Source organism: Corvus cornix, chromosome 1, assembly GCF_000738735.6.
Source record: "Corvus cornix cornix isolate S_Up_H32 chromosome 1, ASM73873v5, whole genome shotgun sequence".
Classification (NCBI taxonomy): domain Eukaryota; kingdom Metazoa; phylum Chordata; class Aves; order Passeriformes; family Corvidae; genus Corvus; species Corvus cornix.
Window position 1 is genome coordinate 98,370,182 of NC_046332.1, and position 288,358 is coordinate 98,658,539.

At 38.8% G+C, this 288,358-nt stretch overlaps 1 protein-coding gene and 1 long non-coding RNA gene across 6 annotated transcripts; one reads left to right on the forward strand and one right to left on the reverse strand.

The window, feature by feature from the left end:
* Nucleotides 1-39,647: 39,647 nt before the first annotated feature.
* MID1 (midline 1) lies at nt 39,648-189,976 on the reverse strand. Of its 5 annotated transcripts, none has more exons than XM_019283014.3 (11): nt 189,723-189,976; nt 142,897-143,612; nt 113,113-113,196; nt 92,381-92,476; nt 79,245-79,352; nt 76,021-76,169; nt 72,530-72,657; nt 64,260-64,403; nt 55,759-55,920; nt 53,529-53,736; nt 39,648-52,071 (listed from the first exon to the last, which is right to left on the reverse strand). In XM_019283014.3, exons 2-11 carry the CDS (start codon nt 143,554-143,556, stop codon nt 51,723-51,725), a joined length of 2,088 nt encoding a protein of 695 aa, XP_019138559.1. In that variant the 5' UTR covers nt 143,557-143,612; nt 189,723-189,976; the 3' UTR covers nt 39,648-51,722. The 5 variants fall into 5 exon arrangements, with proteins under 5 accessions (XP_019138559.1, XP_019138561.1, XP_019138562.1 ...); XM_019283016.3 differs by lacking the exon at nt 189,723-189,976 and adding an exon at nt 184,815-184,914; XM_019283017.3 differs by lacking the exon at nt 189,723-189,976 and adding an exon at nt 155,566-155,686.
* On the forward strand, nt 143,609-152,833 carry LOC109143957. The gene is made up of 3 exons (XR_002044417.3): nt 143,609-143,768; nt 144,626-144,673; nt 152,724-152,833. It is a non-coding gene; the product is annotated as an uncharacterized LOC109143957 (long non-coding RNA).
* Nucleotides 189,977-288,358: the final 98,382 nt, after the last annotated feature.

A 288,358-nucleotide genomic window follows, 5' to 3' on the forward strand; every position in this document is an offset into this window, starting at 1 on the left:
TTTGCTAAGTTAAATTTAGTGAAGTACCTTACTTTGTGTAGATATTGTTTTAAAATTTGCTAAGTATCTTGTTCTACCTTAATGTTCTTAAGTTTGTAAATAAAAGTTTGTTATTGAACCCCCTGAGAATTTTGTTTGCTCCATGCATCACTCAGAGTGATTCAAACAATCTTCCTTTAAATCTGCAGAGCAGATCAGGGCATAAAAAATCATTTGAACCTCCACATTGCCTGCCATTTGATGACTTTCCTTTTTAAACTCCTTGAAGGACACCTCCTGCATTTCCCTTTTTAGCTTTTTGTTTTTGTTTAAAGAGGGAAAAGATTATATTTAAACGTTGAAGGTGGGCTTTACTCTTCACTGGGCTGTCTTTTCTTGATTCCTTGCCTTACTCACTTTGGTGTCCTTTTCTTTAAGCCAGTATTTTCCTATTTCTCATTAACTCTCTCAATTTCATTAAGTAGCTTTTCCTTTTAATTCTCTGCATTACTCATTCTTTCAAAGCATTATATATCTGGAGGAGATGAAATATAATGCAGCTTCAGTGAAGCACTGCAGATTTGAGCAGGAGTTTGCAAAATCAGGAGAGTCACATTTGTAAAGAAAATCCATGACAAGATAAGACATCTTTATTAAAACCAAGCCTCTGGGATTTTTATTTATTTTTTTATTCCAGGAGAGAGAAGGATTCCTGGTAAAAATCAGAAATCAAAGACTATGGCTATTTCATTTTTGTAAGGTCAAAAGTAAACAAAAGTCTCCCAGAGACAAACTCAAACATTAGGACCTTACCCATCAGTGTAGCTTCTCAGCCTCAAGTGTTATGAAGTCAAGCAGAGACTACAGAGCAGGAGCTCCTGTGACAATCCATGAAGTCTTGTTCTTGTTGAGTGGGTAGAAATAGAGGATGGGGGATCTGAACAGTTTGAATGAGTCTGTTCCAGATTCTGTTTCTCATTTACTATTATTCGCTATTGAATTGGTGCAAACTGGGAGAAAGCTTCTTAATGCAGTGTGATAGACACCAGTTTGGAAGACTCTTTTTAGATCATTCTTCACTATCAAGGAACAGCAGAACCTTTTCTAACGTAGGCTAAAGGCAAGAGGCCAGCTGCAATAAAAGCAGGGTCCAGGCCAGGTCTGAAAAGAATCAGCTGAACCATCATGCACCACTCAAATCTTGGATACTGCCATTCTCATACATATGAGTTGTGCAGATTGTCTGATCACAGCAGAGATATGACCTATAATGATGCAGAATTTCCACACAAAATGTGTGATTATAAGACCTAATGGAACAAACTGCTGAGCAAAATCTGTTGCTCGTGAGACATATTCAAGAAAAGTGAATAATAGGGCCCTTTATGTATCTGGGAGCAATTCAAAGGAAAATAATATGAAACCTATGTGCTAGACTTAGGAAGCAAAAATTGAAAGTTACTGTATGAGAATGGAAAGAAAAACCTTCAAATATGGCAGATTTCACTTGTTGTTTTATTTTGTTCGTTTGGTTAGTTTTTTCATTTTTTTTTTGTTTTGTTTTGTTTTAGGAAAAGTGACTAAGTATTTTTTAAAAGAGGATATTCTAAAAAATATTTAAAGTACATCATGCATAAAAAATAATTGCACACATGCTTAGAAGTCCAACCCAATAGGCCCTGTTCGGGCAAAAGCCCATCCATTAATAGAGTAGTTCTTGCCTGAATAAAGCATGTGGGACTGACCCCTCCTGACTGACGTATAACAGGATACATATCAAGATTAGGACATCAAAAAAGAACTAGTATTAGCAACATGCATACAATTGCCTGTGGGTAGATGTTTAAACATTATTGTTGATGGTGTAGGGCCTTCTGCTTAGGCCTGCTTCTCCAGAAGTTTACTCATGGCATCTGTGTCATGCCTGCTGTTCCTTTATGGCTATGATGCGTGTGCTGGCATGTCTCAGTTGATATGAGGTGCCTACCTTCAGACTGAGGTTAGCAACTGATTTTTTTCCATAGCTCAAATATAGTCACCTCAATTCACAGGTCTTAATCCCAGGCTGAATCCAGCCTCCACGTTGTCCAGTACATCACTGGAAAAGAGCCATGGTGGCATTACCTGTGGAGTTCTAACAAAATAAATCAAGCAAAAGAGCAGAAATGTCACTTAGCAGTAAAGAAAGATATTCATCTGGGGGAATTGCACTGACCTGCAAAAAAAGGAGTGATGAGAGGACGGTAAGACAGAAGCATGAAACAGAAAGAGCATTTTGTTGACATTTTTTCCTAAAACACCTGTGAGAGAGCAACAGACTGGCGGAGCCACACCCTTCTGCTCTTGAAAGAAATGCAGTGGATGGAAGCTCAGGAAGAGCCAGAGGAAACCCCTCTCGCCGTCAGGGAGAAGGAGGGGAGTGGGGCATGGCGGGGAGGGGGAGTGGAAACAGGGGTCTCTGCTTGGGGTAGCTGGAGAATACCTTCCCAGCCTCCCTGCCCTTCCCACGTGCCCTTATGGAGTCTGTATGAGGTTCTGGAACTCGAGGGTCAGGAGGGCCTACCTGGGGGGGTTGCCCAGAGCAAGTCAGCCAACCAGAGGCATTACAACAATGTCTGTTAAGAAAGAAGAGTAGTTGTAGGTGAATCTCTTCTGAGGGAAACTGAGAGTTGCCTATGCCAACCAGACCATTGCACAGGGAAGTCTGCTGCCTCCCTGGAGGTCAGGTAAGAGATATTTTTAGGAGACTCCCTGGACTGATTCAGTTCTTTGATTATTACCCATTTCTGTTTGTCCAGGTCAACAGTGATGAGGTTGAGGAGAGAAGTCCTAGGACAATTAGAAAGGACTTTGGGGCACTGGGATGACTGGTTGAAGGGATAGGAGCACAGGTAATATTTTCCTCAAGCCCTTCAGTAGCAGAGAAGAATACTGAAAGGAACAGGAGAACCCACCTGATCAACAGGTGGCTTAAAGGCTGGTGTCATGGTCAGAATTTTGGCTTTTTCAGTCAAGGGTTGGTTTACATGGCACCAGGCCTGCTGGAGGCAGATAGGGTTCTCCTCTACAATAGGGAAAAAAAGGAATCTAGCCCATGAGTTGTCAGAACTGATTGAGAGGGCTTTAAACTAGGTTTGAAGGAGAAGGGGGATAAGACCATGCCTGCTAGAGATGATCCTAGGGATGGCATGCCAGTGTGGGGGGTGAAACCAGTAGCCCAGCTGAAGTGCATCTACACCAGTGCGTGCAGTATGGGAAACAAATATGAGGAGCTGGAGACCATTGTGCAGCTGGAAAGCTAGGAAGTAGTCACCATCACGGAATCTGTGGGGTGACCCCATGGCTGGAGTGCTGCAATGGATGGTTATAAGCTCTCCAGAAGGGACAGGTGAGGAAGGAGAGGAGGGGGGATGGCTCTGTATGCTAGGGAGTGTTTGGACTCTACAGAACTCCAGGATGGTGATGACAAGGTCAAGTGCCTCTGGGTAAGGATCTGGGGAAAGGGTAAAAAGGTGCACATCCTGGTGGGAATCTGTTATAGAATCCCAGCTGGGATGAGGAGGCAGGAAAAGGTTTTATAAACATGACATTTCCCAGTTGCTAGCCGCTGTTGTGGGAGACTTTAACTTGCTGGATGTCTTCTAGAAACTCAGCTCAGCAGGAAGGAGGCAGTCTAGGAGATTCCTTGAGTGTGTGGAAGATGACTTCCTTACCTGGATGGTAAGCAAGTCTACCAGGACTGGTGGACTGCTAGACCTGCAGTTTACAGAGAAACACTGGTGGGAGACCTGGTGGTCAGAGGCTGTCTTGGGCATAGGAACTGTGAGATCATAGAGTTTTCAATTCTCGGTGAAGTAAGGAAGGGACTTGGACTTCTGAAGGGTGGACTTTGATCTACTCGGAACACTGGTTCAGACTCCCTTGGGAAACAGCCTTTATAAACAAAGGGGTCCAGGAAGGCTGGACATAATTTAAGATGGGAATCTTAAAGGTGCAGGAGCAGGTCATCCCTGTGTGCTGAAAGGTGAGCTGGCAGGGAAGGACTGGCCAGGCTGAACAGGGAGCTTTCCCTGGGACTCAGGAGAAAAAAAGACAGTTTATGACCTCTGGAAGACAGGGCAGGCAAATGAGGAAGAATACAAGGATGTCGTTAAGTCATGTAGAGAGAAAATTAGATAGGCGAAAGCTCAGCTAGAAGTCAGTCTGGCCACTGCTGTGAAAGATAATAAAAAGTGTTTTCATAAATACATTGACAACAAAAAGAAGGCCAAGGAAAATCTCCCTCCTTTATTGGATGCAGAGGGGAATGTTGTAACCCAGGATGAGGAAAAGGCTGAGGTACTTCCTGCCTTCTTTACCTCAGCCTTTAACAGGAAGACCAGTTATCCTCAAGGCTGGTAGACAGGGATGGGGAGCAGAATAGATCTGCTGTAATCCAGAAGGATATATTTAGTGACCTACTGAGCCACTTAGACGGTCACAAATCTACGGGGCCAGATGGCATCCACCTGAGGGTGTTGAGGGAGCTGGCAGAAGAACTCACGAAGTCACTCTCCATCATTTATTTTCAGTCCTGGCTCACTGGGAAGGTCCCAGATGACTGGAGGTTGGCCAGTGTGACAACCATCCACAAGAAGAGTCAGAAGGAGGATCTGGGTAATTACAGGCCTACCAGCCTGACCTTGGTGAGGGGAAGATTATGGAGCAGCTCATTCTGAGTGCCATCACATGGGATGTACAGGACAACCAGGGGATCAGGCCCAGCCAGCAGAGGTTTAGGAAAGGCTTGACCAACCTGATCTCCTTTTATGACAATGTGACCTACCTAGTGGATGAAGGGAAGGCTGTGGATGTTATCTACCTGGACTGCAATAAAGCCTTCAATACTGTCTCTCATGTCATTCTCCTTGAGAAACTTGCAGCCCACGGTCAGATGCATTCTTTGCTGGGTTAAAAACCAGGCCAAGACCAATTGCATGAGGTTCAATAAGGCAAAGTGATGGGTGCTGCACTTTGGTCACAATAACCCCGGGTATGGCTACAGGCAGGGGGAAGAGTGGCTGGAAAGCTGCCCAGTGGAAAAGGACCTGGGGCTGTTGATTGACAGGCAGCTGAACATGAGCCAGAAGCGTGGTCAAGAAGGCCAGTGGCATCCTGGCCAGTACCAAAAATAGTGTGGCCACCACAGCAGGACTATGGCCAGTCCCCCTTTACTCAGCACTGCTAAGGCCACACTTTAAGTCCTTTGTCCTGTTGTGGATCTCTCACTACAAGAAAGACATTGAGGTGCTGGAGTGTGTCCAGAGAAGGACAGTGGACCTGGTGAAGGGTCTGAAACACAAATCCTATGAGAAGCAGCTGAGAGAGCTGGGGGTGTTTAGCCCGCAGAGAAGGAGGCTCAGGGGTGACCTTATCACTCTACAACCACCTGAAGGGAGATTAGAGCAAGATGGGGGTTGGCCTCTTCTTGGCCTCTTCTCTCAGGCAACTAGAGACAGGACGAGAAGAAACAACCTCAAACTGTGCCAGGGGAGGTTTAGATCAGATATCAGGAAAAATTTCTTCACTGAAAGTGTGTTTAGTCACTGGAACTACCCAGAGAGGTCGTAGAGCACCATCCCTGGAAGCATTCATGAAGTGACTGGACGTGGCACTTAGTGCTATAGTTTAGTTGACAGTAGTGTTTGGTCAAGAGTTGGGCTCTATGATCTTAGAGGCCTTTTCCAACCCTAATGCTTCTGTGATCCTATTCTATGATTCTATAATTTTACAAGGAAAACCTTCTTTGAAAGCATAAAATAGATGAACTGAAAACCAGGAGACCTTCTCTCATATTTTCAGTGTTTGGTATATCATATCTGCTATTTGGTTATGCAGACATGTCTGAAGACCAGGTGGCACTCGTGATAAAATTTCACATAGCACTAAGTCCCTAGTTATTCATAAAAGGTCATAGGAACAAAGGTAGGCTGATTGAAGGAAAGTAACAGAGATATTCCTGTAAGAAAGTGTGCAGGACAGATGCATGAATATTATTAGAAAACTTCATGATGTGTCCCCATGGTGAAATGAGCAGCAGGTGCAGGGTTGCTGCAAGGGAAATTAAACAGGCAGTTTGAAAGGGCAGATAGATAGCACAGCCCTGGGACACATTCATTATAGCAGAGGAGATGTGAATGTTCTCTTACCACAGGCAATTATACTCTGCTGATTTGAAAACAACTGATTTTATTGTGAAAAATAAAGTCGTAAGTGGCCAAAGAGCCAAAAGACCTCTTGAAAATTTCTGAGTACCAGGCTTTTTATGAAATGGGAGCACCAGACAAGTTTGGAGCTATTAAACCAGGGCTTCAGGGAAGGCATTATTCTCAGTTTGCAGGACAGGAGCAGTGGAGAGTTCTGGTTCGACAAAACTCCCAAAAGCCAGAGGAAAGTTTTTTTTCTTCATAGAAGACTGTCATTGGAAAGGAATGATTTGAGTAACAGTGGTACCTCTACAGAATGAATTCTTCAGTATAGGTGTTTCTTAAATGTTTCCAACACATTAATCCTATAAGGTAGGAAAAGAAATCCTATTCTAATGAAGGCCAAATACTGCTCCCCAAGAGATAAATTGAGAATAATTTCACTGATCTCAGTGGAGCTAGTGTGGATTATACAGTCGTGTCATGAAATGAAAGTACAGTTTGGCTCTTTCTCTGTTAAGCAAGGGAAATGTCAACTTTATAAATGAAACCAGCCGCATAGCAACAGCCTGGTTTCCCTTATCCAACACAGACTCTGCTTCTAATTTCCATTTGTATTAAGGAAGTTTTATTTGGGTCATTAAGCATTTTTGTATCAGCACATCTGCCTTTGACTATAGAAACCAGTTATATGGCTTCCAAAACTAGCAGTGAAGGAAGAAAAATGAAGATCCAGGAGAATATCTTTAAAACATTGTAAAATGTGTTAGTTATAACTAATTATTTTAATCCATATATTAACTAGCTGAAAATACAAGATGCATTGCAAGATTTTATAAATACATCAAAGCCTTCTGGTTACATCAAAAGGCATTCACATTCTTTATCTATTATGCTTAGGGCTTAAGGTTTCCTATTCAAACCAGTTGTCATTTTTTCCTTTGAAGAGCAGATGCTCAGAAAGAGCATTGATACTTCAAAAGAATGTACCTTGTACATGAAGTAACACTTAGTAAAAATTTTGTCTTATGTTCCTCTCTCCGTGTTGTGCAGAAGACAAACATCAAAAACTCCGATCACCATTATGCTAAAAAGAAAATTTCTCATATTTTGCTCTCCTTCAGTCCATCCTATACTTGCTTGAGAAATAGGAAAGTCTGCATTCACACTAAGCTGGACAGAAGAGCAAGACATCATTACCCTTACACTAATTTGTGTTGCTAAGCCTCATACTATATGTGTGGGGAACTTCACTGGTGTGCAGTCATACTATGCTTTTAGTTCTGGAATGACTGATACATTGAAGAAGGTCTGAATCACTCACCTGAAACTGAAATCAAACTAGTGTTTTTAAGAAATTTCCCACAAAATTTCAGCGAACTTTGAGTCATTCCCTCAAATGCTTCGTAAGTCAAGCAAAACAGAGAATTACATCTTAGAAATGTTACAAGATAAGGGTAAATGCAATACTTTTCTTCATCAGAGAATACTGAAATGGCCATAGATTTTGGATTATAGAATTGTCAGGGAACATAACTAAGGAGGGGGAGACAATAAACAGGTAGAGAAAGTTATATGACTGCAAGAGCAGAGCAAACCAAACCAAAACTTGCCAAAAGGACAATCCTGCTAAAGAAAGGTTGCTACAAAGATGATGGACCTAAGTCCTCTTGACTTCAGTTAAAACAGAGGGCAATGTCCACAGAGTGGAAGTTTGATTTGGATGTCTGAAAACTCTGAAAGGCAGGATGTGTGAGAAATGTAGGAGGGCAGTACAGTGCTGGAACAGGTGCACAGAGACATTGTGGTAAATCTGTGTCCAGAGGGATGTGACAATGCCAGGTCTGATTACCGACAGCGGCCCAGCTATTTGAGCTAAGTGGCTCCAGAGGCTTCCTCCAAACAGCGTTTCTACAATGGCTTTGGTGCCTGAAGGGCAGCATCTGCTTAGAATTACCATGTGTTTTCTTGGAATGAATCTTGCTTAAAATATGGCAATACTTTGTTCACGTTGAACATGAAAGGGCAGGTCGGGTGTACTGGGGTGTGTTTGTAATCAGTACAAACCTGTCACTTTATTGGCATTTTGTTCCAAGTTTGTGTCGTAGAAAGCTTCCAGTCAGCATCTCCCAGCATCCTTGACACCTATGGAGAGGTTTCAAAAGGATTTTCAATTCCAGGAATTGCTCCTTTAAGCACAGATGGGAGCTGGTCTTCTAAGTGTTAACAGTTCCCCTGGCCACCCATAACAGTGAATTCCTTACCTACTGTATTCATTATTCCAGAGAAATTGCTAATCGTAAGAGGGAAATGGTCATTAAAAGGAAGCATAGCTATTTCTTTGTATACAAGCTTTTATTTAGGCCACTCCAACTTCTTATTAGAGTAGGTAGCTACCAGCTTCAACTCTCTGCAAAAGAGTTACCTCATTTTTTGCAGCTCGAGGCCAGAGCAGTCTGAATGATATTCAAAATATATATAACCTACAATTTACCCAGTAATTAAAAGAAAAAAAAATATTGACAGACAGGATTACTGTGAACACCTAATGTAACCTAAATACTTCACTGAGTTAATTTCTTCTCTAAGATAATGCATACATTTCAGAAGAGCATGCAATCTTGATTTTAAAATTGCTGCTGCTGTAGAAACTCCCATTATTCTAAATAACTGTCTCAGAGTTCACCTTTTCTGGTGAACTCACCTCTATTTTGTGTTGTACTTAGAATTTGATTTTATTTCCTTTCATCTTACTTTCAGTGTATTTTGTTATATCAAAGAATGTCTCCATGTAAATAATGTCTAAACATTGCTGCTTAGGTTGGTTTTCAAAGAATCTGTAAGAGCACATGTTAACAATATGATATTGTTGTCATATGTGCTTGAAATTATGCAAATGCTTCAAACACTGAATAGGAAAAACAGTTCAGGTTTCTCTTCCCTCTATTACCTCTATTATTGCAAGTAAATGAAGATCAAACAAACTTGACTGAGAAATGAAATCCATGACAAAAAGTACAGTACATGTATAACAACTTATTCCCATGAGTTTAAAATGACAGCAACATTGGCTGGCTCATTGTTAATTTATATCAAAGGCACTATTTATATCAAAGGCATCTAGTGCAATTCAGTCAGTTGGAGATCAGTTTTGTCTGAACTATTTAACTCTACAAGTTTAGAAAGGGAGGATCCCAGAGGTGCTTCTCTTCTGAGTGATGAGCAGAGGTTTAACCCTGTGACTCATATCAAGTTTAAAGCAGACTGTGTCCCCAGATCCTCACCTCTCACATTCCCACTCCCACTTGTAAAGAATAGCATGTGTAAATCGTAAGAAAAAAATGAGCGAATGACTTGGTTTGTTTATGATCCCGTTAATGTATGAAAAGAGCTATGGTTTGTCTTTTTAAATGTATTAACCAAGGAAATCCCATGGATTGGGATTTTCTCCCAAGTGGAGAAAAGTGTTATTTGGGTTAAAGAACTTAGATAACCTGGCTGCAAAGAAGCTTATAGTGATAATTAGAAGACTTCTAGACATCATTACAGTGAAGATTCATAATAACTTTCTACTTGGAGGCATTAAGGCAAAAAAAAAAAATCTAATTAGCTGAAAAATAGAGCTTGATCAATTATAAACCTATGGGGTTACATGATGTGACTGCCAGCAATGACAGGGGAGTGAACTCATTGAGGTCTCTCTGCTGCTTTGATTCTTACTGGAATATTTCAACCCTTCTCAGCTGTTCTCCTGCCTGTGAGAGAGGAGATACCTTGTATTTTCATGGTATTGGAAGAAAGCAAGACTTAGAATTCCACAAGAGATTTCAGTTCTTTGCATCATGTTCCTCCTCTCTGATTCAAGTCCTCCAAAGGAGTAACCCCATCATTCTTTTTTCACAGTGAAGTGTACATTTGTCCAAGAGTGGTGTGAGTCTCTAGAATTGTGTACAATTGGTTGGTGTAAATCTGTAGGTATATTTCTACTCTGCCTCACCTCTTCCACTGTTACAATGACTCTCTTTGGTCCCTTCCAATTCAGAATATTTTGTGATTCTATAACTCTGAAATAATGACATTGCTCAAGACTTGCATAGATTTCTTTCAGTGATGATTTCCCCCACATTTTCCCAAGGAAAAGAGAAGTTCCCTTTCCTTTATTCCACTGCTATGGGTATACATACTCCATTTTGGCACACTTAAGAGTATGACATCCCATCACCTGCACCTCTTACCTTAGACAATATGGCCAGCTGCCTGTCTTCACCTTTGCTGGCTCAGGTGTCCCCTTGCAACAGAGCTCCTCTGAACCTCAAGGATCCCAAACAAACCTGTGACCACATGTTTTCATTATATAGTCCTGACAGGGCTTATCAAACATGTTAAAGGTGAGACCAAAGACAGCTCTCCAGCTGAGTCTGTGCTTGCAGAGGCACACACAGCAGGCGTGGCATTGACATTTTGTAGGTACTTTGGGACACCTCAGAGAAGGTAAGGTTTTCCAACCTGACAAAATGTTTGGCAGAGGACAGAGACACAAAATATCCCATGCCTCTTTTAAGTTCATACATGTGAAAATGATAACCTGTGGCATATTTAATAGTTTATATTTACTCTCTCTCTTCTACCTTATTATATGGAGTCATATCCATTAATCTTCATGAAAATAAGCCCATGCTATAAAGGAGTGGCTGAAAAAAAGTTTTGACCTTCATACTTTCCTTAATTTGAGGACACTTTGTGACTCAGGAATTTTGAAATAGGACAGAATAAGAATTTTGTCTTATTATATCTTAATGTATTTTAGATTGGGATGGATACAATTACCCTGTAAAATGCTTTGGGCATGGTATCATTCAAATCTGCTTTAAATAGGATCAGATAACTAGGTAGGAAAAAATTACCTGCATTCTGTAAAGCCTCGTCTGTAATCACTTATCATATTTTACCCCATGAAATAATGAGGTAGGTGACCGCAATGGTAGACCAGATGCATAAAATAAAGTGACAATTTTTCTTTAGATGTTTGTGCCTTATTTTACTGTAAACTGCTTGGTTTTTTTCTGTTAGCCAACTCTAATTTCCTTCTCCAAGCTTATAGAATCCATTCATTTTAAGGGGACATAAGCCACCCTAGAGTCATGAAGAGGTTGCAGAATTTAATCAGCTTGTTTACATTATTAATCCTTTTAATTTTTAACAGCCCACATTTTCTCTGTCATTCTCCCAGGGCATTATGGCAGCAGTAAAGCTCTTCCAGACGGAGCTGCCAAGCCTGCGTTTTCGAAAGTTCTCCCTTCACAGCTCAGGATGAATTCTACTATGGTCTTACTGAGGAGACTCCAGATTAAACGGGGAACCATTTCTAGCTGTAAAATCTGCAATGGAAAAAGGGCTGAACTTGATGTGGAGCTAGGATACGTCCTTGGTTTTTTTGGTTGGTCTGCACGGGACATATCCCAGGCACTTTCCTCCTGGTGCTTAGAGCTCCACTTTTATGGAGGCTCCTACCTCCAGAGAAGGCTCTCCACAGAGTCCACATGCCTTCTTATCTCTCCAGCCACAGCTCTCCTGGACAAGCAGTGACTGGGGCTGCCATGAAAGATTTACCCTAGAGTCAAGGGGCCCAGAAGACATTGTTATTTTTTTCCCTCCATACGTGACATAACCAACTGCCATGGCAGAGAAGTTTTTGGGAGGACAGGCTCAGAAGAGAACACACTCACAAGTGTGACGTGTGACATGTAGGGAGCTCATGGGAAAGGATAAAGAGCCCCTTTTTGGCTCCTAAAAGTATAACAAGAAACTAAGCAAAATAAAATAAGAAAGTGTTAGAGAAAGTCAGAAGAATTATACTCCAAAAGTAGCATTCCAGTCTCTGATGCAGAGATTTGGGACTTCGCAGTGTGTAGCCCATGACTGGGTTCACGTCAAAACCACGACTGTTTGTGGAGTAACGACCATCTGAGGAGCAGCCTTCTAGTGCTTCAAGCTATAAAAGATGCAGATGTCAGGAGTATCTTAAAGGGAAACAGCCTTAAGAATGAAGTGTTTGGAGAAATCTTGTTGAGACATACCACACTGAAGATAAATCAATGCGATCATTCCTGGAAAGCCTGGCTGACAAATTTCCCGATCGCATAGTTTGTGGGGATAGCATAAAATGTTTCCTGCCTTACTGATGCAAACATTCTGACTATAGACCCAGATGAAATTTTGGAATGAAGAAAATAGGATTGAGCCAAGAGTTTCCTGGTGCTTATGAAAATTCCCCAGGAGTCAGAAGGAAAATTATAGCTGTATTAAGGTAGCCTAGAATGCGAGAGATAATGCTTGATATGGACTTTTCAGGGGAATTTCAAAATTGATAGAAGAGGTTTCTGATTAGATTCACTAGCTGCAGAGTGCAATTGCTACAATACTGTAGTGATTTTTGTTGGATAGGTTTTCCTCCATATTATGAAAACAGCTTTCTAGAAGACAAAAATGGCACACAAATGAATACGGCATACAGTAATTGAAATATGATGTGTCTCATCCTCCCATACATGAAGCTGATATGGCTAGATTCTTATTTACAAACTGTTTTAGGTCTTCAGCAGAGGTGATACAGTTGCTTATCACAGATAATAAATACATATACTGAGAAGGACTTTAGGTTCAGATGCAAAACTACTGAACTTCTCATGACAGCATGGCTCTCCTGCAAAGTTTCTGTCTCCTCCAACCACTGCTGAACCAAAGCAGTGCTTAAGCAAAGGGGCCAGCTGCCATTTATCCCATTTAGGGAATATGACTATCCATGCATATTGGAAGTATGTTTTTAATGCTGAAAGTGCAATTCTTTCAGGACAAAACCAGTTCTGTATACAAAAAGTTATCTGTTTTGTAGCAACCTGGTGCCTCTAAAACACAGGTTGCCAGAAGTTCCTGGCAGTGAGCTGGATGTGGATGAGAGCTGAGGGGAATTCCAGGAGCTGGGCTCTGAAGAGGCAGCATAGAAAGAGAGCATCTGGTGGTGGGGAACTGTGACCCCAGTCACGAGGAGCCACACATAGGGAGACACTCCCCAGCACTTGCAGTCACATCCTTTTCAAGGAGATCAGCAATTCTTGTTATGAACTTCCTTTAGGGCTTTAGTAAACACTGAGACTTTTCTTCTCATCCACTGTTGAATAAACTGCAGAAACAGAAAATATCTCAGAACCCCTTGGGAACTCTTGTTGGCTGTCTAAGCACAGACATAGAATTATACAGCTCTGGGTATGGAGTCCTTGCTTGGGTCAGTTTTATTTTATTCGTTACATGTAAAGTTGTGTCATGCTGGTGGCTCACCAAAGCAGCACAGTACGAATTAAAATAGAAAAGATGTAGCATTCAGGACATAATTTCCAGAGGTAATTATTTTTGTCCAGTAAAAACATTACTTTTTCCTAAGAAATGAGGAGGAAAAAAGACAGCAGTTCTCCCCATGGTATCTTTCTGGGCTTCTGCTGTAACAATTAAGTTAATATATCACACCTGCTGTGCTTCCTAATGAGGGAAGGTAGTCAGGATCCTTACCCAGCTCATCCAAGACCAAGAGACCTGAGATGTTTCTTTCTATAACCGTCCAAGCAAAGTCTTTATTATGGCTGAGGAATGTGACTGGTACTTATATCCTGGACCTTTTCTTTATATCTACAATCAGTTAACATAGATTAATTTTCTAGTTTTCCCATTCCAACATCTATAATAGCCTTTGATTTTTTTCATTGAATTCCTAACCTGGTGACCAGTGATTAGCGTGTACACCACTGGCATGTATCTATACAGCTAAGGCCCCATTGGGCAAGGAAATAAGAGTGGAAACAAAAATTAATCAATGAAATGGAAAAGAGTCTGAAGTTACCATGATTATTTTTAAGAAGTGACAAGGTTTTGAATTTTTAGGCTTTCAAATTACTATCTATGATTTTGGAAAAAAAAAAAAAAAGAAGAGTCTAGCCCTCCAAATAGTTTCAACCCAAGTGGAAAAAGAAATTTTTGGCTCACAGCTTCTAAAAGGATCATTCAGCCTAATCCAATCTTTAGGAGTAACTAAAATTGTGATGCCAAATTTCTGTTTCTAGCCCAAATTGTTTTGTTATGCCAAAAATGTGTCTGGAAGAATTAAACTGCCTGAGGCTAAAATGTTTTCCCTGATTTACAATGTTTGGTTAAAAATGTATTTAGGCCAATGACAAGTAAAGCAGGGTGTAATTTAACTTGAAAAAGAAGTTACTATAATGCTGAAAACCTCACTGAGAAATTTCAGATTTATAAAAGATAAAGGGAAATGCTGACAACCCAGAACTATCACAATGCCAGAGAGTAAAATGGTCTTAAATAATGTGCATATTTTGTGAGGTATTCTTTTTATAATTGACAGTGGAAATGTGTATACTTTGCAAATTCTAATCATGGCAATTGCTGCAAGATCAGCAAAGGTTTATATATAACTTCATCTGCATAAAGCAACTGCAGTGAGCTACATCCCATCTAAAATTAATGAATTTACAGATCAAGCCCAGTATTCCAACACCTGTATTTAAGTGCCTACCCTACTCTCTGTATCCGAGTAAGGTGTTACAGTGTGTTAAATCCAGTACCTAGAATTACTTTTCATTAGCTGAATAGCTCTTGAGATCCAGGGAAGGGGAAAGCTCAGCTGCCTGAACAGACCTTTTGAGATGGTAAATATTTCATCTGCTTAGACATTTCACTTATTCTACACTGCTTCAGCTGCTTCTGCAGAAGATCATGGGCTCAATCTGCCAGTCCCCAGTGGTGACAGCCTTGGGTAGCATGGGCCATCTCATTTGGCACTGACAGCCTGAGTCTGGGTAACTGAGTCTCACCTTTTGTTTACTGTGGTTAGTAGAGGCTCGATTCAGTTACATGAACAAAGGTGGGCTTAAAATAGGCTGTTTCAGAGGACTCAGGATGTTGGGAGAATCTACTCAGGTACTGCAAATGTGGGTCAGGCCTTAGGGGACAGCCCTGCTGTGGAGGCCAGGCAGCTAGCAGACATGCAAAACCTCTTACCTAGGTCATTTTAAAAGGCACTGGGTGCTAAGCTGGGGCAACTGAATGGAGCTGTCAATTTTCATTAACTCTAACAGGAACACAAGAATCTGGAACTGAATTTCTGTCTGTGTCTTGTGTTTAAGCTGATTATCTCAACTCCCTCCACGGTCAGCAAAGAGAGATGCTCCCAGGGTCACTTGCCTTAGATGTTTATTTCAATGTGGAACAAATCTTTCTGCAGAAAATCCTCACCAACTCTGTGTTGCTTAGAGGGGGAACCTCTATGAAAGGCATCAGGAAAACAACAAAGAAGAGATGAGAAAAAATGCCAACTGCATTGTGTATTATTTTTTTCAGAACATCTTTTTATTAGTTCAGATAAGGTCTATTGAGTTCACTGGAAAATCTTTAAGTTTTAATGAAAAAATTGTAGGTCCAAAGATACTTCAACTCAATGAATTCAAAAGAAGTTTTATGCAATAATACACGAGGCTGTTCTGCTTTTATAGCCCACCTGGTTTAAGTTAAATACTTGGTGGGCTTGTATTTGCAATACTGGGCAATTGCTACAGGACCACATTTTGGTACCTGAATCATTTTGGCCTTATAAGCCTTATAAGGCTACCTAGAGATTAAATTGGCCAGTTCTGTTCCTCTACAGTCGTTCACTGTCATTTTCAGAAAATGCAGGGACATGTAAACTCTCCTGCATGAACAGGTCTGTTGCAGTGCTAGGTTTGGTTTACCAAGCTGCAGCTTTCCCTGGGAGCTCAGCGGGGCTGCTTAGGGCAGGGCAGCCATTCTGTCCTCCTGTAGTCCTTTTCGGACAGCTCTGCATTCTTGCTCCAGCAGCTATCAGCTCTACAACACAGTGAACAGCAGAGGAGGCAAGAAGGATCCCTCCATGAGGGTTTCAGAGGACCTTTAATAGTTACATCTTGCCCTGGCGAGCCCGAGAGGTAGAGAGACCCCGTGGCCGGGGCGCAGGGGGGTTTTCTCAGGGGTCCGGGGCGGTCCATGGGCAGAGTTGGGGTACAGGAACAACTAGGGAGAACCCGAGGGAGTGGTCAAGGCTAGGGGCAGGGGAAAGCGGGGGGGAAACAATATGGGATAGGAAAAGCAGTGGGTAAATAGATCACCACACAGGTCAGTTCAGAATTGAACCTCTGGTTGTTTCTGCTGCCAAGCTATAGTAACCTATTTTAAGGTAAGTTTGGGTCTTCCCTTAAAAGAATTTTCAGGACAGAATCTGTGTTTCCACCTTCTGAAAACTGGAGGTGGGTGTGGGGGTAGTGTTGCTATCTTTTTTTGGCTTTTTTAAACAGGGAAACCCAGATAATTTTGTGACTGCTTCTGAACCATGCTCTGATTACAAGTCTTCATAAGAGGTTAGAATCATAGCAGAAAATTGCAGGAGTTGTCTTTGTTTCATGTATTTTTTTACACAGAAAAGAAATTCTAAAAGTAAAAGCTGCTTGCTGTGGAAAATACCATCTCTGCCTCTCTAAGACATAGATCTAAAAAAAAAAAATGCTATTCCAGCTCTCTGGTATTTGAGTAGCTGGACAGTTTAGGCCGAGGATTGTCTTTTAGCTAAAATATGCAGTTTCTAGGTGCCAAAAAGCTAATAAAAGAAATCAATGTATACTGCTGTGCTAAATTAAATTAACTTGCTGTGCTAACTGATTTTCCTCTGTACTCCAGATTAGATTGCTATGGATCTTCCCATAAAAATACGGAATGTCATCTGTATTTTAGTACTAGTCCAGACTCATCCTGACTCAGCTGTGAAGTACTTTGCTGTCAGGAAGACCTCACACTATTTGATGAACTGTGTTCAAAAACACAGTGCTTCAAGTGATTTCTAACCATGCTATAGTCACACTAGGTAAGAAGCACACATGATTTAGGATTACATACATTTTTAATGCTGTTTATCAGAAAGGGGTATGATATTAGTTCACAGGGTGAGGGCTTTCAGTGGGTTTTAATAAGTTCAATGCTACAATTTACTGTGAAATTGAAATAGTTTCATGCCAAGGGCATAATCAGTATGAGAACAAGATTGGGATTTGATAAAATATGAGTTTGAGGGAATAAATTGTACAGGGATTTAGCAGAGGGTCTGGTTAAAAATTGGCCTCTTAGCTTTACCTTTTAGGAAAAGGAGAATACTTAATTTTGATTCAGAGCAGATTCATGTTTCAGCTAAAACTTCGGTCCGTAACTCTCCTTTTGATCCATTTGAATATGACAAAGGACTTCATAGAGGTAAGATGGCAGCTGAAAATAAAGCCTTCATTATTATTTACTTTCCCACAGTGATCACCCAGTGACCAGAGAAGGTGCCTTTGCAGGCTGTACCGCATGCCAGGAGGACAGGGCAAGCCCCGTCCCTGACCGTGACCATCCTTGGGGAAGGATTCATGGGAGCGGAACATCGCACCGTGAGGAGAAGCTGCTGAGGTCCTTTAAGTGCAGTTACAGCATTTCTCTTGGCAGCACATTTCATAGCTGAGCAGGGACCCGATGATATTTAAGGGGCGTCTAATGCTCAGTGTGGACAAAACCAGCAGCTGTGCAGTTGTGCCCAGTTATATCCCCTCCCCTCTATGAGTTGTTCCTGTATTGGCTCAGTCCTGAAATCTCACAGTTTGATGTGCTCATGTGAAAACAGAAACTGAACTAAATTGTGCAATGCTGAGAGGAATAGCCACAGTGTGCCAGTTTGCCAGACTGCTGTGTCCTACCTGAGCTTTTCCCTCAGAAAGGGTGATTTCATTCCACTTATAAAAATAGCCCCTAAATTTTTTTAAAACTCATACTTTTGAAAACATTGCCCTTATGTAATTCTTTGTATTTTGCAAAACACGTGTGTTAAACCCCCAAGCACTATATTTTTGTCCCTGAAGGTTGGATTTCCAGTACTTGAAAGAGTGAAGTCCCACCTCCATACCCGATACATTTCAGTTTACTGCTCCGTTTTTCACTTGCCAATGCATACAAACAAAGACCTGGGGAAACCTTTTCAGGATGCTAATAGGGAACTCTCTGGTTTGACAGTGCTAGCAGGGTGCAAGGCTAGAACAGAAAAGGAGGAAATTAGTCTTTCACCCTGGGAAAGCATTGCCTACTGATATAAGGAGCCATCGAATCTCAGTAGCCTTTTTAAACAGTTTATATGAAAAGAAAAGAAACTTCAAAACCCAACAAACAGAGGGAAGAAAGAAAGAAAGGGATTTCAGTTGCAAATTGACAGGAATGGTTGTATTGAGTTTCTGCTGATAAAATCTCTCCACAGCAAAGAGTTACAAGGAACAAAAGAGGCTTTATGACTTTTTAGGGGGAGAGAAATGAGGATGTAATGATGAAGGTTGAATATACAAGCAAACTTCTCCAAACTTACCTGAGTATTTGGGAATTTATAATTTATGTTTCTGCATAAGCAACACATTTACCTGTTTCTTTTTTTTTCCCCAGTTATTTTGGTGGGGTTTTTTCTGGATGTGACTCAGCTGTTTATGAGTGTCCAAAAGAGAGATCATACTCTACAGTCAGAGATGACAGCAACTCACTACTCTGTTTTAAATGTGAACCAAAAATTCTGGGTAACTGTACCAGCAGTATGTTAGCAAGTGCAAGTTAGTTTAACATAGGCCATACAAATAACTTTTGCATATAGTAATTCAAATGTTTGTCTTTACTGCAATAGCAATATGCAAAATGGAAAGCATTTGAGAAATCCCTGAAATAAAGAATAATATATTTAATACCAATAGACTGCAGAGAAGAGAGAGAAACTTCCAGATGATCTTTTGCACGTGAGATTAATATTCAATGGGAGATCGTAGAACCCTGAAGTTTAAAAACCAGAAATCTAAAATTCCTTCCATCATTCTGGAACCATTAAGGTCAGAGGTACCTTAAAATTATTGGTATTGGTCCACTGACACTTATACTAGGTCAATAAAGGAGTGAATATGATTTGATAAACTGCATAAAGGATAACACCCAAAATGTGAGAACTTGATTCTTGAGTATTATTTCATAAAGCAGCAAGAATGCCAAAGAAAATATGAGGAGAAGACTTAAAGCATTCAAAAAGGGACATAATGACCTGGGATATGTAAAAAATTAGATGTTCTGCCTTCAGGAACATACAGGACCCATGATTACACAACATGAAGTCTCTGGCAGCACTATTGGCTGCAGGTATTCCCATTAGTATCTTTTTCTGATTTTACCTGCACAGTTTCTTGAATGGATAGATTGAAATCCACTGGGAAGCCAATAATTTTAATATAGTTTATTGAAAGTTTTTAGGGTTTGGTTGTTTTTCATGGGGTTTTTTTTCATTTGTTTGTTTTTTTAAGTTCAGAACAGCTGCACAAAGACTGGAGCGTGAGCTGCTACTGCCAATTCACACTCTGTACTATGAAATCTATTAGCCTGTATCTAAAAGCTTGATATAGCAAAGTTGGTGTCTTGCTGATGAGAGCAAAGACATTGAATGAAATAAATGCATTAAAAATGGTAAAATTGGTAAAAGATAACTACCCAGAATCATTCTAAAGGTTTGAATGCCATCTTGGTCTCTTACTTTCGGTCAACTGCTTTACATCCTTAAATATGCAATTCCAGCGAATGCTTTTTCATCCTTTACTGGATAATAGTTTGAGTTTAACCAGCCAAACTACTTTTAAAAGGGAAGTTTTACATTCTTTATAGCTCTTAGGATTGGTGTGAGAACTTCAAAAGCTAATTTTACGCTTTCAAGAAAATTCCGAGCATACAAGAGTCTTCCTTGTTACCAGATATATTTCACTCATCAGAAGTATTTCTCTAGGCTGCTACCCCACAAAACCAAAGTGACCCATTGTATCTCAGAGCTTGTTGCTATCCAGTTGTTTTTGGGGTTCTGGGTGTGACAAAACTGGACCAATAACCTGTTTAGGAATGCTCCTTTGGAGAACAAATTTCCTCAGGTTTAGCCAGCCATCTTAAAGCCTTGCCTAACATGAAAATTTGAAACAGAAAATTTTCATAATAATTGCAGGGATTAGAAAGTAATTATTAAGTTTAAAGAGAAGTGCCTGGAGAAGATAAAATTCATGCCTGTTGACTCTGGATTTTGGTAAGTTCTGTAAGGGTTTCCTACTGCTATTTCAACTAAAAAGCTGTTGGCTGTCGTTGGGGATGCTTTTCTTCTAAATAGGAGAATGCACAGACGCAAATTCCTTCTCATATATTTTGTTCCAAACTGAATGATCCATTGCTAAGGAACACTTCCCAGCTGGTGTTTCTTATGATTAACAAACTTTATCCAGATGTCAGTCTTACCACATCTTGTAACTGCTGACTGCCCATTGGAGTCTAACCTCTTCTGCATGCAGATACTTTCAATTATTTCTGGGTCAAGGTCAAGCAGAAGTCATGCCTGTAAACATACCTATTACCTAAAGATAAATAAAATATCCTCCTAATAACATAGCTACTCATGATTTTCAGAGAGCTACTGGCTTTCTAGCCATAAATTTAGTAACAACTTGTCTGTATTATTTTGCAATAAACAAATGGGATTTTATATTCTTTCTAAGGCTCTGTATGTTTTTCACACCTATGCATTAATGTTACCCTCAGTGTCTTTATTAATTTTAATCTTTCCATCTTTATTAATTTTTCATCTTTTCCATTCTGTACATGTCAAAAAATTCGTTTTTGCAAGGAGTTTCAAATATAGTTTAGAGGTATGCTGTAATGTATAGAAAAGTGCTTAATTTTGATGAATTATTCATTATTTATTGTGTTAATTAACTCAGACAAGTGGAAGAGAGAACCTACAAATGCAGAAATCATGATACATAGGTGGTATAGCATACAAGAGGTGCTAATTCACACCCTCTGAAACAGTGTAATACAGATGTGAAATGAAGCAGAGACAATGTATAATAAGGAGCAGATGGAATTGATGTATCTCAGAACAAATAATCATAGGAAACATTTGGAATTTATCAGGAAAAACAAACAAACAAAGAGGTTGCCTTAAATCCTAGAGCTTGCTAATCACAAGCTATTGCTTAAAAGAAACTGGAAAACAGAGGCATTGTGAACAAAAAATGGTAGACTCAGTCCAGATCATCAATAAAGATAATAAACAGAAAAAAATCTGTAGTACCTTTTCACTCTGTACATGGGTTTTCTGAATAGCTCCTCCGGAGTATCTTGCTTGACCCATTCACTGAGAAGATATTCCAGGTTTTCACTGTACATTTCAGATTATGTTCTGAAAACCAAGCATCTCACATATATGTAACACCTTACATGACTTCCTGCTTTAGGTCTTCACTGATAGTGGCCCTACCTCATCCATGGTTCTCTCTCATACAAGGATTTTCTAAATGATCTTGGAATGTACACAAAACTTGCATTTTTTTTTTTCAGTTGCATGTAATATTATTTTGGAATTCTGTGTGTTTTTAGGATGCATAGATGAAAGCTACTAATGGAATATATCCAATAGAAGAAGACATTTTACATGAGCAAAGAAAAGTAGCTTTGAGTAACAACTATTTTAAAAAAATGGGGAAAAGGTAGTTCTCATTTATATAGTCAAGTCATATAAAACAAATTAGGTCTCAGTTATTCCTTCATTTCTTTACCAAATTTATAGTTCCCACATGTGAGATTTGTCAGTCTTATGAGAATAGCCAGAATAGCCCTAACTACTTTGGGTTTGAGTTTAAATGCTCTAATGTGCCTATTTTTATAGAAATAAAATATCTTCAGGGTTAGCTTATTATTTTTCTAATTTGACATCTTTTTGTACATGTAGTGTTTTAGACCATATACTTCAGATTTCTTTTTCTAATTTAGCTTTAGTAAGGTGTAATTTAGCTTTAGTAAAGCGGCAAGTGTTACTCTATAAAACTTTACTGGATGAAAAAAATTCTAAGGAAAATATTTTCAGAAGCAAAGAAATGTGAAAAGTTTGAGATAGGTACCACAGTCTGAGCCAGACATTTTTCTCCTTATCAAAATTTTGTTGTAATGGGAATGGTGACAATGACTTTTCAGATCACATTGATATTCACATGACCAGAATTCATTTCAGTTTGCTTTCTAAGTTTACTGTGATGCTCAAGGTTACACATCTGCCAGTGATGCATTGCCATACAACGGAGGTAGGAAAAATGCAGTGAAGAAAGCTACCCTGTGTTCAGTAGTTTGTTACCAGGGTCCTGTGCTGCTGTAGCCTTCACAACCCTGTAAGAACCGCGTTTATCAGCACTTCTTCAAGAAGCTGTTCCAGGGGGGCTTTGCAGATACATTTATTTCCAGATAGTTCCTGTTTGCTCCTGCTCTTATTGGGTATTTCCAACAAGGAATGAGCTTGGAGAGGAAGAAATACAAAATTAATTTATAGAAGTTCAGCAAAAGAGACTGTTTGAGAAATTATTTGTAAGCATAGTCTAAGCAGGGGAAGTCCTCCTAGCATTCACTATAATGGGTGTGTCCAACACTGAGGTGCCAGTTATACCTTCATCAATGAAACATGGAGAAGATAAGGAAACAAATGGGAAGAGTTTTTTCTATTCTTTTGCTTCAAAATCTGTATTCATAGGTTTATTCACTGTAACTGTTTCTATTATGTCTGATATGACATACATGAATAACATATATTATTTAAGATTTCTGGGAGGGAAATGTTGTCCAAAATATTGGGAAGAAAATGCAACTCTACTGGCCATACTGGTCTGCAAATTATTTAACTGCATGTGGTACAGACATTTAAATTCAGAGAAACTTTTTCTGTGGTTACTATGTTTGCAGCCAGTGTTGGAAGTTTTTCTCTGTCCTTTTATTTTTCTCAAGATTGCAGCTAGTAATGCTTTAAGAAATGCTAGAAAATTATAGAAAAACCCATTATCATTCCCTCTACTTTCAACTAACTGTCAATCAAACTTCCCACGCAATTCTCCCTAATCTTCCTCCTGCTCTCACAGAAAGTATTTGGCTTGTTAAAATCTACTTTTTTCCCTGAAACATTGTTAAAAATATGTCTGATTCCATTCCTTCAGCTTGTAATGACCACGATTCCAATTGCAGGTCACGTTGAAGCATTTTTTCCCAAATGAAGATTCATGGTACTCTTTCCCAGCTTTGCATTGGAAAAAACAAACTTCTTCCAAACTAAATTAGACCGTACTACAATAAAATTCCTCCCCCCCCCCCCCCAATTTTCTCTTCCATCCTTGTCCATAAAGTATTTTTTAAAATAGAGAACCCTATCTTCGCTTCTTTTGATTCTCAGTTGTATAAGTATAAATATATAAAAGCAAAACATTTCTTAATGCAGTAGAATACTTATTTTTAATGCTTTTTTCCTTGATTCTGAATGCCAGAATTATTGCCTGTTCATTGAGCAGTGAAATGTATAAAAAGTAATACTTATCACTGCCTGGTAGAAAGACACTTTTCTCGTACTGCTTCATGAGATAATGACTACTTATTACAAATGCCTATAATGGGAAGTGTCTGCCTCTGAGTAACAGAGGAGTAAGGGAGCTGGGGCATTCTGGTGGCTCACCAAGGCTCGAATCAAGCAGACACCTTGTTCCCAGATTGTTAGGAAAGTAGAAGTATGTGAAGCAGAAAATCCCCAGCTCTGCAATTACCCCTGAGTTTATCTGAGAAAGCAAAAGCCTGGCATAAGCTTCAGGTGAGGGTGCATGGCAGCAACCCTGAGCACACAGTGGTGTCCATTCCCTCAGCAAGGAGGAGCTGATCTGCGCAACCAAAGCTTCCCAGGGGTACTTCTCACTACCAGCCCACCTTCTGTGGGTGGCACTGCTGGGTTATCACCCTCTGCCCACGGACTAAAGCAACAGAGAGTCACTTCTACAGAAGATACTGATGCCAATGGACAGCAGGGAGCCCAGCAGTTCAGTGTGGCAGCCTTGAAGCACTCAAAGCTGGTACAAACTAAACTTCTGGAGAATAGTTCAGGCGCTGATTTTTGTAATGCATTTCTGACATAATTCCTCAGATACTATTCTGTAGCTTGCAGAGTTCAAGGTTAGAGTCTGTGCCTGTGTAAGAATGATGCTCTTAGAACATATCCAGACTTTATGTTTTCCCTTATTCTTTGCTGGGAAGCTGCTTGGAGGAGAACAACTGAGCTGAAAGCTGAGCTCTTTTCTTAGAGAGCTGAGCATGTGCAGACCAGCACAATATTGACTGTAAAGAACATCACCATGTCCATTACCACGAGAAAAATTTCTTCCTATGTCTTTTTCAGGTCTCACCATTGCAAAGAAACCCAAGTCATACAATACTAAAAAATTAACATACTCTTTACCTGATACTCACCATTATACCTCGTTAAATACAGCATTACACTCTATCTCCAGACCTTAAAATCTTCAATGACTTTGTAATTTGTTCTTTTTCTTTCTCACTACAGACAGAAGTTTATATTTGTGTTATTCTTTGTTTTAAAATGAAAAAAGCACAATCTTGTCTTTACCCAGATAAGGACCACATTTTAACTCTGTCAGACCAACAGGCACCTATTTAAGTCAGCACTAGCAGAAAATGAAACATCTCTGTCACTTCTCAATAACCACCAAATAAAAACCTTAATGCATTTTTTTCTTAACCTTTGATGCAGCTTGATACATGCTGATACTACCTCCTAATCTGAAGAGAAACTTCTTACTTGCCCCATCGCTGTCACTCAGGAGAGGATCTGCCACTGGGACACAACAGCATTTCTCTAGTCTCTTCAAGGAGCATTGCAGAGTGACTGCATTGTTTTATTCAATAGCCTTCTCGAGAGCAAAAGCCCATACTGAGAAGGAGGGAGCAGACCATATGCTCTTTTTTCAGGCCCACAGAGACAATTTAGTTCAATTATAAAAATGTTTGTCTCTGGCTCGTTGGCCCATATCCAAGCTGGCCTACCATGCTCCAGCCCAGAAGACCATGTCCTGTGCTCTAGGGGAGTGATGTGCCCGAGCTCTTATACACTGCCACTAAGCACATGCTACCTACTGCTCTTGACAGATTCTGCCTAAGGAGATGCCACGTGTGAGAAGAGATGCTACAAGCAGAAGAGTATGCATATGTTGACATGACAAATTTGATTTTGAATAAAGGCAGACTCTAAACACAAAACCACAAGCATACAGACGGATGTTTTTATTGATGCAATGATTAAGTACAGGCAAAATGATGAGACATTAAGTAACGGCATGTTATTTGTTGAATTAAAAAATATGAGTGGTAAATGACAAATTATTATCAGGAATAAGATCCAAGTTCCCAGCTAAAGGTACTGAGCAGATTCCATGGAACCAAACTAAGGATAGAAACTGTAATACCCAATTAAAAGAGCCTCCTACTGCTTGTGTTTAATGTTAAAAAATTATGATACATCCACAGGGAGACAGCTGTTAGATGCTCAGAGATACTGTTACTGACCTCAGTAGGAAAGGTTAACACGTACCACGAACCTGAATATCATCAGTGTGCTTGTGCTAATGAAAGCCATATGACATAATCAATGCTTCAAGGAGGTTTAATTTTAATGAAAGATGTGAAAGGCTTAGGACAGAGCCCCGAGGCTCACTGACACTCAGAGAACTTACAAATGAAAAAAGCTCGATCAGCACATGGAACCAAAAGGGTGGTTATGGAGTAACCAAATCTCATCCCAGTCCACGGAGCTTCGCAGACAACAATTGTTGAAGTGATGCCAAAGGCAGCTGTTCAGCTGAACAAACCTGAAGAAAATCTGAGGAATGTCACTCAAGGTTCTTGTTCCTTACAACAACTGTCCTAAAAATACAACTGCACCTCGTTATACGCTAAAGAAATGGTCAGTTTGAGACAGCATATGCTACAGGATGTGTAGAAGGAAAGACCATAAAAATAAGTGTAAATTTTAATGAACTATAGGACATACTAGAGGCTTGGTTCCAGTCATAATGGAAGCTTCCTATCAGGCTTGGAATTCTGGTGTGAATCCAGAATGACTCACTGAAGTAATAAAATTGAGAATTTTCAACATGGTTTCCTTCTCTAACAGTTGAAACTCTTAAATTAGGCCCATTGAGCATGAATAAACAATCTTTTCCCACCCTAACAATTAATTCCCTAGCTCCTGCTCCCTTACCTGACCAAAGGACACATTAGACTGTGTTACTGACAGACGATAAATGTATGGACATACTAGTTCTGGTTTGAACTCTGATGCAGACTCCCGGTAGGGACACTTAGGGTGTGTTTAGTTATATGTAAAGAGTCACATAATTTAAATCATGCACTGTTGTATTGCATTCCTGAATATGCAAAAGGTCAATAAACTTTTTCTTCTGCTGAGGCCTATTTCTACAACTGTGCTGTTCAACTCTGTCCCTAAGATTTTTAAAGGCTCTGAGGTCATTAGAAAGCAAGGCTGAGCCACACAATTTAAAAAGCGGTGTACAAGGTACAGTCATTTACAGATAAGGAAATGACTAATTGGACTGGCCTTTAATTTCAGTTCAGTGGAATCTCTCTGAGATAATATTTCCTGTCAATGACTTTCAAAGATGCAGACATGCTGTAAGAAATTTTCTTCAGAAATACAATTTCGGTATTTCTGATAGGATACGAGCATCTCTGGAAATCTCTGAATCCCAAAGTAGAAAAAAAAATTAGCACAACGAGTCCTTGGATATACTATTCACTAACACCCATTCTGTTTTGGAGAACATAACAGACAATTACAAATTCTGTGTTAGACTTGCCATGTATAGTTTCCATGGATAAATTTCATAGATAAGATATTTTTAAAATATGGGTGCTGTGCATCTGTTGTCTTTGTTCTCTTGCTAATTAAGATTTTGGGGCTTTTTTTCCCTGAACAACTCAGAAAACACAGATGAGATATTTTTCTTGCATTCAATAAAAAGTTCACAAAGTTTTAATGTAACCTATAATTCCTAGAATGTTTTCAGGAATATTTCAGTGGTGACTGGATTGGTAACACCTACTCTCTCATCATTACACCATTTGTACACCATTATAGTGCACAATAGGAAACAAGCTACAGGCAAACCCCACAGTTTGGCTCTCCTGACTGCATGCCAGTCCAGTTTTTACAGAAAAGGCGATGAGGGATCCCCTTCTCTCCAGGATCCAGTGGACGGAGGGTGCTCCCTCATTAGATGTGCCAAGCTGGCCAGCTCTCATATAGGGAACACCTGTAATTCCAGAGCCTTCAGCTTGCTGTAGAAGCCACAGAGCCACTACTCTAGTCGTTCAAAGGAAGGGAATTGTTTCAGACACTAAATGCCATTTTCTCAGGACACCTACTACAGAAGTAGCTCCTTAAGCAAATACAGACACTGATGCTCTGCCAGAGAGGTCAGTCTTTGGCACCACAGTGCTGGCAGTGGCAAACTGAAAGCCTGAAGTGTCCCCATACAGGGTCTAGGTCCCGTCAGGCCTCTAAATGAGCACTGCAAATTTGACTCTGGGCTTTTGGGCACTGTGGCAACAACTGCCACATCACCACGGGTCCCAAGCTGAATGCCTTATCTGATGTTTCCTCATGTGCATGCATGTGTTATCATTTATTTGATCACTTATTCGTATGCAAAAATATCTTCAATATAACTACATTATTACCCTGCTCTTCATGCATTACGTATAGGCAAAAGAGCAAGGGCAGGACTTTGAGCAGTGTTTCAACAGGTTAGCTTGAGTCCATTTCTCTGCAAGCATGCATAAAATACGTGATGGCATGCCATAAAAATGTCAACATGATTAGAGAGAGAGAGGTTTGTTAGATGACCAGAATGGAGGTTAAACTAGCTATGAAGGACACGTGCAGCTGGAAAAGGGAGCCAAAAGACACAGCACTTGGTGCAGCAGATAGTGCAGAAGAGTGCAAGAGAGGAGGAGAGAAGCCCTGTACACATGCTTGGCAATGGTGGTGCCATGCCACAAGACATGGTCTCAGCACACACAGGATCAACTCCTCTGGCACAGCAGAGACCTTGACCCTGAGCAAGCTTCCCCAGGAGGATGGAGGTCCAGAGCACTAAAGGGTGCCACATGCCTCCCTCTAGGACCAGGACAGAGGATGTCCTTACATGCAGCCCATGTGCATGGGGAAAGGCTCTAAGTCAACAGGGAAAGGAGTTGGGAGAAGATGTCAGCAGGCTGCGTGGCCTCAGGGATGATGAAAAAGAGGGAAATGGTAGACTGGGTTTTCTAAGCAAAAGATACAGGGTGATGTGTGTAAGACAGACTTTGTAACCAACAAATTGGGGCTGTGGAGCTCCAGCTCAAACACATGCATGTAGATAAAGAAATGGCAAGAGGACAGTAAAAAATACATGAACTATAAAAATGGACAGAGAAGTGAGTTAAAAACTGGCTGAACTGTCAGACTCAGATGGTTGTGACCAGCAACAAAAAGTCCAGCTGAAGGCTGGTCACAGGGTCTTGTGTGTCACAGGGTCAGCCACACTTAGTGCAAGTACCAGTTTAGTATCCACAGTAGTGGCCTGAATGTTGGGAGGGAGTGTACTCAAAGCAAGTTTGCAGGTGTGTGTCACAAATCTAGGACAAGTGACTGATACCCTAGATTGGTGTGCTGCCATCCAGGCATCCTTTGCAGGGCTGTTAAATGGGCAAGGACTTACCACAAAGACCATTGTAAAGTCCATCATTTGTTATTCCTGGAGAGGAGTAACATCAGGCACTTGGAGGCCAAGTGGCTGGGAAGCAGCTTGGAAGAAGAGGACCTGGGTGATCTGGCGAACATCAAGCTGACCACAGTCAGTGTGGCAAAGAAGCTAAACAGCATCCTGGGCAGCTTAGGCAGTGTCACCACCAGGTCAAGGAAGATGATCTGTCATCAATACTCAGCCCTGGCGAGACACCTCTGGAATGCCAGGTCCAGTTCTGGGCTCCTCAGTATAAGGGATACGTGGAGATTCTGGAGTGAGTCCAGCAAAGGGCTACAAAAGTGACTGAGAGTGGCATCTTCCATATGAGGAGTTGTTGAGAACTGTACTCCAACCTAAAAAATTCTATGATTCTATGATTTTATTCAGCTTGGACATGGGAAAGCTCAGGGGATCTTGTCCTTGTATGTAAATACCAGGTGGGGGAGTAAAGAAGTAGGAGCCAGACTCTACTTGGTGATGCCCAGTGACAGGACAAGAGGCAGTGGACACAAACTAGAACACAGGAAATTCTGTATAAACATAAGAAAATACTTTCTTTCTCTGGATGTCATCTGACACTGGCATAGTTTGCCCAGTGAGGCTGTGGAAAGATTCAAAACCTGGTTGGGCATGGTCTGGCAGACTCTGCTCTGAGCAGAATGGTTGGATGATTCCCAAAGCTCCATTTCAAACATCACTGCTCTGTGATATACCTACTTAAGTCAAATGATGCTGTTTTGTTAGAAATGTGGTCATGGAAAAAATGCCTGCAAGAAAGCCTTATGACACCTGACAGCGATTTTACACTTACCATACCTGTGCATGCTGATGTATGAGTTATTATTTTGCACATATGGAAGCACCCATGCATAAATTGCTGAAAACAGGAAATACTGATATGCTCACAAATAATGCAAACACACAGAGGCATTTCTTTACACATTTATTAGCTCATTTCTTATCTTGAACTTGTACATTGTCTAAGAAAATGGAGCTCAAGCCTTCTTTAGTGTCACTGTGTCCAGTGATAAATAAACATATTTGCTAGCAATAATGAAGGGTCATTCAACAGATGCCTGCTAATTATCTCTGGTGCAGCAGTCTTTTTTTTTTTTCTCAAACTGAGTGATACTAAAGGGTGCATTTTTGCATATTAAACGTTTTCTTGTTCAGTGAGAGATTTCAGTCAATACCCTATACAGAGGTGAGGGGAAGAAAAAGAAAAATATCTCATGCAATTTCTAAAGGATACCAAGCAATCCAATCTCACTAGGAAGGGAGTTCTGCACCAGCTAGGAAAGCATTCATTTTTGGGTCAGCTTGTCTGTAGCTGAGGGCTTTTAATATTTCAGCTCAGTTCACCAGGCAATATGTTGCTACAGTCTTTGACAATTACCAGAAGGAATGCAGGAACAGTCAAACGTGTTTTCCAGCACTTGCATACGTAAGGGCTTTCTGAAAAACACAGGTACCTGGAGCCCTGCACTCTTACTGCAGTACCGAGGCTAGAGAAGCAGAGGCCATGGTTTTCTTTCCTCTTTGAATCCCATTTGCTATTTATTTGCGATTTAAACAGTGCTTTTGGTTATAGTCTATGCTCAGTTCCTTTTATTTCCTTCTCCTATGTAGCAAGGACTTTTTTATTTCTTGTTTCTCCTCTTCTGCCCATTGTCTCAACCTGCTTTTAAAGCTAGGAGCTAGCTGAACTTCTGATTTTTGTCTGGTTCTGATGCAACATCTATAGATTTTTGACCACGATTTTGAAACCTTGCTGTGACCCTCCTCTTCCTGCTGTGGTAGGGATGATTCAGAAACAGATTGAAAGCTGCTGCCTGCCCAGGTATGCGCCCACAGTCTCTGTATGGTGTCAAGACAGTGGTTGTAATTGGGGAGCTCCAGCATAAGGAACACCACAGTAAAAAATGTACTATAAAAGTATTTGGGAAATAAAAAAATTGAGCACTTAAAAACTTCCTTGAAAAGGGAATCCTATGGGATTACAGAACAAAGGGACAGCAGAAAGATGAAGAAAACATGTCTGTGGAGAACAGAAGTGCCTGCAGGGCCATACTTTAAGGAGGAAGAGATGTGAGTGGAGTAGGAGCTAACATAAAGAATTATTCCCATCTGCCTTTCATCTGGTCATGAAAAAAGGTTGAAGACATACTCTTAGGCACATTGTTAGATGAAAAGTAACTCAGAGTTAGAGGTGAAAATTACGGCAGATTTACAACATAGTTATTAGAAAACTCAATCAAAGCTGTGAAGAGCCATGGGGTAACAAAGAAGGGCAGCCATTGCTGACAGCAGCTGGATTTACTTTTGATATGCTGTAGAGAGGAATGCCTCTTGGTCCTGAGCACAAGGCAGTTTTTTTTTGCTTCCTTGTGCCCCGTGGCTTGTCTCAGTGGAAGAATTCAAGATTGTTTTACAGTCATTTCAATGAAGATCTTGAACTTGCTGACAATATCCTTTCAATATAGCAAAAAGATGTAAAAGGTCAAGGAAATCTTAACAAAGCTTTGGAGTTAAAAGTGTAGTTTTAATTCCTTATGATGTCAATAATTTCTTCTGTAATTACAGATGATGGAGTAATAGAGATAAATGACCATCACCTAAAGTTATCTAGAAGACTGATTGTCTCCTTAAACCACACAAAGAAAACCATTTTGCATATGGCAAAATCCAGGCATATTCTTTAGCCATCCTGTCATTTGGTCTGATTTCCCAACCATTTACCTGCCTAATTTGGTTTTGGTACATTTTTAGGTGCAAATATGAAAACGAAGGATCCAGACTTTGGTCTTTCACACTCAGGCTGGATTAATTTTTTTGCTTTATGCCAATTTCTGCAGTTTGTCCGGGGAAGCTGGCTGGAGAACAGTCCTCTTCCAGTGTTAATACTCCTGATCCAAGCTGCCCACATGAACATGCCCAGGGTTTATCCTTTCAGAAAGACTCCTCTCTCCCAGAAGTGCCTGGCCCCGGCAGGGTTCTTTGTGTGGTCCTGAGAAACAGTGATTCCCAGCCCAATTCTTCAGCCCCTCTCCAGCTCTTTAATCTCCAGCATTCACTGCATGACCCCAAGCAGGGACTCAGAAGTCTTGCCAGTCTTGGTATTGCCTTGCTACATAACCCACCACAAAATGCGGAGATCTGGTGCTTTGGGTCTGCTCTTTTTCCTGAAGGTGAGCAGCTTTTGCTGGGAACACCAATGCCTTTCTGTGCACATTCCATGGCTGGCTGTTAAGAGGATAGCTAAATACTTTTTCCCTTCTGATTTTTGGCAAACAGTGTGATGACACCATTTCTACACCATGTAGAAATGAGGAATTGTGGACTCTAGGGAGCTTTATGCATGACACATCCGTGTAAAAGCTGTCTTTGTCTCTGCAAATGTGTCCACCTCTCTGTCTGTCTATCTATCTGTCTATAGCTGGCTATATCTATGATCTATATTTTCATTTCTCCTTAAGTATAGCGTGATCAACAATCTGTAAAGTTCAGTTACAGCAGACATTCAAAGATTGAGTGTCCTTGAATTAAACCTGAGACCAGTCTGTTGCAAAGAACTCTCCACTTATTTTGCAGAAGTAGTAAACTAAATGTGACAGGAACTCACAGGGGTAGGAAACCTTCAGTTGGTCTGGTAGGTATTAACCACCTCACTACCCCAGCATAATGAAACTCCATTAAACACAATGAAACTCTAGAAGCCCCTAGGATCATGTGAGCTGCCTTCTACAAAACAGATTTGTACTTTCCCTGACTGCTGAAAGCCAGTGGAGAAACTACTGTCTGCTGCTAATGGAAATCATCAACATCTCCTTCAAAGAAGCTTGTTTGTCAGGCTCCCTGAAAACAGCCCTCATTTCAAAAAGAATAAGGAAGTTAGAAAAGCCACACCATACATTTCCCCATCTCCAGTCTGGAAAAATGGATGAGTGGCAGAGAATGCAAAGAATGTGACATCTGCCATCATACTTTGTAACTGGGACGACTTGGTCCTCAAGGAACTATGATATTTTTGAGGACCATGACATCCTAAAGTTCCTATTGTTTGACTTTCTGTAGCTCAGAACAGCAGAGCATGACTTACAGAGTCACCACACCTGGAGTAATTGGCATTAGTGTGGTTTCAATTTTAATTCCCTAACAAAAGCCAGTGATTCATGATAGACAACAGTCTTTCTAGCCCAAATGCTCTTTTTTATATCTTTTCAAAAATATAAATATAATTTGGGATTGCAGCGGGTGTTACATGATGTCAGGCCCACAGAAGTTTGATGATGATTTGACATAGCCTGCAACATCCTAAGATTGCTTTTCTTTCAGAGAAATCTAGAGATATAGAAAAGTCTAGAGATTTAAATCTAGAGATTTGGGAAAAGTCACTGACTCAGGCTATCCATGACAGATTTCAATAATGTTATCTGGAAGAAAAGCAGTAACCGGCTAAATACCAGATCCTTCTATTTATGAGGCTGGATAGAAGCAGGTGCATTTGACATTTCTCTGGACAATTGATGTCAGCATGCAAAATGCCTTATTTTAATCACCAGGAATGAAATTAATCTCATCTAGTATAAGATGATTCAAAATAAAGTTGTGAGTTTAGCTAACCACCCAAACTCCTGTATTCTGTGGAGATTTATAGACATTTATGAAAGGTGATTCATTCCACATTGGCTATTCAGTAGCGTTGGAGTAATCACTCTTTAGAGGTGTCTGTCCTTCTCCCTTGGCTATAGCCGGAAGTTAAGTGCTAGTTTAGGCTAAATGATTAGCATTTAATTGGTAGACAAGATTAATTCCAGTTAATTTTAAAAATTCCCTGGCTATAACAGGCTTAATCCTGTCCCATGAATTCTGTAACATACTTCACTATTGCCTAGAGGTGGAAATGAAGTGTGTTTCAAGCTATGGAACATGGAGACAGATTTCTGCCTAGTGCTAACTTGCTGGAGCCACATTAATCCCAACTTTCTCCTGGGTTCCAGTTTGCAGCCATGATTGGATTGAAACCTCGATTTTACTTTTCAGTGGTGACAATGAGTTTGGTCTTACAGAAATGCAAAGATAGCCAAGGCAAAGGTCCTAAGGGACATGAGCCTTTTTTTTTTTTTCTTGGATTCCTTAACTTAGGGGCTTCATGTGGAGAAGTGTGGTGGCTTTCCTGCTTTTTTCAGAGCATAAGACTGAAACACAGACATTTAAGGTCATGACCTGTCTTTCAGGATTAGGATTAAAAATTATCCTAGATAGAGACAGGACTTTTAAAATTATGAACAAGTCAGTTGCCTGATCAAGAATATAATATGCAAATGGATGCATATCACTCCACCAACTGCTTCTAGCCTTTTCTTCCTTCTGCTCTTCCCTTTCATTTGTAGCTCATGAACAATTCTCAGTGTATTTTAACAATTCCAAGTTTCCTCCCAAATTCTTCTTCAAGTGAGAATCCACTTTGATCATGATAATAAAATGCATTTTTCAATAGTAGTACATTAAATTGCAATTGTGTAGTACCGAGTTTGGATCACAACCCTTCCTAATTTTCTTCTGCAAATCTGGTGCTTCCTACTGTCATTGTGCGGCAGTGAAAGAAGCAAATCACTGACCCTTCCTAGGGGAGAGTCATATAACACAGCTTCAGGTTTCTATTACTGGGTTTTATAACAGTAATAAGGTAAGAATTTACTGCTGACCTGATGTGCAGGAACAAAATCTTGCCACTTAATAAAGCTATCAAACATTCTGGATTTTTCCCATGTAAGAGATCAAAATTACAATACCTGAATTTCCCTGGCACTACAAGGCAGCATTTAATGCCATTGTACAGAATCATATGGTTTGCCCATAGATTTTATAATCCTGCAAGATACTGTGTCTGGAAAGTGGTTTTATTGCAATTCAATACATCCTAGATATTGCCATCAAAGATTAAACATCACTCTATCAACAGTGCTTGTTAGAGAAAACCACCTGGTGTCTATGCAGCAAAGGTTATTATATTTCCCTTTCACAGTAGAGGTTTTCAGTCTTAACAATGGACTAGCTTTTTATAGCTGAGATTAAACCTGAGAATATGACAAGCAGAGCAAGGTGCTCCTCTGTTTATTGAATTATCTGGTGATTTAAACAGGAAGGGAAAAAGATAATTCCCCCCAAAGTTTCTTCCATTCTCCCAAGGAATCTTATGCATAATGCCAAGTTCTAGAAACATTTCTAAAGATTTTTCCACTTCTATTTTTTCAGGTATACCTGTCTCTCCACAAAAACCAATTTTTAATTTGTTTAAATCTTGAATTTTGTGTTCTTACATGCATCTGAAACTAGATTAATTAAAAGTGGAATTAAGGTAAGCCTGATTTTCCAAAGCTGTAATTCTGTTACATTAATCACTGGAACAATTTCAATATGAAGATTCTCTTACTGAAACCTTTAAAATCACCTCCAACTGTCCTGGAGACACTGGGGAAAAAAAAAAAAAAAAAAAAAAAGAGCCTTCATTAATTTAAACAGCTTCACAATAAAAATGGTGAGATTCATAGTAACTGGAACACATTTAAGAATAGTTGTAATGTTCTAGCTGTTCATTGACCAGGAATCATGGCAATCACATGCCCTTCCAGTTTTTAGCATTAAGTTATCCTCAAACAAACTTTGAATAATTTGTGAACATTTTGAATGCATTTTTCTTTAGCATTGTCCATTTTTTTTTCAAGCACAAAATAAAGAAATTTCCAAAACAGATTCTGAAGTCTTGTTGCCAGGAACACCTAAGAAAGTGTGTGTTTTTTATAAATCTGTTGTATGAAGACTTGGGTTGTGTTTGACTTGCATTGATGGATGAGATGTTAATAGGTTGAAATAGGGATGAACATATGGATAGAGAAGACCCACACTCTGGGAATGTCTTCTGTAAGCCTGCCTCAGCTGGAAAGTGTATGGCTCTGCTAGCATGGGAGTTGCAAAAAAGCAAATGCAACTCACTGCTTCCACTTTGCCTCCTAACCTTGTACGTTTACTTGGGAAAGTCTGATGTTAGCACAGCTCTACATATTCCAGACCACAACTAGCTTGGATATGGCCAACTTAAAAACTGGGCTTTTGCCAAAGTGGACATACCTAAAAGAGAATATAATGATGTGTGTAATGGGTCCTGGCCACGCAGATGCTGCTACTGATGCTGAAGGCAGCATGTGGGCGTCACTCATGTTCATCCCACACGTGTGTGACACGTGGTGACAAGCCCCGAGCTGTGGGAGCTGCCAGGGCGAGAGCCTGGGGCTGGGGCCGACCCCCTGGCCGTGGTGCTGCTGCACAGACAAGGGGCTGCTGCAGAAAAGTCTTTCCTCAGGGTTCTGCAGGCTGCAAGTAGATGGGACAGCCTGCCAGGGATCTGGCTGCATCATGAGCACATATGTGGGGTGCAGAAAGGATGCTTGGCATTTCTCAGGCAGAGGGCCTGGTCTCCCAGTGAATGCAAATCCATCTACCCCTCTGCAATACATGTAGAGCAGAGCAGCACTAATCCTCTGTGCCCCTCCAGCCACTGCAGTAAGAGAAAACTGGACTTAAATGAATAAATCACATGACATAGATGGAGGAATTTGTGCCTTCTGCTTTGTACTTCTCCAAGTATGGTAACAGCTGGCTGTTAACTTCTTCTGTGTAAGTAAAAATGACTTCAGCTTTTTCCTTCTTTTTCCTTATGCATATTCTTTTCTGATTCTAAGATTCCCCATTTGCATCACAGTGCTATCCTAATTCCCAATGGTATGAGATTATTTTCACACGTTCTTTTTTCTTCCTAGATTAAGCTAGTGATTATTGCATCCACTAAAGGCCTTTTCTAAGCTCAGACCAGTATGTGAATCCCTTTTCTTTGGTCCCTGACTTTTAAAAACTTGAGAGAGCAGTAATTCAAATGCAAGTAGCCATGCTGGGAATGGTTTCTGACTCACTGTAATTACTGGAACAAAGGCAGTTAAATAGAGATACTGATAAATCTGCTCCAAGGAGTATATAGAAAAGGGAAAAGATATTCCTCCTCCCTCCTCCTATACGTAAAAATAACTGTATTCTAAAAGGACAGAAAAACACAAAAGAAAAAAAAGGGCTTATTTTTTTCTTTTAGCCTGAACTCCAAGATGATATGTCCAAGAGGGCCTACCAAAAACAGGGGACCAAAGTTCAGCTGTAGCATAAAACTGAATGAGCAGAGATTCCATTAGAGATTAAAATGACAAAATTAAGGTCAATTAATTTAGGTCAACAAAGGAATGACCCAGTTGTTAACTATGGGCCATTTCCCATGTCTAGAGCACCTTGACTGCTGCTCTGGAGAAGCTGTGTCTCCTATGGATTCTGTGGCACACCTGCCAGTCCCTGTAGGTATCTCCTAAACCCTGGGGTTTCCCAAATGGCAGTAGATGCCAATGCTTAGGCACTAGTTACTTACATGTGGGTGTTTAGGTGTCTTAGTTTTGAACTGAACACCTCATAGAATATCTGTTTCCTCTTTCATCTATCTGAAATTATGGGGTGGGTTTTTTGTGGTTTATATTGCATATAAAGCTGAAGAAAGCATTTAGCAGTTACTGGAAAATGAATCACATAATTTTTTTTACAATAACAGTCATCATTGTCAGCCCTTTATGTGCCTTTTCATGTAAAATAAATTGGCAAGCACCTAGAAAATAGCTTCAAAATGAGTGTAAGTTCATATGCATTTGTCAATAACAAATATATCTGACAAATTATATTTTCTTCTACAGCAGGGTGACCAGAACCAGGAAGAGACAAGAGGCAATACTTGTCACATAGTTAGTTCTCAGTGAGGCTTCTGGCACTGTGCCCTGTGGCAATCTTAGAAACAAACAAGGGAAAGGTTACCAGATTGAAAGTACCACAAGCAGGTATAAGAGCTGCTAGGAAAACTCTGCTCAGAGTAGCTGTCATTAAGTACATTGTCCCAACAGTGGCACTGATGGGTATTTGTCAGAGGAAGAGAAGGTCTGTCGCAGGATTAACATTTTTCCATTAGCTCTCAGACATCCCGAGACGTGGAACAGAGGATATGTTTATTACATTTGCAACTGATGCAGAACTAGACTGTAAATTTGCTGCAGCACAGCACTGAAAACAAACATGATCCTGACGAGGTGGGATTAAATCCACACATGTTCCTGTCAAGGTGAAGAGAGAGTGGAGATACTTCTCCTGAGTCCACAGGGGTTGCAATGGCTGTGAAGGGTGTGTTATTCAACTTTGACATGGTGTTATGAGAAAGGAAAGCACTATATTTGGGTTTGAAGACTTGAATGATTGTTTTTATCCTTTTGCTCCAAACAGATGATGAAGTCTTGCACTGAATTTTATATTCACTTTTGGACACTGCTCTTGTAGTAAAAGCGATGTAGAATGAATTGAAAAGAATCCATAGGGAAGCAACACAAATGACGAGAAATCTCAAACCCCATGATTTATAGGAGAAGACTGAATCAAATAGGGACTTTAAACCTACTACAGAGAAAAAAGAATTGCGGGGGTGGTATTGTTCTTCAAGCACAGCAAGGAAGACATTGCCTGACTGCCATATTTGGGTGCTGGAGGTTCAACACCTACCCTGACAAGAGCAAAGATGCTATATTCAGCATTTCCAGCACTTGGGCCTGGCCTAGCTCCCTTGGGAGAGCTGATGGGACATCAGAACAGGACTGCAATAATTGTAGGCTGAGAGTTTGCCTTGACTAAAGTGATTGTAAAGCATGCAAATTCAAGTAACAATTAACTACGTATCATGTCATGTCTCTGCCAGGACAAGTGTACAGTTTATAAATCTTCTATCATTGTTCGCTCCTGTACTTTCTATTTTTTTCTTTTTTCAGTAATAAAAGGTGAATAAATAGGTGTGATTCTTCTAGAGTGAACTTGATGAGTTGTTCTGAGCAAGTTTACATGAGCAAGGCTTTGGGAATGTCATGGAAAGCTGTCTTTCAGTTAAAAGTTATTTTTTTATACTGCTAATTGGAATTTATGACTCAGAGATAATCCCAAAACTATTTTGATTCAGTAAGAGAGAAAAAAATCCTCTGAACCTCACATCACTCATCTTTCCCACAGCACATTAATCCCAGTAAAATCCCTCTTTGTTCTCTCCTTACCTGTGCAACTTTCCAAATTTGGTTTTGCTATTATTGCCCCTGACTTCAGTAGTTCTACACCACAAAATCATTTTGCTTCAGAACTGTTTCAGTTCCTATGAAATTACATGGAGGAGAAAGCTTGTTTGAGAAGGGTTGGGTGGTTTTGTTTCAGGGAGTGGCCTTGATTTAATGTGAAGGTGTGAGGCTGGTAGCCCTTCCCTTTGCCAGGAAGGATGTTATCCTCAGTCATAAAAAGTCAGGGAAATCCACCCATTACTGGTCTGCTGTTTTTCCTCACTAGAGCCTTCACTGTTTTGCTCAAGGCTACCTCTGGGATAAATTTCTGGAAAGCTGCCTCCAGCTGGATATGCCCCATGATCTCCCTTCAATGGGAATTCCTTAGCAAGGCTAAGATTCAATTATTTGTCTGTTGACCATTATCTTAAACTGAGATTAGATAAATTTTAATTACCACCCTTGGTTTTGTTAAGATTTATTCTGCCCAAAATAAAACTGCTACTGAAACTCACAGGTTTACTTTAGCAGAAATGAAGAGGTAGAGTTAACATTCTTTATTACAAAAATCAAGACACATTCATACAATCCAAAACTTGCTAATAAATTGTTATTTCTTCTCGTATCCACAATTTCCTTAGCCTGGTAAAAGCAAATCACTGACAGGTGGTCAAAGCACCATCTTTTATAACCCAAATAATCTAGATTACACATTCACTTATATATATCCCACAATACATCCGCAGTATCTTATTCCAATAACAAAACATCAGTTCATTTACATTTACATTAATTCCATATTTTAACACCATTCAGAGCACAATAACTTTACAAAGATTTTGTCAAATTCCTTTTGGATTACAGTGACTGTGGTTACATTTCATTAACATCCTTGACAGTGACACCTCACCAATGCCTTGGCAAAACTTCCTCCTCATCCAGCGTCAAACATCTTCACCACCCTTCAGACACATTCCATTCCAGCAATTCAAAACAAAACCATCCGCTGTAAATTTTAATCACTTAATCAGTGCCTGCTTCCATGTAAAAGACAAATCATCCCTACTTCTGCCACATCAACCCACCAAGCTCCCAAACCTAGAGGCCTCAGTACCTATCAAGTACCATCATTTACTGAAAAATCTTGGCAGGTTCAACTAGAGACAGGAAAAAGTGTCTCTACGTTCCTTACAGTGCTGTTGGAAGAGCCCAGAGTTTATGAGGAGATAGGATTAATTCCATGCTTCTATGGATTGGGAAATACCTAAGGATGTAAGGCCTTGCTTACACATAAATCAACATTGTAAGTGGATAGAGATTTAGGCACCAGAAATGAAGGAACACTTTTGTTAAAGTAATAAAATTAGCAAAAGTAATGAATCACATTGCCACAACCTGTGAAAATAAGTTACAGTTTAAAAGCTGTCTCCATTTCAGTACTCAACAATGTTACAAATCCAGCAGTAAGAAGACACATTTTACAGAAATTTTTTTGTTGTGCTATATCCTGTTCCCAGTTCCTTCTTTCTTGACTTGTATTTCAATTCCATTATTTTCTGATGCTGCTTCCAACTCCAAGACCCCTAAGCAGGATGGGCCAGTGCAGTTTCACAAGCTATTCCCATATTCTCTGTAAATAGAAATCCTCAGACTGGTCCCTCCAAAGCACACCAGGCTATATCTGTCACCTTTCACCATGACTTTAAGTACACTAGATTCTTCTTTGTCATGACTTTTACAAAATATTTCCCTAGTTTGAGTGAGTTTCTGACAGTTTTCCTCAGTTGACCTTCCTGGATCATTAATCCTTTCCACAACAAAAAGTGCTTCCTTCAGAAACTCTCACCTTTTATTTGAGAATTCTTTTTCTATCACCCTGAAGAGCATCAACAATTTTAACTTAAAATTTTCTCCAGCCTGAGTAATTTCCTTCCCTTTTATGAACAAGCAGTTAACAATACTTTGCATGTGAATATTTTTTCAACTGTGCACTCTATTAACCTGAAGAAGGAAGCATACCTCACCACAGCATCATTAGATAAATACTCATGCTGTTTAGAAATAGATAAAATGAAACATCTGAAAGTGATCTGTACAATATAGAGAGGTGAGTCTAAGTTAAAACCCTGGGAAAAGGGATATTTACATCCATCTACAGAATATTTTTCTCATTAAGATTTTGTGGATGGTAACCATCCAAAACAATCTACCATGAATGTCAAAAGGATTTCCAGTTATCCTTTGGAGAACTAACTATTTCCTTTGCAGAAGATGTAAATAAATAACATAGAAAAACAAGTACTTTAGACCTCAGCATCCAACTTACATATTAAAGAGCCAACACTTCTCAGCTATCTCTTATGCATTTCTTGTAACTGTTGGCTACTTCTCTGTTAGAGGACAGTTTTGCTGAGGAGCTCTTGATTCCATACCACAGCCAAATCATTTGGCCCTGGCAATGCTATTAATGTGTAGCATTTTGCAGCATTGGGTAAGCAAACCAATTTAGGATCTAAAATACTTGTGCACAGGATCAGTGCAATAGAATACATATGAATACATATAATCTGCAAGCCAGTTTGTTTTGTGGTCAAATAAAATTGTATTTATTTGTTGACACTGCCTGAATGGACATTTTACTGAAGCATTATTATAAATGACTTCTTGTGAAAAAACAAGGGCTCAGTGGCTAGAATAGTCCTTGTTAAGAGATGTCTACATTTAATATGACTTTGACCTACAATATTTCACCTTATTCATATTTAAGAGGCAAAATCTAGGCTTCACTGAGGGCAGGGAAAAATCGCCTTCGTACTTCAGCACAGTAAGGATTTTAAGTCAGAAGCTGTTTATAAATTTCTGTATTATACCCAAAGAAATGGATTTACACTATAAAAATGTCAATATACCATTTACTAAATATATAGAGTGGTAGTCACTTGGTCTGGCTTTAGTTATCTAAAAGACAGGTATCAAATACACTCTAGCTGTTTGTGACTCCTCATATAACCAATGGTTAAAGTTCAGGCACGGAGTAAGAGTCTCCCTGTTCTGAGTTAGGTGGCTGGAATATCTGGAATGGACATTTGCAGGTGCTGTTTATTTCCCATTCCTTATGGGAGATGCCTAGAAAACATGCTTATGCCTAGTTTACTAATATTTGGTCATTTAGACTGAAGTGTGATTAATTTCACACGTAAAACTTCATCTCAAAACAGCAAGGTTTCTTTATTCTTCTTGCCATCATACAAAGTAACCTTCTTGATTTCTATAGACCTAACTGTTCATAAACAAGCACACTGCATTTATTCTTGTACCATTTTGACTTTTACTCGGAACTGTTACCTTTCCTAGGGCTAAACCCTCATAATATATTTACAAGCACAACCACTTTCTTATCTCCATTCAGACAGTAACAGCTGCACTGCCACATTTACATCTGCCCTTCTAATGTAGGCTCTTCCTTGGCTTTCCCTTAGGACAAGCCTTTATCTGATCCTGTGTTATTGAATATCACCTTTTAGACCAGAATTTTGCAGTCTTCCAGCTGAGCTTCTACCAGACTCACTGCACTGGGCTAGCAATGCTTTTTGGTTTTGCTTTCCTAGGTGTATTTCCCAAGGATGTTCTTTCTGCCTTCAACTTCTATTTCTCTCTTTCATTATCGGAGTACCAGTCATCATAAATCCTCCAATTTGTTTCTGCTACTATCATAATAGTACTATTAATCTGCTACTGTTATAATAGTAGCAAATTAAAAATTTCGGATATGTCAGTTGTAACAAATAACAGTTTTGCACACAGAGGTTTTGTTGCATTTTCTTTGGTTTTTGTTCGTTTGTTTTTTTAAAAATAATTTTCTTTATTTTTTGCATTTCCTTTGCTTTGACAATGAAGATCAGTGGTATGAGCCTTCATGCAATGGAATTTGACAATTTTTTCTTCCCATTTGTCAGACTTTTAGGAAAATGGGAAGAAAAACTATGGGAAAATTATTTTTTTCTCTTCAAATGAAGTGAGAGACTGCCTGCCCACAAGTACTGCCAAACCTGACACATAAGGAGGCAGCTTTCCAGGCTTCCATGGAAACATGGAAAAATGTATCCATTCTCCTTATGCAGACCTTCCTATGAGGATGAATAACACTTAAAATTTTCCCTTTGATCCTTTTGGACATGCCTTTAGAAAATGTGCCATCCTCATAGCCTGTCCTGCAGCAGATTTGCCTTCCTTTTCCTGACTATGGCAGAAGCTGGAGAAGCTACTTGAGAAATCAGACCTTGCTACTGCAGCCAGTTCGGCCTCTCTTTCTGTGGGGTCAAGTTCCATCCCAGAGAAGCCTGTTTAAAACTTCATAGCATAATTCTGTTGCCACACAAGATGTGGAGTCAAGGGCCATCCTGTGCCTTTACTGTCCCTGCCATGAGAAATGCCAGGGACAGATTAGAGATTAAGACCTTTGGGATCTGGCTTGCTTCTCCTTCTACTTGTGGGGAAGCAGGAAAAACTGGTAGAGTGGGAACACTTTTAGGGTGAGTTGTACCCCCATATACCAACCAGCCCCTCAGGATGATTTGCAGAGCTTTTGAATTCCAAAAATAGATAAAAAGTTTTCAGGTCTTAGGCCTTCTGTCTGCATGAGAACCAGCACGAGTACTGGTCCATAAAAATATTTTCCTTTCCCTGTACCCAGTAGCAGCTTTGTAGTTGATTGATCACTTTTTTTTTTTAATTCTACATGTTTCTACTGGCACAGTTAAATATACATGAAAGCATTCATAACTTGATAGTAATTCAGCCTTGAAACTGGCTAATGGCTTATGCAGACTTCAAGACTATTGAGAACTCTGTACTTTTTCCTATTAAATTTCTTCATCCTGAGAGATTCCCAAGTAACACTAATATGGAGCAGTGACTTCATAAGAATGGAAAGACAAATCATTCCTGTTTCATCCTCTCCATGGGAGGAAGCAGGAAAATTCGAACTATTGATAGCAAATAAACAACTTTTTCTTCTCTTTTTCTCTTTGTGTATATAATTCAAAGTTTTCTCCTAATTTCCTCAATTGTTCTTGCATTTGTTAGAATTTACAGCATAACTGAGGGCACTTTCTTAATAATAAACCCTGTTTTCCTAAATATATGCAATGTAGTAATCCTATGACTACACTGTTAGAAGAGAAACAATATTATTCTGTTCTGAACTCAACTGGGACCTGTTCTAGGTCCTACCTTGTTCCTCATCTCTACACTCTGCCATAACCTGCTGACATTATATCAGCAATGTGTGTTTTAAAAAAAGTGTTTGTTTGATTAAAACCTAATAGGTAAAAAAAGCCCCAATATTTTCAACTGCAACTTCAACAAATGTTCAAGGAGCATGTGGATGTAAACTGATGGACAAAGTGAGACAGAGGTCACAGTCACTAGAAGAAATTAAAAGGATGTGTTACTGATTGTATTAAGGAACAAATCGCCTTTTGCTAATTTCTAGTTCTGGGCTGGCTGTGCCACTGGTTGTAATTACAAATGCAACAAAGAGGCTTTCCACATCTTCCTATACCTACAAATCTGGATGAATCTATTTCATCCTCTTGCTATCACTACTACTTGCATAAACAAGATGACAGAACGATAGATCAAATAATCCTCTGCTGGTGGGAGATGGCCTCACTGTGTTAGCACCACCTTCACACTGCCACAGGGTGGACTTTTTCCAAATTCCATAAGGAATCTATGCTTCCAAAGAGAGACATATATTTCTAGGCTGGAAACTACTGTTAGTGAGGACACACAATATTAATAATAATAATAATAAAAATTAAAAAGAACCCCCAAACCCCCAAGCTGACATTAATGAGGTTGAATATATATATTACTACTATTAAAGGGAGCTCGTTCCAGGGTTATCCTAAAATAATCTACTGTCTCTCTGCTTGTGCTCCTTAATCAGGTCTCCTAGTGCTGTTTTAATTAGAGAGCAATGCTATTAAGCCCAGAATAATGAAATCAAATAATTCAGTAATTGTAGAAGAGTGACAGGTTTATCTGCATTCCTTCTTTATCTTCTACTTCAAAAATATTCTCAACATTCAAGCTGCCATATTTCATTTTGACTTTTCATTTCATTTTTTGTGCACATTCTGAAAACAGTAATTTTTAAGAAAATAATTTTTTAAAAAAGCCAACTTTTTGAAACACACACTTCTTGCAACTCTAATATTTAAAAATTTAAAATGAGACTGAAAATAGAAAGAAGGGTGAAGGAATAGAAGGATAACAGAGAAACATTTTCAAGTGGAATTGTCTGTTTTCCAAGTAAAATAAAAATGAGGGTGAAGTAAAAAATTACTAATGAAAACTATTCCCATCCTGTCATGTCACAGTTAGCTGTCATTTGTTACATGTTTCAGTGATCTAAACAGCTGTAGCTGGTTTTTTTCCTATTCAAAGGCTATACAAAACACAAAGCCTCCATTTGCTGCCCTTTAGAGGCTTGATTGTAAGCTATTCTAAAAGTTCATAATTTTAAGGAATACTCCTAATTACTATCTGTCTGTGTGTATTAACAAGAAAGGAGGTGATATTCCTTAAGAGGAAAAATCTCCATGAGTTCAAATAACTATATACATTAGGACAGTTAAAGGAAGCAGACTTCTAAACTTTTTAGCTATCATCCATTTTTAAATGGAAGTCCAAGAACAATAGTCTTATGCTAGAGCATTATATCATAACTTGTGTATCTGCGACTCTCATGATTTTTACAAAAGTAACACAGCACATGCTAAGAGAATTGTTCCCACACTGCTTGGAGGAAACAGCAGTGCATTGCCTGAACAATTCACCCAAGAAGAATGTTATTGAGCCATACATTTTAAAAGAACCAGACATTTTAAAACACACCTGTGCTGGCCTTGGGAAACAGCTCATGAGAAACTGCAGTTTTGCTAGCAGCTAAAGTGCTTTCTCCAAAGACATGATTTAATGGGAAGTCTGAGCTGTTCTCACAGGGGCTCCTGCTTCACTTGGGTTTGACTCTTTGGAAAGTGAAGATTCATGGGCTTGTACCTACCTCTGTGTCAATCAGGACTATCTCCTTTGAAGTCAGCAGATGTAAAAATCTGGGTGAATAAAGGAGGATCAAGGCCTGGGGCTGTCATCCCTGCCCTGCTGCTTTTATTCAGGTTAGGATTTCAAATATGTAATTGCAATATTATTTTTCCTGTCATTTGGGAATGTGGGTTGAGCCTGAGTGGGAACAAAGGATGAATAGGTGCAGGCTTGCTTTGCAGAGCTGCAGCATGGTGCCAAGGCAGGTAGTGGTGGCAGGTTTTCAGCTGCCCCGTCACTCTGAGTGATCTCTCTCAGCACTGCTCCAGAACTCCCTCTTTTGCTACTCTGTTCCTCTCTCAGGCAGCAGTAATTATGTCACTGTCAATCACACTGTAGTAGAAGACTTTGTGACTTCCTAATATATTGTTCCACTTTTAAACCAGAACTGCCTCAACACTGATGATTTTCAAGCCCATATCTTTCATATATCACCCTTGTGAAATTTATGTGTCCCTCACCTTTAACCAGTATCATGATTTGTGCTAGACTTCCTTACTCATAGCAGGATGAATCCCACCTGGGAAAGTAACATACTTGGTCAATGGCATAAGCATCAGTCCTCAGGTTGGAGGTGATGTTGCAAAGGTTATGGTTGCAGCCGATGTGTTCAGTGATCTGCCAGAGGCACATGATATGGCAGGGCTTGCTAAAATAAGTAACATGATGACAGATTTTACTATTTACAGTTTCATTAAAAGGGTCTGCACTTGAATCAGAAAACCAATAAAAAAAATTAAAGAAACAGAATATTCCATTTAAAGAGTGGAGTTAATACAAAAGCCTACCTCAGAAGAAAACACTTGCACCTGCACTGTTCCAACTCCCACAAGAATGACAAATCAGCCTGTTCTGGCACAGAGATTTGATTTATGTACACAGAAGCCCTAAACCTCACAGTACAAACCAAGAGTCTTACCCACACTGAAAGCATTGTTAACATCATTGCTCTTTAGTCTCTTAACTTTTTGTATGAAAATCAAGTACTAAATCAAAGGTTAAAATGTAAAGAGGGTTTCTTTCATTTTAGAAAGCACAATAAATACAAATAGCTCAGCATAATCTAGAACAGACACCATCAGCACTTGGAAGTGAGCAGGGCTTTCCTCAGTGTGGAGGAGACAAAAAAACTGTGCTCATTTCTATATGGGCAACCAACTAAGTAGAACAGGAAAATACTGCTTTTACATCCCTATATCTCAAGACACACTTCCACTATTAGAAAGATCAGTATGTGAAAACACATCAGAGGTGGTGTTCCAGTAAAACTCCCAGCATGTCACTGCAAAACCAACCTGTGCACATTTTTGTTTATCACCAGCTTCCCAAAGGTACTGAGGTACTGGTGTGTACTTCCTGTGTGTGTCCAGCACTTCTTCACTCCTAAACCACAAATTAAAGCAGTGTTTCCAACTAAAATTAATACCCTCAGTTTTGGTGACACAGATAAGACCCAGTAGCAATCCTCACTTTGTTTTGGTGCATGTGCTTATCTGAAAATTGTGCTGCTGCAAATAAAAGCAGAATCTGCTAACTACTAGATATCTGCTTTATTAGAATAATTAAAAAAGAAATACTTACACTGTGTTAGATATTAAATAATATTTTAATGGAATCTTTCAGTCTTTCTTGTGCTGTAAATGCTGGGCATATCAAAATGAACTGGTTAACAAGCTGACATTTTAATTTGTGCTTTCAATAGTGTCCTGTTGCGTTTTCTAACATGTAAAGAATATAGTGTTTGCAATTAAGACACAGGACTAAAACAGATGATGCACACTGCAGTTTAGTGACCTACTATTGCTAAAATAATGAAGAACGTGTCTTTTCACCTGTACTTGCAGATTTCCTGCTTTCCACAGTGTACCCACCTGAGCGACTTTTATGCTGCCTACCCTTGGGACCCTCTGCTCACTGGGAGTCTCTTTGCTGAGCAATTGAAAAATGGGATACCCAAAACCGACAAAGAATAAATTAATGGCACAAAAAGCAGCAACTTTATTGCTTTCTGAAAGCAAACAATGGGAAAATACAGTAGACTGGAGACAGTCTACTAAATAATTTATGACATATAGCCCATTCCAGAATGATTTTTTTCTCTATTAGGTGTGCATTAACACATGAAAGTCAAACATATGGAAAATCTTATCTGGTCCTGGAGAGAAATAGTCCCCCACCCTTCCATTACCTCAAGCTCAACACTACTCTGAGCTGCTACTGTCTTCTAAAGAGATTATGCTATTATTTGTTCTAATTCGGCTGAATCCCAAACTGGGTTTTAAATACACTTTTGAAACAATCATTATACCAACACAGGCTTTATCTACCACATTCACTGCTTGCATCTCAGCAGATTATTCCTCAAAAATCTGCACTTCTTAAACACAGCATTATACAATGCTACCTCATTCCTAGTCACAAAACTTTCAAAAAAAGGGAAAAATCCTCATCTAAGAGTGCATGCTACATTAAAGTACCATGTTTTATTTTTATACAAGGACTACTTGTTCCCCCAGATTTCAATTCATAACTATGGACCATGCAAAATGCCACAGACCACAGAAGCTACATTTTCAAATGGAAGTTTTTATTGATTAATCAGGCATTGAATCAAGTATTGTAAAATAAACAGATTTTGTTTGTTAAAAAATGTCCAGAAGAATACCATTCATAGCAAACTTGTTTCCTCGTCATACAGAATATGAAATTATTCAAGAAATGACCAAAAAGGAACACCTGACTAATTGCTGTCACTTTGTATGTGTATATACCTATGTATGTATATACACAAGTTACACACTGTATTTGTGCATATGCTGGTGTGTGTATACCCATACATATGTGTACATATATACACAAATATATATGCACAAAGAGTACTGTCTGAGCTAAAAGGACATTGGAGTAATGTGGCTTAGCTCCAAATGAATTATTCTGTGTTAAAATAAAGATGATACAGCAAGCTCTGTAGATAACAGACCATGCTTTTTCCATTGGCCAAAACCACGATCTGTCTTTACACTCATGCTCTATCTTTACAGTGAAAACACATGAAAACATTTGGGACCTCTTCAAATTCATGGCATTAGTTCTATCCAGCTCAATCTCTGCCAACATTGTGTAACCAAACACTGAGCAGTGTTTTCAGTTTATCCACTACTGAAATAATCTTCTAGTTTTAATATTTCTGGCAAAAGAGAAGATACACAGCCTTGCTACATGTACTTTGGAAATTCACTCTTTCCTTTTAGGCAGAACTTGGCAATAACCCTAGATTAAAAGTCCTTTCTTCATGCATCCTTTTATCACTGCTTTGCATCAGTCATCTTCTGTCAACTCATTTTCAAAATTTTCATACCATCTCAGCTACCTCCCAAACATTCCAGGTCAGATTATCTGGGCATTGTATATCAGATTGTATCAGTAACATTGTACTCAATTTTAAATTTAATGCTTGGGGACTGATTTACTTTTTCATTTTTGAGGGTATATGTTTCTTGATTATTAAAGACACTATGATAAACACTGAGGTTCACTATATGTACACACTTTGCCTTTTTATGCCTACTTGAGAAAGATCAGTGGCTCCTACCTGTGAACTATGGGACGTTGCCCAGCTGAAAGCCATGGTATCAGCAATGTGCTGCCAGATTTTTCTACATTTAATTCAGCAGTTAGCAGAGCATGTAAAGGGAAATCAAAGAAACATGGAAAGGCATTTATTTTCTATTAAAAAAAAAGAAAAGAAAAAACCAAATGGGCATGTACATATTCGCCTCATCTTGTTCATAAATTTCTGATATAATCATAAGGCAAACTGTAGTACAGCTTTGTACCTGGAGAATCAGTATTTAAAAAATCTGAAGCTGAGCTTGGGACCATTTTATTTTGGACCCATTAGTGAACAAAGTGCATTAAGGCATCTTTTTTGAAAGACACCTAAAGCATGGTTATAAATTACTGAGCAAATCTTTAAAGCTGATATTCAATTTATCCTTTCTCTATACAGGCAGATTTTCACCACTTGCATAGTAACAACAAAATGCTGTAGGAAAACCATTCTTTTAAAGTTGTCATATGCCTCAAGCATCTCCCAAAATGATCATTTGTACATAAGCATTGCAATAATTACAAAAAGCTTCTATCTGTAAAGGGAAAGAGAAAAAAATGCACCTGATTCAGCTCTGAGATAAAGTACATACAACCTCTATTGCCTTCACTGAAGCTCTTCTATCAACACCAGGACGAATGTAGGGTCTCCCCATGCAGATTTCTATCACTGCTGAGAGCTTACTCTTTACTTTGCATTCACAAAGTGAACTGTGCTTTCCCAAACAACCTGGGACAATGATAACCATGAGCAAACTCCAGCTGCAGTGTTTCTCCATACAGCACATGTAAAACAGATTTCCTTGCTTTGTTATAGACACTACACAGTGTATGACAATGAAACATTTGTATTTAATTTAAAACCAATGGTAAAGTGGCGCATGTCTCACTTCCGAGTTGTTGGCTGGGCTTGCTATGTTGAACCTTGTAAAATCAGCAATAAGCATTCACATGTCTACCATCAGAACCGTGACATCTTCTATTACAATCAATCCTCAAATGATGCTTTATCAAATTAGTCTACAGTCAGACCTTGGATTGGCTGCTCTCCTCCAGTGTTGCTGATTCTCAGAGATGGTATCGGTTTTCCACATCCTCAGTGATTCTGTAATGTTTCCCAAAGACGAAAGCGAAGCACTGGTAGATGGGAATATTGCCATCAATAAAATAAATCACCAGATGATTTATCCACTCACATTTCTAGGAGATATTCCACATGTTTTTTATGAACTGAGAGAGCACTGCCCTGTAAACAGAAGTAAATTAAACTTTATTCTTTTGCTGTGTTGGCGAGCTCCACTTCCTCTCTTGCTTATTTTTTTTCTTTTGGTCTGCACACTCCGATGTGCAAAGTAGACATTGGGAGATCTCGCACTCAACAAGGCTGGTAATGAGACCACTAATGTGGGCACAAGTAAAACTTGCGGTATACTGACTTGTCCATTATGCAGTTTTCATCCTTCTGATTTCCTGCTATTATCCACTGTAAAATAAAGTTATGCAAAAGGCTGATGAAACTTTAATTAACAGGACCATCAATGTGCAAAAAAACCCCCCAAAACAACAAGAAGTCATTTCCCAGGTGTCCTAGGCTTTCACTTTTCTTTTTTTTTTTTCAATTTTTATAAATAATTTATAAATCTTCCTGTAAGAGATGAAATACAAAACCAACAAAACAAAACCAACTGAAAAAGAAAGTTCTAACATATTATTAAAGCCACTTCTTGTCCTTCAGTACAAAATACACAGAAAGAGAGATTCTCTCCTTGCCAGTTTTGCCCAAATTTGGCAGCGTTGTCTGGGATGCCACATGGGTCCACCAGCTCCAGGTAAGCTCCAGCTGGCACCACTGGGCTGCCCTGGGAAGATGTGTCATCCTACCTTTTGGCTTTTAGCAGTCATGCGAGCTGCTCGGAGGAGTCTAGGTGGTCAGGGATAGGCAAGCCAGTTATAATGGTCAAACATTTATTCCACACTGTGAACGTGGGGCACACTGGCTGGCCAAATGTAATGTCAAAAGTGTAAAGGTGTAGGGAGTTCAAAGCATCATAAAAGGCAAGGGAACCGTTGTCGTAGTCCAGCAAAATCCCGACCCGCCGGAGGTGAGGCGCGGGCTCGATGGGGATTTCTTTGCTGTTGTGCCGCACCACCCACGTGTTATTGCAGCGGCAAAGCACCCAGGAGGCAGAATTCTTTCCAATCCACTCATGCTTCGGTGCTGACTTGTAGGAAATACCAATAGCATACCTGCAAAACAAAAGAACACCTCAAGGAAACAAATGCTTCCTGCCATTTTGTCTCTCAGTGAAGTCACATGTTAGCCCACAGAAGCTGCTAAAGTGCCCCGGCCTCTTACTGCTGTGGGTTAAGCTCTAATTAAATGACGTTTCACCACAACATCTGCACAGGCTTAATTAATGCTTTGCCCTGTCTCTCTTTTGGGTCTGAGAGGTCAGGGAAACTCATTGTATTATTTTTAGTTTGGCAGCTGTGGAAATTTTTTTGAGGACTTGCCTCTGGTGTTGAAAAGGAAGATTTCTGCGTACTCAGCAACTCAGAGTTTGAATTGCTGGACCTCAAATTTCCATTTCCAACAGACGAATACAGAGAAATTCACTGATTTTAAAATACACTGCTATCTGTCAGCTAATCTGATCTCTCCTTGCTCCTTTAATACATGGCCCAGAAGAAGGAATGCAAGAGTAAACATCAAAGGACACATTAAACCCCTTCCCCCATTTTGCCATTTTCAAATATGTTTTGCCAGATGTTGGTGTGGTTTTCAGATTCAAATGAGTATTTTTGAGAGTGGGTTTCAGGCCAAGTGAAGCAATTGTAGGTAAAGACATTTGCTCTGCAAACCAAAATTTATGGCAAGATGTGCAGGGCAAAAGGACTGCGAAAATGTTCTCATTAATGGACACTGAGGAAAAATACCTGATTTGTCATATATAACAGAAATTTAAAAGTTCCTCATGTTCTAGACACACTGCAGTATTTGCTGGGCATTCAACCAACAGAAGTTAATGTGCCACAAGGATTTTTTCCCCATTCCTTAGCACTGGCACAGACAAACAGCATTTTTCTTTGATACAGTGGGTAATACCTGAAGACCTTAGTGATTTTTCCACTTTATTAACTTTCATCATGATGTCTTTGAATACTAAAGGATAACATCTCTCCCATTGACTAAAGGACCTCTGAAAGACACCCCTGTATGACACAGAGGATCATTCAGAAGTGGAGGAAAGCAGTAGTCTATTTCCTGCCCCTTGCTTCATACCCTGGGGCACAGACCTACAGCTCTGCTGCTTCATGTCCCCTCCCCAGAAGCAAATCTGACCTCTGCCCCTGTTAAACTGGATCATCAAGTTGTCCTCAGTTTTATTCATTTTTTCATAGTGAAGGACAGAAAATCTTTCACATTTAGTAGAGAAATGATCACATTTACAAAGTTATCTATCTGTATAAACAAGGTGAAATTTTTTGATCCCTCCAATTAAAAAAAATCTTAAAACGTACTGTATGTGGGTTCAAAAAAACAACAATCCCCAGCTGAGGAGTAGAAGTCCTGTGAAGACTGCTAAATATAAAGATGCATAATCTGACAGATTTATTTCCAGGGTCCTCTATCAGAGGAACTGTACCAGCACCTGTGTGGTGTGAACTAGTGCTTCTTTTCACATATATTTTTATATACATACCACGTACTCCCACTTATAACCACTTCCCAGTAATGCCGCCCGCTGTCGATGAACACGTTGCCAGCTACTCCGTAGCTCCCTTGGCTCGTGAATCTCTCTGGTGTGTGACTCTTTTTGGATGATGTTTCATCCCGTTCCACTGTCAAGTTATCATGAGACACTTTCAATTTTCTATGGGCAGATTTGGGGTCCAGTTTAAATGGCTGACCTAGAGAAGTAGAGACAAAGATGACAGAAGAATGATTTGGCTTAGATTTTAAAAAGGAGAGTGGATTAGCAAGCCTCTAAGAAGCCCACAAGATTACATAACCATATTAATTTCCTCCTCTCAAGTGTTCTTGAGATAGACTAACCTATTTTGCTCCCTGCAATAGCTAGTTTGCATTGCATTGTCAGTTTACTGTCAACTTCATTGTGGACTAACTTCCCCGTGTTGATAATCCCTGAAAAGAGCCCTGCATAATCATCATGTCCATTATCTCTGACCTAGAGGTAACCAGAATACTCTAATTCTTGCATGTAATTGAAACCAATATACATGCTAATAAAGGTCTGAGGGTTGCTTTTTTCACAGCATATTAGATTTAGAATAAATTGTGTTCTATTAATTCTCTAGGGATAAAGCTCCATAATAACACCTCCATCATTCCTACGAAAAGTATGATTTCAAATCCCACAAAATGAGCTTGAAAATAAGAAGCACTAGCCTTGTCTCTTTGTTCACTGACAGCTTTATTTGTAACAAGCACAATCAACAACTCAGGATTGCTTTGGAAGGATGCCCATGTGGTGCTGGATACTGTGCATTAAAAGGAAGGAAGTGAACTGTAACTTGGCCCAAATAATATGGTGCAATAACATTACTGAGGCTGTTGCTCTTGGCAAGTATCTTCAGCTGTAGCACAAGGTCTGTAGACAATAACAGGAAGCTCTTTGGTAAACCAAACCTTGCAGATATATAAAGCCCACCACAATTCTGACAGGCTTGCTCATTGTGTCAGAAAGCAGAATGATCATTTACCTCCACCAAGAGACAGCTACGAAAGTATGACTCCACAAGTGGTCCAGCAAAGCACTTTTCCCTTCTTACTGTCTTTCATATCAAGGGGAAAAACATGTAATCAGAAGTTTTGATGACATGCACAGAAAATGCAAACTAGATCTCTCATGAACTCTGTGTGAGGCACTGGCACATGTACTTAAAATAAGATGTAGACCGTTCAGGGCTATCTACTTTTGCAATGTGCAGTTAGTTACATATTATGACCAAATACAGAATAAACCTGTTTGAAAATATTTGGGGACTATTTCTTACTGCCTGGCAGTGGTAACATAACCTCCTGTCTGCCTCTCTGACTGCTTAGTAACCTTTGTGTGCTGAAGCAGTATCTGAAGGATGTCTCTCTGTACTAAATTGTGTCTGGTCCCATCATACAGGTTAATAGCAAACAGGAGGAAATCAGAAGAGTGTACATGCCATTCTCTTCAGACTCCTTTCACCATTCACTATCACTCCCCTTCAAGCACCCTCCCCTACAATAAGCAGGTTTCAGAGGATGCACAAATCCCAGTGTTTCCTTTCCAACCCTCAGAGCTGCCCATGATGAGTACATGGCTGAGGGATTAGCTGGGACAAGAGGAAAAAACAGATGAAAACTAGTCTTAAAATTGCTATTCTACATCTGCTAATAATTTGATGTCAGTAACCATTGTTTTTTTGAAGTGGGATCTCTGACTACTCTATCACCTTTCTGAACTCCATAAAAAAATGAGGGGGTTGAAGCTAAGAAGTTTTCCAATGTCCTAAAAAAGAGATCATTTTGGGGGATAAAATTAGACTAGCAATTATCTTATGAACACTACACAAAAATAAAATGTTTTACTGCAAACATAAGGAAAAATTTTGCTTTGTAGAGGAAAAAGAATAGAGAGGATATTAAAACAAAACCACAAAAGAGTATTTTCAACCATTTCACATGTGATAGCTTAGTTCCTATGTGATATTTCCAGTGACCAAACTACAGATGTATCTCTCAAAAAACCCCAACATATTTTCTGTGCTACTGAAGACTCAGGCAATCTTGAATTATGTTAAATAAGTGGCTTTCATTTTGGAAAGCACTTTAAAAAAGTTAAACATCTCTGTCCTCCTGTATCTTTCAAAGATCAGACCTAAAAAGGAAGGCCAGAAAGGAGAAGACTTTGTGCATTCTGATCTCATGTTACTCACTGTTTGTCTTGAGCTTGCCAGGCTCGCTGCTCCGGCTGCCAGCCTGATTAATGGCCTTAACAATGAAGATGTACTTTGTGCCACTCTGCAGCCCATGCACTGTGTAGTGGTTTTGTTTGATATTAGGAACAATCATCCAGCTGTCGGCTGAGTTGCATAAACCTGCAATTTCAAACAGAGCACATCAGTCATAACACATTAAACGCTTTGTAACAGAGGGACATTTAGAGCATTCCCAGGCACCTAAGGGCCAATATGAACTTTGCTTCTGTACCTTTTAAAGTGTTGTTACATTTACTGAGCCACTACTTAAAGCCCCTAATTCATTTTATCAACCTGCAGCCAAGGTACATTTTAAGTTCTTGCTATGGGAGGTGAACCATAAAAAGTGGGCATTCAAGAAATGGCTTGGTGGAGACACTAGCAGTCTGAGATTTTTCATATCCCAACACAAGGCATTCTTTATTGCTTAAGAACTGGAGGATTATGGAGATCCCATCAATCTACTGTTTGGATTAATGAACTCACTTTAAACCTCGAACGTAAGCAGTAAAGCCAGGAGGGCTGGGGAGGCACCTTGGCTGACAGTCCCCAGGTGTGCATTCTTCAGAACCTGAAGCAAATCATGGGAGGCCAAACAGGGTAGAGCATGGACTTCAGGGAAACCTTTGGCTCTTGCACTTCAGGCTTTGCCAGAAAGTAATCTAAGCCAGTAAATTTAATGGATGCAACTTTTTGATTTATGTCCACATGCTGAGATGCCAGCTGGAAAATTTTCCATTTATAAAACTTTTTGGTTTATACTTGGTTTACATTTGATGCCTACCACAGAAGTATAATACACAGGAAGTAGGTAAAATAAGGGAGTACCAATATCATAATCAAAACAGGAAAATACTCTATTAAAATGAACTTATTACTCTACGCAAGTTTTTCCTACTGTGGCATAGCTGCAAAGGCAGTCAATCATACGTACAACTCACTGTATATTTGGAACAGCTCCTGGTCTAATGGATTCCCCAGTCTCTTACTGTAGATGTTTACATAAATAAAAAAAATTAACATTTATGAAGAGTATATGTATTCACAACCTTTTATATGGTGATACAGCCAGAAATAGGTAGATGCAAATGGAAGTGTATGCATGTGTGTGCATATGTAAGGCTGGAAAACTTAACAGAGAAATGCTTGACTGGATTAGGAACCTGACAGGCTTCTTGGCCCCTGTCTTTACTGGGCATATGACACATTATGAAAGCTGTTGTTATTTCCAGACAGCTTTCAGCTTTTAACTAATGTTCTACCAGCAAACCACTAATGAAGAGAATCTTTTAGAACTCAGTAGTAAATTCAGCTCTGCATATCAGAAAATATGAACCTTTATGTAAAACAAAATTTAAAGGCTACTGGTTACAAAACCTGAAAGAAAGGGATCTGTGATACAGGTTTGCAGTCTCACAGACAATTCATGGCCATACTGCAAGATTCCTTCCTAATTTGATATGTGCTTTTCATAAAAAAAGATCATTAGAAACAGAACTTAAATTCCAAATTTCAATCTAAGTATTATGAAGTTCGTGTCTCTTGCATTACAAAGCATTCTTAAGAGGCAGGCAGAACAGAGATTCATCCTGCTGTGCAAATGGGTAACTGTGGCACAGTTTCAGGTTGGATTCATATTATCTTGTCGCTTAACGAAGAGCTACAATGCCTAACCCATTTTTCTGGACTCTGAGGAGAGGCAGAAATCAGTAAGTACTTTCTTTCACTTCTCCAGGTGTGAAAATGACATGAGATGAGTCCCTCATCTATAGATGATTATATATACGTATATATGTGTGTGTGTGTGTGTGTGTATGATTGTATAGAACAATTATCTGCCTGTCTCATGAAGGGAAAGAACCCCACGTTACACCCTATGGCAACCCCAGCCGGGTCCAGCACTTGTAGTGAACTCCTTAAAGCAACATCAGTCCATTTCTTCTTTCACTGAGCCGTACACACCAACTTATACTTATTTTTTTAGGCTATGTGTGAAGGAGTTTCCTATGAGGAAAAAAGAAAATAAAAGAAGCAGCTTCCTGACATAAAATATTTCACTGACTACTCAGAGGAAATCTCATCTTTCCCCAATTTGCCATAGATATTAAAGGGACACTTCTGTAGCTGAATTACCACAATGATTTTGGATTGAAACCATCCCTTACTGGACTCACAGGCACTATTGCAAAATAAGTATGTTAAAATAAAGCAAAATGAAGCACTGGATTTAAAGCAAGTTCAATATAATCAACGAATCCTTAACTAAGATGCCTCTGATGGGATACAGAATAACATGTGACAGCAAGTGGGATGGATACAGACAGTGGTCCTAGAAGGGTCTTCTCCAGCCACAACCACACTTTGAAAGCAAAATTCTGTGGTGTGTGTAAACCATTTATAAGCTGACCATTATGCAGACGCAGAAATGCCCACAGTTTTGCTAACTCATCTAGAAACTAGTTTTGTAGTATTCACTGCAACTCTCTAATGGGCACATTTTTAAGACTTGCATTACACTTTTTACAATACCGTCCAGAGGCTGATTGCTCCTTAACAAAGTATAAAACTTTGATCCAAATAAGTATATAAAGGACAGTAAAGGTATTGTTGCATTGCTATGAGTCTCCTCTCGAGTTCATCCCTTCCTCCTGGTTACGTGGATTTATACATACCCAATAATCACTAAGGACCTTACCTACCCTAAACTCTCTGCACAGTCAATAGAGAGAGTCAGAAACCCTCTGTTTGACCTGACTCATGTTGTAGAGGAAAGCTCCATCCTCTTTGATGGCAGAATACATCTGATGTTTCTTTTCTTTGTCCTTCCAGTCTTAGGCATCCCAGACTACTGATGTGCAATAAATGTTGGATGTGCAGTGACTGTCTTGGTTACTTTGCTCAACAAACCTTGTTGTCCCAACAAGCTCAGCTTTTGCCTATGCATCAAGGGGCTCAGTGATGTGTTCTGATTTCTGACTGTAAGCTCTTTGATAACAGGCTTTAGATTGTACTTTCATTCAAAAATCTTGGGAATGAAGTATTGATGATTCCAAACTACAAGTCCAAACTCCTTCAAAAGGGAGAATAGTTATTATTGGCAGCCACGTTAAGCTTTTACATACGAAAGAATAATTTGTCACTGCATCAAAGGAATTTGTCTCCAGTTATGCCCTGTCAGGACAGCCTTTCTTCTCTGAATACAAAAGAATATGATTAAGGAAGTTCAGGGAAATGAACAAGCAGCCTGGTCACACTGACATCTGGGGGTAGTGTTTGCCCCCTCAGTTCCCTGCCTGTGGCAGCAGGTGAAGTGGAAAAGTACACATCTCCTCACTGGTGCAGCAGCAGGAGCCAAGGCTCTCCTATTGTACCCACTCCTAATCCAGGCTACATTCAGGTTTCTTGTTTCAAAAACCCAGGGCTTTTAACAGGGATATGCAGATGGTAAAACAATGTACTTTAAAACTGTAGCCTACAAAAATGTAGAGAATTTAAATTACATCCTGGAATGGTGCTGTGAGCACAGTGATGTCCGTACAGGATGTGTGAGTTTTCAAAACAAGTTTCTCAGAGTCTGGAGATAATAATTTGTAAAGCTATTTCCCTGGTGTTGGCTGTTGATGCACTTTAAAAAACAGATGGGAAAAATCCCAAGGTGTAAATCCTCCTAAAATTTACACTGGAAGATTTTAATAAAATGTATTTTCTTGAAAACTGGAAAAGGAGCACAAAAGTCATGGGAAGGTTATTTAATCTCTTGAGTATTTTAATTATTGTAAAATGCTTTATTTAAATAAATTATTACCAATTCAAATTGGTAGAGTGAATAAGGTAGGTGAAAGTAACAGATAGCTCTCCACCCCCACTCTTCATTCCCATCTGAAAAAAAAATAACATATGCAGGATTTCTGCAAAACACATTGAATTTTTTTTTAAAGAAATACACTCTTTTTATACGTTAAAGAGGCAGAAGTTTTCCTGGTTTTATCCCAAATTTGCTTTTGTGCCATTAAAAATTCTCACTAAAATCTTCAATAGAAATCTGAAGACTGTAAGGAATCTGCTTTTGGTGAAATAAAACTTAGAGAAAGAGACAAAGGCTAGAATATTAAAAAAAGAATTGGTGAATCATAAATTCACTGTTTTTAATGGAAACTTGGGCTCCTAATTGTCTTAGATCCTTCAAAAAACTTTTATGCTCTCTCAAAGGAAGAGAGGTCCTGTAACAGTGAAAAGGTTCTGACAGTAGTACACTGTATCCTTGACATGGTGATTTTTTAGAAATTAGACTGTATAACTAATTAACCCTGATTTCTTTTACCAGGTAAGAGAGAACGATTTACTGATTTTTATCAAGAAGGAAGAGATGTATTTTTCCTGAAGAATCTTGTCTCAGAGCTAGAGAAAAATTTGAACTGTCCTGAAACACACTGTAACAAATCTGCGGTGTTAAAAAAAGGCATACTCAATGAATACTTGAAAATCTATTAAAATGGGATAATGAAATTATAATGCATGTTAGTTAGCTAGTGACAAAGTAATTTTGAAAGCTTTTACCATATTCAGATTGCAGGTGATTAGCTGCCTCTCAGAAATGCAAATGTACAAATGGTATAACTCTGAGAACAACTGCTTTAGTAAAAGCCTACTTAATCTAAAGTTCCACATTGCTCTTATGCACAGAACAGGTCTGCCAAACATTCAATAGCCAAGAAGTTTGGCCACATTTGGAAATAATCTTTCCTGTATGAAATAGGATTCAAATGAAATACTCTATTTGGACTTTGGCCATCAAAAGTTAACTTTCCAATTTTTCAGTTAATAAAAAAGAATATAGTTGATTATGTTGGATAGAAAATATACTAAAAAAACATAGTATTGCTTGTTTTCGTTACTGAATTCTTAGCAATCTCTGGATGATATATGCCTCTGGTGGGGGAAATGTACTGTGAGTGGAAAGTGCAGTCAAGCTGGCTATGTGGTTTAAGAAACAGATTCCAAAATAACAACCTCCATTAGCACGGTAGGTGGGTATGTATGCAAAGTGATTCCAATTGTCTCAGGGGAAAAAGCTTGTTGGTTTAATGCAGTACTTGAGCTACTCCCTGGTGACTAATTCATAGCTACAAAAACCACGGAACTGAAGTCAAGCTATGAGCCTGTTTACATTTTCTGCTACAGGCAACACACAATACCAATGGAAATTTTTGGGATGTGACAGAGAAATAAAAATACAGTTATGTGCAACAGCATGCATATGCCATAAATAGGAAGACATTTGTGCTAACCCAAAGTCTATTTCATTAAAACAGCATTTAAACAAAACCCCACAAACCTATCCTCAGTTCATCAAAACATGGAGGCTGCAGTGCAGCACCTGCTAATGCCACTTACAGTGACACTAGCTCTCTGTGTTCAACTGCACTACTGAGGTACACTCTGATATTCTAAGAACAGCCTTGGAAAGCCATTTGTAACAGGTGGGATGTTAAATCCTTCTGCAGGATCAAGAATATAATGTAACACGGAGAATAAATATCCAAGCAGTTCTCTTGAGTAAAATGAGGTTAGGATTGACAGAGCAAGAAGAAATGGGCTCAAATTGTACCAGGGGAGGTTTAGATTGGGTATTAGGAAATTTCTTCATGGTCAAGCATTGGAACAGACTGTCCAGGTAAGTGGTGGTGTCACCATTCCTAAAGGTATTCAAAAGTCATGTGGATGTGACATTTAGGGCCATGTTTTAGTGGTGGACTTGGCAATGTTAAGTTAATAGATGGACTCAATGATCTTAGAGGTCTTTTCCAACCCAAGTGATCCTATGATTCTATGATGTTTGTTAGTGGGCAAATCTCCAAAACCAGTGTAATTTGGAATGAACTGGGAGAGTCTCACATTTTACAAACCCAGGCAGATTTGTAGCATGTTGGCAGGAAGGTCACTATTGGAGGTACTCAAGTCTGTATTAAATAATGAAATTAAAAAAAAAAGCTTTACAACATTTGGAAAGGCCTTTCACTTATAATACATGCATGTATTTAATTTGGGTTAACATTATAGCTTTCAATTAAACCAGGGTATTTGCATAAGAACTAGCTCTCTTAAAAAAAACCCAACCAACCAACCAACCAACCAACCAACCAAAAAAACCCCCAAAAAACAGAACCAAAAACCCCAAACAAAACAAAACCAAACCAAAAAAACCACCAAAAAACGGGCCATTCTTTCATTTCTTTCTACTCTCATTTAAGGTCTTCAGAGCATTTTGTAAACAAAATTTGTTTTCTCTTCAAAGTTTTAATTATGCAGTTTTTGCAAAGTGATATGAAAGTTCAGACTGCATACTGAGCACTTCATGCCATGCTTGAAAATTATATTGCATCCCTGAAAGCAGACTTATTGATACATATTTTGCTGATCAAAACTTTCACCTCTACATGGGAAACCTACAGTGCAGCCTAAAATAGAAATACCTTGTTATTTATTCACTAGTAAGCAAGGAGTAAAATCCCACATCCCAAGGGTGTGGAAATGGCACACCTTTTGCTGCTGTTCACACATGTCGTTCACACATAATGCAAATAATTTACTTGCACAGCATAAAGCCATAGATAAAAATGGACTAGAATACAAGCAACACACTCTCTTAAGTCCTTTCTTCTTAGTAGTGGCTAATCAGGGAAGCTTTTCCTTCCTTATCTACCTTGCTCCAACTTCTTCAAAATTACTATTAGACTTTTTTATTATCCAGCTTGCTCAGACGTAGAAGCATGTGTTGAAGTTTATTTGGTCTTTCCAGCAGCCTTAAATTTTGCAGTGTATTCTTCAAAATCAGGCTGTTAAGGGAAATACTGCATGGAGGTTTTGACAAATCATTCATCAAATTTTCAATAATCCATCTTCTTTTTTTGAGTCAGTCCTGAACACTATAATACATTCACAGTATGCTACTTAAAAAATGTGTTAAGATGCCAGCACATGAATCCTCAGATATCCTTTCAGATGGCTTGAAACCAAACTCCTGCTTAGTGATGGAGAAGATGAGAGGCACACAGTAACAGAGGAGTCAGTGGGAGAGCTTGGCTCAGTACTCAAACTTGGCATAGACCATACAATTTTTCCACTGACATAAAGTATGTAAACATGCCCACAGCACTGAGTTTCATCAAAGTATCTCAACAAATTTTCTTCTTACAAACAAATTTTGCAAGAAGGAAAGCATTTCTGCCCTGTCTCACAACTAGGTCTATCTAGGTCAGTGCATGTCCAGGGTATTAGCTGGTGCACAAAGGTTAGGGTGTAGGAAGGTTTTAAGGAATAGGGAAAGCACACACTGATCATTTCTCACCATGTTCTCCCAGGCTTCAACAGCTTACAGCTCTGGGACTTCCAGAGCCACTTCATTGCACTTCATTGTTCTCAGTGTACTTTTCTTGCATGATCTGTTCAGGCATCTCTTGAACTCCAAAATACACCAGCCCTCTGTGGCAATGGGTTCCCTATCTAAATATATGTTGACTTGAACAAACTCCACATTTTGACTGATTTGGCTCATTTCAGAATCCTTGTTTAATAAAACAAGTATGTGTCAGCTAGTGATATTCCCGTTAAATACACAGGGATCAGGAAGAAGTTGAATGACTTCTCCAAATTCATACTCAATGATCCCAATGATTGCAGACCACTGAACCCAGAAGTGCTGACTTCCTGACCAAAGATTAGACAATATTTTTTTTTTCTATGATGAGTAGTTATTTAACAATAAAGCAATCTAAAATCTAATAAATAAATTCGGTCATTAAAGAAAGTCACAGATTCAAAACATAGAGAGTACTCATAAAAAGTGTGCTATGATACAAAATTAACGTTTGTTAGTCTCATTTTAAGTAAAACCAAGTTACCATATAAATTGTTGTTCCACTGATGTTTTCTGACTTAGCCTGTAGTTCACTGAGACCTATGCTTTGTAGCCTTGAAGACAGTAAGAGGGAAGGACTTAATCTGTATTTCAGACAAAGGTCCAGATGTCAAGTTTATATAAATGACAGTGGGGTTGCAGCTCTAAGTAGTGACCAGTTCAACACAGGCTCCCACATGCAGACTGACTAGTGCAGACAATGAAATGGAGGTCTTTGAACTTGCTGCATCTGCAAAAAGGGACTTGGGACGCAAGAGGCAAGTCCTGTTAATACAGACAGTACTTGTCCTGGGTTTAGTCTTGAAAAGTTCCCAATACATGACACTCCCAGAAAAGACACAAGAAATTCTAACTGAAGTAATTCTGAATTTTAAATGTTTTTAAAATCATTATTGGTTTGGATTAAAAATTTTGGTTTTAAATCTATCTAAAATATAATTTTTCCTTTTTTTTGGACATAGGAGCATATTTATCTTTAAAGACACTTGGTTTATGTAGAAAGCATAAGGAAACAACAAGAAAAGAGAAGGTTTATACTCACTAACAACGTTGGCTTGTCCAGTGAAGATGGTGTACTGCAGCTCGTAAGAGACTACACTGAACTCATCATCTGATGTCCAGTGCACAGTAATGGTATCATAAGAAGCTGTACAGAGCTCTTCTCGAATGGTGGGTGGGTTGGGAGCTGTGAGATACAACACAGGAGGCACAATCAGTGAAGTATTTTCCCTCTCCCCTGAGATTAGGGGATGTAGTTGATGTATGAGTTTGTAGCGATATCATCCAACAGATTTTCAACAACTTTTCACTAATTCCAGTACTAACTGTGATTATCAATTAACTGTTAGGAAGGAATTCTTAATATCAACACAGCCACCTGGGAACTCCAGGTTTTGAAAATATTTTGTATTAAAGTAGCTTTAGTTTCAGATGCCCTAGAACAAGTGATGTATTGGTGATCACATTAGATGGGTACAATGACGAGTTAATTTTTCTAAGATTGTTCTGACCATTTCACCAAACTTATCAAAATTTCATTGATGCATGTCAAGAGGAAGGGTCAACACTTTTTTCAAGTAAACACTGTTTACTTGAAAGCAGTGTTTGCCCAGCCTATCTTAACAGGGGTTTCCATTAGTAGTATTGTGGTGGTTCATCCTTCCTGGCCCTGCTCCAGGCCGCACTATGATCTGTCACTCATTAGCAAAAATATAATTTTGGGGAAGCTCCCAACACTCATACTTTCATGCTGAATTTTCTCCATTTTTATTGATCTCTCAGCCATCCTTTCTAATTTAGCTGCATATAATTTCTGCTGGTTATAAAATTCACTTTTTTCAGCATTAAATAAAGAGTTCCTATCATAGCATAATGACTGTATGAATATTACAACCAAATAGTCACCCAGGAGTCCTCTGTTTCTCTCTCTCTCTCTTTTTTTTTTCTAATAGACAGAAAAGATCTCTGTGTAGCAAGATATACAGACTTTTCCCATATTATTGCATGTTTGTTTTAAAGAACTATTTAAAGAAGTGAAACTTGAAGCAAGTTACTTAGGTCTAAATTTTCTTGTTTGCAATCTTTAAAAAGCCAAACACCTAAATAACAAAGAAATGAGTCTCTCTTTGAAAGACTGGTGGATCTTCCCACATCCTTGTCTCAGTGGGAGCTTCATTCCAAATCATCTTCCCTACAAGCCATATCATGAAAAGAAAAATAAAAAATCCTTGTGCTTAATAGCGTTTCTCCCAGCTGTCACAAGTGAAGAAGGAGAGCACTCAAGCTGAAACAACCAAAATATGTCTGTATTAAAGGAAAAGAAAGGCAACAGTGAATGTTTGTGGTTTAGTTTTGGTTGGTTATTTTTTCTCCTGTCAGCTCTTTAACCTCTGATAGCCACAAATAATAGCCTCAAAAAAAGTGCCTCTGAAGGAATTCCACCTTTACTTTTGCAACATATTATTTTTATGACACATCTATTTTATTTTCCATTAAGAATTTTTATAGATCATGTCTCTGGTTTACTGGTGTATGTTCCCAAGGATTAAAGTGCAGACACGTTTCCAAGCAGCCTCTTTTAACCAAGGGGCATAAGGAAACATTCAAATGTGTTTCATGATATGGCCATGATTTGTGATGCTCTACATATTGAATCACAGAAGACAACAAATGCCTTTTTTTAACTTGTCAGAAAAACCCTTGGGAAAGATGGGTATTAATGAAAACAAAGACAAATAAAACTCAAATAAGAACAGGAGAAGAATATAATCAAAATGTGGAAAAAAACGTTCACGGTTTTCTGAAAAGACTTATGGTAATATCAGCTGTGTTCCAAAAATGTATCCTGTAGAACAACCACAGGAGGTTTTAAAAATTTTTTCTTCCTAGCTGGGGCTTCATTTCAAAATTTTCCTGTCCTTCAAAGGCCAAACAAAAAACTGGAACAAGTCTTAATTACAAACATACAAGTAAATCAATTTTTTTTTCTGCTGGTGTTCAACTAAAATTTTTTTCTGTCATCTCCTGCACCTAACAACAAAATATTTTACTTGAGAAATGTTATTATTTCAACACAGAAAATAAATACTAATTTATAGAAAGCAAAAATTACTGAAGGTTTAATTAACTGCAAACTGCATTTCAATAACACCCAAGCATCTTCAAATTCTTTGAAAATGGCAGCCTAAGTTTGCTTTTCATATGCACACCTGGCCTTATAGCTGGAAGTTTACAGGCCTTCATGTAATGAAAATGACTGAGAGAGGTTTGACCTAAGCAGGACATATTTTCCCTGGCTCTTGTGATTAACCCACACTCACCTGAGACTATACTGCATGAATTCAGCTCTTTGGCAACATACATTTCATAAACCACTCAGAATAAAACAAATACACCTGCACCTCCTACAGAAAGGCAGGAAAGTCTACATTTAGATGCTTTGTATGAGAAAATAATGTAGCAGTCCAACTGCCAAATTCATCATTCCACAGCACATACTCCTTTAGAGAGTGTAACTTTGTAATGCAATTTGAGATTGACCTCAACCAGTTAGCTTCAGTATTGCATTTGGTAGCGTGTGGTTTGGTTACTGAATTCATCAGTACTGTTACAGAGCTCTGTGCCACAGGAAAACCTCCTCAAAGACTCCAGTGATCTCAGAAACTTCCAGAAACTTCCCCTTCTTGACTCGCATGTGCTTCACCACTGCTCCAGAGGGGAAGCCCAGTATGCTTCCAGCACAGCAGTGGAAGACATAATACACTTCTCTGTAGAGGATCAGACAAAATATCTGGGAGTGGTCACTGCTTCAGACACTCAGACTTTCATTCACCAGCATTTGTGAATCAACACTCTCTCACAAGACAGAAAAATCATTGCTGAAGGCTGTTTTAGTTCATTTTGACTCAAAACTGAGTAAACACACTTAAAAATTCAGTAACCACACCTGAAATGCCTGAAAGGCATTAATATTAGAAATGAAGTTTCTTAAATTTGCTCTCAACAGTAACTGATCTCATGAGAATAACTACTCCCTTTCAACCCAGTTAGTTTAGTGCACCTTCCTTTCCATGTCATCTGCATGGCTGTTGCTCTAAAGCAGAATGAATGGCTCACAGGGTTTACACACCTGAGAGACAGTTTAGGGACATTGCTTCCTTTCCCCGGTGAATCCCAGCATGAATGCGGTGCCTCCTGGGTGCCTATCGAGATTCTATCTAAATCCTCTCAGCACAAGGTCACAGAGATTGACTAAAACCACCTCAACTTCATTTTGTATGCTCAGTTTCTCTTTCCCTGCTGTCATGCAGTGATTGACTTGAAAATGTTCCTTATGGATTTTGATACTGAGTAACAGACAGAAGACCTAAGCAATCTGCTTGACTTAATGGTGCTAGAAATATCCATATTTCTGGTATGACTGTGAGGGAGGTGCAGAAGCTGCACTGACCCTCTCTCAGATGTTCATTACTGACTCCATTTTGTATCATGACACTGGACTGAACCACCATACAGGAATTTGAAAGGCACAGTTACATCAGATGTGAATACAAATTTTATGTATTTTTAACTTGTCATGTATGAGTTGGTACCAAGGGCTCAGTCATACAACCATCTAGACATAGACAGTAGACCATGACTTCAGGTAGACCAGGACTGCTCAAAATCAACAGAATGAGAAGAGATTACACTCAAACCATGAGACTGAGCGTTGACCATAGTTGGTTTTTGATCTTTCAATGCTGAAAGAGCTAAACAGTAAGAGAAGTTGTGAAGTGTTTCCAGAAGGAAGTTGTTTCTGTGTGAAAAAATTGCTGGCATATGCTAGGCAATACATATTTCTTTGTGCAGTCATAGCTGAAGTAATGGATGAAGAAAACCTATCACTGTATCAGATGGGATTTCTGAAGTAGGGCAAATTGCAAGGTCAAAGAATAGATGTTCCTGCAAGTGATTTCAAAGTATTAAGACACAAACCAAGCATTTTTGATTCACAATGGACAAAAAACGTCCTTATAACAGTAATATTGTGCAGAGGGTTTGCAAGTCATACATATTGCCTGCATCTAGCTAGATACATGTTTAGAAAAATGATTTCCAGATGAAGAGCTTGAGCAATTGTTAAGATAAGAATGCTTTCAAAAGACATAAAGGCTATATATACAGAGAATACAACAGTCAGATGAAGTTTAAAAGTATTGTTTTAATATACTGAGCTTGATATCTCAATGTCTGGCAGGCAACTTTCAGAAAGATATCAGAGATTTTATGTGGATAGCAGAAGCTTAGGACAGACATCTACGTAAATGATAAGCACAAACTAGTTAAATTTATTTCTTCAGTAAAAAAATAGCCTAGAAAAAAGATAAGGTTGGGGAGATGGAGGGTGAAGAAGATCTGACAAATATTATACTGGGAAGAACCAAAGGAGAAAAAAATCTCCAGGAGACAGCCGAGGTCAATTGTTTCAAAAGCAACTGACAGCAGAGATAATGAAGCTGGAATTTAGGTTTTGACATTTTGTTCAGAAGCCGTACAGATGATAGTTATAAGTTAGGCTTCTTCACTTAATTCACAGCATAGATCTATGACTAGGATGTACAAATGGTCTTTGTTTTACTTAACTGTGAAGCGTGATAAAAATAAAGCCTAATTCACTCTGTCACAAAGAGTTCAGTTTATGATCTATGAGAATTCCATGCACCAGTCTGAAAGGAGTAACATAAATCTTTCTCTGAAGTTCTGGACAACAGTAGAGAATAATAAAATGCATTTTACTCTTGGGATTGTATATATATACATCTCTATCTCATATATACCTATATACATATATTTGCATAAATATATTCTAGATGTCTGCATAGGTTACATTTTATGCTCAGATAATTTGGACCTGTGCTTTGCATTTTGCCACTGTAGCCATATGCTATTTATTAATGTGAAGAAAAGCCAGCTAGAACTGTTTTTCACTGGGCATCAAGGGCAGGGATAAAAATGGTTTGTTAGGAAAAACCAGCTAAAATGCTTGATACATATGTAAGTTTCCTTAGACTGCAGTGTGAGCAAATTTTTAAGACTGTGGATGAGTTAGGAAAAAGGCAGAGAAGGAGTTACATAAATGACACAGCCATCATGAGTGATCACAGAAAATATCCTTATAGCAAGGCAACCCTTCATTTTGATAGAGATAAATCCTTTGTTTTCTTCAGTGTACAGCAATTAGGCTGGTAATATTGACATGTGATGTACAAAGGGGAGAAGACCTGAGGGATGCAGGAACAGACTGCTAGACAGAATTCACCTCATATAACGTTACAGATCTAAACCACAGTTATCTGCATTTGCATGAATATATCTATCCTCTGTTTGGAGACAACTGGGAGGAATAGGCAACTCCAGAATGGAGTCAACTGCCTCGACATATGTGCCTCAAAATGAGATGGTTACTTCTCTTATTTGACTATAAAAGAAGATGTGGCTGATTATTTTAAAGGTAGATTGCTAGGTTAGGGCAAATGAGCCTGTTTTTTGTTTTAATTCTTCCTTTCATTTCCTTGGATTTTTATAATTTTGGGGTGAATGCTCAACACGATGGCAAAAATCCTACAGAGTTGGAGAGAGGTAGACACCACAACATTACACTGGTACTGTATAAGAAGCTGAAATTACTCTTATCACATTATTATTGTGTTTTATTTACTTGAATATGTGTTAGACACTGATTGTATTCATCTGTCACACAGTGATAAAGAAATTCCTTGCAGATAAAATTTCTCTTTTAGATATGACAAGAACCCCACAGCTCTAGCAGGCAGGGGTGCTGCTGCCCTGTGCATGCACACAGTCTTGTGCTTCCCAGTATTAATCTGTTCACTTATTCATGGAATCACAGTGTCAGAGAATAGTTTGGATTGGGAGGGACCTTTAAAGTTCTTCTGGCCCAATCTCCAGACAGTGAACAGGGACAGGTTGCTCAGAGTTCTGTCCAACTTGACCTTGGATGTTTCCAGGGATGGGACCTATACAGCCTCTCTGGCAACCTGTTCTACTGGATCACCACCTTCATTTTAAAGATTTTTTCCTTATATTTAGTCTGAACTTACCTTCCTTTGGTTTAGAACCATTACCCCTTGTCCTGACTCAACAGACCCTACTAAATGTTTTAAGTGTTGAAAGACCACAATGAGGTCTCCTTGGAGCCCTCTCTTCTGCAGGCTGAACAACTCTAACTTTCTCAGCCTTTCCTCAGAAGAAAAGCCAGAAGCCAGCCCTCTGCATGGAAGAGATTACAGTGGTTGGCAATGAGGAGACTCTGCACCCTCACATTCTCCTGAACTAACACAAGTATACCCTCTGCAAACTGGAACAAGTGAATGGACCCAGGAAGTGTTTTCCAGTGCTTTTCTAACAGTGCTTTGTGCCTTTCATTGCAAATTCTTGCTATTAACAGCAGATGCTTAAAGACCCTGCAAAATAAAAACCTACCACATCTCTTCTGTTTTCAATTGAGCTGGAATGAATTGTTCTAATTCTGGCATTGAAATCAAAACACCCTAAATTACAGTAATTTGTTTCTCTTTGTGAGTCATTGTACGCTCTGAGACTGCACATTACTCAGGCTTTCAGTAAGGGTCTAATCCTGTGGGCTTCTTCAGGCCAAAGATCTCAGTTAAGTGAGGTGGGGCTCTGCTGTGTGGAGAACCCACCCCACAGCCTGGCTCAGAGCACAGTGTGCTCTCTAGTTCCAGACACAGCCAGATCCTCCAGTTCTGTGATGGGGAAATACACAGTGTCACCGACATGAGAAAACATCTTTCACTGCTGAGCCTGTGATGTTGATTGCTTGAGCAGCTTCTGGTTGCTCATGGGAACTCTGCCAGGCAGCAATCTGCTGCAGCAAGGAGGCAGCCCCAAGGGAGAGGATAACACGTCTCCCGGGAAATAGGGTTTGGTCCCTGCTTTCCCTCCTCTGGCTGCTCCAGGCTGAGCTCCAGCTGTTCTTTCACTCCACTCTGCTGCAGTGGCTTTTAACCATTTCTCAATCCCACTTCCTCACACTCTGGTGGTGAAGAATGCAAGATGAGGAGGTAGGAAATGCATCCCAGTTGTTTGAAGCACCTAATGCTTCCTGGGGCATTCTGGGGCTGCTGGAGGTAATATATTCAGGATTATGAGGGTGAGTGTATTTGGTTTATGTAGCAAGGTTTTGGTAGTGGCTGGGCTGCAAGGATTATCTCTGTCAGAAAAGATCAGGAACTGACTCAGTATCCAACACAGATACTCGATCAGTTCTAAGATACACCTGCCAGGGTCCAAAGCTGAGCCCATCACTGGTGTTGATAGTGCCTCTGTGACAGCATTTTAAAGAAAGGGTAAGAAAGGCTGTGCATAGCTGGGGGGGAAAGGAGTGAGAAAATGTGATAAAAACAGCCCTGAAGATGCCAAGATTGGTGAAGAGAGAGGGAGATGAAGTGCCCCAGGTGCCAGAGCAGAAATTCTCCTGCAGCCTGTGGTGGACTGTGGTGATGCAGGCTGTTTCCCTGCAGCCCACGGAAGACTACGGTGAAGCAGATCTCCACCTGCAGCTGTGGAGCTGCTCACACTGGAGCAGGTTGATATGTCCTGGAGGAAGCTGCAGCCTGCAGAGAGAGGACCACACAGGAAAAAGGTTTCTCACAGGAATTGAGGACCATGGGAGACTCATACTGGAGCAGTCCACCTCTGAAGGACTGCATCTGGCAGAAGGGACCCACTCTGGAGCAGTTCTTGGAGAATGGCAGCCTTGAAAGGGCCCATGTTGGAGAAGTCCATGAAGAACTGCATTCCATGGGAGAAAGCCCATGCCAGAGTAGGAGAAGGGCACCAGAAGAAGGCATGGCAGAGATGATGTGTGATGAACTGACCACAACCTCCATTCCTCATCCCCATGTGCCACTTGGTGGGGAGCAGGTACAAGAGCAGGGAATGAAGCTGAGCCCAAGAAGAAGGGAGCGGGGGAAAGGTTTTTTCATAGATTTATTTTTATTTCTGTGTCCTACTTTTACAATTAATTTGCAATAAATTACATTAATCTTCCTCAAGATGAGTCTGTTTTGCCTGTAGCAGTAATTCTTGAGTGATCTCCTTGTCCTTATCTCAACCCATGAGCTTTTCATCTAATTTTCTCCCCTTACTGAGGAGGTGGAGTGAGAGGGGCTTGGTGAGCACCTGGCAATCAGCCAAAGTCACAAACACAGGGAGGACTGAAGAAAATCCTATCACTACTATTTTATGAGGAATATATAATAGTAGCACCTCAAGAAAAAAAAGTACCTGTAAGGTAATCAAGGCATTCCAACAATTTCTTCTCCCTGGTAAAATCGAGTGCGAAAGTATCAAAAGTATCGTTGAGATTAATTTCAGGAATTAGAACCTGGGAGGATGCAGTTGCCATGGAAACCCTGTAATGAAAAGAAAAATGTCTTTTAGCCCTCAAGGCAAAACGAATTTCATATCAAGGTGGACCTGATCAATATGATTGTTATTGCTTCTCAAAAAGCTTGGCAAAAGCCTCCACATGTATTTTATTTATAAAATAAATATTTATTAAGTTAGGAACTTCTTCTTCCACTTTTATTTTTGAGAGCAAGATCTCCAATTTTTTTTTTTATTGAGCTTAGGTCTAACATGCAGTGTCAGGTAAGATTTTAACAAAATATTGGTCAAGCAACAATATACCTTGAATTCTTTTTAATCACCCATTGAACCAAAGAAGAAAGAGCACTATAATTAACTGAGTTCTAAGCAATTCTAACAGATGCTGCATCTCTCCCAACCCTTGTTTTCCCAAGCAGTTCCTTGCTCCAGGCATGCCTTGGCACTGCTGTCCCAAGGGCTTCGTGCAGTCCCCACACCTCCTCAGCTGTTCAGCACAGCACACTGCTGTTAACTTCAAAAGGCACAGGAGGCAGATAAAACAAATAGATGTCAGCATGGTTTATTTTAAAAGGCTTTTCCCTGCAAAACATGTGTGCAGACTTATATTTCCTCCAAAACTGAAAAGTTTCCTTGCCTACCTCATTTCAGGAGCTACATCCACATTTTCTCTGTTCAGATGTAATAATACAAAGATACGAACTTTTCACAAGAAAAATGCCATGAAGAAGCATTTCTCAGACCCTTCAGCCTGGTATCTCAAAATGCATATTTCTGGAGACCTAGATACTACATATGTTTATAGAAAGTTTGACTGGTCTGAGGAGAGAGATCACTAAATCTTTTGCTACACAACAGAAATTGGGCAAATGTTTCAGTTTGGAGGTAAACAGACAACCATGCGTGCCATGTATGTCTGTTATCCGTCATTCATGACACATCTAATCAAAGTATTTTATTGCTTCAATTTAAAATTTTCCCAAATTAGAGTACTATTTTTCTGTAGACAGGACTGAAATAACTCCAGGACAAATGGTGACTAAGGACTACTTTTTCTTTTTTTTTTTTTTTTTTGTGTAGTATTTTAGGAAAATACAATAAGGAAAGTCAAAAACTGAGCTGTACATCTCATTGTCTTCAGCATAGTTTTCAAAAGCTGAGCTGAGGAGGTTTCCTAGTAAATATTCTTGTTACAGTCAGTTTTCAGCATTGTTTTTCTTGCAGCTGTGGATGTAGAACTTAGTTTAAAGTAGATCCTAGGACCGTTTGGGTTTTTTTTAATATCACCAGGTATTTTTGGACTATTTGGGCATACGCAAAGGGTGCTCTGTATTTACATGTGTTACAGTCAGTTTTTGAGGACATCAACAATTCAATATTTCAGACAGCATGTTGCCATATTAAGTTCAGAGGATTGAATTTTGTCCTGTAATTCTCCCTACTGTTGACACTCTAAACACTGACACTGTACTTGATTGGAAAGCGTTTTTCTAGGATAAATGTATTTCACCTACTGTAAATAATGCACGGCCTAAATAATCAGAGTGTATGTAATGACTTTGCTTGCATAGCTGCCTGTTGTGCTTAAAACAGAGTATTATACTGCAATTACTTTGAAATGTGTGGATGAGGAAATGCAATGAGCATGATTTCAGGAGACTGCTTTAGCTACTGGAACTCTGAGCCCTGGTGAGACTGTTACATGAGCAGCCTAAAAGCAAACAAAATGTTGCTCACCACATGAGAACTAAGAGAGTTACTTGTGAGGAATAATTTTTCAATCCAATTTTGCCTCTTTTTCCATTTGCAATTTGTCTGCGAGCACTTGGTGGTTTTTTTACCCTTAGTTTTATTCACTGCTTGGAATGATTCTCTGATTTTCAGGGTGTTCACAGCCATCTCATTACAGACAGCAATCTATGATAGCCAAGAATTAAGTTTGATTGGGCACATATGTCAGCTTGTCTCATTTCTGCTCTCCCAGTGTCCCTCCTGTGATTGTATTTATGATGCAACTGCTCACACTGTTCAAGTTCAAAATGGAGCTTCTCTGAATATTCCCTGGTAGTCAGTTACAAAGCTCTGTGTCTCCACAGGTTTCTGCCCTACTGCTGGTTCTGCTGAATACTGAAAAAAAGGGCAAACCCCCACCTTCAGCTTTTGATACCTGTAGTTTTACTACTGGCTTCAACTGGGATGCCATAATGTTGCTCGGTGACAGAATACAAACCACGGTCTGAGAGACAACATATAACTCACTGCCTTGCCTGGCCTTGCCTGGCTTTGCCTTTTTCAACTGATATTCATGTCTCTGAACCTGTAACAGGCAACCCAGTGTTGCTGGCTTATTTATAAAGTGATAATTAGCTTTGATGAAGACTGATGCAGCACACCAGAGTAGGTGATAGAGTTAAAAAAACCCCAAAATATAATAGGAGCAGAGAATTTCATGCTTTGTATTTGGGGGAAATTGGCTGGAAAATGTGAAGTTATAATGTGAACCCGGAAATACAAAAACCAGCTATTTAAAAAAATTAATAAAAAGCCTACTTTTGATGTCTTTCTTCTTTGTTGTCCATATTCTCCTTTCTTTAAATTTTTTAAATTTTTTAAAAAATTTTTCTGATTGATTTCTAAACAGCTGATATTAGAGCAGAATATTTTTTCATCAGAAAAACTCAATGGGAATGTTTCAGCATTCACAGCATTGCACTGAATACCAGACCAAATTTTCAGATAGCATGGTACTTATCTTTGAGATCCTTGATATATCTGGCATGCTGAAGAGGAGCCAGGATCCTGAAAGGAGTAGAAATTGCCTGCACCCAGGGACCCAACACAGCAACTGCTGTAACTTCCAAACCCCTTGGACTGTTGAATCTCCATCTCTTCAAGATGCATGGTGCAGGTACACAAAGTTACACACTTCATAATCTTGTAGCTTGCTATTTGTGAAGAATATGAATCCATTAAGATAATTCCCAGTTTCTTCTAAGGCATGTACTTGCTGCCTGATTTCTTTATCAATTTCAGAATTTTTCATGAAGTAGGAATTTCAGCCACAAACCTGTTTTTATTAGTGTATTTAACATCAGACCTCTGCTTGGCAACCATTCTACCTCTTTTACTTGTGCACGGTGTTACTGTTCTAGCTCTTAATTTGCACCCTCTTTTGACTGCTCCTCTTCTCAAAGGGATGTTTTGATTTAGCATTACAGTGAGGTTCTTCCCACTCTGGTACAGCATGAACTAGCCTTTTGCGGGAATATGTCAACTGCCCCCCTGCCTTTGACCACACCTGTGATGTGACAAGACAATACAGCAACTATGACAATCCAGCTGCCTTAAAGTGTGATTTTCCTTTTCATTGAGAGGAGTGTCTCCTTTACCTTTCAGTGATGTTTTTAGCTGTTTGCAGGAAGCGAGCGTGATCATTCTCCTTCAGCGACTGCTCAGCCTGAGAGATGAGGGATGTCGAGCGCTCGATGCACTGTTTGCAGTTTGCAATCTGCTGAGCCAGTTTTCTCAACCTCACCACCTTGAGTGGAAACACAGGAAAGCAGTCATGTCTCTAAGGTCACAAATCATGACTGAGTTTGCAATTCAGAAGCAAAGCTGGGCAAAGGAGCAGTTAGGATGAATGGCTTTGGTGACAAGAGCTTCTTTCACACAAGCTTTGTGGTGAACTCCATCTAGCCATGTAATATTTTTAATAAGGGACAGGCACAGCCTTTCTGCCTAAATATTTTCCACATGGAAAACAACAGGAGAGAGCCAAAACAAGCACAGCTGGCCTATTTTCCAGCAGAAGGAACGTCATTTCCTGGTAATTTCTGCTTACATGATAACTAAGGGCTATTTAGATAACCATTTCCCTGAAATTATGAGATCTGTGTTAGAGGCTACTTATAGATTAACTACTGTTTTTCTATTACTTAGGTGAGCTTCATAACAAAAAAAATCTGAAAATAAATCTTAACAGAAAAAGACTTCAATTCTATTAACAATACATGCCTGACCTTCTCATTATGTGCTTTTAGTAAAACAGGGTGTTTTCTTGCTGGATATTTTTAACTGGACAAAAGCACAGTAGTGTAGGAGAGCTGATTATTATTACTGCAAACATACGTGCTGGAGATAAACACAGTAGATGTGACTGTAATCATTAGCTGAAAGGTTAAGGAAGGGCACAGTCCTCCGTTTAAAGACAATGTTGGCTAACAAAACTTTCAGGAACTACAATAGTTCCTGAAAGGTCTGGGAGTCCTTCCCTTTGTTATCACATCAGGATCATAGTTTTAACAGGAGTAAGAAATAGGAAGGAAATTAAATAATTCTGGAGTTTAGAAAGGCACATTAAGACCCAGTTACATGCAAAATGAGGAAACTAACAACCAAGTGGGTTGGCAGAAATATCCAAATTTATAATCAAGATAACATTCCCAATCTCAGGAATTAGGGCACAAACTATGAAGTTGCTGAGTTGTCTTTCAGATATATTGGCATCCTAAGCAGTGATGAGGGTATCTTAGTGCATGTGTCTGACAACAGAAACAAGTAGCAAAATAAACATTCTTGAAAAACTTTCCAAATAAGATACTGGCCAAATGATTTGTGTCATGTAACATTTGTATCTCTTTAAAGATAGAAAGAAAAAAAGAGGAGAAAATGTTTGGAATGCACAGATTTTGATACTGCTAATGATTTGATCAGCTTCTAGGATGAACTAATTCCATAATATTTCCTGTAACTGGGCATTTTCAGAGATTACAATTCAGTCTACACCAGTGCAACCAGGGAAAGGTTCACTCTCACTTTTTTAAAAAAAATTATCTATTTATTTACTAATTAATTAACAAGCAAACAGTGAAATGAAATAAATGTTAACTTGTGAATTTTTTGCACTAGAAGGCATGCCATGATTTGTGATGTCTATATATGAACTATATTTTTGACTTGATTGATTCTTTTTTATATCTTCAAGAAGATGAAGATGATAAATTGAAAAAGGAAGAGTCTCATCTCACTCACTCCCCACCCACTTCTGCAATGGTAGGAATGACATCTGCCCTAGGATTATCTTACCTAGTTGATATTTTCTTCTTTCCTGTCACATCTCTGTGGGTTTTTATCAGGTTTGTGTGATAGTTGAGATTAAGTATGGAGCTGCACAGGGTTTTCAAACTTGTGTAACTGAATCTGCAGCCTTGCAGGCACAGCTAGAACCTAGTATGTGAGTGTTTCCAGCTCTGTAGCCACACCTACAGTCCTACAGAGAAATTTGTCTTGCTCTACCTTCCAGAAAGACCCTTAGCCATAGGTCCCCTTAAAGGAAGATACCTTGGGCAGAATTTCCTGTGGCTTTTCACATGGGTCTCTTGAGACCCTGAAATCTTTCAACATATACCCCATTTGAGTCAAAGCATTCCAGATCTTAACTGGACCTCCACTGATATAACTTTCAGTTCAACAAAACAGGACAAAAAACAGGGACAGATTCTGATAACATCTCTATTCAAGTAAATTTGGAGTCAATTGTATTAAAAATCTTCCATGCTAGTGGAAATTAGAATATATCTTTGCAAGCAACAGAGTAAATTTTCTACTTCATTGGCAGCGCATCTGGTCTCTGCATAGAGAAACACAGCTGAAACAAAAACGAAGAAGGCCATCTACTTCATTTGAAGGGGATTATATTTTGTTAACAGCATGAGGAAATTCAGGTTTTGTCACACAGTGTACGGGACCTGTGGTTTCAAACGTGTTTAAGTTAGCCCTTGCCTACAGGCCTTTCATTTCAAGTTAATTGGAATATCTTGACAGCCACATGAACCATTTAACCTGCGCTTGACATTATTCCTTTGCTGAGCTTTTCCCACACAAGAAGAATGAATATCTGGCTTAGTTAGTTTAGGAGTTAAACAGTAAACACCTTGTATGTAGAAAATAAAAACATAAATTCAACTCTAACGCATTTATGAATTAACAGTTAGCTAGCAAAAGATGTTGAAACTTCAATATCAGAGATTTTTCCTGCTCAATGTGTTTGCTACTCATAATCATGGAAGTTCAGGACTTAGAAATGCACACCTAATTTAATTTCTTGCACACTTTTGAATATATTTTTTTGTAAATAAGTTAAGACTTCTTATTCTCACAAATGGCAATGACTGGAACAAAATTTTTATGCAATAGTATTTGAATAAACAATTGAAGTACCTAGGGAAAAATAAAGATAATTGCAAGACGATTCTATATGCTGTGACATTTTGTTAAAGTTAAAACTTTGGGGGAAATACTGTCAGGCACATAACAGAGTGAAGGAAACATTAAGTGGACATAATTTAATTGTCATTTAGCCTTCATGACCACATTTCTGGTTTTATCCTTAAAATCTGTAATCACCTGTAGTGAAAGAAATTCCAAATACACAGTTGAGGTCTAGCATACTAATCTTCAAGGATTTCATTCTTCTTTACATGAAAGTAGCAGTAGCCAAGGACTACGCAAGGACTTTCACAAATTTCTGCTAATAATATCTGCAGTAAAAAAAGCTGCAATCAAAAGGAAACAGTGTTGACCCACTTGTGATCTAAAGAATTAAAGCTTTTACCTTTCCTTCCTTGATTTTGGTTCCAATTATTTGTCGTCTTTGCTGGATTATTTCAATGAGTTGGTCACATTCTTCCATTAGCTTGGTTTCTTGGCGGGAGGCATTTACCTACGAAGTAAAACATTATGATTAGCAAAACCTTTTTTTGACATTTTCCTTTTCCATTTTCTAATTTAAAAATCGCAATTTCTAAAATGTTGGGTTTGGCTTTTTTTTGCTCTTTTCCATGTATGATCTGTGTTATTTTAAGTCCCCTCTTTTGGATTTTGTGAAGTACTGAATTGAATCTCAATATCTTGTTTGCAGGGGGCAGGACTTGCAAATAGATAATCAGATATTTCTAACTCCAGTGAGAAGTCTGTTCTGGTGAGTATTGAGTGGTGTCAGCTCTAACACACATCAGTGAGAAGCGAGGTGTCTTCAGGAGGTGCTTCACACGTCACAGTTTGCAGCCACATAAAGCACTGCAGTGAACACCAGTGCTCTTAGGAGCACAAGTACTGGATCAGAGAGTCCATCTGGTGCAGTATCCCCTCTCACTGCTGTTAGTGCCAGCATCTGTCAGTAAACAACGTTAGGGGGAAAGGAGTACCAACGTGTGTGATGACTCCCACGAATGTTTTCTTGTCCTCCAACCACTTGCAGCTCAGTCTTCTTGAACCAGACACAATTAAACATCATTACTAATACTCAGAATAATTATATTACGTGTATTTATTTAGTCTCTCCTTCAAACCCTGGAAGTGTTGGGAATCTGCATCATTCTACAGAAATGAGCACCACAGCTTAACTCACAGTGAACAACTGCCTCCTTTTAGATGGATTTGAACCTATCTCCTTCCAGCTGCATTTAATGATCCCAAGTCCTTTTACTGGAAAGGACAGTGAATTACTGATACCATCTATACCCATATATTGGTTCCTGAAAGATTCAAATTACCAAATATCCAACTATACCAAAGCATGTGTTGGCTGTCTTAATTATTCCTGTTTTGCCTCAGCAATGAATCAGATAGAAAATTATGCGCTCATGTAGTTTTCTAGAGTATAAATATATGAAGAAATGAAATTTTTTTAGTGCAAAAAGCACTTTTTTAGTGCAAATATTAGCTTTCTATAGTAAATGTTGACTTCTTTTTAAAAAAGAAAACAAAACCTATAGTAGAAAAGTTTGGGTTCTTGGATGAATATGTTTTGTTTCTGAAGGAGACTGACTTTTTCAATGAAAAGTGAATATTCTGTACAACCAGAAAAAAGTACTTCCCCTTCAGCAGTTGCATGTTTAGCTTACACATAGCTTACACAGTCAGAGAAAAAGGTAAAAAGTTCTAATCATGTTAGAAAAAAAAAATAAAGAAAAAAAAGAAAGGACATTTCAGAGCTATGTTCCCATTTGCACTTTGCTTAAAGAGGGTAAGAAGGTAAAGCAGCTTTCAGCCCTGGCTAATTGCCCCTACAGCCATGTCACCTTTTCCACTGGGATAGTAAGAGTCAGTGGTGAACAACAATGGGGAATAGTTTCAGGTGACAAGTAACTATATTGCACCTCTTGGTTGTTTTTTCAGTCTGACGAGCCCCATGATCTGCATCTGTATTCTTTTCTTTCCTTCCAACAATGTGTTTAAACATGCATTTACCTGTAAGCACATTATGGAACTCATTAAGCTTAAGCAAATGCTTATATATCTAAATTTGGACCAGAACCAATTTTACAAATAACCTTCTTATGTGAAATACGCAGTGTCCTCCAGGCAAAGAGGGACTTGTTTATAAAGACCTGCTTTTATCAAGGTTTTGGATTATACATCTCAAATCTTCATAAAATTAGTTTGCACATTTTAGAGGCTTAATTATTAATCAAGACATCAAGATTATAAAGAGTGAATACATTTGTTTCTGGAAGGGGTCATATGTATTTGCAAGTGTTGATGAAGATGTAGAATGTATTCCCACCATGCTGTTTTAGGTGCCCATGGATCTCCTTACATTTGCTGTTTGCCCTGCCTGGCTTCTCACCACAGTCCATGAGGAGAGACGGAGCATGAATCAGCTCACCCAAATCCTCTAGCAGTGCCACTGTCTCTTCACTGATAGCTCAGGTAACCTAGAAAAGTGAGTCAATCAGCACTGTTCCTCCTATTCCCTCTATTCCTGGTGTCCCACCACCTCAGCTGCATCGCGCATCTTACTTGGCATGAAACTCTGCAGAGCTGCTTTCAACAAGCTGTACTGTGCACCAGTTTCCCAGCTCTGATTTCAGTTTCACTAGTGGACTGAAATTCCACCAAAGAGCAGGGAATCCTACACAGGCTCAGCCAGAGGCAGCGATCACATCCACTGCACGCGGGCACAGCTCCTGCATCAATACCAAGGTCAGCTCACGCCACAGCCAACTTCAGCACTTAATTACAGTAACACTTTTAGCACTTAGTTATGGTAACACTTCATGGGATTTTTGAGTAGCTTCCACTCAAAGTGTTACTTCTAGCACCACTTACATCACCAATTTATTTTGTCAAGCAGACCTAATTAATTTTTGGGATAACTGTCTTGAAACACAGAGTTACAGGAAGGTTAAGTCAACATTGTTTCATTTAATGCTCTGGTTGATTTGAATAATAATGTATTAATTGGATCTTAACCTAAAAAGCTCTACACTAAGAAAAACAAAATGCCTGGAAAAAATCTCTGGATTTCTTAATGCACTGACTGCAGACTTCTCTTTTTCTTTGAAATCTGAAAAGTATACTCTTTTATAAACTCCATTTGAAGACATTTCCAACTTTATAGCTTGGACAAACTTGTTAAAAATGAAAATAATATTCTAAAATTATATGATATGTCTGAGCTTTGTATGAAAAAAAACCTCAAACATTTAATATGGGAGCTTTTTTCAAGCTGAAATACTCCTTAATCACATTTTCAGCCCACAAAGCCTCTGATTCAGTAATAACTTTATAATCGAGCACATGCCTAATTTTAAGTGCACTATATTAGCTGTGGCCCTAAAGGGACTATTTGTGAGATTACCACTGAATATTATTTACTTGCATGTTCCCAACGAGTTGTATGTCAGACCAAAGGCACATGGTCATGTGTCAAAGAGCCACAGGCATGGATCAGGGCTCTGCTGTACAGGTGCTACAAAAATACCAGAATAAGAATTTTCCTTCTGCTTGAGTCCTTTGATGAACAGCAACCTTAACAATAACTTCCAGCTGGGCAGTCCAAGGAATGTGAGCTCTGTCTGGTGAAAATATTTGAGGTTTTACATTCTACATTTTTTCCACATTAAAAAACAAGCCCTCTTTCCAAGGAGTTTGTTAAGAGACTGAGAGCTGCCTTATAAAGGTCTGGTGACTGTGTCACATACTTTGCGAGAGACTTCAAATCATACAGAGGGTTGATTTCAGTCTGGGCCTCCTCCACCCAAGATGAATGTTGATTCCTTAATCTGATGTATCTGTTGTCTGAGAGTTTATGCTAGACTTGGGGACATCTTTCTACAGAAAATTTCACTGACATGAAAACACTTAGTTTTGGCATCAACCAGTTCCTTAAACATCCATGTCCAGAAATACTTTGAACCTAAAGCTCTGTCTTTTATTGGTATAATTTTTATAAACTTATTTTCCATGCCACAAAACAGTTTTAAAACTGACTAGGAGGCCTTATGACTTAGCAAGAGCTATGATGTCTACAAAGAAGAAAAAGGACAGATTCTAGTCCCCCTGCTTTTGTGGGGAATTTATTCCCATTTCTGTAACATACACAGACCTCAAATACTTTACTGAAAAAACCCAACAACTTTGCAAATTTCAGGTTTCTTTCCAAGTTTTCCAGACAGATGAGTAGAGACTGTTGCTCTTTGCCTCAGGAAGTAGGTGTAGTTAAAATAAAGAAAAATGGGGGTTCCTCAAATATCTGTCTGGAAGCCGGAAACAACAAGGCCTCCCAGCCCAAAGGGGAGACCAGGCCAGCTGTTCCCAGCTCCACAAGCTGAGAACTGATCGGGAAGATGTTCTGCCCTCTGTAGAGGCTTCCTAGGCTTTCATCTTCAGGGACCTGAGTTAAATTGCAGCTTAGCTCATAAGAAAATGAATGTGGTGGTTTCAAAGTCCCCAGCAGATGTTTGGGAAGTCACAAAAGTACAGAATGACTAGAGATTCGAGGTTACAGTGGAGCTTCTATGGTTAATTCAAAGCAAACCGAATCAGAGGGCTGGTTTCATACCCACGAAAACTTCCTCAATGAATATACTGAAGCAAAGGATTTTTTTAGTGTCTCAGCAGAATTTTTCTTGCAAGAGCAAAACTCTCCATCTGAGATTCCTTATGGATGAGGCAATTCTCTCCACAAGTGGAAATCCTCATGTGTCTTTTTGGCAAATAATCTCTAAATGACAAGCAAAATAAGACATCCTAAATTACAGGGGGTCTGCTTTTTAAAGGCTACACTGTCTGTGATAAATTCATCAAAACCAGAGCAATTTTTATTTACTAGTCATGTGCTGTTTATGCAAAATGTAAGAAAGTAGGTTGTAGGAAGAGTCTGATCTTTGGAAATTGCGACATGACTTTGAGTTTCAGCTTCATGATTTAAAAATTGTCTCAATTCCTTAAAAAAATAAATTCTTTGCAGCTGTGGCTGTACAGGCAAAGAAGAGGTATGAATTTTTCTTTATGCATTTGAGTTGATGGTTATAGAATGACTATATACTCACAAGAAAACAATTACTGTATATTCACAAGAAGACAAAAATACCAGAAAAGTAAATCAAATTATTCCACTCAAAACCTGTTACATCATTGTCACATAACTTCACTCTATATTTGAGCCTGAATTTCTTCTTACACAAAACCTAGAAACTGAGATTAAAAAAAATCTAAAATTTTTACATATAATGGCCGATACCTATTTGTTCTAGGAAAACTTTCTTCATTGTCATGTAGATGTGGAACACATTTTCTTGGATCCCTAGATCTTGGTCCCTAGATGAAGTAAAGGATTATACTCCTCTAAAGAGAGAGGCCTGTTTATTTTACTTTTTGTTGTAAAGAGAGTAATTTTCTTCACAGAGCTACAGTACATCAATGTAATATTTTAAAGTCATCCATGTTTAATTTATTTATTTAATGGAAATACAGAGGATAGTCATTAATGTATATTTATGAAAAAATTTCTTCCCTTTTTTTTATGACCATACTGAATGAGAGTTGTGGATTCAAACTTTCTTTATTTCATATCCTTGTTTGATAATACATGTTGTTTAATTTAGTCTTCTGCAGAGCAAAAGCAACTCTTGGAAAATAACTTTTTCAGATTTATCCCTAGTCTGCGTAAATCTGATTTTATCTGTGATGACAAACTGTGCCTTTGGAAATATGTGATATTAATCAGCTTGCCATCTGAATGGATCTTCTACAAATTCTTTACTCTGAAATGGTGCAAAAAAAAGAGAAATGGTCATCTTCCATCTCAAGTGTGCCAGAGGCTTTGTTTTTGTTTGCATTCCACATCTATCTCTAACCAGGAGACCTGTGTTTAGAGGCAGTCTCAGTGCAGGTTAAACAAAGGTCAGTGCAAAAATATGTCAGCTTACTCTGGCTACGTAGGAATTTTGTGCATGAAGGATCGATTAGGCCAGGATAGCTAAACCACTTTGGGTCAGGCAGATAAGACTATCTGCCCCAATCTTGACTAAAAGTAAACCTTTTTTAGAAGACTGAAGTACTCATTTTCCTTACTAAAGTATTGTTTTAAAGTTTTTTGTCCTACTGTGCTTTGAAGCACATTGTTGAGAAACTAACCAGCAAGACATCAAGAAGTCCCCTGGTGACATTTACAATCTAATCCCAAAACAAAAAAACCCCCAGAATTCCATGGGGGAAAAAATTATAGGAATCCCATTATTTTTGCTTATTTTTTTTACACTTTATTTTAGTCCTTTCTTTAAACCTAAATAATGAAAATACTTTTAAATTGAACAATATTTAATTATTTATTGTTTTTACTTTGTTTTTCCTGCTGACATTAAGCCTTTGTTGCATATTGAGCAAAATATTCCACTTCATGTGTTTCATTTAGGGTGGAAAAACAAAAACTATCAAATAATTTCGGAAGTTTAAAGGACTGCCCATCCTTTCATGATGTTGAAACTAGTGCACTTGTAAACAATAGTTCAATACTTAAAACTGTCAGGCAGGATCCAGCATCTTTAGTGTAGTGTTTAACATGCTCACAAGAGGACCAGTGCCTTTGGTCTCCTTGCCGCTCTAGTTACTCTTTAGTTGTTTATGTTAGGCAGAAAAATGAGGAATTCAAGAATATTTTGTTCCCATTGATGCCATGAAGATTTTTGCCTTTTCTTTTATACCCCTGTTATACCTTTTACAGCTTCTGTATTCCTAGTGCTTTTTGCCTACATTCTTGGACTTGTTTGTCAAGCTAAGAGACTAAACATTTTAGAAACTTTGTAATTAGGGATTAGTGTGCCTCAGACCCCAAGGTCCTCTCCAGAACATATTCTGTAAACCAAGATAGAACCATCCAGGGGAAGGTTCCTCGGGGGGGGGGGGGGGGCTCACTTGAGCCTCTCATTGGGGAATCTTTGCTAGATATGCTAATTAGTAAAACCTATCATGTTATACCCAGTGTTGGAGGGACATAGAGATACAGAGACACAGAGACACAGGGAAAGACTCGGTGGGGTGCATCTCGATGCATATGACCTGGACGTGTACACCTAAGGATCCTTAAAAATAAATACCAAGGTAAAATCCCTTTTCCCCTTCTAACCGTGTATGCCTCTTGATTTTAAGACCAGGAAAAGGCATCACCATAACAATAAAAGTCTCAGAGACAGCAGGTTCCATAAATTGACATTTGGACTGACAAGTTACAGTCTCTGATAGCAGGCACAAAATATTACCTGCTGCATTAGTTAACCAGTGGTTAATAGTGAACGAAGCTACATTTACTAGTCTAAGGAAAAATTCTTGCAAGAATATCAGTCTAACAAAAATCTGAACATTTGGATATGAGACAAAGCAAGAGGTGGAGCAAATCAGAACTGGCCACCTTAGCAGGCAGTGGCAAGATCTGCTATTAGTTTATATACAATCTGTGTGACCTCTTACCATAACTATGACTCCAATTTACGGAAGGTACAAAAAATGGTTGTAACATACTCCAGCACATGCCTAATCTGTACATAAAATGTACACATAAGTGCTGCAGTTCCACAGTTAGGGCAAATTATGCATTAGCAATTTTTAAAATCAATTTAATAATTCTTTAGGGAAATAGTATTTGACTACTAGGCTACGGCTTACTAGGCATGCAATTTAGGACATCCTTGAATGAATATTCTGTATCACCATATGCCATGCTGCTTGTTTTGTCAGTTTTTATTTCTGAAGTTTCTCTTTTCAGATACTATATAAAGTTTTAGACTCTGACTAGGGCGTACCTGAGGTTTCCATTGAATGAAATCAACTTTTATGAGAGTGGAATTAAATGTAGAATGAAAGTAATTAGAAATCAAAATAGATCATGCCACATATTTCATCAAATTAATGTTAGTAGAGAAAGAGTCTCCTGTACCTTCTCTCATTAGAAACTCTCTGCGAAAAAACAAGTGCTGTAAACCCCATCTTAGGGTTTTATGAATATCATCATGTTTGCTAATTTGTACCTTCCTGTGAGTGAGAACTCCCAGTTTCCTTCAACTCATATTTTCCTGTCTATTTCAGAAATAAAAAAATATCACTTACTTTTAGCACTTAAATATAGCAAATAAATGAGCTGCTGAACAAGCATTTTCACAAAAATGGAAGATAGTGGGGCAGAGGAAAAAGCAAATTTTGGTGGAGATCTATTCCAAATTATCTGCCAAGTTATCCCACATATTCCACGGTGAGGGTAAGCACTTATCTAACCCATTGGTCCTTTCCTAAAAAACCCCCAAAAATCCCCAGCAAAATAGACTCCTTATTCCAAATAAGGAGTGGCTCTGAAGGCCATTTGTTGTGCTTCAGACAGCAGGATTTACATACAGGCTTTCCAACTAAATTTTCCTATAGAGAACTTCTCAATTTACTTGGGTTTTGACAAAAATAATCCCAAATCTCAAGGAGTGAGTACCATGAAAATTTGTGAAAACAAAGTACTCACTGTTTTTTATGGTCACAGACAAAGCCTCTTTATTGTTCAAGTGCCCTTTGGGAATTGTATTGACAGCTGAGTTTTGATTTTGCTGTCTCTCAAGTAACAGAGCAACCATAGGTATCTCATACAAAAATTTTGCATTTTGTTGCAAAATTTGAAGGAACTATCTTGTAGATGAAATCTTACCAGAAATTCAAAATTCCATTATTATGTAACTTTCGTGTTTGGCTCATTTCTTTTTTATCAGCCATCTATAAAAATGGCAACAGCAGGATTTTTAGGTTCTGCCATTTTCTCTTCATTGGTTTTGCACTACTGTTTTACACTGATATAAATGCATCTGGTATGTGTGAGTGTTGAGTATCTATGCCAGTGAAATAAAGGTTTTTTCCACTTTTTGTGCAGCTGATTATATAACATGACTATTAAAAACACCATTTGACATACAAAAACCCGATTTTTGATTGGGACCTTTACGCTGAGATTTAGCCTGCAGCAGATCTTCAGAAGTGAGCTAGAAACGGAGCATTTCCATTACATACAAAGAGCAAAGGATGCAGCGGATTGAGGGTTACACAATTAGAGGAAAATGCCTCCTCTTCCTTATACAACCAAAGATTATTTTACAGTGTTGTCCAGAATTCGCTTCCTTTGACGTTTGGTGAATTCAAAACAAAACAAGCAGAAAGACTGAAATACAGATGTTATAAAGCTGTCTGCAAGCAAAACCTATTTCCTTTCTCCTCCCCCCTAGATAATTGCTGCAATTTCTCCTCCAGCTGAGTTCAGATTATATTTCTGTCTAACAGATGAGAAGCTTCATGGTATTGACTATATAACAGACATTTAATCATGTATTTCCTAGAAGAGATGAGAAAAACAGACCAAAAACAAAACTCAAATTGCCTAGAAAAAAAGTAACTGGCATAAGAGTCTCATGCTCAAATTTGTGCCTTATGTCAATGAATGCCGTGATCTAAAAGACTTGTACAGAAACCTCACACAGTCATAGAATGGAAATTATGACAAAGAAGCAAATTTTCTGTGACACAGCACTTTGTCGGCCAGAGAAACCTGTAACACTAAAAGCAAGGGGGGAGAACCTTTCCTGATTCAACTAAGAAGTGGCTAAATCCTGAGCTGCATACAGCTGGAAGAGGCACAGCCAGGAGAGCAGGATGCAGCCCATCACCTTGCATGTGGCAGGCCTGCAGGGGGGGTGGCAGTGCTGCAGTGCTCACAGGCAGGGCAGGTGTGCTAAAGGCCACACTGGATCGCTCCAGCACCCGGCAGGATGGACGGAAACCTGGCTGTGGGTTGGGGTGGCCACAGGGATGCTGTCACCCAGGGATTCACCGTGTATCCTGGGCCTGTCAATCCCAATTTTACCACAGTGTTTTTGGAAGACTTGTGAAAGGGCCGATGAAGAAAATTTAAAGATAAAATTATCCAAGACAGTTTTTAATGTCCTTAAAAAATTTTCTGCAGATACTGTCAGATGTGTGAATGCTGTGAACTAGGACTACAAAGAAATATATATCCAAGCAGTAGCCATTTCTATTCAATTTTCTCAGTTTGTGGAGAAGGCTCGATTTTATCCTATGAATCTGTTTATCATTTTATGCAGCCAACCCTGCCATCCCAGGGGAGGCAGCCACTGCTGCCTTCCCTGCACAGAGTGAGGAGCAGAGCTGCCTCACCAGAGCCAACCCCACAAGCTGCCCTGGGTGATGAGGTGCTCTGCAGAAAGCAGCCAGGACAAAAGCATGAGGTTGTAGACCTGCCATGGTCTCTAAGGAAGGAAAACAAATCTTTCCTGATTAACAGCCTTCAGGGTTTCTGCAAAACCAAGTAATGCCAGACAGGATTACAGAGGAAGGGAGAGTGGAAAGACAAAAAAATTAGTGTAAAACAAAAAATGTGTTAGAGATGTGTCTGAAAGCTGAGTAGAACCAGTGTGTCAGTGTACTCCTAAAGAAACAGAAAGAAAAGGGGACAGAAAAGTGTTACATTCTCAAGCAATCACATTTCAGGGTGTGGCTCCCTTTGAGAAAATGAAATTTTTAAAATTGTTACTGTAAGCTATTAGCACAGACTATACATCCATGTTAGGCATGAAAGCAGACATTCAGATACTAAAATTATTATTATAAAATGCTTAATATTATATCTTACTTAAAGCAGTAAAGAATGCATGTTTGGCTTGATTTATTCACAAAGGTTTTCCTGCTCTTATGACCAGAACCACCCACAGGAATGCAAGACTGGAAGTGAACTTCCTGAGTGTCCCAATATGAGGTTCTCCATCAGGATAAATCCTGCCATAAATTGATAAACTCCATCTAAAAATAGGCAAGGTTTATGCCTCCATTGCTGTGATGAGAGGCCAAACCAGATACCCTCTCCCCAGTGGCTGGAAGGCCTCCAGCTTCCAAATAATCAACATCACTGATCAGTCCTTGCCTGCTAGTGGGAGAAAAAAGTGAAGATAACTGTTTCAGAAAGGAATAAGCATTAGTTTTAAAATAGAGAGATTGGGATTTGGCCTTTGCTATAGATGAAATTACAGTTGGGAAGGATGTAAGGGTGGATCAATAATCTGCCATAAATCTGGTTCCTGGGAAGCCACTGACAACTCACTTGGTTGATGAGAAACAGTGTCTTTGTGACAACATTTGATTTGTCTGGCGGGGATTCATTTATTCAAAACACAAAGAGCCTGTTCATTGTTCATTTTTGGAAACATCAGTTTCTGCTCCATATCAAAAGCCAAAAAAAGACATTCCTTTTTAATTTTTCATGTCATATTGAATTTTTTGGCTTATGACATGACAAAGGCTTAAAAAAAATGTTACCGTTTATAGCTACAAATAAATGGTAATTAGCATGACTTTCAAAAGTTTATACATCTCAGAATAAAATCTTGGTAACTTTAATACAAGGAATAATAATAATTTCCTTCCTGGCTTGTTTTTCAAAGTTCAAACTATATGTGAAACAGAAAACTTATTTCCTATTTTTTTTTAAACTGGTTTTAAAGCCCCCAAAAGCTAAATCAAAATTAAAATTATTTCAAGTTAGGTAAGGAAAATCAAAGTAGGCAACAGAAGTCTTTAAACCTATGTTTTTATATGTTTACGAATGATGTACAATGTATTTTACATTATTATCTGTAATATAATATATCTAAAACGAAAAAGAAAGCACTCGCTGAAAAATTAACTTCCTGTTCAGTTTCAACATTTGAGTGAGTTCATATGCCAAAACTAATACAGTCATTGGAAACTTTTCCAAATATTTTTTAATTTTAAATTTGCATCATTAATGTTTTAGCTTATATATTGTTTTTTTTCATTTGGGTTCCTGGCTTGGGATGAATTTCTCTTATGAGCAAGCAAGCAGAAAAGGAGTGTACTGACTTTTCAGAAAATCTATCTAAGCCACAGCTTCTCCAGTGCTGGAGACATGCACATCCTATCTGAACTCTTCACAGAGCTCTGAGAAACAGAGATAACTTTAAAGTTTACTTCCGCATCCCACTTGCCCAATTTCCAGCACGGCCGAGGTCCAAGGTTTTGACTGAAGCTCATTTCTTAATATTTTGCTAATTTAAATGCTAATTAGACTAATTTGATGAATAAAACATGGTAGGAATTCATTAACAACTATGCTGTGATTGCTTTATGTCTACAGAGAAATTTTCTAAAACAGGACTCCAGGGACAGTAGCACATCTGTTACCAGCTGAACAAGTTGGATTCTTTGTGATACTAAACTTAGAGCTGGTAATATATTGCAGAACTGCAGAGAAGATGCAGGAACTTTAAATTTTACAGACCTAGCACATCTTGGACATAGGCCACCAATGAAGATGAGGCCTTATGCTGTCCTGAGCCCATCTGCTTCATGAGGTTTGCTCTGAGTTTCAGACACGGAAGAAGAAAATGTGCCTTATCTCTGTCTCTCATTACCTACTAATGTCATTCCAGTTGTTCTGCCTGGCATTATTGGTGCCTATATAAAGAAATTAAACCATTCACCTCATGTCTGATACTGTGGATAACCTTTTGTGGTTTTATTGAGTTCTGTGAAGTTAATGAGGCTCCAGAGAAGCGGAGCAGATATAAATACAGATAGGATTATCTCTTTGGAAGAATAGGGGGATGTTTGGCTTTGGTTGGTTGGTCGTTTTTTTGTTCGTTTGTTTGTTTTTGTTTGTTTTTGTTTTTTTCTTTTTTGTTTGGTTTTGTTTTTGTTAGTTTGGTTGGTTGGTTTTTTTTGTTTGGTTTGGTTTTGTTTGCTTTGCCTTTTTTGGGTGAATTTTTTTTTCACCTTTTCTCAGGGGGAAAGTATAGGTTCAGATCCCACCATGCTAAAGATTTTTTGTTATACTCAGAGTAGAATATGTAAATGAAGAAACTAAGAGACCTGTAACCACCTATCTTCTTTGGAAGATAAATATATTTCATGTATGACATTTGAGTACTGATAAGTATCTAGATAGTTAATTCTGATTAAAAAACAAAACAAAACAAAACCATAACCAGTGGTAAACGGAAACCTAAAAGAGGTTGGGGATCTGGGTGTTCCTATTTCTTTGCCTTCATTTTCCACCTGTAAATATTTCTCTATCTCACAAAGGATCCAAAAAGACAAACGTTACAGATAGTAAGTGATCTGTTCAAGTAGCGCAGTGGTGGAGGCCATACTAACACACCATAGTTAAAACAGGACAGAAAGGAATGTAAAGGAGATTTTCTGTATTGAGAATACCATTTATCACTGAAAAGGCTTTAAGTCAGTTTACAATTATTTAAATTAATTTCTTCACTTGTTTGTTTGTTTTTGTTTGTTTTGTTGGGGGTTTTTTGTTTGGTTGGGGTTTTTTTTGTTTAAATGTTTGCTCCTGAATGCTAGGAGTGAATGTAATTAAGTTTATAAGTATTTCAAATGAAGGTCAGTACTCACTTCTACATGTTGACAGGTCTGAATGAGTTTTGCCAGAAGAGTTTCCAGTTCAGTGTTCCTCTTAATAAGGTTGGTGAGGTTACTCTCCAAATTTTGCTGTTAAAATGAAGGAAAAAAAAATTAACATTTCAAAGAATTATTATTTAGGTGAATATTTGAAAAATCTAATTACACAGGTACGAACGTGAGACTTTCATATTGATATGTTCCATTACATGTTTGATTAGATTAGATGTTTTGTCTATGCAAGACAAGAGAGAAAAAAGTTCAAGAATAGAATTCTGGAAAATAGATTTTCTAAGGACCTTATAATAACTAGATTAAGCAAAAAGTTTTATTCAGGAGGAAAAAAAAAGAGTAAGGAGAAGACCAGAAAAGGTAAGAACATCTCCCCCCAAAAAGTGGTTTATTTTAACTGAGAACATTTTAACTGAGACTCCTTATTCCCTGCTTTCAGTTGAACATCTGAGTTTAAAAGCCTGCTGCTAACTGAGGTCTCCGAGCTGGTCAGCACTTTCTTCTTAGGATTCGCAGTGCTGGATGGGCTTTGATAGATATGATTTAATTCCCTAGTTCATCAGAGTTATATTTTCAAACAAATAATTCTAAAGAAAAACATCCTTTCTATGCTTAAGAATGAAATATCTACTCACAAACTCTGCCTTCACTAACTGTTCTTAAGATAGAACTTGTGGCATGTTTCTGTGTTTATCAACTGATTATGGCTGCCACTAATATCTGCAACTGTGGTAGAGCAAAGTCCTTTCCAGCTCACAGATCTGAGGCTGCATCCTGGCTCTCTTCTATTGCATGAGAGATTGAGATCTAGCAACAAAAGTTTCAGTCTCCCTTCTCCTCCCTGTATCCACAGGAAGGAAACCCAAGCACATGAGGAGCAGGTCTGTGGCAGCTCTGACCCACTCCCTGGAGTTACTGAACAAGAATACCAGAAGTGTGTCCTGTGCTTTTCTCCTGACAAGGGCTGCGAGTGTCTCTGCACGACTGCCATTAATTTTAACTCTCCTCATGTTTTATTAATGACCTTCTTTTCTTCACACTACTACTTTCCCTCTGGTGTATCTATTCTATCATTCCAGTCCCTGCAGCTACTCACCTGACTTGTATAATCCTCTCCCAAACCCCACCTCCACACACGCATTTAGAGTGTGCGTGTGTGTTTTCTGGTGCTGTTATTCTCTCCTGTTTCAAGCTGGTTTAAAACACTTTATTCCTGGCCCTCCCTTTCTGCAGCCGTGCAATTCCCTTCCCATTCCTGCATATGGCTACAAACAAATGAAGATGGGACTATTTCATTGCTGAATGATACATATTTTGGCATGTACCAGGGCTGATGCTGTAAGCACCGGGGAGGCAGACAGTTCTGTTCCACCAAGGAAACCACAACATTTTGATGGCTTTACATATATTACCCTTCCAAGAGGTGTGATGGGTGTTTGAAGTACATAATTTTGACATTTTCTTCCCAGCAGAGCCGTGCATATTGTGTATGACAAGCTCTGGCTGTAAAAACACCTTCTACACCACACTTATTTTATAGCCCATTAAAACAAAGAGTAACAAGAACAGGTATTTTTACTGAACTGCTTGTTCTGGATCCTAGATTTCCATAAGCCATACTGTGAATGATCTTAATTGTGAAGGCATGTTTGCTGTGCTGTCAGATGTCCCTTTGAAGTGCTGAGACTCATATGCAAAGTCAAAATATATATAGTTACTATATGAGATAACTTTTGTCTTCAAAAAACATCTTCCTTAAGACAATCCAAATGTGCAAATACTCTTGAAGTTTTATTTATATAACTTCTTAATCTTATATATTAATTTTTTACATGTTGTAATATTTTACACTAAAATGTTTAAGTGGAAAACATGTATTCTTGATTGAAGTGATCTAATTAAAAATGTATTATTGGACATAAAAAATACTAACAGTTGGTACCTATACATACTATGAAGAAAAAATATATTCCAAATGGTTGTTTTGAATATATATAACTGCAGTTATTTTAAATAACTGAAAGCTATTTCTCTTCAACTAAAGCCATTAATACATGAAGAGTCAGCATTTTTCTCTGAAACAGAAATGTATTGACCCATAGATTATATATAGATTATTATATTCAGGTTATTCCCAAAATCTGGATATAATAATCTATATTCCTGTATAAATATATATATAGGATGAAGAACAAAATCTTAGAATAAGTTTCATATCCAGTGACTATAAATATAAACCCATATATATTATTATGGCTTCACACAGGTCTCTTGATATCTTCTGCATTTCCTGACTGTGAAAATGGAAGAAAACCCCGAAACAAGCGAGTTGCCTTAGAAAAACTGGAGTTAATCCATTCCCATGCTCTCTCTCCTTGAACTGTGTAATTTTCCATATGGGAAGCCTGGAATTTTTTTCTGTGCAGTTTGGTATGCAAGAGATTGATTTTTTAAGTCACGCATGATCAGAACTTTGTTAAATTTTTGTTGAAGAACCTGGTGGCTGCTTTCTGAAATAAACGTCAATCTTTCCAGTTTCACTAGGGCAGTACCGAATGGCAGCTCTCAAAAGTACCTGATTTGAAAGTTTTAAAGGTCATAAAACTTGATCGATTCCTGCAGTATGTTTACCCAGATTTTCTTTTGTCAGTATCTTCCTCTAGTACTTTCCCCTATTATTTTCTCAGACAGACCATGGTGCCACTTTAGCTACCACATGATAGTAGGTACCAGAAGCAGAGTTTGAGCTCTGCCCTCTTTCTTTACTCCATATAGGGGGACTCAGAAAAGGCCTGAACATTTACATTTCAGAACCAGATATTTGCTCAGAGACTTTCCAAAGTGTTGCAACCTCATTTCCCATCCACACCAGGATCTTCCCCAGTTGTGTAAGACTACAGTGCCAGATTTGGAGGTCCAGCCGAGCTGGAAAATGAATCCAGTTATTGTAGACTAGAATTCCTGGGAGAGTGAATTGTAGCCAGGTTTCAAGTCCAAAGAAATTGTGCTGTCACATTATGATGAGTACATGTGAGAATGAGTAGCAGAGTCACCTGATTCCAAGTATCTTCTACTGCTGCTTTGTTGGGCAAACCAAATTATGATTGTATTTTCATTAACTTTCTAGGGAAATCATAATTTCTTAAATATTCGCACCTGACTTTTCTCATCTTTTTTTGTCAGTTGCTAATTTTCATTGTTACCTGTCTATTAAAAACTGATCTTAGAAACTCTGGGGTTGTTTTTTGTAAAGAAGCACAATAGTTGTTCTGCATTTTCCCTGTGGACAGGCTCCACGCATATTAACACAGTAGATGCAAACTGCTCTCTAAAAGCAAAAGCAAGGCTGAATGCTTCCTGACTTACCAATGTAGATCCAGCCCAAGATCTTGACATTCCATGCATGCTTTGAAACTGTTTTTACAACATCCAGTATAAAGTGAAAAGAATGATTACTGTCCATTTAGCATGGTCTGACAATTATACAACATAAATATTCCTATAATCTTGGGATAAATCCAAGTAGATGAAATCACAGACATGTAATTGAAAAAGACAGTTAAGGATGATGTTTCATTTTGACTCTGCATGCCTATAAAATGATATGATCCAGGGACTGAAGTCTAAGTTGGAAAAATTAATGTTAAAAACTAGAGGAGGACAACTCAGGACTGATCACATTTTTTAAGCTGCTGTCTAGCTCATGATCATGTTGCTGCTGAAGTCATGATCATGTTGCAGCAACGATTGTGTGAGGCTTGTGCCCTGATTGAAGTGGGAGGTCAGACTAGATGATCATAATGGTCTCTTCTGGCCTTTAAATCTATCAGTCTATGAAAACCAAATGTGAACCTATGCCCTTTGCCAAATTAACAGTCTCACGCACAGCATTGCTTGTCTAAAATAGGAAGGTAGCACAAACAGATAGTCCTAAGCTACTATATGGGTTGGAAATGCTGTCAAAATAAATCAATGTAAACTTCTAAAGAAGAGAAATGCTGAGTGTGTGTTCCTGCCTTACGTCACAGCAGAGAAAACAATAGCATCCTCGAGATCATATTTTCAGAGACTTTTTCCATAAAAAGTGTCCATTCAAAAAGCCTCAAGATAAAACATACAGCTATCAGGTACAATGAGATTTTAAATTCCATTTGAAGTAAAGCAATTGTATTTTTCTTATTAAAAGCATTATTTTTCCTCCCACTGGCAAATATAAATACTCATTTGAACTTTCCACTCACTGCTTTGAGAACTGTTCCACTGAAACTGCAGCACATGCTAAGACACGCTATGGGATAGTATATGTAACAACAGTCCTGATCACCATTTATATCAAATCCACCATGACCAAAGACTTTCAGCAGGAAACATTGACTGCAGTTTGCATTTCCCTTGATCCTGGCGTAGAACTGACCAGTGTAAAGCATATTTTGAGACTATCTCCTGGTTCAAAGAAGAAAACAACTTTGCATAGTGGAAATTAAGTTTAGAGATTATATAGGTTTCTTGAGAACCACTGTCACCTTCCCCCCACCTCTTTACAAACAGTCAAAATGAAACAGTTTATACATTTTCAGTTTGGGTTGGTTGAAGTGTGTAACTTAAAGCCACACAGTCACACTGCTGTAATACACAGATGAGGAATAAAACATCACAAAGCAGAAGTGTGATCACATTCTAACTTATTCAAGCCAACAGGGAAACCAGAGTGATGTTGACATGGCAGATCAATCTTTAGTACTTGCAGGCTAGCTAGAGATCATAAATACACTCCCTGTCACTAACACAGTCCATGCAAACATATCTTCACTGAAATGTTTTCCTCCTAATTCAAAGGTATTATGCTTGCATGTGCTCCAGTTATATTTTCACCTCGTCATAGTGACATACCCCATGAACTAGTTGCCTGTTGCCTCCAGGACTTGTGTCTAACCTATTAAAATAGTTGCCAATCAAATCCAGAATAACTGCCAGAATATCAAGCATGGTTTTGAGCCAGGTTTGGGGTATATGTGAGCTTAATGCTTCCTTTGGTGTTCTTTATTTAAATGGACATGCCAGGTGCACATGGAAAAACTTAAGCTCGTTTTTATTCTATGTACTTGTCCTGAAACAGATTACTACTCTTCTATAATATTCACGTGCTCAACCCTGTATTTCTCCAGCCAGGGAATGGTAACATTTTAATAGGAATGACTGACCTCAAGTCTCAAATGTGCAGAGCTTGACAACTGCACTTCACATTCCTATGTGTAAAGAAATAACAGCTATGATGTTGATAGACTCCTGGGGATGAAGATTTTTACCTCAAGTGATTATAGTATATCACAAGGAAAGACCCATGAGATATTGCACTGTTAATTAATTGTCCAGGAGTATTTTTATTTAAAGTGCAATGAAAATATCTGCATGGGAAGCCATTATGACTCCAGTGATGTTAACTAAGTTGAGTCTATTTCCATATTTCTTAGGAATGTCACTTGATTTTTTATTAATCTCTATTTAACATGGGACATTGTGGAAACTAAAGGAAATCCAAGCACTTCGAATTCTTGACCACATAAAATCTTTATTAACTGAGAAAGCAATATTCCAGGGAGAACCTTCAATTACACTCTTGTGTCTCTGCAAAGTCGTGCCCTCAAATATACCAGGGGTTCTTGCCATTTGTAAGTACAGTTCTGCCCTTTTATTTAACTACATTAATCTGTCTTGTGAGTTGCTCTTCAACCTTCCTTCACTGCTTCTTCTCCTGTGGAGAAACAGAAATTTCATACCTGGGGCCTCTGAGAAAAAAGAACAGGACAAGATGTATATATATGTAGCACACTATAGCAAAAGTTTTCCATTGATGTGTACTATCAGGTCTGGAAAAGAAACAATACATATACTTAAAAACTATTTGCCCATAGCAGGGACCATTTTTGCCAAAAACACAGGTCAATGAAACTTGCACTGCATACTTATTTTCATAGTTATTTTGTTATTGTATGTATTGTATTTTGTATTGTGTATAAAAATGAAGTGAAAATAGCATTTTCTCTTAAACAGAGACAGTCAAACTTGTTACAACAATTTTGTTCCAGTTTAGACAGTGACAAAACTGACTATATAGGACAATCTGGTTTGGTTTTTTTTTTTTTTTCAATTAAGCTATTAGAAGATATCCAAATGTTAACTTGGCTGGGATCTGGGGGTTGTTTCAGTCTTATTTTTAATGAGTCATTAATCAAAGAAGGACCAGAATAATAATCAGGAATCAAGGATCAAGAAGGAATAGATTTAACATCTGACCAAATTAAAAACTAAAATGCAATTTGGACTGATATGTGAGTTAATAAACATTTGCAAAAGTGTAAAAATATATTTGAGGCCACAATATATTTGATGGTTTTTTTCCTGCCTCAATGCAGGAGTCAAACCGGAAGCTGAAGTGTTAAAAGAGCACAACAAATACCAGACACCCTGAATTTAAAGCATGTCATTAAAGACTTATTGTGGTGAGCTAGGGGGCTTATAAGCTCATTCTTTTCCCCATGGGCTAATCCAGTGCAATGAAGGGGGTTAAGGACAACTTGAACTATTGCACAGCTGTCCTGCAGCACCCTAGCTAAATCTACTTCCAACCTCCCAGGACATGGAATGTACTTAAAACCAGGAGTTTAACATGAGCTCCTGCCCATGAGATGCATAATGTAATCCTGTGCAAACAAGATCTGGGAAGTTTTCATTCCAAAACCTGAAATTCTAAGTTTTTCCCATAACTAATGACAGATATCTATACGAAAACAAAGTGAAAATATTATCTAAAGAACCACAATTTACGCAGTGTTATTAAAGTCCTGGTTTCTACAGATGTCTGCCTAAACATTTGTGAAAGTTGTACTTATTTAAGAGGCTTTATTGTGGAAAGAAAATCTGGGTTTAATCAGTCAATACATATTACTGCCTTTTGCATTTGAAAAACGCCGTCTTATCTAAGCGGGTATGTGTAAAAACAATTCAGTATTATGCAAAGCTGGCAGGCTGGAAAGGACAGCTAGATAGGTAAGGAATGGCAAAGGTCAATGTGGTGATTTGGTCTGCATTAGGAAGCAGTGGTGGAGTTGTCACAAGCCTAATTCAGCTCTTTCTGCCGGCCTGACACTTGTGGCAGCTGCCCCCTTCTGCATTTCTGTTTCTCAGTATGGCAAACAGCACATTGAAAGATATCTATTGACTGCCCTCCTGAGGATATTAATTGTCCATCCAGAGAATGAAGCCATGAGTCGATCTCCTGTCATGGCTAGAAGGTCTGGCACACCCAGGACTCACATTGGCTTTGTCTTATTCAAGAAACAGAAGTGACTTTCTGTGCAGTTCTGCTAACAGGGAGGAAACAGGTGCATCTGTGAGCACAACATATTCCCAGCTGTTGCCCTAATGGCACATTAGGAGCCATACAGGCACCATTGGTAAGCCCAAGGGAAGCCAGGGAAATGCGCTTCTTTAGGAAAATGCCTATCCCACTGTCCAATGTCATGGTGCGTGAGGAAAGTGTCACCAAACTAGCTAAACAGAAACCCCAACTCTGACATTGGGTGAATTATACTAAACCAAGCACCACTTACAATTGTGTTCTTTGGGGGTTTGTTTTTTATGTTTGTGAACCCTATGAAATTTTGCCAAGAATTACACCATGAGTTAATTATAGCACTCTGGAGCACTCTGTTTTCTTGTCACTGAAGTCATTGATGGCTCTGCCTTTTCCTTGCAGTGAATATACCATGGATCATACCTTGCGGCTTACATACCATAAAAAAGTTGCCATCTGTTGAATTTGGTGTTCATTCTGTCACATGTTCACTGCCTTGCTGCCCATGGTTAGAGCTTGCTCTAGACAGAAGTGTAAGTCTCTCTGTGTTTTCTTCTCCTCATTTGCTCTATTTCCTATTCAGCAAACTAAAACCATCTACTAGATTGAGTAAATGCCCTGAAAGAAGTTTGGTGTGGGGAACTTGAGTTCCCCACAGTTTTCAAGTTTAGATATAAGTTTAACTTTTTGAATAGAAGGCTTAAAAATTCATCTAAAATACTTGTTAACCTGACCTGATAATATAATTTTTCAGTATTTTTCTATACAAATCTTTTGACCAAGCGCCAGATCTCACATATAGGAGTTACTAAAATAATCATCTTTGGCTCAGATTTCAGGTACAGAGCTGTTATTATATTTAAATCTTTGACTTTATAAGTTGCTACGGACAAAACCCGATAACAACATTAAATAATCTTAGTATCATTACATTCTTAGGGACTTATTAAGAGAATGTGATGGTGGTGAGCTGAGCTTAAACTAAACAGTGAGTATAAATTGCAAGGTACAGATGAGGACTTGGAAACAGATTTTGTTTCATATTTCTGTCATAGTCGGGTGAAGTTTCTGTTCTGACCGGCCTAGTCCTTATTGCCAATACTTCATCAGAGATCGACTCAAGATTCAAATTCCCTAACCACCACCACCACCACCACCAAAATAACCAACCCACCTCAAACCTAAAAAACACAAAACCAAAACCAAACCAGCAACAAACCCCCCACAAGTTTAGCTGGAAACTTAAAGTTCTGAGTATACTTTAAATACTGTTGGACTAGAAAAATAACCAATCCAGCATTAATTTTTCCCTTGCATTTTGCAACTGATAAATGAAAGAACAGCATGCCAATAAAATACTCAGCAGGCAGAAATATCATCCTCTCTCATTTAATATACATCAATAAAGGCTTTTCCTTCCCTTACCTCAGCAGTGCATCCAACTCCATTGCCAGGTATCATGATCTCCCTCACTACTCCTACTTCCAAAACATGCTCATATTTTGCTCCTTTTTACCTGGTCATGGGTGTAACTCCTTCCCCTGATAAGATACTATTTTTCACTCCCTATTGGAGTGCACTTTCACAAAGAAATGAAATAATCAATTCAGTGTTAATCCAACTCTCATTTGAGAGGCCAATATTTCAGGGACACATTATTTTTCAACAGACCTCAAAAATGTATATGCAATGATTAAAAAACTCAACCAGCCAGAAGCAAACATTCCATGTGGAAGCCACAGCAGACTTGCATGTTCACTTACCTCAGCAGTGCAGATGAGGTTTACTTTACTAATATGAACTAATCAATTTGTATCAGCTAATGAGTTGTTTCTGACAGTATGAACAATTGCATGAGGATACTTCAAAGTAGTGAGTTTTAGCTCAAGAAGGCATGTTTGCAAGTAGTTTTGTAGTTTATTTTTACTCTGCTCCTATAATCACTTGCAGCATGCCAGACCACAAATGTAACTCAAGGCAGTTCTACTTCGTTGATACTTGAGATCCCATGACTAAGTATCAAACATTATTTTCTATTTTTTATTTCTGATTACACACAGTTTGAAAAGTAGAACTGGAAAAAAACTTCTGCCTATTAAGAATCAGTGGATTGTGATAAAATGTTCCTTATATCACCACAGAAGTCTGGTGCCACAAGACATTTAAAAATACATTAAAAGATGACTCTTCTGCTGTAGTTTCCAAGGTGATAGATCATATCACATGAAATCAAAGGATGATTTTAGGGAAAAAAGTGCTAGTAGAAGCCCAGATATGTGCACTTGTAAGATTTGAAACTCACAAACAAGGTCTGTTTCAATTTCTAAAACATTATTTTGTACTATTCTGAGTTAGAACTTTGCTTTCTTGACATTTCAGATTTTCACCTGAAAGGCAAAACACAAAGGAAAGGCCTATGTGTTCTCTAAGAGAACTGGAACAATCAATAACAGCTCTGCATCTTCAAGAGTAAAAGACTTTAAACATTTTACGAATGAAATAGGATGAGATTCTTTGTTTATGACCTTAATATTAAGCATACAAATTTGCATTAGTAAATTTAGTAAATCTGTCATCAGAAAAGAGAGCATTTAATCCTTAAAAAATGAAAACAATTTATAAGTACATATATATACTATATTTCAATAAATGCTTAATTAAGAACATAATACTTATGAATAATAGAGAACAAAATGCCTGAATCCACAGTCCCTTTTCTATAAGAAGAGCAAGGTACAGGTATCGCCCAACCCTTCTTCAACACTTTCAAACATTCAGATAAATCATTATAATTTTAAAGGGCCATTTTCCGGGTACCCCTTCTTCCTCCAAAATGCCAAATGCAAAAATGATGGTCTCTAGAGGTGTGAGTGATGAACCTAGGACAGACCAACCCAGGTTGTGTGTATAGACTGGGGAATGGGAGGCTGGAGAGCAGAACCGTGAAAAGGGACGTGATGGCAAGCTGGACATGAGTCAGCAGTGCCCTGGCAGCCAGGAGGGCCAAGCATGTCCTGGGGGGCATCAGGCACAGCATTGCCAGCTGGGCAAGGGAGGGGATTGTCCTGCTCTGCTCTGCACTGGGGTGGCGTCACCTCGAGTGCTGGGGGCAGTTTTGGGTGCCACAATGTAAACAAACCCATCAAGCTATTAGAGGGTGTCCAAAGGAGGACCACGAGGATGGTGAAAAGCCTTGAAGGGAAGCCGTATTAGGAGAAGCTGAAGTCACTTGGTCTGTTCAGCCTGGAGAGGAGGAGACTGAGGGGAGACCTCATTGTGGTCATCAACATCCTCACGAGAGGAAGCAGAGTGGCGGGTACCAATGTCTTCACTCTCATGACCAGTGACAGCACTCGAGGAAGCAGCATGAAGCTGGGTCAGGGGAGGGTTAGTTTCGATGTCAGCAAAAGGTTTTTCACCCAGAAGGTGGTTGGGCCATGGAACAGGTTCCCCGGGGAAGTGGTCACAGCACCAAGTTTGACAGAGATCAAGAAGCATTTGGACAATGCTGTCAGGCACATGATGGGATTCTTGGGGTGTCCTGTGCAGGGCCAGTGTTGGACTCAATCTCATTTTGGGTCCCTTCCAACTCAGCATATTCTATGATTTTATGACCTTTGAATGATTTACAAAGAGTCTTAGAACGCTTCATCTTATCCTTTTCAGCATACCTAAACAAAGGATGCAAAACTGAGCTAGTCTTACATGGCCTGCTGATCATCTTTACATCAGGTGGGATAACAGGAGTAAAATGTAGAATCAGCCTGCCTGAACCCTCCCATATAGCTTTATTTCCTTTTCTGTAGCCATTGTAACCATAATATGACAGACATTCAGGTAATGAAAAATAAATGAACTTACATTTTGGTGAAAAGACTAGCAATTTAGAGAGAAGTGCAAATCAATTATTTCTGGAAAAAGAGAGGGAGATCTTAACATTTCATTTGACACATTTACACAATGTGACCAATTTATACAGACTTCCTCCAGACAAATGATTCATTTGATTTATGACAGCCTTTGAAGTTTTGCCTGCTATCAAGGCTACCAAACTTTTTCTGCTGATAACATGAGTCAATGCTGATTATATAAGTATGCTTTTCATGGCACTTTGGGAAGATATAAAAACTGTAAAGCGCATGGAAGTCTTAACTTGAGGCCTTCAATTAATTCAGTTTGATTTTGATCTCAAAGTTTTCTTTTGAGAAAAGATATGGATTTGATTTACTCAGTGCATTATTTCACATCTGTATTTTCTACATTCATTGTTTCTGAGAGATGAGTCTCTCAACTTTTTGAGAAACATGTTCACTTTAGCCATACAAAATACACAGAAATGCAGCTGCTGATACATGCTCTGTAATGTGAAAAGAATGAGTAATGCAATGTGCAAGGGGTGTAGAGAGAGAACAGGGTATTCTCTGGTGTTTCTGTGCATGGTCAACAATGGCCTTTTGAGGTCACACAATACTGATTGAGTGCTGAGCCTGATTTCATATACAACAACTTTTAAATTTCCTCCTTTTTTCATTGACTGAAGTAAGATCTCTTCTCCCTGGACAAGTGAAGGCTCAAGGGGCCTCATAACAGTAGCTGTATACTTAAAGGGCCCCTACAAACAGATGGTCTCTTCACAAGCAGCCACGTGGAGAAGACAAGGAGCAACAGGTACAAGTTGCAGTGGGAGACATTTCACTTCAATGTAATAAAGACATCTTTTATGGTGGGAACAATAATTTACTAAAATAGCCTCCCCGGGGACAAGGGAGAGTTCTCATCACTTTACATCTTCAAGATGCAATTAGACAGATAGTCTACATCATCATCTAGGCTCCCTTCTACATGAAAGGTTGAAACAGATCATCTTGCGAGGTGCCTCCCTCACAAAGTGTGGTGTTCTACATCTGATGGTTTATTAACCACTCTTATTAGTTAAAGAGTTGTATCTGTAAATGATTCATTCTTTTAAGTATGGCTCTGTGTGCATGTGTGTGCATGTGTGTACATATGGAGGTGTTTCAGCAAATACTCCAGTGAAATGAACCTACAGGTTAGCTTGGCTTCCCATTCTAGCTCGCTGAGCTCCACGGCTATATTTTGAGCTGATTTGCCCAGTGTGAAACTATTTCAATTATGCAACTGTTCCCTGATTTTGAACACTACAGTGTCATTAACTATTATTATACAAAACTGAGTTATGTACAGGAGAGGATAACTGACATCTCTCTAAATCATACTGGCCTGGTCCACTCTTTCCTGTATCTCCAGATGTTTGGAAAACAAAGCCTGGAAAGAAGTGCCCACCCTCAGGATGTTAGGCTCTCTCAGAGTGGGGGCTTTTGACTCCCTAGTTCTGTACATGAGCTGGTTCGCCCTGTGCATAAACATGCAAGTCTGTGAGATGGCCAAGAAAATAATTGTGCAAATAGCTGAGGAGGGGCCAGGAGAACCGTGCCCTACATTGCCTGTGTAACTATGACAAGAGAGGCTTGACTCTAAATTGCTGTTACACTCTAATAGGAAAAACAAGCTGGTTTTGGTAAGCCTTTCACTTCGTTGTAACTGTTCATGCAGGAGATGGGATATACATTTTGGAAATTACATATTCTAGATAATTACTGAATACTGAAATGACTGTTCCATTAACTTCTATTTTTTTCATTTGTTTCTGCCAGAGTGGTTGCTATTGAACATATAAAACTAGCTTTTACCCATGATTTTTGTAATTAATAAGGAACTTATTTTACTTTATAACTCAGTATCTCTGTTTTCTTTTTTTCGTAATAATGTATTTGTTCCTGAAGTTAACAGTGATGCAAATCTTCCAAAGTCTTTGTTTCCATAGTAACCACCTTACTTCAACTGAAAGACCCAAATCACATGCCAAACACAAGGCCCTAAAATGCTTTAAATTACTCATTTAACTAATTAAAAAAAAACCTGATAAAACAAATTTTCTTAATAGAGATAAAAGAGTAATAATGCCTACTTTGTACTTTCCCTATATGAATTTCAATTACTTTTACAAGAGGAAAACATCCTGATCCTTATTTTATAGATTATTCAATTTCCCTAAGATCAAATGCCTTTAATCAAATATGCACTTAAGGCTGTGCTATTTTTCCTACTGAGTCAAAGAGCTTTAAATGAGAATCATCAGAAGCCAGTAAAGTTAAGAAGATCCCTCCCATTATGGATACTATATGCTGGTAAAATTTTTATTCAGGCAAGTAATCTGGCTGCTCAAAATAATGGTTATTACTTGTTTGTTAGAGTGGTATCAGCTATTTCTCAAACAACATGTACATGGTTACTGAAGACAGTAAAAGCAAAGATGCCTAGGTTTGACATAACAGAGGTGTGTTGCCCTTGCCCCAGTCCATTGACATGTGGTCAAATGAAAACTTACTGGATGAACATTACCAATTCAGATTTCTAAACTAACCCCTTGGAAACATATTACCAAAAAAAAAAAAAAAAAATACTGCCTTGCTGCTGAATATAAATTTGAAACTGCGTGTCTGAAGAAAGATTTCAATAGTTCTTGATGTAGTTTGTCCAGACCTTTAAGGTTGTCCCCTCTCATTATTAAATATGTGCTGTGGTATGTCTTCACTGTATGACACTAGCTGCTGGGTGCTTTTCAAAGTAAATAGAAATATGGTATGTTTCATCTTGCAGAGTTCCCTAAAGGTAACCTCAGAAATGTCTTAGGTACAAATGAAATTTGTACATCAAAAATGTTTTTGAGACTCAGGGTCAAACAACTAGCATGAAATCAAATATGAATGAAAGAAAGAAAAGGGAAATGAAAGAAAAGGGAATCAGTAGAAGCAATGGATTTCACAACTTGGTGATTTTCTCTAAGGAAACACCATATTTTAACAAAACAGCTGTTAACCTTGACAGCTGCAGAAGGCCCCACGGATCCTGTGGACAAGGAGCTGGCCATGTGCTCTCACAGCAAAGGTGGCTGTTGTTGCCTTGAAGGTTTAAATGATGAAGATGTTGCACAAAGGGGCTGTGAGGTTCTATTCTTGAAGACAGTCAAAACAGTTAGTCACTAGGCAACCTGTCTGCATTGTGAAAGGTGCTGCTGACTAGAAAACTTCCAGAGGTCTCTTCCAAACTCAATTATTCTCTAACTCTCTAATTGAGACACTTGTTTTTATAAATCATAAATGTTACTGAAATTCTGAAAATCTATAGATAATTAGTTGAGCCATAAATAATTTTTATATAAAGAACTTAATGAAATATATTTTTAGAAGCTAAGTTTATCATATATTACTAATATATGATCATCATTATACTAGATAAGTGACAATGTTTTATACATTTGACTGCACTATTCAAAATATGTTGTAAACCATGAGAGCATAATATGGATATATAGATTTTTCCATTAACTTAATTTAATCTATTCTTTGAATTTTTATCTTCTGCAGGATATCAAGCTCCAGTGAATAAAATTATTTTTGGGTAGTTACAGTTACAGAAACAGCACACTTTTTCTGCTCTGCCTGGAATCTTTAACAAAGAATAAGACTGTAATTTATAAAGGGATGTTTTCTGTTTTCAGTGCACTTATGGGAGATAAAAAAACAGAACAGGAATTGCAAGGCATCTTCAGCCTTACCTATTTCATGTACTCGACTGAATAGAGAAATCTGATTTATTTTCCTCCATTCAGAGTTGGTTGAGGACTTCAACCATGGGTAGAAAAACTGCCACTCTTTTTTCAGGACTTAGTCTGCCAGCACATGGCATCAGACAGTTGTGGTTCAGTGCTCCTGCGCTGAGCTAACAAGGATGAAGGTTTCAAAGAGCTTTAAATTAAAAGCACATTAATGGAGGGACAGACTCAGACCTGCTTTTAACTGCCTTTAACATTTACTTGCTTGATATGAAAGCTGTAGGGCAGAAGGAAGATAAAGCCTTAAAATGTGTGTGGATTACTCTACATAGGAGTACAAAAGCAATTGACTGAATTTAGTCCTTTACAGTGTTAGAAAACTGTAAAGAGAGAACCACCTACATGAATTACAATGCTTATATAAAACTTATGCCTACTTCTCAGTTTTCCCTGAACAGCCTGGCTGCCCTGGTTTTCTCTGCCCCATTAAATTGTGCGCTTTTTTTTCACAGTCAAAAATGTTACTTAACTGAAGTGAAATCCTTAAATCTTTTAAGGGTATACAGTATGGGTCTCTTAATTAGGACATCCTGTAGAAACACAATTTAAAAAAAAACTGGAGAAAGGGGAAAGAAATACTACATCATACTTTGTACTGAAATAATGCCCCAATTAAATAAAAATGTAAGCTAAAATTTGCATGCTCTCCATTTTTCCCTAGAGGTCTTGCATAAGGCTAAATGCATTTTCAGTTTAGTCCCCCAGATTTAAAAAAAATTGTGTGCTATTGTGCATCAGAGCTGTAATTAGTCATTTTGATAATAACAATGGATTTTTTAATTTCACACCAGGCTGATCATTACTTGAAACCATTTATTTCAGTTCAGCACTTCCCCTGTTAATTGGAATGTTTTGCTAGTGGTGTGTTCCCATTAAGATACAGTCTTGTCATTATGGCCATTAGGTTTGACCTCTTCTCTTGAACTGAACCCAGGAAACAGCAGTCTGGAATCCATACATATAGACAGCTGGATTCAGATACACTAACAGCTATCCTCTTGTTCCTCTGTGAGCTATAGGTGAAATAAAGGAATTAGTATGCAAAATGTTGCAGTCTCTCTTGCATGAGGTCAGATTCTGCAATTACTGTGGTCATACCTGGCCTTAGAAAGTGGAGAATTTATAATGTCTGCCTGCAGCAAGGTTTTAAAAGTAGAAGTTTTGCTATAAACAAAAGGGCTAAATCCAGCCATTAGTTGAATGTTAAGAATCGGATGATTTTGAGAGATGTAACTCAGTGCATAATTTATCCTCAGCTATTTAGAACATACTTCAGACTTTTTAAAGCTGTTACTCATATCAGCAGGGATTGTAGTTTCATCTGTGATTATGCGTATTTGACATTTACCATTATTAGATCCTTATTTCACATACTGCAATGTGAAATTTGAGTTATATCAGATTAAATTTTCGAGTTGCAGTATTTCCTTGGCCTGATTTTATTTAATTTTTATTTTTGTAAAAATGTCAGATAAAACCACCAGCTAATTTCACAAAACAAGTTATAGAAAATGTGCTGCCATCAATGATAAAGTCTTGCTCTGCTGCTTCAGTGCTTTGAAAGCTGGACTTAAATTTAGCAGGAGATATTTTTGTGCCAGGTATTTGCCTTTTTGCCTTTAGTCTTTCCAAATTTAGATGAGGTCTGAAAAAACTGTACATCACAGTTTTGCAACTAAGAACTCTGAAGACTGTCAACACTAGGTGAGCTCCAGACTCCCAGCTGACCAGACGGGATGTGTACTATAATGGTACAGGTCAGGGCTACTCAAACTCCACTAAAATATCCTTGTAATGACTTCTCCCACCTGATGACCTAAGTCAGGGTCATATTCCAGATCTAAAAGCAGAGAGAGTTTGTCTCACCTGTGCCCCTAGTTCCGCTCCCTTGGGAGCACACTTGTTAATGCAGAGAAGTTCAACTGAAAATCGAAATTATACAAGCACCATAAGTTAGAGACAGAGAAAGGAATATGACAAATACATGGAACTAGGTAGGTTAGCAATAGATAAAAAATGCTTCTGGCGAGGCTAGATTGGAAGGAGGTGCTGGGAAGAAATGGGGATGGATAACTAGAAAAGTGAGCAGACAGTCGCTATGAAAAAGGGTGTTGAGACTGGAAGCCTCTCTGGAAGTACAACCAGAAAAGAGCCTCAACTGAGAGGGCAAAATAGTAATGTAGATACTGGAAATGATAACCTCAGGAATGAAAAAGGGGAAGAGATGGTGGAAAGATAAGGTGATTGGAAGAAGAAACAGCAGAAAAAGGACCAAGAAAAAGTCAGCAGAGTGGGATGAGAATATACAAATGGGAATTACTGTGTTGGGTAAGCAGCTGGGAAAATAAAGCCTTGCAGGGTAGAACCACTAGGACAAGAGACCAGGGAGGGCAGAGCCCTGAGTAGAACAGTGGTCTGTGGGATGGCAGGGGCTTACCGAATATAGCTGAGCATCCATGGAAGTCGGAGCAGTCTGGGAACCAAAGGAAAAGGTTCAGAATAAATACAGATGTAGAAGCAGGGAAATACTAATCTCAGGACATGGATGCTGAGCCTGTACAACTGGAAAAGGATTTGAGCAGACAAGGAGACTGAGACTGGGTGTCAGCAAAGAGGAAGATCAAGTCTAGGGAAGGGAGATGGGAGTCAGAAATTAGACTCCATCAGAGGAAAAGGCCTCTAGGTGAATAATTTTGCAGGACTTTGTGTGGTTTTATTTAACAGGGAAAAAAGTCAGCACCAGATATCTTTCTAATAAATCTCAAATGATCCCTATGATATCAGCTATATTTTCCCATTTAGTATAACATTTCCATCTGCCAGCAGATGTGTAATCATATATTACAACAGAATCACATAAATGAGACCAACAGAGACAACAGGTCTCTCACCAGAGAGTCTGGTTTTATTATCCCTCACAAATCTTTTTTGTGACCTTGGGAACACTTCTTACATGCAAAATGTGAGAAGTAAAAACCAGAAATGGTCCAATGGTAGTCTTTGGAAATGCTGCTCTTTTGTAGGCACTTAAAAAGGCAAAAATCAAAGGATCCTTTACTCTTCTAAAATACCAACTTGTGATTTCTATGAGTTTTTCCATTGATTTGATTTAGGTAGGATTTCACCCCTTCATTGTTTGTAAAGGAAACTGAAATAAAGCACTTGTTCTCCCAATCCAGCTTTTAATTAACAAAAGACTTCAATGTTAATGTGATTATTTGGGTTTTCATTCCATACCTCAGTGTAAGGATCAAGAATTTGGTCTCTTTAATAGGTTTTTTTTTTTCTTTTCTGACATTACCAATCAAAGAAGAAGTTAAAGTGGTTTCATTTCCCACAATACAATCATTTAACAAAATGTGTTTTCTCACTTTCATGGTTTAACCCCAGCTGTCAGCTAAGTACCAGCAGCCAGGTGGGCCAGGACCTCAAGAATCATGTGGCTCAAACGTCCTTGGCAAAAGCACCGTCTAGACAAGATGGTCCAGCACCCTGACCTGCAGAATCTTAAAACCGTCCAACACTGGGGAGTCCAACACCACTACCCTGGGCAGATTATTCCAATCACTGATTGTGAAAAATTTTCCTTTCATGTCTAATCAGAATCTCCCCAGTAGTAACTTGGACCCATTACCTCTCATTTTTCCATGGGACTCCTCGTAAAAAGAAGTCTCTATCCTCTTTGTAAACAACTTTTAAATGCTGAAACATGATGATAAGGTCTCCACTAAGCCTTCTTTTCAGAAGGCTAAACAAACCCACTTAGCTGGAGTGAAATCCTTAATTCATTTGAGGATATAGAGTATGGGTCTCCTAATTAGTACATCTCAATTTGAAAAAAAACTGGAGAAAGAGTAAAGAAAGTCCTTGTTTTAGGCTAAGCACTACTTAGCAACAACAAGTCATCAACATGTTCTCAACATTATTCTCACACTAAATCCAAAATTTAGCACTGTCCCAGTCTGACTCTGCCAGCTGGCTTTAGAGATATTTTTGTATTTAACACTTGTCATATGTAAAAGGTGAAATGTTCTCCTCCAATACTTGTATTCAGTGCTAGCCGTTTCTCTTACCCTGCTAGATATTGCTGTTTGTTCAAGGAATAAGTCACTGTCTGGAATAAAAACTGTTTTTGAAAATAAAATTCATATGCCTGACTTAACCTGCACAGAGAAATCCCAGCAAATCCCAATTCCCTTGTGAAAAAAATACTTAAGCATAACAAGATTTACCACTTCTTGAAAAGATTCTGGAAATGGCATAGTGCAAAATCAGCATGCTTTTAAAAGCAACAGGTTTACTCTGTTAGTTTCTTATTAGTCTTAAGGAAGAAACATTCCTGACTTTTAACATCCAGAAAAGAAAAAAATGAAGAAATCACGATGAGAGCTGCACTATTTTGAGCACAGGCTGGCATAAGAAAAACCCCTACAGAGCAAGTTTTTCACATAAGTTTTTCTTGATTTTTATTCCCAGGAGTGATGTTTATTCTATGGCCTTTGCCACTTCACATCACTGAATATTTCAGTTCTTTCATCTATAAAAGAAAAGAAAAAGTAACATTGGCCTAACTCTCTTTCATGACACAATGGAAAACTGGCCTCAGGCAGTACCCAGAGGCCTTCCACAGCCACCCTTCACGCACTGGTACTTGCGGGTTTTCATGGGGTGGGAACAGGCACTACAAATGTCCTGACAGACTTCACATGTTAATTCTCCCCATTGACTGAGACTGGTTACAAGTGTTACAACAACACTGAACATGAGGAGTCCTGTAGTCTCTAGTATGATACTGTCACTTACTGTCTGCGATGACAAGGCCAGTTTAAGAAATACGGGTTTGCCCTCCCCACTACTCTAATCCTGCAGCACTCTGTGCAGCTACGCTGTCAGCCAGGTGTGGGTTAAACCTCTGGAACAAAGCAGGGAATAATAATTATCCTTTAAAAGCATGTATAAAAACCCTTTTTGCAGCATCTCCACAGACAGTTGTAGCAGAAAAACTGAGGAGCTGATGAGCTGTGACAGGGCGGGAAGAGCGAGCTGCTGAAGGGTCAGAAATTGCCAGGCGGTCTTCATGCCAAGGGCAGCATCTTGTGGATTCACTGAAAAGTAATCTTGACTCACTAAGTCCCTTTAGCACTTTAAAATACACTTACATAGATCACTATTTTCACTGATGTTGTGATATTAAAAGGAGAGAGAAATTTACTAACAAAAAATGAAAAGTCAGCATCTGATACTACATGTGATGCTAAAAAAGAAAGGGAGGGAATAGAGCAGCTGTACAACTGCTGCCAGTTTTCAGGAAATCTCATGCCGAGATGTGTGATCATCTCTTTGGTCAAACATTATTCAATTTGCAAAACAGCCAGTCGATTCCAGATGCAAATTAATGTTACTTATTCATTAGATCTGATAATTTAATGACACTCTATTTACGTATTTTGAACTGACATGACGACTTCTGCCATGAATGCCTGTCTTCCCTTCTATTTTAAAGTTATGTATGTGGCCAAAAGGTTTGCTCTACTTCAAATTACAAAACCAATGCTCTCATTTACTGGCACCTCTTATTTCACATGACCACTGGGAATGTATTCATTATGGAATGAGTATAAATTTCTGTTCAGGAAACTGAATTATTAATGCAGGTTTCCTTACCTGGCCTGCCATGGCACTACAGAGTGATACTGCCACAGCTCCTGAATTCTCAGCAAGTTCTGGACTCCAGGGTGGGGTTATTTCCTTGGTGAGAAAGAAATGAATTGATACAGAGAGAGTTGATGGCATCCTCGTATCTTTTATTTACGGTAGATGCAATTTTAAAGAGAGGAATTAGATAGCAAAGTCAGTGTGTGGTATGTGAATCAGAGGCTGGTTCTCAAATTCCAGAAAAGACTGCCTCATATAAAAACCCAGAATGTTTTTCAAAGTAGAGGAAGGACTCTGTTTAAGCTCATATCTCCAGACAGAGAATAACTCTTAGCTTTATCTGCCTTACCTTTTTTATTTTTTCTTTTTTGGCAGCTAGTGACTTAATTTCAAACGTTATTAAAATAACTTAAGAACATGCCATTGTTGAAAGGATCATTATTGCTCTCACCCTTTCATCAGCACTACAGCATGTGGGGGCATATAGCCAAGTACATCAAAATATAAATCCTACTGAAAACAAATCCTTCTCCAAGGTGCGTGATCGTAACAGCCAGCACCAGTGAGGAGGTGGATAACAAGCTATCATGAAGCAAGTAGTGAAACAGAACTATCTCTCCTATTAATGAGGTTTCAAATTACCTGAAATTACTCACAAAACTTCTCTAAGTGACATTTTCCTCAGAAGTTTCTAGAGCCTACACTATTTTCTTTAGGCTTATGACTGTTGAAAGTCTTGCAACCCCTCTGAAAATTAAGCAACTTTTTCTTGGAGATGTAATGATTAGTTTTTCCAGATGCCGTGGATTTGAAGGATTTTCAAGGCATGGATTAAACAACCAAAAAACCCAAACAAAACAAAACCAAAAACTAAAACTCCATTGGAAAAAATAAAGGGTAAGTTAAATCTCAGGTAGTCACAAGTATTTTATTTGCATGGTATTATAGTTCATTTATTTTTCTGGATGAGCAAACTACAACTGTAGAATGGTGGGTATCCTCAGAACACCTGTGTCACAAAGTACTGGGTCATTCAGAAAAATTCAGAATCAGCAGCAATATTTTAAACAATTGCTCCCTGGAAAAAATGGGTCCAACTAACTGTGTAGAGTTGTACTGGTGAAAGAGGGAAGAGGAGGGAGTGAAAATGTAGGTTTTCTAGCATTCTAGAGGGAGATAGTATATTGTGGATAGTGAAGAAAAGCCTTGTTTCCAACAGGGTTTCATGTAAATTCATCCTTCTAACTTTCATTTGACTGCCTCCATGCAACTTTCTTCCACATCTACAATACTTGCAAACTGAATGTCTAACTTCAAAGAAACAGAGACAGAAGTTAGATAGGCCAAAGTCCTATGAATTTCATTAAAATTTCTTGCTGAATGGGGAGTGAGAGCTCTGTTACTGATCCTGTTGAGGAGGAAACCCATGGTGTGAATTGAGCTGACTCAGGGCCTGCTGAAGCATCCATGTACCCTGGACACATCCCCTGTGCTGCCCAGCTGCTTTCCCAGCTGTTAGCCTGTGCAAAGGAAGAGGTATTGAGGGAATCCATACATGTTCAAGAAAGTATAGCAAGGAAGGAAAACTGAACCCATGGAGCATGAGAAGAAACTGGGTTTACTCAGAGCTGTAATTGAGGCACAAGCTGCTCTGCTCATAGCTTTGTTGGTCCCGCTGTCCATACAGCTGAATTTGTAAAGCACTTGCCACTTTTCCAGAGACTCCAGCCTGGACTGGAGCTGGGTGATGAACACCAGGAAAGGAGCTAATTTCTGGCCACAGGAAAAATAAAAGCAAAGAATAAATTCTTGTCTAAATTCCTGAGCATCAACTGCTCTGAAGGCAGAAAGGGTGGTATTGACCCCAGCTGGAAAGTGCTACAGTAAATACTGGTTGTATCCCAAAAATACTGCAGGGTACGACTACAAACAATTGCCTAGCACACCAAAATACCTGTGATATTGTATGCTATACACTACTACCAGGCATACTACATTGCAATGCTGCAATATACTACTGCAGAAACACTAGGTGCAACAGGATAAATAAAAGCACAGTTTATGACCTGGAAAGGATTACAGACAAGTATTACAGTGAATGCAGCTTTGCATTCTTAGCACATTTTTTGTACTAGCACAGTTTCACACTCATATTTGCAATATTTGTGTGCCTGTCAATTTGGGAAAAGAGTCTAAATTAATGACAAAAGTCTGAATTGTCAAAACAATGCAGTTAGATCTATGAACTGGCACATTTCGTTTAAGCACTTTTAAAGGAGGTTCACAAGAACTGTTCTATCCTAGAGAGCTGTTCTTTAGCTAATTCATTTAGAAGTATAATGCCAAGCACTCAGTTAATTCATCAAACCTTGGTAGGGAGACTTTGCCATTTGGGATGATAGTGCCCCATTTTTACATTGCAGGTGGAAAAGAGAGCCTTTTTCTCACCTCCTGGAATGGTTCAGAGGACTTAGGCTGGAATTCATCAAACTGCATAAGCATATGCTCACTCTTAAATTCCTTTGTAATTATGAGGACTGTTACTCAACACCAGGAATCCAGATGAACTACACCACTCTACAACATGCCAAATCCAAACAAAAAGCATACAAAGTAAATAAATAGACAGGTAATCAATTAATATGGTAATTATCACAGATAAAAAAGGACAAAAAACTACATTTTGAGCCTGCTAAAACCTCTTTCCTTCCTCAGTGCATGAGACATTTATCTGTAAATAAAATGTCATTAGTGAATAACTGTGAAGTTAAAAGAAGTTTGTAGTAATTAAAAGCAGAGCTGAGCACTGAAATACTCTCTCCAGGGATACTTATTCAAATACTGCCTTGTTTAAATGTTAGAGACTTTAGGCTAAAACACAAATAGTGATAATTATCCATAGTCCACAGATGACTAATTGATTACTGATGAGTGATAGTTGGTTAAAATTAAACTAATTTATCAACTTTGTATATAAATATTACAGAGCATGCTTTTAAAACCGTAATTCATGATTAGAGAACTGTCCCAAATGTTTATAAGCCAAAAAACCATGAAACCAACATTTAGAATTTTTCCCTGAAGTTTTTAATTCTTACTATATTGTTATACAGTGGATCCAAAACTGAAATTAGTCATTAATTTTGAAATACCTGTGATAAATCAATTCATTTATAAGAAAATTGATACTGCATTTTTTCCTCTCTCTCCTGCTACAGAGTGGTGTCCCACATCAGAAGTCTGCTCTGCTAGATATTGTATCAATATAAGACAAAAATGCAGTTCTGGCCCAAAAGTAGCTAAACATTTCAAGCAAAGAGCCTAGCATTAAATGATCAAAAATTGATACCACCTTTTATTAGCATAATTTTTAAATTCCTTGACATATGACATTCTGAAAAAGCAAAAATTCAGACTTCACTACTTTGGAAGTGCTGTCTTTGAGCCTGAAGTGACCTTGCCCTGAAACAGATCATTGTTCTAGGTAAGAGGATTAAATATGAGAAATGGATATTTGGAAAATGGCAGCACTGAGACAATGACAAGATCAAGGAAGATGCAGCAGCAAAGTATCACCAAGTAGGCTGTTCAAAGGAACCAGGGGAAGCTGAAATTCAGGGAACATCAAAACAGGAGGATACTAAAGTAAAATGGCTGAAACAATATCCGGGACACACAATTTTGACATTAGTTCTTTGGACAATGAGGAACAAAATGAGCCAAGGATTACATTCATGAGGAGTAGGAGCCTCTGTTGGGAATGATGTGTATAGACAAGCAAGAACTTGAGCATAAGAGCAGCTGTATGAGAAAAAGAAAGGTTAAAAATATGAGAAAATTCAACCTGTCTGAAAACACTGTTCTTTTGAATAACATACATATTTGTACACAGACATAGGTATACAAAAATATATCTACCTGCGCATGGGTGTATATACACAGACACACACACACAAACTTGTCAGTGTCAGGTCAAAAATATCTTGACAAAATGAAAAAACCTCTGTGGATGTCCCATTCTGTGGATGCCCCATCCCTGCAAGTGTTCAAGGCCAGGTTGGACGGGGATCTAATGGGAGGCATTCCTGCCCATGGTGGGGTCAGGGGGTTAGGTCCTTTCAAACTCAAGCCCCATGAATGCAGATTGTTCAACCCATGTGACTGCCTGATTTTCTGCAAATTGCAGCAATTTTAAATTTTGTTTCAAGCTGTGTTTGTTTCTCCCCAGCTCTTTTGCCTTCAGACCTTGTTCCTGACTGATCTCAACGGCAATAAGCTAAAGCCAAGCATGCTGATGAGAAGTACAGCCTGAGCATACAGAATGCTGAGATATGACTCTCAGAGAGAGATGTCAAGCCTCCCAAACGTCATTAAAGGTCATAGTGTCAAAAATTTTAAAAATTAGTTTCTTAGATGCACATTCTCTGAGGGGAAGTCTTAAACAGTGGTAGACAGATGGGGACAAGGAAACAGTTGTCATTGTTGAGGAAGGAAGCCTATGTGGTTTAAAGAACAAAAAAAAGTGTGGGAGCACAGGGATGCAAATGTGTATGAGGGAAACCACAGTTGGCTGAATGTATTCTAGAAAAAAAATGAATGAAGGTTGTAGAGCTTTATAAGAATGATGGTAGAAAGGTAGCTGAATTAACTGAACACACTGGTCAGAAGCTTCATGCAATAAGCAAATAGTAGACTTTAGCTTTTACATTTTCTATGGCCCCAAGATGAGTCTTTTAACACAGCTACATGTACAAGGAGCTATGCTTGCTTTCCTGAATTGCAGAGCAATTTTCTTATCAGGTATGGATATATTAGCGTGAGATATCCAAGTTCCAGCTGTGATTTCAATGCTTATAAATGGTTATAGATTGAGCACATAGTGTACAGAACATATACTTGAACTTTGACATCCCCTATTATTGATTTGAACAAGTTTCCTTCGATGTCAATTAAAAGTCCACCTGTAATAGGAGCATGCAGTTCCTATCATAGTATTTCACAAAATCGCCCCTTATATATATATTCACTTACAGAAACAGTTGTGAACTTCCAACATGGAGTTCTCCCTAATCTTTACTGAAGAATACAAAGGTTAATCTGGTTCCCCTTTTCTCTTTCTCTCAAGCAATTTCTGGCTTTCTGCAGAAATTTTATTAAAAATGGACCATACCTGGAGAAAAAAAATGTTACTAGCAACATACAAAAAAACCCCAGCAATAGAAAGTTCATATTCAAATTTCTAGTTGTCCCTGCTTCCAGTCCCATAGAGAATCCTATCAGCTTGATATCTATAGATGTCTATAATAACAGTACTGTAAAGATAGGTAGGCTTCACCTTTGGACTCTTCTTTGCAGCACAGATTGGAATGCATTAATTAGGAAAAAAGAAATCAACTGAAAAACCACAAGTTGTCTCTATTTGAAAGCTACACTGGAATGGAAATTGAATCTTTGTGACCTAATACTGTGTTTAAGTGACAGGAGATTCAGGTGCTGGTTCTGAAATGATGAAAAACTGCTGAAGTGAATTGCAATATTAAAAGTGGATCTGTGCCCAGGCATTAGACTATATTTCATTTAAAGTTTTTGGGGGTTGCTTTGTTTTTTGCAAGCTGAGAAATGGAATAATAGAAGGTAATTAATTGAATATTAAGAGTAAGAATGGCAGGAGAGTATCCAATTTTACTTCATTCAGTCTTAGCTTTGTTTTAAGAAGAGAAAAGTAATTAAATAATGAATTCCTCATATAAATAATAACTGTTTCCAATGCTTATCTCATGTTCTCTATGAAAATAGAAGAATGCAAAATTACTATCATTATCTCCTGATGTTTTTGGCTCTTGATCAAAGATAAACCTAATCTGCTCTGCCTGTGCCCTATACTGAGATTTTCTACATGAGTTTCACTGCAGCATTCATCACTTGTAAAGTTTCAGGTTGCTCGTTTTGTTCTAGTAAGGAATAACTCTCTGTCAAACTTATAAGATATTTCTATCTAAGAAAATTAAAAATGAAACATTTTTTCAGCTTTCCTGCTTGAAATAAACACTGAACCCTTTGGAATAAAATAGGTGATCCAAATCTGAAACCTACGTAAGAATTCAGAAAATTTTCTTCATTTACTTGTGGCAGCATTGTTTACTAGCTAGAATATGAGCACAATACTTGACAGAAGAAAACATCCTTGGGTTCCATCTCAAGATTTGGCAATGACCGTGGGTGAGACAAACACAATGCTTTCTGCTTTTGCTTTAAACGAAGGGTGCAGTCACAAAAACCGTGGGAGTAGATAGGGTTTTGAAGTGCTTCAAGGAGAGAGCACAGCAGAAGTAATGAAAGAACATTTGTGGTGGTTCTGCAGTGTCACGCTGCTTTCGCTTCACCCTGTGGTTTTCTTTCAAGTTCCAACAAAGATGTTTCATGTTGCTTAAGTTCTGCTAGCACCTTAATTCAAAAGTTTAGATAGAGAATCTAGCTTTAAAAGTTCAGAAAAAAGTCAAGAAATCATGGCTGTAGCTGTCATGATGTTCAAAGTAATTTTCACTCTCCAAAATTCTTCAAGAGTAATGCCAACCTAGTGGCTGAAAGAGTTGATTTTCAGGTACAATCCACTGAGCAATACAAAACCTGTATGATCTCTGTGTTCTCTGCTGCAAACTTTGATGGTGACTTACAGAAATACATAAAGTCACAACTAGAAGTAACAGGCTGCATCTCTGATTTTCAGGTCGTTTTTAAATTTGAGATGTGCTGCGCTCCTACTTTGCAAGGATGACTTACAAGACAACAGTGCTACCCATAGTACTTTAAAGGGAACCTGGTCCAGACAATTATTGACTCAATAATTTTTCATTTAAACTTAGGATACCAAGAAATTTAAACACCAAAAAACCAGACGCTTGTCTTTTTCATTTTTCACATGAATCTGTCCTCCTTAATGCAGCCCTATACTTAAAAGGGTATGTTCTTTTCTTCCTAACAAGTTTGGACAAACAAGTAAGTTCGTCATGTGGAAGAAAATATGCCAAACAGAAAGGCTTGCTTTCAGTTTGTTGTTTTTTGTACCGTGGTAAAAAGTGCTGGTTGGAGGCATTCCTGAAAAATACTATTGTTCAACAATTCTGTTTAGCACTTTGAAATGGCAGCCCTGGACTTTATCCCATTACTCCTCATAAGAGTGATCCTTACTCCTGCAAGTAGTACAGCTGGACAGAGAAACAAATCACTATTTACCATACATTTCCATTACATAGGGCTGATAAACTATATTGTTTTTAACTATTCATGCCTCTTCCTTCTTAAAAGCTTTGAGATAACATGTTCATTCTCTAAAAGTTCCATTCCAAATGGTACCACAAAATGAAGGATAATGTTTATTTGCACGCAGCATGCACTAAATTGCAGTGATCTCTTCCAGGTAGGAGTTGCATCACAGTTATCCCACCTTGTGGGATAGGGTCAGGTTATCCATAAGTGCTGAAGAAACAGCTTCCCATTATCCCTAGCCTAGGGCAGCAAACAGATAAATATCACAAATTATCCAGTGCATGTTTGAAAGAAGTTTATTTTTTGAATATATAACCTTTTTTTCATGATGTCTTGAATTAACTTTAATTCTGATAGTTTTCACACTGTACAAGTGCAGTATAAAATGACATGCGAATTAGTTGTGAATCTATCAAACCTATCAAAAAAATACTGCTATTAAACATCTATCTTTAAGGGTCTAAAAGCAGAGGTCTTCTACATCACATGAATGATGTACACAGGATCACACAGGGCTTTGGTTTGGAAAGAGCCTTGTTGCAGCCTCCCTGCCATGGGCAGGGACATCTTCCAATAGACCATGTTGCTCAAAGCCCTGTCCAACCTGGCCTTGAACGCTTCCAGAAATGCAGCATCCAGAATTTCTGTGGGCAACATCTTCCAGTTTCTCATCAACCTCATACAAAAGATTTTTTTTCCTAATATCTAAGCTAAACCTACTCTCAGTTTAAAGCCATTTCCCTTCGTCCTATCACCACACACCCTGGTAAAAAGTTCCTCTCCAGCTTTCCTGTTGGCTCCCTTTAGGTACTGGAAGGCTGATGCAAGGTCTACCCAGAGCCTTCTCTTCTCCAGGATGAACAGCCCCAGTTCTCTCACCCTGTCTGCAGAGTTGAGATGCTCCAGCCCTCTGACCATTTTTGTGATCCCCTCTAGACCCACTCCAGCTGCTCCTGGCTGGTACCAGTGTGAAACAACAGCAGCAGGTAATAGTCAGTGGGTTGTATGAGGGTTGGCAGTCCGTCAGTGATGCCTGTGACACAAGCCCCTCATAAGCAGCACCTGTCTCTTGAGCACATGGGTGCCTCCCTCCATACCTGGCAGAAGAGTCACTCACTGCTATCGCCAGTCCCCTTTTCTCTGCACAGGTTGTTACACAGGGAGCAGATGGAGCTGCCTTATTTAATTCCAGCAACAATCCTGATCTGACAGGTGTTTACTCTCCAGAGCAGTGAAGTGGTTCTGTGAGGGCACCTCAGCCTTCAGGGGAAGTCTCTTCCTCCTGCAGGTCCTTGTCTGTTCAAGCTTCCATTCTTCTGCATTACTGCTCCCCTCCGTCTGTGTGTGCTGGTAGTGGAGCTTTTGCCTGTTTGTCCATGGGCTGTGGGTCCCCTGCAGACTGTGCTTGGAACAAGTTCCCTAACTCCTTCTCAGTGTCCCTAACTCCTTCTCAGTGTCCCTAACTCCTTCTCAGTGTCCCTGACATTGTGCAGCCTTCATTTTTTGTAGCTCAGTCACCAACCTCTTAAGCACAGGATACAGACACTGCAATGTCCATTAAAAATTGATGATAAAAACTGGATGGTACTTTTTAAGAGGTTGCAGTCAGAGTAGAAAAATCCAGCATGGTATTAGTTCTGCTTCCCTAAACATAACCCACAGTATTTACAGTAAGATTTAATTTGGTGATTCTGGATAATAGTTTTTAAGTTAAGAAACATAATTTGAAAGTTTCTCATTGGATGTCATATCTATATTCCCTGAGCTCTTCAGTCAATTTCAGAGATGTAAACACATTTCATACCTAAAGGTACCTTACAGACTGAAATACGTCTGAGTTGAGCTAGATGTCTCCTGCTGTACTCTTAGGGCCAAAACAGCACAAGAAGTGTGGTACTCTCAGTGATTTAACTTTAGACTTGACCTACAGAGGCAGGTTTCTATGGTGTAATGTTAAGTCATTCACTATAGGCTCATTGAGTCCTGAGGTCTCTTGCAAACAAAGCTGTCAAATTGCAAAGGTGCTTTGTGAAATCACCTATTGTACATCAGACACCAAACTGAGACTCTGGTGTTCATCCTCTGCCAAGTTCTCAGACATGAACAGCTCATGTTTAACCTCACTAAAGACCCTTTTTTTTGACAGCAGAATGAGAGCTGCAACAGACTGCAGATTATCATTGAAAGTAAAAGGTTTACAAAACTTGTATTAGACATTAATGCTAGCCTGGGGGTCTTTAGCTCTTGGGTGACATGAAAAAAATACAGCAAATACACAAAACCATTTTACATAATGACAGTCCCATGTCTTGTAAGCAGTCATTCTGCTAAAGGGCAAGTTCCTGCTCCCATTTAAGTGAACAGCACAATTTCCATGAATAAGACTGGGGCCTTTACACAGCTTTTATTTACCTTTTCTTTTCTTACATATTTTCTCGTCTGATTTTCATTCTTTCCTCTCTTTCTCTCTTTTATATTTTTTACAAATTAACTGAGCAAAATAGAAGTCCTGAAATACTTTTAAATTACAGTAAAACAAGACCTTTCACTAATTAATTTGTATGTTTATAAGCAGCCCTTCATTTCAGACAAATAGCAAATTTTAATTCTCAGAGACACCAACAATAGGACCATGAAACCTGATGATTTCCAGATAAAACGTCAATAAAAAACTAATAGGCCCACCAAATATCTGCCTCAGAAGCATCTTATCATTATATCTTATTATATCTTATTATTAAGCATCTGTGTTAGAACCAGGAATTTCTGAAACATAGCAATTACTGTCTTTTCACATAAAGTTTGTAAGCAAAAAATGCATTAGGATACTCAAAAGAAATGTAATTATATACTGTAAAACTTAAAGTAGTTGAGTAGCTTTATCTTAACTCAGAAGGAAAGAATACTGTCTCAGAAGGGAAAAAAAAAGTTTTAAAGAGACATCAATTCCTGTTCTTTAAAGCAGACACTAACTATATTGTGTCTGTTATAACTCAGCGACCAGATACCATAAGTCATTCCAGAAATCCAAATTCCTACTGAAATAGTGTTACATGAATTGGAAGTATTAGCAGAAAGACAGGATGTATTTGCCAACTATTTTCAGCATAGCTTGGTAGGCTACTAGTTTATGCATGAAATAAAAAGAAGAATGAAATGGAGAAATAAAGAATGAAATGAAGATCAAACACACAATATCCTAGTGACAGAACTCCTTGCCCCACACACCAATATGCTTGCAGGGCATTTATATAAGCTTTAAATATTCACTAGAAGTATTTCCTCAACAGGGCCAGTTTTTCTAGTAAAGCAACAACACAGTGTTAAGTTGGTCAGCAAAAGTAAAATGGACCACTTTAACTGTGCAAAAACCTCTTTGCAGTTACAAAGTTGGTGGTGGTTTTGTTTCCATCTATGTCTCTTGTAATATGGACAATCCAGGGGGTCAGGAGCTTGGGTTACATAGAAGAGCTGTTGCTAGGCAAGATTTCCTGATGTAAAAGCTGTGAACACTGGCTGTATATTCAATAAAAGTGAAATATTGAAGGTGCATAGAATTTCTGGGGCTGCAAAGGCCTTGTGGGCACTGTGTAACCTTTGCCAGGGACCTTCTGAAGGCTTATTACACAGTTGAAACTGAATATATAATATAGTTCATGTTCAGGAAGGCTGGGATGTCCTGACAGCACCAGAATTCTTGTGCACAGGTGAAGAGCAGCATGCACATGCCTGGGTAGTGATTGCTGGAAATCCCAAAGATGTTTAGGGTTCCAGATGAAGAGCGGCCAAATTAGAAGCATGTGAGCTATTAGTTACCATCTGGAAATTCTGGCCTTTAAAATTTGCACAATCCAAGACAGGACTCACCTCAGAAAACCTGAGTATATGGAAGCTTTTTATTACAAACTTGTCAGGGCTTAGAATGTGAAAAAGACATCATGATCATGAATGCTGATGAACTTCAGTTAGCCAGAATCAGGGAACCACAGTAGGTTCCTGAGCCCTTCTCACCCACGAAGTCTGGCTGAGCAGAATGGACAAGGCTAATAGAAAACATTCTCATGATCTGATGCAGAGTTGATGCAGGAAAAGTGCATTATTAGTATACAAGCTAAATTCAGATGAAAAGCCGAATAAAAACTAGTCCTGTAGCTTGCTCATCAGTGAGAAACTCCACTTACCCTAGTAAGGTGTTGTTTTGCAGAAATGGATAAATGCCATCCATTATCTACTAGAGTATCAGTATCTCAGGAAAAGTGTTAACTTACAATGGAATGGACCCCTGGGTAACACATAAAAGCTATTGAATACAAAATTTAAAATTTCCCATTCTAACTTTATTCTGTCATCAAAATTTTGCTGCTGTAAATTTCAACTTAAATAAAAAAAAAAAATAGAAAATAACATTTTAGATGGGAGTCCTTGCAGAAATTAAGCTCCATTGCTTCTCAGAAGGAGAGGTTCATTATGATAGTAGTTAAGTTTAAAATAAGAGAAATCAACCAAAAATTTGAACTGATCAGAAACACAACTTTTTTCTGATATTGCTTATTTCTTATTGCTTATTATCTGGATAATTTTAATTCCCAGGACTTCACTCTATGGTCTGTTGTTCAGACCTCTAGGCTTCTGGATTTTAGCTACAATCAATGGAAGAGCACAGAGGAGAGAAGCACTCTTTTGGCATTTGGCATGTTCTAAAGCTATCAAAAATCAGTGGTTGGGAATCAGCCCTTTCCCGGGGCATCACAGTACTTACTGCCATTTCTTGATTGTTCTGAAAACCTTGGCATCCAAAAATCTTCCTCTCCTCTGCCATGTTGGGGAACTTGGTATTGTGTTCCACAGGACTTGGCAGCATCTCTCCTGGTCCCTTCTGCTGTTTAACCACATGCTGCCCTGCGGTGTCCGAATCAGACACGCATCAGGCTTCATGGTACACTGCCAGTGGAGAAGCCTTTGAGCAATCCAGGTCTTTTTTAGTGTGTGGTTCACAAACCACAGAAGCCCTTCAGAGCTCTGAGGCTGAAATAATGCTTACAGGGATGAGCTTCTAATAGAGTTTCCTAATGCCTGTAGTACAAACCAGGCAACAGCAGCCATGTGTTTCAGTAAAGAAAACCTGCCTTACCCGAACAAATGTAACATTGCTGTGTTGCTGGTGGTACGCAAAACAAGAACGACCAAATATTTCCTTCTTCTTTCTCCAATTACTATTAATCTGTAGTGCCAAAATGTAGAATCCAATGATCAGAGGGATAACTCAAGCAAACAATAAAAAAGCTGATAGAACAGCACAAAGTTATTTTCTGCAAACTCTGTGGAAGCTTCTGAGCCTGAGATTTAACCTCAGGATTTGCAAAGCTACACAAAAATGATTTAAATAGCCCTGTTTAAGGAAGTTGGCCCACTAGTGCTGTGACTAAATTACATTTGGTCAGTTGATTAAAGACAAAGTTATCCAGAAATGACTGGATTTCAGGACCACAAAAATCCAGCCACAACAGCTGGGTTGGAACAGGCCAAACTTTGACCATTGTGCTTTAGTAATAAGTGTCCTGGTTAATGAATGTCAACAGCTGGGATCAGATGGAACACAAGCAAAGGCAAGCTGTGGATGTGAGGAAACAAAGATGGAATGTTGCAAAGACATTACAAGGATCAAAACTGGACTGGCCACAAATCCCAAACCAGGCTGCAAGAACAAAAGAGCATTTTAATGGGTGGAAATTATTTGTAATATATTATTCTCCTCACATAATAAAGAGGAAATCTCTTTTTTCCCTTTTACTGTTGTCTTATATATTGGATTGAAACACTTCCTTCTGGTCCTCTCTGCCAAATCTCAGTATCAGAGGAAATATCAGCTCACTATTGTTACTATATAAATTAGTTGAACTTCATCTAAGACCAGTCTGTAGATCTACTGTGCCAAAAAGGAAAAAAAAAAGGTATTCTCTTAACTTACTACATCTCTCTTTTAAATAAACCTGCACAGAAAATGAGATTCATTTGGAAAATGTAAAGGACTATAGAGAGCTGAATAAGGCAGTAGGTAGTAAGCAGCCTCTGCAGGTGTCCAAGCTCCACATAGGCCAGACATACTCACTGTCATACTGAATATTACCTGATTCTGCACTACGTAAGGCTGTGATTGTAATTGATTTTCTGGGTCAGCAGCCAAACTGAAATACTGGAAGCAAAAAGTGGCTGTTTCTTTGGTCTCTACTCTGGACTGGGAAAAGAACAAACTTGACCTGGGGTTCCCATTTCTCTGGGAGAGAATGAACATCCAGGCTCTATGGACAACCAAGCAGGAGGGCAAAGCTGGCCAACGATGCCCCTCCTGTTAAAGCTGTGTCAGCAGCAGCGTGAGTGCCAAGGCTGTGTTCTGCCAGGGACTTTGTGGGCCAAAGTAGCCAAGACAGCAGGCTGAGAACCCCAGAGCCCATCACCTCTGGCTGGCTGGGCCCAAGAGATGGGGCCAGAAAAAAGAAGAGAGTGCTCCAAATTTCCTCCAACTTTCTCCTCAAAAACATTGTCCTTTTGTAGAGGGTGGTGTTGTTTCTAAGACCCTCATGCTGAGATTAAATCCAAATTCCATAATCCCTGAGTTAGCGGGTAAAACAGGGGTTAACACGGTTAGAGTTTATCTCCATGCTACTTTTTCCTTACCTCAAACAAATTCTGCCCTTCTACTAAAAAGTGGAAACAGCTTTAGGTTCAAAACTCCATTTGTGATGAATTTGCAGTCACTAAAAATGTTACCCAACTCTATTGACTAAATTGCAGGATAAAGCCAGTCTGATCCTTCCATTAAGCTCAAGATTATGCCAACATTTTCTCAGTGACTTCACAGAGCTTTACAGCAGCCAAATAACCTGACCAAAAAGGCCAAAGCTGAAGTCATCAACAAGTAATGTGAAAAAAAATCACAGTGAAGCTGTTCAGCAACTGCTACAACGTTTTTGGGTATGGCACAGGATAGAGGCACTTAATTGTCTCCAGCAACGATGAAGGTATTGCATATGAAACCCAGGATAACCGTTAAGCTTATTGTGAGCTGAAACAACTTGGCAACAAATTATTTCAGCCTCTCACTAAGATTGCCAGCAATCTGTCATTTGACAAACCTCTAAGAAGACATGAATATTTGTTTTTCTAGATCTCAGACAGCTTTGGGTTTGCAAAGCTACATAAACAAATGAAACTCATGAAATCCATGACAAATCCACAAATCCCACCCTGCCTATTTCTCTTTAACTTCCCTTTGTGGCAGTTCAAATTCAGGAGACATCAGTCTGTTGCTAGAGTAGATTTATGTTTCTGGAACACTTACCTGAAGTCAAATGTTAGCTCTAATAACTGTTTTCTATTTCCATACAAAAGAATGTTTACTGGTCAATACTGAGCAACAGAAGGATACAGCAGGCTCATTCTTTCTTCAAGACTCATAATACAGTTTTTCTCCAAGTATATACATATAATAGGGATTCCCATCTAACTTTGAACCCTTTCCTCTTAGTATTTTTAATATTCTTTCCACACGAAGTTGTAAAGTTAAAGTTCTGTGAACTTTACTGTTGAATGTGTTAATCTTTAATCTCAACATTTGATCTCTACACTTTTCTTTAGCAAGTTATTTATTTTGGTTTTCATCAAAACTTTGAAATTCCTCTGTTTGTCGCCTCCCCCAAGCCCCTTTTTCAATTACATCTCCTGGCAGCTGCTACTTCTGCAGATTTGCCAGTAACTGCTATGCACTAAGGAATAAAAAGGAAAAAAAAGGTGAAAAAAAAAAAAGAAGGAAAAAGAAAAGAAAAAAAAAAAGAAAAAAAGATAATTTGAAGGACTCTGTTGGCTTAATCTGAATCAGCTGTCCCTGAGCTGAAGCATTAGGTAACTACTCTGGAGACATGTAATGTTAAATATTGATGGATATCCGATTATGAAGCCATATAATGTTCATAATAATGAACATTCATATTGGAAACACAACCCCAGGAGAGTTGCCTAGCATATAAAGGAACACAAACATTGTTGTTAAACAAAAGTATGCTCTAAGCTGCAATATTTTATGTAAGCTTAATTAGAATGGGCGTACTAAGGTTTATTAACATAAACCTTAGGCTTATTAAACATAAACCAAAGGCTCAGATTTGGCCCAAATGCAAATTCCTCTCTCTTGAAATTAGAATTCAATTTGTGGTCACTTTTAAAACAAATTAGAAATACAACCTGCTTTCTTCTGAGACTGGGTGACCCTGGTTTTAGTTTTACAGTTTTGTAATCAAGAAACTGATTGTAGTAGTCACTTCATCACAACTCTCAGCACTTTAATGGCAGTTTGTTTGATCTCGAATGGCCTTAGCAAATACAATGATGTGTTCATCACAGAAGTTTTTACAGATGTTGAGTTGTTCTCCATGTGCCAGCCTGGATCCTGGCAGCTCTGGGGAATTCACCATGCAAGAGGCCAGCATCACTGCTTTCCCCCAGATGGAGGAGGTGGTTGCAGTTACAGCCAAGCATCCACACACGCCCTGACAGAAGAGGGGGGCAATGTTTTTGTAAGGGAGCAGGCAGGGAGGAGGAGTCAGCTTGGGGCATGAGGCCCCAGAGTTACCCTTGCCTGATCAGGGTTGTGACTCTTCTGACCCTGATGGTGGCAAAGCTGTGGCTCCTGCAGGCTCCCTGTGGTGGAGCCTCTTTCCTTGTTGACCTTGTCACTGCAGAGAGTGGTGGGGAATTTTTCTGATGTAACATACTCAAGTTTTCTCATCCTGTCCTCCGCTCGCTATCCCAACAGGCTTTCCTGCATGGCTTGGATTAGCCTTAAGTTCTTGTGGTTTCTTGTTTCAGATTTTGGTCTGGCCATTTGTCATCCTGGTTCTGTTTCTCCTCTCTCTGTTCTTAGAGTGACAGAACACAGGATCACCTCTTTGGATAAGATTATAAATGCTTCGCTGTCGAATTGCCAATAATGAGTCTCTGCCAAATTTATACTCTAAAATTCCCCAAGCAGCAATTTAATTACATTATTTTGGATACGGCACCATAGCAGCTGCATTCATTTGATGAGGATTCATTATGGTTTATGGTGAAAACAATGGCAAATTAGCTCTGGTGTGTTTTGGAATTTGCTCTTTATTTAGTTTAAAATATCTCTGTTTCAGTGAGCATGACTCCCAAGCCCATTTGATCCTGCAGTCTGTGAGAAAGTGGGAAAGCTCTGAAAAAAGTTTTTAAAAATCAGATATATCTACACCTGTTGCAGCTCAGCTGTTGAACTCCTGCTGGTTTGTGGTTAAAAGGGAATTAACAGAGTTCCATTCTACTGTATTTCAAAGAATATTACAGGAATATTTCCAGTCATATGTATAAATCAAAATAAATACGTAAATAACAAATCCTCAGTCTTGCCCAAATTTTTCATGGATTAATCTTTTCTGCAGAAAAGTATTATATCCCTACCAGAAATCTAGTATGGGTTCTCAAGGAAATCAAAGCCAAATGAGTACTACAACTATTTCCAAGCTCAAACTTTAAGCCAGCTTTGTGAAATATTTGTTTAATTTTTTTTAACTCTCCGGAGGATTTATAGTAAGTTAGGGGGTGTCATGAAGCCTAATCATATGGCAAAATTCACAGCTGGGGTGTAAAAAACCTCCTAAGATAAAATTTGTTCTCCTACCACTATTCTAAACAAAAGCCACAGCTTCACACTAGAAGCTTTTGCCAGAATGCCAACATCATGTGAGGGGCATAACTTCTGCAGGGAATTTTTGTACTGAAAAAGTCTTTCTATAGACAGTTATAGTACCACGTTTGTATCTCTAGTTTATTTTGATTTGTCTATCAATACTGGTAATTTTAATGATAAAAATAATTTTTGGCCACTTAAAAAACACAATGAAAAAGAAAGTTTCTGTTTTCAGCTTTCCTCAAATTCTGTCATGTTTGTATATCTTAAACAGTCCATAGTGATGAAGAGAACAACCCTTAACAGCTGCACATAGAGAAGTTGCTGTACCCCCTTTTGTTATACTCACTTAAGGGCTATAGTTGGAATTGCTTCTCCTTCCTTAGGATAATATTTAAAGTTCATTCAATCACTTTCCTTCCTGTCTTAATCTGTCAGATCCTTGTCTTTACTTTGTGCCAGAACCAGACTAAGTCTGACCCATCACTACATAATTTCAACTTGCTAGACATCCAGGAAATTATTCAGTTACTATGCAGAGTGGTTTTTTAAATTGCTCTTGAGAGCTGGCATAGCTAGGGTGGGATTGAACAGACATGGCACAGATGCTGAGGACGAGGTAGGGAAGACTGCTACAGGAAAGGGAAAATGGTGGATGCACAGAAACCAGCCGTTAAATTTTTATTCCTGCTGGGGAATTGTATTTAAGGAATCTAATCTATGCATCTACTATCAGCATCTGGGGCGGAGTACACTTGTGGAGTCCATGGAGACTGCTGGGTGCCTAAAGAGGGAGAAAATGGAGCAGACTCAGTGGTCCCACCGCAGGCATGCCTGCACCACTGTGCTATAAGAGCTGCTCACAGCCAGCAAAAAACGTAGAGAATTAGTTCACCAAAGGGTTGCACAACTACTGAAGCTGCTCCAGTGGGATGACAGCAGCATGCAGAAAAGACAGGGAGAGCAACATAACAGAAAAAACAATTTTTGGTGGCAGCAGGCTTGTTAAATTAGTTCAGCTATCCCATAATATACCTTCAGTGCTAAGAGTTCAAGTAAGAAAAATCCTAAATTGTCAATGATAAGTAATAAATAAACAAGCAAATAATAATTAAAAAAACCAATAACATTTATTGAAGCAATGCGGGATTTTGGTGGTCTGCCTCACACCAGAATTTGGTATATGCTATAAACACAATATAAAGCAAAAATAGTAATAGAGCCAAATTTTAAAGACTGAACAGGGCACCTTTTACCCCCCACTACCAAAGTGATACTGCTTCACAGCACTAGAAAAGAATTACATGTGAATCTTAAACAAGAATACTGAAATTATGTATATAATGCATTAGAAAACAAAACACCAATGCTTCAAAAGACTTTTTCTTGTGCTTGGCACACGCAGTTTAATGCAGCTTCCCATTATGGAAGCACTTAGCTTCTCTGGGGTTTATGACAGACTTTTCCTACGAATTTTTCTGAAGAAATAATGACTCAGAGAGAGCAGCCTTGAGACACGCAGCTTCCAAGATCGGATATTTGCCTGACCTTGCAGACCTCCTCAGGAAGGAAATGAGTTCCTCCAAGGAAAACACGTGACAGCAGATTCAGAGTCTGTTCTGTAAGCGGGAGTCATTCAATGTGGCACTCCACTCTTGAACTTCAGGGTGAACCAGGGTTCCTACCATGCTTACAACATGTCAGGAAAAAACCCCATACCTAACTACATGAACAAACAAGCATCCTCCGCTTTACTTTCTGTTGTTTTCTTCCTTGGAGTGACAGTTTCATTGCAAACTATAATCAGAGTCATTACAAAATAAGCTCTCCCACACCTGAATTTTTAACTTGTGACAATCATTTACCTGTAACACAACAATTTACTTTTACCCCTATACTGCAAACACTCAATTCTGCACACAATAGATGCAAAAATTAGACTAAAATAGCTTCCTAATTTATTCAAAATTATTTTGATATTGTACACATTAAAATCTGAAGTCTTCACTCTTGAAATGAAGTATGATGAGATTTAATAGTAGAACTCCAAATTGGTTTTATTTGCTGTTTCTCTTTTATTTTTCCTAAAGTGTGGTAGGGACTTTGACAGAAAAATTACATTGCTTTGAAGTGAGAGTATGCTAAATGATTTAGGAAGAGCAAGAACCCATTTAAAACTACTTAAAAATCAGACTTTATTTTAATTTTTTTCATTTGATCATAAAAATGTTTTATTAGCTTAGCACTCTCTTTACCCAACCTCTTCTAACAAAAAAGATTACCAGAAAATTATTAACCTAAAGAGGTAGGATTAGTCAGAGTAATTCACTGTATGTTCGGACAAAGGTTTTCAACCAGTACAAATATGAAAAAAAGCTGGAAGTAATCAAGTAAATTAAAGGGGTAAAAAAAGGTTCCTCTGATAATATTCTTACCCCAAAGAACTGCAGTAATTAGTAGCATCCTGCCTGCATAGGAATTTCAGCGCATTGAAATTTCAGAAGCATGTGTCTACCAAGTCTGAAAAGAAAGCTTATTCAGCAGAGGCAAAAAAAGTGTAAAAACCACAAAAAGGCTTCATGGTGCTGCTCTATTTGGTGGATTTGACTGGAAAGGTCAGTTTTTCCTCAAGAGTGATCATAAGAAATGCTCAAAAGAGGGTGAAAACATTATTGTATGGCTAATATAATGCCCTTTCCCCCATAAGCTTCTGCATATTTTTGAAGTTGAAGGTTGTAACCAAAGGCAGGGGGAAGAACAATGTTTGCCCATACTTAAGGGGCACAGGCAAGAAAAGACTGACTGATCATATAAATTTACCCAACGTTTGCATGACCTCCTGGGTCCTTTTGGTAAGGTAAGGGCTATAGTCTTATTGACCCTTGGGCTGAAAAAGAGCCTCAATGCAGGAGCTCCCTCACATGACAGGTTTTTCAATGTAGATGAAATGAGTTGTATTTTGAAATGAGATGAGTTGTAACCCTCACTGCCAGTCTTCCAACAGCAAACACTTACTCACAAAGCAAATGCAGCTCACTCCTGCCTAGCTGAAGAGCACTCTGTGCAATGGGAGAGCCCCAGCACTGGTAGGGCCATCCTGGAGTGATCCACTGCCCCAGCAGCCAACTACACAGGGGAAGCAGGAATGACCGTGGGGTCACCAGGAGATCCAGGACTACTGGAAAAACACAGGAGCTTTCACTTGCAAGCATTCACTTCAATCCATCTCTCACCTATCTGTACATATATTTTTCCTCTTTTATAGTTTACAGAATATAGTCCAGTTTGTTATATTGGGAAAGGCATTGAAAATATCTGTTCTTGGACTGAGAATTTTAAAGGTTTGGGGTTTTTTTTAAACGATGTCATTCAGATATTATTTGCAGTATTTTAATAACTACTTGAATTATTCCTTTGAAGGGATTTCTTGCATGCGTGTGTTTCCAGTCTTTGGAGCAGAAATAAAATCTTGTAAATAACTATTCAGATGAACCTTCATTCATACAGTGATCAGAATGTTCTTTTCTCTTTAGAGAAACTTAGTAATAAGATAGATGTTGCTCAAATTCAGTTTGAATGAGTTATAATCTCCATATGTTACTGACTTAATTTGGAAATAAATTTTGCACACATTGTCATTAGCTATAGTTTAACAAGTCTGCTTAATGCTTCTACCACAAGACACACATGTTGCGAACAGTTGCTCATCTTTAATCTCTTTCAAAATTTGACAGTATCATAACAAATAACAACACTCAGGTTTGTAGTCTCACAGATCAGAATAGCCAGGACATCTCCAGAAGCACAGAGATGAATTTCAGGGGGGAGGCTACTGAAGTTTGGGAACCTGTGGTCTCAGGGTTTCAAAAAATAAGACTGAGATTACATTTAGACAGGAAATTTTCAGTTCTCAAGAAATGCAAAGTATGTGAGCATGGAAAAAACCCTAAGCCACTACATCCTCTTGCTTTCAGTCGAACTGACGGAACTTTGTTCATTTAATAAATACAAAAATATAAAGAGCCAAAAAATTATGGAAGCGTGACAGTCATAATTGAGATGAACAGGAGAAAACATTTCTACAGAACCCTATTCCTGTCTATGGACTCATTGCTTTTGTCTTTTTCTGATTCTCTCTGATTTTCAGTGGTCATTATCTCAGGGAGCTCTTACAGAGGAGTCACAGTGTGTGTACAAACACAGGTGCTAGCAGGGGGCACAGAATTTTCTAAATTTTGAATTCTAGCTACTACAAAGACTCACGTCTTGGCAATTGGGAACAGCTGAAAATGGTTTAGTAAGCTTTAATGGAGGGGACCTGTAAGGTACAGAAGGAACCCAAAGGTCCAGTCTTTCAAGTGTGTTTGTCTGAGGAACTAGAATAGCCCTGTAGATGAGCCCCTTCCACTGTTGTAAACTCAGATATTGCATAGGACCAACATGCTGCACAAAGGAGAAATATGTAGAAAAGAAATACTTCCACTCCAGCCGGTAAAAATTAAAAGAGAAAAGGCTATAAAAAAACCCAATCCTGCTGGCACCATCTAGATCCATCATCAAGAAAGTCAGTGATATATTACATGTTTATTAGCTGACCAAGATATTATAAGCATTCTACTGGTGAAAACAATGCACTTTCAACTAAACATTTGTTCTCTAAAAGGGTAAGGATTACTTAAGCTGTGTTTTCAGAATGCGTAAGAGTAACTTGGTATAGTCACATTATGATAAAATCAAGTTTTCTTTGCTCTTCATTTTTCACTGACTTGAGACAACTGGAAAATAGATTGGTGAGAGCAACATTATAAACAAGATGTGAAAGCTGTGAAGGGCAGGAATCCCCTTGCCTCAAGTCCTTGATGTGGGTGTTTGCTCTCAAGGGCAACAGTGTCCTTCTCAGCAATATAAAATGCTTTCATGGACAGTCAAGGGATGCCAGGAGAGATAGGGGTCTGGATGACTGGTTTTGGGGAGAGGTAAAAGCAGGAGAGAAAGGGAACACACAGTCTCGTCACCCATATCAGGCTTTTAGTCCAAAGTGTATTTTAGCAACCCAACATGGCTTTCCAGTCCATGACCTTCTGCAGGAGTTTCTCTTGGCATGGACTATTGAAGCTTTCCAAATTAGGCACTGCTTCTGTTTGGTATAAACCCTATGTAAGGTTCATGGTGCTAATGACACATACAAGTATTGTTGTTTTGATAGGAAATGTACGTTTTACTGAAGAAAGAGGGCCAAAGTAAAACATAACATGTACACTTGTAAAGCCCAAAACTGAAAGTAGTATACTGGGATCATTGCTAAATTTGTGTGTGTTTTAAGATCAGAAAATGTAAAAAAAATAAAATATAAGAGGTCTTGAAAATTATTCAAGATGGAGAGCTAAAATGCTTTTGTTCTCCATCTCCATCTCATCCTCCTATAATTGTGTGTTATAACTGGTCAGAGTTAAAATAATTTGGGTTTCTCTTCATGGAGTAATTTAATCTATTAAATTAAGTCTTGAAAAAGATCTGAATAATGAGTGTACTGCAGTGCTTATTTGGGAGATATTTGCATCCAGATTTTGGGGTGGGTTTTCATCCTATTTAAAGTTATTATTAACAACCTTCGTATTTGTCTGAAAATGTATTTTCTGGCATATTACTTTTTAAAATATTTTCATTCAGATGAGGTTATGTTTTAAAATAACTTCAGAATATACATACCTAAAGCATAGACATACACATTTATACCCTTCACACACCTCCCAAAGCCACTGAATACTGTGTGTTTTAGCCTACTCTCCACGTTGAGTGATTTCAGCCTTATGCCCCCAACTATCTTTATCATTCCCTGGTAAAGCACTAAAATAGTTAACCAACTCATTCTATTTATCAGTTATAACAAAATGCTCTGTTATGCTAAAACCCATAAATATTCTGCTTTTGAAGACTACTTATTTGTTACTTTTCCTGTTACCACCACTATCTTTGTTACTCTGGTAGGCAGACTACATTTCCTAAACCTGTGCCCAGTGTTCTAAAACAGTTTTTTGGTTTGCCTTTATACTCATCTACTTGCTTAATTTCCAAATTTATCACTTTATTATTTACTGTTTCTACACAAATCCTCATTCCAAGGAAGTATCTGTCATGAGTTATATTCCACCAACAACTTCCAAGCATTGTATTTTCTAAAAACACATCAGCAATGAAGGGTCAGGCAAGAGGTCATTACAGTACAGCAGTTTAGAACTTGAACATGGACTTAAAATCTGTTGTCTGGTTTGGACCAGAACCATGGAAAAATATGACAGTATATTTTACTTACTTGTAGTCTGGCTTCCCTGGAAACCAGAGTCATGAGAACAAAGATAATAATGCTGCACTATTCACAATTTTGTTTAATTCTTTTGTTCTTCCTGAATAGATTAGACCTTCAACACCATCATTTCCACTAAAATTGAAGGAAATAGTAGCATGTGAAAGACTTGCCAACTATTAAATTTGTGAAATTAGGTTAAAAAAACTGTGGCTTATATTATTTAAGGAAACTTGGGCAGACAAAACCCTCTAATCTCATAGTACTTAGAACTATCGTAAAGTCATTGTCCATTATCCACAGTCATACACATGAAGAACTTCAAAATGCATCTAAAATAATAATACACACACACTTCCCCCCATGAAAGACTAATTTTGGTATTCTGTATTAATACTTTCTGTTATCCTTCTAAACTATGACAAAGAAATACCAAATGGAGGAAACAGACATTGCAGATAACACTGCACTAAAGAGAGAATTTTATAAAGTCTGCCTTAAATATATTTCAATGAAATAAAATAAGTGTAGCTGGAAAACCACTGTAGTAAAAGAGCTTATTCGTACATCAATCCTCTTCCATGCAACAACTTTATATTTTTGGATCTTTGCAAATACTGAAACATAGCCAGTTAGTTATATTTTTACATCCATTTCTGGGTCAAATAATTAAGTAATATCAAATAATATTCTATACTAATTGCTGTGACCATTCATCATTTTAATTTGATAAAAAAATTTATACACTGAAATGTCTATCAAACAGTATCTAATTTAATAATAATATGATAATAGTATCAAGCTGCTTCTAATCTAAAAATAATGGAAGTCCATGAGCTCTACACTTTGCCAGGCTGAATATGATGTTCTAACTACATGTTAAACTTGCAGAACTGGCACTATATAAAGTAACACTCTCAATCTGTTAAGTACAATGCAAAGGAAGGTGCCATTTATCTAAATGTTTGATAACACATATCACTATTACACTGACATACTATGCCTTTACATATTGATGCCGAATTGATTTTTGCCTTTTTGCTTTTATATATTCTCTATATTCTTTACATATATTTTTGTAGCTCTGTAGCCCATTATTGTATTTATAGCTGGCATTTTCCCTACTATTAGACTGAAAGACAAAATAAATTCCCCAGCCGCTCCAAGCTGGGGGTCCAAGGTTACATTCTCTGGGAAGCCAGGGTTGAAACCAGCTCTCCGAGACACATTTTCATGAACAAAATTTAGTTCCTTTCTAAGGCGGGGGGTAATTCACAAAAGCATAGAACCAGGGAAGAATTCTCTCATCACTTATGTCTCTAACTGGGAATTCTTGTCAGTTATGCTAATTTGCTGAACATATAAAAATTGTATGCACTTTATGTTACGTGTGCATCTTCGGCGCTTTCCATCTAGCAAGTTGTGCACCTAGGGATCCTTATGAAGGTAACCCCTTTTTATCACCTAACTGTGCCTGGCTCGTGATTTTAGGACCAGCAAAAAGGCATCAATATAAGTTGGATTTTATTAAAATATCTTCCATTAAATAGAAAGTTAGTAAAGTTAAGGGTATGCAGAGAAACTATAAACTTAGATATGAAAATATTCAGCTACTAAAAAGATATATGCATAGAATTGTAAAAAAAGATAACAAGTAAATCTATTAATGTATAGTGTCTATATATATGATTAAATATAGTTTTACTGACCTATACATATATATGAAACTGTACATTTTTACTTAAAACACAGGCATATATTTATTTCTTCAAATTCAAGATTCTAGATATTCCTTAAGTTAGACATTACTAAAAATTACCCATATTTCTATGCTAGACAACTCTACATAGACACAAATACCAATGTATTGTATTATGCAATATTAGTGTTGGTTTTATATACTAACACAAGCACTGTAAATATAGGCATGGAATGTATATAGATATATATTTACATAAATGTGCATAATATATTTATATGTAAGTTTAGAAACAAATGTTCCTCGATTGTCAAGCCCACTGTTTGTAGGAGTACATATTTATAATTGCTGGATTCTTATAACACTTCAGTACATCAATTAATGATCGAGCTGAAATTACAAAATAATGTCACATAAAAATAGTTGGAAAGCTTCAACACATATTTTGCCAGAATCTTTGTGAAGTCATTTGAATATCAAAAGTTTTTTAATCTATAATGTGTATATAGTACTATTTGTAGTAGCTGTGGACTTGACAAAGTCTCCTACCTTTATATGGTCAAAGGTTTTTAAGAGTTGAATTCATTCCTCCTTATGTGGAAACAATTCCTATGCCTTTAATATTCATGAGTATTTGAATTGACACATAATAGAAAAAGCAATCCTTGCATCCTGAATCAACAGCATAGGAAAAATAGATGTGTATGGATTCTACCACCAAAACTAGCTGGAAACCAGACAAGCAAGAAGATCCTTTTGTTTCTGGAATTGCTGAGTGCTATTCAGAGAGCTGCCCTGCTTCATAAATATGCCCAAAACAAATCAGCATTAATAAATTTCAAACTAAAATATGGTGAACCAAAGCTAAGCTACAACAGTTTGGTTCAGCAGATCTTTCTTGACCAAGTATTAGAAAAATCGTGCCCAAACCATTTTTTACAAGAAAATATATGTTAGAGGTTAAATTCTCAGTAAATATGAAGACAAGTAAAAAAATAAGTTTCAATGGTGTTATGCTGGATTTACACCATTTCAAAATATGTTTTACCATCTATCTTTCTCTTTTGTTACACCTCTTCATTGCTCTTTGTGAATATTAAATGAGTGATATATTTCCATCCATGCCTTATATGTGTGTTCTCCTTCAAATATTCTCTATTGTTCAAAATAAATCTTATCTTACTGTTTTTTTTCCTCACATTCATGAGTCTAAATGTATCTATCAAGCAATGGTAATTTTATTAATTTTCTCAGAAAGAAAAAAAGGATATATGCTTAAATTGTCATTTCCTCTTCATTGCAATAAGACAGAAAGCATAGAATCAATATAAAAAATAATTAGCTATATACATTTTCTTTGAGGTAATATGATGTGGTAAGCACAGGGATTTGTTCTTTCTGCGGTTAAAGCTTTGATTGTTTTTGCCACTAAAATTTATTTTTAGCTTATCACAATTTTGATCACCACATTATAAATCCAGTGTATTACCAGTATATTTCCTGTTCTCTGTTTTGGCTTTTTCCTTTACTAATATGCATCTGCCTATGGTCAACTTTAAAAAGATAAACAAAAAACAAAGCACATCTATAAACACTAAACCAACAGTGAGCATGAAGGTGGTATTGTGGTTGTGTAGCTAAGCAAGAAAGGATTGCTCCTGAAGGAACACAAATGCCCTCAATCCCCTCTGCCCCAATTCAAGTTGAGTAACAGAAGCACCTCTCAGGGCTGGAGATGTAGTAGCCAAAGGAAAATACTTTCTTATTTTGAGATGCCCACAATTGTTGCTACACTGACTGTTAAACACACTTCAATGTAAACGCCTCTGCTGGGCAAGAGTACAGAGCTCCTAATTAAGGAGTTTCATTTTTGCCACGAAAGGAGCTAGATTGCAATGGCATCTTTTGTCCTATGCTTGATGAGGGGTGAGATACTGTTTAAATCATTAGTAACACCACTGCAAGAAAATGTAATTAGCATAGCTTAACACCCAGAACAGCACAACTTGCTGTTGTTAGTATCAATAGTGTGTTGATTTAAAAAGAACAATCAAAAGAAAGTCACCTTAAGTGGTTTTGCTTTTCTTTTTGAAAGATAAAGTTAACCACACATTTTTTAACTGATCCACTATACTATTAGCTACCTCACTCCCATTCTTTCGGATTTTTTTTTAAAGATTTGGGTAGCCTATATATCAAACCCCATGTATACTAAAAACTACAGCAGCAATATAGCAAACAACAACCCATTTTCTCATGTGGAGATTTTCTAATCCATTTCAATGTTTAATTTGCCCAGTGTGCACATTACCTGTAAGTTGATAAAGACCATCTGCAATCTCATGCCTAATATTATGTTAGAAAAATCAGTGATTCAAGCAGTCATATGACCCTTAAGGAAGAAGGAGGAAGAGGCCTGAGTGTGAAAATGGACCTGAAATTTTTGCCCATCAGCTACCAAATTCTAGTGTGAACTGGTATTGTTCCATTACTTCTGGGGGTAAGTGTTAATCTACAGAACTGAAAATCTCATTTTCTAATATTGATTTGTAAACCAGAACTAATTGCTGTGATGGGAGAGGTAATGAGGAAAGGGAAGACATTACTTTCAGATTACCTTCTTATGAACGGAGAATGGATGCTGGATCTGCACGGAAACCACTTGGCCTAATGTTCCCGGACCAGACCATGGCTGTGTCGTATATGTGGCATAATTGGCATGACTGATGTCATCACTGGCATTAGCAATATGAAATAGGCTGCTTCATGACTAAGATGATAGGAACAGGATTTCACATAGACTAATAATTGCCTGTGTAAATTTCTTTTATACAGTTTGGGTACAAAGAAATTCTGCATCTCGAAAAAATCATTAAAATAATATAAATAATGCTAGGAGTTATTCTGAGACAAGAGCTACTTGGCTCAAGTCTATGCTAACCATTAAATTAGTACTTTAATTAGTCTTCAAGAAGGCTGGAGTAAAGTACTTAAGTAGGCTTTTGCCAGGTTAGCTAACCTGAGTGACATCCAGTGTGAATGTTACTTGTCTTTTTGAGATACATCTTCAGAGTTTGCCCAGTCATCTTTGCAGAGAAAAGACACAGATTATGCAAAAATACCCCCATTTTCTTCCTATCTACAGTACTGAGTCAAAGATCGCAAGGGAGAGGACATGATTTTTAGTCTTCTTTCAAGACTTGCATTATGTGTGTACATCAACACCAAGAAATATTTACTACTTTTTTCACATCCTCAAATATATGCTTATCCAGTATTTAATGTTGAAGGTCTTTCATGTTAAGTAGTATATTACTACTGGTATAAAGGTGGTAACGAGTACATTGTTATGTTATTAAATAATAGCACCTGTTAAGAATGTAAACCCACTGAATTATTAAAAAGATTATTAAAAACATTATTAAATCTGTGTACCTTTTCACATTTATGGCCTGTGCCAATGTTATCAAAACTATTAAAATAATAAATTAGTTCAGGAAAAAAGAATAATAAATTAGTTCAGGAAAAAAGAAAGCAAAAATAACAACTCCTCTTGGTAAATAAAAAGGTCTTTAAGAGATGAAAGGAAGTTATCAGGTCCAGGTAAAGATGTGTCTTTCACTATGTTAATATAAATCACAGAATACCATCCACACGTTTCCATAGCACAGAGGCACAATACCCACACAGAATGTGTATGCAGATTTCACCACCAATCACCTAAATTTATCACAGACATGTGTGCAACTACACGCTTTAATCTGAAAGTATTTAACTTAGTTAAACCTATAATTCAGTTTCTTTTCTACATCCAAAATTCTGTGTGGGAAGGCTGGCAATTAAGCCTTGCTCTCCATGCTTGTCATTTCTTGATTGCAGCCCATCTTTAAAAATTCCCCCCACAGCTGCACACAGGCACATGCAGACCATTCGGAGGGAGTGGGTGGAGGAAAGCAAGGGATGCCTAATTCCTGCCTTGGCTCTGCAGCAGCACAGGAATCAGCACGAGAGAAATGTACACCCAGGTGGGTGTGAGGCCCCCTGCCTTTGCCCCAATGTTCAGCAGGAGCTCTGGCTCTGCTGGCAGCCTGGAGAGCCTCCAGAGCACACTGAGACCTGGCTGCCCACTGCCACCTTGCCCAGGGCATCCTGCACAGGGTCAGGCTGCTGGAGCCTCCCAGTTACCTGGCAGGAGATGTGCCAGAAGCTTGCTGAACCGTGGGAATGCTGCAAGAAGATCAGAAACAATTTTGGCTTTGTTTCCAGGATCGCACTGCCTGCGAGCCTGGTGGGAGACAGCGTGGGGAGAGCGGAGCCGGCATTCGGCTTCCCTGGCTGGATGGGCAGCTGGCATCCCTGAAACCAGCACAGATAAATGCAGCTCCTGTTAGTGGTGATGTGAGGGGCTTTTCACAATGAAAGCAACCTAATGAAAAATAATCAACAGCAAAGCATATGCAAAGAATGCCTGACATTTCAATGAGCGCCTGTGTACCTGTAGTCAGCACTAAACCTTGCCAGCTGCCAGGAGTAAAGCTGCAGGTAGATAAGAAAATTCACCTAAACAGTACTTTATGCTGCATATTCCTTATTATAGCTCTAGACAAATCCAAACACAAGTGAGGAATTTTTTCTTTTGTAAAATCTGGCACCTTTTACATGGTGAGCAAATGCACATACAGATCTGTATCTCATGATTAGAGATTGCACATCTCCCTGTCCCAACCACTGCCTGAATGAAGACTTTAGCATGCTACCAAAGGGTACTTTCCTTCCCAACCACACACTGCTTGGCTAAAAAAATTGATAGGTAACACTGACCTTTAGCTTGTCATAGCGGTCACTTAAAGCTGCCACCTGATGGTCACGGTGTCGCCCGACCAGTTTACACAAGGCACAAATTAACTGGTCATCAGTCACACAGTACATGTTAACTTTCTCGTCCTCATGCTCCAAGCACATTAATCCCCTGATGTGAGAGTCCGGGATGGGCTCGATGAGACGGTGGCCGGTGAATGGCTTCTTATTGGGGTGAGTGGCTTTCAGGCACTCCTCGCAGTAGGACACCTCGCAGGTAACGCAGGTTTTCACCGCCTCCTGGGCAGGGTCCTGGTCGCAGAACTGGCAGAGGACCTTCTCGCAGGACGACATGCTGTTGTTATCGAACGCCCGCTCCCGGCGGGTCTCGCTGGGGGAATTGGGCCCACTGACTGAGGCTTTCTGAAACCTGTCAATGATGTTCTGCAGGGTGACGTTGCGCTTGAGCCCGTCTAGACCGCGCTGGCTGAGGGTGATGACATAGCGGCAGGTCGGGCACTGGAAGGCGGTGATAGACTCCACTGGCTCGTTGGTGGCGCAGTGGGAGACCAGGATGCGGTGCGCGCAGTTGAAGCAGAGGCTGTGAGCGCAAGGCAGCAGCAGCGGGTCTTCAAACAGCTCTAGACAGATAGGGCAGGTCAGTTCTGACTCCAGTGTTTCCATCTTCAGGCAAAGCTTTCCTGTGGCGTCAGCGAAATCCAGGGAAGCTGATCAGCTATCTGGAAACACACGTAAAATTCGATTAGGCAAGAGAAAACATGAGGGGTCAGCCGTGGGGGGTTGTCAACTTTCGCCACTGCTCCCTGGTCTGTCAACTCACCATGCCGGGCGGGAGAGCAATCAAAAGTTTTGAACCAGCACATACACACATCAAGGTATTTAAACTGTTTTGTTTTCCCCCCTCTCTGTTCACTTAAGAATGAAAAAACCCCAAACGTTCTTAATTTTTTTTCTCTTTCCCTTTCTCTCTCATGCGATCGAGAAAACAGCAGATGTTTCTGTGCATTATTAAAACCCAAAATGATGAACTTCGAACAGCCTATTACAGCAAAATTAGATTTCTTTTGGAGATGCTACTTTTGGCTTCACTCATTTATTAGTAAAACTTTTTTAAAAACCCTACAAATTTGCAAAGCATTAGTACTTTTTTAAAAACCCTACAAATTTGCAAAGCAAGGATTAGTACAGAGTATTGTAACTGATAAGTTTAAAATCTCTATTAGCATTAAAAGAGTTATTTTATCAGATTGAAATTTTCACTTGCTACTATAGCAATAGCACAGCATTTGGAGCACATATCTGTGTTTACTTGTGCAAATATGTGTATGGATATAAACACAAGGAGTAATGTTTCTACGGAAGCATGTGATATCCTACATATATGTATGGTATATATCATATACTGATATACTCCTATGTATTTCAAGAACACATGCAGCTATATTTATATGCACCTGTATGTTCGTGCATATATATAACTGTGTATATATGCCAAAAAGTATATCACATACATGCTTGTAGTAAGATTAATATAGCCACGGGAGCACACAGTACTGTAGCTGAAATGCCCAAATGAAGATGCCAAACAGTAGTTTAGCCCAAATTACTGCTGATCCTAATCACTAATACAAGAAAAGCCTCTACACAGTAAGAAAGTAAAATATAGTGAGATAGTAAAATGTGTGATTTGCCTAGGAGGGTTTGTGTGTGACATGCATTTATCTGGCTTCAGGGATGCCAGCTGCCCATCCAGCCAGGGAAGCCGAATCTGGGACATTGTGTAAGTATCCATTTTTGTATGAGTACTCTCTGCTGCTAAGACACACGAACTATGGCTTGCTTTAGTGAACTTATTAAACCCCTGAAGTGGATTTGGATGAGAATCAATGATTTTTGAATGGAGGGCATGGGATTTTCTGGAGAAGGCAGCAGTACACCCCCATCACAGATCAACTGAAACTTCATTTTGCTTCCTTTCCTGCGCTCAGTGTTACAGAGAATGGTTTTGAAAGAGTCGCCCTACGCAGCTCTCCCTGCCTAAACTCCCATCAAGGGCCCGTCACTGCCACAAGCAGACGGGTCAGTGAAGCAGAAGCAAAAGCTATGCTTCACACTCACAGAGCTATACCTCTTCACAGTACAATCTATTTAAGCTTTGTTGCTCATAACTGAGGATGGCTTCAGATGGCACAGCTGCATCGTCTTTACACTGTAAAGTCATTGTTCTGTTTTGTGAACTCTTGACTCCTCCCCTGGCCAGGGAAAAGGACAGAAGGACAAGAATCCCCCACAATCAAACCTTGATTCATTAAGGGTGAGAAAAGCTACAGGGCTCATTAGCAGCCTTGGGAACCAAGCATGCTTGAATCTTCTGTACTTCATGACAATTAGTGTGGGGAGCATTGTGACAGTGACAGGAATGCTACCTATAACCCCAACACAAACCAAAGCAAAAAGGAAAGTTCAGCAAACAGTGGCAAGGTTCAGACTTCACCATTGGTATTTAGTCCTCCTTGCTGTGTGGGAAGAGTAGCAAGGCGTCTGTTCCAGAGGTATGCTTAGAAATTAGGATACTTTGCCTCTTTGCACTAATGCGTCCTTTTATTCTACCGAGAAATCTGAGCATTTAAAAAATGCACTGACCCCATCACAAAATTTGCTTTCCTGTATCTTCTGTGATGCTGATCTCATTTGAAGTAACGTTCAGTTTGCCAAAGACTAATTCATTTATAGCTATCCATCAGTTGCCATAATTGCATGGTGCATCTGGTCAAAATTAAATGTCTGGAAATTTAATATAAGCAGGAAGACAACTCCCCTCTCAGCCATAGCCATGCAGCAAAGAAGAGATTAAAACCTTTTCTGCAAATGGAGACCAGTTTGTCTTTCCTCCTCTTCACTCTGTCTCACAGAAGTCCCAGAAGATCAAAATCTCATTCACATTGTTTGAATCCCTTCCACACCACAACTGTCTACCTCATCATCCCCTTATCCTGCAGGCTAAATGCTGCACTGGAAAAGGGAGAAGGGGATTTGGGCTTGGCAGGAGACAATATTTAAAAAGACAAACTAATCATTGCTCATCTATTGGCAGCCCTGTGAAAACCTGCCAGCCTTTCAGGTTTGTTTCTTAGGACTATGTTCAGAATACAGGGCTTTCTTCTATGCTAATCTTTCTGTGCAAAATTCCTTCTGCTCCTCCATGTGCCAAACAGTTTCATTCATTCCATTTCCTTCTTAAAGCACATTTTTTAAGCAAAGGCTTTTTTATACTAATTGTATACAAGAGAGGTATAGATAAAACAGCTAGAAGCAGCAGAAAAACATTTGCACCACTGCCTCATAGAAAGATGTTTGAATCACCATTGGGGCTCTACACAAATACCACCATCTCAATTGATGACTAACTCTAATCTATCTGACCTGAATGAGCAGCAGTTCAGCCCTAACTAATGCTATTCAGTATGAGCAAGAATGCCAAAATCTGATCTCAGACTGTAAACATCTTGGAATAAGAACCTATCTTCCAAGATAAACAAAGCTGAGCACACTGATAGAAACCAAAAAATTACCTTTCCCTGTTTTCTTTTGCAGTTGCAAATAAGTCAAAACACACCACACCTGGGACTGAATAATGAATCCTTTGAGAGCCCCTCACCAAAGAGGGGCTGCATTTTCTGGACAATCAAATGATTACTCTTTAATCCACTTCAATTCTGCTTTCACTTTTAAATAGGTGCCTAAAGTACAGATGAGTGTGCTGATGATCTAGCTACAAAATCTTTCAAACTCACTGGCCCTTGCCTTAAGGTTTCATATTGAATTTGTTGTTTTTTTTTTTTCCTTGATGACGGTAGAGAATCCACAGCTACAGAAAACTGGAAGACTAGACAGAAATACAATATGCATGGTTTATATACACATATGGTTGTATTCCATATTCAACTCAGCTCAAAAATTGAAAGGCACACAGCCTTCAGACACAGGAAGGAAAGAAGGAATCTCTAGTACACAATTTCCCATTAGCAAAAATATGGAATTACTGGCAGAATATTATATTATAACCAAAATGTCATTGAAATGACAAGTATTATTTTTCTACCTACAGGAGGTACTTTTAAGACCGGATATCAAAATAAAAGTGATTGTCAAAACAAATGTTATTTAAACAACAAAAATATACTTAAATAAATTTGCATTTTTGACATCTCCCCAGGCACATAATGATTAGTTATGCAGTATGTTGTAAACATGCACTAAATGAAATCCCCAAATCAATCTAGTTCATTGCAAGACTTCTAGTAACACTAGTGGAATTAGCATCTCTGTACCTCTAGTTACAAGCATGACATATTTTGTCGGTGGCATTAACACCATCATTTGCCAAGACATAGCCTAGCAGCAACAGTAGGATAACTTCTGAGATAACCAATTTAGGAAGGGAAAAAAAAGTTGCTTCAGAGAAGCAATTGCAGCCAGAGAAGAAGGGAGTGAGAGTATGTTAGAGAAACAGCTCTGTGGATAGCAAGGACAATGAATAAGGAGATGGAGGAGATGTTCCAGGTGCAGATTTCCCTGCAACCTGAAAGGAACTAGATGAATGTGTCTTTACAAACAGATGGTGTGAATCTGCTTGCAGATAGGGCCAGGGACTTGGTGGTAGGGAAGTAACAGGAGAAACCATCAGTTTCAGAAAACATTACTAATTGACATGGACTGCTGCCCAGCCAAGGTCTTGATAAATTCCTGAACTTTGAGAAAAAGAACAAGGACTTAATAGAGCTATATTATACAAAGGATGTGTATATGTGTGTGTGTGTGTGTGTGCATGTTAAGGGGAACATATAATAGGTGAGTTGGGAAGTCTGTACCTTCCAAGTGCCTTAGTCACTGGGGAAAGGGAGAGGGTCATGTGTCATTTCTCCCAGGAAAATTAGGATGAAAAGGAAGATGCATCCTCCAACAATTTGAGACAGCCCATGGGGAAATGCCCTATGGCCTCTCCCTTTGTTCATGAATAAAGTTACAGGACTCCTCTGTCTCCTTTCTGGACATAAACCTCTCTGGCAATGTGAATTTTTCTGCACAAGCCTGTGGTGAAGACCATGGTGAGGCAGGCTGTCCCCCTGCAGGCTGCAGAGGTTCATGGTGGAGCAGAGATCCAGCTGCAGCCCTTGGAGGACTTCAGAGCAGGTGAATGCCAAAAGGAGTCTGTGACCCTGTGGGAAGCCCATGCCAGAGAAGATTCCTGGCACGACTTGTGACCCTATGAGGGATCTGTGTTGGAACAGCCTGTTCCTGAAGGACTGCACCCTGTGGAAGGGACCCACACCAGAGAGTTTGTGAAGAACTGCACTCTGTGGGAAGGACTTACGCTGCAAAAGTTCTTGTAGGAACTGCTGTCTCCTATGGGATGGGCCCCACACCAGAACAGAGGAAGAGTGTGAGGAGTCCTCCATCCGAGGAGAAAGGAGTGGCAGAAACAATGTGTGATGAGCTGACTGCAACCCCCATTCCCCATCTCCTGCTGCTGCTAGGGAGAACAAGGCAGAAAAATCAGAAGTGAAATTAAGCCTGGGAAGAAGGGGTGGAGAAGCAGGTATTTTCTCATTACCCGATTCTGATTTGTTTGGTAAAAAGTTAAATTTATTTCCCCAAGTTGAGTCTGTTTTGCCTGTGACAGTAGGTGAGTGATCTCTCCCTGTTCTTACCTTGACCCATGAGCCTTTCATTATATTTATTCTCCCCTACTCAGCTGAAGAGGGGAGTAACAGAGCAGCTTTGGTTGGCACTTGGCATCCAGCCAGAGTCAACTCACCACAAATATAAAACCACACTTATAAATGAATGTGTCAAAAATTCTAGTATCTTGAGATCACTTCTGGTCAGTAAAACACTGCAGAATTCTCCTCACACTGAATAAATACCTAGCTATTACAATAAAGCTAGCAGGCAATGTTTTAGCATGCCACACAGTGTCTCCTGCTCTTTTTCTATTCCAGCTGGTCCTACAATGTTCAGGAAAGGTGAGAACAGAGTCTATCAGGAGTGGAAAAGCAGTGGAAAACAATGTCCTACAAAACTTCACTTTCCACTGTTGCAAAGGTGGAGCTCACGGCATGAATTAAAGCTGTTTCATTTCAATTGTAGTGAACTCAGTCCTGTTGTAGGAGGAAGCAGCTGTAGGCCATTTCAGAATTTTTAAGCGTCTTACTAACAAATAGCACTGGGCAAAAGAGTTGGACTTGTGACATGTTCCAAAATTCCTTGAAAGTTCTCTCTGGTAAAAATCACAGTTTGTAGTAGTTTGGTGAACTACAGCCAAAATATGCCAAGCTTGAATAGCATTTTTCTTTGTCATGTTTTCTAGCAATTTACTGTGTTAAGACTGCCATGGAATGGCTGCTACAGTAAGGCTATTTCATCCCTGGTCCTCCAAACTCATATACAGGATGGACACAAGACCACCGGTTAATTTAAAGATTGAACACCTGAAGATTAAGTATTTTTGTTGAAAACACTTGCCAGCTTTTTTGGCTAGAAAATGAAATTTATTAAACCGCCATTATACAAATACAAAAAGAAATTGAATACAAAATATAAGTATGTAAGTATGAAATGAAATAAAATGTGCATGCGTGTGTCCATACATATACTTAAGCCTAGGATACGTACAAGGGGGATTGCAGTCAACGCCCACACTATTCCTGAGTAATCTATGGAATGCTTAAGCAGGTTACTTCTGTAATATGGAGCTGTAGCTTTCAAAATGGCAACATTTTTCTGTTAAGTGCACAATAAAAGTAAAGTTTTATATATTTTTTTTGTCATAAAAACCTGCTACAGGCTATTAAAAAAACCCCAGCTTTCAATTTCTTCTGTTAACAGTGGAAAAAATAAGAAGAAAATACTATTCTTTTTGCCTTTTTTGATCCTTTTCTAGGATATACACAAAATTGTCTGGGAAAAAACTTTTCCTTCTAACAAGTGAACGCAATTGTTCCACACCCCATTCAATCAACGTTTCAAATACAATCAAACCAATAGCCCAGGTAGTCCCTAGTACATCATGGGTTTAACCTTCTGCACCACAGATATTGAAGTCTGTGAGTACTCATGATGCTAGCAATTGCCAGCAGCACAGCTAGTGAGATGTTCATATAAATAGTGTAGTTTGTGTGAGTAGTGCAAAAAGAACTAATAATCAAACATCATATTTTTTTTCTTTAGAAATGTTTAATGGAAACTTCTACAACAGTAAAGAAAGTGAGCTGCACACACCCCGAAGCAAGCAAATACTTGTTTTCCCACTGGCTTTTATCAAAGCAGCGTGGATTAATAAATATTCAAAGGATAGTGTCTGCTCAACAGCTCCCGATATGCAAAAACAAATGTTCAGCATGAAAGAAAATTACTAGATCATCCTATTCATACATTTTCATTGACAGAAGAATGATCATCTGCCTTGTCTAGAAGTTACATGCAGTGTTTCCATAATGTTGAGATAGTTGTTTTCAACATTTGAATTATATCAGTACAGCAAAAGCACACCTGCAATGCTGTTTGCAGTGATATAAAGTCTTGATAACATCCCTTTCTGGTTGAAACACATGCTAGTAGGAAAATATATTTTTGAAAAGATGAATCCTGTTATGTTATTCAGTGAGACAAGAACATCTCACAGAATTAAGGTTTTTGGCACAACATCACATACTCCTTCTCAAGGGAGATAAAATAATAACTAAGGCTCAAAAACTAACAGACTAGAAAAGAAAAAGATCAAGTCCTCTAAATCCCAAAGCAACCAATAAGTTTCTGATTTAATATTATATATTGTAACATATTAGGTACAACATTACACATGTGCACATAAACCTATACTACTATACACTTGGAATGCTTTTTGGCCTTTATTTTTTATGTTTCTGCAACTCCTGTAGCTTTACATTCTTTAGATACAGGATTTAATATTTCCTCAAATTCTTCAGGGGAAGGAATGCAATCAATTGTTTAATCTTTAGCACATGTGAATCAGCATTGACCTCCGATTAAATATATGGTTGATGGTCTGTTCCAAAAATATCCTCAACTAAATTCACACTCTTTCTTTGAGAAACTGGTATTTATTCTGGAGTATATCATAGCTATGTAAGAACAAATATCAAGCTCACATCTTGGTCTGGATACTGGGAGCATGGAAAGCAACATGTGGAGCAAGCCTCAAAAACTTACCAAAGGGAACAAATTGCTGTATACTACACAATTCTTCCTACCTCACTCATTTCAAGCTAAGAGCATTCTTGATATAGATGCCACTCCACAACAAAAGGAAGGTCAAATAATTTTACCCACCCAAACGCACCAGTTTTAATAAGGCTTTGGTTGCATGGTAGAGCTGCAAATCTCCCACATTTCCTCAGCTTGTGTAATGCCTTAGGTGACACGGTACACCCTGATTTTTAACGTAGACAATACAGCAACAGCAATACTCAGAAATTATGTGCTCCAACACACTCCTTCTAGTCACAAGGGGTCACACACACAGATATGTTAGTGCAGCTTGGAAACACTGGAGCCATTAAGCTGCTGCGAGTTTTCAGAGGAGGTCTTAGGGTGGCAGAAAGAAACTACTGCATTCTCTTCCCACCAAGTTGTTCTGTGAATTCCTCCCCACAGCTAAGTAAAGGGATTCATGGACACTCCTTAAATTTGTAATCGTGTCTTCACCTAGATAATGACATTTTAAGTTCTCACAGAAGAGTACCAGGGTCTGCTTTCTTATCAAAGAGAGCATTTAAAATAACAGCAAGAAGAGTCCCAGGAACTGGTACAGGTATGAAGGTGTGACCTCACCACCACACAGAACTTAAATTACCTGCAATATGTATTTTTGACGAACTAAAGCTCCTTGTATTTATAATCACATTACAAAATACACAGTGTTAACCTCTCACTGTTCTGTTCTCTGGTCCTCATATGTGATCCTCAAAAAAGCCTGTAAAAGATTTTTTACTTTTTTAAAGGAATGAACACACTTTCTCAGAGTTCTAGTCTGTAGATTTGCAAAGAATACAAAGAGATTCTGGCTATTGCAAAAAAACCCCTCTACTGTCTGACACTGAAGAGCTCCTTCTAATTTATGCGTGCTGTACTCTCCGTACACTGAACTCCCTAAGATCAATGGTTTATTTAAAAATCAAGATTTCAATCAGGTCATTAGAAGGGGAAATTAGCTGTGAACTGTGGGAAGGTGGAAGATACGGAACAAATTATATCTGTGCTCTGAAGGTTATCGGGTTTAGACCTCTGACAGAAACCTGTCACCAGTGGAGGAAACACCCAGCTCAGGCTTCCTGGGCCTGAGAATAATAAAATGGGAACCAGCAGGAGGACGACTCCATCAGGAAGGAGAATCCTGACACAGGCCCTCACCAGACCCTGAGTCCTGCTCTGAGAGAAGTGGGGACATTTCCCATCCTACTGGTGTCACATGGGCACATTTCTGCCACCACAGCTTGGGGTACCAGGCTCCTGTTCTCCGTTAGCAGAATAATTTTTAGGAGCATTCTTTAGCTCTGTAGACCCAAACAGAAATCTGCAAGTACCTGGTAGCAAATCACTAAAAGAAAAAATGAGACTCCAGTCCCTCTCTTGCTGCAAAGTGGTTCCTAAATGCAGAGGGTGACATTCATCTGAATGGGTCTCTACAGGGTGCCTTGGAAATCAATGGAAAGACATGGCCATCTCTAAAGCCATCTCATTTAAACAAATTGAGATTACCTTTAGTATTAAGTGATCTGTGCTATCTAGATATGTTTATTTTATTCCAGGTATGAAAGGAACTTCAGAACCTAAGAAATTAAGACTACATCAACTAACAACTAACTCTTTCCAGTGTTCTTGAGCTTGAAAAAGAGAAAATAGAGAATCTAACATCTATTCTTTTTTATTCTGATGTGCTCAACAATCAGTTGTTTAGCCAAATTTGCTTCCAATAAATGTCTTTGAATTTGCTTAATTTCTATTGTTCTCTAGTCAAAAATCCAAGAGGAGACACAGAAAACTGAGTCAAGTTGCAGGAGAATGATCCCAAAGCAACCTCTTTTCAGTTGACACCACTGAGGGGGGGTTTTTCTGGATTTAGATAGTTCTGGTCCCTGCTGCATGCAAAAGGCATGTGGACAGTTCCTTAGAACCAGATGCACTAAGTCTTAAGACCAGCCTGCTTGACATGATAAACCTAACTTCAACTTCTGTATTTCATTCATAGTTTTTTGACAAAGCAATAGTTTGCCTTCCTATACTGCAGATCATGAACCAGGTCAAAGACCCCTGTCCTTCCAACTGCTCATCCCAGTCTCTCCTGCCATCTGCTGCAACTTTCTAAAGGTTTTAAAGGGTTACATTTCTCCCACTCACTGTACCAAGGAGTGTAGTAACAACTTTACTAGTCCTCTCTTCAGATTGCTTGGCATTACCAAATGGCAGCAATAACCCAAATATCCCAAAATAGTTAGGGCATGTATAAAATAGAGCATGATTAAAAATTATGACCCTGACAAAAGAGGACACAAAATGAAAGCTGCATAATCAACTGAGAAGAGAAAGAAGTACAGAATTGTATTTAGTGGTTAACAAGCTGCAGTTGTTCTGCCCCCAAGACACCCAAGGGCTTGGCATCCTAACCCAGTCTGTGGAGTGATGTACCACCCCTTCCTTAAGTTGAGACACAAAGTCTTAGTCTTTATTCTTTCCTAATAAAGCTAAATACTAAGAAGGTGACAAGGTTCCACCTAACCTCTCTTGAGGACTTCCTAAGTCATATCAATTGGTGTTTTATGTAAAGATCCAGCAGCGCTTTATTGTTTACCAGAGACATGCCCATATGTTCTATTTCTTAAAGTGTTACTTTGCAGAAACATACCACAATAAACCCTGGTGATCCCAAATAGTTTCATCTATGCATTTACATCCTTTAAGAATGTTATCCTTTTAAGGCTTTTTAAAGACCTGAGACAAAACCGGTCATTATCCACAGCCGCGTAATCTTGCGGCATAGTTTTTAGTAACCACGCTGTGGCAAAACTTCATTACTTTAAGCTAAGAAATTGAAAGCAGCAAAGGGTGCATTGTATCAGCAATGCAATTTGAATCCTGTGTTGCTGCTGTATAACAGCCAGAAGATCCAGTATCAAATTTATTCTCACTCTGCAGAGTGAAAGGTTGTCTTTCTGAGCTGTCACTATAGAGTGTCTTTGTTTCTTAGAGTCCCAGTTTCCTCCAGCCCTGAGATATGGATGGTATTTGCTTTGTACAGCTCTTCTCTGTTCAGGGAGATCCTGATCCTGGGAAAAGCCATGCTGAGTAGCCTCATTAAATGAATAGGAAATGTTTTTTTTACTACCCAGCTATGTCTGTCCTCTGACAACACACACACATATTCATCCACACGCACACATGGACAGGATCCAGAACTACTTACTAGTTTGGTTAGACTACTTACTAGTTTACTTGACACCCCCAAATTAATTGTCCTGCAGATAATCTTCAGAACATCCCAAAAGGGAAAAGGAAAAAGCAACTAAAGTGAGCAATTTCTTCTGAATAATTGTATCAATACCAGCAAAAGGCCTCTCAAATAAAAGGTTCTCAATATCACTCACAAAATAGCTTAGTAGCTTTTAAGGGAGAATGGGAAAAAAAAAAAAATAGCTTAATTACATCCCTTTAGAATTTCCTCATCAATGACACAAAAACGTCTCACAGTTTATCTCAAAAAAGAGAACAAAATTGTAGATTTCCTGTCAGCTGGCAAGCAGGTCAGTGTTACTGTAATAACTAGAGTAGCACTTGAGAAAGAATTACTGGTATGCATCTGCACAGCTTCCAGCTTTTTCTTCTAACAGCTTCATAAATACCTATTTTCAAACATCACTGAATGTCATCCTTTTCTCAGACAATTGCTTGTCGTGAAATATTTTACTGGGAAAATCACATGATGATTCTGTACCTGTGATCTATGCATGCTGCTGATTCTCCTAAATGTATGCTGCATTTTGTGGGCTTTTATGGATATAGAATTTGCATATAAAATAACCGTAGTGACCAGACCATCAGTCTGAGCATACTGGTACCAAACATGCATCCTTTGAAAAAACACCACCTCTCAGCCATCATACTTGAAACATGTCACTGCTTTAGGTTAAGTAACTTCATCAGTTACAAATAAATAAATGGAATTTGAAAGACTTAGCACAAGGAGTGAAGCAGGTTTCAGGGAATGATTGTATTTTTAAAATTTTTCTCATGTAAACATCTATCTCAGCCTTCATCTGTTATTTTAAAAACAGAATTATAATGTTCCAGATGTCGTTAACTCTGTGCAGATGCTAATGCCCCTTTATCTCTCTAGCTGGTTTTATGACAACTAACAAGACAATAAGTCCTTGTTTGAAAATACAAGATGAAAAATGTTCCATTTTTTCCAGACTTCCAAGTACCAAAAAGATAATTCATCACAGCAACAGAGCAAACCTCAACTCCTCCCTGCAACTGCTAAACACATTATAAAATACTTCCTAAATTACTTGCAATGGCAAGCATACACATATGCATCTGCTCCACTCCCAAAAAGCCACCCAGCTGCATACCCACCGCTGGATCCCGCCTTACATCTTCTGTGGGGAACATTGCTGCGGAGACAGGGACCACGCTGGCCCTCTCAGGAACCACCAGCAGCCCAGCTGGGACAGGCAGTAGCAGCCACCACTGTCCCAGTAGTCCTGTGGCAGCACTGACTGCGTCTGCAACTGCAAGACAGTTGTGGCTGAAACACAACAGGAAAATCTCCCCTACAATTGCAGGAAAACCCGCTCCACCTAACCACCTCCGCCAGGATCTGTGCTCCCAAAGCCAGTCCTCCGCGCTGCACCCACAGCAAAACACCTCCTCTCCCTCCCAAGGGCCAGCCCTGCTGGGGTGAAGGCAGGAATAAATGGATCTTCTTGCAGAGCATCCCAGCAAACCACCAAGGGCTGTGGTGGGACACTGCTGACTCATGGCTTGGGAGGGCGAGCTTGGCTGTGGGAACAATTTGCCCAGATTTGGGGCTGGCAGCACCCAGCCATGTAATGGGAGGCTGGCTTGGACTGGCCAAACCTGCCATGCTCAAAAGGAACATTTCTAATCTTGCTGTTCTTCAGAATGGCAGAACTCTGCAAGACAGAAGTTAAATAATTATTTGCCACAAGTCTTTTTTACTGTTTTCTCAAATTATTCGAAAACATAACAGCACAAAGTCCAGCGGTTTGCCAAAAATGGGGGCAATTAGAGAGTACTTGTGTGAAAGACTTCTCTTCCTACAAACACTAATCTCTGAGATTCACCAGGTGAAACACAAGATGATAGCAGTTGCTTAATTTTCTTTTTTTTTTAAATTCTCTTTAACTTGTATGTAAGCAGCAAACTGCAACAGGAAACTGCAAATGCTTTACCAAAGTGCCCGGGAGGAATCCTGACTGAAGTCACACCAGACATTTGGTCTCCAACAAAGGTGTTAAAAAATCACACAAAGTGGAAACAGCAGGAAAGAATTGCTTCCTTGTGTTCTCCGTTTTTCATGTTGCAATGCCCTCTTTCATACAATGGTAACAAAAAGTGAAACAAAACATACCTCAGACATCTGAGCATAAGGTTGCATATCCACACTTGTCTTAGGTTTTCCTTCCATGAAAGAGCCTGCACTTTGTTCTTTTGAATCAATAAACAACTATTGTGATTATTTAATTTCCTATTCATTTCATTTCCTTGAAACAATGGGCCAGAGACCTCATACAAATACATACTCTTCATAAGGCTTTTAAAGGTTTTAGCTGGCAACGTCTGTTAACTTGTGTGTGGAATACCAGCTTCTAACAGGCGAACTGAGTATGCAGAAAGCAAGACAGATGTGCAGAAGGATGACGATTATTAGAACCCTTTTCCATGATATTAAATGTCTATGGATACCTTATAGTCAAGTTATAAGCAGCCCAGTAGAAGCCATAGCACAAGTCCTAGACAGAAGAATTTTAGATTCCTCAACACATATCCTGTCCTTGATCTTTCATTAAACAGCATCATGTAGTTTCCTTGGACTGGCTCTCCAGCCATTGTACTCATCCAGATGCGTTTGTGATCAACCGGCCCAAATGATTCTTGATTCTATGATTACCAGATGCTGTCTGCTGCTCTCTTTGTCCACATTATCGTCTGCATTTTCACGCCCTTTGCTTGCAGACAACCAGCCACAGTCTGAAGCAGTTTCAATGAACAAACATTTATTTAAATCTTCTTCTCTTTCAATCCTGAAAGTGATACCAATCATAAAAGCAATGCCAATTTCAATAATCTTAATTTTGCTGATACATCTGCCTTAAGTCCTGCATGTGTTTTACTTCAGTTTGAGGGCAACAGTGCATGTGTTACGATAGACAACAATGAGGGAGATTTCAGAACTTAGAGCTGAGTATCTCTATGTGATGGTTTGTCAGAAAAGGCTTCAGGTACTTTCACTGCTTATGCACATGTATGCACATATACACATGTATGCAAGTGAATAATTATGAGTTCAAACCCACAGCCTCATAAAGTTGTATTTGTGCCACTGGTGCTGCCAGCTTGTTTGAGTTATCATTCAAGAATATTAGCTTAGATAAAGAAGACATCTAACAAATATCCTCTGCCACACTAATCTCCCTTCTTCCACTTTTGACCTCGCATGAACTATAAAATAGATGTCTTCTAGCCTTCCTCCTCTGCAATACCTATTGAAATTCACGAAAACCTCAATAGAGATGTCTTCAGATATGGAACTGGATTCTCATATAGCAGAAGGACTGAGATACATGACTGAAAATAATCAAATTACCACAGTTTAACATATCTTTAGTGCTCAGAGCCAACACAGCTGTGGATTTGCATTCTTATGACACCTACCAAGAGCTTTGGTGAATTTTACAAAGGCAACAAAAGGTATTTCAACCACCAACAGCTCCTTTCTGCTGAAAATTACCCCCTTCACCGCAGAATCAGTAGATGAAGTGCTGAACCATACCTCATGTGTTTCTTCGCATGGTATAAACTACAAAAAATGATTGCTTAAGGTGTGTGTGGTTGCAGTAAGTTACAGGAGTGAAAAGAAGCAGGTAGCTTGTAACAGTAATTTCTTAAAATATGTCAAAAGATTCAGTACATATCAACTGGCAACGTCCCTAGCTCAAATAGGATGTGAAGAAATTCAGTCTAAGACTCTGAGCTAATATATTACTAGAGAAATAAGTCACTGTATCTAAATTTAGTATAGCTTAAAGTTCAGAGTCTTAATGAAAATCCATCTATTGACCCACTGTAAAATTTTTCTTTCATCATGTGTGGGTTCTAAAATGATGCATTTCTGATGTCAGAGTCTCCAAAATGTATCTATTTGCTGTGCAGCTGCTGTTTCTGCCAAATTCAGAGTCAGCTCTTCATGGTAAAAGTTTGATCAGTGTGATCCTGTTGTTTAAGGGAGCATTGAGTATCATACTTCGCATCCTGCACGCCTCACAGCTGTGCTGTATAGTTACAGTGTTATTCTGCTTACAATGCTCCTCGCACTCAAGAAACAGAGCACCTTAGGAGCTGAAGCAGATCAACAATAGAATAGAAACAAGCAAGTGCCCAGTTAGGTTACAAGAAATCCTGTTGCCACAAAATATTCAAAGCTCTAGAAAAAGATAATACCAAGACTGACTGGGAGAAGCAACTTAGATGGGGCACAAAATCATAATCCAGTGTTAATCCTGAAATTCACTGACCCACAAGCATCCAGCACAGCTTTTTGCTGGGTTCCATTGTGTCGCTTGTAAGTCAGGCATAGATACCTTGGTGAAAACAGTTGGACTTGAAAAATTGGTCCATGTTTTTTAAAGAAAGCTAGAAAGTAAGATTTTTTCCTTGCTAGTTTGGAAATACTAATACGCAGTTTCCAAAATCTCATTTTTACTGCCTTGCCTTCTGCCCTCAGAAGAGAATTCTCTATGCCACTCCTTCAATGTACAGAATAGAAACACAATATTTCTTTTAAAATTCATTATTTGTGAAGTTTTATCTTATTTTGATGGACAGGAACATACATTTTTAGATTGATAGGTGCTGTTGCTGGACACTTATTCCAAACAATCAATCCACTGTCTACAGAAAGCAGATGCCATAGCGTAGTATAATGGATCATATTGAAACTGTAATATTAACAAATGGAACAAATATGCTAATGTCTGCAGTTTGTAACTTTTCACAGGCAGGCACAATCGCATAAATTACTTGTTCTATACAGCTAATCATAGGATTCTATGATGAAGAAAACCAACAGCAGTGGATTGGCTAAAAATAGTATCTCTCCAGTCTTTCTTCTCTTACCATATGGTCAGTCAGCACAGAGAGGCTGATCCAAATGACATTAGCAACTCACATTTTTTTGTTCAGGGCCAGAGTAAGAGCAGCCTCACTGCTGTTCTAGCAGCATGTCAGAGATGTAGGGTTTTCCTGCTCCAGGCAGGAAACCTTCAGTACATTTCTGATTAGCCACATCCTCTGCTCACCCCAAGTGAAAGAAGTGGAGAAAATACAGATACTCCTCCCTTTAAGTCAGCATCTGCACCTTGCAATTCTCTTTGAACACTAAGGACATAAAAGGAATAAAAAGGTAGTCTGGCTTTTTGGAAAAATTAAGAAGTATCATGTCACCAAGAGCAATTCATGTGATACAATTTGAAAAATGTCTTAATATTAAATTGTTTCATATGAATGCTAAGTACTGATTCTCCCTCAAATAGTTGTTTAATATTAATTGCTCTTTGAGCTATAAACCTCCTCTTGTCTCATTGATGGAACTCTTTAGACATTGATGGGTCACTCTGTACAGGTATGCCATTTCCCCCCTAGTGCTTCATTTGTATTTAAATATCATTTGAATTTGGCCCAATGAACCATACTATAAATGACCCACCATTCAGGCTCTCTGGAGAAAGGCAAAACTGTAATTTCAACAGCAACATGTGATCCTAAAATATTTTGTATCTTGCTGAAGGAGAAATGTGTAATACTTCTTTCACATTTGAATAGGTTATAAATTGCTCTATCAAATATCATATTGCCCCAATTTAAACAAAAGCATATCTTTCAAAACTTCAAAGTAAGTCACAAATGAAAAATCCCCTTGCTTAGAATGTACAGCAGCTGCTTTCAAATTTGGGGTGTAGGCGAGGCAGAGAAAAGGAAAAAGAAAAGCTACTCCCAGACCATTTCACTGCTACACAGAACTTGCTTTTAACAATTCCTTATGATCAGTGAAGCCTCTTGCTCAGTGCTGCATTTTGGGTTTTGGATAGAGAAAGAAGATTAATTACTCTGTTCTAAATTGTTAGATTAACAATACAGCATTGAATGTAGATCCTCTAATTCATGAAGACCTCACGGCCCTGAAGGACACTGAGGGAATAATCAGTGCAGGAGTATGAAAAAATCAGTAGAACCTGACGATCAAAATAAGGCTTGAAGAATACCAGTGTGCAAGTATATGTTTAAAAATGGGGAAAAAATTAAAACAAACCCAGTCAAAAGCCAGGAACTTGATCCTTTTTATGTTTTCTCTCCTGAAGCATATCCAAAAAGATTGTTTACCCTTTCAAACTCATCACACGGAAAAGGTTTTGTATTGAAAAGATAAGAAAATTGTTTTCTTTTCCTTTGTTGTTAACTGCTTTTTAGCAGTACAATGCCAAAACAAACTTGAGCTGACATTTACTAAATGTGAAGCCTGAAGTTTTTAAACACATCTTCTGAAGTTTAAGTCTCTTCTACAGAGTTTGAAAAGGCAGTTAATCCTAAATTGTGGAGAGGATATTGGGATCTAAAATCTAGACTGCCTCAAAACTTTGGAAGGTTTAGAAATCAATCTTAATTTTGAGGCTCTTGGCTACAGCTAAATCCCCACTGTTTAATATTTTAAAAATTATGGTTTTTTAGCATCACAGGCAGATTAGTATTTTTGGTGGAGATGCTTCACAAATAGGATGTCTGATTATGCTTTACCTCTACGTGATCCGATTCTGATTGGGATAAAAAATATCACTTTAATGAACTTGACAAACACTGTCTGAATCTGTTCATGTTTTTATATCATGGCCACAAGCAACTGTATTAGAGAAGAAATTTAAATTTATTTTCTTAAACATTGAAATATAGGCCTTAGTATTAAGGAAAGATTATGTGGTATTCATGAGTAGTAGTATGAATCTACACTTCCAGTAATTACAAGCGTATTTTAGCCTAACTCAGCTCCCAGTTTTGCTGAAACTTCGGTTCTGTTTCCAACTAAAGCCACAGTTCAACAGCTTTCCTATGAAGGGAGAATCTTCTTACTGAAAACAGTAGTGGCAGTTGCTCTGCAGACACTAAGAGACAGCATCAGATACAAGAATTTCTTGGGAACGCTAAATAAAGTTAAGCACATAGACAAATACTTAGAGGATTAGAACAAAAAAAGTTTATGCTAATGAAATAATCTTTAGTCCTGAGGGTATTGTCTATTTTCTTCCAGTGATATTCATATATTAACTGTACCAGTATATTTTAAAAGAAATTACGATCATTAGCAAATTAAAATGAATAGCCTTGAAAAGTATTAGCAAAAGAAAGCCGTGCCTTTTAATAAAGAAGACTAACTTATGAAAAACAAATCAAAGTATCAGAGAGTTCAAATCCTTGCATACCAGCACAGGGCCTGTTCAATGAATTAATTGCCTTTTAGATTTCCAAAAACTTCAGGATAGAGACCCTTGATGTGCAATGAAACATATGCACCCTTTTGTTATTTTTCTAATAGTTTGTCAAGTGAAGAGATATAATTATTTACAAATGCAAGTGTGTAAAAGAAAAAGATTCTGGATATTCAATGTGCTCAATGGAAAGGAAATTGCTTAAAACCTAAAAATTATATACTTAGTCTACAGTTAGTTCAAAGACTAATTCTTGTAACCTCACATAAGATGAATTTAAACACAGACCTCCAGAGACTGCTAAAGAAAACATCTCCACAAAGGCAGGCCTTGCCGATTATGCTTGATTTATGGGTTGATTCAGGTTTTTCTGGTTCTCCAATGAAATATAAATCACTTTAACTCATTACGTATTATTTTTGTTGCACTACTGACCTGTTCATCTGATTTCTCCTCCATTCAAAACCAAAATGGTTTGAATTAGTAAACCAATATGGATTGCAAAGAGCATTCTTACAAAGTTCAAGTTTTAATTAATGAGCCACTAGAGCCAGGAACACTTGTTAAACATATATCTCTAATTAATCCTATCAATCACTCTCCCTCTAAGTACTCATGATTGGCAAGAGATTAAATAAGCACCAAGTCCTGGACAACACAGCAATAATTTTTTTCCTATTTATTATTAAATCTCTAAATATCTGGCAACTTTCCTCTTGTGTCATACTCTACTCCTTATTTTCTTGTCAGTGTCTTCTCCAGGGTGGTGCACCTGCATCCAGACAGAAAAAACACAACTTACTGTCAAATTTCAGATTAAGGACTCATGCAAGTATTATTTCCCATCAGGCTGACAGAACAGTCTGTCGCCCAAGTTGTAAGCTCTCCAGAGATCCTGCACTATCACTGTAGTCCATGAAATAGAGTTTTCCCCAAAAGCAATGCTGACAAATAGACCAAGAAAGGAAACTGTATGGTATTTCTTTCCATTCTTCAAAAGAATCTCCTGCTACTGTAATCTATCATAAAATACAATGTAAATTACAACTAAAAGCATGACAAGAAACAGTGCATTTGTACTCAAGCAAGAGAAAAGGAAAAAGGTTAACTAACATCAAAGGCTAGCAGGTAAACCAAAGAACAAGGGCAGCCGTAGTGACTCAAGAAAAAAATCCAAACCAGACAGCTATTAAGCAGTAGCAATATCTTTAGGGAAGAATTTTTATGAAACTTCCAGGTCTTGAGCATGATATTTTTCAGCCTAAAAGCAAAGACAAAGTCCTCTAACTGGCAAGGGTGTTAAAGTTTCTGTAAATGAAAAGGTCATCACACAGGCAGTAATATGTTTCAAAAGCTAAAGTTCATACAGGACTGGTATTAACATACCACAGAATACCAGTAGAGAATAATACATATTGCAGCCATTAATTTTAATCTCCTTGAACCTGAGATTTTTAATAAAAATATATCATTTCATAGGAAGCAGTAACACCAGATTAACCAAATGTTCTCTTCACAGCTGCCATGGAAAGGCTATGTCCCATAGAACATGGGTGATGTAGAAGAAAACTGAGGAACAAACCTATTACTGACAGATCCTCTCCCAGGAATACCCACTCTGATGCAGTGGAACAGCCATCCATGTGCCCATCTTCCATTAGTTACTCTTTTGAAAGCCTTTTTATGCTTGAGCCTTTTACAACATGCCATTTTTTAAGTTTTTGACTTGCTGAGCAATAATTCCACAACCCCCACAAACAAAAACCACCAAAAAATCTTCCCCCCCAAAACCCCATTGCCTATTAGTGCTTTATATAGTGAAGATTCAAAGGATTGGAATCTCGATTCTATGTTTTTAATATTTATTGCAAATTCAATTTTTCATTTCAGGTAATATTTATTTGCCACAGCTATCATCAATTTATCCTACCTAGCTCTCTTTAGAGCAAATAGACAAAGCACAAGTCCCTTGAAAACAAAGGTACTGGGCTGTTTTCAGTTGCCAGTAGAGACGGCCGCTATGCTCTGCAATTTTCCTCTCCACTTGTCAGTCCTGTATATATTATCAGCTCAGGAATGCAATAACTTCTTTTCTTCTCTTTTTCTTTCCTACCTTCTTCATCTAATTAATGCTAACCAGAATAAATGTGTCTTTGTGAGCTAGTCAGCTGTAGTAGTGGCTGCTCTGGGTAGCAGCTCCAGGTGGCAGTTTTTGCCCCTCCAGATTTCACAAAGCAACCAAACAGGTTCAGCAACATCTGACATCTGAGCATGACTTCGGGAGGGGAAGAGAGGAGGGAGAAACAAGACAGACAAGACAGACCAAACAACCTGCCTTTGGATCACTTTGCACTAATGTCTATGAATCTGTTATAAATTCAAGAACATGATGATTTTCGTTTAACAAAGAGAGAATAATTCCCTTTTTTCCATAACAAGCAAAAGGAATCTGCTTAAAAGCTTGAATAATGGCCACCACGCACTTACTAAATAGCAGCCAGTCTACAGAGACTTCTTTTCTGGGAAACCAGTCTGGCTGGCAGCTAAATCCCCTTGACAGCAGACTTACTGCATTAGTCTTAAAACCACAGACTCTTACAGGTAGATGTAAGGTTATAAATGTCACATTTTCTAACTACCCTTGTTTTCTGTTGGATCAACCTAATAGTATCTTCTGCCTGCATTTGTCCTAGATGAAAAAATTCCCCTAGCAGAACATGAACACTCAACACCTCCCTTCCAGCAACAAGAAGTGATGAAAAGGTATTGTATTACTTGAGATGTTGGAGAAAAGAAATAGCCACAATATTCCAAAAAGAGCAGTTTGCTGCCACTGGAAGCTAGAGCAGATCAGTTGAGAATGATGTGTTAAGGGCTTTGCTCCTGCACTGCGTTTTGCAGTTGTTTTCTACTCCTTCCTAGTTCCTTATAAGCACAGAGATCCACACCCAAAATGGTGTCAGAATCCTCATCCACCATGGAGTTACACCTGGAATATAAATCCATGCTTTGATCCATTCACTCCATGATTAGATTTTTTGCAGCTTCTTTTTCCACTTTCAGTTAGGAAAAGACAACTTCAGTCATCTCTAATGCCACAGACAGGATGAGCCAGATTAGCATGGGATGACTATAGTGTCAAGAAACCAGTCTGAGAAAGGGCAAATGGGGCAAGGGGCTGGCCAAATGGGGCAGGCAGGTGGCCTGTGTCAAAGAATTGATAGATAAGTTCCTCTAGACATGACAGAACAAAACTTTCTTTTTAGCCATTAAAAAGCTAGACAAGATTTTAGCCACCTGTTTAAGGTTCTGCCTAGAAAACTGAGTGATACAGGCACTCCAGAATGGGAAGGGACAAACCTTTTCTGGAGATAGATGACCGAAATAGGTAGCATGAATGTCTGTTGGTAACCATCTCTTCCACAAATAACTCGGAGAAAAACAGTACAGCCAGGATGTTCCTGACCATCAGACAGCTAAACTGGTCCTCTCTGGAAGAGGTGGGAATGTGTAATGGCAGTGAACACATAGCTCATATCCAGTTTATGTCACTTCCTTCAAACACTGCTCAGGTTCCTGGATTACCATCAGGAAAGGGTGATACAGCATTTCTTCAAGACTTTCACAAAGGCCAGACCTACTCAAGCCAAGCAGAAATGGGCAGAGCTTGGTTCAATGTACATCTCCTCCTTCTGCTAACCTTGCAAATGCACTTGGAAGACTTCCAGTGCAGTGGTGAGGGAAAATTCCATCTTAATGACATAAAAATACCCCCACAAACCAGGGCAAAAAATTAAGTCTGTTTTCATTAGCTTACTTTACCAAGTTTTGAACAGCATCTAAAATACCAGTTAAAGTTGCTCTCAGTTCCAGTTTGTGAGAACCAAGCCTTAAAAAAATCCCTCATAGAAGCCACTACCATTTTTTTTTTTTTTTACTTGTGTTTCAACTCAAATCAGCAACATTGTCTATGTGAAAGGGTCACATATGGATACCTTATTTATAGCGTTTTCTGGAGTGCTTTCCTTTCCTAAACTATGTACACCTCTAGAAAATAAGGATGAGTATAAATCCCTGACTAGAAGCACGGCAGAGCTCCTGTACAAAAGACATAAACAAGATATGGAAAAGGAGCTGGTAGCAGCAGAGCCTGTCAAGAGCTTCCAGCTCATCTTGAGGGATCTATAATTCAGCAATGAAATAACATGATTTCTAAGGCAGGGGGAAGGCCAGATTCAGAAGTAGTATTCTGAGAAAGACTCTGTGTAAAAAGCAAGTTTTGCTCTCCTAGATGTGTAGGATACAGAATCACAGAATCAATTAGGCTGGAAAAGACCTTTGAGATCATTGAGTCCAACCAATCAGCCAACACCATCTTTTCCACTAGACCATGGCAAAGAGTGCCACATCCGGTCTTTTCTTAAACACCTCCAAGGAGGGTCACTCCACCACCTCCCTGGCCAGCCCACTCCAATGCTGAATCATTCTTTCTGTGAAAACCTTATCCTCCTGTCCAACCTAAACCTCCCCTAGCATGGCTAAAGACTGTTGGGACTGAAGTGCAGGACTCAACACTGTCTTGTTGAACCTCCATTGGCCTCAGCCCATCAATCCAGCCTGTCCAGATCTCTCTGTAGAGGCTTTCCATCCTCCGGTAGATCCGGTGTCATCTGCAAGCTGAATGAGGGTGCCCTCAATCCCCTCCTCCAGGTGATTGATACATTTATCAGAACTGTCCCCAGTACTGAGCCCCAGGAAACGTCACTGGTGATTGTGCCCCAGCTGGATGAACCCCCTTCTCCACCACTCTCTGGGCTGGTCATACAGAGAGTTTTTTTACCCAGAAGAGAGTGCACCTGTCCATGCCATGGGCAGCCAGTTTCTCTAGGAGGATACTGTGAGAAACAGTGTCAAAGCTTTACTGAAGTCCTGGTAAACAACCTCCACAGCCTTTCCCTCATCCACAAGGCAGGTCACCTTGTCATAGAGGGAGATCAGGTTGGTCTGTCAGGACCTGCCTTTCCTAAAGCCATGCTGGCTGGGCCAGATCCCCCAGTTGTCCTGTATGTGCTGCACGATGGCACTCAAGATGATCTGTTTTGCTTGGTGCTTCACTGGCACCAAGGTCACACTGGCATAACCCTCTCTGCTCAGGGAGCTGAGTGTACCAGCCATTCAATGAGATACTCTCTGTAAAAGATGAGAAACCAAAACATTTTCCTCACATTAGCATGGATGAAATGTGTAAGAAACCCTGAGAGATGAAATATTTCAGCAGCCATGCACGAATTCAAAAGGCAGCAGCACAGCCATCAGTTACTTAAATATTTAATGTTGAAAGAAGATTTAATGCTATCCTCAGTGACTCTTTTCTTAGGTAACAAGAGAAAAAGTGTTTTTTCTCCACACTGATTTTTTAAAATAATTTAGGAGTAATTGCATACAAACAAATCTACACAATAAACAAGCAAGTAATATAGCAATATATATCAGAATAATCAAAATATATCAGAATTACCAGCATGGGAGATGGGGAAAAGTACTTTTTTCTCCATATTCACGTTCAAGAATATGTTATTCTGTCACCAATGCTAATCTCCTTTGACATAAAGAACCGGCTTTAAAAATGACACTCGGCATCTAAGGAGACAGATTAAAAAGTCCACCAAGTGGTTCACCAGGAGCCCTGCTATCACTGCTAAGGTTATTATTTCAGGATAAACCCTGTCTCATTTACAAGCTTCCTTCCCCTTCTCCTCCCCCCTTCCCCAGTGTTGACTTTTGATTTCACAATCTTGGTTTCTCTTTAGAGTAGTGATGGGGGGAGCTCTCTTGTGTGGAACTCAGAAATTATGATTGTGTGACTGGCTGAGTTTACTGAAGGAAGCTTTGTTCTCTCTTTTTTTTCCTCCCTCCTGGGGCAAGCCGAGTGTTTCCCTCTTTTCCCCTCCTTCTTTTGAAATTCAGCTGGTCAAACATGAGCCATACATTCACAAACCCTCCTCTTCTCCACCCCCTTAACTCTGCGCCCACAACCTGGCACATCAACACCCAGAAGCAATTGCCTGAATGGGTGATTTTTAATCACTGTCTTGACTGGCAGCACTGGGATTAAGCTATGGTCCATTTGAGTAGTAGCTTTAAAACACATTAGCCCCCTGAAGTGCTGGACTCAAAACCTTTTTCTTCTGCTGTGTCTAGCCTGTATCTTTCAAAAACCTTCACTGATGGCTGCAGTGTGTAGTTTTTGATCCACAGATCACTACAGAAATTGAATTAACTGGCACAGCATTTTTAAAAAACTAGAACTGACCCTTCTTTTCAGAACGCAATAATGAAGGGTGAGAAACTTCCTTTTAAAAATGAAAGTCTTTGTTGTTGCCTTTATTCCTTAAGGCAACATTTTTGCTTATTCCTAGATCAATTGATAGTAATTATTTATTTTAGTACTGTAGATCTTTATACTATCCTATCATGTCTATTAAGACTTTGGGATGGATCAGAGGTAAATAGATGATTGATGATGTTGATCAAAGTCAGCATCTTCCTAATCTAGTATAGTTTCTGACTCAATGGCCACACCTAACAATATACTGTCTGGCCAGATTCTGCTACACTGTTATCTTTAATAAGCCAGTGCAAATCACTTTTACCATAATGCAGTTCCTCCTACTGAGGGTTTTGTTCCAGCAGTATCAAAATCTTTGCCATTTATAATGCAGAATAGTCTATCATCTCTGAAAATAAAAGTGTCCCATGCAGTAGGTAGGGTTTGTCTTCGCAAAATTTCTGTAAATGTTTGTGCTGTTTAAAAGGAAGGAATGTGTTGGATTTCATTTTTTTAAATCCAGGTTTATACTTCATGCCTCTTTTACTCCATTAGTGCCAGTATGCCTCAAAAATGAGTCTGTTATTGCCAAGATCAACACTGTGTTAAGTGTCTGATGGTGATTTAATAAAAAAGGAACTAAACTGAGACCACTGAGCTCTTTCAATTGTCACCTAAATCAGATTATAACCTAGGTTTTTCAAAAGTGAATAGAATGCTGTAGACTAAACATCCAGCATCACTTACATTAAATCCCACAGGAGCAAAACATTTTGAACTCTTTAGGAAGCAAAGAAAGTTAATACTTCATTTTGCTGTGCGTTCATGCTGGGATTTTATCACACACCCAGAACACAGAACATCTTTAGCAAAGAAACCCTATTCCCTTCAGCATTTATATTATTGTAAGTTATTTTGCAATGTTGAAGGGCTAGTACACAAAACCCCCCATGTATTATTGAGATCTATGGCTTTGTATTATATTGTTCTTGGGTTATGAAGTCATAAGAATTAGCATTTCCTGGAAACAAAAGCACAAAAACATGAACCTGAAAAACACAGTCCTTGTCTTCCTGAGTGCTTTATTATGAAGTCAAACTGGGCTTTGCAGCTGTCTCTCGGTGGAATGTGGCCTAGATCTTTTCTACAAAATCAAAATGTGATTAAAGTGGTTTATAATTATGAACCACATAAATAGCTACATGGTATTATTGGCCTATCTTTAGACATCACCTCTTTCACTTGTGTGAAAAATTCATATTATGTGCATACAAGGAAAAAGCAACAAAACCCCCAAACATTTGTTGTATGAGAGATCCTTAAAATGAGAACTACATAGTGAAAAATTTCAAAATAAGTGACTGACCACAACACCCAGAATGATTTTCACTTACCAAAATCAATAAAGTAAATTATATTATTCAGGTCTTATACACAAGTAACAGGGAAAAGTGTCTGACAGTATTATGAACAGCATTATTCGTATCTGTGCCACCACTAATGGTCTGAACTGTTTAAATCAGACATATGAGACCTGATCCCTCAATCAGTGAGTGATGTGAATTTTTCAGCTACATTTGTGTAGCACCCCTCCCCTAAAAACTCAGACAAGACAAACTCCATGTCACATATGTTCATGTTGCATCAGGAACATGGATATTATATTTCAGATGTTAAGCAAAATAGAGTTTAAAATAATATAGAGGAGAGAGAGGAGAATATAAACAACTCAAAGCATCCATCCATCCATCCACAACAACTCACCATCCACTTGAGATTATCCGATAAACACCTTTCTTTACTTTGAGTCAGACCTGGGCTCAAGGGCTTGAAAAGATTTCTTCTGTCTAGTTTGAAGATAAATATCACCCTGTTGTAGCTGATGAAGTATAGCAGTTCTCACGACCAGATGCTTGTTTGGTAAAGATCCCCAATACATAGAATGGTGCTTGTTCTCAGGACAAAACATTTTGAACACACAATCTTTTAAGGCATTCCCACATATATATTTTTATTCTACTACTTCATATATTTGAAAATGAGGGCTTGCTTTCAACTGAAATATTTCAGAAGCAAGTATTTGTTTATACCAGTAAAATGACGTTGTAAAAATATGTAGTTAAGATATAGGGGAAAAGGGTGTCTGTTTATGATCAATGTCATCAAACCTCCCTTAGGTTTCCTATCTGCCTTTCTCAGATGCTTGGGGAGTGGAAAGGAGTTCTGTGATGGTACAGCATCTGGAACAGGCTGACTTCCAGGACAACTGGTTGGTGAATTGGTTAGCAAAGTACTCTTAGGGAGAATGCTTCCAATAATCAACAAAACCACATTTTTGCCAATCTGGCATTTGACAACACTGTTCTCTCACAACCCTCTTTGAAGACGCTTCTTTATCTGTCAAGCTGGACACACCACTATGGACATAAATCTGGACATAAGGATTTTTGGTGGGTTTTACCTGATGTATTTTAAGTTAGGACCACGTCTGACAATTAAACTAATAGTAAGGTTGCATTTCCAAGGGGGAAGTGGTGAATAAATTGTCTGACACAAGCCACAGTTTTCCTTAGAGAAGAAAATATAGATGCAGAGACGTATCTGAGCTCTCAAATTGGGATCTTTTGGGTTTTTTTCTGACTCAAGAGACAGGATGTATCTTGGAATCGTTTTGATTATGATACTGTTTATAATACAGATGGGAAAATTGAAGGCAAATTAATTTTTTCACTTTCTTACTGTTATATCTTTTATTTTCAAAAAAGACGTGACAATATATGTTTTTTATATATCCAGTTTTTGAGAAGTAAGTTCTCAGTAGTCTTTAAAAAACAGATCCATTTAATATGTTTCTAGCGACCTTGAAAATATAGGGTGTTCTTTCTGCCCATCATCTTGAGTAAACAAAAATGAAGCTACAGTCACATAGCCAAAAGGTGCCATTTGTAAGTGCCCATGTGCGCTGTGACATTTCCAGTGCTCAGTATGCTGCCATCTCCTTCCTGCATCAAATTTCTCTCCCTTTCATCTCCAAAATACTCAGTTAAAAATCAGAATTTGATGGATGCAGTTCTTCTAAATGATAGCCTTGTTCTTCAAAGTTTGATTTTTTTTCCTTAACAGAGTTGTACAACAGGCTTCATATTTTCCTGCAGCATAAATTTGTATAAATTCTAAAATAATGAGGCCTTAATGGAACATAAAATGATTACATTGCTGTAGGTAGCTCTTTGCTGCCAGCCATTCCTTAGAGTCTTTGCCATGCATGGCTCATTACACAGGAAACAGTTCCAGTTTTCTTGCGCCCTACCCCCACTTTGTATGTACTATTCCTTCATGGAGCATAATATCTGCCTTTTTATTCCTGGATTTTAAAACATCAAACTGCTAAAAACATTTTAGTATTTCTTGGAATTACGGGCATTTAATCACTACATTCAAGCGGCCAAACAGATCGGGTGATATATGGTTGGTTGAACAGGCAACACTTGTTCATCTTTTTCTCAGTGTTATGAATGCAGGAAAAACATAAGGTGTCAGTTTGGAGGCTATAAAGAAAATAGCAGTCAAGCAAAACTTCAAAAAGAGTTTTAGCCATTGAAACCCAGCAGCCGAGGGCAACAAAAACTTCCCATGGATTAAAAATTCATAGAACTGGCAAATCTTTTGTAGAGACAAGGGGTAAAGTTCATGCGTTTCATAGCTTCACTAACTCCAAGAAACAACAGTGCCTTTATGTACTCCTGAGCGTTTCTATAGAAGAGATCTTTCCATGGTTAGCCGAGATAAGAATTAATGCAACACAGATACAATACTCCCATACTTCTGAGCAGTGTAACGTCCTAAACACATTCATATGCTTGGTCAGCAGATATTCCACAACTTTGGTTGAGTTACAATGTTTTAACAGTAAAAACCTGTTCCCCACCTTGAAGAAACACTAGCTGCCTTTTGCAGTTCAGCTCCCTGTTAACCATGGAAAGAAACAGCTCTGCTCAAAACGGGTGCCTGGGAAGACAGAGCAAAGTCTGAATAATCAGGCCCCAACAGGGGTCTGGCAACAAAGCCCAGAGAGGAAGTTAAAAGGATTAGCACTATAACACTGTTTAGTACTCCTCTCTCCCAACCTGACCCAAACCCATCTTCCTCCTGCTAAGCCTCCCCTTCATCATTTTTACGGTGCTCAGAATACCCAAGTTCACTCGTGTATAACTTAACCTCCTCACTTGAGGGACAGTCACACCATTGTGCACTGTGAGCCTCTGAGCATGGCTTGCTCATTAGTTGTATCTGCATTGTTAGCACCCTCACTCAGGAGGAGCCTGGCTGGGAAAGCTGCATTAGGGAAATGAGCAGTACAAATGTTAATTCAAGGATATCTGTGCCCTTGTAAAGCAGAAACTGTGCTTGCTGTATGTCTTCCTGGTAGTGCTTTAGTTCAGGTCATGAGAACACTTTTAAGCAACCTCCCAATCCTCTCCATTAATCAGGCTTGGATTCATATCTCTGACTAATGCTGGAGTGCATGAAGTCTCATCCTCTCAGACAAAGCACAGATGATGAGCTCTAGATGAGCACTTAATAATGACCTTCTGCTGCTAATGAAGTCCTCAGGCCCTGACTATAAGGAGTACAATATGGGAGCAAAATGTGCATAGTCTGGATATTGGGTTCCTTTCATCAACCATTTCATTCTCCTGATCTGCTGTTAGTTAACTGGGCCAGCATGACTTCTTAATGTGTACACAGGCACTGAGCATGCCAAAAGCTTCTCACCTTCAGGAAAATCTGACCAAGAGTTTAAGTGTGGGCAAGATTGGGAAGTGGGAAATGTGGAGTTTCAGAAATAGAGTATACAGGAAAATGTGAAATAATGGGAATGAGTGGAAAAAGATATGAGATATTCATGACTGCAGTCCTGGTTTATGAAGATAAAAATGTGTTGTATGAAGAAACAACATTTCCTTCCACAGGTAAGGTTCCCATTAGGATTTCTCCAGGGTGTAATACAGGTCTCAACCATAATTACATTCTGGATGGGAGAAATGCTTCTGAAGTCAACATTTTTGAAATTAAATTGTCAGTTTGTGCTGTCACTCAGTTCACTGTGACTAAATACCATTGAGCACTTAAAAGGAGCTGTAGTGTGAATTCTGGTGAAGAAATCCCTAGCTGCCAGGAGACTGCACTACCACTCTGCTAACCTTAGCTGGTTGCCCTCTCTATAAAGTCTGAAATTCATCTCACCTGACTTTAGATCAGAAAAACAACATAAAGCAAGACTTTGCTGCATATTTTATAGAGCCATCTTTGAATGGGCTATGATAGATGTCAGGTAAAACAAAGCCCCCTCTAAATGTTGCTAAATTTCAGTTCATCTGATGAAGTAGAGGTGTCCAAAATACAGGAGTCTACAGATGACAAGATCCTTGTAATCCTGGGATCTTTTCCTACTCAACAGGCTTTTCAAGGAAGCAAATTATCTTATAGTTTTGTATGGTTTTAGTGCAAAGAAAAGTCCTATTGCTGAAGTACCTATATCCACAGACTACAAAAGAAGCCAGTAGAAAATGGGCTAAGACATAGGTATCCCCATTGTCAGTGACTATATTGTCAGAAGACTCCCATCACAAAAGTGCAGTATATCCAGAGAATTTTCAGTTAAATCAGTACACTTCCTGGAATGCAGTCACGCATTGTTTAATTAAGATTAGAATGCCTTATTAAAAGAGAGAATCTCATAACGTTGCTTAAAACATGAACCTAAATTAAAAAAAAAGGGAAAAAAAATCATAGAATCATAGAATGAAAGTCTTTTCAACCCAAACCAAAGATCAAGCAGTCCAACACCCCTGCTATGGGTACCAACATCAATAGATGACATTGCTCAAAGCCCCATCTGGCCTGACCTTGAACACTTCTAATGATGGAATATCCACAGCTTCTCTGGACAACCTGTTTGAGTATCTCACCCTCCTTATAAAAAATTTCTTCCTTATAACCAACTTAAATCCACCTTCCTACAATTTAAAACTGTTGCTCCTTGTCCTATCACCACACACCCTTGTAAAAGAGACCCTCTTCAGGTATCTTGTAGGCCCCCTTTAATTTATTGAAAGGCCACAATAAAGTCTTCTCTGAGCCTTCTTATTCCAGGCTGAGCAATCCCAATTCTCTCAGCCTGTCCTCACAGCAGAGGTGCTCCATCCCCCTGATCATTTTTGTGACCCTCCTCCAGATCTGCTCTAACAGGTCCAAGTTTTTCCTGTTTTGAGGACCCAGACCTGGATACAGTGCTCCAAGTGAGGTCTCACCAGACAAGAGGAGCAAAATCACCTCCATTGACCTGCTTTTGATGCAGCCCAGGAAGCAGCTGCGCATCTGAGCTGCAAAGACACATTGCCAGTTCACGTCCAGCTTCTCATCCACCAGTATCCTGAAGTACTTCTCAGCCTTGCTTTCAATCTATTCATCCCTCAGTTTGTACTGATACTGGGCATTATCCTGATTTGATTAAGTCCACATTGGTCTACTCCTCAAGCCTGTCAAGCTCCCTCCGGATGGTATTCCTTCCCTCATGCATATCAAATGGGTCACTGAATTTCCTGCAAATGTTTAATTATAAGCAAATGCCTAGAAACAGATTCTTTAAAAATCTATGGACTATCACATTTGGATTGCCTGTTGAAGCTGGTTTTAAAAGGTACGTCTTTTATAGGCAGCACAGTCTTTTGCTGTCTCATTTTGTAAATAGTATTCCTATCTTACAAAACCAAACACTTCATTTTAATCTTTTTAAATAAGGGTATGGGGGAACACAACAAACTAAGAGTACTATTTGATTTAAGGCTAGTGTGAGATTTTTTATTTTCTTTAAAATGCCAAACCTACTGAACATGCTTTTTCTCTACACCCTGTTTCCTCATGCTGTATTAGACCTTGCTGAAACACTAACACAGTAATCCTTCACTTACCCTAACTTCTCAGAGAACAGCAAATGTTCAATATTATTTTCATAATTCTGTATTGTTCTGCCTAGACCAAACCTGTTACAAAACATCTTTTAACACAATCTATTTAAAGCCTTCCATCAGTTTTCTTCCTTAGTTAAGTGAATATCCAACACAGCACCAGGAGTTTTCAGTGCTCTGTGTCAATCCATACATCATTTGAAGACAGATTGCACAGATGATAAAGATTAGTTATGCAAGTATTTTTGGGAAAGGCATGACTGCAGGCCCCTTCTTTTACATCTCTTCCCTTCTCTGATAAAAGTAATAAGCCACAGATTTAGACACACATCTAAAATCCAGTTAAGTAAGGTAGATAAACTCAGGTTCAACTAAGGTATTTAAAATTCTCACTCCATTGTTTTTTCACACCAGTTTTCAGACTGAAGTTCCTGTGTTTGTTCCTAAGTTTTGTTGGGGCAATTGCTGTGGTTTCTGCATCTGAGCTGCTCCCTCATGCTTTCCACTTAACTGCAGGAAGACTTTGCTGAACTACTGGGCACTCTGGAGAGAAGAATAAACAGGTATTAGAAAATTAACAGCACAAATTGATTTGGACTGTGTCCTTCCCCTGAGGTGAATAAGGGACATATAGTGGCTGACATGAAAGTAGAACTGCCTATGTTGTTAGATTTGGAGAGTTGGAGGTCACCACCCAAATAAGCTGAATAATAACTTTCTCAGTTGCAGTGTGGACATATGGAAAGGTAACAGGCCACAGACTGACAAGTCCAGGATTCCAGCCTCAGCACATTTGCATTTAAAAGATAAAGATAAATCTGCAAAATATTAAAAATACGACCATGTACCAAACCTTTGAAATGATGCTTTAAACCACAGCCAAGATTTGGCATAGCAAAACATCTGTGAATTATTCCATCCACTGAAATAAAATGCTCTGAATCTTTGGAAAACGTGGTCTATGCATTTTACATGCTCAATGTTAAACTGATAATACATCTGGAGTCTGGGCATAAATTTCCCAGGTCAGATTTGGGGATTTAGACTGTTTTACGGAGCAGCCTTTCTTAGTATGAGCATTGTCCACTTCCTGCTATCATTGAATAACAATTATTTTCCCCAAATAAATTTCTGCTAGGGTAATAACACTAGCAATTTATCTCCCTTATTCTGAGCTATTCTGGAGGCTTTTATGGTTTTTGATCTTTTATACCATCTCCCTTAAATATTTTCTGATATTCTATGACTCATTTCACTATTTTTATAAATAAGATTTGGAGAGTGGATGTTCCTCATACCCTTCTGAGTGATGGGAATTTGTTTTGCCCATTCTCCTTACCTCTATCTGTCAAACTTCTGCCCATATGAAAAAGTAGTGTGGCATGAAGTCTCTTAATTCATGCAAACAGATTTATACAGAGAACCTTCCTATATTTCCTTTTTTAAAAAATGGGAGTCTTTCAACAACAATAAAGTAGAAACAAAACCCCCAAATACAGTAGTTTACCTATGTGCCAATTTACATCCTCTTCCTGAAACAAGAGTTGACAAGTCCAACATGTGTGACCAGTAACTGCTATTCAAAGCTAAGCTCTGGAAATGGTGATTGACATGGAGCCGGGCATTCCTTTAGCCAGGGGAATTATCAACTACAGACCAGCCAAAATAAACTCAGAAATTTCCTCTGGGTGTTAATCACTCTGAGTATCATTCTTTCCCACACACTGGGCAAAGATTCTTGACCTTCTGATTTGGAGCAAAATCCCTCCATTAATCAAATAATTTGTCCATTATCACCTGAAGACATATGCAACCTTTTCACCCTACACAAGAAAGACCACATTAAGTAAATAAATCTCTATTGTAAATATGAGCAAATCCCCAAGCTTGTTTCATTTCCTGCAGTGCATGTGCCATCCCAGCACTGCTTAGTGTGGATCTGCACAGCATAGCACATTAACACATCTTTTAAGTCTCCAATGGATGTCTTTGCACAGAACTTCCACATGAAACAGTCCAAAGTTAGGAAAATTAATTATCATTGACCTTTCAGCTATAATGGCTGGACTTACGCCTGGCGGAAGTACAGCATAGTGCATCTCTCCATATCATGATACCACTTAGGTTATATGCCTTTCATAGTACCTTTTACTGAGATAAAAGCGTCAAATGTCTTTATCACAAAAAAACAGCTTTTCCCATGGAACTGCAGTCATGAAATTGTGGGGGAAAGTTTTGGTATTGTCACTTCTGCAGGGTGAATCTTTATTCACACAGTGGAAGACCTACAAGCTCATCAGGAGTAATGTTCTTACAATTGGAACAAAGCCCTTTTTTAACAGCAACTTATGGTAAAAATTGTTCTCAGAATTTTTTACATTAATGCTGCCCCAGAAGTGCAGCTAACAAATTTCAGAAATGAAGATGCCTAAAGTTATTGGTATATTTGTCTTTTTAAAGGATTATGTGCACATCTAGCCCTCATGTGCATCTGATTTCAGCAGCTGGTAGAGAACATTTATTTGCCCTCAAGACTAAAACAGTCAGAAGCGTTGCAGTTTGATCAAAAGACTAAGCCTTATATTTTAGTTTCTTTTACAGACGTTAAAATACCCAACACCCCAGAATTCTCCTACAAATTTTAAAAAGACACTGCAAAGGAAAGCTTGCTAGGAAAATAGTTTTCCAGATGATTTATAAAACTAAACTCCATTGACCATCTCATTACACCTTTACACTGCGATGCAAATATGAAGAACACATACAACTGAGAATGGTTCTTTCAAGAAGAGAAAGGCCAGACAGTTTCAATGGAGGTTGTAAGTGTTTAACCCCCTTTGTAAGCCTTCAGAGGCCTTCTTTATCCTTCTTACCTTTCTGTCTTCTACCTTCCTTCTCTTTGTCTCCAGTTTTTGAAATTTCTGTACTATTTCTCTCTCTTTCATTTGTGTTTAGCAAGGCAAGTTCTGACTTTGTACCACTAAAAAATCCTGTTTTCATCCTCAAGATTTTCAAACAATATTCTTTCTCAGTTTCTGGATAAAGACTGCCTGCTCTGCTTTCCTAATGCAATTTGAAGAAGAGAGACCGTTAATCTTTTCCTTTTCTAAAGTCTCCTCCTGGCCTCCTCTCCCACATAGTTGTTTTCCCTCTGGGCCTCTCTCTGTCCCTCTCTTCTGTACTTTATTTTCTGAGTAACCTAGTCTAGTCTCAGGAATGCACCCTGATATTTTAAAATGTACTGCTCTCAAGAAAAGTAGAGTTGCTTCCCCTGCTATTTTGTAGGAATAGCACACAAACAGCCAGACCTCCTCTTTCCTTCCTTTCTCCTCCCCTTCTCTTACCTCAAGTACCTTAAAAAAGCGAACACACCTAGACATCCCTTGGAATAGCACCAACCAATGGCACAAACATCTGCCAAAAGATGTCCAGAAAGGCTAAAATAGATTTTCTATTTTAGGATTTTTCAAGAAAAAATTGCAATTCCAGTTCACTGCTACAAGGACAGGAAGAGAAAGGACAAATCAGTTTTCTTTGTCATGATCAAACATCCAGCTTTACACTGACAGTGCCAGGAGTTCTACCTCCCTGATGAGGTTAAATGCACATTTGAAAAAGGAGAGGGATTGAGACACCATTTCCCCTCTCCTTCCCCTGCATTTACCTTACAATTCTGAGAGGTATGGTGTTGTCCAGATATCTGGGGAAGGAGCAGAATGCCAAAAAACTGGGGAGAGAGTAGTGAGGAGGCAGTAATAGAAAACCTAGAGCAGTGCCATGGTGGGGGTCAACAAGGCTCAATACAAAGAGCTAAAAAAAAAATCATTGGACTAAGAAAGTGTACTGGAATTAGTCTGAAAACTCAAGGGAAAGTTAGGCAAAAAATCAGCACCATTGGTTATTAGTCTCTTTTGGTGCATACCTGCATCATCAGCTCAAGACAAATGGGGAAATGAAGTACATTTCTCCACAAACCCGTTTTCTCCAGTAACAGTTTCCAGATTTTCAAGACCAAAATGACACAATCTGTCTTCCTAAAGCTAACTCTTCCACAATATTTAGAGGTATAAATTCATAGAAACACACAATAAAAAACATCATGGAAATAGACAAATTAGACAAAATCCATGATCTAATACCGCAGGAGTTCTGGTCCAGAAAGACAGATGATGCTTGTGAAATAACTAAAGCCCTTTGTGAACAATCATGCAATAAGATAAAGTTAACCAGGGAAAATCTGGGGGCTTGTTTTTGTTTTGTTATGCTGGCCAGGAAGTCCCTCTTGAAGGCTTCTAAAGTAACATTATCAACTAAGCCATAATGGAAGCTTAAACAAAGAGAAATGTAATGTTCTGCTCTTGGAAAGCATTAATCCCAAGCAGCAGCACAATCTGGGGACTGATGAGCTGAAGGAGCAGCTCTGCTGAAAGGGACCTGAGGGAAGTGGCAGGCTGTGAGCTGAATGGGAGCCAGTGGTGTGTCCCAGCAGGGAAGGCGGCCAGCAGCCTCCTGGGCTGCACCAGTCAGAGTGCAGTCAGTAAACCAAGAAATATGGCTATTTCAGTCTGCTTACAAGGTCACACCTGGAATACCGTGACCACTTGTGGCCCCTCAGCTGGAGAAGTTGAGAAGGGTCCAGCAGAGGCCACTGGGACTATTAGGGGGTTGGAGTACTTCACATGTGAAGAAGGGCTGAAGGAAACAGGTTTGCTCAGACTAGAGAACAGAAGGTTCAAAGGGGATCTAATCACACTCCTTGAATATCTAAAAAGTCAGTTATAGAGGAAATGGAGCTACTCTCTTGACAAGGATACCTGCTGACAGAACAAGAGGCAGTGGGCATGAGGTGCTGCAAAAGAAATTCTGTCTAAATTGAAGGAAAAAAAAATCTTCCTCATGAGAGCAACTGAAGACTGGAACAGTCTGCCCAGGAATGCAGTGGACTCTCGAGCACTGGAAGTGCTCAGTATTGTTTGAGGAAATTGCTGTAGCGACCTGTGCTGACGAGAAGGTTGGCCAGATGTCTCCAGAGTACTGTGAGAACTTTCCACGAATCCCTAACCATGCACAGTCATCCTAGCTATGTGAATTGTGTTGTCAGCCCACAGTCATCATCCTCCTCATGCTTTTACTGCTCCGCGGATATGTGATATTTATTTCCAGTCGTTGCTAATCCTTCATAAGCAGTTTACACATTAGTTCTGTTTAAAAGAAGGAGGCACATGGGAAGCAATAGCAGAATTCTCCCCTGACAGCTTCTCTTGCAGTCAAGACATTCAAGGAGAGTTAAATTGTTGGAGGATTTTTTAACCTTCAGTAACAAGGCTTAATTAGGGATCAAGAGCAAATGTTACAGCAAAGAAGAAGCACCTCTGAACACTCATTCATATTGGGCTTTTGTTCCAATTAAGCTGGTTAACAAGGGATGCAAGAGCATTTGCATCTGAAATATGCTCAAAGAATTCAGATAGCTATTACAATTTTAAAATTTTTTTAAGCTGCAAATTCGGAGTAAGCAGGACTTTTTGAAGATTAGATGTATTTGTGCAGAAATGTTACAGAGGAAATGTACAAGAGGAACTTGTACAACTCTTACTTAGCTCATCAAAATATTTTGAAACTGAAAGGAACAAGCTCATGCTAAAACTCAGGAAGAATTTTCTTATTATTTGAGACAATATGAATTAAAATAAAAATTGTAAAAAAAAAACTGGGAAAGAAAGCCTGATTTTGCTTTCACTATCACCTGACCTGTTCAGTATTTGTCACAAATGTGCAAATTTACTCACAGATGTATTTGAACAACAATAAAAGAGTATTTTGAAGGGGGGATCCACCTGACCTCCCCAATAACACTGACTTCAGCAGAAGCAAAATCAGGCTTCAGAGCTGCCCATTTTGGATCAAGAAATGTAAGAAGCAAAAGGTGCAACCTTGCAATACTCTACATTTGTTAAACACAGTAAGGGGCATAGCTGTGAGGAGATAGGTAAAGTTAAGGAAGAGATGGAGCTTTCCTTAGCTAACATTTACCAAAATACTGTAACAGCAAATTTTTTCCATTAGAGCAAAGAACAGTAACATCTAATCCCCTGGCTGTTCCCTGATGTACCACAGTGTGAGCACTGGCAAATGCAAAGTCTTGCCTTACAAGCCAAATGGTAGCAGAGGAAAAAACCAGTATAAACAGGAAGAAAAGAGCTTGTGATTTTGTTGAAGACTTAAAAAAACACCTCAGTTTTTCCCAGAGAAATACTGACGACTTTTTAATGAGACTTTACCTTTCAGGGAAGTATATAGTGTGGTTCCTTTAAGCCACTCTATTTTACTTAAGTGTCTAGGTAAAGATAAAAATGCTGGGGTTTAGCAATTAAAAACCTTTATGGGGAAGGTGTACATGGCTATATGAGTTAGCACAGTCATTTTGTATTTGTGAACTTTATTGAGTTTTAAATACAAAAGGGACAAGATACTTTTCAGAATTCAGAGCTATAATTTTGCTGTGACTAAATTCACTCCTTTTTGTTGCACCAAGGACACATATAAAAGGGAAACTGGTTTCAGGAGGTTTTTGTTTTGTATCAGTTTTTCCCAGATCTCTAGAATTAGCCTGAAGGATCCTTTTAGAGAGCAAGTAAATATATAAAATATTAGGACAACACTGCAATGCAAAAAGGATGTTAAATTGCTCATCCAAGGAGATGACATAACTAATACTGACATAATTTCCAAGCAGCAAAGCAAAACTAGGTCAAATCACATTGACCTATCTAATATAATAAGCTCTTTTTTTTCAGATTTTTATAATGTAGACTCTGTCTCCAGGCATTAATGTCCCCTGTTATCAATGTATAGTATTGTCACTCTGCTTTAATGTCTTATCACCATGTTGTGTTAATTAGACCAAAACAATACAGTGCACTTTTGAACTGTTCAAATCCCAGTTTGAAATCTCTGTCTAAATTATAATTCTGAGGTTTTCCAGTTAGAAATTAAGTCATTAACCCTTTACCCATTTCAATAGGTGCTGGTGGTGATGCCATAGTGATTTTTTGCCTTTTCTTTTATACACCTTTTATATAGCTTTTATGTATCCTCAGTGCTTTTAACATGCATACCTGTAACGCCTTAAGCCTGATAATTTAGCATAGTCCTAATATTCTGTTAAGCCAGGAGACAAAACATCCTGGAGGCCTCACAGCTGGGGCCAGAAAGTCCTATGCTATCCTGAGAAACCAAGGTCCTCTGTAGAACACATCCTGTAAACTAAGATAAGCCCATCCAGGCAGGAATTCCTCAGGATGGGGGGATATTGTGCTATTCATTTAAGATTCTCATTGGGAATCTTTGATAGATATTCTAATTTGCAAGGTCCATAAATTGTATATGCGACCTATTGTGCATTTTGGCCCATTCCACCTGGACGAAGCCACGCACCTTAAGGTCCTTAAATAAATACCGAGGTAAAAACCCCTTTTCCCTTAAATGGTGTTTAGTTCTTAAGTTTAAGACCAGGGAAAGGCAACAGTGGGATATGGTAAATTTTGACCTGTATAGTCAAAACTTGAGCTTTGTAATTTGTTCAAAACCTGTCAGTGAGGAAATGCATGCTAGTATCGACGGCATTTGATACAAGGCATAACCAAGGAATACATCTCTCGAGTATCACATGGACAAACCTGGTCTGTGTTTGACAGTGATATCTCCCTGCCCAAGAGCTTTATCCACATGCACTGCCCTGAAAGGAATAGTCCTTTTCCTTGCTCAGGGCAGCTTTTCCTTCCCCTACTCTTGTTGTTCCTCTGCACATCAGGTTTACAACACAGGTATTTTTCAGTGAGATTATTAACAGATTTGCGTAGGCTTCTGCCTACAGCCTCTTGCAATTCCATCAGGAACAGGAATATGAGTAGTAAGAGAGAGATCTGTCTGTATCCTTGCTTCCAGAACTGAGGTGGAACCAGAGACCAGGCTGAGGGCTTGAGACCTCACTACCCAGGGAGCCAGATCTGGTTACAAAGGAGGAAAAAAGCGGGGGCAGGAGACAGAGGCAGACCTTGGTGGTCCACAAAGGAGAAATCAATAGAGTGTACATATGCCGTGTAAAATACATCGATTTTGCAATAAGGGTATAATCTTAGGGAGAGAAGACCGGTACAATCCAATAATAAAATCAAAACTTTTGAAGCTTGCTTGGTGATGAAGAGTTCTTTGAAACTGGGATGCTGGCTGTTCTTATGATGGAGTGGCTGGATTTGGCAACTAAAATTCTAAATACAAATGTATGAAAATGTGTAGTGTTTCTCTTTTCCTTTTCTTTTCTTCTTCTTTTATATTTTTTTATGTCTCCAATTACCTCTCAGAAAGAAAAATCCCCAAAATACACAAAACAAGCCAAATTAAAAAAAAACCAAACCAAAACAACCAAGAAAACCCCACCCCAAACAAAAACCCAAACCACCAAAACAAAATGAAAAAACCAAAAGGAATCATATTTCCATATGGGATAACTACTGAAAAAAGAATAGAATTTTTTTGAGAACAATTTTGCTAAAAAATACTGATTTCTCAGGTTTTTTTAAAAGAAAACATCAGTCTTGGCTAGTGCCTCCAATAAAGGTTAAAAAAAACCAGGGGGGAGGGGAGGGGTGGTCTTATCTAAGCAAGCTCCCACTTCACCTGAGTCTACAAAGTTCGTCAGCTTGCCAGAATCACAAATGAGCGTGCCCTACCACTCTGGGGTGTGTGTGGGGAGGGGAGTCTCTCTGAGCTGCTGCAGCTGTTCAGTAATGAAATACCTGCAGACCAAAGAGACGAGCTTATGCTGTTAGTCATGGGCACCTGCTCGGACACTGGGTGCTGGGGGGAGGCTGGGGCCCCACAGGTGCACAGGCAGCACAAGGCAGCATGGGTGAAGAGTAATGGGAAGATGTTTTTGCCACCAAAGGCATGAGAAATATGTTGGCCTCCCTGTCCCAAAATGTGGAGTGACTGTTATAGCATGTCACCAGCTCCTTTCTGGGGCATAAAATATTCCTCCATAAATATTTTCCTTAAAGACTATCACACTACAATAAAAAAATCCTATCAGCCCTATGGATCTCCTCATTTACTGTCCTTTTATTCCTTTTATAGGAAGGAAACCTGGACTTTCTTTTATTTGTTTTACTATCTCAAAATCGTTCTTGCACCCAGTTATCTCAACACTTATGCAAGCAACAAAGTTGATAAAACTTTTGGGCCAAACAAATATTGCCTCTTTGCCAGCTTTTCTCTCCTCCCACATCCCCCTGGGAAGATATAAATACTAATGATAAACAACTGTTACATGGCAACAAATGAGGAAGAATTTTGAAGAATTAAGAACTATTTTTACTGTTTAGAAAAGAGATCAAAATCAGCTTCCCAGCCTTTAGCCCTTTTCCCAGCTTTCAGGCAGGCTGGATTCTGCACTGCAAGCCAGGGATCTCAGGAATATACAGCAATTCCTTACAGCTTGCTAAAGCATTACAAGCTCTAAGCTGCATGACTGTAATAAAGACTTTGAACCAAAAACAGGCTAAAGAACGAAATACCTTACGAAGTCTGAAATTCAGTTCAAACAAACTCCAGCGCACACCCAAAAGGCAATTAATACAGCTGTATGTGAATACAGGTCTGCTCCTTTCTCTCAGCTCAGACTTCACCCACAGACAAATAAAACTGTTTCGACAAATGCTGAAGCATTTTTTGAGCTTCAGCATATTCCCTGAGCATTTACCACCACAAGCTCCTTGTTCCCAGCATTTCATTTTCCTTGACCCGAGCCTCCAGCAGATCCCTTACCTCTCGTGCTATTCTGTGGAGGGACTCTGAGGTCTGACAATTTTTTGCTGTGCTCAGAAGCTGTTGAAACCCTCTGTGGCACTGCCTGCTTCCCTGTCCCTTGCCAGTGGGGAAGCCCTGAGACCAGGCAGCAGTGGGAAGCTGGCAGCCAGCACAGCAGAGGGCTGGTCAGGCTGGAGGGAGGGAGCTGGAGACAGATCTCATCAAAGGTAGGAGGCCTAGTGGGGATCATAGAGACGGAGATACACATTCAAATAATTTAGGTGCTAATGGAAGCTTTAGGTTGGGTTCTGTTCAAGACGTGAAATGAAGCTGAATTTTTATGTATTTCAGGCTTCCATCAATGCAGAACGTGGTGTTACTTAACCTGACACTGAAAAGCCAACATTATTTTAAAAGTATTCCACATAAAGTTAATGAGGAAAGTGACTATGGATATGTATTTTTATAGGTTGAAATTCTATCGTGGGAAGATTTTGAGAGCTTCAAGTCTGACCTCTACAGGTAGGCTGCTGAAATAGGAACAGGGATAGCAAGTTGTAGACGGAACTCTTAGAAATCAGGGAAAGGTAATGGATCAGATGCACTACTTAAAATCACATTATCATCACTGCCTCCTGAAGCTGTATTTTAAAAACACAACTATTGGTAGCATCATCTGCAGCAAACTGGCTCCTAGAAATGCTTCTTTTGCAAACTGCATAGATGGTGCAACACCACGAGAAAAAGCACATCCAGCATGAATATTTTTGCATTCAGGAGTGTAAATGGGTTATGCTTCTGCTTTTTATTATCCCTCCCCCTTCCTCACCAATCTTCCACATGATCTACTCTTGCAGAGCTACAGAAACAACCATTACTTTGAAACTGATAACATCCATTTACGTTTTGCAAAACTGATGTTTTTAAATGCCCTGACTGGTGCCACCTTTTTCTAATCAGAACCAACCACTCTAACAAACTACCCTTTGTCAGGGGATCCCATCCCCTCTGTTCCCACCAACCTACAGCACATGTTGCTATAGCTACCCTGCATGTCTATTTACCACACAAGTGATCAAAGGGAGCAGACAACACACATGCACAAGAAATCCTTGCCAGGCTTCCTACCGAGCAATGTCCAGCCACTAATTAACTGATACACTCCCCGCCTGAGGACTCTGGACATTTGTTTTCTTTATTCTGCATGATACACACAAAAAAAGGACAGCATTCTTCAAGACGTTGTTTCTTCCCTTACAGGCCAAACAAACAACAAAACATCCCAGGATGAACTCTATAAGATAATTTCCTAGTGCCAGGCAAAGGATTACAGAACTTCAGGCTAAGAATACAGATTTTCTACACAGGAAAGCATTAAGAATTTTAAAAGGTATGCAAAAGAAAATAGGAAATAAGAAACACATGCTAAGAACTTAAACATCTGAAAGGAAAGGGAGTGATTTTGAATTTTGCATATGTTTTGCACTGAAATGGTATACAGCCTTTATTCACTTGGTGAATTATATGCACACTAAAAGCCATATGACTGCAGACATGATAAGTAATTGTAATGGTTTTATGCGCCTTAGAAACACAGTTTTTCATTTTTAGGTGGCCTGTCAGTTAACAGTTGAACGTCTTTATGTGACAAAGGGCTCAAGACTGCCTCGATCAAAGTCAATGGTACTTCAATAGGAAGAGGCCAAAATAAGGAGCTGCATTTTTTTTCAATGACAATCCTGCGAGCTGCACTTCAGGGATACGTTGTGGTTGAAAGGGAATGAAAATGAAGTATTAAAATTCATCAAACATTTGGTTTTCTGTGAAGTAGGCTTAGGAAACAAAACAGAGCCCACAGTGCCCTCTCCAGTTCTGCAGCAAACTCAGGGAATCCAGCCACATAACTGTGTCCAGCCACAAAAACTCCACTACCTTCATAAAGGTTGAGCACCCCTTTAAGAGTTTCCATCACTTGCAAATTTCCTTACTTTATAAATAATAAACTGAACTCAGTACTCTGAAAAGCAAAAAAAAAAAAGTGTTACTTGCAAAGTTTTTTTTTCTTGTCTGTTAGTTCTTTTTTTTTCTTGCAACCATGTTAGATACCTTTAAAAATTGCACTTCTGCTTCCTAACACTAGTCGTATAGCACACACAAATGTGTATATTTCCTGTGAATGCTTAAACTTTTCCCAGTACATTGTGATCAGCACAGTTTCCCAGATAGGATAGAAATGCTCCTATTTTGGTTGCTGGACCTTATGTGTGAGGTTATTCTATGATACAGCAAGAAGACACCTCTTGCTGAGGTTTTCAATGATCAGTTAAAAATGACTGCTTTTTTCTACTGTCTCGTTTACAAATCTCAATGCAATATTTACACCAGCCCCTGTGACCTGCTGGAGACTATTGGACTGGCACAGTAGTAAGGTAGGTTGAATCTTATCAACAGGCTGCATATTACATTTCTACAGTAATTTTTCCACTTCCACTGGGGAAATTAGTGTAATTCTCTTTCCATGTGCTATTGTTCAGTCGTTGTGGGTTGCCCTTGGGTCAGATCAGTCATCAGCACAGTACATGGTTTCATTCCAACACCTGCAGTACATTGCCACGTGCCTATGTACTTGATGGTTAACTCTGCAACACCAAATTGAGCTATAGCTCCCACCAAGAGCCTCTCAAAATGGGAGCACTCACTCCCAGAGCCTGAGAAGATGAAGAAGTTAACCCACTCCCTCCCAGCTGGTGTAAGGATGAGGAAGGGAGCACAAGGGAAGGACAGAGAAAGCAGCAGGACCGATAGGGAAAGATGACTGTAGGGTGGAAGAGTAGGTAAAAAAGAGCTCTCTGTTGCTCTGACTAGGAGGGCCATGGAAAAGTCGCCCTCTGCATGTTCCTCTTTCCCCTAGCAATTTCCAACTAGAAACAGGAATGAGAGCTCCAGCTGCACATGACTTGCCTGCTTCTAAGTGTAATGGATTTCCTAAACATTCTATACGGTTAGTCCATAGCCCATCACAACCTTCAGTTCCCACCAAACCACGAGCTCTGCTGACAGGGGCTGATGCACACAGTAGTTCAGCACCACCTTGACATCAGCTCCCTGGATTTTGTCCCTCGGGCCCTAACAGTGCCCACAGACTTTCCCTGCCAAACTAAAAATATTTGTGCACAGCAAACCAACCGAACCCAGAGAAATACTCCCAAACTGCTCCCTTGGCACGGGAGAGAGAAACCACACTCGGAGGCAGGTGTTTAAACAAACCCTGGCCGCGGCTCAGGCGGGCGCTCCCCCGAGGAGCACGGGGGCCCCTCGGAGCGCGTCCCCCTCGCTGCGCTCCTGCGGGAGCGGGGCGGGAGCGGGGCGGGAGCGCACACCCACCGGGACGGGCCGGGCCCGGCAAGAACGAGCCCGCCTGTGCCTGCACCTCTCTTTAGGATGGAATGTCTCCCCCATCCCTCCTCCTCTTCTGGAGGGTACGTGTGTGCCTTAGCATTCCCCCCTCCCCCGCCCCAAACTCTATTAGACTTATTTGCCTTGCTCTTTTAACCCACCACCTATGAATCTTCATTACCCATGAAACCTATTCTTTAGGTAGAAATACTTCAGGAGAGTAAAGTGCACATTCCACAGAGCATTTTACACTTCATTTTTGCCGTCCTGTAACATTTCTGCTTCTTTCGCACTCCTCACTGGTAACCCCCTGTGCCAAAGTACCCTCTTGTGGCGATAATGATTTCTGATGACTACGTGCATCCAGCTGACCAACTTGAGTATAAAAAATGTCCTTCATTGTGCTTTGCAAGGACAAGAATTCCCTTCTCTTTAAAGAGTTATAAAATGTGGTGCTTTTGCTAGTGGGAGCAAGAAATACCTTTCCTCTTCCTATCACCTATATTTTCTCTTTCTTCACCCTTCCTCACCTCCTGTAACTTTGAGAAAACTGGCAGGGAAACTGGGATTTCCCACCATGGTTTCAGAAAGCGAGCATAAAACAAATGTTCCATTTGCACTACAGGTGCAAAATCCTCACGCATGCATTTCCTGGACATGTGCTATAAAAGTCCCCCTGAGAACTTGAATGAATGACACCCACACAGAAAACCTAGAAAACTTCTCATTTCCTCATATTTACCCACTGCCTACCCAGAAAATAACAATTATGAGCAAGTTTCGGAAGTGGACTGGCTTTTTAAACTGGGACAGATCTTTGATTCATTCTTAAGATACAGCCAGTTTTTCTTCGTCCCACAGGGCTCTTCTAAGGGTACATTGTTGCTGTAAACTATGAACAACAAGAATCAAAAATGTTTTGTCACTGTGCCTTATAACTGTGAGAATGAAAATAAAAGCTCCTTTTGTCTCCTCAGGTGAATAGAAGTCTCGAAAAAAACCCTCATTTGAATAATCTTAGAAAAAAAATCTCTAGAAAACCCATCTTAAAGTACTTTTGTGAAGCTGCAAGACAGCTTGAAACTACTACATTTTAAAACAATCAGAAGATTAAAGCCCTCGCAGGCAAGGAACTCATGCAGAGCTGTTTAATAAATTATCCCTGGGCTGAATTATTGGCATATTTAGGCTTATAACACAGCAAGTTCTTTCCCTTCGCATGTCACAAGCAGGGCTGCGAGACAGCCTACACAATGCACTTAAACCATGGCAAACTGGAATTGATTTACATAGCTCGCAAACCGCTTCCATGCTCCCTACAAATCTAAAACGTACCATGACTTGCATGGCATCCCTGCCTACTGGGAGAATCAGGGGGGAAAAAAGAAAAAAAAGAATATTTTTTTTTTTCCCATCCCGGAAACTTACAATTATAAGAGAAAAACAGAGGAAGGGAAAAAAAAAAAGCAGTCGAGCTCCGCAGGGAGTGAGACTGGTAGTACCCGGAGCCGGCGGGCAGTGGCTCCTTACCTGCCTCATGGTGAGATTCCCATCATCCATCCAGCCGGCCAGGGGCTGCTCACACCGCGCTGCTGTCGGCAGGGCAGAAATCCATCAAGTTTCTCACAGTAAGCAAGTTTCCCTCCCTCCTCTTCCCTGTCTATTATTTCCCCACCCTTTTTATTCTTTGCTGGGGGGAGTCCTAGGACAATGTCAAGTTTCCCAACCTTCTTTCCCCAGCCTATGAAAAGTCGGCAGCGGGGAGGCAACTGTCCGCCTGACTCTGATTTCAAACCGCAGCCCAGGGATGGAGTAGTTGGCTGAGCTGGGCCATGGAATAGCCCCGCCAATCAGGAGGAAGGGGAGGGAGGCAGAGCACATAAAGGCTGCTGCCTACACGAGGATTAGGAAAGCTTTCAACGGTTTAAAAGACTGAAAGCAGCTGGAAACTGTGTCTAGGGCTACAAAGAGGGAAGTCAATTTGCGGTGTGAGAGATTATTCCCATTCTCATGTAACTGCTCTGGGTCTGCTCGAAGCTTAACAGACTCCCAGGACTTCAGTAAGGATATGTAAATGCCCAGTTGAAATTAGTGCAACATCAGAGTGATGCAGGAACGCTCGACAGCCGCCCGGTAAAGTGGCAGTATCCCGTCTCCAGAAGCACCGATTTCCTCATGTCAGATTAAAAGGGAAATTACATAATGACATGAGCAGGAAGTAAAATACCCTCTTACATTAAGGGCAAGTGCCTGTCTGTTGGAAGGAACAGAAATGTGTGTGGATGTGTAGGCTATGGAAATGTTTTGTTGCAAAGCTTTATTTGTTTCAGTGGCAAATGTTTAATCATCCCTAGCCTCAGTTCACTGTCTGCTTTCCCTTCTTCGGGGAGGGTGGTTTCCCCATTCCCGAAGCTGTGTTCCTCATGCAAGATAACACTGCAAATGCAGTGCAAATGCAACTTTGAAGAAAAAAAAAAAAATGTTTTGCTTTGTTTTGTTTTTAACGAGATCAGCTGCTATTTGCTGCCCCTCGGTGGCATTCATTAAAATAAACAAAGAAAAGGCAAAATCAATTCAAATTTGACGTGCCATTGCCCTTTGAGTTGAGTTACACCTTTCATAGAATTATAGAATTGTTTGGGTTGGAAGGGACCTTGAAGAGCATCTAGTTCCAAATTTCTTGAGTTAAAAAAAAAAGAAAAAAGCGGAGAAGTGCAAGCCTCCATATCTATACCAGCCAATCTTCTCCAAAGTGGAGAAGGCTTCTAACTTAAGATCAGTTCAGAAGCCTGTCAGTTGCTCTGTTCCGCTCTTAATGGAAATCTGTCTTTTGATCTTAGGGAACAATCAGGCAAATCTGATGCCTGAAGTAAAGGCCCAATATCATGAATTTGCTTCTGCAATGGCTTTATCTACCAATGAAAAAATTAGTCACTACCGAGAAAACCCTTAGCAGTACAAGCAATCTTATTGAATTGAATTGCAGAAAAAAAAGTTACAATGATGTTTTCCCCAGATTTTAATTAAAGGCTTCCAAAAATATATTTCCTTTAAACTTATGATAGGCTTCAGCACTGGCTATGTCACAGGGAAAGAATGAAAAGATCCAAAATGTGTATTTATTTGTTTTCCCATTTAAAGACAATAATGATTTTTCTCACGAGTGCAACAAAGAAAGGAGTTTGCAAATATTGGTACTGTGTAGGTCAGAAGCAAGGCATGGATGGAGGGAAAACTTGATTTAAACCACTACTGCACTTTATCCAGATCCAACTTTGCTCTTGCCTGGTCCATGTCCTCAGGTGGGAGGATCCAGTTATATGTTTTAATGTACAACACCAACCATCTCCAGGGGTCAATGTAACCTGTTACATAAGGGTAAGTCCAACACTCCTCTCTAGCCAATGTGAGTGACAAGTGAGCGACACCCCAGTGATGGTCTAGTACTGCCCACTTGCACATCGGCTTGAAGCAGCTGCAATGCAGAGAGTGAGGTGCATTAAGAGCATTTAACAGGAATGCTTGTCTCCTGTTCCCCAAGCATAGCTCAGGGGACATTTGTCACTTGAAATAAGTGTGTGGTATGTGAAGACCTTTTACTGCTTTAAATCTAGGAGAATCCTCTCCAGGATGCATTCAAAGAAAACATAAATGTACTTTTTCAAAGTAATTAGACCATCAGGGGTAAACTACCCTGGTGAAGAGGATGTAGTAAAAAGTTCAAAACTTACAAAATTATTATAAGGATTATAAAGGATTTACACCAAAACCTTATATTTGATTTCAGGGCTTTAAGAAGGGGATTCTTAGGACAGTTTCAGAGTTTCACATGGGAACAAAGCAAAAGATTATGTAAGAACTCAAACATTATAAAGACAAAACTGTTGCATATCTTTTCTGGAAGTGCGGACACCTTTTCACATACAATATGCACAACTTACAGGATAGGATGGGTACTGCATTTTACTAAAAAACCAGCAGAATGTGCCATCAAAAATGAATTAGTTGGATGGGATAAAAACTGATTTCTAGTATTAGCAAAAAAATGAAACCATTAAAATCAGTGACCTATGTTCTACGTGGGGTGTGGGCTATTCTTTTTTTAAATCCAGTGTCACAAACAGCCCCTATTCTATTTACGCCATTCACTTTACACCTTTGAAGAATGTATTTTGTAATCAACCCACACTCAGTTGATGAGGGGTTTTTTGGTGTAGTACAGTTTTTGTAGTCCAGACCAAGATAAGTCTGCACCAGCTGCAGGGGGTGCAGTGCTACTATCACACACAGTGGATTCAGAAAACTAGGTCCTGCACTTCACTTCTTAGAGTATTCAGAGTGGCACAAGAGGAAAAGAGAGGGTCTATATCTGAAGTGGTTTTGCAGTCAGCATCCAAAGACACAGTGGTACAGCTAGATGTGAGGAAGAGGAATTGCCATCTGGGTTGCAAGAAAAGACAGGTGCTGTTTTTTTCACCTTCCTCTGAAAATCCCATTTCCCGTCTATAACCCAAGTATATGTGTGTGCATGAGGAAGTCATACGGTGTTTGGGGAAGTGAAAGGAGATTCTGTCCCTGATAGAGGAGACTTTTACAGTCTGTCCAGTAGAACCAGAGGAGGTAAGGGCAGCCAGAGGAGGTGTAAATTCAGACATCTCTGGGAGCAAAGACCTGCATAAGCCAGACCAAAGTCATGGTAGGGACCACAATAGTTTTAAAGGATTCTTATTGAATTAATTCAAATTAAAAGAAAAATGACCACAAGTACATGAAATCATTGGCAGTTTTATGTTATGAGAACACTGGTTATCAGCAGTAATGGTCACATATTCCTCTTACCAAACCCCTTGGAGTTATGAGTGACACCAGCAGACACAGAAACACCAAAGTAGCTCTGACCTTGCTGCTCCCTGTGGATGCCTGCCACAGTCCTTATCACACACCAATCACCTCCCAAGCACAAAGGGCAGACACACAAGCCCTCCATCTAGCCTCATGTCTCAAGCATTATGTTGCCTCATTCACTAAAGCAAAATCAAAGTAGGATAATTTTAGCTGGGCTTCCATTATTGGCAGCACCAATCAGCAAGATCTTCAGTGTGGTTCATACTGTTCTGCTCTTGACTTGGCAAAAGTAGTCAGCAGGCACTTGTGAGAACTCAGGGTGTTGGGTTCGAACTAAAAATCCTGCCTCCTATTTCTACTTAAGACAAAGATGTAATATTAGAATACAGTGTCGTGAGCCAGTTTATGTAGCCAAAAAACTCTGAGAGTTCCTATAAATGTGCAGAAAAACCCACCACCATATAATACCAGTTATAAATCGTACGTTATGTAAAAGTATCACATATTTTTTACACAGACATAGTAAATTAGGCATTGGGTGCTCTTTGTCAACACATCAACTGTTTCTGGAAATGTTCATCTAAACTTAGTGGGATGAGACTTAGTTCAGTGCTCATCAATGCAGTGGGCAATTTTGAAGGTTCTAAGTTGTGACAAGGCAAGGACAAAAAATCTTGGTACTGAAAATTTAGCACTGTTTCAGAATCTGAAACTTCTGCTCATTCTGATTTGTTAATTAAACCTTCCTTAACTACTTTGATTGTTTCTAATAAATTATCAAACACAGCAATTATTTTGAACTGGTGGATCAAATGCAAAACAGCCTAATGTGGAATTACTCCGTTGCTGGATATTTTTGGTGTAATACAGTTTTCATAGTCCAGACCCAGATAAGTCTGCATCAGCTGCAGGGGGAGCACAGAACAGGAAGTGGAGAAAAGGACTTTCTCTCATTAGCTGAATTCCAGCTGCCATGGAAATCCTCCTGGGCCCAGAGAATTTAATATACGCTAAAGACAGAAGAACTGCTCTGTCTCTTTACTGAGCTGTGCCAAACAGAGACAGACCAGACCCCAGGATCTGGTTATATGGTAGGAGTGAAAGAGTTGCAGTGAAAAATATGACCTGGCAAATAGGTGAGAAACAAACCACCCTAGTTTGAAAATCAGCATCTTCAGGTATGAAGTCAATCACAAATAGATTGCCTTTAATTTGCAATATAGACAACTGATAAAGACATGCTTTTCAAAATAAGACAAGCAGCTAGACTGCTGCAATTTGAGAGAAAAAGGTAATATTCACACCCAAACTATTGGCATTGAAATTCATTTCTAATGGTTTTTATAGTCCCTCCCTTGGCAGTTTTAAATTGGCACCTGCAGGAAGAGCAGGATGTCCAGAATACAAAATACTACTTAATAACCCCATATAACACTAGAATATTTATCAAAGGCAACGCTAGCATGTAAAAATAACCTCCAGAAGAACTGGCACAAAATATGAGGTTGTAAGATGAAGACAAATGTATGAGAAGCCAGTATAAAAGAAAAAAGAAAAAATTCGGAAGTACCCCAAATATGAAAAACTGTTCTCAAGATGTGAACATTACCATGCAATAATTTCAAGTGATATAGTTAATATTTGTGAATTCAAGACTGTACAGAGCTGGATCTCACAAAGCAGTACTTAAGTGCTTTTATCAACATCGCTGCAGTGAATGCAATGAAGATAAACTGACTGGCCTGGCAGAATGTCTGAGTCATGGCATCTAAATGCACACACATTTCCTAGCAGAAGTTTAAAACTAGGACCAGCAATGTCAGACATCCTTACATTTACACATACACCCCGAAAGCCTCAGTGCACAAAGACGTCCTCAAGGTGGATTGCTGGGGAATTCACTGCATTTCAAGGCTCAGCCTTTTGGCAGGGTATCAGTAAAACAGGCAGAGGTGAGAAAGATCAGGGCATCCTTCAGTCATCTTGGTGAAGCAACCCTTAGAAGACCATTCACCCTTTACAGAATCACTCAAATTGCTCTGATCTCACTTGGGACTGCACCAGCTGCAGGCAAGAGACAAGGGAAGATATCTTCAGGACAGCTTCTTGCTCTTATGCAACCTATGCAGCCCTCAGCTCAAAGAGAGAGTAAGGTGGTTAAAGAATGATCCATCTGCACTTGCCTTAAGGACTACACTGACTAGACTTTTTGATTAAGGCTTTTTAATCAAAAGAATAATATCTGCTGGATTTCATTTTACTACATCTGGTATGAGGCAGATACTTGATCTGCTAGGCTGAACAAGTTGGTGCACAGTCATGTGTAATAAATTAGTGATCAGAAGACTGAACATCTATTCTAAAATTACATGGAAGTATAGAAAGCTAAAAAGACTAACAAAGAAGGATGCTATAAGGGTTCAGGGTTTCTAAAACATCTGTTCTCTAGTATATAGAAACGCTGGATTAAATGGAAATCATAATTAGTTTACCACTGTTTCTCCATTTGATTTCCTAGGATTTTACAATTAGTTGCTACTTCAGTGATAATTATACTTCATTACTCTTAGAAGTAGTAGATAATAGCTAAATTACTACATTTTTTAATGTTCCAGTCCTAAGAAGCCTTCATGAAAAACAGAATGATAAAGTAAGAAGACAAAAATCGCCTTATGTATCTGTAACCTCTATTAACATAGAAAAAAAGGAGAGTAACTTTGCATTTTGTACCAACTGCTTATCTAGTGACCAATTGCAAAAGTCATTCATGCAGTGACTCAAGATAAGCAAATAAAGATTCGGGCAAATAGCAGAAGTTGTAGCATACATGCTTTCATCAGATAAACATCAAAGAATATTTGTCAAAATCGATACTGATCTCCTATTCCAGGAGATATATCCAAACATATGATCATACAGATTTGAGGGAGAGTCATCTGGCCACAACTTCACTAAAACAAGTTTAAGCCTAAACTGATAAATTGTCACTTGAAGCAAGCAGGCACCTACTCAAATCCCCATTATCTGTGTGCTAGCTGAGATCATCAAACCATGCAAATCTTTCCTTTCGAAATAAAAGCCCCTAAACCACAGGTTTAGCACAAAAATGTGCAACACTCACAATTAAGCCACTCTGCTCTAAAACAGTTTTTCTTCAACCTGCATATAACATGTTAGACATATCATATGCCATGCACGAGTGTGCCAAAAGTGAGAAACACTAAGCACTGTCAAGACTATGCCATGTCCAGGAAGAATTATAGAGAGATTGACTCTGTGTTGCAAAACTTTCCAAAACAGAAGAAGTGTTGGTGTTTTAACATCTTTTCAAACCCTCAGCTGGGACAAGGCATTAACATGAAAAACTGGAATATTTTGGCATAATTTTTAATTCCCCATATTTCTTGTTCTCAGAAAACTTTTGATATTTCCAAGTTCTGCTGTATTTCCCTGGAATGACACTACCCAGTTTTGGTCATACAGAGGTAAAAAAATTATCTCAGGTATCTCTTTAAAAATCCCAGGAAGCCAGCTGCCAACTGGAGGGACAACCAACCAATGTTTCACTGACTTCAAATCAGTTATTTCAGCTCAGATCAATGGAGCCAAAGTTGTCTAAAAGTTCAAGTCAGACTAAAATATTGTTATTTAATTTTTTCTAGTCATAATAGTTTGCCAGCAATCTGCACTATCTCATGAAACTTAATTTAATGAGAAGATTACTTTTTGCATTTGAAATTCCTGAGAATATTGTTGGAGGAATTCTCACTTATCTCTTCTTTCTAGTGTCCTGGCTACCCATGCCAGCTCGCTGCCCCGTGGAAAAAGGGCTTCTGTGAAACAGGCAACCTGTTGGAACAGGAGGTACAAAAGTTACCTGCCAGCTATGTAGCAACGGGGTCACATGGAAAACTGGTGGGGTGACATGACTCAGAATTGTATCTTAAACACTGGAAATATGAACTGCAGCTTGAAAATTGCTTGTGCCCGGGGGGTAAGGTGTTTCATCCCCTCCGCTGGAATTCTCAGACTGTGTATTCAAGCTGCCTTTATACTGCTGAGGATAATAAATGAGAGAATAAATCTATAAATGCTAAAACAGTTTTGAACATTAGTGTAATCAGGGCAGCACAGGCTCTGCCATAAGCAGGAACGAAAGACAAAAAAAGACTAATCTTTGTAGATGTAACTACAAGTTACATACTGAGTATTTAGAATGCAAAAGTTAGTATTAATCACACAACACTACAAACAGACTACTGAAATTATTTCTAGAAAAGTATGTGTATGTGTGTGTGTTCATGTGTTCATGTGTTCATCATTCTACACCCATGAATGTGTAGAGAAATATGTTCAAATTCTTCAAGAAAAATTAAAGGTATGTACTTGGACTTTCTCAGTGAAAAAGAACTGGATGTTAAGTGTTGGTGGTGAGATGAGGTTGTAGGGGGTGGGCTGGGGAATGACAAAAAAAACCTTAACCCAAACCCCAAATCCTTAGACTCTGGCAGGAAAACCACTTTATACAACTGAGAATTTGCTAACATATGTGACTCATGATTCGACTCATAAGCTTCTGAAGTTCACTGGGGTTACCATCAAGGTCAGATTACCCATGAAATATCAGATTACTATACCTTCCCACTGCTTCAGAGAAGCTCTTGATGCTGACCATGTAATATATTTATATGGGAAGGTTAACACCGAAACCATCACATTCCTCTAATTTCAAATGAGAAAAACAGGCAAAGAATTTAGGAGAAAATCAAAAGAACTTTCTTATGAGAGGATTTTAAATTAAGCAATTCAAGGATGTGGGCAGATATCATGAAGAATTAGTCACAGAAGTTAAATAGGAGACAGATTCAGAAAGTCTTTGCTTATCACATTAATGTTTTTCTCACCAGGAGCATTGCTTAAAACCAGCTAAGGAGGGTTTTGAAATGGTGTGTTTATAAATAGGCTCACTGGGATTGCCCTGGGAGGACTGGTCTGGTTGGGTCTCACACTTCCATCTGTGTCAAGTAGCCCTTTTTTAGCTTTTAAACCATTTTCACATGGCAATTTTATGAGTCACTGTAGCTTGTTCCTTTTAATTACAGGAATATATAGTGTAGGTTTACCAGTCTCCAAAAGAATTTTTACTTTCTTTCACTCACATTTCCAGATGCGTCACCTATTCAGTCCTCCCTTTTTGTTAAATGACACTGGCAATAAAAGACAATGACTGCAAAGATAATGTACTTCTCCAGGTTCCACGCAAACTACGTTTATAATCCAAACCTTTGATTCTCATTTTATAAGATGCCCTTATAAAAAAAAAAACTAAAATAAAAAAGCAGACTGGTCCACGAAAACTATGTTTCCATAGTTGGTGATAAACATTTTCATGAAGATACTCAAAAAACCTGCAGTAACCCAAAAAATCTGATTCAGGTAAGACTTGTGGAAAGTAAAGCTCAGCACAGAAATAAAATGCTCATTACTAGGCATTAATTTTTGCATCTCTTACTTCCACAGGTTATTATCAGTCTGCACTTATCACTTCAATGCTGAAATTGGCAGATATTGTCCAGAGTGTCTTATTTCATAAATACACATGTTTATTTACGGGGAGACTCAACCATTATAACCCGTGCCTGCAACACATTCTCCAACATCATTATTTTACACCAACAGCAGGGAAAAAAAAGCACAGAAGTAGCTGCTACTGCACATCAGCCTAATGATGAAGGTTAATGCATGCCTTCTAAACTATTTCATGCAGATTTTGATCCCTAGGGCCACACTGTCACGTATGCTCATACTCTCTCGTCTTCTTGTTCCGACATCTCTCTTAGCTGTAATTTTGCTGTAATTCACTATGAAACTGCAATGATATGCAGAGGTCTTAACATCCATTTCATAAAGGCTTTTCCACATCTCTTGGGCACAAAGAAGGTCCTTTTATGTCAATGGGAATGCACAGTGATGTCCTGAATATCCTGTCAGCTTTAGGGATCCAAGCTTTTGGTGCTCTCAATTTCCCATCTACCACCTGAAATTAACAACTGGTAACTTGGTACTATATGGTGCTGCAGAGCAAAATGAGACAGGAAGACCACTCAGCACATACAGAGGAATTAGGCTGTTGTGCAGCCATGTTGCTCAGTTACCAAACCACCTGGCTACAACTGGTTTTGCTTCCCTCCTTCTGCATGTCTACTCAGAGTGGAAGCACATATATGCGGTGTACTGCACTTCACACTGAAGTGAGAGATCAAAAAGAATCATACTAAGGATTCAAAAGTGAAATACTTGGGATTTAAACAATTTTCATATTTCTTTTAGCACAGGAACTTGGAATTCACTGGGACTATCTGCTTATGTATTTAATTGAGTGGAAAACGTAGTACAACACAAAAAAGGACAAAGCACAGAGTCCTTTGGGAAAAGGTGATGACACTTCAGCAGGGAAGCTCTCCAGGCCATCCCAGCATCCTTAGCCCTAAAGACTGTGGGGCACAGAAATAACTCCACAGAAAAATTCACCTGCCATATCCTCATATTAGACCTTAGAAGTGTAAAGCTCTGATCACTTGCAGCTTCAAAGCTGAAAAAGAAGGGAGAGCATCTGAAATGCAAATCTAAAACAAGAGAAGCTGTCACTACAGTCAGAAAGATCATTATTGTTATAGCTTTATGTGATTTGAAATGCTGCAAATAAAGTAAAGGCACGACTCACAGTCTTTTTAGATTGGTAACTGCTGCAAGGAAGGGATCTGTACTTTCCTTAATTTGGGTGTCTTCCTGTGAGTTCTCATGTTCAATCCTTTTGGGAAACTTTTTCCTTTATGTAGGCTCTGTTTGGCCACCACAAACCACTAAAGCTTTCAGCACACTTAACTGAGGGTGGTTATTAGGGGCATGCTGCAGGTGAGCAGTGATGTGTGTCCACCACCCTACTCCCTCCAGTGACTTCTTGAACCCATTAATCTTTTGCTTTTGATAAATCAAACTGTTATATAAAAATAAAGTAGAAGGACAAGGAGAAATCAGACAGTAGACAGGTGATCTTGAATCTCAAGCATTTTTATGCATTTATCTTTCAGTGTGGCCCTTTCCAAGAGTTAATGTCATCAGCATTTTACAAATGTTAGCAAGGCATTTGATCCACATATCGTGAAGATGTTGCAGTGTCTCAAGCTGGTGATAAGGGGTTGCTACTGTTACTAGATTAAGATGAATACTTAATAGGTTCACAAAATACACATTCTTACTTGTTTTTTAAAATATTAGTTGCCCAACAGGCATTTGCTTATGCATGCCTTTCGTATTTTCATGGACTTTCCACTCCTTTATCTATCAAATATAGTGGATTTTGATACTGTTTAGAGAAAGGAGAGGTCATTAACCATTTTCCTTCTTCAGAAAAGGGGACAAGTTAGGTAGCTCATTATCTTGCCTGTTTATAATTAAGTCCAAAAATAAATGCTCCACTGTACTAGAATTGTGAGGACTTTTATTTCAGAGGATTTAATGAGTCATGGAAACCTGTTTAAAAGTCTGCACTAAACAAAGAACTAACATTAGCATGGCAATAGACCATATAGATTTTAATGGTCTGAACCCCTTGTCTCACATTCAGACACAGACCCGAGATTGCCCCATCACCAACATTTTATCCAGTGATTCTTTCAGATGGGTACCTTTTTTGCCAATGAATCTGAAGGTGATATTTAGGAAGTAAGTCTATTATCAGGAATGCAAATTGGGGGAAAAATGTGACACATCAAATCATGACCATTTACTAAGATATTATTCATGGGCAAATGCTTTCATGCACTGCATACTTGGAAGGGCTGGTTGAATGGAGTTACTGTAAAGGCATCAAATTTCAAATTTTTATACTTTTTTGTACTCTTCATGACGCAATTAAAGGGAAGTTTTAACACATTATCTTATTTTAATTTGGCTTGGTTTATTAGGATATATAGAATGTAAATAAATATAAGGTTTCCTAATTTTTATTATCATCAAAACACCACTGTTAGACTTTTTTGGATCACTGTGATCACTGTGTACCTGGTACCTTATTTTGAAAATTTTCATTGACGTCTGATACAGTCATAGGATGGAACCCTGCTATTATGAAACTCATTTATTTTAAAAATGGCCCAATTTTTACTGAGGCAAATATGACTAGGCTTACATCCATATGCAACTGATAACTTGACTGTGGTCAGGGAAAACAAAAAGAATCATCCAAGCTTGGCTAATAACTTACTTGGATATATTTGAACACCTGTTACTATAATAGTGTTAGTAATCAGTTCAGTTTGGAGTAAGATGCACCAAGAGCAAATATGCTTGCAACTTCCAGATCTGCTTTCACAGCTTGTACCCAAAGAGATTCCTGGGAAATGAATTAATATTTTGCAGTCTGAGGCAGCAAAGTTTTATAGCAGGACTGAGCAACAGGGCAGGAATTCATGGAAGATAATATATTGAGCAGATCTAAGTACTAAATAGGCACTTTCCTTATATATTTTGAAGTGCGGAATGTTGCATATTTCTAGAAGGAAAAATGGACATAACATGTTGTTCTTGCAAGGTGTTACCATGTTAACAACTAGAGAACCTTCTGTTAAAACTATTAATATGTGGCTTATCACTTCATAAAATCTTGAAATCACGATGCAACAACAATAAGCACATGTGGTACATATGAAGCCAATCTGCAAATACAATAATAAGCATTCAGCAAGAGGCATTTTTGTACTGTAGTTAGCTGAGGTAAAATTGCCATGCTTGTTCTACAATCACCACTTTTGTTACCTACAAAAATAAACCCATCCAAACTCTGTATTTGGGCTCCTTTCTGAAGTGCAAGAAAGGCTTTTGTTGCCTCCTTGTTCCTCAGCACACACCAAACCTGACTTGGGAAGTTTGAAGGTGATGGTGAAGTCATCTGCCAGAAGGCTTTGCAATTTTAAGCAAATCTGTTCTCAAACCTAAAGCTGACCCTCTGTTTAACAAGATAGACATCATCTGTCATAACGATTCTGTCACTGGTGTCAGTATTTGGGTACTTGTGGCACTTACAGGGTAAGTGATGATTGCAGGAATAAGTATGAAAAAGTGGATGGGGTGATAAATTATGAGACCGGGAGGTGGGAAGAGGAAGAACAACAAGCATTCCGTGTAAATCATAGAATCATTTAAGTTGGAAAATACCTTTAAGATCGAGCACTGCCAACTCCACCACTAAGCCATGTCCCTATGCATGGTAGGCATCTATGTGCACTTTAAAATACCTCCAGGGATGGTGACGCCACCACTGCCCCGTCCCAGCGCTTGAGAACCCACACATCTGTGGTCACATGGAGTAACGAGCTCCTGAGTACCAAACTCGTGCATGCACACAAAGCGAAAAGCGGGGCCGGGCGGGGAGCCCGAGGCGCGGGGGGCAGAGCCGGCCCCTGGCCGCTCCGGGGCCCCGGGCGCTCCCCTTCCCTGCGCTCCTCTCCCTCTCCCCGCCCGGCCGAGCGCAGCCTGCGCGCTCCCACACCCAGCGGCTCAGAAAGAGCTGGAACCTCTCTACGACGCAGCCGTGACACCAGCTTCTTGTAGAAACTAAACAAACTTTCTATTTGCAGGGAAAAATCTGAACAGTTTTTTGGTACTTCTCAGCTGAACTTCAGATCCAAACTTGGCAACGATAAAATACCTTTTTAAAAACCCGGTATCGCAGGCAGTTCTACTTATTCTTGCATCTAAAACACTGTAAGATCCACTTCTTCCTGAGATGACATTGACTCCACTTCTAAACTTTTCTGATGCTTAAAGCTGATTTTTCCACACAAAGATAAGACAGCATAGGTTCAAACCAGCAATTACTTTTCACCTAGCTTTAATGGCTGTGAAGGAAGTACACTATTGCTGTACTCCAGGAGTTGCTTTGTTACACTTTATGCCCCAGCACTACTATCACCGTGAAGTCTCTGTGTGTTGCAATTCCTCTGTAGTTACAGTCTTAAAAGGCCACAAGCTTGCATACTTGAAATTTGTGATACATTTTTTTCCCAGCATATGCCTACCCCCTTGGGACACAAGAGTTTTTGTTAAGGACCAGCTTTCTGCTTGTGAAAATAAAATCAAATCACTGAACTCTGACCATTAATGCAGTGTGTTCCGCACCAGCCTATAGCAACAGAATATCCTGACAGTCAGCATAAGGGGGGATAAAACCACCAGCAAGTAAACCTTTTGATAATTCCAACAATTCACTTGAAATATATGGATATCAATCCATCTTGCTCTTTTTCATATTCCTTCTGTCTTTCCTGATTTAACATGTACTTTTTTTTCCCCCCTTCAAAAGAGGTAAGCAACAAACACAAACACTGAATTTTTGTATCAGACAAACAGACAAGTTTTGAATGTCATGTCCAGAGAGGTGAGAAACATGTTCAGTACCAGGGCAGCTATCATATATAATGACTCCATGGAAACAATGTTATTCCATTAATTATTACATCCTTCAAGATTCATGCTAAAACCAGGTCTCTTCATAATGAAATGAACTTTTATCCCTATCTGCTCTCACAGATTTCTGTTGCTCATTTCTTCCTAGATATAGAAATAGTAAATATTACAAAACTTAGGCATATATCCCCATATTTCCACCTTTGTGAATAATCAGCTTTATATTAATTGTGGGTGTGAACAGGTTGAGTCCTTACTGCTGTGTTCAGAAAACATGCAAAACTGAAAGTATGTATCCAAGTTTGACTTCCTCTTGGAGATAGAGTTATCGATCTTACCACCCCCCACCCCTAATACAAAAAACAATACCGCCTAACCTTCAGCAGAAGCTTGCTCTCAAAGCTCATCCATTCACAGTATTTCCTTTTAGGAATTGCTCTGTCTTAATTCAGTTAATTATTCTTCTTACTCACACTTCCTTTATTTTACGGGTAGTGAATGAAACTGCATTTGCCACGATAATTCAGCAGAACTTTAGCAGCTTTGGGCAAGAGAGTGGGACAAGAGCATCCTGCCACCCCATGTGTGTCCAAGAGCAGTGGTGCTGACAAATGATTAGCTGATATCATATTGTTCTTCTTTTCAGTCTTGTGAAAAAGACCTCTCAAAGGAGAACAAACTTATTCAGCTGAGGTTTTAATATTTCTCTGTATCTCATAAATAAATATGATATTGTGGTGATTTAACCTAGGAGTGTGGGAATTGCTGAGGGATGTGCTTATTTTTCTAACAAAAGTTCAGGCATGCTATTATTAGCAATCTCTGGTATGTCATCAATGTCAAAGGCCAAATACTTTCTGAAATGTTTAGGAATCAAGTGTGTTCTGAGTCTGAGGAGTCTGTTCTCACTCTGCCATTCACATGCACACACAGCAGCATGCTGCAAAAAGACTCCATCTTGTCAGGATGCTCCTGAACACTCCCAGTGCATCTGTTTTGATAATGTTCAGGTTCTCAGCAGGACAAATATTGACTGCAGAGAGCAGAATAACCTCGCCAGTGAGTAGTTGACAAACACTGGACCTGGGAGCCTGAACTTAACCTAATTTAGAGACCACTTTACACCACATATGGCTCTTTGCATACATAAGTGTATCTGCCAGTTTAGTACCTCAATAATACTCAGGGAGTAGCCTGTCAGCAGGAACACACAAATAAGACACACAGAGGGTATTGACATAAAATTCTTCAAGCAATTGTATCATCAGGTAGATCAAGAAGAAGCTGTTCCTGAGCACTCCCAAGATCTGTCTCTGAGAGCAGCGTAGATCTACCACATCACTCTGAGAGTTGGCTCTAAACAGTTCTGTGCTTCCTCACAGACTTTTGGACTGAACTTTCTCTGCTGCATTTTATGAAGAGAGAGAGGGTGACCAATGTGAAAATCAAACCCAAGACAAGTAGCCATTCTTTCATTTAAAACTGGCAATAGGTTTTTGTGGAGGACTGTGAGCCCTTGGCGCGGGAGCCCTCTGCACTCCCTTGGAGGAGAAAGGCTGGAAATCCAAAAGACTCTCCCCAGAGATAAGCAACCTTCCTCGGGTCATGGTGATAAAAAGAGACACTCCCAACTTGCCTTGTTTCTCTATGGTAATAGCCGGTACCCCGTTGGCTAATTGGTTATTACCCCACCCCCTGCCTTCCCCATACAACCTCTGTCCCCAAGCCTTGATGTCGGGAGCCTTTGTCCCTGGCCTTCCCTTCACAGGGGCTGCTGGACAATAAAAGCTGCTTCCGTGGAACTGCCAAACGAGGCTCCTGTCTCTCTGTCCCCGAGTTTTGCTGGGGTGATTTCACAAAGAGCTGAATCACAAGAGCTGATATCAATTATAGCTGAGAAGTTGCTACACTTGCTGAAATCACCTGTCTCTCAGGGAAGTTGCTAAAGCCTCTAGAAAAGCCTTTCCCTGGAGGGATGCCCACCAGACCCTGGAAGCAATAGCTTTTTCAACCAAAACTTTCTTGTCTTTGTCATCAGGGTCATTTATAAAAAATATGAATGGCAGTTGCAAGACACTGCATAGAAATCAAAAGATAAGACAGTGGAAAATCAAGCCCAAGTCTTTTCGTTCCCAAGGAAAGGGTTAAGTAATATAATTATTTCATTAGAAGCAGTGGCCATCTGTTATGCTTTATAAAAAGACTGGCAAACAATATTAAAAACATCCATTACATGCAATAGAGAAAAGAAAAATATGTTTATTTAGCAAATGTTAATGTTTCTGAAAGATGTTTGATTAGAGTCTGGAATTTATCATCATTTGCTAGCGCTCAGGCTAGAAGCCTAGCATCATCAACACATATTGTCAACAGGCATTAGCAAACATTTTTATCTCCATGTGAAAAAACAGTGATTAAGCTCTTCCAACCGCATTACTAGGTGTATCATCCTCCACAAAACATAATATATGTTTTTTTACATCCCCTTCCAAGAAATATTTCTCCAATCTCTTAGTAATTTTTTTTCCTGTGTAGTATAAAGACTTTAAAAAAAATAGTCTTTAGAAACAAAAAGACAGGAGTGATTTCTAGCAGAAACAAGGGTCTTTAAACTTTCACAGGAAAATTTTATGCAAGAAGAAAGAGTAATGTGATTATGCATCAGAAGAAAACTGAAATGATTCATTAATAAAAAAAGACAATGTCAAGAAGCTTGTAGTGCAAGTGCAAAATTGGAAGTTAGCCATGGTTTCTATTTCGCTTGTTTGCTCTCAACAATATATAAATACTTCAAAAAAACCCCAGAACTCAGGATAGTGGAGCTTGTCTGCTGCTGCTGTGGCTGCCAGATATCATCATGGATATTCTAATGGGAGAAGAGAGAATGATGCTAAATTGTAAACCAAAGTTTTCTGTGAACTTCAATTTGAAGGAAATACTCTCGTTCTTCAGCCCCCCCCCATAAGAACAGCAGCACTTCAGAACTGTTCTCTTTGCACTGACCCTCAATGTAGCCCGGATGGTTTTCTTCTTGTTTTGGTGCTGTTTTGCTACAACATTACTTAAAGAAAGCATTGGCTTTTGTGCTGGAAAAAGGAGGGGGACAGGGGAGGAGTAGACACACCTTTGTTAAAATGTATATATACATATATACACACAAAGGTCCATTTGAATGAAACAGTAGATGTCCACAGGCTGGTTCATGCATAATGCAGTATTTCCCCAAAATCAGAAATTAGTGGGAGAAGCAAAGCAGAGGGATAGAAGGCTATATATCATGGGGAAAACTTGCCCATGTGCGCTTTGTTCTATACTCACACAAGCAAAAAAAAAAGTTATTTTTTTGCATATAGGAGGTAAAAGGGCTGAAGCCGAGTTCTTCCACTTGACTTAGTTTGAAATCATGGGGATTTAATAATTTTTAAGACAAAATTCTCCCAGTAGCACTCTACCTGTGCATGGGTTGGTTTACAACACCTCCGGAGTGTTACCACGCCATGCCTTGGGGTGAGTTTGTCCTGTGCAGGTCCTGACTGTGAGAGATCCTTGCTGAGGAACGATACTTATCAGGCCAGGAACTGCAGAACCCTACACACATGGCTGAGAAGACCTTGTAAGTTTTATGATCACTCTCTTCAGAGCATATTACTGCTTTCTGATGGCTTCTGTATTTTCCATAACTCACTGCACATTTGTAACTTATACCTACCTGTCTTGAAACATGTTAAAATGGCCATAAGATTTTATTTCCTCCCAGACTTAGCAATAATTAAACATAGTAGGCTTTAATATTTGAATCCATTTCAAGGCAATGGGGATACACTGGAGGCCATGGGGAGGGGCATGTGCTTTGTGAATGCAAAGAGCACATGGAAATGCTTTTATCCCATTAGCACAGGCACAGAGGTTGCTTCAACACAGCTGCAGCTCTTGGAGAAGAGTGTGCAGGCTGAAATGAGCTCATGGTTGGGTCCAAACGGGACGAGGGTCCTTCTCTCTTTTGAAGATCACCGAGGAAGAACAAGCTGTTCACTGTATTGTCCCTCCATCTCTGTTGTTCTCGAATTTTCTAGGAGTTTAATGCCAAGCAGACACTCATAACCAGCTTTGGCCCCATCTGTGCCCATGAGTCATTAACTTTTGCACAGTATCTCACATCTTGTTACCATTTTACTGCCACAACCATCAAATTAACCCCATGCAATGCTTGAGTGAGCAGCTATAACAATACAGGGATCTGGAGCACAAATGACAATCCCCAACGCACACAGCACAGGAGCAGTACCCTCTCCTGTCACTGGGACTATATATATTCTTGGTCATCTGTCTCAGAGAACATTCAAAGACTACTATAACTGAGATGTTACTCTGTGGGATAATGAGGCATTGCCATTCCTTACAGTTCTGTCACAAGGCTTAGGCTATTTGATCTTTTTTGTGAAGCCTCAGCTCCAGATACCAAGTCATTATGTGAGAACTGAAGATTTATTTTCTTTTTTAAAAGGGATTTAGCCTTTAGACTGTTACAGAGAGAGAGCTGACAGTCTGACCTGAATATAACCCCTACGATTTGAAAGCCAGAGGCTAGAAAAAAGGAATGCAGAATTGTCTTTAACATGTTATGATTTTTCACCTAAAATATTATGATTGTGAAAGAGGTGGAGTCTGGCAGGAGGTTAATGTTTTTGAAAGCTAGCTCTTCTCTACAGGTAAGAAAAGAACTCATTTTGTGCTCATGGTAGCCTAGGCAGTGAGCTCCTGGAAGGGAAAATATGTCTTGTGATAGCCAGAAGGGCTGCTGCAAGCTCCCTTCCTCTGCAGAGCAGACGCAGAGGAGGTTGTGCAAAGCATGCTACCTTTCAGGTTGAATACCTGTTGCTTTAAACAGCCTGCTGACTCCATGACATTCACCAGCTTTAGCTCAGGCTTCGCAATCTCTTTAAGTGGCAGGGACTACAGAAATATTTATTTCTGAAGACAACCCACAAACTATCCCATTTCCCACACCTGTTTGCTCTTTGGAAGGGCAGATATCAAAAAGACACTAACCACACTGATCCCGAATACATTGCCTTTTGGAAAAAAACCAGTTAATTGTCCAGTCAAAGTTATCAGCATTTTAAGGCATTCACTGACTTACCCCGTAGCCCATCACTGACAAACACTTCCCTGTAACTGTACATGTGCATACAGTTCTGGGGGTTACATTTTTCCTTTTTTATACCAGTATTACACAGAGCACACAAACCATGACAGTCAGCTCCAGGCACATTAAGGGAAGCAGACAGATGGTGAGGGCAGGAGAGCAACTATGGCCTTGCTGCCTGGCTTGCCAGGAGGTGATGGATGCCAGTGGGTGCCCCACAGGAGCAGAGAAGGGCAGCTACGCCCAGGGAAATCTGCTCCTTCCCAGCTGGCTCCCACACCTCAGCCCTTTGTCCCACTTCACTCAGCAGCTGGAGCAGACAAGAAGTCCCTTTTCTCAGAGGCCTTGCCTTGACCTCCTTTCCAGCTTTTCTTTTTCTCCCAGTGCTTCCCCATGGAGCAGCACCCTGATCCCACTCCATATAGTCCTTCATGAGATGGCTTTTGCCTGTGACTGCTGGCATGATCTGAAATGTAAAGCAATTGTTCCCTTAACTCCAGCTAAAACACTATAGTTTAGAAACCTCTGGGCTTCTTATCATACCTTTTCATTTTATTTTTATTTCAGCTCCCACTGCAATACCAAAGTGCAAAATTACACATTAATAGGGAGTCTCAGGCGAGTTAATGAGGCAAAATGGGCCCCAGTCACTACATGGTTAAAAAACCTGGGTCCTGGGGCAACAGTATTGATAGCCTTCACCCCCACTTAAAAAGGGTAATAAGCAGGAAAGATATGTTAACAGAGATATATAGATACGTATAAAAAGAAAGAAAGAAAGAGAGAAGGAAGTTCAACTTAGCAATTAGAGCTGTTAAAAAATCAGATATAAGAGTTGTAAATGTGCTTGCATGTCTGTATGGATGCTTGTAGGTATGTAATCTTATTATCATGATAATTATTTAAGAATACCTCCCATAATCCTGTGTACTGTAAGGCAGAGAATAAGCAGCAAAAAAAGCCTTGATTGCATTCAAGCTGTTCCACCCAGACTACAAAAGTAACCATTTCCTGGCACTGCCCCAAATCAAATCCTACCACTTCAAATGCAGTAGCAGACAGATATGCATGTTGCTGCTTATTTTTATAATGAAAATACTGAGTATATAATTTTAGAAGCATTCTATTAAATGTTTTAACAAATACACAAATTAGGAAATATAACCAGATAAATCCAACCTTGATGTCAGTAATATAAAGAGAGACTTGTAAACAATGGGAACTATGCAGTCACTGCAAGCAAGCTTCCTCGCAAAGTGGTTTAGAGGGGAAATTACAGGCACATGCAACTATCATGTTGCATCAGAAACAGACAATGAGAGCCCACGAATTCTAAAAATTGTTCAGTTGGTGGAGACCCAGTCCTGTGGGTCACCTGCCAGGAATTTCAGGCTAAATAAATTGTCTCCAGGCATGACTGACCCTTTTGCCTTAAAAAACTTAACTTTATTTGGGCTCAAGAGGCTTATCTACCCTTGCATCCTTTCAGCTGCCCCAAATCTCACCATGAGCTTTACAGAGGAATCTCCTTGCTCAGCATTTCTCCTGTGATTGGGTTCTTATGGCAGCTCTTCCTTGCTCCATGGAGCTTGATCCACATATCTTGCTATTCAAGTTACTGGGGACTTGAATTAGGGTAGCTCAGTGAAGGTTTACCTGGGTCATGGCAAGAAGCTGCAAAGGAGGAGTCCAATATATGGGAAACACTCACATGACAGTGCTATGCTCAAGCTAAATGCGACAATATTGGCTTAGAATTCCAGCTCCCCACATGATTTGGTTGCTCAGGTCAGGCACATACCCCCGAGTCCTGAGTGCACAGAGATGGAGCCAACTCAGATGTCTCTGCTCAGGCAGCACAGGTTGCCCTAAAGAAGGTACTAGAAAAGTGCCCACCTTGCTCAGCTGCTTAGGAGCATTTCTCTCCAAATGACTGCACGTATCCTACTACATAGCTCTGTGTATGATGTCAGCGCAACTAGACTAAAGCGTTTCACAATGCAAAGCTAAAGCTGAGAAGACATTTTGTTGTTCAAAATTAGTACCCAGGCCTTGCTGAATGGTCAGAAGACAAGGCTTGAGGGAAAAGAAGATGTCAATAATTTTAAGATAGTGGGTTAAAAAAATCTCAAAATTTTGGTGTCATCTTTTATGGATGTAAGAGACAGGGAAGAAGAGGAAGCAGAAAAAAATTAACATCAGTGTTTCTGGGCACTGTCTATTGCTTCTTTTTAGTAAATCAAGATCTGTTTTTTGAAATGCTTTGTGATCTCCTGCTAAGCACCTAATATCTTCCCAGCCTTCCTTCATGCTCCCTGTGCTACCAGTATCTCATTTATGTCCTTGTAAGGTACTTTGAGCCATAACAAAGGTGATATACAAAACACTCTTCTATTCTCTCATATCCTAGTTAACTTTCAAAACCAAAATACTACACTTGGATGCACACATGCAGCTTTAGCTGTAACCATTGGGAGTTTTTTGCCTATATCTGCAGGGATAACATGGACCTTTATGCTTTCAAACTGCTCAGACACTGGGGGTGAGCAGGATGGGGGTGGGGTCCTTTCAATCTGGAGTATTCCATAAAAAATTCTTGCATCATACTGCATCCATTTGAAACCCCTAAATGTTCATATCTGCAGCAGTCCTGTGGGTCACCTGTCATGGAAAAAAAATTTCCCTGGACAAAAAGGTCTTGAAATATTTTATTATAGAAATACACTTTTCAGGCCTTAAAACAGATTAAATATATGAGAATTCCTAGAAGTCTATATTGTTTCCCTCAGGGGTGCCAGACTTTATTTAGAAAGCTTACATATTGCTATAGCAAGGAGTTTTCATGGATGAAAAGTGCTCAGGGCATTATGATGGATAGGTGGATGGCAGTGAATGGGAAAAAAAGCACATAGAAGCTCCACCTGGCTGAATGGCATTAAGATTCCCCATGGGAGTCATATTAGGATGCAAGGTTTTTCTCTGCTGTTTGCTCTAACAATGACATACATACATACATACATAAATGAAATCACCCACAGAACTCAATAATTTATTTGCTTCATCCTGGCCGTGAATGTGGTAGAATAATAAACGACCATATGGGTGATAGTACAGTCACTACTAGTGATGCCACACTCTTGGAGCTTTGCAATAAGATTGCTTAATCTTGGATTCCTTTGAAAGACCCAAAGCAATGGACACATATAGCCCTGCTTTAGAATCGTATTTTCTGTTGTTTGCTTTTCCCAGTATTAAAAAGGGTTGATGAATACCTTAACAGCTACACTCTCAAGGGCAGAAGTAAATCTAGCAGAACAAGGATTCCTAATTCTAAAGATGCTAATGGCAAATACTCACATGTGTGTAAATAATTAATTGCTTTCTTGTTAACAAGTCCAGGTTTTTCATTCTTTGTTAGTGACCCCAAGGGTTGTTTTTTCTATGAGAAATAGAAATATTTAGGATTGTATCTTCCTAGTCCATGACTAATTTATAGGCTCTTGTGGTGTCAGGTGCAAAGATTCAAGATTCAATTTGTCACCCGAGGCAATTCCCACTTTAAAAGACGGTGCAGGTATTCTGCAGAAATAAATGAAGGAAAACATTAATGATGTAAAACCAACAGTAGTATCCCCTGTGGAGGTCATATCCTTCAAATTCATAGAGACACATCAAGATATTGAATGTCTTTTGTACTGGTCTGGAAAGACCATAAAGCCCTCTAATGATCTCCTACATAAAAGGAATACAGAGAATTAACACCACATTTTTCACACTAAACGATATCAGCTACACCTAGTTGGGTTTTTTTGGCCTGCTTTTTCCCAGCATCTTGTTTGGTGGTTTGTTTTGGTTTTTTTTTACTTTTAATTTTTTCAATTTGACCTAGCATTTCCAAGCTTACAGCTCTATACAAAGATGACAACCTAGAAATAGCATCAGAGAAAGAGTCAAACATCTAACAAAATATAATTATTTTTTCCCATTTTCCACTTTTTCCATCTAGATCGCCAGTCACATAAATACTTACTTTCTGTGTATATTCAGCTCAATGGCTGCATTGTTAATGACTACAATTGTACTCAAACAAATGTGTCTTGTTAATAAGTCCCCACCTGCTTCCCCAATATGTCTCTCTGGGACTGGTTCTGGGAAAACCTCTTCTCATGGAGAAGAGGGGAGCATATGTGAAAGATGTTCTGACCTCTGATCATGAACACTAGACACCTACTTGGCTCAGAAATTCCAGAATCGGATCAAAATACTGAACCTCTTTGTTTACCTTTCTGTAAAATGGGAGCACTTGGTACAGATTTCCTTATGCTGAAAAACACTGTGCGAATGCAAGTTAATTATAGTGTAACTACTTGAATGCTTCCAGAAGGATGACTGATTATGGGGATATGATGAATTCTGTGTGTGAGACATAATATTTTTATCTCTTTCCCTCTTTGAAATTCATTGTAAGCACTTACATGGAAAACCATACTACTGTAGAAAACAGTTGTTTACTCCTAGGACTTGCAAACTAAGTATCTTAAGAAAATGCTGCTCACACTGCTTCACCACATTTTAATATTTTGCTTTGCTTCTTGATTGTATTCACTTGAATTTGGTATTTAATCTAAGAACTCAAGAAACCCTTAGAAAATAATGTTCTAAGACTGTTGAAAATAGGTGCTACAACTTTCCAGAGAAAAACATGTTACACATTAATATACACTTTATTCTGTTAACTGTTAATTTCAAGGAGTGGTTAAGTATTTTAGATGTGTCTCCTCTTTAAAATATTTTGCAGTCTACATGTATAGGGATGGTATTTTATGTTCTTTAAATGTCAGGATAGTTCTGCAGACTTTAACATTATACTGGCACCAAATTTAAGTCATTAAAGGAGAGATTTATCTCACGTTTTAAACATTGAAGGTAGGGGTTAAATCTAAGTATGTGAGCTTCTGCTACAATGCAGAAAGACACAAATCTCTAGAAGGCACGTATGAAAAGACTTATCCCTTAGTATTAACAATGAAACAATCTGTCATTTTGATTCATGGTGGTTAGTAAAGATAAATCCCCATTTTTAATTAGTTATCCAGGATGGATATCAGAAGAAAAAGTAACAAGGAATAATATAAAGCATATTAGTAATATGAATCTAACAAATGATGAAACAGAGACCAAGCACTGTTTCCTCTGCTGATGTTCAAGAGGAGGTAAGGCTGAAGTTATAACCATCTGTCAGAAAAGTTTCCTTCTGGATTTAGAGGGAACAGTTTCCAGTGCTATTGTCCATAGCAAAAAAAAATATCCAAACTCCAAGTACAAAAATCATCTCAAGAATCAGTGTTTAAAGGTCTCATAAGATGCTTTCTCTTGTATTTTTCAGCCATTAAAGACGGATATTTCTAGCTTTAGTCATGTTACTCATCTAAACATCCATTTTCAGTTACCACATGATGTCCATAGACTGCAGTAACCTCAGTGGGAGCTCTATCAATATGTGTTTAGGCTTAAAGAAAATTGTACCCATCAATTTCTTTGTACTTAGGTCAAAAAATGTTGGTAGCATCCACATTAATGCAATGTGGTAGCTGGGTTTAGCTGCTGAATATTTTAAATGCCTGGTTCCATGAAGATTAAAATTGCTCTTTTTTAGCCTAAGATATTTCAAGTACTATGTGTCAAGGCAATTTCTATCACTCCATATTTCAAGGCATGAAATTTTTATTTTATGATGGTAAAAATAAGGGCTTCAATAGCCTCATAGGTTTGCTTTTCACAAAAGGATTCAACACAAATTCTCACCATTCCTCTAAAACTTACAGTATATTTAGGAATGCAATAAAAATGTTTTTATAATTATGTACAGAGTACTTCCTTTGTTTAGTGACCTGAGTTGAAGGAAGCAGGATGATTTGTACTACAAACATGAGCATGAAGTGAACATTTAATACCAAGAAAATAAACCACTAAATAAGAGTCCGGATTGTCACTAAAACCTACAGGAGTGGATTGCACATAATGCAGCCTTTGAGAGGATATAAGAAATAACAAGACATTGGCAAGCAAATAGACCAAGGAAGCTTCCTGGATCTTTTCCACTAATAAATCCTCTCCATTTTGGCAAGAGATATCTGTAATTTTTGAGTGGTTTTGATCTCAGGGAAAATTTCCTGCATTTCTGCAATGAGGGAAGACTTTCTGTACGGAAGGCTGTGATATTAGTCCCTTCGTGTGGAAGGCCAGAATAGAATCTGACACTCATGCAGTGACTGGTACTGGTTTCAAAGATAGTTCTTATCTCTTCTCAGAAACCAAGCAGAAAATCACAATGTTGTGCCTGTAGACAGTAGAAAATATAAGGTCATAAATTGCTCCCTGTTTGGCTCAGACGCCAATTCCACACAACACAACAGATGTTTTTCTCCCTGTCACCACCAGCAGCTCTTACACCAGCTATCATGAAAGCAAGAACAGAAATTACACAGTGCACATGTTATTTGCACTTTTATTCTGCATACTCGTGATAGCAGGAACATATAATAAGGGAGATAATTTTCTGTTTTCATTCAATAAAAGAACTTTCTCTGACTAAAATCAAACATTTCATAACAAAATTTTCCTTTTGAAAATAAAAATAAATATACACCTAACATTTCCATCTACACATTATTGTGTATATTTTGCAGCAGTTAAAGATGTACAGCAAGGAATCAAATGGGGAAAAATTCTAAACATTTCCTTATCCTACTGGGAGTTAGTCCTCAGACAGGCTAGCTTTTGAAAACAATATTTGATAGCATTCAAGGAATTTTAAAACATATCTGTGTGGAGAAAGTTGATTTTTACTTGTAAAATAAATTAGCTGCAGACTAGCAAGCCTTTAAACAAATATCAGGAGAGACATTGTTACCAGAGATGAAGTCCTGCCCAGCAGGTTACTCAACTACAAAGGCATACTTAAATTGTGCTTATCCCAATTCCATGTGGGCTCCTGTGGAGAGATTCCTGGGGCTGTATACATGTGGAACTAATCAATCAGATAAAAACATCCACAGTTCTTAAAAAACATATTCTGCACTCAATGTGATTGTGGCACAAACGTGTTATTTATTGTACCTGATCCAGGTTACAAACTGGTTGGGATCTGCCCTCTAATGAAGGTGCTTTGCTACCTCAGGTGTTCTCCACATGACCAAAGAGTTTTTAACTAACTTACCTCATCAGAGCGATTATTAAGATCTTGGCTTTAACAATGCAATGGAGAACAGCTATTGAGGAACCTGTACTTGCTTGGCAAAAAATCTCAGGGGTTGGAAGACAGGCACCAATCTGTCATGATTTGCTTCTGGCTAATTAAGATGTTGACTGAGCCTGTGTTAATCAAGGTCCATCAAACTATGCTTCATTAATATGTAAATTGGTAAACCCTTCCATAATTGCCCTCCCATCTGAACTCTAAGTATGGGCCCCAAAACGGACAATAACTGGACTTATAATTTATGTTTTTCAGTTGGGGAAATCGTTTTCTGAAAACAAAAGAATTGTGAGGTAGAGTGCAAATGTATATTGTTTCAACATACACATGGATACATTAGACAAACACTATAGATATGCATAAACAATGTGAAAGTTTAAAGATATGTCAGCAAGAGGACTTCATATGAGTGATAAATACCAAAAGGAAAGCATTTCTTTCCTCAGTTTCTCAGAGGTGATAGTCCCATAGAGATGACAAAGAGAGAGAGATACATCTAGAAGTCAGTGCCAACCATGCAAGAGTGAAGTTATGCCGAATTAGATTAATAGGATATAATGATGTCTTGAAAAGAACTGTTGGTTCAATCTCTTTCAGTCTGAACACCTACTAGCAGAACTTAGAATAACCTTAGGAAGGTGTAATATTCTGGTGACCTAAGCTATAATGAGCATGCCTGATGTTTTCTATCAACTACTCCTAGATGTTACCGGCTCAGCATCTTACCAAGGCCACATGAGTCAGTCCAAGGAGTCTGTCTCCCCTTGGCCAGGGATTTATACAGAATTTAAATAATTGAGATAAGGTCTATATAGGTCTCAATTATTTACAAAGATGACAAGTGTCCTAATTTAAGCATTCAAAGTAGCTGCCTTCAAAAGATAGGGCAAATACTATTTCCTTTTCCTTCCTGCTTTCCCTTTTTCCTCCTGTTACCATAATGAACAGGAACACCTTTATGTTAGTCCATAAATAACTCTTTTGCTTCAATAATAGTGACATAATAAAAAGATGTAAAAAAAGTCAGCAGTTATTCGAACTGTGGGTAGCTGCCTGTAGACAGGCTGACTGAGAAATCTGGCACTGGAGCCAGTGACGGTCTAGCCCACATGAGCAGGGGAATGGGAGGAGCTGCTGAGATGGCCTCCTTTTTGAGGGGTCTATCCATAGGGACCTCATTTCTGATGCCCTGGCAGAGCTACTTCTCCAGAAAGGCAGTAAGTCCGTATGTCCTGTGTCACCCCTCAGTCCCACGTGGATGTCTGAGGTACCTTAATGCATCTCTAGAGGAAGTAGATCCCAGTGTGTGGACAACAGAATTTAGTTCAGGTGTCAGTTGTCATTTGAGCTGTATCACATGGAGATATTTACACACAGACACAGAGGTTTTAGAATCTTAATCTGCAACCGAATGCCTACCAGGTTGTATTGCACGTGCTCCCAGCTTTCACTCTTACTGTTCTCTCAGCATTTACTGACTTTTCAAAACACTTTCTAGGCAATTTATTGACTTAGATAGCAAAAGGTCTGTAGTACAGAAATAGTCTTATAAAATGGAGTAGCACCCAGTGCAAAGTCTAGTATTTGGGAGAGGGGCAGAGGCAGTCAAAGTTCATTGTTCCCTCATTTGCCTCCTGAGAATGCTCTGAAAGTCTCTGAAGTCCTGAAATCTCAGCTTACACCAGCTCTTCCATGGGTTTGCACTGGGTAGGAAGGACCAAGGCAGGAAAAAATTTCCTGCATTTTTGTAATGTAGATGAATTTTGACTGACAGGTTGACCCTTGACTTCCTTTATTTAGCACTGATCTATGATACTGCTATTCATGGAAGTAAAAATAATCCATTTCTCTATTCTGTCTGTATGCAATCCAGAAAACTTCAAAAGTTCTTACAAATCTCCATAGATGTCAGCTAATAATGTAGTGGGCTTGGACAGACTCAGGTATTGTTGGAAGCTAAAAGTTCCTTCCCCTTAGGAATTCACTGATGGTCTTTCCCAAAGTGTCAGCCAAAAGACCATTAACATTTCAGTCATTTTTAATTGGATAAGACCACACATCTCTATAATTTCACTCTTCATCAGCTGTGACAGACAGCATCCTGCCCAGTCTGCCACACCATGGGGGCTGAATTTTGACTTTTAATTTATCATGGAAAATGAATACTACTTTTCCAGAAAAAACCTGAGATTTCAAATATGAAGATTACTTACATCCAAACAGGAGGTACAACATGCTTATAAACATTATAACTTTTCAAAGATGAAGGGATATGGCCATACATTATTGAAGCACTGCCCAGTAAGAGAGTGGGATGTTTGTGAACTCTTCAAACCTTAGCCATATATTTTAACAATCTCCCACAGATCATACATTCAAACCATCCTGCAGATTATTTCCTACTCAGCAGTTCAATTTCTCTCTGTTTACAATGGATTTAAAAACAAGAGAATCCCAATCTGTGGAACACACTGTGATTCTAAGGTGCTGGAGGATGTGCATAACAGAAAGATGCACCAGCATCATTGGAAATCATGCAGATTTCCATCACAAAGTTTTGAAAGTTACATAGATATATCTAGAAACTATAAGTATCATTGAAACTTATATAACAAAAATAATCAACCTCTTTAATATTGCATTTCTTCATGGGCAAAAAAATACCAAATTGATATCTAACTACTTTCACAGCAATTAAAAAAAAAAAAAAAGATAAATGATGATTTTGAAGCAGCATTTGAAATCTCTTGTTTTGTCAGGCAGTCAAGTGGGAGCTGTACTTGCTAATTCCTATCCTTTCCCACCAGACTGGACCTCCTGCTGCTTACTGTTTGCAACATGGCAGCTTCCTGGGAGAGCCCAGGTGTTTTCCTCCTGTTAAGAATAAGACAAGTAGAATTCTTTTGGAGTATGCTTAGCCTGACTTATTGTGACATTCACTTCAGGTAGTAATTCCTAGGAAGATGGGCAGCCTTCAGCTCTAAGTGTAAGCTTTGTGAATCCTCTGTGTAATAACAAACACAGAGAGTGTTTAGTTAACACAGAAGATGTTTGATGTTTGCATGAGTCTTTTCAGATCTGTTCAAACAACAGATCTTACAGTGAGACAAGCAAGAGTACAAGAAGAATACTAACAAAGCCAGCTGGGAAAAAATCTGCAGTGTGCCAAGTACATTTTAATAAATTTTCCTTAATGTTTATACATACATATATAAGTATATATGTATATAATACAGAAAACACACTTTCTTATTGTTGGTGGGGTTTTTTTTTTTTGTTTTTTTTTTTGCTCTACATGGTGTTTATGTGACATTTGGACCAAGAAATGTGAAAAAACTCACCAAAAAATCACCAAACTCCAGCACAGCACCAGTGTGGCAACTCCATCTTTATAATTGCTTTTACACAATTGTTTATGTGTTTTGAGAAGCAATATTACTGTCTTGATCTGCCTAAACCTTTCAGTTGTGACAAATAGCTGATAGCTAATGGCTGCTGGAATATGTTTAGATTGGTCTAATTTTATAAGTAAATGAATGTTATGTTTGCTTATATGTGTTTCCCTCTACCTTTGGAATTTTGTTCTGCTTTAATAAAAGACATTCATACCCAAGATCTACTTCTTTACGCATAGATGTGATGTTGGGGGTGATCAAGGCCCTTTTTCTAACAATAATGGCCATACAAAAGTCTATGTATCTCTTCCTTTTAAAAATTGATAGGCTAGCCAATTCTCTGTTTCAGACAGGTAATTTCAGGGCTCTTTGGCACAACACTTTTAGTATACTTCCTTTACTATCTACATGCAGGGCTATAATATCAGTTGTGAGTTCTGTTGAATTAGATGCCTATATTTCCTCCAAAATACAATCTGGAAATTTAGAATTCATGAAAACTAGGAAAGAAGTAGCAGCAAATACATCTCTTTTATCTCTGTAAACTAAAGGATGCTGTTGAACAGTTTAGAAACACTGAACCAAAGTAATTTCTCTTTTAGAGAACTGTGGAGCCTTAACTGGTGTATCAGAGAAAACATCCTGCTTCTTGTTTGCTTGCTGTGAAACCAAGGATGTGAAATAAACATTGTACCCTGGAGGTACTGTTACCTTTGCCTACAGACAACCAGAAGAAGCCTAACCAGAAATATCAGTTTACTGTCATTTGCTAGGACTGACACTTGTCACTGAGAGTAGGTACAAGTACGTGATAAAGACCACCCAAAACTAACTTTTATTTTTAAGGTGAGGAGTATCTCATAGGTGTGGTGGTATTTCAGGAGTCGTGGCCATATCTAGTGGTGCAACACAAAGAGATTAATTAAGTTTCCCTTGCTTCTAAAACTGTTAATAAGCTGAAGAGAGGGAACATTTTTATTATAATTCCTAAAATACTGCTGTCACATACTTATATTATTACCACATTCTTATATTAAATCACTGAATTTTTCTGTCATTGGGCCCCTCTAACAGATCTCATTAGTGGTTGTTTTTATGGAGATTTTTGTTTTTAAGCCAAAAGAGAACCATAGTAACTGTGCATTTCCCAAACCATTTCATTCATGAATGGGAAATGAGTCTCCAAATCTTTACTCACATGAGTAACCACATTGATGTCCTTGGGCCTTCCATTATTAACAGCTAGAACTGTGAGTATAAATCTGCAGGATTTGGATGTGGCACTTCATTACTTCATGGGAGTGAAATCTGTAGCTGAAATCAATAGCTAAGCATGTGAGGCATATAAAAGATACACATTCTTTCATGGAGGTCTGATTGCAATGCATCTCTCAATTTTGTTTCAGCATCAACAAATAAGCATATCATTGTAAAGAGACATACAGACTATAGGCAGTAATTACAAAGACACATTTTAGATAGACATTCTAGCCTCAATAGAGGAGTTGGGAATAGTCCACCAGAAAGAACAGAATAATAGTGAAAAAGGTCAACACTTCTTGAAAAACTAACATAGTAAGTCACAGACCAAGTTTTTGGTTCTCTGTCAATCAGTAGTGTAACTGTTGTCAATCATCCCCTCTTACCTTGTTTGTGATTTTTGAATGGCCACAAAGGAAACTTTTGTTTGTAATTATGGTCTTTACAATTCATCTGAGTCACAGGCAGGATTCTCAGAGCCTGCCTGTGGAATAGGCATGGTATACCCCAAGCTGCGCTCACGTATGTCCGACCAATTCAAGCTAAAGTTTCCCACGATAATATGAAAGGAAATAAAAGATTCTGGCCAACACAAGTCACTAGTCTAGAAATAACAAAAGGAACAGGATAGCCAAGATCTTCTGGTTTAGCATTCCTTTTTTTTCTTTTTTTTCTTAATGAAGATAAATATGATAACTTTGGAACGGTGCAGTTAAACAGGATATGCACCTGTGCATCTTGGATCTTATGAAAGAGTATTTATATTCTCTGCCTAACCACATGCTTCCTATTACACTGATAGAAGCATTCTGCTAAAAATTACTGCCAAGAATTAATGCTTCTTCATTTATTTTTTAATTCCTGAATTCCCCTAGGATTTTTCCTTTCCTCAAATATTTTCACCTTCCACAGATACATTTTTGTGTTGTTTTCTTTGGCTATCAGTTTAAGTGACCTGTCTTGACCCTGCTGAAAACATGAAAAGATTTGTGAAGAAAGGTTCTCAAATAAAACCCAGTTTTGGAGTTGATTCAGCAAAGTAACAAATCTGATAACATCAAAGCAAGAACATCTGAAACTAAGAATTAGGCAGAGCAGCTTTTTCAACAAACTACAGCCTCTATGAATTTACCCATTTCTAAACAGCCAGGTCTGTTTATTTGCTTATTTTCCTAGCTTTGCTGAAAGAAAGGCTCAAAAAACTTCAGAAAAATACAGCAAAGTTGTTCAGCGGAAACCAGCCCCTGTACTGTAAACAGTGCCTCTCCCCAGACTGCAGCTGCACAAAGCAGAGACAATGCAGGGACCCTCAGCATCATTAACCAACTTCCCTTCCTCACCAAACAGTCGCTTTGATAAAGCAATTACAATAGCATCATGGAACAGTAGAACAAGGATAAAAAAAATAACCTTACCAGCTTCTCCTACAGTACACAGCTGAAAGGAAAACAAAACCCCCAGCTGCCGTACCGCATGCAATTGGTCTCTCAGAATGAATTGACTGAAAGAACTATGAAAGGCTAAAGTCTTTCGGCCCCTCTGTTCAACCTCTCTTCAGCTCCCACTCTCCGAGCTTCCTCACAAAGCCATTCTCCTACCCCCTAATCCTCGCACAGGAAAAAGCAGCGCGCACCAAATGACTTCAGCAGGAGCGATCCTCCGGGGGGTGGGGGTAGAGATGCTGCTGCCACTCAGCCCCCAGCCCCGCCGCCGCACAGCATCCTCAGGGAGGAGAGCCACACGAGCGTGCCAGGCACTTGGGCAGCACACCCCCTGCACAGACAGCACGACAGGACAAGGCACAGAAAAGTGCACGTCTCCGTTCCTCACCCTCTCAGCCGCTCACTTCTGAAATAAGCACACCCCTGGGTGTTTGCAAGAGTCCCCGCGTGCATCTCAGTTAGCCTGCACTGAAGTAGTTAGGCTTATTTTTCTTCTTTTAAAATTAGCCATGTGACTTCCTAAAGTCCTTGTTGGGCCTAAGATTTTTCTTTTTAACAAAGAACATGTAAGTAAATCTTAAATATTTCAAACAGCAAAACAACAACAAAGATGTTCCCCCATAAAAAACAATAACAAAAAGTATCCCAACAGACACAAAATCAATAACATTATGAGTCACTGTATTAAAAAACCACTGGTGCCTCCCTGAAATGCTTCTGTAGCTAAAATCAGAACAAACAATTGCATTTTTCATAATGAGAAAGGGATTCTATCTTCATTTCCAGTTTATGAAAAAAGAGACAATGCTTTTTAATATAATTTGTCTTGAAAACGTGAGATAGATATTGAGATAACATCTCCTGCATATCCTCTGCTTTTCAAGAAAGCATTAAATCTTTGTTAAAGAAACACTGTTTTCATAATAGTTTTTAGCACAAGTTTTACTTCTCTTCAAGATGCAAAAAACTCATAAACAGGCAGCTGCCACAAAGTAAATCAAAGACCTAGAAAAGCAGATGGCATAATTTCACATCTTAAATGTTGGCTGTGAGCCTTCCAGTAATAATTTATAAGGAGACTTCCTCCTGCTTGTTCCTCTGCTTGGCAGCATGCTGTTTGAGCCTTTCAAACAAAATAAATAGACTTCAAGCCACCAGCTTCACACACACTAACACTTACCAATGCTATTTCAACCTGACACAAGCTGACTTTGTTCCTCTGTGACCCTGGAGAGAAAACGAAGGTGACAGTTTGATGGATGTGATCTCTTTTCACAATGTGGGTTGTGACTTCACAGCCCTGTCCCCCCATTATTGCTTAGCTGAAGGAGGAGCCAGGAGCAGAGGAGAGTCTTCCACCACACAGAGCCGTTTTAACTGTGAAAATGAACCAAACGTGCAATAAATGCCTGGAACACATTTTCCTACCTCAAAAATGTGAATTTGAGGGAATCCCTTTCCACTTTTCTTGGATGGTCTAAGGGCAGAAGTAAAAGGCTACAAGAAGAGGAATTAATCCAAATTGTTTATTTAAGACATATTTTAGTTTAAGAAAATAGCAACATCACCAGAGAACAAAGGAAAGAAGAAAGGAAAGAAAGAATTTGGTTTGTTTCATTTATGACCAAAGAACACTTGGACTGTGACTTTTGTGAATTATCTCTTCACCGTGTTAATTCAATTATTGAACCATGAATCTTGAACAATTCTTTACTGGACAAAGGTCTCACTGCAGTAATCTGAGGCAAACAACTGCAATGTGATGTCTTTTATTTATTACCTAAAAGACATCAAGAAATATCAGAGGATTCATATATCTTAAAATTGCTGTCTGCAAATTCAGTATTTGAAGAGAAATTCTCTGCTAAAATGAATTCAGAAATCTTTTTAAAATATTAATGTATTTAATGTAAAAATCCTGCCAGATTTCACAGAACTCCTCATGAAGAAATTGCCTTTCCATGAAAAAGTTTGAAAAAGGAAGATGGTGAATGAACTCTGAAATGTAAGACTCCACCTCCACAGACTTGAGCTCATTAACAGACATCCTAATGCCTGTAGTTAGCCTCTAATTTCCTTAGAGAGGAGCACAGGCTGTTAATATGTTTTGGTCTTTGTTTCTGATTGTTAATCTAATCAGATTTATTTATAATCATGAATACTGGAGGGTGTCAAATCTCTCATTTTATAGGTGAATACTCAGGCCAAATGACCTGGCTCAAGGGAGTCTCTGGCAGAAAGCCAAATCTCTGCTGTTCCAGAATAGTTCACCCCAGCTTCAGTGATCCTCATGCTCTAGAAGATGATTTCTGAAAACGGGGACTAGTCTACTCTGTGTTTGAGATAAAATTTAATATGGTCTGTATTTGTTATCAGCAATTACGTTACTATTGCTTCTAGTTTGGGATTTGATATTCACAATTCTGTCAAAAAATATGGGCTCCTGTTAATTCTTTCAAAAAATACTACTGTCTTTTCAAAAAGATTCACTTTGTTTCAGGTAACAGTATTTAAGTGCTTCCATATTTACAAATACTTTTATTTCTGTAGAATATCTTTGAGGTGGTACCCAACTTATGATACTGAAAGATAATCAAAAAAACCACAGAAATTGATTGATATCCAAAAAAGCAAAATCTGACAGTTTTATACAGAGGAATATCAGCAATTATCTTGTTTCATCAATTCAATTCCAATTTTTAGTATGGTTTTTTTCCTTAAGAACCACCTTTGAATTACATCCTTGGTTTAGGTGACTCCATTCTGGGACTTAGGGGGGACTCCAGTGCAGTGAAAGTCATGTGGTATGAATTTCACCCTTTAAAAAGAAGTTTTAAGAGATGTACTTGTGAACCATTTATATCCCAATTACAGCTTCTAAACTGCCACCATTGCTTCTTTGTTTCTCCCTAACAATCTGAGAGCATTCCCATTGTAAAGAAGGAAGTACCTTAAACATTTTAGAAACAAAAAGGCCTCTTCACAGACCACTTGATAGAAATAAATTTCCTCTAAATAAAAAAGTTTGTACCATCCAGCAGGTGGTTAACTATGTTATACACAAATGAGATGAGCTTTACCGATCAAAAGGAAGAATGAAGCATGATAAATGTAGCCAACTTCATACTTGGAAGCTTGCATACAGGAACAAAAAATTCACAACAGGACAAACGCAACACTAAAATTTTGGAAGAGCTAATTTTTCTCATTCTTGTAGCAGAATGTAACTTTCAGACTCATGATAAACACCTGAAGGCAGTTTGAGCTTCAGGAAATATCAGCAGGTTTGCGTACTCTGTTCCATAAGTTTTTCTCTGCTTGCTCACAACTATATCCTCTTATCTGTATAATCTGTCCAAAGCACCTTTTTTTGCACAACATTTACTCCTTCCCATGTTTCTTGGATTAACAAAAAAGCATAAGGCTCTTGGATAAGGCTTTCATTTGGATAACAGCCACACATGTTTAATAGCAATCATAAGAGCAGTTCAAAGAATCTTTTCTACAAGCAGAGTGGTGCAGGCAATCGCACTGGAAAAGATTCCAGCAAAACTAAAGATTACTAAGCTCTTTGAGACTTACTGGTGTGACTGACTAGTGCAATCCACTGCAGTTCTTTGATTTTTTTTTTTTTTTTTTTTTTTTTTTTTTTTTTTACCTTAAACTCCCAATAATTCTTTAAGGCAGTGTGGAAAATGGAATCATAGAAAGGCTTGGGTTGGAAGGGACCTTAAAGATAATCTAGATCATCTGGAGATGGCATATCTTTATAAACAGAAGGAAATGCACATTTTAAGGTTACACCATCTGACTTCTAAGCATATGATTAAGAAATTTGAGTTCTACAGTCAGTAGATGCTCTAGAGAGTACACTTTTTAATTGGGCTACTTAACACAGTCAAATAATTTTAAAAGTTTACCATTCAATGGTAAGGTTATTTAATGATCTATGCTCAGCTAGTCTATAAAACATATTTGTTGAAATTCAGGGATATTCTTTATCTGCGTGACTGGATTTTTCTTCTGAGAAAGCAGTGGGGTGGCAACTCTGCAAACTGGAAGAGGAATGACCTGGCAGGAACGAAGGAAGTATTAGCAATGAGATGAGAACACAGCAAAAAACCATAGTAGGGTAAAAAGGGAGAGAAATTAAAAACTCAGATGATTAGTTACTTGAGCAAGAATGTTACTGAAGTCAATGTTTCACTTTGTCAAGGGTTATCGAATATCATTTCCCTGGGGTTTAATCTTCATGGGTTCAGTCTAAACCCACTCTCTGCTTTTGTTTCAGAGTTGGATGAAAGCAAGGATTCAGCAGTGCAGCTGGGTTTACATTAGGAGTGTATGTGTGAAGCTGAGGATGTCTAGCTTGGAACTTCAAAGTACGTCAGCCAAAGCTGGTGCATCAGCTTGCAAACTTCAGTAAACATGTCAGTCTTCCTAAAGCTGGAGAGAAGAGCAAAATTAAAACAGCAAAGGAAAAGAACAGCGTGTGGCTTGTACAACGCTAAATATTAATTCCTCCTTTGGCAATAAGACACAAGGAGCAAAAGAGATGTTTTTCTCTGTAAATTGGGAAAGAAAACACATTCTGAGTCCCTTATCAGAGGCTTTGGCATCTATGTCATACTGGTCAAAGATGAGCCAACACTATCATTTTGGACAGTGGGGTTCGCCTCTTGCGCAGCCAGGAAAAGTTCCTATAATCCAGCCTATTTTCTGCAGCCTCCTGCACCAAACTAGGGATGAGTGGGCAGTGTGGGGTCAGGAGACATCCATACTATGAACATTCCCTGGTACTTTTTAAACATCAGGTATTGTCATCACAACTGTGCTACAGACAGACTGATATGAGCAGGCACACAGACATAGACATTGAGAAGACTGGAAGGCCTTTAAAGCCCAACCATCAATACTTTTGTAACCCCTTTAACATTTAAAGACAAACATCTGCTAAAAAATTCTTAGGCTTGGAGCCTCAGACTGTTAAGTCTTTTGCAGGAGACACATGTATTTTCCCTGTAGTTCAGAGGTTTGCAGCACAGCTGGAATTCCAACTTTTGAATATTACTACAGTGAAAACATATACACAATGACTTATATAGTGGTATTCTTGTCGATTTTTCCAAAACAAAAAAAAAATTAATAGAGTTAACTAGGATATATTTGGGAAGGGGGAGGAGAAGTAAGGAATAAAGTGGGGTACTGACATATGGTATAAATAGCTTATGGGAAACTGCCCTGGAAACTGCTGCAAACACAAGCATCATCAATGCCTTACAGTTAATCAGACTCCATACAAGAAATCTACTTGAATACTACAAGAATTTGTAGTACTGGAACATAAGCACTGTTGGAGATTTACTCCCTCATTAAAGATTCCTCCCAGGAGTTATCATCATATTCATATGACAAGAAAAATAACATATGACTTAATCTGGACATTATCCAATAATGTATGCAAGAAAAGTAGCAGAATGCTAGGTGTGAGAAATGCCTGAGTTATTACCATGTACTGCTCTTGCTGTGAGAAAAGATGTTGGGCTTTTTTTTATTTTATTTCTGCAAAATAATGTAAGATAAACCTGTTACAATCCAGGACCGATTTCAGAGTATATATTGAGTGGCAGAGGATTCAGAAAGGAAAATATGCCCTAGAACTGAAATAAGAAGGGGAGAAACTTGAAAAGGCAGCTTTGCAAGGCTGGAGAACCCACTTTCCTGTTTGAGTCCACTGTGAGCTCTTGTTCCAGGTACCACAAGTGCTGTGTTTCTGTGACATCTCAGCACAAATCTCCATCCCTCTTTCAGAGGCCACTTCACCCTCAGTGCCGCAGCTCAGACCTATATGATGGGGAAGAGGATGGCACACCCGATGGTAAAACATAAGGGAAACCTCTGACCATTGCAAAAGGGAGCCTCAAGCTGAATCACCAAGCACAAGTAACCCGGGAAATGATTTTTGACCACATACAAACTTCAAGGATACCTTCCTTTACATCTCACTTATATAGATTTATGCAGTTAAATTGGGTAAAATTTAATTTAATTTGGGTTTTAAGCTCTTATAACATTTTATGCTATTCTTTTGCTCAGGCTTCTCTAACCACTCTGTTTTGCCCCTTTAATGATGTATTTCCCTTCTGCATTTATTTTGTGTTTTTTTAATTTGACTGACTACTTTTTCTTTCTCTTGTAGCAGCTTACTGGTCCAATTCAACATAATCAAAGTACTCAGAAATTTTAATATACTCAGACATGGGTTTCCTTCCACCTAAAGGAACACCACTAAAGCATAAGTTTTATTATGAACTGCTTAAACTTTGTGCTATGGTCAAACCTAACTTGAATTAATGGACAACAACCAAAATACTGACTGTCCAATACTTATTGTCTGTAATGAAGAAAAATAAACGTCATTAAAAAGGCCAGAGTATAACTTCTGCAGCACCAGGTAAACAACATCCTTTCCTGCACCAGCTGGATGATGTAGTGATGTTGGCAGATATTTATGTGACCCAGCTATTTTCAAAAAAACCTGAATCACTCTTACGTGCAGGTATGATCTTGCACCCTTAAAATCCACTGGGAGCAGGTTTGATAGTTTCTGCATAGGTGTTTGTGGAACTGGCAGGCTTGACTCCCATGTAAACGGACCTGCCTGTGAAACTGCAGTGGATCAGCCTCATCGGAAAAAAGGAGGCGTTTATACTCCCAAATGCAAATCGTCAGGAAGATGCCTGCCAAGGCCCACGACTGCAGTTCCCTGTGTTAACTTTGGAAGAGAGGCTCCCTCCTATGGCTAAACCGTGTAAAACTGTGAGCACCACCGTGAGCACGGGTGCTTCAGACAGAAAGTCGAGAAAGAAGGAAAACTATAAAAAATCTCGCTATTACATATGCGAGACACATGGAAACTGAAATCCATAAATCCATATTTTGAAGACACCAAAACAACCTATAATGATGTAATGACGTAATAATAATAATAATGGCATTAATCTTAGTTTTCTAGCCAAACACCTCTCACCTCCCTACAGAAGTTATTTTTAAAGAACATTTTGTTACGCTTTTGTAATATTTTAATAGCTAACGTAGCATGACAGTCAGAGAAAGGCCACCTTTCTGGAATAAATATGAGATAGAGAATAATAATGGAGATACATTGCACAAAACAACCAATGTGTTTAACATTGTATCAAACTCATTAGGCATAAGCTTATGCTATATATGAAGCAAAACACCAAAAAAAAATAGTGCTTGATGGGATCCCTACTTATGATCTATTTTAGCTTTTACATTTTATTCTCTTACACTGGAAAGCCAAGGTTCTGAAACTACAAACTTGGAATTACTGGACTGAATAGTTCAGAAGCACAGATCTAAAAGAAATAGCATCTGTATCCTGAGTCCAACAATGCCACTTGCCTAAAGAACATAAGCATGCCAAGAAGAGGGGGAAAACTGTTTAAGACAATATTCAGTTATTCATTTTTGACTTGAAACAGATCATACTTTTTAAATTTCCTTTATTACAATTACAGCAAGTAAACTCTTTCACTAACTCTCTCTGGGCAGCTCAGTTTACCTTCAAGCCTACCAGACCTAGAATGAGTTGTCATGAGTTCTTGCTTTCTATTGTTTTTATGGCAATAGTATTTATCACGTAAAAGAAAAAGGAAAATCATGGATAGTCTGCTTGGAGAAATAATACTAATTCCTCTAAATTAATCATGCATTGTTTTACACTTGAAAAAAACTCACAGCGGTTAAAAATGTTTTTCTTTAATTTATTTCCCATTTTAAGAGGCTCTAATCTTGGTTTTTCATTTGTTCCATTTCAGTCTCAATACCTATGAGTGCAAGAGAATATGTGACAAAGTACAATAAACAACCTCTTGACTGCTAAAATTTTATTGTTGTATACTCAGCACCTGCACTAGCACACTTTTCATTAATGTACTACAGTAAATGTTTATATAACTACCAAGAGGGTTTATTAATGTGAACAAAAATTCTAGCAGATAGATCATCCTTTGCAGCAATTAAACTCTAAACTCAATAAAATGCAGTCTGACATATACACAGTTCTCTGAGGCACCTTAGATTAATGAAAAGGGGGATATAAAATCAACCCTGATCCTGTGGTAAGAAATCCCATTTGTCCTACATACCAGCTTTTTTGTAGAGTTTAAACCACTACAGTTTTTATGAAAAACAAAAAGGACAGCTTTAATTTTCAAATAAATAATCAATTTTTCTGCAACAAAACTTCATATTTGAGTTTTGACATGCCAACAACCATTAGGTTTTCTGAGGGCTTTGAGGGTCTGTTCCCCCTGAAGCCAGGAGGATGGTATATGATAAATTCCATGCCAACTAAGTTGAATTGTGTCTGGGTGGCTCCAGTATCTTCCAAGGGTCACCACTAGCCAGCTGGTACTGGACCAGGACCCAGACCTGGGCTGGTATGTGAAGAGAAAGCTTAGGAAAAGTACTTAATTTACATGTCATATCAGCTGGCTTTTAACAATATTATCTCTGCCTGCCACTGTCTCAAAAGTTGGTCTGTTTGAGAACAGTGGCAGAGCTCTGTAAAACAAGCCAGGACATCTGGGCAGACTCTCCGCAGTCAGGACCACTGTAAGTTTTCAGACAAACTTGAATAAACCCTGAGGATAAACCCTGAATGATCATTCCACCTCTAGTCACAGCTGGAGCACTGGGTCCAGTTCTGAGCTGCCCTCTATACAAGAGACAGGGATTCTCCACAGGAGAGAGTCCAGTGAAGGGCCATGAAGATGATTAAGAGACTGAAACACCTCTCTTACGAGAAAAGGCTTTGAAACCAGAGGCTGCTCAGCCCAGAGAAGAGAAGGCCCAGCAGTATCTCATCCGTGTATATAAATACCTACAGGGAGGGTACAAAGGAGATGGAGCCAGGCTCATTTCAGTGGTGCCCAGTAACAGGACTAGAGGCAACAGGCACAAGCCAAAAATAAGGTTCTCTCCAAACATCAGGAAACACTTTTTCACTGAGGGGGTGATCGAGCACTGGTGCAGGTTGTCCATAGAGGTTGTGGAGACTCCATCTTTGGAGATGATTCAAAATCTGTCTGGACACGGTCCTGGGTAACCAGCTCTAGGTCACCTGGCTTGACTGGGGGTGTTGGACCAGGTGACCTCCCGAGGTCCCTTCTGATCTCAATCAGCCTGCGATACCACAAGTAAGAAAAAAAACTAATAGAAACTGAAACACATAAGAAACCCTCATGACTTCATAGTTTTATGCACATCTATAGACATGCAACTAAATATGTAATGAGAATTGTCACAACAAGAGTGGAGCCTTAAAGAATGTAAAAAATAAATCAAAAATCCTTGACAGGAATGGGCTTTAAAAAGTCATTGCCAGCAGCAGCCAAAGCATCTCATATTTCACATGTAGCATGTAAAACAATTTTGCATACCATCTCTATCCATTTAGAACTATTGCTGTAGTAAATTATTTTAAAATGCATTCTTCAAGGCTGGGTATAAACTACAATTTTATTAAAATAATGAATAACATAAATACATAAATCCAGCTAATTGCACTAGTCCCTGAGTTGAAAATATTCACTCTTTCTCATCTTCTTTACCATTTCCCTACCTCTCTTCTAGGATGCTACATCTCTTTTTCATCTTGATGAACAAAGATACTCTCTCAGGCCTCTGCAGGTGAGTGGAAATTGAAGAAGATCTGGGAAAAACTACACAGAGACGTTCTAAAACACAGTAACTCCAAGAAATAATCTGCTGGATAGAAGCCTTCACATCTGGAACGCACCAGGTTTCAAGGTCTTTCAGTCTGTCTTCCTCCCCTTCTCTTATTCAAGGATGTGGAGGAGAAATGAATCTAATCTTCAGAATGTAAATCTCCTCTGAGTGAAGTTCAGATTGAACAGTTAAGCATCATGGACACTAGAACAGTAAGAAGTAACAACACTGTAAGTATTGTATCCTGGAAGTGTCCAATTTTTCTGTAACTCAGCTATTTGAATTGTTTTCCACATGATGAAGTAATGGAAATTATATTGAAAGTGCTTGAAGTAACTTTTATATCAAATATGCAAAATGTGTTGGTTTTCAGTGTGTGGCATTTCAACCCCCACAGTAACCTCTTTCTGGGACTAACTCAATAACAAGATGTGGAATCTCTCATTCATACAAGTACTCTGAATTAACAAGGTTACTTGAAGGAATCTAGATTAATCACACATGAAACTTCCCAATTCCACGGATAACCTTTATTAAATAATTCAGACATCCCTGGGTTTCTTTTGATGGTGATGAACTACAACAGCATGTTATTTTATTCCCCTGCACACCTGGACTTACTACATGTACATATGTACTTATGCATACATATATATATGTGCATGCATATCACAGAAACTACACTAGAAATCACTACAGAGAAAGCATCACTCTATTTTTTTTAATTGCCAGGGAAGCTTGACAGCATTCTTCTCTTTTTCTCTCATCGAGATTTCACAGAACTTTTAGAACAAGTGAAGTCTTGAATATGAACCTTATTTAAATAAGAATGGGGGTGAAGATACTCTTTGGCAGTAGCAGTGCCTCCGAAGACAAATGTTTTCTTCTATTACCATTTTTGTTACTGAAAGCCAGGCTCTGAGCCTTGCACTCTGGCTGGGAGTCTGCTGAGCCCATTTCAGCTGTGCTGGCAGGGGTCGTGCTCTCCAAGGGAGGAGGTCAGTCCCGTGGCCTGAGAGCAGAGGGCAGCGGAGCTGCAGGGTGACCCCACACACCACACATTGTGCTCAGGGGCTGGAAGTCAGCTCTGCTTATGCTGGATCACGCAGTGAACCAGCCGACAGACAGAGGTCACCTTCCATCGTGGGGATCCATTCATACAGGCAAATCTTTTTTTCTGTATGTTTCTATAATTTGAATAGCAACTGTGACAACAAGAATGGTTCACTGGAGACATTTGGGATACTGATGAACTCATTTTCCAAGAGCATTGGAAAAAGAGACATAATTGTGGTGCCTTGCCATTAACAGAAATCTGAATCACACAATATGTGATGCTCCTTACAGATAAAAGCAGTGTGTGGCAGTAGAAAGGATATTGTGGAGAGAGAAACTAGGTATTAATACACCATTTTGAAGTTTGCACTTCACCTCTATTGCTATTGTGTGCTTCCACCGTGACCTTGGGTAATCCTGATCTCGCTGTTCTTTCCTTACCTGTCCTTATAGTGAAGATTTCGTTCCCTCAAAAGATAAGCATTGTCAAGAAAAAGCCATTAAACTTTATGAGGTACCCAGCTATGCTGTGGAGGAGTATCATAAAAAGCTTTTGAGTCTATAAATAAAAGATATGTATACAAGAAGATTTCTCTACAAAGTCTGTATCTTACAGATATCCCTTTCTTTTTACTTGTTGTTCTTGTTCCATTTGGACTATTTAAAAAAAAGTTAATCATGAAGCTACCAGCTCCATTATTGGTATCTTAAGAAATAAATTGGTGGGTAGAGCTGTTTCCACTCTTTAGAATTATTTAGCTTTTTTATTTTCCCCCCAGGGAAGTTAACAGTATCTTTCAGAAATTATTTATACACCAGCAGTCAGGAAAGTATCAAAAAAAGCTGTTCATTGCTGTTTTCCTTTTATTGCTGATCTTTCCACAGAATGAATAGAAATAACCATACATTAGGAGATTTATAGCATGTAGTATCTAGCACAATGTGTAGTACCCAATCATTTTGCCCACACAGAATTCCATTTCTAAACGAATCACTTACAATTAATAATGTACTGAAATCATATTCAACAAATCATGGTGTCTTCAGAGAGAAAGGATGTGCTGAACACCCAGGAGCTGCACTGATAATCTAGTATTGCCCAGTTCCTTGCAGTGTGCCGGGTTCCCCAGAGCCAGATGTGCCAGTACAGCTTCTCCACATACACTGGCCAAGTATTGGCAGCTTCTTGGCAGACATCACACACCATTTGTAGTACTACAAAGAAAAATCTAGGAGTGAACAGACACTCTGAGCACATCCCTGAGAGCCAGCAGATCAAACCTCATCTATGGGAAAAACTGCTGGAAGCCTTATTGTTGCATTCAGTGGGGACAGCACCATATTCTGTGCCAAACAGGCATACACTGCATTCACCAAAGCTGCTCTGGCACACACAGACATCCTGAAGCAGCAGTAGAGAGGGTGTTGAAGCAGTTCTGGTGTTCAATCAGTTGCTGATCTGCATGGTGAAATCTGCAGGGTTCATGTTACCTGGTGTATGGGTACAGTGCTATTTCTCATTCATATGACAATTAGCTCTAAGACTTCTTAGCCTTCAACCCCTTAAGAGACTTAAAAATCCTAATTGTCTTAAACACTGTTAGGATCACTGAAGGATTTTCTCTCTATGGCAAACAGTAAAAAACCCCCCACCCACACATTCTTTCCCTACCAGTGAACGGGGAGGACGAGTTTTTGAGTATGTGATGGTGAAACCTCTGGTCCACACAAGACAGAGCAAGTGAACACCCATCACCAGAGGCTACAAGTTGGGCTAAATAAGCAGACCCTGAGGAGATGGGATGTTGCTTTTTGTCATGCCAATTGTCTTCCCTGACACAAACTGGTCCAGTTGTAAAACTCCCCCACCCCAGCAAGGTCACATTCACAGAGCTCATTCATGTGAGAGGCAGCTGCCATGTCTTAGAAAGGGTCATAACCTATCAAAGACCTTCGAAGTGCCCCCAGACTCATTTGTGAGGCCTTTCACCATAGAACTGTGTGTGATCCATAAAAGTTACAACAGCTCCAGTGTTGCAAAAGGCAGTGTGTAAATCTTCCCTGGCCCTTGCAGGAGTGGTGCTTCATATACCTGAACACATATTAGCCCCCTGGACTCTATGCTTTGGAGGACCCCCATGACCAAGAAGACCCAAATAAGATGACCAGTGGGATGCCACTGGATCCACAGAGATGGTGACTATCTTTCTACTCTGATCTGTCTCTCTGTCACTCTCATTCTCTCCCCCTTCTCTCTTTTTCCTATTTTTCTATCACTCCACCTCATATTTACTGTCAAATAAAATCCATAGGAATGACTTTAGCATAGGATCTCCTTCGCATCTTAATTTGGGCAGAGACATCTCTCACTAATCATGGTAATCAGATCATAAAATATCCCCAATGTATACACAACTTCAGTGAAAAAAAAAATAGCTTACTCTCTCCATTTCTTCTCCTTTCCCACTATCCCTTTAGAGCCAACACCTCCATGGACATGGAATTTGTGTTAGGTCAGAATTTCCAATGAGTAGATCTTTTTAAGTTATACACAGCAGTATGAATTTGGGTTAAATAAAGCAGGACTCAAAATCCTTAGATTTTCAGTTTCATGGTGTCAAAGGGTCATCTACTATGCTTGTACAGTGTCTAGAATAATGCGCTTTTCAAGTACAATATAATATACAAACAATAGCATATAATGCAGTATAATATTATGAATAATAAAATAAAGCACTAAAGTTAGAGCCAAAATTGACATTTAGATGAGTAGTATAAAGAGAGAGTTATGGGTTTACATCCTCCACTTTTACAAGAAAACCCCCTGTGAACAGACATCTACCTACTATTCCTATTAGATTTGTGTCACAGACGGTGACTACAAAGAAAAAAGAGGCAGGAAATCCAATTCATACTCTCAGCAGATATATCAAATGATGCTATATGAAGCATGGATGATCTGTGGTGGTGAGAGGGATATTAGTGTGCAATGTCTGCTTTTCCCAAAGCACTGGCAGTTGCTCAAGTGGAAAAAAAATTACGCTTTAGAACTAGGACAGATCATCTATGTGCAAATAGTGGCTCTGGTACATAGAAATAATCAGGAATTTGGGATATTAAATGCTCTTCATCAGGAAATTATTGTTTCAAAAGGTTTATTCAAAAAGACAAACATTTCATGAAGATATGTAGTTTACAGTTTGGAATCTGAATCTCCACATCTGAAGTGACTGTCATAAAGACAAGCTATTTTGGGGGTGAACCTTGGGGGGTTTTTACCCCTTCTGGGGAACAGCCTAAAAATACTCTTCCTTTTTTTTTTTTTTTTTTTTTTTTTTTTTATTTTTGAATCTCTGAAGATTTTAATGGGATGAGAAAATTGTTTCCTGCCCAGCTCTCATGGTGAGTGGCTGGCAAATGATAGCAACACACAGAATGAGAACAGCTGGATTCAATCACTGCACTTAGTAAATCCATGAAATGTGATTGTGGATGCGCCAGGTACTCTAAGAACCAGTAAAGAGAGTTCTTGCAGACTCCAGGACAGGCATCTGGCATTAACAGAGTTCTGAGACTATCAGGCAACATGGCACATCACACACCCAGTTGATGAATTAATTAATCACACTGTCATTAACATAAATGTGTAATGACCTGTGCTTTGCTGTCTTTAGAGATACATATTCAGATACGAGAAGACACAGCAAATTCTTGAACTGTCTTACTGAGATGCTGGTACTTGAAACCAAAGTCACTGTCACACCTTTCTAAAAATACAAATATATGTTTCTACAGTAAAGCTACTTTTAGGAGGAGCATTGCCTAACACTTCTCACTCACAGCACCATTTGATGGAAAAATCACTCCATGTGTATGAAGACATCTTCTAGAGAAAAATCTACAGATCCAAACACAAAAGAAATGCATTCATACACTCCAGTCCTCTTGTCTTCTAAAATCCATTGCTTTTAGTAAAATGTATGTCCATCCCACCACATTACTGATTTAATGGTTAGAGTAAGTGTTTTCACATCATCGTATAATAGAATGATATTTTAAAAGTGATGTGGTTTTTTTCACGGATGGTGTTATCAGATGAAAGATCGAGATGTGGATGAAAGTTAAAAAATAAATATATTACAAATCTTTGCAATTGTCAGCTTTGCTAAGTCACACACACATAAATTGAAATTTTATAGACATGGGAAAAGTTTTGTTAGCTGAAGGGGTTTTGTAAGCTTACTTAAATAACATGTTTTATATCATCAGTCAGGTTCCAACAAAAATATGTAATTTAAAATTAAAAAAAGAGAACTTAAGGAACTCCTCTTTCATGTAGGTTGCTGCCTTATTGCTAAGCAAGGGGTTAGTCTAGATCGGCTTCTAGACTTCCTTCCTACCTGAACTGTCCTATGATCCTATCAACTGGCTTTTTTAAGTTTAAAGTCTCTGAAAAGAGTGAACTAGTAATTTGGCTACTTGGATTATTTGCAATTAAAAAAAGAAAGAAAGAAGAGAAAAAGGCAGAGTAATTTCAACAGCGCTAACATGTAGCACAACCCTACCACAGTCTTCAGTGCTGCACCTCTCAGATAACTGGACAACTGACCCAAGCAGCGGGAGTTTGGTGTACCTACGGTGGAGATCCACAGGGATTATTACAATGGCCTCTTCACAGTCACGCCTTCTGCCACAGCAAAAAACCACCCACAAGTTGTTAAACAAATGTGATAATTGGAGCAGAGGTGGAAACCCATTTGTAGACTTGGGAGTGTGATCAGGATATGTTACTGGAGGTTTGGATAAGCCAAATTGACTTTAAGAGCAGATTTCCTAATGTAGGCGGGATTTTATAACATTGGACTAGACACATTTGTTTCCACTTAAAGGTGGAAAATTAATGCCTAAGAATAGCAGTTAATAAACAAATTTAACAATATTCCACTGAATGAAAAAGGCCTTATAACTGTGAAATAATAATTTCCTATTTGAATAAACCAAGTCTATATAAAGACTGAAGCTAAATGAAGATTGAAGCTAAAATGCAGTAGCTTTTTGTCTGCAAGCATTAGAGTGAATGCTTTCTGAGGAGGCTCTACAGAAAACAGCACTGGAAAAGCAGGAAAGTGACGCTTCGGTCAGAGGGGGTTCTTACAGCTTTTTTACACAAGCTTGTCTTCTCATAGTTGGTCTCCTACACTCAGTTAAAGTGTAAGGTAGGAAGAAAAACAAAGAACTGAAAACTTCTAACAGAGTCCTATCAGCCCTTGTTTGTCTTGTGTGTGTGTATAATAAAATAACATGATGTTATAGATCCAACAGAATTTGTATTCAACAAAAGCTGAATACAGCATAGAGAAGACATAGAGAATCTGCTGAATTGTTGTACTGCACAATCACTAATCTCCTTCATGAGTCCTGTGCTTTATATCTATACCTCACGTGAAACATATTTTGCTCTTCTGCTGCCTCCTACCTCCTTTTGCTAGATAAAGAGGAAGGAGGAAAAAGAATGAAAACAGTGAGAGTTAGGAGGCTATCTCAGGGGCATGCTGGAGATTTGGGGATACAGAATGATCTCTCTGACAAATTTGCTCATAATGGATGAAAGTGCAGTTCAAATGAATTACGGAGTTTGCTTCCTCACAAGAATATTTAGTGTTTTTTCCTCATCTCATATGGATCTACCATGTATTATTTAAGGTGAATTGTTTTTATTACCTTTATCTGTTGTGGTAAAAAATTACATCTGATGTTTTGCATTTAACTCCTTATTTTAAACAGCATTTTTGTGTCATTTTAGAGAACACACATACATTGTGGGAAGTAATTCAACAATTCAGAGAATTATTCAATTGTTCAATTCAGAGAAACATTTACTCTCATTTCAGTGACTGAGAGTAACTAAAGCTAGAAGTATATGCATGATAGACTGCTCTGAGTATGAATTCTCTTATTTACTGGATTTTTTACTCATCAATTAATTACTTCATTTACCTGTCTAAAGTAGTAAGCATACCACAGAAGGAGATCTGATTATATACTCAATACTAATGACTTAAAAATATGTTGGACTCATCTCTAAAAGCTCCAGTCAGAATAGAATCACCATTTTGCTGAATCTTAAGATATATGCAGAGAGCAGCATCCCTGCCCCACACTATAAGATCATGCATATGCACTAAAGTTAAAAATACAATAAACAAGAAAGGAAAAATTAAGGGAAATATAAGTTTTCTAAACAGATTAAGATGTCTTTATTAGTACAAAGTGTCAATGACCTCTCCCTGTTGCTAACACATTAATCAACTTTCATGTCCTGGGAACTGGGAGAACAGTGATTCTGTACCTAGTTTCTATAACACATAACTTCAAACAAGCTGTTGAATGGCTGCACTACAAATTTTAAACATCTGCATCTCCACTCCATTCACAAATTCAGCCAAGTCTTCAAACATATTCATATATGAAAGACTGAATTCCTTTAAAGTTCACATTCCAAGGCAAGTTTTTGGCACATGAATGTAAACAATCCAACAGAAATGAAAAATATATTTTACAATAGCAGCTCAGAAAAGAAGACCTTGTTTTTGATTATGAAATTCAAGGTAGATACCTAGCAGTCTTGATTTGTGATCCTACCAATAATATTCCACAGAGCAGTGTATACAGTGTCAGCAAACTATATGTCAGAATAACCTTCAAGAGGTGCTGAAAATAGAGAACATTGCAGAATAGCAAAGAACCAATATAATTTCTCCAATTTTACAGCAAATTACAGATATTTACAGAGCACAGCACTCCAATAAAAGTATGCAAGACTTGAAAGCAATGTTGAAATGCAGAACTAGGGGGTACCTGCATGTGTCTTTAACCCCTCCTGAGTACTTAAATTTGTTTAACTGCAAAGAAATACTATCAGCTCCTTTAATTTCCTGTTTAACCTTCTACAGATGAACTGTACTTTAAAAGCAGACTAGAATTGCTTCTGAAGATTTGGATGGTATTTATGTATTAAAAATATTTCATGCAATTTAGGACTTTTAGAACTTCAACAGAGAAACACCTGTTAGTATCTAGAAAGATGATAGTATTGAAGCACTTTCATCCTAGTGTTTCACTGAGAGCCAGAAGACATACATTTAATAAGACAACTATAACAGTCCAGAATTAGCTACTCAAATGAAAAAAGAACAAAATTATTCAAATAAAAAAGAAAGTCTGCATGGCCTATTGAGCTCTCTTTTACAGATTTAATTGCTTACATGAGCAATGACTCATTAAAAGTCTAACTGGTAGATGGTGTCTGTCAGACCACTTGTCTTAGTCAAATTTCTCCACACCTTTTAAAAATGCATATACTTACAACTTAAAATGAAAGAGCTGTTATGGGATCACAGAACTGCAGAATCAGTTAGGTTGGAAAAGACCTCCAAGACTGAGTCTAACCTCTGACCAACCACCACCTTGTCAACTACGCCGTGGCACAGACTGCCTTGTCCAGTCATTTCCTGAACACCTCCAGGTGATTCTACCACCACCCTTGGCAGCCCATTCCAATACTTAACAACCTTTCAGTGAAGAAATTCCTCCTAATGTCCACTCTGAACCTCCTCTGGCACAGCTTGATACTGTGTCCTCTTGTCCTGTTGCTGGTTGCCTGGGAGAGGAGGCCGACCCTCACCTGTCTATAACCTTACAGGTGGTTGTACAGAGTGAAAAGGTCTTCTCTGAGTCTCCTTTTCTCCAGGCTAAACAACCCCAGCTCCCTCAGCCACTCCTTGTATGAGTCACTCTCTAGACCCTTCACCAGCTTCATTGCCCTTCTCTGGATGTACCAGACACATCCCGAACAAACAATGGTGAAATATGACTTCAGTCATTGCTAAGAAAACAAACAAACACAAAAAAGAGAAGAAATTTAAAATACTGTCTCTTAACAAAAACTTTTCATCTGTGACATTATTCTGAAGTATCCTTTGACATCGTGCAAACCAGCCCAAAATACAAAGAGAGAAGAAATAATCAGGGATACAAGCTAGTACAAAATTGGGTTTTCTGAGAAGGAAAATTTGTGGTCCAGGCACATGACTGCAGACAGGAAATTTAACTTTTATTCTCAGAATTCCCAGATTCCTTGCCTCTCTCAAAAAAGCCCTTTCAAACCTGTAAATGCAGAAATAAATTAGAAAAAATAAAAGGATGGTGATGGAAAAAAGACCAACTAAAACAAAACCAGCTATCTTAATCCAAATTCTTTGGTACCGCACATACCATTGTGGATACTTGGTTAAAGCAGTCAGTTCCCTGGCAGTCATGGCTTTCTGTGTTACTGTCATCTAATACACAACCTCTGAATGTGCTGCCTTTGTGCCACAAGCCCCTGCACATCTAGCAGGTACCCCAAAACCACAGACACAGGAGTGTGTAAATCTGCAGACAGACAGACACATGGAAAAAAGTGAGCAATAGCAGAGGTATTTGAAATTGTAGGTAAAATTGTTCCTTTCTCATCATAACTAAGGATGATTTTACCAAGGAATGATGACTTACACTAAAGATATAATCAGATTTTACACATCTGTGCAGCAAATCAGGCACAGCAGTGATCCCAGACTGTCTGCCACAACACAAGTTTAAGACTAGGTGCTGTGGGAAAGACTGCTCTCCAATTTTAACCAGGAATCCTGTTTCAACCTTGGTTTTTCCAATTTAATTCATCAAATTAATTCCTTTTTAGGATGATATAGTTCCACCAGTAGGCATTTACCACAGAGAATACTTCTCTTTGAAAACCTCCTAGATGCCAACAGGTATGAGATGAGAGCTGAACTCCTAGAGAGTCACGGCTATTTACAAATGAAATTTCTTTTAAAATTCTAAGTGTTAAATGGCTTAGCACATGTTTGTATGAACCTGCATCTTGTGGAGAAAATACAAAATGTTTAGTGCCAAATGTGATGTCAAACCCCCTGTGTGAAAATAGATCTTTTAAAGCTTTTACTCATCTACTAGATGACCTCTCATTCACTTAATCTTAGAAACCTTTCTAATTCTCAGAGCAGTTCTGGAAATTATTAACTTTCATTTCTTGAACCTTTAAAAACTAAATTTTGTTAAAATTCTAATGGAATAATTTGCAGTTACGATAAGTAAGCTCCTCCTTTAATCTACTGAATTTCTTTTATTTATATTTTTATGGCTGAGCTGAGCTGGTTTTTAGGAAGATATATTCAATTCAGTGTTTCCACCATGAACCAGTAAAAGTTGCCGAAGACAGAAACACAAATAAAGAGAATGCAGTTCCTCTCCAGCTCCCCAGCTGTCAGGACAGTAAGTTTAGGATTACAGGGCTAAGTACTGTATCTTACTCAAGAGCCAAAGCTGCTTTTGTAGCCACTTCAGATAAAAAAATCTGCAAAGGAATATATTCAACATCATTTATGAGCTTAGGTTTCAGTAAAATTAATAATTATTCTTCATTTTACAAATCAAACAATTGCAGTGAACATGTCAGTTTTGCCAGTACTAAAATGAAATATCCATAAGCAATCCCTGATTTTCAGGCCTGTATTTCCATAATCTGCTCAGATTCATGGCAGGGCCAGCACACAGATATTAGCAAACACCACCTCTGTGAAGATAAACAGGAAAGGTCTGTGAAATTACAACTTAGTAGCCTTTGAAAATTAAGTAGAATAAACATCTTTTGTGGTTGGTTAAAGAGATGTCAGCTGGGCAAGATTCCTTTGGCCAAGAGAAAAGAATCAAAAGTCAAAATTAGGGAAAAGTGGTCAATTTTCCTCAAAAAAAGATCTATATATCTGAAGATATAATACTGCACTTAATGAGAAGGGAAAAAAATTACTGTAATGTCAAAATTTCCAGTGTGGTCTTCTGTCACATGAACTGTTCTTATTCAGGGTTTTTAAAATTTTTAAAGTAAGAATGGTAACAACCCCATAGAACTCTTAAGGAAAGGGTTAGGAAAAAAGAAAGGAAAATATTTTATTCCTGTAAATATCCTAAGTAACTACAAATTAAAGAAACATGCACTGAACCAGCCATAAGGAAGCGGAGTACCATATTGGTTGCAGCTTATGTTTCCCATGCTTCAAAGCACCAAGCTTACTAAAAGATGAAAAAGCTGAGTTGGCCCTCAGATCATTTAACTTTAAACCAGGTGAGGGGGAATATTTGTCTGGCACAAATGATCTTGGTTTATGTGCTTGTTTTGTTTGTGCTCCCTGTATCTGAAAACTGGAAGCCATGTGATCACTTGCATTGAACAAAGTATTCCTCAAATTTTATTTTTTTATTAAAAAATACTGAGAGAAAGCAACATATCTGTTAGACTGTATGCACTTCCCAAATATATTCAATAGCCATTTCTGCTAATCTCTTCTGATTATTATAAATAAAATGATAACAAATATTTGTGAATTCAAATTATATTCTTGTATTATTGTGACCAAGAACTTTGCTCTCAGCTATTGTTCTGGTAATATTTTGGATGGCTGTACTTCTGAAAACCTTTTCCAACCTGAATACTTCCTTTTCAGAATGAAACCAACTGCAGCTCCCTGAGCTAGTAAAATATCTATGGCCACTTACTGCTCACAATTTCAAACATTTAAACACCGTTTAAAGAGCAGCTTTTCCTCTGTACTCCCTAAATCATTCTCCAGAAATGTTTTCTTCATACTGGCAGTTAATAAATGGTTTTTAAGAATATCTGGAGAAAATATTCACAACAAAGCATGCATAAAGAATGGCAGCAGTTTCATGTTAGCAACGTTTCTGAGATCGTTAAGGTTGACTGCAAAGTTGGACTTCAGCTCTTGCAAATCCAGAGAAAGCTTGCAGGGCTGAGCAAAAACAGAAATAAAAGCTGGCAATGCATAGAAATGGTTTGGCTGGTCATGCAATGTCATCTTATATTTTACTAGCTCACTAGGTCACTTACTAAGTCACTAAAGCCACGCAAAATCTAGTGTAACTGCTTTACTGTTAAATTTTTCTTTTTATACAATGTTTACTATCTTGTAAAAAATAACACAAACATTTATCGCCATTTGAGGTGCCAGATTCTTTCCCAGCTGTAATCACAGAGCAACGCCACACAATGTTTCAGGGAACCAACTGTGCCAAACAGAAGCACCATGGTTTTCAGCCACTGGTACAAATCATTTGGATGAACATTTTTGGTGCTTCATAATGCAGATGCAAAGAAAAATTAGTGTGTTCAATTTTATTCTGAATTCTTTCGTGGCAGAAAGTGTTGCCTGCATATTCTTGGCAGAATTTTGGATGTGAACTTCACAGCAGGGCGCAGACGTCTCGCTGTGACAGGAACAAGAGTTTTATCACTCATTTTCATGAAATCAGAATTAAGACCAAGACTTGAGCAAAACCAGACAGGCTTGCAAAACATCATACCTGTCAGTTTTTGATGTCTGGATTGCAATAATCTTAAGTTAAATTCTAGTGAGTTGAGGGACTTGTGTCAACTGAATGTTTCTTGTTTAGTATTGCTTTCCATTTCAAAGCACACAACAAACTGTCACAGGTGTTAAAAACTTGAATTTCATGCACTCATGTTCAGCTGAATTCTTTCTTGTCGAAGATCCTTGACACTTTATTTAATATTTTTCGTTTTGCTCTGCAGAAAACATAGACATAAAATTGAAAGATTTTTTTAAACATTTGTTTCTTTCCTGAAGTTTTAAATGTTGTTTATCCTGAGCCAATAGCTTTATTTCCTCACTGTAAGCTAAACACCAGTGAACATTTTGTCAAATAATTTTCTCTTGAAATTATTTTGCCTTTTTTTTCTCCTTCCATTGTTTAAAAACTGTACATCTATCTTTAGTTAAACTGGAATGCTATTCCAACTGAATGGGATATGCTGTCGCTCCTGAAGCCTGCTCCAGGTCATAAAGAAGGAGTGGGAAATCTTAACAGAAACGTCAGTGGCCGCTGGAAGGAGCCTGTGATATGCACAGTAATGGCTTTCTTTAAGTAGTGCCAAGGTCAACAATTCGTATGTCTCAGATTTGCTTATTTGAGCTTATTCACAACGTTGCACTATTTCAAAAGCATATGCACAATAAAGTGTGGTAAGAAACTGGAGAAATCTTGGTTCAGTAGTAAAGGTATGTGTATGGGATCAGTTCCTCCCTCTACCACAGACTGTCAGTGTGGCATTAGGCAACTTGCTTCAGTCCAGGGTCACAGTCTATACCTTGAGTAAATACAAGAGGCAGTGGGAAATAATTTCAGTGGAGGTATGGCAATGAAAGCACCTGAGGATCCATCCAACTGATACCTTGCAGATACTATTCCAGTATTCACATATGCTTTTGTGTAATAAAAAAAGAAATAACCTCAAGATAAACATATATGCAGAAAATAAGAATACAAAACTATATTGTCAGCAACACATTCTGCTGTAATAACCTCGAGCATCCACTGGCATGATGGGAAATTATCAGTATTACTCAATCAGGAATAATTTTATATGCCATTAATCTTTGGATATTAATGTATACTTAATAGCTGGAAACTAATACTGTTGGCTATATAAGCTACTACCAAGAAGTACATCCAGAAACTGAAATAAAGAGAAATATCAGACAAATGTACTGAAGGAAAGAGAGGTGGTACAACAGTTACTGTCATTGGCACCAGCTCTGAAACACCAGTCCTTTAGTAGTCTGGGAAAAATAAGAAAATCAGAAGCAGCAAATGTAAATCAGTGTGGTTGAACATTGCATTATTCCATTTAAGAAAAGAAGGTTACAGACCTTTACCATTGGGCAAGGATAAACCTTTAGGTCTAATTTTTCAGTTACTTTGCTCTTCCAGGAGGAAAGCAACATGGGAAGAATAAGAAAACCTATGAATAATTATGCATAAGTGCAGCTGATCTTCCATAAAAGCATGTGAAAAATGTAGTGAAAAGTCCAACAGGTCTTTCACAATCTCCCAGAAAGCAAAGGGTCTGAATAGCAAAAGCTGTTCAATACTCAGGTTTAAGGAGAAAGAAGGGAAAGTGGAATGAATACCTATTAACCTGCAGTCAATATGCAGTATAAGCAATTTATGCAGTATAAGCAATATTCTTTGAGATTAAAGTGGAATTTACAGTATCATAAGCCTTCCCTCGTGAGTTCAGCCCTTTAGTCCACTAAAACATCACTGCAGTTTAACTCTATTGGCATTTTCAGAGGAGGAGCCAACCACTGAAGTACTTAGTTGAGGTTTTTCTCAAAGAAAAGGATGTCAAACTGAAAGATGTTTTGAGTTCAAAGAAAAATGAAAAGCACTTAATTTGTCTACTCAGAAGTACTTTTGAAAATACACAAACAGGGATTCCCCAGAGAACCAGTCTGTAATTACTTAGATGTCCTGAGGATGTCTGGGGCCTCTGCCCCTCTAAGAAAAGCACAGATAATCCCAAACCTATGCCTATGGTTCTCGTTACTACTTGTGAAGTCGAATTTATGAGATTTGAAGGTGGTCTGAGTAATTTTTTTAATAGATTTACATAGTCCTGTTACACTATCCTAGCTCACAATTTTCACTCTCAAATCCATTTTTTCCTATGGGAGGTGAATAATAAACCCTGAAGATTTTTACATATTTGAGGTGTGGAAGCTGAAATCTATTATTATACTTTTTAAACCAGGTAGAAACCAAAGATTGTGATGTTTATAAATCACTTTATTAAAAATTACTCCATGCAGAGGATAGTTTTTCAACTAGAAATACACATATAGTTATCAATTAAATATAGTTTTTATTATGGAGGGTGGTTTTTTTACGTATTTACAAGCCTAATTAGCCTTCTGCTTTCTCTAACTCTGGCCACAGTTCTCAAACCATCTGCAAATTTCTCCTTTCAATGACTTGTCAGTGCCTGCCCACTTGCTCAAAAATCAGCAGAACAGGATCCTAGGTCAACAGCTAACAATGGTGACTTCTGTTTTCTACAATTCCCGACCCTATCTTGCATTCCTAGAATTCAATGGGGACTTTAGATACTCAAGTCTTCTTACTTGCCAAAAGCAGAATAAAAGCAATGTGCTGTCAGCATATTTTCCTTCTCTGTTTGAATGTAGCAATTTAATCACTTTCAGGAAATTCTCCAAAGTGATGAGCTTAGAAACAAGGGGTTTGATTCTCTTATTTCTCCCTTCAGAGTACTTTAATGGAACAGAGACATTATTTGTATTAATATATTAATTTTCAGGTTAAGAGCATGCAGGCTTTTCTTGGAAGAGCACGGTGTTTTGTTAGCAATTTAAAAGCTAGTGACTGCAGATGATTTCTCAGAGATTTCATTTTGGCCCCTCCACTCAGGGAGGCACACATTACCCCTGTCTCACTGTGTCTCCCTGCTGCTGCTGCCCCAGGAAGGGAAGGGCTGCCCATGGACACCCAGCCAGGAGCTCACAGACAGAACATGCAGCGGTTCAGAGCAGCCTGTTGGGCCTTCCTGGGGCAGCAGCATGAGTCCCACTCTTCTGCCCAGGGGATTGCCAGTATAAATCCCGTAGAAATGCATCCCCTGCGAGGGCTGCCTGGTTGAAGGAGGCCATGACGTTTGGAAGTTATCACAAGGGATATGGCAAAGAACATATTCAAGCACACACTGCTATAAAGATGGAACCAGGCTGAAAACATCTTCTGATCATCCTGAGAGGGTAGAAAGAAAAAGATAACGTAAGGCCCAGACCTTGCCCTGCCTTTGGCAAGCACAAAGCCCTGCATCCTCATTTTCATGGGTAACTGGAGAAGCCGAAGGAATGCAATGTGGGTCAAATGAGTTAGGAACAAATCCCAACAAAGGCTATGGCTCCCTGAGCCTGCTCCAAAACTTCAGCTACTGCAGTGGTACCAATACAACTTTCTGCAAAACTCCTCTTCCCATCCTTCTGCTTTTTTTCAGATAATGAGAAAAAAATAGGAAATCCTCCCCGCTGAAGGAACACTGGCACTCTAATGAAGTAAGTAGGTACTGCACATTGTATTTCAGTTCCCGAGCATCTCTAACTTAATTTTGGTGCTAAATGGGATGCATTCAGTAGGAATCTTCCTCCTTTGAAAATCACACCAAGACTGATGACAAAGACAGAGAAGATAAACATCACAAAATGCTATCGGGGAAATGTAGGGGATGAATATTAACTTTGATGTAAGCCTTTTATGGCATACATAAAAATAAATTATCTTAAAATTTAATAGCAATCACCAAGCACATATATGTGAAATCACAAGAGCCATCAGTGAGTTATAGATCAGTATCTGAGTAACAGGACCCACGTGCTACAGCTTTGGATAAATCATATTTACATAATCTGGCTGTGCTCCCTTGCACATATCTCTGCAAAGCATCATTTCCTTATCAAGACTGTTTCTTCCCTGTGAAATGTAAATCTTGCAGTAGGGGCCTGCTGAGATGCAGGGCTGAGTGCAATGTGACTCCACCATGCTAATTAACTAACAGGCAGGCTCAATCTCAAAGTAAATGTCAATCCATGTGATTAGAGAAATTGCTGCACTGGCATTTTCTTTACTGCTCAAAGAAAGCTACTTCAGAGTCATTCTTTACTTTAAATGCCAAACTACAGCGCACTGTCTAGTCCTAGGCTACCATTCAAGTTTGTCTCCCTTCTTAGTTGCTCTATCATTACCCTGATTTGTTAATTTTCTCCTTTTTAAAAGTCAAATATTACAAGATCAGCCATTATAGTATGTGTATACTTATATAGGTATAATAGGTGCCATTATCAAGATGTAAAATTTAACACGACTTTTCTTGAAAATCATAAAATTAAACATAAGACAAATGAAGACATTAAAACAAGAGACTAGAAAGAAATCACAGTGCAACCAAAGCAAGCTTGGTGAGGAGAACAGAATAGTTAGAGCTCTGTAGCTTATGTCAGGAAAAGACATGACCTAACACATAAAGTAAACCACTATTATTATTCATCCCAGGAATGATTTAGGATAATTTTTGTGCAGTTCAAAGAATGCAAGCACATGGTTTTGAAGCCATCAGTTTTCTCTTTTTGTCCCTACTGTCTGAAAGCATTTTCCACAAACACTCTGTTACCAAACCTTTAAAACAAAACAGCTGCAACCTCAGATACTTACTCTTTCTCTTCTCAAGACAGAGACAAGGCAAGGCCAGTACAACATGTAGGTAAATATGTCAGGTCTCAAAGTCCCATCCCAGGTTCTTTACACACCAGTTCCATCTTTACATTTGTGTTGGGATTCCCATTTCCATCAAGTTCCTACAGGCAGAGTGGATCAGGCTCAGGAGCCATCATTTAGCATTGGTGGAAATCCCTTCTGATAGACAGAAAAGTGGCATTTGGTTTTGTCTGTAGCTCTTCAGATTACAGGCATCAATTCCCTTCCCCCCACACATAGAGATTCCCAGTGGAAAGCAAGCCAGGCGTGCAGGCACAGAGGGAGGTGCTGTGCACTCCCCTAGCCCGTATCACCAAGGTCTGAGCAGCACAACTCAGGCCTTACAGTACAGTTCTGGGGCCTGAACATTACTGTGGCAGGAAGGGGATACAGTCACCCAGAACTTCTTCAAATGCTTTTGTCTAATCAGGAATGGATGAACATTTTATGGGATGTGCTTTTAATTCAGTGCCTTGCAGAAAGACACTTTGACTCATACAGATACTGGTTTCAAGTATAGTACCAAAATGAGTTTGTTCCTACTGAAGGTTTGCTCCATTCTTGTTTTAAAGCCAAGCTATTTTTCATGTATGATTTGTAAGTATTATATCTAAATGGGAAACTCAAAGCAGGATACGAGCATTTGTACTGATCGGGTATTGGGTTTTAAGGCTTCAGACCAGGCTGGTTTTTGCATGCTTGGTGGGTAGGTGAGAGTAGAAAGAAATCTCTGTGCAAGCTTCTCTCCAGAATTTCTGTGCTGTATTTCCTCTTCCACGTTGAAACTTGATCCCACTTAAACCACACATAATACCTCCCTCTTATCTGTCTTTACTGTTGCCACGGCTTAGCCCCAGCCAGCAGCCAAGCCCCAGGCAACTGCTCACTCGCTCCCCCACCAGCAGGATCAGGGAGAGAATCAGAAGGGTAAAAGATAGAAAACTCATGGGTTGAGATAAAGACAGTTTAATAGGGAAAGCAAAAACCACACACACAAGCAAAGAAAAACAAGGAATTAATTAACTGCTTCCCATGGCCAGGCACGTGTTCAGCCATCTCCAGGAGAGCAGGGCCCCCTAAAGCATAACAGTGTCTTGGGAAGACAAACGACATTGTTCCAAATGTCCCCGCCTTCCTCCTTCTTCCCCCCACTTTATATACTGAGCATGATGTCAGATGGTCTGGAATATCCCTTAGGTCAGTTGGGGGTCATCTGTCCCATCCGTTTCTCCTCCCAGTCTCCCGTGCACCCCTAACTTCCTTGCCAGAGTGGCAGTAGGAAAGGCAGAAATGGCCTTGGCTCTGTGAAAGCACCACTCAGCAATAACAAAAATATTTCTATATTATCAGTCCTGTGTTCAGCACAAATCCAAAACACAGTCCCACACCAGCCACTGTGAAGAATGTTAACTCTACTCCAGCCAAAACCAGCACAACTGTTTTTGAATTTCAGTCTCTCTCAGCAACAAAACACTTATTCACTCACATGACTCCTTAAACCATGCGTCACCTAACAGACTTTTCAGGAATGGTCTTCGAATCCCTCTCCTAGAAGGCTCACATTTGGGTTACATTGCATTCACTGGCTAAGGATCTAGATCTTCTCAACTTTTTACCTCTGAGGAAGAGAAAGAGCTCAGCAGACTAGCTCTTACTTCACATTTGCTGATAAAATTGGTTACACACATGAACAAAACATTGATCAAAACAAGCTAGATAAAGTAGCAGCAGCTCTACACAGAGAAGTGATATTTCACTCAAAATCTACTTGACAAATAACTATCACAAAGAGAAACTTTCCAAATATGGTGATGTGCACTACAGTGTCATGATAGTTTCCACTTTGTTCTCACTCAGTTTCAGATAGAAGTATAATTTTTTCCTGAAGTAAACATGCTCTTTTCTCTCTTCTAGTCCCAAAATACTAAGATAATATCCAGCTCTTGGGCAAAAGAAGCACTTTCCTTCTCTTCTAATTAATGGGTATCACCATGTCTTGAAGACTCCTCTTGTCAAAACATGTGTAACTTGTAGCAGTTTGCTATTAGTAATGATGTTAACAATGACCTGTCAAATTAACTAAAAACAAGTGAATTAGGACTGCTTGTGAAACAGACAGAAAGCCTGATGGGAATGTCAAAACTAACAGAATAGTTTCAACTCTGGTGGTCTTCTAGGATTATATGTGACATACTTTGAAAGGTCAGAAACAGTTAATCAGCTTAACATAGAAGAATTGACCAGAATTGTCACTTCAGAAAGATTTCTAAACATTATACATGCCTTGGTTTAAAAAAAAAAATCCAGAAAAAACCACCAAAAAAGTCCTTATTATGAAAAATCTCTTCAGTGCATTTTGACATATTCTGTTTTAATCATATTTCCTCACCACTGACCTATCTAGACATAAAAATATATCTGGAGTTTAGAAGGACCATTATTCATTACAGCAATTCACCACCAACTCACCAGAGTAACTCTTATGTTCCTTAATTGAATGAATAGAAGATTTAGGTTAATAAAATAATTCTTGAACCCAGGGTTTTCTTTAGGAAATAAAGGGTTTTCCAGTATACATTGCCACTTAAAGGCAAGTAACATCTCCTAAAAACCCCTCATTAAACGGGAGCTTTGGGAGCATACACACAAAGATCTGAATGTAAACCTCTGTTTTGAAAGCATAGCTCCTAATCTCCTGCCTAGAAGGAATGCTCTTCTTTGTCCATCCTTGTTTAAAATACAGATATATAACAGCAGAAAAAAACCCAAACCAACAAACCACCATCCCCCAAAGTACATACTTTAATATCTACATCAGTGAAAAGTGTTACATATTTTTTACATAGATGTAATACTGCCTAATCTGCAGATTTTAATTATGTGTTTTCTTAAAATAACATTTCATATTAAAATATATTGGTATGTCATTACCAACAATACCATAAACCAGCAGAACTTTAATAGTATATTTATCATTAAATCAATAAATACAAATTTATCTCTATTTTCAATACTTGAAATAGATTTAGAAAGACATATTCTCATACTATCTGAATTTTACATAACCACCCCAAAACATTCTGGTTTTCACTGTCTTGGAAATAGAAAAGCAGGCTGAGGTTTATGTCTAAAGACCTGACTCTGGGTCACAAAAGGAAAATTCAAAAGAAAGAGACAGAGTTAGTTGCTAAGAGACCACAGCTACTGAACACATGCTGTTATCTAATGGCATGCAATGAAGGCTTTGCAGTGAGAGAATGTGAAATGTATCTCTATGTACCAATAACGCCTGTCATCTACTGAGGGAAAAATACCATAATAATAGTGGAGGAGGCCCCTCATTGTAAGCTGAAGCATACAAATGCCTAAAAAAACGAAATCCAAAAACAAAACCAACAAAAAAAATTTCCCCCCTAAAAGTTGTGAGGACTTGAATCCTCTTGAATTTATCATTATTTCTGCATGTGCTTTTAAGTTACTAAATTGTGAGTTTGATTACATAATTCACATCTCTGCTGCTAATTTTTTTAATATTAATCCATATCTTATAATCAGCAATATGAATTTCCATGACACTGAAGCATAGAGAAGGAAGTTGTCTGTACCAGCCTGATCATTCCAGAACTAAAAAGGTTGTATGTGATGTTCAGATGATAGAATACCACCCTTTTTTGCAACTAGCTTTTAGCTGGCAGAGTCCTTTGTAGAAAAAGCCAGCTCTGGGCTTCACCCTGAATACAAGGCAACACAATGCTGGAAGCATGAAAAAGGCAAACTATTTCAACATTTACCAGGTTCAGATTACAAAACCCATAAACTGTAAAAAAAAAACCAATTCCATTTATAAATTTGTTTTCCATATTTATATTACTTACTGAACCTAAAATTCACACTAAAATGCTGCTTGTATCTCAGGAAAATTATATGGAAGATGGGTTGTGCTGCTCCTGCAGCTCCTTTGCTCTAAAAAGTTTCAGATATGCTTTTTCCTTAAGCAAAGCATTCCTTCTCTCTCCCTTCTTACTTTCTTCTTTTTACTCCTCAGTATTTTAATCTGTCTGAACATGCAGAAGAATAGGCAGTCGAGGAGTTGTGAACAAACCCAGCCATCCTCAACTAAGCCATTCCTGCTCAACCACTATGCCTGTAACTAGATGCAGTATCCTTTCAAAAGTATGTCTCTATCCTCTGGCTATAAAAGACTAGTTGAAACCAACCACTAAAGCTGTACAGGTCCATAATTAAACAAAATTAATTCCACACGTTCTGTCATAATCATAGAAGAGTTTGGGCCATCTAGTCTGGCCCCCCTGGAATGAGGAGAGAAATCTTCACCTACATCAGGTTGCTCAGAGCCCCATCCGGCCTGACCTTGAGTGTTTCCACAGAGGAGGCATCTACCACCTCCCTGGGCAACCTGGTCCACCATGACCACCCTCATTGTAAAAATCATCTTCCTTATATCTATGCTGAATCTACTCGCTGTTAGTTTAAACCTTTACCCCTTTTCCTACCAAATCTGAATATGGATAGGGTAACACATGGGATTACCAAGATCCAGGACACAGATATATACCCCTGTTAATTATATTCATTTATGAAATGTATGCAAATTAACTCTAGCAAAAAAAGGTAGGATGCTTACAGAATAAAAACGAAACCAGGCTATTTCCACTCTTTTCCCTTGCAAAAACACACTAAAAAGGCAACTATAAGCTTCCTTGCACAAAGCCTATGCAGAGTCTTTTCCCAGCACTGCTCTACTCAATGCCAGTGGCCTTTTCCAGAATAGAGCATCCAGAAAGAGTGAAGTTCTTGTTCCTGGAATAGGAATACTGATGCTCCCCTGAAGTTGTGAATCTGCTGTATGTTATTCATCCACAGAACTACAATGAATATTTGCTTCTTAGCAAAATTATTGAACTAATAAAGTGTAACTGTTCCTTTGCAGCTATTGTGGCCAGTAACAGATCCAGCTCACGTGAATATGCACTCTATTCTCATGCCAAAATTCTCAAAGAAACAAAACATCGTGACATTCTTCCCCTAATGTGTGTGTTTAATTACTAATAAAAGGAATGGGAGTTATAAATGTGAACTTAAGAAAAATTCTATGTATTCACCGAAATTGGATGAGATTATTTCCCTCCCCATGAATTCCTGAAGGCATCAATTTAACTGCAGTTTCCTTCTAATATTCAAAACAGAGGAAGCAGAATTTTCAACCTGTTCAATTCTAGTATCTTTTCTGTGCACTCAAAAAGATTAACTAAATTGTTTGGAAACGAACAAATAACCCTATAAAACCTTTGCCTATAATTTGGATCAGTGTCCACAATCAAGATAGAAAAAGGTGCAGAAAGGCAGAAACCTTCCCCACTCAAACACCAAACTCATAATGAAAAGGCAATGAACCATACATTTCACTTTCAAGAATATTTAATCAGAATATTAAAATGCATTATGGTGATGAGATGTAGATAAAAACCCACATCTGCCTTATATCCATAAAATCTTTAAGTGATTTAACAAGTCAACAGGATTTCCACATTAAACTTACAAATACTTATATATAGTCAACAAAATCAGAACACGCATGTGTATGTATGTGCTTGTGCATTTCAAACAGAACAGTTTTTATCTGTGAATAAATTCATTATGACTGAATAGCTATCTTTGTAAAAGCAATAATCATAGTTCTGACTCCACTGCAGCCATTCCAAAACCTCCATTTTTTTTAAAAGGTTCACCTCTCTTCCAAGGGTACTAAACATATATATGTTTGAAACTATAGGTATTCTTAGATAAATATAAGAATAATATCAGTGTATGTACAGACACTGAAGTAAGACCCAATGACCTGAGTTTCCATTTCTGTCACCAAACAGTTACTACTTCTGAAAAGGGCAGGTCACTTCATGTATCAAATAAGTTCTATAAATTATATTGCACTATTGTGAGGAGCTATATCCACACTATCTGTCTTCTGGTAATGTTTTTCATAGTGCTAAAGAGATATGCTATAGAAAGCATCTGTTATTTTGCATTTCAGTAAGCATTTAAATTGAGAAAACTATATGTTTATTCCAACAGAAGCAAAAGCCTGACATAAGACTTGGGATTCATTTGGGGTTTTTGAGCTAAGGAAAGTAACATGATTTTCTTAATTTTACGGTAGAGATTGAGACTATAAGGGAAAAGGTGTGCTTGGACAGCGTAGACCAATAAAAACACACCTTTGAGAACTGAGCCTGTTGCACAGAACCACATTACATACATAACATGCATTCTTTGTAATAAAGAGGTATATTTCACATAAGCAGTTAAAACCTTTCCTGAGCAGGTTGCAAATCCCTCTAAGTGTTGCACAAACTGAAGCCACTTTGACCTCTTTGTGATGGATTGCATGTGGAAGGTTTTCCAAGGAATGTGAGTGCCAACACCTGTTCCAACGAAAAAGTGGCTCAAGGTTTCTGGCTCTGGAAATTCAATTTCATAGAAGAGAGCCTTTGATTTGTGCTCTTGAATTTTCATCTTCCACAATTTGACACAAAAGGATACCTTTAACACAATAATCCAGACATCTGAAAAAACCTACTAGAATCTGCACAAAATGCTGTTGAGCTACAGGCTTCCTAATAAAAGATTAGAATTATATTTTCATTCTATGCCATAGAATGAAAGCATGTTTCTGACTTTCCATTGCTTCATATATCTCTTTGTAACAAATGACAAAGAGTTACTTACACTGTATCACTAAGGGAACTTTATGTCCTGGAATTCTTACGGCAGTTGCTAAACAGCTTGAAAACAAAAATAAATAAAATTTCTTTTCAATTTGTTATCATTTACCCCTTCCTTTTGCTTAGGATATATAGTACAAAACACCATATGTGATTACTTCTGACCTCTGAAAGCAAAAGAGTTGTTTTCTACCAATGTATCTAATCTCTGTAACCAGTTTAATCTAAAAAATTTTTTGTCACTTACTTCTGTGTCATATAATTTTTTAAAGACTAATTATAAAAATAGGCAATTAATTAATTTCATTTACAATTTAGAAAGTACTTAGCAAGTAGTTTCTTTTTGTTTTCAAAAAATTGTCACTTTCAGCAGAAGTGTCCATAGAATTATACATTTGGTAGGGGTATACTTTAGGAAAATGCTAGCAATATACATGTTCTGGCCACCCTACTCAACAACAACAACTTCATCATTTCAAGTACAGGCATTCTCCTTGCTCCCGGCTTCCAAAAAAAGAGGATATAGAACCCCAGTAAATCCCACTGGCAGAAAGAAAAACACTGTGAGGCTCTGGAGCAATGCTCAGCCAGACATTTGAAAGCCCCACCACGCGTTTCCTCCACAGCTCTTGGGGTGCTTCCAAAGGGAGGAATTCCCTTTGGCCTTCACAATTTACAGGTGTGGACGCAGAGAGCAGAGCCCAGGGCAGGCAGGCTCTGCACAGAGCACAAGTGGCACAAACAAAGGTCCAGCAGTGGGTGATCCCCTTGCATGAGCAGGACCAAAGAGCAGCACATGTGCAGCAGCTCAGACCACAGGGCAGAGAGAATGCAGGGCACAGTTTTACCTGTGACTCATCATTCAGGTGAAATAAAGCTAAGAAATATGACCACTACTGAAAAGCCAGCAAGAAAATGTGTGTTCGCACAGGGTTCTAAAAGCTTCAATATCTGAGAGTAAGTAGCAAACAGGAGAGAGAGTTGAGAAATTATTTCCTGCTCTTGCTGATGTCCATTTATTTGACAGAACAAAACAAACTCAGATGCTGCTTACTCTAACATTTTGGTTTCCTAATCCTAACTTTCAATATTAAATCTGAAAGTAATACTGATTCAGGGAGGCATTCCAAGGATTACCTGAGAATATTCTCTGAGCAAAGTTAATAACTGGAACAGAGTGTGAAAGTTTTAAGTTCTAAGAGGAGAAAGACAAACAGTAAGATACTGAAAGCAGCAGCATTTAACCAATCTCAAAGAGAAGGTACTTATCTTTAATGAACAAATAGCTGGGAGAAAAGGCAGGGGCACACACTAGTCATAACAGTTACATTGAGAGCCTCTTTGTTGCTAGCTGTCATGAAGACCAAAAAAGGAATAGAGCAGATTTATTGCTAGGCTCATGTGGAGGCTAATCACTAATTCTCACTGATAGTTTGAAATGTTTTGGATGGTTGATTTTGTCGTATTACCAGACAGAAGCCATCAGCTACTACAGAGAAAACAAACACTTTGTGGCAGACACAATATTCCTGATCAATTACAAGGCAGCACAAGGACCTGGCTCAGCTGCTCATCATTTCAGTTACTCACCAGCAGATGGGACTTAGAGCATATTAGTATTTCAGTTAGTCATCATCCTTACGTACTTCATTAGAAAAACCCAACAAAATAACTAAAAACATTCAAGAAAGCTCAAAAAATTTTTTTTGACAAATACATACTGATTCTGCATGTCAGGTCTGAGTGTCTAAGGGAATGAAAAACTGATTCAATAGCTCTTCACTGCATGAATCTGATTTTATACAGAACAGAAATTGATGGAGAGACCAAACATGGGCCATACCAAGAGTCAGCTCAAATTCTTTGAATCAGTTTGTCATTCCCTTAGACACCTGTGAAATTAACTGACATCCAGCACTCAAAAAGACAACAAAACAAAACAAAAACATACCAACAACAAAAAAACCCCAGACATAAAAGGCAAAACCAACCAACCAACCAACCAAAAAAAAAAACCCTCCAAGCCAACCAAACAAAAAAACCTTAGCAAAAAAATCCATTTTAGTCATATGAGCAGCAGCACAGGCTCCCAGCCCCTTGTAGCCTCCATGCCTGAGCCCCAGCTGAGGACGAAGAAGCACGCCGGTTCATTGCCTTTTCATTTCACAACACCCTCGGCCTTCTCAAGAGCTTGCCAGAGGCAAGAACAATGGTGCAAAATGTTCATAACTACATGTTGCACATGAGACACCAAGCAGGAATCAGTTTATTAGGGTTGTCAATCTACTTTGATAGGAACTGGGAGCAGAGTCTACAATGAAAGGCTTTGTTTCTTCACCTTTTTATGAGGCACCTAATTGTCAGGATTATTTTTACTCTCAGTATCTTACAGTTTGATGTTGAACACTGTCAAGTTCCCAGACTCCATATAAGCTCATGTGCATACAATCCCATACTCCCACTATGCCTCAGTGACCATTCAGTTTCAGATTAATGCCAATTAAAACACAGACGAAGAAGAGGTCCAGGAAGGAGAGCACACCGCACCAAGGTAGGACACATATTATTCTATTTAAAATGACTGTAGATATACTTGAGACAAGGAAAGCTGTGAGGTTTACATTCTAGGAGAAGGAATCAATCATATTGCTGCTCAAGGAAAAGAAGGATTTAAAAGGACTCAAGTGGCACAGCTGAAAACATCATCTTTCACTGCAGCCAGCATCAGATTATAGGCACAGCAAAAAAGAAAACCAGGAGAAAGGGACAGGAGTGAGGAATAAGAAAGTATTTTACCTCCTGGAAGCCAAAAAAAAAGTAAATGTGTATTACTAGTGACCATACATCAACAGAAAGAAAAACAAATTAAAAGTCAGTGTTTGTCTATAGGGATACTGTTCTTATTTACCAAAATCTGAAATTTTGATGCAAATTATTTGGAAAATAAGTCCAGCATGGAAAACTCCTCTTGTGCACACTCTTGATTTAGTAACACAAGGTCTTTATTTTTGCTTAATTTGACCTCAAACCCTACAGCCAATCTGTATTTTGTAGTAAGAATAAGTGTTCTGCTTCTCTGACTGGACTCCATACTTCTATGCACAGGTTTGTTTCCCACGCAGGGAAGTCAAAGATGCTTTTCCACTAATTTCCTGCTGTATTTTTGTAACATTACCTGAAAGTCATACAGTTAGGTCTTAACCCCTGCTGATACTTTTTTCCTCTTTTCACCAGAGATGTAGTAAAAAATAATAAAAAGCAGGCAGATAATAGCTATGTTATTGAATTTTGAACATAATTGAGTTGGATTTCAGGTTTTGTTTCTAGAAACTTCTGGAAAATTATAAAGGTTTCAAGAATGCAAAACATACACTGTCAGAACATAACAGAAGAGGAGTGAACTGCTTAAAATCCATACACAGCCAATTAACTTATATGGTGCACAAATGATTACAGATGTTTCAAAAATGTAACCTTTTCCCTGTTCATGTTTAGAATTCACACTGACAAAATTCCCACCTCAAGTGCCAGCTACTTTGAAAAGGCTCCTCAAATGGTGTGCACAGATACAACATGCATATGCTTACATTATTTAATTAAGCAATGTTGTGTGGCTGAAGTTGTGAGAATAACTAGATCATCGATGTCTCAGGAGTATTGTGTGACATGCTGAGAATGCTTCCCAGCACAGGCTTCACCCAGGAGCACTGTGTTTTCATTCCTCAGGAAAGCACAGCAACAGAAATCCTACCTCATCATACTAATATCTAACAGCTGCAAATTCTAAGTCCTTATCTTTCGTATATCTTTATCTTGTTGTTTAGTGGTGGGTTTTTTTACCCCTCTCAATAGCAACTATGGAATTGCATACCATAGATGGATTTAGGCACAAAGCTCATCTGGGCCAACCTCCTGATTAAAGCAGGAATAATCAAACCTTTTAGGACTGTCATGTCACAGGCCATACCTTCCAAAGAGTGGTTGTCTCACAGAAGGCTCCCCACTTCTCTGCAAAACAGTATCTCAGTGAGGGACACATTTTCTCCATGCCTTGAAAACAACTGCAGGGTGGGATTAAGTGATGCTAATGGGAAGTCCCACATCTAATGTGGAGGCGTGGGAGGGCAGATGGAGGAGAAATAAAGCAGAATCCCATTCTGTTTCATCCTGATCCAGTGAGAAGAGAGGAGGAAAACAGCAGCCACATGAAGGAGCAAGAGGGAACACAGAAACCAAAAGCCTGTGTGAGGAAACCAATTCCAGCTCCCCAAATATGGTGTCATCCAGAGTGCAAATATCCTTCCACACAGCACTGCTTGGCCTCCCCTCTTCTCTGCCACATCTCAGAGCTGCTTTACATGTGATGCTGGTGGGTGTGCAGCATGGATACCCACGTAGGTACCGAAATGGTAGAGACCCATCAGAAGCACGGCTCCATGGTGTCAGGACAGAGTACACTCCTCTGGGGAACAACCTGGTGAAGGTAAGACTACAGTTGGCTAATGCCAACAACAGAGACACACAGACCACAAGGGCCTCTCCTCCCATCAGCAGTTTTGTCCTCTTGAGTGGCTTTCACCTCTTTTGTACTGCACAAAGAATGGCAATATTCGACCTAATAATCCGTAACTATTAATCACAGTCCTAACAAAGACAAAAAATCATTTTCCTCATTTATCATGCTAGCCTTGATGTTGGCCCATTTTTATTTTCATTTACAAAACTAAGCATGGTCTGGTGTAATAGAAATAAGACTCATAATATTGCTTGCAATGAATAGTTTGAGGCAGAAAAAGCCTCCCACTTCAGCAATAAATTGTCTTCAAGAGTAGTTTTCTTACCTCACACTACAACACTGCCCCTTAAATACAACATTTTCTCTTAAATAAGAGAAATCATTGAAAGAGAATATTTCTGCAAGATTGATTTCTCCTGCTTTAAAAACCAGAAATCTCAGCTTCCCGGTGACATTTGACATTTTATGAATGTTTCAGTACTTTTACTGATCACAAGTGATCCATTATTTTATACAAAAGCTGTATTGAGCTGGCACCACCTTTTGAATGTCTCACATAACCATCAATAAAAGATCCTTACAATTTTCCTGTTTCTTTCTTCTAAAAATCATCCTTTCGTGCAATGTGCATTTGATCATGGTAGTTTCCCAAATGCTGAATTCCTAAAATGAAGTCAAGTTTGTCTCCCCCTCATTCTCCAGGCAATCTGAACTATAAATGATTTTCATTATCAGTTGTCAGGCCTTCATACAGAAGAAAAGTCATAAAAAAACCTCAAGAGAAAACACTTAAAGAGACCCTGTGAATGAGAAAGACCATGATTTATTTTTGATAACAAGATGATTTTGACTCTAATATGCAGTTGCCATCAGCCCCTATGGTTGTCTCAAGGGTGCTATTTGGATTCTCAATTAAGCTAGTTTAACAAAGAAAGCAGAGAAATATCCTTGTAATAATAAAAAGGAAATGACAGTCCAAGCTAACATTAAGTCTAGTCAGCCTTTTAAAATAGTAATATTTTCAGACCTGTCAAAGTAAGTGTTTTATGATAAATAGAACTTATATTGAGATGTTCTAAAAAAAAAAGAAAAGAAAAAAAAGAAAAGAAAAAAGCCCACAGAGCACTCTTAAATGTCCTTTCATTGTTTTTTTCAGGCCATTCTATTAGCATTTACCTGGCTGCAATTTGTAATGTACTACCTCTAACATACTTAAATTGAGTGTAGGCTGTGCAAATCCTGGGGTAATCTCAGAGGCTCAAAAAAGCAGAACCAGCCCACTGTCCTCTCCTCAGGCAAAAAGTTATTTCCAGTTAAGCTTACATGGCACTCCAGCAAGGGATCCCAAACAGCAGTAATCCTAGTGTGATGGAAAACAAGGATTTTAGATCTCCACAGACAGCATCACTGGTTACGTCCCTTTTTTGACCCACAGTCTTAGAGGAAAAGTCCTCTCCTTCTAGCAGAGAAGGGTGTGAAAATCACAATTTTTAAAAACACTTATGTTGATTTTATTTGTGTTTGGAGAAAGTAGCAGATGTGGGCATGGGAATTTCCCCTTGGGAATCTACCAGTAAAACAAGTCCTGATGACACACACTGATTAAGAGCCTGAATTCAGTGTGTGCCCTGCATTCTTGGATAACAAAAATGTCGTGACATTTTGCTTTCCAAAGAAAGAAAGATCTCTCTCTTCCTTAAGTGACTGAGCCATAAAGAGCATAATTTAAATTATTTCAGGGAAAACTTTTGGTATTTTCTCTTTATATGCGATAAGATGGCAAAACCTAGCCCATGTTTCCTTTTATCTGTAGAAATTTACAACTATGTCACTCCTAATTTCAGTTAGCAATGCCAGTGCTACACATGTATCCATTCGAAGGAAATTCTTTTCCGTAAATGTTAATCTTTGGGTGCTTTTGTTGTGTTGCCAGGACACCTAATGAAACGGGCTAGCAGCCTGAGCATCTTAGTGCTAGACCCTGCTAGACCCTCCTTTTCCTGTCTTTGTCTCTTGTCCTGGACATCTGTTGACTGTCCATCTATTTCTAAATAGTTCTCTTAGGACCTACTGTGGAAGACCTTGCAGAACCTTCTCCTTTTCTATCCTTCTGGCAGGTACGCCCTGCGTATTTTTGTGCCTGTCACTCCCTTTCACCATTGTATCACCTAGCATGTTCTTCATGGTCCTTCATTTCACTTGATTTCTGCAGTTTTGAGTCAGAATCCACTCTTCTATCTTCATGTACAAAATCAGACTCCTTCTGAACTTGTGGGTAATCTTCAAGGACTCTGGAGAGGAAGGTTTGTTTTCAGGACTTGCCCAGTTGATGTTTTTCCTTCTTTCTTCCTCGTGTAACTCTGTATATTTGTCTTTGCTTCTGTTATTTATTTCTCCAATTCTTTCAAGCAAATAACATTTCTCTAGTACTGTTTTCTGCAAATGTTAGCAGCCACTAGTATCTGCCTCTGTGTTCGAATTGTATAGAGCATTTCAGATCAAGCTGAGATGAGAAAAGCTACAGAAAGTAAAGCATATTGGAAAGACTTATGCTGGTTTTATACTCTGTGGAGCTTCTTCCCTACCACAGCTCAAGAAAAGGAAGGCAAATCCAGACAAAAGCTCATTAAATTATGACAGGCTACTTCTTAGACTCTGTCTTACATTGTATGGACATAATGCCCATTTCTTGAACTGCTTTTTATATTTTCTAGTTTTGTTTTCTGCTGTGAATAGGAGTTCCTATTCCATGGGAAGGTTTGTAGGAAGGACACTCAGAGTGATAATGAGGCCAGCAAATCTATGTCAAATTAACTTGAGAAAACCATGTTGTTGTTGTAGCAAGACTGGTTCTTTCAATTAAACCTGATTAAGAAAATAACTACCTCAGCTGATGAAGTCTAGCGCCAGAATCCCTCAGATTTCAGAGAAACATCACAGGTAAAAAAGAAAACAGAATGCCTTTTGTTGTTTTTGTTATTGTTGTTGGTGTTAGGGAACCACTCTTCTCAAAAAATTCTTGTTTTTATTTTTTGCATTGTTTTTTCAACAAATTTAATTTAAGACAGACTAAACAAGGAATGTCAGATCAGACTCCAAACATTAAAGTGTGAGAAAATATATTTTCTAAGATCAGTTTAATTAGACCAACTGGCACTGCACCCAGATCCATATAGGAAATAAAATTTTATCACCAAGAGCTTCAGAAGAGTAGACAAATTCTCTGGCTGACCTACCTTTCCACCTAAGCAAACCAATAATAGGAGTGATTATGGTTTCAAATACCCGTAAAAATAACAAGCATCACACTAAGGTGTGACTAAAAATAGACAAGTTAATCTGAAGCTTCACCAATGTAGGATTTTAGTGCTGAAATTAACCAGCATTTCCAAGCTATTGAGGAGCTCACTGGTGCCCCTCCACCTCTTACGTTCTTAGTACCATGCAGGATTCCCACACATGCGTGACATCTGGCAATCTCAACAGGTAGCAAAAGGGCACAGCCACAACTGAGTTTGGTCCAAATTATAAAAAAAGTCCCTTTTACCAACTAAGAAACCCCAACAAAAATTGTAATCCTCAAATGGTCTAAAAGTTATCGCAATTATTGGTTTATAGATGATTTTACTGGCTAGAAGTTTCTCATTTCAAGTAGATTTACAAAATTCAAATCATGTCTGCATACATCTTACTAACCTATAGACTGAAGTTATTAAATAAGATCTTGAAAAATTGCTTGTAATGAAAACATAAGTTGAGTCTTAAGTTCTGGAAATTCAGTTGAAATTAAACAGTAATGAATCCGTATTTTTACAGGGTTTTTTACTTTCAACCTATAGTTTACCACATCTGCTTAAATTCCCTTCTAAAGCTGTACAAAAGCTGAGGTGTTAACAGCTTATTGTTGTGTAAACTGTATTATTAAAATATGCATTTGTGTTTTTTCTTCACCTAGCAAGTCTGTTTTATAGATTTCAACTTCTTTTATTTGCATGTTGATTTATATGTATAGGTTATAAAAATAAATTATATAGTTAATAAAAATAACCTAAATATTATTTTAAGGATCACAAGTACACTCTGTCACCCAAAATGTGGGATTGGGAAGTTATGTTTCAGTTCATTACTTTCCACACATAATAGGCAGCGGTTCTGGTTACAAAAAACTTACAGTACATTGGAAAAGGTAAAAAAAGAATGGGGAAAGTGCCTTTATTAGCTTTCCCATGTTACAGATTCAAACTTGAGAAAATTACAGCCTTAGGTGTACAGAGGGCCACCATTTTAGGGACGAAATTATGACCCCGTGAAGTGTTTCCAGCTAGCAGGAAAACTCATTACTCACTTCTGAAAACCGAAGCATTTTGCTCAAAGTCGCCCTGAGAATCAATAATGCAGCCAGGTAGCGATCCACGCTTCCCTCACCCCAGTCCAGCCTGCAGAGTAATATTATCTTCCCAGTTAAATACAATATTGAACCCTGGTCCCATTTGCTGCTCCTTTTCCTGACTAAGGTGGTTTTTACAGTCCCTTACAACAAACCCCTGTAGCTGCAGCCAAGAGCAGTGGTGCTTCCAAAGACCTGTATAGTAAAATATTCACCAGGTATGCTACTGCTGTTCATTGCCTTGCTAGGGTTGAAAAATCCAGAATGGGTAAATTCCCCTGTTTGCTTAGCATTTTGTTGGGACACAGTGCCTATAATTGTATGAGTCAATTAAGTGAGCCTGAGACCGTTCTCTGGCACCGAGGCCAACAGGCCTGGGATATCTCACATTCACACTGTTAAACTCTCATGCCCTCTGAAACAGTTTGGCCACAGGCATAATCTCTTGCAGGGACTATCCCTGGCTCACCCTAATGTCCAAACCACTCCTGGGAATAAGGAAGGCAGCACGAGTTTACCAGGTCAAAATCATGTCCAGGTCCTTCCCCATTAGCAGAGATCTGCCCTGGCCTCCTGCAGGCCCCTTCTTCAGGAGTGAACTTCTGTCCAAGCTAAAGAAAGATAATTTCCCTCAATCTCAATCTTCTAACACTGATGGATCAAATAGCAGCTGCAGTGATATAATAACAAGATTCCTGCTCAGTCACTAAGAAATCAGTTTTTTATCCACGCCTCTTTCATAGGTTTGAGAGAAATAACCGAATCTGTAATTTTTGGTGCTTGCAAATTTAAGGAAAGAGTTGCTCTGTGACATGGCCATTAATAATGAAAAAATTTTGTCAAAACCTTTGTTTTCTCAAATCACAGAGACCCAAATTAAATCACACATAGAAAGGTACAAATCCTTTTATTTCAGAGTGAGAGGAAAGGTATACTATACATCAGTTTTGATCTCACCGACACCCTCCATGTACTTTCTATTGCTCTGCATTTCCAGTACCGCTATTCAAAAGGAGGGGGGAGAGGGAGTGAAGAAAAAAGGAAAAATACAAGACAGTTTTCCTCAGTCTGATAAGGACAAAGAGTTCATGTCCTCATGGAGAGACTGCTTTTTATAACAAACACACCTCTTAAAAGTTAATTACAATCCATTTAACACAGGGGGAGTGACGGAAGGCACCACCAAAACGCACAGTGCCATCTAATGGAGGAGCCACCTTGTGTAACCTGAGCATCCAATCAGGGAAAAACAAAATGTGCACACCGAATCTGTATCAAGCCACAACCACACCAGGAAATTTTCAACCGATAGATGATTCCTGACAAAAGCATCTTCTCTAAGTTTAAAAATTTTAGAAAAATCAGGCTGCCTACACGGGTAATTGCAGGAAAATGAGGTGTCTGAGGCTGCATTCTCTTCTTCCAGGGTGCACTACAGCTGCATGCCAAATGAAAGCACACCAACACAAGCTGGTGACACATTCCAAAAGTGACATGTGCCAGCCACCTACAGAAAGGTGGGGGAAAAATAATTAAGCTTCAGTGTTGCTTTCCTCTCCCCCAAAATCAGCCCTCTGATGAGGAAGTAATAGCACACAGCACTCTGCCATGTGTTGCCTCTGCTAGGGGCTCTTGCAAGCTCCACCATGCATTGGGACTCTACATTAGGAAAAAAATGTTTCTTCTATAAATACAAGTTCTGGGATGAAATGGTAATGGAAAGTCCTTACATGGCTTTTCAAACCCAAACCATGTCATAGCAGGGAGGAGATTTGCAGGGGGCGTTACAATTAAGCAGTTATTTTTAGCTGCAGCTGGTTAAAAAATAAAGAGAAAGGGAAGAGAGGTTAAAAAAGAGAAAAAAAGAATGAATGTCTGCATTTTTATTAGATTACACAAATTACAATGGTACTTACATTCCAAAATCCTCAAGACTTAGAAAAATATCCTAGGAAGGCAATACAAATCTAAGTTAATTATACATGGAAAAAGAATGCTGAACTGTTTCATGACAGACACACAAAAAACATAAGAAGTAAACTTTTCTCAGTGGAAGATTCATTAAAAAAACCCCTATAATTAGAATGATACCAGGAAACTTATTTTGAGACAATTTAATCTTTAATTTCCTTATTGTTTTAGTGTTTGAAAATTTAAAGTACAACTACATAGGGTAAAATAATTTGGCATTTTAAAAGTGAATAATATCCTTGTGGTAGTTTGCAGAATATTTTGCAAATTCATATGGCAAGATATTTATAATTATATCAGCACATATGACTAATTTGTAATTCACACTTGGGCTTTCACATCCTTCTAGAAATTATAAGGAAATCCTTTATTTCAAAGAGAACCTTAGAGTGTGGTGATAGTATATTTACATGCCACATTTTGTTCAAGGCTGATTAAATCCATATCTACATTCAAAAGTAAGCTCAAAGATGAGTGTGCAATTATAATGTATACAATTATACATTTTGTATACATACATGTACAAAAACATGGTCTTGCTTCTGTGGTTTCACATCTCTTGTTTATAAAACACTGCAAGTACAAAGCTAAATGTTTCACTCCTGTCTTCTCTTCCTTTTACTTATGTGAGGAAACTAGAATTTAGCAGAAAGAATTTGAAGTAGCTTTCATGTAAAAAAACTAAATCTTTCATAAAAATACAATAGATAAGGACCACAGAATCATTTGGTTGGCTAAGAAAAAATTCTATAGATTTTATAAATATTTGAGGCCTAAAAATGGCAAGGCAGCTTGAGATAAACTAAACCAAATGTACAAATACATTCAGTGCAACTGTGAATTTAACAGCAAGCTAGATTATGCTTGACTGAAATAGAACTCTGTCTTTTTTACATTAATAAAGGCATATGTTCAACCATGGTAAAGAACTGTGTGTTCCCATGTGTCTTTATGCATGCCTGATTGTGTTACAGATAAGGTGATGTTTAAGTAATTTAACCTGTCCATGAGGCTTCAGCTCCCATTTACCCTAAAACTCATCCTCACATCATCCTTCCCACTTAGTCAGCACAGGGATTCTCTGGTAACTTGGTTACCCCTACAAAGGATTTATGTTCTCCCCACTGAGACATGAGATGAATCTCCTGGGAACATTTGCTTCGTTGCTGGTATCAACAGTTGATTTTTATTTAATTTTTTAAATCCTTCCCAGTGTTGGAAAATTCTCCCTTAGTAATCAGGACTAGACAGTGTCTTCTTGGGATTTTCCAGGGAGATTGTCCATGGAGGGATGAGAAAAAAACCACGATAACCTCAAGTTTCTTGGCATTAGTAGGCTGACCCCGGCTTAACTTCACTTGAGAATTCTGTCTCCTCCCCTCCTGAGGCACAGGGGGGTGGGGAATGGGTGCTGCAATCAGTTCATCAGAGGTCTCTGACACTCCTTCCTCCTCAGGGGGAGGACCCCTCACACTCTTTCCCAGCATGGGTCCTTCCCACCGGCCGAAGTTCTTTACAAAATGCCCCAGTGTAGGTCCCTTCCACAGGGTGCAGTCCTTCAGGAATATGCTCCAATATGGTTTCCCACAGGGTCACAGCCTCCTTCAGGCACCTGCCTGTTCTGCCTACAGCCTACATAGGCTGTAGGCAGATTCTGCTCCAGCAGGGATCTTCACGGGCTGCAGGAGCACAGATGTGTCACCACAGTCTGCACCACAGGCTGCAGGGGAATCTCTGTTCTGGCACTTGAAGCACCTTTTCCCCCCACTTCTTCACTGACCTTGATGTCTGCAGGTTTGTTTCTATCACAGATTCTCACTCCTCTCTGGCTGCAATTTCTTCTGTGCAGTAACTTCTTTCCCCTTCTTAATAAGTTATCACAGAGGTGCTGCCACCGTCACTGATGGGCTCAGCCTTAGCCAGCAGCAGGTCTATCTTTGAGGAAGCTGGACATGGGGGAATCTTCTAGCAGCTTCTCACAGAAGCCATCCACCACCAAAGCTTTTCCTCCCAAACCCAGCACAGCCTCCCTTTCTCACCTCCACCCTCCCATAGGAAAGGATGCCATCTAGTCACTCTGGGCAGATTGGCTGGCCTTATCAAACACAGATTTCACAAGATAAGAGATGTATGGAACAGGATGTACCATGCAACATTTCCACTAGACCTCTCCCTGGTACTGCCTTGCCATCGTGCAGAATTGTATGGGACAGGGAAGAAATGCTGGAAGGCAGTCCTGCCTCAGCATTACTGTGCACCACAATGCCCTGGCATGCCTGTGCCACATGCTACCTAAAATGTAGCCCCAGCCCTCTGCTGTGCACCACCCCAGGAGTGCAGAACACTCCCCAGTATCAGTCATGTCACATAGGCATGCTCGTGTGCCATTGCAGCTCAAAGCTCACTGCTTATGGGGCTGCTTCACCTCTGCCAGCAGTGGTTAGTTTTAACATGGTAATACATTTACCAAGGGATTGTTGGCTTGGATGGATGATCTAGTGGTCAGTGCAGACATGTTCCTGCTTACTGATTTAATAACTGAGCTGGCCAGAAGACCAAGCAGCTTTCCCTAAGTGATTCAGTAAGCCAGGGTCGCACTTCTGATTAACACCTGAAGTATTTTGTACTACCACCTTTAGCCCTGAATAGCAAAGCTGCCTCTCCAGAAAAAAAGAAGCTGAGAAACCTATTGTAAATTGCCTTAAATTTCAGTGAGAGAACAAATTGTGAAGAGTGTGAAAGTGCAGAATATTAACAACTAAATCTTGAAAGAATAAAGGACAAGAGGTGTTAAAAAACAAACAAAAAGATAAAATTCATACCGTTACCTATTATAGGAAGGGACATAAAAGACTTTTTCAAGATTAGAGGTGAAAAAGCTACACTGATCCACATTTGTCCTCAATTACTACTGGGAGACGAGAGTTCAGTTTCTTGTTTCATCTGCAGAATTCTTTTATGAAAAGTCAATTAAATTTTCTTTTGGTTGAAACATTGTACCTTTTTTTAAAATCTCTGTCCCTTGCTTCTCTATTTCTTAGATTCTCCTCTGTAAAGTCAAGATAATGAATGTTTCCTTTTCTCTTACCCTTTATCTGAAATGGCTTTCAAGTTCCCAGGAACCACATCATACAAAGTGACTTACGGGAGAAAGCCTTATTCTCAGCAATTCCTCTAGACACTACTAGGGAGTTCAGAATATGAAAGGTTGCATAGCTCTACCTTAATAAATCAGAGGTTAACAAGACCATAAACCTCTATCCGTAAGTTCAAACGTTCTTTCAATATTACTGCAGTGATAAATAAAACATCCCCAGCATTAAAGTTCCCATCATTTAGGCCTTTCCTCTTGATGTTTGCAGTGTGTTTATCAAACTAAAAACCATTCATAAAGGAGTTCTAGGCTACAACTATCAAGTCAATACTCTTCCCAGTAAACACAACATCAAAAAGCCAAACTGTTTTAAATACACAAGACTATAAACGTTCTCTTTTCATTCATTATCTCTCCTGCACCTGCTCTAAATACTTCTTAGCTTAATTGATGGTCTCTAAACAATCAGTGTTTATATTCACTTTGGAGCTGCCTCAGAAGGAAGATAATAGTTACTGTTTGTTTTCCTTCTGTATCCTGGCTGTCACTCAGAGCCACATTGAATGGAAACTTGATTTCCATTGCAGACACTGGCAGGAGAGTCCAACACCCACCACAGACATTTGTTGTCTGACTCTGGTTAACAATTCACATATTAACCATGTTGCTTTACCTATCCTTTTATGTTCAAACATTTTTATTGCATTCCAGTAAACCCAACCACCTTCAGGCAACAGCAACATACAGACTAGTAAACCTTGGCCTGAGGTCAGCTGCCACTCCTACATCAGCTCTCTGGGACTATCACCCAAGGAAGTGAATTACTTGTCCCTGGGGTTTCACTCCCCTAAACTCACCTACAGGACAGACCATGGGGTTGGTCTGCACCTCATAGTCCTAGGGGCAAATAACCCAGGAGCACTGTATTTAGTGGGACCTGAACTCTGCTTCCCCACTCCTGGCATCATATAGCCTCTGGAGAGTTAGAGCATCTCATCCTCCATGGCCCAGGCTCCCAGAGTGGGTCACAAGGAACAGGAGACATAACCCCCAGCTTTGAACATATTGTCTATACTTCAAACCTGAATCTGCAGAGAGCTCAAAGGATAAGAAAAAATAATGCTGTGTAGTTAAATGACACACGGTTCCATGAAGAGGAAAAGAAACTGGAGAGGCCCTGTCGCTGTTTTGATAGGGAGAAATTCCATATCAGTTTAATCATTTATTCTTCTGTGGGAATCAAGTCCAGAAAAGAAGGAAAACAAACAAAGAAAAAAGGTGAAATTTTTAGCTCCTTTATGACAAAAACGTAGCAATCTCTGAAGAACGTGAATGCTGCAAAATATAAAATACTACTTTTATTAATCAGTGTGCCTCATTTGTGCATTTGGACTCTTTTGTTACCCCTCAGTGATCATGTTCAGCTGACAACCCGCTGAGTAAATACCACATAGAAAGCTGGGGAGCAGTTGCATCTTGAAAGGTTTCCATCAGCCCAGGAAAGGTGCTAAGAAGACAGGCTCCAACAGGTGCAGTGCTTGCCCAGTTCAGACTTTGATCTTGTATGTACCCAAAAAGAGGATGGGTACATTTTAGCCGCTGATCTGAGGGTCACATCCTGGCCTGTACTGTCAGCATGGGAATGGTCTCTCAGAACTGGGTGACAGGAAAAGCTGTCTTGGCACAGCCCAGCTGCAGCTCCCTCAGACTTCAGTTACGCTTCCAGGGCACCTCCTTATGGCCAGACATCACTTCTCAAGGGAAGCTGGTTGGTCATTCACAACACATTTCTGTTGTGATATGATAACACATTTGGTTATCTTACTTCTGTACTTGAAAACAAGCACGTCTCTTCAGCAAACAATAAATTAAGACCTGCAATATTTAAATTCAAGAAGTGTGATTCCCAGAAAAACTGTGATTTCCATATTAGGTCGTGGTTAAGGTAACGTTTTTACCACCGCAGAGTTACAGTTTCTCAGTTACGTGTTTCTCAACAACACATTTTCTAGCATTATCAAAGAAAATGCAGTGATACCTAAATAGTGTGCCTCATTTAATGCCAACATCCTCTCCTAAGAAACACTTCCTACAGGCCAAGAATGATGAGTGTGCAAAATTCTTTGCAAGAGTTCCCTTAATTGTCTCTCAACTTTACCCTTCCCAAACTGGGAAGTAAATGACAGGTAGCACCAATATAGTGCCATTTCTCTCACAAAATGACAGTTTTCAGAAAGCATGCAAACGAAGGTACAGATATTGCCAAAAGTATGCCTACCTAACAAGTGCTTTTTAATGAATGCAAAAAGAGTCCAAAAAGCTTCTTTCTCAGAACTGTGCTGTTAATATTTCTCTTGTGAACTGAGTGAAAACATGAGAAAATAGTCATTTCAGCTGTGAGGTTTTTGTGGTTTAGATAAACATTCTTGCTGTTAGGGAATTGATGTCTGACAAATTCCACTCCTTGATTTATCACATTTCACACAAAAATTCATCTAATTGCATATTGTTACTTTTGCATTTACAGTACTATCATTGTAGCCCACCATGATTACAGCACCTGTGAAACTCAGTGCCTGGGGGAAAACTACTGTAATACTGTCTCCTTTCTATTAATGGAGTAATTCAATACATTTACCTTCCTGAGTACTGTCATTTTATACAGCCAAAGCTACATATTTCCTGCTGAAACACTGCAAGAAACATTCCTACATTGTGCTTTCTTAATATGCTGGGTAGTTCACAGGGGTACAGAAAAATACTTTAAAAAAATAAAGTGATACTGATTTTACTTTCAGGCAGAAAATCCCTACTTAGTATGTTTTTCTTTTAAATATTTAAATAAAACCCCACTTTTCTATGGTTGGGGGGAGGTGTTTAATACAAAATTAGCAATCAAATTAATCAAGTTTATTAATAAGGATTTCCATATTGATTCAGTTACATTTTATTTTTTGATAGTCATCATTGCTGTCTATGGAAACTTACAGCACTTCCTCTTATGACTATTATACAGAACTCATAAAAGACCAAAGAAGCATGGAAATTTCATTTGTTTCCCTCATTAAGTAAAGATTCAAATTCTGTATTTTATTGTGTATGCACAGCTTCTCTTTCTACTCAGTGGAACTGAGGGCCAAGTCACACCCCTATTTATTCTAAGATCTTATTCAAACATAATTCAAAGCATATCTTTCCTTTACAATTCTATAAACAATGAAAAGAATTGTCAACTTTGGTTTTCAGGCTTTAAAACAGATCACTGACTTGACAGAGCTCAGAAAGCATGCTCAAAAGACAACTAATGTTACAGCTCCAAAGAACATGCTTTCAGACTCTCCTTGTTGTCTTTCTTACAATCACACTGCAAAAAGGCTAAACCCAAAGATGACTACTCAGCAAAAAATATTCCTCTTGAATCTGCTCATGTAGTTTTTCTCCATTAAAGCTGCTACAATTTAACAGAGCAAAATGATGACATTTAATGAATATAGACATAACCAAAATCTATCTACTTGAAAAAAACCAACAACAACAACTAAACCCCAAAGAGATAACAATTCAAAGGGTGGAAGGAAAAATATGAAAATGTATGGAAGATGGTCTGCTTGTGAGGCAGCTTTGGACTTAGAGGAATCCAAAGTTAGTTCCATAAATACGTCTCATTTTTCCCTTAAAATAAGCCTCTGAAAGTGTTTTGCCCTGTGTTGGAGATAATTATCAAAGTGCTTATGAATGAAAAAGAACTGCTAATACTGAAGACTGTTAAGTTGGGCTCTACTTCAGCAGCTGTTTTCCTTCTCTCACTGATGCACACACAAACCTGCATATTCACATCTGCACACATTTATCTTTTTCAAGAATGCAAATCAGAAGATTTGGATGCATCAAGACAAGGATGCTGCCAGAGTCTTCTGGGGATGAGTAGCTCAATCCTGCAAAGTATGGCTGTTGTGGATTAACACCAGTGGGCAGGTAAGCACCATACAGTTACTCACTCACTCACTCACCACCCTCACTGGCATGGGGGAAGAAGAAGAAAGGGGAAAAAAATCCCCAAGAAAACACTAAAGATTAAACAAATAAAAATAAATAATTTAATAAGTGGAAGAAAAGGGAGAGGGAGACAGGACAAAACAAGCAATGCAAAAGCAATCACTCAACACTTCCTAGACTGATACCTAGACAGTTCCTGAGCTAAAGATGGCTAATTCCCTATACCTCCCTGTTTTCCCCTTTATTGCTAGGCATGACTTTATATGACATGGAATATCTCTTTGGTTGGTTTGGGTCATCTGCCTGGTTGTGAACCCTCACCCTCAATCTATTCACTGGTGTGTCAGAGTGAGAAACAGAGGAGACCTTGACAGTGTACAAACACTGTTCAGCAAAAGTTAGAGTATTAAGAATGTTATCAGTTCTATTTCAGTCAAAATTCTGAAGCACAGAGCTGCTATGAAAAGAAAAATCTATACTATTCTAACCAGGCCCAGTGCAAAGGTATGATTACTTTCATCAAATCTGGGTCATATTCAGAAGAAAAAGAACAAAAAGGAATGTCTCAAGGCATAATAAATGCTGGCAAGCAGCTGGGCTGTTATGTTTCTTAGTTTTTTGGAAGTAGACTATACTTTTCTCTATTAATTTAGAGGGGCCAAAACACCTAACCACTTCTGCAAACATTGTTTGATTACTCCGTTCCCAGACTTTTAAAGGCAACCTGAATTTGTGTATTTTTCTAGAGCCACAGTACATACCACTAGGAACTCAAAGAGGGCTTAGTCCAAGACAGCCTTTCTTAGCTGTGAGATTTCATAAAGTATATACCTGCACATCTGGGATGTAATTTTGTCATGTTGCAACTGACACAGCCCATTCACTGCTCTAATAGGCAGGACATTTGTAGAACAGTACCAAAGACTCCAACATTTCCCCTGCCAACCTCAGGACAAAAATCAGCATGTACTCACACAATTCACTTGAGGCAAGTTTGGAATTTAAAAATGGCTCGAGTTTAAATACGACACACTTTCTAGACACAGTTACTCCTATTGAACGTCATTGACACATGGAGGACGTTCATTCAGTCTCTGCTCTCTAGTACTGCTGTCTAGCAAGGAGAATTAAGTAAGTCAAACTGCTACTTCAAGGAGCAGCAGACACATTTGTAAGAGCCCTGCCAAATTTCCCATCTAAAGTCTAAAAGGAGATGGTGATGGAAGATAACCTGGAACCATTTTTCCTTGCTAACTAGTCTGGGGAAAAGCAGTTGTCACTCATCATTTTCTTCTTCTGTAGAAGACCCTTGCCTATGAACCTTCCCTCTTCTCACCCACAGCTGAGCGAGACCTTCCTGTTTACCTTGGAGAGAATAAAAAGAACATATCCAGTCCTCTCTTGCCTATCCTACCACCAGCACTGGTACTTTTCTCCTTGCCTGAAGTGTCTCTCAGCTGAATCCAACAGTGGAGATAGATAAAATGTTTCACATGCTACTGCCACAGCTATAGTGAAGAACAGATGCCTAATAGAAGGAGTTAAAGGTGATCCCATCAGGTAAAGGACAGAGAATAATGAAGATCCAGAAGTTCTGGGTTTAAAAATACAGGACAAAAATGTGAAGAAACAGGGAAATAATGCAACTAATAAATGCTTTCAAGGAGATGGAGTAGAGTTTTCCCCAGATGGGTACACTGGAGTTGCTACCCACAGCAGAAGGTTTCTGGGGGAGGCTTGGATTGAAGTAATTTGCACGTATCAAGTAACAAATTTCTAAATATCAAATTTGGCAATGACATCACAGATTTAGGAAGTTGGTCTAGCACTAAAGAGGAGAAAAACCTTATGATACATTTACCTTTTATAAATCATAAAAATATTTATTCACCGAGATAACTGATAAGTCGATCCAGAAGGATTAAGTGCCCTGCCCATTTTACTTAGAAGGCTTGTAAGTTACAAAGAAATTCTTAGACTGACACAGGAAATAAAGCTTACCTTTAAACTTGTAACTTTGTTGGCACTCACAACTCCTGTTTCAAAAATACAGTCCTAGGCACCAGTGGGGGAGTCATGACAGATTCCCAGAAAAGGCAGCAAGCCAACTTGTAGTTAATTTTAAAGACTACATCAGTTGTCTACAATTTTGCACCCTGGTACAGATCCTGTTTGTCTGAAAAGGATCCAGGCCATATAAAAACAGTCTGCTGGACAGAGTCCAGAGTTTTACAGACTAAAAGCACATAATTTTACAACATTCCACCCCAAATCTTGTATGAAAATGCTGTGAAATTGTGATAGGTAAAGGGAGGCAAATAGCTTTTAACATTGTCAAAACATTTTTCGGTCAATCTCAGGACTGTGGGAAGAGCAATCTCAGATCTGTGGGAAGAGCAAAAGGTAAAAGTAACATCTGCAAAATATTTTGTGTTCTAGTCTTTCTGCATCCTTGCAGCGATACTTTGCTCAATGCTACACTTACAGGGAGGTATTACTCTGATACTTTCAGTTTACAATGTATAGGCTCCTTGCCATCTCTTCAAAATTCAGATGAAAAAAATCATCTAGTTGCCAGTATGGTCTGTTGAACTATTCTGAAACACCCTTCACTGGTTTTCTGATATATTGTGAATCAAATACAAGGCTTCAGTTCTAAGAATACCTTCTTACATTATTATTTTTATTGCCAAGCATAGACCTACTAACCTACACAGGGCTATACTATGCAGTAAGTTTAAGCAAGTGTGAAAATGTTTGCAAGTTTAGGGCCTTAGATCCCAGTTCTGGTCCACATGACCTAGCATAGCAAGTAATATTTGCAATTAACTTGAGTCCTTCTACTTCCATTGCACCCATTTCCCATGCTTCAGTGCTTTTGCAAAATAAATACAAACCATAATTCCTTCTTCAACCCTTTTTAATTGTTAAACACTGAAACTTTGTGTGCAAGATATGTAATTTCTTTGCACCACTTAGTTCTGAGAGAAAGTCCTTTAATGCTGTAAATCTGGCCAGTGATTTGAATTCATCACAGATAGCTTATGTAGCTGGTGCAGGCGCACTCGCGGTAGGCACAGCACTCCATTACAGTGACATGCTACTTTTCTTTGCATGACCACATATGCAAACAGCCGAAAAACAACAGGTAAAGCTGTTACATTCAAAGAACCTCATTCCTAACAAGCTACAAGCCTTGCTTAGCCAGAGGTCAAGTTTACCAAATAAACAGGTTTTCAGCAAAGAATGATCAGGTTTCTTAAAAAAGTGAATCAGAGCCTAAGCAAAAACAACATCTGCAAAAGTGAGGACAAATGCTCAGGACCCCAGAAAAGGAGACAGGCTGACAAAACTGTGGATAAATCAGGATAGCCATCCTATTCAAAAGAAGGGCCTCAAAAGAGACATTGGTGCCCTGTTATTAATCCAGTCACCTTTGAGTGGTAGATCTTAAGAGTAAAGCTGGTAGTTCACGTGGTTTAGGGCCCCCACATTAAAAGCCATTTGAACTTGTTCCAGGAACATAACAGCATTGTATAAGAAGCTGCCAGTTGTACCAGTCTGACATAAAACAAGGTCCCTTCAACTTCCCTTATAGAGTAGTTGCTGCAGAACTATTTGCCTTACAGGACCACATTTGCCTGCTTCATTATGCCATAAATCCAACAGACTAGGGCATTTTTAAATGTTACTGCAAAGAAAGGAAGCACAGGAAAAATTAGTTTTTAGACAAAATATATTGACAAACTTAAAACTAGACAAAAATGTTTTCCTTTCAGAAATGCTTCATTATACACCTAGGTAAATTTATGGTGGTCTGAAGCAGAGATCAGCAACAGAAAGGAAGACTCACTCACTTCAGACTCTCATAAAATACTTACAAAACTAACTTGAGATGTGTGCTCTGAGTCCTTCTGAAAAAAATAAGTAAGATTATTATGCAAAATATAACATTAGAAGCTATCGGGAGCAACCCAAAGCAGCCAGGAACTGGGTCACTTATTCAAGACATGACAGATTCAGGGTTAAAAACCTATATTGTCAATAACTCAATATGATGCTGAGAGCCTGTATCAGAGCAAATTCATATGCACTTTTGAAGCCAGCTTCGCTGTTTCTCCTCCGCATCCTCCATTTTAATGGCTGTTCTTAAGACTGAAGAGCCTTTTTATAACAGAAGTGTAGTCCAAATTAATCAATATTTCAAAGTAAATATTTTGACCAACTCATGCTTTCAATCAAAAAGAGTAGATGAAAAAATAATAAAGCATGAACCAGAAATATTTAAATAACTCACAGGAGCATCAGCAAATATGGAATATGGTTATTTGCCATATTTCTGAGTAAGTGGCTGAGATGTTCTTTATAGACATGCTACAAAGTCCACAGTGGGTTCTAATATCACTCCATGAAATAGAGGCACCAGGCCTTTCACCTTTTTTCTCTTTTTCATAACACAGATCAGTCATTTAATTGATGGGACATTTGCTATTTCAGAGCTTATTTCTTGTGCTTTGAGCAGTGATTCCTTAGTTAAACTGTCACACATTTCCCCTGAATCTCAAATGCATGCATGTTTCCAAATTAAACACAACCAATAAAACCTCCAATCTGAAAATTCTCTAATAATAGAGATGGAGGAAGGAGTTCATTTATTCTGAATGCTATAAATTTGGCACACCCTTGTGCTTCTGCATCAGCACAACTGTCAAAATTTGACAAGTCAGAATTGAGATGTGGGAACTCCACCATGTCATCACATCCACGCCACTGCTCCTCTCAGATCTGCTTTCTGAGGAGCCTTCAAACACTTTGCAGACCTCATTTCCCAATGGTTGAGTACACAGAGCTTCACCACTTCCCTTGGAAGACTACTCCATAAATGTTAGTCATAAACCCAAGAGGAATTTATAACTGGATACAGATCTCCCAAAAATTGTCACACACCATATATTAATTCTTGTGTGCTGATCAGTGCAGTTTGAGTGCTTCTGTAATACTCATTCAACATCCTCCTTGATACATGCTGGGATGAAACACTCTAAATAACTCCTCTTTTGTGCCTTTGAAATCTTTTCAGACATTTGTATTCCTTATAACCACCTTTATTTGTAGCAGATAAACAGTACACTGCAAATACAGTACACTGTATTGAAAAAGGAAGTCTTGTTCCTATTGTTTCAGTTTATTAGCTTGCATCTTAATTCTAGGACAACATATGTGATGAAGAATCTCTCTTGAAACAGAAAGATGTTTTGTCTTTTTTGCAGAAGGGCAGAAGAACTGATGTCCTTATGTTCTGTAAGACTCATGGACAGTGGGGTTCAGCACAGCAGTATTTTTCACCTGACGAGTCAAAAGGAAAGTGTACTTACCATTGCAATTGTAAATTAGATTGGAATTATACCTATCTTACATTAGACAGAAAAAGGAAACATGATATAGAAGAAAAAGAAAAGGATAGCTTTCATATTAAATCCCCTATTAATTCAGTCTGCTGCACCTGGGATCTCTTCCTTTAAGAATAAAGTTGGAAGTCACTTTGGAGGGAAGCCAGCTGTCTGGAAGCCTTTGTCCAAAACCAAGTGTAGGCTTCTAACAAGTCATGACAGAAAAAGGCAAGATCCCTTCACTTTTTATAGTATCTTAAAAGCCCCTTTCTCCCTGCAGTTTCACAGAAACTTAAAAGAAAAATTAAATCAGTGCAATTGAGAACAGAAGAGTTGTGTTTCAGTCATAAATGTTCAACATAGTCTACAGTGGTTACCACTGTACATGAGAAAATGTTCTACCTGTCTGAGAGCATGAGGAAACAGTGGCAGGTAGTAAAAGTGAATATAGGAAACAATAGAAAAACTGCCCTCTGCTCTTTCATGTATTTGTTACTTTTGATGAATTTTGATAATACAGAGAGATTTCATTACGCACCTGCAAGTTTTAAAAACAAAGTCAGTTTCACTTTACATGGACTATTCTATTAATTTATATGTTCAGAGCCTTGTGGTCCCATGAACACAGGGCTCTCTGCTCCCTGTAGTTCATAAGTTAACCCTTTTTTCCCCTAGGAATTGCAGGCAGACTAATATTATTGCTTTGAAAATGCTGATCATTCTGAGAAAGGAATCCTTAGCTGCAGCTGATGTATCACCAGAAAGAATCCTCCAAGGGAATTAGACCATATGATTTCATGAGCACAGAAGAATAGGCCTTGGGAACAGTCTGTCCTAGATGGGAAAGTGCAACACTCTCACCTTCCCAGCACTCTGCTCAACAGATACATCCCCATTCACCCTCTACTGAAAAAAAGACAGTGGCTTAAACATGAGGCCTAGGAACCAGGTGTAAACAACACTGACTTCTTCAGAGTCTGTACCAGACAATTTACAGTGAAAGACTGATTAATTTGGACAAACTTTGGTTTTTAAAAATCCAAGACAAACAAATCAGGTTCTATGCTTATACAAACATCTTGGAACCTAGTTGCTATCTCCACCGATTTATAATTCAGGAGGCCCAAGTTAACGAAAGTCCCACAAGCCTATGGAGGCACCTGCCTTTAAAAGGAGCTTTTAAGGCTGTTGAAAGCCTATTTTGATTTAGTCTTAGTTTTCCGTCTGTTGCATTTGCAGCCTCCATGTGGGCGGAAAAATTCCTTTATTTTTTGGGTCAACATCTTCATAATGTAAAACATAAGAGTGACATTAGTTAGGCCCACAAGCCAGGGTAGCTCCTTCCTTTTGTGACAGCTCTCATGAGAAAACCACAAAGTCCTGATTTTTGTGACATTTTTCTTCCAGTGACACAGGCACTCTAGGATGGAATAAGTTTATATTCACACAGATACGTCACCTTGTGGCCATAGCACTGCCTCTTTAGGAGAGGGAAAGGTCTCTAGCACACATCTTGCATTTCCTGGGCAAATTAGTAATAAAAAGGTAGATAAAACCTAAAGCACTCTTGTGGTGCTTACAAGTCTATGTGCTTTGTCCAGCTCTCAGGAGAATAGTAACTGGCAACCACCCTTGAAAGAAAATCAAAAGCAAATGAAACTATGCACTGGGGCTAAAAGTTAATGAAGTTTCTCAATATCAGAAGAGGGCAGCCTATCACCCTCTGTAATGGGGATGTTGTTGGTCTTGGTCTGGGGTACTGATTACAACAGGCACAGCAGTCAAAATTTAACATCACACTTCACACACCTTGAAGTCGAGCAAAACCTAGGTTGCAACACACATCTTTCTCGATCTAGTGTTAAAATATTTCGGTGAAGGAAAGGTGCTGAGACACAGTTCTTTAGAAAGTACAGAGTGCTTTTTGTTGAATATTGGTTCCGTATTTGCACATTATTGTTCAGGAGATTTTTTTTTTTCAGAATATAAAACCATGAAAAAACACTGATCTAGTCCTGATCTAGGAGAAATATTGAACCTTGCACAGAAAAATGTCATCTTTCAAACAAGTTTTAGCTTTAGATGTAGTCTGTCCAAACTTTTTAAAGAGTATTTTATTGCAGGCAATATGTCAAAAGCTGGGTTGGAGTAGACATATGGCTATACAGTTGCCTAAAATTACTGAATATTTTAGTAGCCTGGTTCAATTTAATTTTTGCAAATTATTTTTAGATGGAAAACTTCTAAACCTCAGAAAGAGAGTCATATAGTGATGCTGCCCATGAATATGAAATCATATGCTTCTGTCCCCAAAATACAGTAATTAACGGTTGTAGTAATTATTGCCATCAAAAACCAAGTATTTTTTCTAACAGTTACACATTGGCTGCCTGAGCCTACATTCCTTTCCTCTGTGCTCAGAATGAGGATTGAATTAAGACAGAAACCACTGTGGAAGACAGCAAATTTCCAACAAGAATGAGCAGGATGCATTATGGCATCCCTTTTGCAAGATGGAGTCCCCAGTCAACCACATTGTCTTAGCCCAGAGAGCTGTGAAATTCACAGTGGCCGTCTTGCCACTCTGGCTAAATACTGCCCTGAAAAAGAGTTCTGAAGAACAGCCCCAGCTATGAAAGGAGGAGTGAATCATATTCAGGCTCTGCCACTGAGAGATGTCTTTGAACAGTATGGTAGAAAGCAGGTTGTTCTGTGAACAGATATCTCTGCTGTAACACCTTTTCACCCTCCTCCAAATCAGAATAAAATATTCAAAGACAAGTGAACAGATGGACTGATTCAAGTGGATGCCTGTGTTAGTAAAAAAAGTTTACTGCTAATAAAAATGTTCACCTATATTTTAAAATTACAATAAGAGCTAATTTTCTAATTTTAGGAAGGTCAACAGTTAAATATTTACCATTTCATGCATTAGACGCTAACAATTAATTTAACCATCATTAAGGAATTCATTTAGTAAACAGACCTCATGAATCATGATCTCACAAAAGAGCTAACCTCGGAAATGCTGAGTCATGAGAATGAGGTTATGGGAAGTATCAAGCAGACGAAATTAATCTCACTTCCATTTCTCTATTTTTCTATTTTTACATTCTCCTTTTCCTGGATCATTGCCTTTAATCTGGGGCCTTATTGATTGAATGCTATGCCTTGTATTCTCACAGTGAGCTTAATGGGTATAGCACCGCAGTGTGCAGCATCGATCGCCTGTAATCAATGACTCAGCACTGCCACACCAACGGGGCAGACGGGCTCATTTGTTGCCCATAGCACATCAATAACACATTTCACACAACAAACCAAATTTGCTCTCCAAGGAAAACCTTGTCGTGTAACCATCCAATCTACCTCCTGCTTAGATTCAGTGCTCAGGAGAACAGCCTCCTCTCCTCCACCGACACAATGCACACCTTTATTTACAGTAGTTATGTTCTTGCTTGCTTTACATCTACAGAGATTGTGCTGTTTCAGTTTTCATGGCTACATCACATGATCTACATAGTAAGAGAAACAGGGGTGTATTTTGTAGAGCAAATGACAGTGGTTTCACATGTAACTATCCATTCTTTTACCATTATTTTATTAGGCTTTGTATTCATTCATGTAATCTCTGTATTTGTTGTTACTAAATGCTAATGTTAAAATGGGAGTCATGGCAATAACTCTTGAGACTAATAACTGGGCAGAAGCTAAAGTAATGTAGTCATTCAGGGTTCCCAAATTCCAAAGCAGTGAGTCTATGCTATCAGAGCCCATTGGAGTAAAGGGTGGATCCCAATCTGAGGCTGAAGCTTCTCTTTACAGGTAAAGGCCACCTGTGAGACACCAGCTGATCTACTAGCACCTGGTTACAGTATGGCAACTGGAGGCGTAAATTGGACAGGAAAGGAAAACGCAGACCCAGCTTAAGCACTGCTGTGGTATTGGGACATGGATATGAGACATGCTGGGGTCTGAAATTGGAAAACATTTCCAGATTTCAAGGTAGGGACACAGCCAAAGTCATAGCAACTACAATGTAAGCAAGCAATTACAGCAATATAAGTCTGAAAAGGTGTTTGTGGAGTCATTCCTTTCTCACCGTGAGGATCAACTACACTTATACCCTCCACAACAAATATTTTGTTCTGAAAATATTTGCCTGAAAAATCTCCAAAGACTGACCTGGCAGCTTCTTTGGGCAACCCATCACAGTGCCTAAATACCAGCTGCAGAGTTCTTCCTAGAATCTAATGAAACCCACCATTACTGCAAATTGCCTTTTGTTCCATACTCAAGAGATGAAGAGCAATTATGCTGTTATATTTATAACCATGTCTGTTTTATTTATTCTCTTTTCTAGACAGCAATTCACCAAGTTGAGCTCATGCAAGTAGCACTTTGATAGGAAAGCCAATGAGTTTCCAGATTTGGGGGTGGCTGCTGCAACTGGGCATGTTCACCTTCTGTTCTCATATGAAGGCACCAGTGGGCAGCAAGAAAAGCTCAGATCCTCCTTGGACCTCTGGGTGAAGGCAGATGGACAGAATATTAGTTCATAAGATGCTTGTACAGGAGACATTGGCAATCCTGATTTTCAATAAAACACACTCAGTTCCTGCAATCCATGTCGTATTTTCTTAGCACAATTTTTGGTTTGCTTTCCATTAGTCTTTCTCCAGTTTGTTTGCGTATTTCTTAAATTATCACATATAAAACTGGGTGAACAATTCAGGATGACATTTGTCTCAACAGACAGGGCAAAATGGTTACCTCTCATCCTCTTGTTTATAGTACCTTCAGTAATGACTCCCAGAATGGCTTTCACATTTCAGCATTTTGCCTCATCAGCGACTTGCATTCATTTTCTAATTTGCGGTAGCCCACAGATACTCCTGCTGACTGAATTATTCCCCATTTTCTATAAATAAATTATATTTTCTTGTCCAACTATAGTAACTCATGCTTCTTTTGATTCCATTATATCTTCTTCATTTCAGACCAGCTTGCCAGCTAGTGACTTTCAAATTTAGCTCTACCTCCCTCAGCCTGGGTGTTGTACTGGAAACTTGGCAGATGATACTGACTCCATCAATTAAACTTTTTGGTTTTGCAGGCCCTTTCTAGAGAGCTTGTTGATTTAGTTTTTATCATATTATAGCAGTTCTGCATACCAACTTTAAAACATCTGTGGGTGAATAAAGGCCTTTCAGCTGATGGTTCTGCTCAGCTGTAATCTTCCATTTTCCCCTTTTGTTTTGTTACTTTAGGTCTCATGTGACAGAAAATGTCCAAATTGGACTCCTCATGGTACAGAAACATATGAATTAAGCCTTCAAGGCACATTAGCCTAACCTCTAAAATTAAAACGCAAGCTAACAACTGTAAGTCATTTCACTCACTTTCATTAATCCAAAGCAATCTTCTTGTGCATTCCAGCAATGTGGAATGGTACACACTAGAACCAACATGGCAGGTCTCTGAAACATCAATGTACCTATGGGGTATTGCTGAAAAACTGCTGAGATCAACAGCTAAACTTTTTCCAAATCCAAGTACCCTTTTCATTAAAGAGAGCACTCTAGAACATATGTAGTGATATCAAAATGCACGTTTCTTCTTACAAGTGTTCCATTCATGCCAGATACACGGTGAGATTCTAGAATGAAGGATGTAGAATTTTCATCATTTTGTTTTCTAACATCAGGTGCATTTCTCTGTTCCCATTATTATTGTCTGATATATGGATGCACGCAATCTTTCCTTTTGTACTGACATTTATGTGACTCCCTCCAAACCATTAAAAACCCACTAAAACCTGAAATACTTGCAAGTCTAGATGTGAACTTGTCAGTTTTCTCTCCTGTGTATACCATATACATAATTCCTTAGGACATACACTTTATTGACACAACTTAAGGCTTATTTATTAAACAAATCATACATGCTCATTGAGTCCAGTGATTCACATCATGTGAAAACTGAACATCTTAAGCAACACATGTACAATAAAAGCAAACAGATGTTTGCAGTCCAAGCCTGCATTAACGGTGGTGGCATGGCAACGTATCAAAGGCAAAATGCAACATAGCCAGAATTTCCCACTGGAGCATTAAGCACAGCTACATAACTTTGAACCCACAACCAATAGGATGTCCCAAACCACCCTGGGTACGGCGCTGTACTTAAGGTAAGAATTCATAATTAACTGCTAATGCCTAAACTCCTCAGCTAAAAGTGGATAGAATTTCCCATGAAGGAGATAACTAAGATATGAACAGTATAGTAAAACCACCACTCGTTTTACAGAATTAACACAGCAGGAACATTAATGTTGTTTCATACACAGCAAAATTAAATTTATCCAAAAAAATCCACCTCAGGAGGCCAGATCTGAGGTTTTGTATAGAATTTTCCAGGCTAGGCAGCTACAAAACAGAAGTGTTAGAAACTCAGCAGCAGGAGCACATTTATCCCTGGAGGAGCACAGCAGACAAGCCATGACGCTTTCAAACTGATACCCTGAGCACTCTGCAATCCAGTGTGTCACCAAGCAGAGCATTCTCAACCCATTGCAGTGACTGCAACTGTGCATGAGGGGTCAAAAATGGCCTTTCATTCATACCACTGAATGTGAACATCATGAATGCTAAATGAAGCGGTACTTAATATAATGATATCTAATGAAAAAAACTGCGGGCTTTTTTTTGTATGCCATGCCCCTAAATCCATCTCTCAGAGGATCAATACAAAACCAGCATTAAGTGAAACTACTAAAGAAAAGAGAGTTCAACTTAACTTCTACCTCCTAATGAACCCATAAATGGAAGATCTCAATTTGTTCAAGGAGAATCCTGAGTATTAACTGATTTACCTAAAAGCAAGTACCAGTTATTCCAGTCTCTGTGCACACAATCATATGAAAATAGTAACTTCAGACTTTAGATGCATATGAAATTAAACATGTTACAATGATAGATATAGATAGATCAGGAAACATGCATTTGCCTTTGTACAGACTTTTCGACTCAAGTATATTTCTAGATATCTTGCTGAACATAAAATACATTTCATGTGAAAAAAATATTAAAATATGAAACCACACCAAATTTGCAATGAAATGTTTGTCTTCTCTTGATTTCTTGCTACACCATCAAAACCTAGATTTAATGTTAATATTTTCAATGAAAGAAAAAAAACCCATGAAAACATCAGGGAAGTACATCCTAAGCAGCTGGTAAACTCAGACCCTAACCCGTGTCACATATTTTTGATACCTTCCCCTTATGAGTCTCAAAGCAGTGTGTATTCTGAAGCTCTGACCCTGATAAATGGTTTTGAAACATAACTTGGAATTAATGCAGGAAAAAAAAAAGATTCAAAGGATGAGCTTTCATAAGTAAGACTGCTTGCAAGATAACACAGGACTAGAGAATTTGTGGAGGCTTAATTTTCAGCCCAGTAGTTTTCTGAGCTTTTTGGAATGAATAAACACACAGGAAGATAGGATAAAAACTTCACATCTTCATCACAGACATTTCATGCTTTACATTTCCCAAGGCTTTTTAATTAAAATACTTGTATTTTTCCTGTCCTAAGCAATTACATTACACAATAGTGAACAAATATACAGATGTCACAGACTTCTAATCCAGAGTATAATTTAACGTTCTCTCATCTAAGAAAGAGCCTTCTTAAGCCATTCCTCAGCTTCACACTGTCCAGCTTTTTGCCTCCTTCATTTTCATGACTCTTAAGCACTTGCACTCACAGGAGCTGTAATGAATGCAATGCTAGGCCAGAGGTTTCTCATCTCATTTTTAGGTTGTGGTTGCAGACTGCAATCCTAATAACTGTGTCCTGAAAGTGGCACAGCAGAGCCAAGTGAGGCACTGCAGTGTGAGGACAGCTGCTGGGCTAGAAAGCCCAGCTCAGGTTTGAAATTATATTTTTAGCTTTAAACTCCAAATACATTTACCCAAGGCTGAAAGAAGAGAGGCAAGTTTTAAAAAAAGTTGAAAAAAATTAGGCAACACATGCTTTTTGTAGATCACATGATCTCTGGAGAGCAGCATTAGGCAGATGAACTGGGCAGACAGATAAAGATGCCCTTCCTATAATTCCTTATTATTCATCTTCAAAGCAAATATTTTACTTCATGCAATAGAGTGAATTCTACAGAAAAAGTGATTTTGCCTTGCTCTCTGGACACCCATTTCCACCTTGAGTTATTCTTAGAGTTCTTGCTTAGAGCTCTTCAACTGCAGATAGCAATTTTCAATTAGGTATGTGCTTCAGGGGAAATAAGGAATTTACTAAGGTCACTTAAGGGCAATGAAATCACACATGCCATATAAAATGCTTACACTACAAAATGATAGCATAATGGAATGGTAAAGCCTTTAACAAAATCGTAAAGGGAGCATGCAACTAGTACAGCATGTTCTTTTATTATTTCAAGTTCTCCAGTTACACCTTTGAAAGGTTAGTCTTTTTTTTTTTTTTTATTCAATAAGTGTAAAGATACCAGGAAGAAACATGATGTACTCAACTGCCTCCTGCAAATGTGTAAGAGCACTCAGCTTCAAATTATATGCAAATCTGAAAATGAATGCAAAAATGAGGTGATGGCTGCAAGGCAAGCAAGCCTACAAAAAAAGGTGCCCTAATTTTTTTAGTATGAGCAGATTACTAAATGTAGAAAAACATTGCAGACATTTAGTATGTTCTTTCATTTCTAAATGAAAACTTTACAATAGTATGTGCTAAATAAATAAAGCACGTACTGGTTTAAAAGTGACAAATGAACAGCAGTTCTTATGAATCAAACCATCAGTAACACAACAGGAAGGCAGAAGATAATTTTGGTTTGTTATCAATACTATCAAGTCCAAGTATTTCTGCTTTCATTCAGTCTTGTCTCAGTTACACAGCTAAAGCTGGAATCACAGGTGTATGCACAGACTTGATGTGCTCATTGCCTTTGCCTGGGTTCAACACATTCATCCTCAAAATATACAGTCCAACACAACACCATTACTGCACTCTGAACACAGTTCTGCCATTAAAACTGATATAAAGGAATCCTTGAATGAATAAAAAAAAGTCTCTAAACCGGGTCAGAATGCCTTTATCTCCTTCTTAAATCAGTGAATAAAGCTCATCCCCTATTAACATGGGTTAGAGACCCATGCCTAGGGTAGCAGGCTGATTTGCAGGAGCTCAGGCCAGAGAA

What these genes read in the sequence shown, in the direction of transcription:
- MID1 (XM_019283014.3), bottom strand. Translation starts at nt 143,556, where the DNA reads ATGGAAACACTGGAGTCAGAACTGACCTGCCCTATCTGTCTAGAGCTG. An exon ending in CCAAAATCAAGGAAGGAAAG is followed by an intron (nt 76,170 to 79,244) that starts GTAAAAGCTTTA and finishes TTTCCACTCAAG; the next exon opens with GTGGTGAGGTTGAGAAAACT. An exon ending in TGGCAAGCTCAAGACAAACA is followed by an intron (nt 53,737 to 55,758) that starts GTGAGTAACATG and finishes CTACTTCTCTAG; the next exon opens with GTCAGCCATTTAAACTGGAC.